Here is a 288,358-nt window from a genome sequence, read left to right as displayed (position 1 = left end):
CTGAGATCAGTGTTGCTTTTCTCAGTACAAGCTTTACTTTGAAGGATAATCGCGTTCTTTCAGAATTTTATTAATTTCTCGAAAGCATTACTAAGAAACGCACATGCGTTTCTTTGTAATGACAAGCAGTTGTTTGCTACGTGTGAAAGCACTGTTAGAACTGAGATCAGTGTTGCTTTTCTCAGTACAAGCTTTACTTTGAAAGATAATCGCCGTCTTTAGAAAGTTTATTTATTTCACGAAAGCTTTAGTAAGAAAACCACATGTGTTTCTATGTAAAGACAAGCACTTGTTTGCTACGTGTGAAAGCATGTTAGAACTGAGATCAGTGTGGCTTTTCTCAGTACAAGCTTTCCTTTGAGAGATAATCGCGTTTTCGGAAGTTTATTAATTTCTCGAAAGCTATAGTAATAAACGAACATGCTTTCCTTTGTAAAGACAAGCACTTGTTTGCTACGTGTGAAAGCACTGTTAGAACTGATATCAGTGTTGCTTTTCTCAGTACAAGCTTTTCTTTGAAAGATAATCGCGGTCTTTGAGAAGTTTATTAATTTCACGAAAGCTTTAGTAAGAAATGCACATGCGTTCCTTAGTAAAGACAAGTACTTGTTTGCTACGTGTGAAAGCACGGTTAGAACTGAGATCAGTGTTGCTTTTCTCAGTACAAGCTTTACTTTGAAGGATAATCGCGTTCTTTCGAAAGTTTATTAATTTGCCGAAAGCTTTAGTAAGAAACGCACATGCGTTTCTTTGTGAAGACAAGCAGTTGTTTGCTACGTTAGAAAGCAATGTTACAACTGAGATCAGTGTTGCTTTTCTCAGTACAAGCTTTCCTTTGAAAGATAATCGCGTTCTATCAGAAGTTTATTAATTTCTCGAAAGCATTAGTAAGAAACGCACATGCGTTTCTTTGTAAAGACAAGCACTTGTTTGCTATGTGTGAAAGCACTGTTAGAACTGAGATCAGTGTTGCCTTTCTCAGTACAAGCTTTACTTTGAAAGATAATCGCGTTCTTTCGAAAGTTTATTAATTTCTCGAAAGCATTAGTAAGAAACGCATATGTGTTTCTATGTAAAGACAAGCACTTTTTTGCTACGTGTGAAAGCACTGTTAGAACCGAGATCAGTGTTGCTTTTCTCAGTACAAGCTTTACTTTGAAAGATAATCACATTATTCGGATGTTTATTAATTTCACGGAAGCTTTAGTAAGAAACGAACATGCGTTTCTTTGTGAAGACAAGCAGTTGTTTGCTACGTGTGAAAGCACTGTTAGAACTGAGATCAGTGTTGCTTTTCTCAGTAAAAGCTTTCCTTTGAAAGATAATGGCGTTCTTTCGGAAGTTTATTAATATCAAGAAAGCTTTAGTAAGAAACGCACATGCGTTTCTTTGTAAAGACAAGCACTTGTTTGCTACGTGTGAAAGCACTGTTAGAACTGAGATCAGTGTTGCTTTTCTCAGTACATGCTTTCCTTTGAAAGATAATCGCGTTCTTTAGAAAGTTTATTTATTTCACGAAAGTTTTAGTAAGAAACGCACATGCGTTTCTTTGTGAAGACAAACAGTTGTTTGCTACGTGTGAAAGCACTGTTAGAACTGAGATCAGTGTTGCTTTTCTCAGTACAAGCTTTACTTTGAAAGATAATCACATTCTTTCGAAAGTTTATTAATTTCTCAAAAGCATTAGTAAAAAATGCACATGCGTTTCTTTGTCAAGACAAGCACTTGTTTGCTAGGCGTGAAAGCACTGTTAGAACTGAGATCAGTGTTGCTTTTCTAAGGACAAGCTTTTCTTTGAAAGATAATCGGGGTCTTTCGGAAGTTTATTAATTTCACGAAAGCTTTAGTAAGAAACGAACATGCGTTCCTTAGTAAAGACAAGTACTTGTTTGCTATGGGTGAAAGCACTGTTAGAACTGAGATCAGTGTTGCCTTTCTCAGTACAAGCTTTACTTTGAAAGATAATCGCGTTCTTTCGAAAGTTTATTAATTTCTCGAAAGCATTAGTAAAAAACGCACATGCGTTTCTTTGTAAAGACAAGCAGTTGTTTGCTACTTGTAAAAGCACTGTTAGAACTGAGATCAGTGTTGCTTTTCTCAGTACAAGCTTTACTTTGAAAGATAACCGCGTTCTTTCGGAAGTTTATTAATTTCTCGAAAGCTTTAGTAAGAAACGCACATGCGTTTCTTTGTAACGACAAGCAGTTGTTTGCTACATGTGAAAGCACTGTTAGAACTGAGATCAGTGTTGCATTTCTCAGTAGAAGTTTACTTTAAAGATAATCACGTTCTTTCGGAAGTTTATTAATTTCACGAAAGCTTTAGTAAGAAACGCACATGCGTTTCTTTGTAAAGACAAGCACTTTTTTGCTACGTGTGAAAGCACTGTTATAACTGAGATCAGTGTTGCTTTTCTCAGTACAAGCTTTACTTTGAAAGATAATCGCGTTCTTTCGAAAGTTTATTAATTTCACGAAAGCTTTGGTAAGAAACGCACATGCGTTTCTTTGTGAAGACAAGCAGTTGTTTGCTACTTGTGAAAGCACTGTTAGAACTGAGATCAGTGTTGCTTTTCTCAGTACAATCTTTACTTTGAAAGATAATCACGTTCTTTCGGAAGTTTATTAATTTGACGAAATCTTTAGTAAGAAACGCACATGCGTTTCTTTGTAAAGACAAGCACTTGTTTGCTACGTGTGAAAGCACTGTTAGAACTGAGATCAGTGTTGCTTTTCTCAGTACAAGCTTTACTTTGAAAGATAATCGCCGTCTTTAGAAAGTTTATTTATTTCACGAAAGTTTTAGTAAGAAACCCACATGTGTTTCTATGTAAAGACAAGCACTTGTTTGCTACGTGTGAAAGCATGTTAGAACTGAGATCAGTGTTGCTTTTCTCAGTACAAGCTTTCCTTTGAGAGATTATCGCGTTCTTTCGGAAGTTTATTAATTTCTCGAAAGCTATAGTAAGAAACGAACATGCGTTCCTTTGTAAAGACAAGCACTTGTTTGCTACGTGTGAAAGCACTGTTAGAACTGATATCAGTGTTGCTTTTCTCAGTACAAGCTTTTCTTTGAAAGATAATCGCGGTCTTTCAGAAGTTTATTAATTTCACGAAAGCTTTAATAAGAAATGCACATGCGTTCCTTAGTAAAGACAAGTACTTGTTTGCTACGTGTGAAAGCACGGGTTGAACTGAGATCAGTGTTGCTTTTCTCAGTACAAGCTTTACTTTGAAAGATAATCACGTTCTTTCGGAAGTTTATTAATTTGACGAAAGCTTTAGTAAGATACGCACATGCGTTTCATTGTAAAGACAAGCACTTGTTTGCTACGTGTGAAAGCAATGTTACAACTGAGATCAGTGTTGCTTTTCTCAGTACAAGCTTTCCTTTGAAAGATAATCGCGTTCTATCAGAAGTTTATTAATTTCTCAAAAGCATTAGTAAGAAACGCACATGCGTTAATTTGTAAAGACAAGCAGTTGTTTGCTAGGTGTGAAAGCACTGTTAGAACTGAGATCAGTGTTGCCTTTCTCAGTACAAGCTTTACTTTGAAAGATAATCGCGTTCTTTCGAAAGTTTATTAATTTCTCGAAAGCATTAGTAAGAAACGCACATGCGTTTCTTTGTAAAGACAAGCAGTTTTTTCCTGTGTGAAAGCACTGTTAGAACTGAGATCAGTGTTGCTTTTCTCAGTACAAGCTTTACTTTGAAGGATAATCGCGTTCTTTCAGAAGTTTATTAATTTCACGAAAGCTTTAGTAAGAAACGCACATGCGTTTCTTTGTGAAGACAAGCAGTTGTTTGCTACGTTAGAAAGCAATGTTACAACTGATATCAGTGTTGCTTTTCTCAGTACAAGCTTTCCTTTGAAAAATAATCGCGTTCTATCAGAAGTTTATTAATTTCTCGAAAGCATTAGTAAGAAACGCACATGCGTTTCTTAGTAAAGACAAGCAGTTGTTTGCTACGTGTGAAAGCACTGTTAGAACTGAGATCAGTGTTGCTTTTCTCAGTACAAGCTTTACTTTGAAGGATAATCGCGTTCTTTCCAAAGTTTATTAATTTCTCGAAAGCATTACTAAGAAACGCACATGAGTTTCTTGGTAACGACAAGCAGTTGTTTGCTACGTGTGAAACCACTGTTAGAACTGAGATCAGTATTGCTTTTCTCAGTACAAGCTTTCCTTTGAAAGATAATCGCGTTCTTTCGGAAGTTTATTAATTTCACGAAAGCTTTAGTAAGAAACGCACATGCGTTTCTTTGTAAAGACAAGCACTTTTTTGCTACGTGTGAAAGCACTGTTAGAACTGAGATCAGTGTTGCTTTTCTCAGTACAAGCTTTACTTTGAAAGATAATCGCGTTCTTTCGAAAGTGTATTAATTTCACGAAAGCTTTAGTAAGAAACGCACATGCGTTTCTTTGTGAAGACAAGCAGTTGTTTGCTACTTGTGAAAGCACTGTTAGAACTGAGATCAGTGTTGCTTTTCTCAGTACAATCTTTACTTTGAAAGATAATCGCGTTCTTTCGGAAGTTTATTAATTTGACGAAATCTTTAGTAAGAAACGCACATGCGTTTCTTTGTAAAGACAAGCACTTGTTTGCTACGTTTGAAAGCACTGTTAGAACTGAGATCAGTGTTGCTTTTCTCAGTACAAGCTTTACTTTGAAAGATAATCGCGTTCTTTCAGAAGTTTATTAATTTCACAAATGCTTTAGTAAGAAACACACATGCGTTTCTTTGTAAAGACAAGCACTTGTTTGCTACGTGTGAAAGCCCTGTTAGAACTGAGATCAGTGTTGCTTTTCTCAGTACAAGCTTTACTTTGAAAGATAATCGCCGTCTTTAGAAAGTTTATTTATTTCACGAAAGCTTTAGTAAGAAAACCACATGTGTTTCTATGTAAAGACAAGCACTTGTTTGCTACGTGTGAAAGCATGGTAGAACTGAGATCAGTGTGGCTTTTCTCAGTACAAGCTTTCCTTTGAGAGATAATCGCGTTCTTTCGGAAGTTTATTAATTTCTCGAAAGATATAGTAAGAAACGAACATGCTTTCCTTTGTAAAGACAAGCACTTGTTTGCTACATGTGAAAGCACTGTTAGAACTGATATCAGTGTTGCTTTTCTCAGTACAAGCTTTACTTTGAAAGATAATCGCGGCCTTTAGAAGTTTATTAATTTCACGAAAGCTTTAGTAAGAAATGCACATGCGTTCCCTAGTAAAGACAAGTACTTGTTTGCTACGTGTGAAAGCACGGTTAGAACTGAGATCAGTGTTGCTTTTCTCAGTACAAGCTTTACTTTGAAGGATAATCGCGTTCTTTCGAAAGTTTATTAATTTGACGAAAGCTTTAGTAAGAAACGCACATGCGTTTCTTTGTGAAGACAAGCAGTTGTTTGCTACGTTAGAAAGCAATGTTACAACTGAGATCAGTGTTGCTTTTCTCAGTACAAGCTTTACTTTGAAGGATAATCGCGTTCTTTCGAAAGTTTATTAATTTGACGAAAGCTTTAGTAAGAAACGCACATGCGTTTCTTTGTAAAGACAAGCACTTGTTTGCTATGTGTGAAAGCACTGTTAGAACTGAGATCAGTGTTGCCTTTCTCAGTACAAGCTTTACTTTGAAAGATAATCGCGTTCTTTCGAAAGTTTATTAATTTCTCGAAAGCATTAGTAAGAAACGCATATGTGTTTCTATGTAAAGACAAGCACTTTTTTGCTACGTGTGAAAGCACTGTTAGTACCGAGATCAGTGTTGCTTTTCTCAGTACAAGCTTTACTTTGAAAGATAATTACATTATTCGGATGCTTATTAATTTCACGGAAGCTTTAGTAAGAAACGAACATGCGTTTCTTTGTGAAGACAAGCAGTTGTTTGCTACGTGTGAAAGCACTGTTAGAACTGAGATCAGTGTTGCTTTTCTCAGTAAAAGTTTTCCTTTGAAAGATAATGGCGTTCTTTCGGAAGTTTATTAATATCAAGAAAGCTTTAGTAAGAAACGCACATGCGTTTCTTTGTAAAGACAAGCACTTGTTTGCTACGTGTGAAAGCACTGTTAGAACTGAGATCAGTGTTGCTTTTCTCAGTACATGCTTTCCTTTGAAAGATAATCGCGTTCTTTAGAAAGTTTATTTATTTCACGAAAGCTTTAGTAAGAAACGCACATGCGTTTCTTTGTGAAGACAAACAGTTGTTGGCTACGTGTGAAAGCACTGTTAGAACTGAGATCAGTGTTGCTTTTCTCAGTACAAGCTTTACTTTGAAAGATAATCGCATTTTTCGAAAGTTTATTAATTTCTCGAAAGCATTAGTAAAAAACGCACATGCGTTTCTTTGTCAAGACAAGCACTTGTTTGCTAGGCGTGAAAGCACTGTTAGAACTGAGATCAGTGTTGCTTTTCTCAGGACAAGCTTTTCTTTGAAAGATAATCGGGGTCTTTCGGAAGTTTATTAATTTCACGAAAGCTTTAGTAAGAAACGCACATGCGTTCCTTAGTAAAGACAAGTACTTGTTTGCTATGGGTGAAAGCACTGTTAGAACTGAGATCAGTGTTGCCTTTCTCAGTACAAGCTTTACTTTGAAAGATAATCGCGTTCTTTCGAAAGTTTATTAATTTCTCGAAAGCATTAGTAAAAAACGCACATGCGTATCTTTGTAAAGACAAGCAGTTGTTTGCTACTTGTAAAAGCACTGTTAGAACTGAGATCAGTGTTGCTTTTCTCAGTACAAGCTTTACTTTGAAAGATAACCGCGTTCTTTCGGATGTTTATTAATTTCTCAAAAGCTTTAGTAAGAAACGCACATGCGTTTCTTTGTAACGACAAGCAGTTGTTTGCTACATGTGAAAGCACTGTTAGAACTGAGATCAGTGTTGCATTTCTCAGTAGAAGTTTACTTTAAAGATAATCACGTTCTTTCGGAAGTTTATTAATTTCACGAAAGATTTAGTAAGAAACGCACATGCGTTTCTTTGTAAAGACAAGCACTTTTTTGCTACGTGTGAAAGCACTGTTAGAACTGAGATCAGTGTTGCTTTTCTCAGTACAAGCTTTCTTTTGAAAGATAATCACGTTCTTTCGGAAATTTATTAATTTCTCGAAAGCATTATTAAGAAACGCACATGCGTTTCTTTGTAAAGACAAGCACTTGTTTGCTACGTGTGAAAGCACTGTTAGAACTGAGATCAGTGTTGCCTTTCTCAGTACAAGCTTTACTTTGAAAGATAATTGCGTTCTTTCGAAAGTTTATTAATTTCTCGCAAGCATTAGTAAAAAACGCACATGCGTTTCTTTGTAAAGACAAGCAGTTGTTTGCTACTTGTAAAAGCACTGTAGGAACTGAGATCAGTGTTGCTTTTCTCAGTACAAGCTTTACTTTGAAAGATAACCGCGTTCTTTCGGAAGTTTATTAATTTCTCGAAAGCTTTAGTAAGAAACGCACATGCGTTTCTTTGTAACGACAAGCAGTTGTTTGCTACATGTGAAAGCACTGTTAGAACTGAGATCAGTGTTGCATTTCTCAGTAGAAGTTTACTTTAAAGATAATCACGTTCTTTCGGAAGTTTATTAATTTCACGAAAGCTTTAGTAAGAAACGCACATGCGTTTCTTTGTAAAGACAAGCACTTTTTTGCTACGTGTGAAAGCACTGTTAGAACTGAGATCAGTGTTGCTTTTCTCAGTACAAGCTTTACTTTGAAAGATAATCGCGTTCTTTCGAAAGTTTATTAATTTCACGAAAGCTTTAGTAAGAAACGCATATGCGTTTCTTTGTGAAGACAAGCAGTTGTTTGCTACTTGTGAAAGCACTGTTAGAACTGAGATCAGTGTTGCTTTTCTCAGTACAATCTTTACTTTGAAAGATAATCACGTTTTTTCGGAAGTTTATTAATTTGACGAAATCTTTAGTAAGAAACGCACATGCGTTTCTTTGTAAAGACAAGCACTTGTTTGCTACGTGTGAAAGCACTGTTAGAACTGAGATCAGTGTTGCTTTTCTCAGTACAAGCTTTACTTTGAAAGATAATCGCGTTCTTTCAGAAGTTTATTAATTTCACATATGCTTTAGTAAGAAACACACATGCGTTTCTTTGTAAAGACAAGCACTTGTTTGCTACGTGTGAAAGCCCTGTTAGAACTGAGATCAGTGTTGCTTTTCTCAGTACAAGCTTTACTTTGAAAGATAATCGCCGTCTTTAGAAAGTTTAATTATTTCACGAAAGCTTTAGTAAGAAACCCACATGTGTTTCTATGTAAAGACAAGCACTTGTTTGCTACGTGTGAAAGCATGTTAGAACTGAGATCAGTGTTGCTTTTCTCAGTACAAGCTTTCCTTTGAGAGATAATCGCGTTCTTTCGGAAGTTTATTAATTTCTCGAAAGCTATAGTAAGAAACGAACATGCGTTCCTTTGTAAAGACAAGCACTTGTTTGCTACGTGTGAAAGCACTGTTAGAACTGATATCAGTGTTGCTTTTCTCAGTACAAGCTTTTCTTTGAAAGATAATCGCGGTCTTTCAGAAGTTTATTAATTTCACGAAAGCTTTAATAAGAAATGCACATGCGTTCCTTAGTAAAGACAAGTACTTGTTTGCTACGTGTGAAAGCACGGGTAGAACTGAGATCAGTGTTGCTTTTCTCAGTACAAGCTTTACTTTGAAAGATAATCACGTTCTTTCGGAAGTTTATTAATTTGACGAAAGCTTTAGTAAGATACGCAAATGCGTTTCATTGTAAAGACAAGCACTTGTTTGCTACGTGTGAAAGCACTGTTAGAACTGAGATCAGTGTTGCTTTTCTCAGTACAAGCTTTTCTTTGAAAGATAACCACGGTCTTTCGGAAGTTTATTAATTTCATGAAAGCTTTAGTAGGAAACGCAATGCGTTCCTTAGTAAAGACAAGTACTTGTTTGATACGTGTGAAAGCACTGTTAGAACTGAGATCAGTGTTGCTTTTCTCAGTACAAGCTTTCCTTTGAAAGATAATCGTGTTCTTTCGGGAGTTTATTAATTTCTCGAAAGCATTAGTAAGAAACGCACATGCGTTTATTTGTAAAGACAAGCACTTGTTTGCTACTTGTGAAAGCACTGTTAGAACTGAGATCAGTGTTGCCTTTCTCAGTACAAACTTTACTTTGAAAGATAATCGCGTTCTTTCGAAACTTTATTAATTTCTCGAAAGCATTAGTAAGAAACGCACATGCGTTTCTTTGTAAAGACAAGCAGTTGTTTGCTACGTGTGAAAGCACTGTTAGAACTGAGATCAGTGTTGCTTTTCTCAGTACAAGCTTTACTTTGAAGGATAATCGCGTTCTTTCAGAATTTTATTAATTTCTCGAAAGCATTACTAAGAAACGCACATGCGTTTCTTTGTAACGACAAGCAGTTGTTTGCTACGTGTGAAAGCACTGTTAGAACTGATATCAGTGTTGCTTTTCTCAGTACAAGCTTTTCTTTGAAAGATAATCGCTGTCTTTCGGAAGTTTATTAATTTCACAAAAGCTTTAGGAAGAAACGCAATGCGTTCCTTAGTAAAGACAAGTACTTGTTTGCTACGTGTGAAAGCACTGTTAGAACTGAGATCAGTGTTGCTTTTCTCAGTACAAGCTTTCCTTTGAAAGATAATCGTGTTCTTTCGGGAGTTTATTAATTTCTCGAAAGCATTAGTAAGAAACGCACATGCGTTTATTTGTAAAGACAAGCACTTGTTTGCTACTTGTGAAAGCACTGTTAGAACTGAGATCAGTGTTGCCTTTCTCAGTACAAACTTTACTTTGAAAGATAATCGCGTTCTTTCGAAACTTTATTAATTTCTCGAAAGCATTAGTAAGAAACGCACATGCGTTTCTTTGTAAAGACAAGCAGTTGTTTGCTACGTGTGAAAGCACTGTTAGAACTGAGATCAGTGTTGCTTTTCTCAGTACAAGCTTTACTTTGAAAGATAACCGCGTTCTTTCGGAAGTTTATTAATTTCTCGAAAGCTTTAGTAAGAAACGCACATGCGTTTCTTTGTAACGACAAGCAGTTGTTTGCTACATGTGAAAGCACTGTTAGAACTGAGATCAGTGTTGCATTTCTCAGTAGAAGTTTACTTTAAAGATAATCACGTTCTTTCGGAAGTTTATTAATTTCACGAAAGCTTTAGTAAGAAACGCACATGCGTTTCTTTGTAAAGACAAGCACTTTTTTGCTACGTGTGAAAGCACTGTTAGAACTGAGATCAGTGTTGCTTTTCTCAGTACAAGCTTTACTTTGAAAGATAATCGCGTTCTTTCGAAAGTTTATTAATTTCACGAAAGCTTTAGTAAGAAACGCATATGCGTTTCTTTGTGAAGACAAGCAGTTGTTTGCTACTTGTGAAAGCACTGTTAGAACTGAGATCAGTGTTGCTTTTCTCAGTACAATCTTTACTTTGAAAGATAATCACGTTTTTTCGGAAGTTTATTAATTTGACGAAATCTTTAGTAAGAAACGCACATGCGTTTCTTTGTAAAGACAAGCACTTGTTTGCTACGTGTGAAAGCACTGTTAGAACTGAGATCAGTGTTGCTTTTCTCAGTACAAGCTTTACTTTGAAAGATAATCGCGTTCTTTCAGAAGTTTATTAATTTCACATATGCTTTAGTAAGAAACACACATGCGTTTCTTTGTAAAGACAAGCACTTGTTTGCTACGTGTGAAAGCCCTGTTAGAACTGAGATCAGTGTTGCTTTTCTCAGTACAAGCTTTACTTTGAAAGATAATCGCCGTCTTTAGAAAGTTTAATTATTTCACGAAAGCTTTAGTAAGAAACCCACATGTGTTTCTATGTAAAGACAAGCACTTGTTTGCTACGTGTGAAAGCATGTTAGAACTGAGATCAGTGTTGCTTTTCTCAGTACAAGCTTTCCTTTGAGAGATAATCGCGTTCTTTCGGAAGTTTATTAATTTCTCGAAAGCTATAGTAAGAAACGAACATGCGTTCCTTTGTAAAGACAAGCACTTGTTTGCTACGTGTGAAAGCACTGTTAGAACTGATATCAGTGTTGCTTTTCTCAGTACAAGCTTTTCTTTGAAAGATAATCGCGGTCTTTCAGAAGTTTATTAATTTCACGAAAGCTTTAATAAGAAATGCACATGCGTTCCTTAGTAAAGACAAGTACTTGTTTGCTACGTGTGAAAGCACGGGTAGAACTGAGATCAGTGTTGCTTTTCTCAGTACAAGATTTACTTTGAAAGATAATCACGTTCTTTCGGAAGTTTATTAATTTGACGAAAGCTTTAGTAAGATACGCAAATGCGTTTCATTGTAAAGACAAGCACTTGTTTGCTACGTGTGAAAGCACTGTTAGAACTGAGATCAGTGTTGCTTTTCTCAGTACAAGCTTTCCTTTGAAAGATAATCGCGTTCTATCAGAAGTTTATTAATTTCTCGAAAGCATTAGTAAGAAACGCACATGCGTTTCTTTGTAAAGGCAAGCAGTTTTTTCCTGTGTGAACGCACTGTTAGAACTGAGATCAGTGTTGCTTTTCTCAGTACAAGCTTTACTTTGAAGGATAATCGCGTTCTTTCAGAAGTTTATTAATTTCACGAAAGCTTTAGTAAGAAACGCACATGCGTTTCTTTGTGAAGACAAGCAGTTGTTTGCTACGTTAGAAAGCAATGTTACAACTGAGATCAGTGTTGCTTTTCTCAGTACAAGCTTTCCTTTGAAAAATAATCGCGTTCTATCAGAAGTTTATTAATTTCTCGAAAGCATTAGTAAGAAACGCACATGCGTTTCTTTGTAAAGACAAGCACTTGTTTGCTATGTGTGAAAGCACTGTTAGAACTGAGATCAGTGTTGCCTTTCTCAGTACAAGCTTTACTTTGAAAGATAATCGCGTTCTTTCGAAAGTTTATTAATTTCTCGAAAGCATTAGTAAGAAACGCACATGCGTTTCTTAGTAAAGACAAGCAGTTGTTTGCTACGTGTGAAAGCACTGTTAGAACTGAGATCAGTGTTGCTTTTCTCAGTACAAGCTTTACTTTGAAGGATAATCGCGTTCTTTCGAAAGTTTATTAATTTCACGAAAGCTTTAGTAAGAAACGCACATGCGTTTCTTTGTAAAGACAAGCACTTGTTTGCTCCGTGTGAAAGCACTATTAGAACTGATATCAGTGTTGCTTTTCTCAGTACAAGCTTTTCTTTGAAAGATAACCACGGTCTTTCGGAAGTTTATTAATTTCATGAAAGCTTTAGTAGGAAACGCAATGCGTTCCTTAGTAAAGACAAGTACTTGTTTGATACGTGTGAAAGCACTGTTAGAACTGAGATCAGTGTTGCTTTTCTCAGTACAAGCTTTCCTTTGAAAGATAATCGTGTTCTTTCGGGAGTTTATTAATTTCTCGAAAGCATTAGTAAGAAACGCACATGCGTTTATTTGTAAAGACAAGCACTTGTTTGCTACTTGTGAAAGCACTGTTAGAACTGAGATCAGTGTTGCCTTTCTCAGTACAAACTTTACTTTGAAAGATAATCGCGTTCTTTCGAAACTTTATTAATTTCTCGAAAGCATTAGTAAGAAACGCACATGCGTTTCTTTGTAAAGACAAGCAGTTGTTTGCTACGTGTGAAAGCACTGTTAGAACTGAGATCAGTGTTGCTTTTCTCAGTACAAGCTTTACTTTGAAGGATAATCGCGTTCTTTCAGAATTTTATTAATTTCTCGAAAGCATTACTAAGAAACGCACATGCGTTTCTTTGTAACGACAAGCAGTTGTTTGCTACGTGTGAAAGCACTGTTAGAACTGATATCAGTGTTGCTTTTCTCAGTACAAGCTTTTCTTTGAAAGATAATCGCTGTCTTTCGGAAGTTTATTAATTTCACAAAAGCTTTAGGAAGAAACGCAATGCGTTCCTTAGTAAAGACAAGTACTTGTTTGCTACGTGTGAAAGCACTGTTAGAACTGAGATCAGTGTTGCTTTTCTCAGTACAAGCTTTCCTTTGAAAGATAATCGTGTTCTTTCGGGAGTTTATTAATTTCTCGAAAGCATTAGTAAGAAACGCACATGCGTTTATTTGTAAAGACAAGCACTTGTTTGCTACTTGTGAAAGCACTGTTAGAACTGAGATCAGTGTTGCTTTTCTCAGTACAAGCTTTCCTTTGAAAGATAATCGCGTTCTATCAGAAGTTTATTAATTTCTCGAAAGCATTAGTAAGAAACGCACATGCGTTTCTTTGTAAAGGCAAGCAGTTTTTTCCTGTGTGAACGCACTGTTAGAACTGAGATCAGTGTTGCTTTTCTCAGTACAAGCTTTACTTTGAAGGATAATCGCGTTCTTTCAGAAGTTTATTAATTTCACGAAAGCTTTAGTAAGAAACGCACATGCGTTTCTTTGTGAAGACAAGCAGTTGTTTGCTACGTTAGAAAGCAATGTTACAACTGAGATCAGTGTTGCTTTTCTCAGTACAAGCTTTCCTTTGAAAAATAATCGCGTTCTATCAGAAGTTTATTAATTTCTCGAAAGCATTAGTAAGAAACGCACATGCGTTTCTTTGTAAAGACAAGCACTTGTTTGCTATGTGTGAAAGCACTGTTAGAACTGAGATCAGTGTTGCCTTTCTCAGTACAAGCTTTACTTTGAAAGATAATCGCGTTCTTTCGAAAGTTTATTAATTTCTCGAAAGCATTAGTAAGAAACGCACATGCGTTTCTTAGTAAAGACAAGCAGTTGTTTGCTACGTGTGAAAGCACTGTTAGAACTGAGATCAGTGTTGCTTTTCTCAGTACAAGCTTTACTTTGAAGGATAATCGCGTTCTTTCGAAAGTTTATTAATTTCACGAAAGCTTTAGTAAGAAACGCACATGCGTTTCTTTGTAAAGACAAGCACTTGTTTGCTCCGTGTGAAAGCACTATTAGAACTGATATCAGTGTTGCTTTTCTCAGTACAAGCTTTTCTTTGAAAGATAACCACGGTCTTTCGGAAGTTTATTAATTTCATGAAAGCTTTAGTAGGAAACGCAATGCGTTCCTTAGTAAAGACAAGTACTTGTTTGATACGTGTGAAAGCACTGTTAGAACTGAGATCAGTGTTGCTTTTCTCAGTACAAGCTTTCCTTTGAAAGATAATCGTGTTCTTTCGGGAGTTTATTAATTTCTCGAAAGCATTAGTAAGAAACGCACATGCGTTTATTTGTAAAGACAAGCACTTGTTTGCTACTTGTGAAAGCACTGTTAGAACTGAGATCAGTGTTGCCTTTCTCAGTACAAACTTTACTTTGAAAGATAATCGCGTTCTTTCGAAACTTTATTAATTTCTCGAAAGCATTAGTAAGAAACGCACATGCGTTTCTTTGTAAAGACAAGCAGTTGTTTGCTACGTGTGAAAGCACTGTTAGAACTGAGATCAGTGTTGCTTTTCTCAGTACAAGCTTTACTTTGAAGGATAATCGCGTTCTTTCAGAATTTTATTAATTTCTCGAAAGCATTACTAAGAAACGCACATGCGTTTCTTTGTAACGACAAGCAGTTGTTTGCTACGTGTGAAAGCACTGTTAGAACTGATATCAGTGTTGCTTTTCTCAGTACAAGCTTTTCTTTGAAAGATAATCGCTGTCTTTCGGAAGTTTATTAATTTCAAAAAAGCTTTAGGAAGAAACGCAATGCGTTCCTTAGTAAAGACAAGTACTTGTTTGCTACGTGTGAAAGCACTGTTAGAACTGAGATCAGTGTTGCTTTTCTCAGTACAAGCTTTCCTTTGAAAGATAATCGTGTTCTTTCGGGAGTTTATTAATTTCTCGAAAGCATTAGTAAGAAACGCACATGCGTTTATTTGTAAAGACAAGCACTTGTTTGCTACTTGTGAAAGCACTGTTAGAACTGAGATCAGTGTTGCCTTTCTCAGTACAAACTTTACTTTGAAAGATAATCGCGTTCTTTCGAAACTTTATTAATTTCTCGAAAGCATTAGTAAGAAACGCACATGCGTTTCTTTGTAAAGACAAGCAGTTGTTTGCTACGTGTGAAAGCACTGTTAGAACTGAGATCAGTGTTGCTTTTCTCAGTACAAGCTTTACTTTGAAAGATAACCGCGTTCTTTCGGAAGTTTATTAATTTCTCGAAAGCTTTAGTAAGAAACGCACATGCGTTTCTTTGTAACGACAAGCAGTTGTTTGCTACATGTGAAAGCACTGTTAGAACTGAGATCAGTGTTGCATTTCTCAGTAGAAGTTTACTTTAAAGATAATCACGTTCTTTCGGAAGTTTATTAATTTCACGAAAGCTTTAGTAAGAAACGCACATGCGTTTCTTTGTAAAGACAAGCACTTTTTTGCTACGTGTGAAAGCACTGTTAGAACTGAGATCAGTGTTGCTTTTCTCAGTACAAGCTTTACTTTGAAAGATAATCGCGTTCTTTCGAAAGTTTATTAATTTCACGAAAGCTTTAGTAAGAAACGCATATGCGTTTCTTTGTGAAGACAAGCAGTTGTTTGCTACTTGTGAAAGCACTGTTAGAACTGAGATCAGTGTTGCTTTTCTCAGTACAATCTTTACTTTGAAAGATAATCACGTTTTTTCGGAAGTTTATTAATTTGACGAAATCTTTAGTAAGAAACGCACATGCGTTTCTTTGTAAAGACAAGCACTTGTTTGCTACGTGTGAAAGCACTGTTAGAACTGAGATCAGTGTTGCTTTTCTCAGTACAAGCTTTACTTTGAAAGATAATCGCGTTCTTTCAGAAGTTTATTAATTTCACATATGCTTTAGTAAGAAACACACATGCGTTTCTTTGTAAAGACAAGCACTTGTTTGCTACGTGTGAAAGCCCTGTTAGAACTGAGATCAGTGTTGCTTTTCTCAGTACAAGCTTTACTTTGAAAGATAATCGCCGTCTTTAGAAAGTTTAATTATTTCACGAAAGCTTTAGTAAGAAACCCACATGTGTTTCTATGTAAAGACAAGCACTTGTTTGCTACGTGTGAAAGCATGTTAGAACTGAGATCAGTGTTGCTTTTCTCAGTACAAGCTTTCCTTTGAGAGATAATCGCGTTCTTTCGGAAGTTTATTAATTTCTCGAAAGCTATAGTAAGAAACGAACATGCGTTCCTTTGTAAAGACAAGCACTTGTTTGCTACGTGTGAAAGCACTGTTAGAACTGATATCAGTGTTGCTTTTCTCAGTACAAGCTTTTCTTTGAAAGATAATCGCGGTCTTTCAGAAGTTTATTAATTTCACGAAAGCTTTAATAAGAAATGCACATGCGTTCCTTAGTAAAGACAAGTACTTGTTTGCTACGTGTGAAAGCACGGGTAGAACTGAGATCAGTGTTGCTTTTCTCAGTACAAGCTTTACTTTGAAAGATAATCACGTTCTTTCGGAAGTTTATTAATTTGACGAAAGCTTTAGTAAGATACGCAAATGCGTTTCATTGTAAAGACAAGCACTTGTTTGCTACGTGTGAAAGCACTGTTAGAACTGAGATCAGTGTTGCTTTTCTCAGTACAAGCTTTCCTTTGAAAGATAATCGCGTTCTATCAGAAGTTTATTAATTTCTCGAAAGCATTAGTAAGAAACGCACATGCGTTTCTTTGTAAAGGCAAGCAGTTTTTTCCTGTGTGAACGCACTGTTAGAACTGAGATCAGTGTTGCTTTTCTCAGTACAAGCTTTACTTTGAAGGATAATCGCGTTCTTTCAGAAGTTTATTAATTTCACGAAAGCTTTAGTAAGAAACGCACATGCGTTTCTTTGTGAAGACAAGCAGTTGTTTGCTACGTTAGAAAGCAATGTTACAACTGAGATCAGTGTTGCTTTTCTCAGTACAAGCTTTCCTTTGAAAAATAATCGCGTTCTATCAGAAGTTTATTAATTTCTCGAAAGCATTAGTAAGAAACGCACATGCGTTTCTTTGTAAAGACAAGCACTTGTTTGCTATGTGTGAAAGCACTGTTAGAACTGAGATCAGTGTTGCCTTTCTCAGTACAAGCTTTACTTTGAAAGATAATCGCGTTCTTTCGAAAGTTTATTAATTTCTCGAAAGCATTAGTAAGAAACGCACATGCGTTTCTTAGTAAAGACAAGCAGTTGTTTGCTACGTGTGAAAGCACTGTTAGAACTGAGATCAGTGTTGCTTTTCTCAGTACAAGCTTTACTTTGAAGGATAATCGCGTTCTTTCGGAAGTTTATTAATTTCTCGAAAGCATTACTAAGAAACGCACATGAGTTTCTTGGTAACGACAAGCAGTTGTTTGCTACTTGTGAAAGCACTGTTAGAACTGAGATCAGTGTTGCTTTTCTCAGTACAAGCTTTCCTTTGAAAGATAATCGCGTTCTTTCGGAAGTTTATTAATTTCACGAAAGCTTTAGTAAGAAACGCACATGCGTTTCTTTGTAAAGACAAGCACTTGTTTGCTCCGTGTGAAAGCACTATTAGAACTGATATCAGTGTTGCTTTTCTCAGTACAAGCTTTTCTTTGAAAGATAACCACGGTCTTTCGGAAGTTTATTAATTTCATGAAAGCTTTAGTAGGAAACGCAATGCGTTCCTTAGTAAAGACAAGTACTTGTTTGATACGTGTGAAAGCACTGTTAGAACTGAGATCAGTGTTGCTTTTCTCAGTACAAGCTTTCCTTTGAAAGATAATCGTGTTCTTTCGGGAGTTTATTAATTTCTCGAAAGCATTAGTAAGAAACGCACATGCGTTTATTTGTAAAGACAAGCACTTGTTTGCTACTTGTGAAAGCACTGTTAGAACTGAGATCAGTGTTGCCTTTCTCAGTACAAACTTTACTTTGAAAGATAATCGCGTTCTTTCGAAACTTTATTAATTTCTCGAAAGCATTAGTAAGAAACGCACATGCGTTTCTTTGTAAAGACAAGCAGTTGTTTGCTACGTGTGAAAGCACTGTTAGAACTGAGATCAGTGTTGCTTTTCTCAGTACAAGCTTTACTTTGAAGGATAATCGCGTTCTTTCAGAATTTTATTAATTTCTCGAAAGCATTACTAAGAAACGCACATGCGTTTCTTTGTAACGACAAGCAGTTGTTTGCTACGTGTGAAAGCACTGTTAGAACTGATATCAGTGTTGCTTTTCTCAGTACAAGCTTTTCTTTGAAAGATAATCGCTGTCTTTCGGAAGTTTATTAATTTCACAAAAGCTTTAGGAAGAAACGCAATGCGTTCCTTAGTAAAGACAAGCAGTTGTTTGCTACGTGTGAAAGCACTGTTAGAACTGAGATCAGTGTTGCTTTTCTCAGTACAAGCTTTCCTTTGAAAGATAATCGTGTTCTTTCGGGAGTTTATTAATTTCTCGAAAGCATTAGTAAGAAACGCACATGCGTTTATTTGTAAAGACAAGCACTTGTTTGCTACTTGTGAAAGCACTGTTAGAACTGAGATCAGTGTTGCCTTTCTCAGTACAAACTTTACTTTGAAAGATAATCGCGTTCTTTCGAAACTTTATTAATTTCTCGAAAGCATTAGTAAGAAACGCACATGCGTTTCTTTGTAAAGACAAGCAGTTGTTTGCTACGTGTGAAAGCACTGTTAGAACTGAGATCAGTGTTGCTTTTCTCAGTACAAGCTTTACTTTGAAGGATAATCGCGTTCTTTCAGAATTTTATTAATTTCTCGAAAGCATTACTAAGAAACGCACATGCGTTTCTTTGTAACGACAAGCAGTTGTTTGCTACGTGTGAAAGCACTGTTAGAACTGATATCAGTGTTGCTTTTCTCAGTACAAGCTTTTCTTTGAAAGATAATCGCTGTCTTTCGGAAGTTTATTAATTTCACAAAAGCTTTAGGAAGAAACGCAATGCGTTCCTTAGTAAAGACAAGTACTTGTTTGCTACGTGTGAAAGCACTATTAGAACTGAGATCAGTGTTGCTTTTCTCAGTACAAGCTTTCCTTTGAAAGATAATCGTGTTCTTTCGGGAGTTTATTAATTTCTCGAAAGCATTAGTAAGAAACGCACATGCGTTTCTTTGTAAAGACAAGCACTTGTTTGCTACTTGTGAGAGCACTGTTAGAACTGAGATCAGTGTTGCCTTTCTCAGTACAAACTTTACTTTGAAAGATAATCGCGTTCTTTCGAAACTTTATTAATTTCTCGAAAGCATTAGTAAGAAACGCACATGCGTTTCTTTGTAAAGACAAGCAGTTGTTTGCTACGTGTGAAAGCACTGTTAGAACTGAGATCAGTGTTGCTTTTCTCAGTACAAGCTTTACTTTGAAAGATAATCGTGTTCTTTCAGATGTTTATTAATTTGACGAAAGCTTTAGTAAGAAACCCACACGCGTTACATTGTAAAGACAAGCACTTGTTTGCTACGTGTGAAAGCACTGTTAGAACTGAGATCAGTGTTGCTTTTCTCAGTACAAGCTTTCCTTTGAAAGATAATCGCGTTCTTTCGAAAGTTTATTAATTTCTCCAAAGCATTAGTAAGAAACGCACATGCGTTTCTTACTAAAGACAAGCACTTGTTTGCTACGTGAGAAAGCACTGTTAGAACTGAGATCAGTGTTGCTTTTCTCAGTACAAGCTTTACTTTGAAAGATAATCGCGTTCTTTCCGAAGTTTATTAATTTCACGGAAGCTTTAGTAAGAAACGCACATGCGTTTCTTTGTCAGGACAAGCACTTGTTTGCTACTTGTGAAAGCACTGTTAGAACTGAGATCAGTGTTGCTTTTCTCAGTACAAGCTTTACTTTGAAAGATAATCGCGTTCTTTCGGAAGTTTATTAATTTGACGAAAGCTTTAGTAAGAAACGCACATGCGTTTCTTTGTAAAGACAAGCACTTTTTTGCTACGTGTGAAAGCACTGTTAGAACTGAGATCACTGTTGCTTTTCTCAGTACAAGCTTTACTTTGAAAGATAATCGCATTCTTTCAGAAGTTTATTAATTTGAGGAAAGCTTTAGTAAGAAACGCACATGCGTTTGTTTGTAAAGACAAGCACTTGTTTGCTACATGTGAAAGCCCTGTTAGAACTGAGATCAGTGTTGCTTTTCTCAGTACAAGCTTTACTTTGAAAGATAATCGCCGTCTTTAGAAAGTTTATTAATTTCACGAAAGCTTTAGTAAGAAACGCACATGTGTTTCTATGTAAAGGCAAGCACTTGTTTGCTACGTGTGAAAGCATGTTAGAACTGAGATCAGTGTTGCTTTTCTCAGTACAAGCTTTTCTTTGAAAGATAATCGCGTTCTTTCGGAAGTTTATTAATTTCACGAAAGCTTTAGTAAGAAACGCACATGCGTTCCTTACTAAAGACAAGAACTTGTTTGCTACGTGTGAAAGCACTGTTAGAACTGAGATCAGTGTTGCTTTTCTCAGTACAAGCTTTACTTTGAAGGATAATCGCGTTCTTTCGGAAGTTTATTAATTTCTCGAAAGCATTACTAAGAAACGCACAAGCGTTTCTTTGTAACGACAAGCAGTTGTTTGCTACGTGTGAAAGCACTGTTAGAACTGAGATCAGTGTTGATTTTCTCAGTAGAAGTTTACTTTAAAGATAAACACGTTCTATCGGAAGTTTATTAATTTCACGAAAGCTTTAGTAAGAAACGCACATGCGTTTCTTTGTAAAGACAAGCACTTTTTTGCTACGTGTGAAAGCACTGTTAGAACTGAGATCAGTGTTGCTTTTCTCAGTACAAGCTTTACTTTGAAAGATAATCGCGTTCTTTCGAAAGTGTATTAATTTCACGAAAGCTTTAGTAAGAAACGCACATGCGTTTCTTTGTGAAGACAAGCAGTTGTTTGCTACATGTGAAAGCACTGATAGAAGTGAGATCAGTGTTGCTTTTCTCAGTACAAGCTTTACTTTGAAAGATAATCGCGTTCTTTCGGAAGTTTATTAATTTGACGAAAGCTTTAGTAGGAAACGCACATGCGTTTCATTGTAAAGACAAGCACTTGTTTGCTATGTGTGAAAGCAATGTTACAACTGAGATCAGTGTTGCTTTTCTCAGTACAAGCTTTCCTTTGAAAGATAATCGCGTTCTTTCGGAAGTTTATTAATTTCTCGAAAGGATTAGTAAGAAACGCACATGCGTTTCTTTGTAAAGACAAGCACTTGTTTGCTACGTGTGAAAGCACTGTTAGAACTGAGATCAGTGTTGCCTTTCTCAGTACAAGCTTTACTTTGAAAGATAATCGCGTTCTTTCGAAAGTTTATTAATTTCTCGAAAGCATTAGTAAGAAACGCACATGCGTTTCTTTGTAAAGACAAGCAGTTGTTTGCAACGTGTGAAAGCACTGTTAGAACTGAGATCAGTGTTGCTTTTCTCAGTACAAGCTTTACTTTGAAAGATAATCGCGTTCTTTCGAAAGTTTATTAATTTCACGAAAGCTTTAGTAAAAACGCACATGCGTTTCATTGTAAAGACAAGCACTTGTTTGCTACGTGTGAAAGCAATGTTACAACTGAGATCAGTGTTGCTTTTCTCAGTACAAGCTTTCCTTTGAAAGATAATCGCGTTCTTTCGGAAGTTTATTAATTTCACGAAAGCTTTAGTAAGAAACGCACATGCGTTCCTTACTAAAGACAAGAGCTTGTTTGCTACGTGTGAAAGCACTGTTAGAACTGAGATCAGTGTTGCTTTTCTCAGTACAAGCTTTACTTTGAAGGATAATCGCGTTCTTTCGGAAGTTTATTAATTTCTCGAAAGCATTACTAAGAAACGCACAAGCGTTTCTTTGTAACGACAAGCAGTTGTTTGCTACGTGTGAAAGCACTGTTAGAACTGAGATCAGTGTTGATTTTCTCAGTAGAAGTTTACTTAAGATAAACACGTCTTTCGGAAGTTTATTAATTTCACGAAAGCTTTAGTAGGAAACGCACATGCGTTTCATTGTAAAGACAAGCACTTGTTTGCTATGTGTGAAAGCAATGTTACAACTGAGATAAGTGTTGCTTTTCTCAGTACAAGCTTTACTTTGAAGGATAATCGCGTTCTTTCAGAATTTTATTAATTTCTCGAAAGCATTACTAAGAAACGCACATGCGTTTCTTTGTAACGACAAGCAGTTGTTTGCTACGTGTGAAAGCACTGTTAGAACTGATATCAGTGTTGCTTTTCTCAGTACAAGCTTTTCTTTGAAAGATAATCGCTGTCTTTCGGAAGTTTATTAATTTCACAAAAGCTTTAGGAAGAAACGCAATGCGTTCCTTAGTAAAGACAAGTACTTGTTTGCTACGTGTGAAAGCACTATTAGAACTGAGATCAGTGTTGCTTTTCTCAGTACAAGCTTTCCTTTGAAAGATAATCGTGTTCTTTCGGGAGTTTATTAATTTCTCGAAAGCATTAGTAAGAAACGCACATGCGTTTCTTTGTAAAGACAAGCACTTGTTTGCTACTTGTGAAAGCACTGTTAGAACTGAGATCAGTGTTGCCTTTCTCAGTACAAACTTTACTTTGAAAGATAATCGTGTTCTTTCAGATGTTTATTAATTTGACGAAAGCTTTAGTAAGAAACGCACACGCGTTACATTGTAAAGACAAGCACTTGTTTGCTACGTGTGAAAGCACTGTTAGAACTGAGATCAGTGTTGCTTTTCTCAGTACAAGCTTTCCTTTGAAAGATAATCGCGTTCTTTCAGAAGTTTATTAATTTGACGAAACTTTAGTAAGAAACGCACATGCGTTTCTTTGTAAAGACAAGCACTTTTTTGCTACGTGTGAAAGCACTGTTAGAACTGAGATCACTGTTGCTTTTCTCAGTACAAGCTTTACTTTGAAAGATAATCGCATTCTTTCAGAAGTTTATTAATTTGAGGAAAGCTTTAGTAAGAAACGCACATGCGTTTGTTTGTAAAGACAAGCACTTGTTTGCTACATGTGAAAGCCCTGTTAGAACTGAGATCAGTGTTGCTTTTCTCAGTACAAGCTTTACTTTGAAAGATAATCGCCGTCTTTAGAAAGTTTATTAATTTCACGAAAGCTTTAGTAAGAAACGCACATGTGTTTCTATGTAAAGGCAAGCACTTGTTTGCTACGTGTGAAAGCATGTTAGAACTGAGATCAGTGTTGCTTTTCTCAGTACAAGCTTTTCTTTGAAAGATAATCGTGTTCTTTCGGAAGTTTATTAATTTCACGAAAGCTTTAGTAAGAAACGCACATGCGTTCCTTACTAAAGACAAGAACTTGTTTGCTACGTGTGAAAGCACTGTTAGAACTGAGATCAGTGTTGCTTTTCTCAGTACAAGCTTTACTTTGAAGGATAATCGCGTTCTTTCGGAAGTTTATTAATTTCTCGAAAGCATTACTAAGAAACGCACAAGCGTTTCTTTGTAACGACAAGCAGTTGTTTGCTACGTGTGAAAGCACTGTTAGGACTGAGATCTGTGTTGATTTTCTCAGTAGAAGTTTACTTTAAAGATAAACACGTTCTATCGGAAGTTTATTAATTTCACGAAAGCTTTAGTAAGAAACGCACATGCGTTTCTTTGTAAAGACAAGCACTTTTTTGCTACGTGTGAAAGCACTGTTAGAACTGAGATCAGTGTTGCTTTTCTCAGTACAAGCTTTACTTTGAAAGATAATCGCGTTCTTTCGAAAGTGTATTAATTTCACGAAAGCTTTAGTAAGAAACGCACATGCGTTTCTTTGTGAAGACAAGCAGTTGTTTGCTACATGTGAAAGCACTGATAGAAGTGAGATCAGTGTTGCTTTTCTCAGTACAAGCTTTACTTTGAAAGATAATCGCGTTCTTTCGGAAGTTTATTAATTTGACGAAAGCTTTAGTAGGAAACGCACATGCGTTTCATTGTAAAGACAAGCACTTGTTTGCTATGTGTGAAAGCAATGTTACAACTGAGATCAGTGTTGCTTTTCTCAGTACAAGCTTTCCTTTGAAAGATAATCGCGTTCTTTCGGAAGTTTATTAATTTCTCGAAAGGATTAGTAAGAAACGCACATGCGTTTCTTTGTAAAGACAAGCACTTGTTTGCTACGTGTGAAAGCACTGTTAGAACTGAGATCAGTGTTGCCTTTCTCAGTACAAGCTTTACTTTGAAAGATAATCGCGTTCTTTCGAAAGTTTATTAATTTCTCGAAAGCATTAGTAAGAAACGCACATGCGTTTCTTTGTAAAGACAAGCAGTTGTTTGCAACGTGTGAAAGCACTGTTAGAACTGAGATCAGTGTTGCTTTTCTCAGTACAAGCTTTACTTTGAAAGATAATCGCGTTCTTTCGAAACTTTATTAATTTCTCGAAAGCATTAGTAAGAAACGCACATGCGTTTCTTTGTAAAGACAAGCAGTTGTTTGCTACGTGTGAAAGCACTGTTAGAACTGAGATCAGTGTTGCTTTTCTCAGTACAAGCTTTACTTTGAAAGATAATCGTGTTCTTTCAGATGTTTATTAATTTGACGAAAGCTTTAGTAAGAAACGCACACGCGTTACATTGTAAAGACAAGCACTTGTTTGCTACGTGTGAAAGCACTGTTAGAACTGAGATCAGTGTTGCTTTTCTCAGTACAAGCTTTCCTTTGAAAGATAATCGCGTTCTTTCAGAAGTTTATTAATTTGACGAAACTTTAGTAAGAAACGCACATGCGTTTCTTTGTAAAGACAAGCACTTTTTTGCTACGTGTGAAAGCACTGTTAGAACTGAGATCACTGTTGCTTTTCTCAGTACAAGCTTTACTTTGAAAGATAATCGCATTCTTTCAGAAGTTTATTAATTTGAGGAAAGCTTTAGTAAGAAACGCACATGCGTTTGTTTGTAAAGACAAGCACTTGTTTGCTACATGTGAAAGCCCTGTTAGAACTGAGATCAGTGTTGCTTTTCTCAGTACAAGCTTTACTTTGAAAGATAATCGCCGTCTTTAGAAAGTTTATTAATTTCACGAAAGCTTTAGTAAGAAACGCACATGTGTTTCTATGTAAAGGCAAGCACTTGTTTGCTACGTGTGAAAGCATGTTAGAACTGAGATCAGTGTTGCTTTTCTCAGTACAAGCTTTTCTTTGAAAGATAATCGCGTTCTTTCGGAAGTTTATTAATTTCACGAAAGCTTTAGTAAGAAACGCACATGCGTTCCTTACTAAAGACAAGAACTTGTTTGCTACGTGTGAAAGCACTGTTAGAACTGAGATCAGTGTTGCTTTTCTCAGTACAAGCTTTACTTTGAAGGATAATCGCGTTCTTTCGGAAGTTTATTAATTTCTCGAAAGCATTACTAAGAAACGCACAAGCGTTTCTTTGTAACGACAAGCAGTTGTTTGCTACGTGTGAAAGCACTGTTAGGACTGAGATCTGTGTTGATTTTCTCAGTAGAAGTTTACTTTAAAGATAAACACGTTCTTTCGAAAGTGTATTAATTTCACGAAAGCTTTAGTAAGAAACGCACATGCGTTTCTTTGTGAAGACAAGCAGTTGTTTGCTACATGTGAAAGCACTGATAGAAGTGAGATCAGTGTTGCTTTTCTCAGTACAAGCTTTACTTTGAAAGATAATCGCGTTCTTTCGGAAGTTTATTAATTTGACGAAAGCTTTAGTAGGAAACGCACATGCGTTTCATTGTAAAGACAAGCACTTGTTTGCTATGTGTGAAAGCAATGTTACAACTGAGATCAGTGTTGCTTTTCTCAGTACAAGCTTTCCTTTGAAAGATAATCGCGTTCTTTCGGAAGTTTATTAATTTCTCGAAAGGATTAGTAAGAAACGCACATGCGTTTCTTTGTAAAGACAAGCACTTGTTTGCTACGTGTGAAAGCACTGTTAGAACTGAGATCAGTGTTGCCTTTCTCAGTACAAGCTTTACTTTGAAAGATAATCGCGTTCTTTCGAAAGTTTATTAATTTCTCGAAAGCATTAGTAAGAAACGCACATGCGTTTCTTTGTAAAGACAAGCAGTTGTTTGCAACGTGTGAAAGCACTGTTAGAACTGAGATCAGTGTTGCTTTTCTCAGTACAAGCTTTACTTTGAAAGATAATCGCGTTCTTTCGAAAGTTTATTAATTTCACGAAAGCTTTAGTAAAAACGCACATGCGTTTCATTGTAAAGACAAGCACTTGTTTGCTACGTGTGAAAGCAATGTTACAACTGAGATCAGTGTTGCTTTTCTCAGTACAAGCTTTCCTTTGAAAGATAATCGCGTTCTTTCGGAAGTTTATTAATTTCACGAAAGCTTTAGTAAGAAACGCACATGCGTTCCTTACTAAAGACAAGAACTTGTTTGCTACGTGTGAAAGCACTGTTAGAACTGAGATCAGTGTTGCTTTTCTCAGTACAAGCTTTACTTTGAAGGATAATCGCGTTCTTTCGGAAGTTTATTAATTTCTCGAAAGCATTACTAAGAAACGCACAAGCGTTTCTTTGTAACGACAAGCAGTTGTTTGCTACGTGTGAAAGCACTGTTAGAACTGAGATCAGTGTTGATTTTCTCAGTAGAAGTTTACTTTAAAGATAAACACGTCTTTCGGAAGTTTATTAATTTCACGAAAGCTTTAGTAGGAAACGCACATGCGTTTCATTGTAAAGACAAGCACTTGTTTGCTATGTGTGAAAGCAATGTTACAACTGAGATCAGTGTTGCTTTTCTCAGTACAAGCTTTCCTTTGAAAGATAATCGCGTTCTTTCGGAAGTTTATTAATTTCTCGAAAGGATTAGTAAGAAACGCACATGCGTTTCTTTGTAAAGACAAGCAATTGTTTGCTACGTATGAAAGCACTGTTAGAACTGAGATCAGTGTTGCCTTTCTCAGTACAAGCTTTACTTTGAAAGATAATCGCGTTCTTTCGAAAGTTTATTAATTTCTCGAAAGCATTAGTAAGAAACGCACATGCGTTTCTTTGTAAAGACAAGCAGTTGTTTGCAACGTGTGAAAGCACTGTTAGAACTGAGATCAGTGTTGCTTTTCTCAGTACAAGCTTTACTTTGAAAGATAATCGCGTTCTTTCGAAAGTTTATTAATTTCACGAAAGCTTTAGTAAAAACGCACATGCGTTTCATTGTAAAGACAAGCAGTTGTTTGCTACGTGTGAAAGCAATGTTACAACTGAGATCAGTGTTGCTTTTCTCAGTACAAGCTTTCCTTTGAAAGATAATCGCGTTCTTTCGGAAGTTTATTAATTTCACGAAAGCTTTAGTAAGAAACGCACATGCGTTCCTTACTAAAGACAAGAACTTGTTTGCTACGTGTGAAAGCACTGTTAGAACTGAGATCAGTGTTGCTTTTCTCAGTACAAGCTTTACTTTGAAGGATAATCGCGTTCTTTCGGAAGTTTATTAATTTCTCGAAAGCATTACTAAGAAACGCACAAGCGTTTCTTTGTAAAGACAAGCAGTTGTTTGCAACGTGTGAAAGCACTGTTAGAACTGAGATCAGTGTTGCTTTTCTCAGTACAAGCTTTACTTTGAAAGATAATCGCGTTCTTTCGAAAGTTTATTAATTTCACGAAAGCTTTAGTAAAAACGCACATGCGTTTCATTGTAAAGACAAGCAGTTGTTTGCTACGTGTGAAAGCAATGTTACAACTGAGATCAGTGTTGCTTTTCTCAGTACAAGCTTTCCTTTGAAAGATAATCGCGTTCTTTCGGAAGTTTATTAATTTCACGAAAGCTTTAGTAAGAAACGCACATGCGTTCCTTACTAAAGACAAGAACTTGTTTGCTACGTGTGAAAGCACTGTTAGAACTGAGATCAGTGTTGCTTTTCTCAGTACAAGCTTTACTTTGAAGGATAATCGCGTTCTTTCGGAAGTTTATTAATTTCTCGAAAGCATTACTAAGAAACGCACAAGCGTTTCTTTGTAACGACAAGCAGTTGTTTGCTACGTGTGAAAGCACTGTTAGAACTGAGATCAGTGTTGATTTTCTCAGTAGAAGTTTACTTTAAAGATAAACACGTTCTTTCAAAAGTTTATTAATTTCACGAAAGCTTTAGTAAGAAACGCACATGGGTTTCTTTGTAAAGACAAGCACTTTTTTGCTACGTGTGAAAGCACTGTTAGAACTGAGATCAGTGTTGCTTTTCTCAGTACAAGCTTTACTTTGAAAGATAATCGCGTTCTTTCGAAAGTGTATTAATTTCACGAAAGCTTTAGTAAGAAACGCACATGCGTTTCTTTGTGAAGACAAGCAGTTGTTTGCTACATGTGAAAGCACTGATAGAAGTGAGATCAGTGTTGCTTTTCTCAGTACAAGCTTTACTTTGAAAGATAATCGCGTTCTTTCGGAAGTTTATTAATCTGACGAAAGCTTTAGTAGGAAACGCACATGCGTTTCATTGTAAAGACAAGCACTTGTTTGCTATGTGTGAAAGCAATGTTACAACTGAGATTAGTGTTGCTTTTCTCAGTACAAGCTTTCCTTTGAAAGATAATCGCGTTCTTTCGGAAGTTTATTAATTTCTCGAAAGGATTAGTAAGAAACGCACATGCGTTTCTTTGTAAAGACAAGCACTTGTTTGCTACGTGTGAAAGCACTGTTAGAACTGAGATCAGTGTTGCCTTTCTCAGTACAAGCTTTACTTTGAAAGATAATCGCGTTCTTTCGAAAGTTTATTAATTTCTCGAAAGCATTAATAAGAAACGCACATGCGTTTCTTTGTAAAGACAAGCAGTTGTTTGCAACGTGTGAAAGCACTGTTAGAACTGAGATCAGTGTTGCTTTTCTCAGTACAAGCTTTACTTTGAAAGATAATCGCGTTCTTTCGAAAGTTTATTAATTTCACGAAAGCTTTAGTAAGAAACGCACATGCGTTTCTTTGTGAAGACAAGCAGTTGTTTGCTACGTGTGAAAGCACTGTTAGAACTGAGATCAGTGTTGCTTTTCTCAGTACAAGTTTTCCTTTGAAAGATAATCGCGTTCTTTTGGAAGTTTATTAATTTCACGAAAGCTTTAGTAAGAAACGCACATGCGTTCCTTAGTAAAGACAAGAAATTGTTTGTTACGTGTGAAAGCACTGTTAGAACTGAGATCAGTGTTGCTTTTCTCAGTACAAGCTTTACTTTGAAGGATAATCGCGTTCTTTCGGAAGTTTATTAATTTCTCGAAAGCATTACTAAGAAACGCACAAGCGTTTCTTTGTAACGACAAGCAGTTGTTTGCAACGTGTGAAAGCACTGTTAGAACTTATCAGTGTTGATTTTCTCAGTAGAAGTTTACTTTAAAGATAATCACGTTCTTTCGGAAGTTTATTAATTTCACGAAAGCTTTAGTGAGAAACGCACATGCGTTTCTTTGTAACGACAAGCACTTTTTTGCTACGTGTGAAAGCACTGTTAGAACTGAGATCAGTGTTGCTTTTCTCAGTACAAGCTTTAATTTGAAAGATAATCGCGTTCTTTCGAAAGTGTATTAATTTCACGAAAGCTTTAGTAAGAAACGCACATGCGTTTCTTTGTGAAGACAAGCAGTTGTTTGCTACATGTGAAAGCACTGATAGAAGTGAGATCAGTGTTGCTTTTCTCAGTACAAGCTTTACTTTGAAAGATAATCACGTTCTTTCGGAAGTTTATTAATTTGACGAAAGATTTAGTAGGAAACGCACATGCGTTTCATTGTAAAGACAAGCACTTGTTTTCTACGTGTAAAAGCAATGTTACAACTGAGTTCAGTGTTGCTTTTCTCAGTACAAGCTTTCCATTGAAAGATAATCGCGTTCTTTCAGAAGTTTATTAATTTCTCGAAAGGATTAGTAAGAAACGCACATGCGTTTCTTTGTAAAGACAAGCACTTGTTTGCTACGTGTGAAAGCACTGTTAGAACTGAGATCAGTGTTGCCTTTCTCAGTACAAGCTTTACTTTGAAAGATAATCGCGTTCTTTCAGAAGTTTATTAATTTCTCGAAAAGATTAGTAAGAAACGCACATGCGTTTCTTTGTAAAGACAAGCACTTGTTTGCTACGTGTGAAAGCACTGTTAGAACTGAGATCAGTGTTGATTTTCTCAGTAGAAGTTTACTTTAAAGATAAACACGTTCTTTCGGAAGTTTATTAATTTCACGAAAGCTTTAGTAGGAAACGCACATGCGTTTCATTGTAAAGACAAGCACTTGTTTGCTATGTGTGAAAGCAATGTTACAACTGAGATCAGTGTTGCTTTTCTCAGTACAAGCTTTCCTTTGAAAGATAATCGCGTTCTTTCGGAAGTTTATTAATTTCTCGAAAGGATTAGTAAGAAACGCACATGCGTTTCTTTGTAAAGACAAGCACTTGTTTGCTACGTGTGAAAGCACTGTTAGAACTGAGATCAGTGTTGCCTTTCTCAGTACAAGCTTTACTTTGAAAGATAATCGCGTTCTTTCGAAAGTTTATTAATTTCTCGAAAGCATTAGTAAGAAACGCACATGCGTTTCTTTGTAAAGACAAGCATTTGTTTGCAACGTGTGAAAGCACTGTTAGAACTGAGATCAGTGTTGCTTTTCTCAGTACAAGCTTTACTTTGAAAGATAATCGCGTTCTTTCGAAAGTTTATTAATTTCACGAAAGCTTTAGTAAAAACGCACATGCGTTTCATTGTAAAGACAAGCAGTTGTTTGCTACGTGTGAAAGCACTGTTAGAACTGAGATCAGTGTTGATTTTCTCAGTAGAAGTTTACTTTAAAGATAAACACGTTCTTTCAAAAGTTTATTAATTTCACGAAAGCTTTAGTAAGAAACGCACATGGGTTTCTTTGTAAAGACAAGCACTTTTTTGCTACGTGTGAAAGCACTGTTAGAACTGAGATCAGTGTTGCTTTTCTCAGTACAAGCTTTACTTTGAAAGATAATCGCGTTCTTTCGAAAGTGTATTAATTTCACGAAAGCTTTAGTAAGAAACGCACATGCGTTTCTTTGTGAAGACAAGCACTTGTTTGCTATGTGTGAAAGCAATGTTACAACTGAGATTAGTGTTGCTTTTCTCAGTACAAGCTTTCCTTTGAAAGATAATCGCGTTCTTTCGGAAGTTTATTAATTTCTCGAAAGGATTAGTAAGAAACGCACATGCGTTTCTTTGTAAAGACAAGCACTTGTTTGCTACGTGTGAAAGCACTGTTAGAACTGAGATCAGTGTTGCCTTTCTCAGTACAAGCTTTACTTTGAAAGATAATCGCGTTCTTTCGAAAGTTTATTAATTTCTCGAAAGCATTAATAAGAAACGCACATGCGTTTCTTTGTAAAGACAAGCAGTTGTTTGCAACGTGTGAAAGCACTGTTAGAACTGAGATCAGTGTTGCTTTTCTCAGTACAAGCTTTACTTTGAAAGATAATCGCGTTCTTTCGAAAGTTTATTAATTTCACGAAAGCTTTAGTAAGAAACGCACATGCGTTTCTTTGTGAAGACAAGCAGTTGTTTGCTACGTGTGAAAGCACTGTTAGAACTGAGATCAGTGTTGCTTTTCTCAGTACAAGTTTTCCTTTGAAAGATAATCGCGTTCTTTTGGAAGTTTATTAATTTCACGAAAGCTTTAGTAAGAAACGCACATGCGTTCCTTAGTAAAGACAAGAAATTGTTTGCTACGTGTGAAAGCACTGTTAGAACTGAGATCAGTGTTGCTTTTCTCAGTACAAGCTTTACTTTGAAGGATAATCGCGTTCTTTCGGAAGTTTATTAATTTCTCGAAAGCATTACTAAGAAACGCACAAGCGTTTCTTTGTAACGACAAGCAGTTGTTTGCAACGTGTGAAAGCACTGTTAGAACTTATCAGTGTTGATTTTCTCAGTAGAAGTTTACTTTAAAGATAATCACGTTCTTTCGGAAGTTTATTAATTTCACGAAAGCTTTAGTGAGAAACGCACATGCGTTTCTTTGTAACGACAAGCACTTTTTTGCTACGTGTGAAAGCACTGTTAGAACTGAGATCAGTGTTGCTTTTCTCAGTACAAGCTTTAATTTGAAAGATAATCGCGTTCTTTCGAAAGTGTATTAATTTCACGAAAGCTTTAGTAAGAAACGCACATGCGTTTCTTTGTGAAGACAAGCAGTTGTTTGCTACATGTGAAAGCACTGATAGAAGTGAGATCAGTGTTGCTTTTCTCAGTACAAGCTTTACTTTGAAAGATAATCGCGTTCTTTCGGAAGTTTATTAATTTGACGAAAGATTTAGTAGGAAACGCACATGCGTTTCATTGTAAAGACAAGCACTTGTTTTCTACGTGTAAAAGCAATGTTACAACTGAGTTCAGTGTTGCTTTTCTCAGTACAAGCTTTCCATTGAAAGATAATCGCGTTCTTTCAGAAGTTTATTAATTTCTCGAAAGGATTAGTAAGAAACGCACATGCGTTTCTTTGTAAAGACAAGCACTTGTTTGCTACGTGTGAAAGCACTGTTAGAACTGAGATCAGTGTTGCCTTTCTCAGTACAAGCTTTACTTTGAAAGATAATCGCGTTCTTTCAGAAGTTTATTAATTTCTCGAAAAGATTAGTAAGAAACGCACATGCGTTTCTTTGTAAAGACAAGCACTTGTTTGCTACGTGTGAAAGCACTGTTAGAACTGAGATCAGTGTTGATTTTCTCAGTAGAAGTTTACTTTAAAGATAAACACGTTCTTTCGGAAGTTTATTAATTTCACGAAAGCTTTAGTAGGAAACGCACATGCGTTTCATTGTAAAGACAAGCACTTGTTTGCTATGTGTGAAAGCAATGTTACAACTGAGATCAGTGTTGCTTTTCTCAGTACAAGCTTTCCTTTGAAAGATAATCGCGTTCTTTCGGAAGTTTATTAATTTCTCGAAAGGATTAGTAAGAAACGCACATGCGTTTCTTTGTAAAGACAAGCACTTGTTTGCTACGTGTGAAAGCACTGTTAGAACTGAGATCAGTGTTGCCTTTCTCAGTACAAGCTTTACTTTGAAAGATAATCGCGTTCTTTCGAAAGTTTATTAATTTCTCGAAAGCATTAGTAAGAAACGCACATGCGTTTCTTTGTAAAGACAAGCAGTTGTTTGCAACGTGTGAAAGCACTGTTAGAACTGAGATCAGTGTTGCTTTTCTCAGTACAAGCTTTACTTTGAAAGATAATCGCGTTCTTTCGAAAGTTTATTAATTTCACGAAAGCTTTAGTAAAAACGCACATGCGTTTCATTGTAAAGACAAGCAGTTGTTTGCTACGTGTGAAAGCAATGTTACAACTGAGATCAGTGTTGCTTTTCTCAGTACAAGCTTTCCTTTGAAAGATAATCGCGTTCTTTCGGAAGTTTATTAATTTCACGAAAGCTTTAGTAAGAAACGCACATGCGTTCCTTACTAAAGACAAGAACTTGTTTGCTACGTGTGAAAGCACTGTTAGAACTGAGATCAGTGTTGCTTTTCTCAGTACAAGCTTTACTTTGAAGGATAATCGCGTTCTTTCGGAAGTTTATTAATTTCTCGAAAGCATTACTAAGAAACGCACAAGCGTTTCTTTGTAACGACAAGCAGTTGTTTGCTACGTGTGAAAGCACTGTTAGAACTGAGATCAGTGTTGATTTTCTCAGTAGAAGTTTACTTTAAAGATAAACACGTTCTTTCGGAAGTTTATTAATTTCACGAAAGCTTTAGTAAGAAACGCACATGGGTTTCTTTGTAAAGACAAGCACTTTTTTGCTACGTGTGAAAGCACTGTTAGAACTGAGATCAGTGTTGCTTTTCTCAGTACAAGCTTTACTTTGAAAGATAATCGCGTTCTTTCGAAAGTGTATTAATTTCACGAAAGCTTTAGTAAGAAACGCACATGCGTTTCTTTGTGAAGACAAGCAGTTGTTTGCTACATGTGAAAGCACTGATAGAAGTGAGATCAGTGTTGCTTTTCTCAGTACAAGCTTTACTTTGAAGGATAATCGCGTTCTTTCGGAAGTTTATTAATTTCTCGAAAGGATTAGTAAGAAACGCACATGCGTTTCTTTGTAAAGACAAGCACTTGTTTGCTACGTGTGAAAGCACTGTTAGAACTGAGATCAGTGTTGCCTTTCTCAGTACAAGCTTTACTTTGAAAGATAATCGCGTTCTTTCGAAAGTTTATTAATTTCTCGAAAGCATTAGTAAGAAACGCACATGCGTTTCTTTGTAAAGACAAGCAGTTGTTTGCAACGTGTGAAAGCACTGTTAGAACTGAGATCAGTGTTGCTTTTCTCAGTACAAGCTTTACTTTGAAAGATAATCGCGTTCTTTCGAAAGTTTATTAATTTCACGAAAGCTTTAGTAAAAACGCACATGCGTTTCATTGTAAAGACAAGCAGTTGTTTGCTACGTGTGAAAGCAATGTTACAACTGAGATCAGTGTTGCTTTTCTCAGTACAAGCTTTCCTTTGAAAGATAATCGCGTTCTTTCGGAAGTTTATTAATTTCACGAAAGCTTTAGTAAGAAACGCACATGCGTTCCTTACTAAAGACAAGAACTTGTTTGCTACGTGTGAAAGCACTGTTAGAACTGAGATCAGTGTTGCTTTTCTCAGTACAAGCTTTACTTTGAAGGATAATCGCGTTCTTTCGGAAGTTTATTAATTTCTCGAAAGCATTACTAAGAAACGCACAAGCGTTTCTTTGTAAAGACAAGCAGTTGTTTGCAACGTGTGAAAGCACTGTTAGAACTGAGATCAGTGTTGCTTTTCTCAGTACAAGCTTTACTTTGAAAGATAATCGCGTTCTTTCGAAAGTTTATTAATTTCACGAAAGCTTTAGTAAAAACGCACATGCGTTTCATTGTAAAGACAAGCAGTTGTTTGCTACGTGTGAAAGCAATGTTACAACTGAGATCAGTGTTGCTCTTCTCAGTACAAGCTTTCCTTTGAAAGATAATCGCGTTCTTTCGGAAGTTTATTAATTTCACGAAAGCTTTAGTAAGAAACGCACATGCGTTCCTTACTAAAGACAAGAACTTGTTTGCTACGTGTGAAAGCACTGTTAGAACTGAGATCAGTGTTGCTTTTCTCAGTACAAGCTTTACTTTGAAGGATAATCGCGTTCTTTCGGAAGTTTATTAATTTCTCGAAAGCATTACTAAGAAACGCACAAGCGTTTCTTTGTAACGACAAGCAGTTGTTTGCTACGTGTGAAAGCACTGTTAGAACTGAGATCAGTGTTGATTTTCTCAGTAGAAGTTTACTTTAAAGATAAACACGTTCTTTCGGAAGTTTATTAATTTCACGAAAGCTTTAGTAAGAAACGCACATGGGTTTCTTTGTAAAGACAAGCACTTTTTTGCTACGTGTGAAAGCACTGTTAGAACTGAGATCAGTGTTGCTTTTCTCAGTACAAGCTTTACTTTGAAAGATAATCGCGTTCTTTCGAAAGTGTATTAATTTCACGAAAGCTTTAGTAAGAAACGCACATGCGTTTCTTTGTGAAGACAAGCAGTTGTTTGCTACATGTGAAAGCACTGATAGAAGTGAGATCAGTGTTGCTTTTCTCAGTACAAGCTTTACTTTGAAAGATAATCGCGTTCTTTAGGAAGTTTATTAATTTGACGAAAGCTTTAGTAGGAAACGCACATGCGTTTCATTGTAAAGACAAGCACTTGTTTGCTATGTGTGAAAGCAATGTTACAACTGAGATCAGTGTTGCTTTTCTCAGTACAAGCTTTCCTTTGAAAGATAATCGCGTTCTTTCGGAAGTTTATTAATTTCTCGAAAGGATTAGTAAGAAACGCACATGCGTTTCTTTGTAAAGACAAGCACTTGTTTGCTACGTGTGAAAGCACTGTTAGAACTGAGATCAGTGTTGCCTTTCTCAGTACAAGCTTTACTTTGAAAGATAATCGCGTTCTTTTGAAAGTTTATTAATTTCTCGAAAGCATTAGTAAGAAACGCACATGCGTTTCTTTGTAAAGACAAGCAGTTGTTTGCAACGTGTGAAAGCACTGTTAGAACTGAGATCAGTGTTGCTTTTCTCAGTACAAGCTTTACTTTGAAAGATAATCGCGTTCTTTCGAAAGTTTATTAATTTCACGAAAGCTTTAGTAAGAAACGCACATGCGTTTCTTTGTGAAGACAAGCAGTTGTTTGCTACGTGTGAAAGCACTGTTAGAACTGAGATCAGTGTTGCTTTTCTCAGTACAAGTTTTCCTTTGAAAGATAATCGCGTTCTTTTGGAAGTTTATTAATTTCACGAAAGCTTTAGTAAGAAACGCACATGCGTTCCTTAGTAAAGACAAGAAATTGTTTGCTACGTGTGAAAGCACTGTTAGAACTGAGATCAGTGTTGCTTTTCTCAGTACAAGCTTTACTTTGAAGGATAATCGCGTTCTTTCGGAAGTTTATTAATTTCTCGAAAGCATTACTAAGAAACGCACAAGCGTTTCTTTGTAACGACAAGCAGTTGTTTGCAACGTGTGAAAGCACTGTTAGAACTTATCAGTGTTGATTTTCTCAGTAGAAGTTTACTTTAAAGATAATCACGTTCTTTCGGAAGTTTATTAATTTCACGAAAGCTTTAGTAAGAAACGCACATGCGTTTCTTTGTAAAGACAAGCACTTTTTTGCTACGTGTGAAAGCACTGTTAGAACTGAGATCAGTGTTGCTTTTCTCAGTACAAGCTTTAATTTGAAAGATAATCGCGTTCTTTCGAAAGTGTATTAATTTCACGAAAGCTTTAGTAAGAAACGCACATGCGTTTCTTTGTGAAGACAAGCAGTTGTTTGCTACATGTGAAAGCACTGATAGAAGTGAGACCAGTGTTGCTTTTCTCAGTACAACCTTTACTTTGAAAGATAATCGCGTTCTTTCGGAAGTTTATTAATTTGACGAAAGATTTAGTAGGAAACGCACATGCGTTTCATTGTAAAGACAAGCACTTGTTTTCTACGTGTAAAAGCAATGTTACAACTGAGTTCAGTGTTGCTTTTCTCAGTACAAGCTTTCCATTGAAAGATCATCGCGTTCTTTCAGAAGTTTATTAATTTCTCGAAAGGATTAGTAAGAAACGCACATGCGTTTCTTTGTAAAGACAAGCACTTGTTTGCTACGTGTGAAAGCACTGTTAGACCTGAGATCAGTGTTGCCTTTCTCAGTACAAGCTTTCCTTTGAAAGATAATCGCGTTCTTTCAGAAGTTTATTAATTTCTCGAAAAGATTAGTAAGAAACGCACATGCGTTTCTTTGTAAAGACAAGCACTTGTTTGCTACGTGTGAAAGCACTGTTAGAACTGAGATCAGTGTTGATTTTCTCAGTAGAAGTTTACTTTAAAGATAAACACGTTCTTTCGGAAGTTTATTAATTTCACAAAAGCTTTAGTAGGAAACGCACATGCGTTTCATTGTAAAGACAAGCACTTGTTTGCTATGTGTGAAAGCAATGTTACAACTGAGATCAGTGTTGCTTTTCTCAGTACAAGCTTTCCTTTGAAAGATAATCGCGTTCTTTCGGAAGTTTATTAATTTCTCGAAAGGATTAGTAAGAAACGCACATGCGTTTCTTTGTAAAGACAAGCACTTGTTTGCTACGTGTGAAAGCACTGTTAGAACTGAGATCAGTGTTGCCTTTCTCAGTACAAGCTTTACTTTGAAAGATAATCGCGTTCTTTCGAAAGTTTATTAATTTCTCGAAAGCATTAGTAAGAAACGCACATGCGTTTCTTTGTAAAGACAAGCAGTTGTTTGCAACGTGTGAAAGCACTGTTAGAACTGAGATCAGTGTTGCTTTTCTCAGTACAAGCTTTACTTTGAAAGATAATCGCGTTCTTTCGAAAGTTTATTAATTTCACGAAAGCTTTAGTAAAAACGCACATGCGTTTCATTGTAAAGACAAGCAGTTGTTTGCTACGTGTGAAAGCAATGTTACAACTGAGATCAGTGTTGCTTTTCTCAGTACAAGCTTTCCTTTGAAAGATAATCGCGTTCTTTCGGAAGTTTATTAATTTCACGAAAGCTTTAGTAAGAAACGCACATGCGTTCCTTACTAAAGACAAGAACTTGTTTGCTACGTGTGAAAGCACTGTTAGAACTGAGATCAGTGTTGCTTTTCTCAGTACAAGCTTTACTTTGAAGGATAATCGCGTTCTTTCGGAAGTTTATTAATTTCTCGAAAGCATTACTAAGAAACGCACAAGCGTTTCTTTGTAACGACAAGCAGTTGTTTGCTACGTGTGAAAGCACTGTTAGAACTGAGATCAGTGTTGATTTTCTCAGTAGAACTTTACTTTAAAGATAAACACGTTCTTTCGGAAGTTTATTAATTTCACGAAAGCTTTAGTAAGAAACGCACATGGGTTTCTTTGTAAAGACAAGCACTTTTTTGCTACGTGTGAAAGCACTGTTAGAACTGAGATCAGTGTTGCTTTTCTCAGTACAAGCTTTACTTTGAAAGATAATCGCGTTCTTTCGAAAGTGTATTAATTTCACGAAAGCTTTAGTAAGAAACGCACATGCGTTTCTTTGTGAAGACAAGCAGTTGTTTGCTACATGTGAAAGCACTGATAGAAGTGAGATCAGTGTAGCTTTTCTCAGTACAAGCTTTACTTTGAAAGATAATCACGTTCTTTCGGAAGTTTATTAATTTGACGAAAGCTTTAGTAGGAAACGCACATGCGTTTCATTGTAAAGACAAGCACTTGTTTGCTATGTGTGAAAGCAATGTTACAACTGAGATCAGTGTTGCTTTTCTCAGTACAAGCTTTCCTTTGAAAGATAATCGCGTTCTTTCGGAAGTTTATTAATTTCTCGAAAGGATTAGTAAGAAACGCACATGCGTTTCTTTGTAAAGACAAGCACTTGTTTGCTACGTGTGAAAGCACTGTTAGAACTGAGATCAGTGTTGCCTTTCTCAGTACAAGCTTTACTTTGAAAGATAATCGCGTTCTTTCGAAAGTTTATTAATTTCTCGAAAGCATTAGTAAGAAACGCACATGCGTTTCTTTGTAAAGACAAGCAGTTGTTTGCAACGTGTGAAAGCACTGTTAGAACTGAGATCAGTGTTGCTTTTCTCAGTACAAGCTTTACTTTGAAGGATAATCGCGTTCTTTCGGAAGTTTATTAATCTCTCGAAAGCATTACTAAGAAACGCACAAGCGTTTCTTTGTAACGACAAGCAGTTGTTTGCAACGTGTGAAAGCACTGTTAGAACTTATCAGTGTTGATTTTCTCAGTAGAAGTTTACTTTAAAGATAATCACGTTCTTTCGGAAGTTTATTAATTTCACGAAAGCTTTAGTGAGAAACGCACATGCGTTTCTTTGTAAAGACAAGCACTTTTTTGCTACGTGTGAAAGCACTGTTAGAACTGAGATCAGTGTTGCTTTTCTCAGTACAAGCTTTAATTTGAAAGATAATCGCGTTCTTTCGAAAGTGTATTAATTTCACGAAAGCTTTAGTAAGAAACGCACATGCGTTTCTTTGTGAAGACAAGCAGTTGTTTGCTACATGTGAAAGCACTGATAGAAGTGAGATCAGTGTTGCTTTTCTCAGTACAAGCTTTACTTTGAAAGATAATCGCATTCTTTCGGAAGTTTATTAATTTGACGAAAGATTTAGTAGGAAACGAACATGCGTTTCATTGTAAAGACAAGCACTTGTTTGCTACGTGTGAAAGCAATGTTACAACTCAGATCAGTGTTGCTTTTCTCAGTACAAGCGTTCCTTTGAAAGATAATTGCGTTCATTCGGAAGTTTGTTAATTTCTCGAAAGCATTAGTAAGAAACGCACATGCGTTTCTTTGTAAAGACAAGCACTTATTTGCAACGTGTGAAAGCACTGTTAGAACTGAGATCAGTGTTGCGTTTCTCAGTACAAGCTTTACTTTGAAGGATAATCGCGTTCTTTCAGAAGTTTATTAATTTCTCGAAAGCATTACTAAGAAACGCACATGCGTTTCTTTGTAACGACAAGCAGTTGTTTACTACGTGTGAAAGCACTGTTAGAACTGAGATCAGTGTTGATTTTCTCAGTAGAAGTTTACTTTAAAGATAATCACGTTCTTTCGGAAGTTTATTAATTTCACGAAAGCTTTAGTAAGAAACGCACATGCGTTTTTTGTCAAGACAAGCAGTTGTTTGCTACGTGTGAAAGCACTGTTGGAACTGAGATCAGTGTTGCTTTTCTCAGTACAAGCTTTACTTTGAAAGATAATCGCGTTCTTTCGAAAGTTTATGAATTTCACGAAAGCTTTAGTAAGAAATGCACATGCGTTTCTTTGTGAAGACAAGCAGTAGTTTGCCTCGTGTGAAAGCACTGTTAGAACTGAGATCAGTGTTGCTTTTCTCAGTACAAGCTTTACTTTGAAAGATAATCGCGTTCTATCGGAAGTTTATTAATTTCTCGAAAGCATTACTAAGAAACGCACATGCGTTTCTTTGTAACGACAAGCAATTGGTTGCTACTTGTGAAAGCACTGTTAGAACTGAGATCAGTGTTGCTTTTCTCAGTACAAGCTTTAATTTGAAAGATAATCACGTTCTTTCGGAAGCTTATTAATTTAAGGAAAGTTTTAGTAAGAAACGCACATGCGTTTCTTTGTAAAGAAAAGCACTTTTTTGCTACGTGTGAAAGCACTGTTAGAACTGAGATCAGTGTTGCTTTTCTCAGTACAAGCTTTCCTTTGAAAGAAAATCGCGTTCTTTAAGAAGTTTATTAATTTCTCGAAAGCATTAGTAAGAAACGCACATGTGTTTCTTTGTAAAGACAAGCAGTTGTTTGCTACGTGTGAAAGCACTGTTAGAACTGAGATCAGTGTTGCTTTTCTCAGTACAAGCTTTACTTTGAAAGATAATCGCGTTCTTTCGAAAGTTTATTAATTTCTCGAAAGCATTAGTAAGAAACACACATGCGTTTCTTTGTAAAGAGAAGCAGTTGTTTGCTACGTGTGAAAGCACTGTTAGAACTGAGATCAGTGTTGCTTTTCTCAGTACAAGCTTTACTTTGAAGGATAATCGCGTTCTTTCGGAAGTTTATTAATTTCTCGATAGCATTACTAAGAAACGCACATGCGTTTCTTTGTAACGACAAGCAGTTGTTTGCTACGTGTGAAAGCACTGTTAGAACTGAGATCAATGTTGCTTTTCTCAGTACAAGCTTTACTTTGAAAGATAATCGCGTTCTTTCGGAAGTTTATTAATTTGACGAAAGCTTTAGTAAGAAACGCATATGCGTTTCATTGTAAAGACAAGCACTTGTTTGCTACGTGTGAAAGCAATGTTACAACTGAGATCAGTGTTGCTTTTCTCAGTACAAGCTTTCCTTTGAAAGATAATTGCGTTCAATCGGAAGTTTATTAATTTCTCGAAAGCATTAGTAAGAATCGCACATGCGTTTCTTTGTAAAGACAAGCACTTGTTTGCAAAGTGTGAAAGCACTGTTAGAACTGAGATCAGTGTTGCCTTTCTCAGTACAAGCTTTACTTTGAAAGATAATCGCGTTCTTTCGAAAGTTTATTAATTTCTCGAAAGCATTAGTAAGAAACGCACATGCGTTTCTTTGTAAAGACAAGCAGTTGTTTGCTACGTGTGAAAGCACTGTTAGAACTGAGATCAGTGTTGCTTTTCTCAGTACAAGCTTTACTTTGAAGGATAATTGCGTTCTTTCGGAAGTTTATTAATTTCTCGAAAGCATTACTAAGAAACGCACATGCGTTTCTTTGTAACGACAAGCAGTTGTTTGCTACGTGTGAAAGCACTGTTAGAACTAAGATCAGTGTTGATTTTCTCAGTAGAAGTTTACTTTAGAGATAATCACGTTCTTTCGGAAGCTTATTAATTTCAGGAAAGCTTTAGTAAGAAACCCACATGCGTTTCTTTGTAAAGACAAGCACTTTTTTGCTACGTGTGAAAGCACTGTTAGAACTGAGATCACTGTTGCTTTTCTCAGTACAAGCTTTACTTTGAAAGATAATCGCGTTCTTTAGGAAGTTTATTAATTTCTCGAAAGCTATAGTAAGAAACGCACATGCGTTTCTTTGTAAAGACAAGCACTTGTTTGCTACGTGTGAAAGCACTGTTAGAACTGATATCAGTGTCGCTTTTCTCAGTACAAGCTTTCCTTTGAAAGATAATCGCGTTCTTTCAGAAGTTTATTAATTTCTCGAAAGCATTAGTAAGAAACGCACATGTGTTTCTTTGTAAAATAAGCAGTTGTTTGCTACGTGTGATAGCACTGTTAGAACTGAGATCAGTGTTGCTTTTATCAGTACAAGCTTTACTTTGAAAGATAATCGCGTTCTCTCGAAAGTTTATTAATTTCTCGAAAGCATTAGTAAGAAACACACATGCGTTTCTTTGTAAAGACAAGCAGTTGTTTGCTACGTGTGAAAGCACTGTTAGAACTGAGATCAGTGTTGCTTTTCTCAGTACAAGCTTTACTTAGAAATAAAATCGTGTTCTTTTGAAAGTTTATTAATTTCACAAAGGCTTTAGTAAGAAACACACATGCGTTTCTCTTTGAAGACAAGCAGTTTTTTGCTACGTGTGAAAGCACTGTTAGAACTGAGATCAGTGTTGCTTTTCTCAGTACAGGCTTTACTTTGAAATATAATCGCGTTCTTTCGAAAGTTTATTAATTTCACGAAAGCTTTAGTAAGAAACACACATGCGTTTCTTTCTGAAGACAAGCAGTTGTTTGCTACGTGTGAAAGCACTGTTAGAACTGAGATCAGTGTTGCTTTTCTCAGTACAAGCTTTACTTTGAAAGATAATCGCGTTCTTTCGAAAGTTTATTAATTTCACGAAAGCTTTAGTAAGAAACGCACATGCGTTTCTTTGTCAAGACAAGAAGTTCTTTGCTACGTGTGAAAGCACTGTTAGAACTGAGATCAGTGTTGCTTTTCTCAGGACAAGCTTTACTTTGAAAGATAATCGCGTTCTTTCAAAAGTTTTTTAATTTCACGAAAGCTTTAGTAAGAAACGCACATGCGTTTCTTTGTCAAGACAAGCACTTGTTTGCTACGTGTGAAAGCACTGTTAGAACTGAGATCAGTGTTGCTTTTCTCAGTACAAGCTTTACTTTGAAAGATAATCGTGTTCTTTTGAAAGTTTATTCATTTCACAAAAGCTTTAGTAAGAAACCACATGCGTTTCTTTGTAAAGACAATCACTTGTTTGCTACGTGTGAAAGCACTGTTAGAACTGATATCAGTGTTGCCTTTCTCAGTACAAGCTTTACTTTGAAGGATAATTGCGTTCTTTCAGAAGTTTATTAATTTCTCGAAAGCATTACTAAGAAACGCACATGCGTTTCTTTGTAACGACAAGCAGTTGTTTGCTACGTGTGAAAGCACTGTTAGAACTGATATCAGTGTTGCTTTTCTCAGTAGAAGTTTACTTTAAAGATAATCACGTTCTTTCGGAAGTTTATTAATTTCACGAAAGCTTTAGTAAGAAACGCTATTGCGTTTCTTTGAAAAGACAAGCACTTTTTTGCTACGTGTGAAAGTACTGTTAGAACTGAGATCAGTGTTGCTTTTCTCAGTACAAGCTTTCCTTTGAAAGATAATCGCGTTCTTTCGAAAGTTTATGAATTTCACGAAAGCTTTAGTAAGAAATGCACATGCGTTTCTTTGTGAAGACAAGCAGTTGTTTGCTACGTATGAAAGCACTGTTAGAACTGAGATCAGTGTTGCTTTTCTCAGTACAAGCTTTACTTTGAAAGATAATCGCGTTCAATCGGAAGTTTATTAATTTCTCGAAAGCATTACTAAGAAACGCACATGCGTTTCTTTGTAACGACAAGCAGTTGTTTGCTACGTGTGAAAGCACTGTTAGAACTGAGATCGATGTTGCTTTTCTCAGTACAAGCTTTACTTTGAAAGATAATCGCGTTCTTTCGGAAGTTTATTAATTTGACGAAAGCTTTAGTAAGAAACGCATATGCGTTTCATTGTAAAGACAAGCACTTGTTTGCTACGTGTGAAAGCAATGTTACAACTGAGATCAGTGTTGCTTTTCTCAGTACAAGCTTTCCTTTGAAAGATAATTGCGTTCATTCGGAAGTTTATTAATTTCTCGAAAGCATTAGTAAGAAACGCACATGCGTTTCTTTGTAAAGACAAGCACTTGTTTGCAACGTGTGAAAGCACTGTTAGAACTGAGATCAGTGTTGCCTTTCTCAGTACAAGCTTTACTTTGAAAGATAATGGCGTTCTTTGGAAAGTTTATTAATTTCTCGAAAGCATTAGTAAGAAACGCACATGCGTTTCTTTGTAAAGACAAGCAGTTGTTTGCTACGTGTGAAAGCACTGTTAGAACTGAGATCAGTGTTGCTTTTCTCAGTACAAGCTTTACTTTGAAGGATAATTGCGTTCTTTCGGAAGTTTATTAATTTCTCGAAAGCATTACTAAGAAACGCACATGCGTTTCTTTTTAACGACAAGCAGTTGTTTGCTACGTGTGAAAGCACTGTTAGAACTGAGATCAGTGTTGATTTTCTCAGTAGAAGTTTACTTTAGAGATAATCACGTTCTTTCGGAAGCTTATTAATTTCAGGAAAGCTTTTGTAAGAAACGCACATGCGTTTCTTTGTAAAGACAAGCACTTTTTTGCTACGTGTGAAAGCACTGTTAGAACTGAGATCACTGTTGCTTTTCTCAGTACAAGCTTTCCTTTGAAAGATAATCGCGTTCTTTAGGAAGTTTATTAATTTCTCGAAAGCTATAGTAAGAAACGCACATGCGTTTCTTTGTAAAGACAAGCACTTGTTTGCTACGTGTGAAAGCACTGTTAGAACTGATATCAGTGTTGCTTTTCTCAGTACAAGCTTTCCTTTGAAAGATAATCGCATTCTTTCAGAAGTTTATTAATTTCTCGAAAGCATTAGTAAGAAGCGCACATGTGTTTCTTTGTAAAACAAGCAGTTGTTTGCTACGTGTGAAAGCACTGTTAGAACTGAGATCAGTGTTGCTTTTATCAGTACAAGCTTTACTTTGAAAGATAATCGCGTTCTTTCGAAAGTTTATTAATTTCTCGAAAGCATTAGTAAGAAACACACATGCGTTTCTTTGTAAAGACAAGCAGTTGTTTGCTACGTGTGAAAGCACTGTTAGAACTGAGATCAGTGTTGCTTTTCTCAGTACAAGTTTACTTTGAAATAAAATCGTGTTCTTTTGAAAGTTTATTAATTTCACAAAAGCTTTAGTAAGAAACACACATGCGTTTCTCTTTGAAGACAAGCAGTTTTTTGCTACGTGTGAAAGCACTGTTAGAACTGAGATCAGTGTTGCTTTTCTCAGTACAGGCTTTACTTTGAAAGATAATCGCGTTGTTTCGAAAGTTTATTAATTTCACGAAAGCTTTAGTAAGAAACGCACATGCGTTTCTTTGTTAAGACAAGCACTTGTTTGCTACGTGTGAAAGCACTGTTAGAACTAAGATCAGTGTTGCTTTTCTCAGTACAAGCTTTACTTTGAAAGATAATCGTGTTCTTTTGAAAGTTTATTAATTTCACAAAAGCTTTAGTAAGAAACACACATGCGTTTCTTTTTGAAGACAAGCAGTTGTTTGCTACGTGTGAAAGCACTGTTAGAACTGAGATCAGTGTTGCTTTTCTCAGTACAAGCTTTACTTTGAAAGATAATTGCGTTCTTTGGAAAGTTTATTAATTTCACGAAAGCTTTAGTAAGAAACGCACATGCGTTTCTTTGTCAAGACAAGCACTTGTTTGCTACTTGTGAAAGCACTGTTAGAACTGAGATCAGTGTTGCTTTTCTCAGTAAAAGCTTTAATTTGAAAGATAATCGTGTTCATTTGAAAGTTTATTAATTTCACAAAAGCTTTAGTAAGAAACACACATGCGTTTCTTTGGAACGACAAGCAGTTGTTTGCTACGTGTGAAAGCACTGTTAGAACTGAGATCAGTGTTGCTTTTCTCAGTACAAGCTTTCCTTTGAAAGATAATCGCGTTCTTTCGGAAGTTTATTAATTTCACGAATGCTTTATTAAGAAACGCACATGCGTTTCTATGGAAAGAGAAGCAGTTGTTTGGTACGTGTGAAAGCACTGTTAGAACTGAGATCAGTGTTGCTTTTCTCAGTACAAGCTTTACTTTGAAAGATAATCGCGTTCTTTCGAAAGTTTATTAATTTCAAGAAATCTTTAGTAAGAAACGCACATGCGTTCCTTTGTCAAGACAAGCACTTGTTTGCTACATGTGAAAGCACTGTAAGAAGTGAGATCAGTTTTGCTTTTCTCAGTACAAGCTGTACTTTGAAAGATAATCGCGTTCTTTCGAAAGTTTATTAATTTCACGAAAGCTTTAGTAAGAAACGCACATGCGTTTCTTTGTCAAGACAAGCAGTGGTTTGCTACGTGTGAAAGCACTGTTAGAACTGAGATCAGTGTTGATTTTCTCAGTACAAGCTTTACTTTGAAAGATAATCGTGTTCTTTTGAAAGTTTATTAATTTCACAAAAGCTTTAGTAAGAAACACACATGCGTTTCTTTTTGAAGACAAGCAGTTGTTTGCTACGTGTGAAAGCACTGTTAGAACTGAGATCAGTGTTGTTTTTCTCAGTACAAGCTTTACTTTGAAAGATAATCGTGTTCTTTTGAAAGTTTATTAATTTCAGAAAAGCTTTAGTAAGAAACACACATGCGTTTCTTTTTGAAGACAATCAGTTTTTTGCTACGTGTGAAAGCACTGTTAGAACTGAGATCAGTGTTGCTTTTCTCAGTACAAGCTTTACTTTGAAAGATAATCGCGTACTTTCGAAAGTTTTTTAATTTCACGAAGGCTTTAGTAAGAAACGCACATGCGTTTCTTTGTCAAGACAAGCACTTGTTTGCTACGTGTGAAAGCACTGTTAGAACTTAGATCAGTGTTGCTTTTCTATGTACAAGCTTTACTTTGAAAGATAATCGTGTTCTTTTGAAAGTTTATTAATTTTACAAAAGCTTTAGTAAGAAACACACATGCGTTTCTTTTTGAAGACAAGCAGTTGTTTGCTACGTGTGAAAGCACTGTTAGAACTGAGATCAGTGTTGCTTTTCTCAGTACAAGCTTTACTTTGAAAGATAATTGCGTTCTTTGGAAAGTTTATTAATTTCACGAAAGCTTTAGTAAGAAACGCACATGCGTTTCTTTGTCAAGACAAGCACTTGTTTGCTACTTGTGAAAGCACTGTTAGAACTGAGATCAGTGTTGCTTTTCTCAGTAAAAGCTTTACTTTGAAAGATAATCGTGTTCATTTGAAAGTTTATTAATTTCACAAAAGCTTTAGTAAGAAACACACATGCGTTTCTTTGTGAAGACAAGCAGTTGTTTGCTACGTGTGAAAGCACTGTTAGAACTGAGATCAGTGTTGCTTTTCTCAGTACAAGCTTTCCTTTGAAAGATAATCGCGTTCTTTCGGAAGTTTATTAATTTCACGAATGCTTTATTAAGAAACGCACATGCGTTTCTATGGAAAGAGAAGCAGTTGTTTGGTACGTGTGAAAGCACTGTTAGAACTGAGATCAGTGTTGCTTTTCTCAGTACAAGCTTTACTTTGAAAGATAATCGCGTTCTTTCGAAAGTTTATTAATTTCAAGAAATCTTTAGTAAGAAACGCACATGCGTTCCTTTGTCAAGACAAGCACTTGTTTGCTACATGTGAAAGCACTGTAAGAAGTGAGATCAGTTTTGCTTTTCTCAGTACAAGCTGTACTTTGAAAGATAATCGCGTTCTTTCGAAAGTTTATTAATTTCACGAAAGCTTTAGTAAGAAACGCACATGCGTTTCTTTGTCAAGACAAGCAGTGGTTTGCTACGTGTGAAAGCACTGTTAGAACTGAGATCAGTGTTGCTTTTCTCAGTACAAGCTTTACTTTGAAAGATAATCGTGTTCTTTTGAAAGTTTATTAATTTCACAAAAGCTTTAGTAAGAAACACACATGCGTTTCTTTTTGAAGACAAGCAGTTGTTTGCTACGTGTGAAAGCACTGTTAGAACTGAGATCAGTGTTGTTTTTCTCAGTACAAGCTTTACTTTGAAAGATAATCGCGTTCTTTCGAAAGTTTTTTAATTTCACGAAAGCTTTAGTAAGAAACGCACATGCGTTTCTTAGTCAAGACAAGCACTTGTTTGCTACGTGTGAAAGCACTGTTAGAACTGAGATCAGTGTTGCTTTTCTCAGTACAAGCTTTACTTTGAAAGATAATCGTGTTCTTTTGTAAGTTTATTAATTTCACAAAAGCATTAGTAAGAAACACACATGCGTTTCTTTGTGAAGACAAGCAGTTGTTTGCTACGTGTGAAAGCACTGTTAGAACAGAGATCAGTGTTGCTTTTCTCAGTACAAGTTTTCCTTTGAAAGATAATCGCTTTCTTTCGGAAGTTTATTAATTTCACGAAATCTTTAGTAAGAAACGCACATGCGGTTATTTTCAAGACAAGCAGTTGTTTGCTATATGTGAAAGCACTGTTAGAACTGAGATCAGTGTTGCTTTTCTCAGTATAAGCTTTACTTTGAAAGATAATCGCGTTCTTTCAGAAGTTTATTAATTTCTCGATAGCATTAGTCCGAAACGCACATGCGTTTCTTTGTAAAGACAAGCAGTTGTTTGCTACGTGTGAAAGCACTGTTAGAATTGAGTTCAGTGTTTCTTTTCTCAGTACAAGCTTTACTTTGAAAGATATTCGCGTTCTTTTGAAAGTTTATTAATTTCTCGAAAACATTAGTAAGAAATGCACATGCGTTTCTTTGAAAAGACAAGCAGTTGTTTGGTAGGTGTGAAAGCACTGTTAAAACTGAGATCAGTGTTGCTTTTATCAGTACAAGCTTTACTTTGAAAGATAATCGCGTTCTTTTGGAAGTTTATTAATTTCACGAAAGCATTAGTAAAAAACGCACATGCGTTTCTTTGTCAAGACAAGCAGTTGTTTGCTACGTGTGAAAGCACTGTTAGAACTGAGATCAGTGTTGCTTTTCTCAGTACAAGCTTTACTTTGAAAGATAATCGCGTTCTTTCGAAAGTTTATTAATTTCACGAAAGCTTTAGTAAGAAACGCACATGCGTTTCTTTGTGAAGAAAAGCAGTTTTTGCTACGTGTGAAAGCACTGTTAGAACTGAGATCAGTGTTGCTTTTCTCAGTACAAGGTTTACTTTGAAAGATAATCGCGTTCTTTCGAAAGTTTTTTAATTTCACGAAAGCTTTAGTAAGAAACGCACATGCGTTTCTTTGTCAAGACAAGCACTTGTTTGCTACTTGTGAAAGCACTGTTAGAACTGAGATCAGTGTTGCTTTTTTCAGTAAAAGCTTTACTTTGAAAGATAATCGTGTTCATTTGAAAGTTTATTAATTTCACAAAAGCTTTAGTAAGAAACACACATGCGTTTCTTTGTGAAGACAAGCAGTTGTTTGCTACGTGTGAAAGCACTGTTAGAACTGAGATCAGTGTTGCTTTTCTCAGTACAAGCTTTCCTTTGAAAGATAATCGCGTTCTTTCGGAAGTTTATTAATTTCACGAATGCTTTATTAAGAAACGCACATGCGTTTCTATGGAAAGAGAAGCAGTTGTTTGGTACGTGTGAAAGCACTGTTAGAACTGAGATCAGTGTTGCTTTTCTCAGTACAAGCTTTACTTTGAAAGATAATCGCGTTCTTTCGAAAGTTTATTAATTTCACGAAATCTTTAGTAAGAAACGCACATGCGTTCCTTTGTCAAGACAAGCACTTGTTTGCTACATGTGAAAGCACTGTAAGAAGTGAGATCAGTTTTGCTTTTCTCAGTACAAGCTGTACTTTGAAAGATAATCGCGTTCTTTCGAAAGTTTATTAATTTCAGGAAAGCTTTAGTAAGAAACGCACATGCGTTTCTTTGTCAAGACAAGCAGTTGTTTGCTACGTGTGAAAGCACTGTTAGAACTGAGATCAGTGTTGATTTTCTCAGTACAAGCTTTACTTTGAAAGATAATCGCGTTCTTTCGAAAGTTTATTAATTTCAAGAAAGCTTTATTAAGAAACGCACATGCGTTTCTATGGAAAGACAAGCAGTTGTTTGCTACGTGTGAAAGCACTGTTAGAATTGAGTTCAGTGTTTCTTTTCTCAGTACAAGCTTTACTTTGAAAGATATTCGCATTCTTTGGAAGTTTATTAATTTCTCGAAAACATTAGTAAGAAATGCACATGCGTTTCTTTGAAAAGACAAGCAGTTGTTTGGTACGTGTGAAAGCACTGTTAGAACTGAGATCAGTGTTGCATTTCTCAGTAGAAGTTTACTTTAAAGATAATCACGTTCTTTCGGAAGTTTATTAATTTCACGAAATCTTTAGTAAGAAACGCACATGCGTTTCTTTGTAAAGACAAGCACTTGTTTGCTACGTGTTAAAGCACTGTTAGAACTGAGATCAGTGTTGCTTTTCTCAGTACAAGCTTTACTTTGAAAGATAATCGCGTTCTTTCAGAAGTTTATTAATTTCACAAATGCTTTAGTAAGAAACACACATGCGTTTCTTTGTAAAGACAAGCACTTGTTTGCTACGTGTGAAAGCCCTGTTAGAACTGAGATCAGTGTTGCTTTTCTCAGTACAAGCTTTACTTTGAAAGATAATCGCCGTCTTTAGAAAGTTTATTTATTTCACGAAAGCTTTAGTAAGAAACCCACATGTGTTTCTATGTAAAGACAAGCACTTGTTTGCTACGTGTGAAAGCATGTTAGAACTGAGATCAGTGTTGCTTTTCTCAGTACAAGCTTTCCTTTGAGAGATAATCACGTTCTTTCGGAAGTTTATTAATTTCTCGAAAGCTATAGTAAGAAACGAACATGCGTTCCTTTGTAAAGACAAGCACTTGTTTGCTACGTGTGAAAGCACTGTTAGAACTGATATCAGTGTTGCTTTTCTCAGTACAAGCTTTTCTTTGAAAGATAATCGCGGTCTTTCAGAAGTTTATTTATTTCACGAAACCTTACGAAGAAATGCACATGCGTTCCTTAGTAAAGACAAGTACTTGTTTGCTACGTGTGAAAGCACGGGTAGAACTGAGATCAGTGTTGCTTTTCTCAGTACAAGCTTTACTTTGAAAGATAATCACGTTCTTTCGGAAGTTTATTAATTTGACGAAAGCTTTAGTAAGATACGCACATGCGTTTCATTGTAAAGACAAGCACTTGTTTGCTACGTGTGAAAGCAATGTTACAACTGAGATCAGTGTTGCTTTTCTCAGTACAAGCTTTCCTTTGAAAGATAATCGCGTTCTATCAGAAGTTTATTAATTTCTCGAAAGCATTAGTAAGAAACGCACATGCGTTAATTTGTAAAGACAAGCAGTTGTTTGCTATGTGTGAAAGCACTGTTAGAACTGAGATCAGTGTTGCCTTTCTCAGTACAAGCTTTACTTTGAAAGATAATCGCGTTCTTTCGAAAGTTTATTAATTTCTCGAAAGCATTAGTAAGAAACGCACATGCGTTTCTTTGTAAAGACAAGCAGTTTTTTCCTGTGTGAAAGCACTGTTAGAACTGAGATCAGTGTTGCTTTTCTCAGTACAAGCTTTACTTTGAAGGATAATCGCGTTCTTTCAGAAGTTTATTAATTTCACGAAAGCTTTAGTAAGAAACGCACATGCGTTTCTTTGTGAAGACAAGCAGTTGTTTGCTACGTTAGAAAGCAATGTTACAACTGAGATCAGTGTTGCTTTTCTCAGTACAAGCTTTCCTTTGAAAGATAATCGCGTTCTATCAGAAGTTTATTAATTTCTCGAAAGCATTAGTAAGAAACGCACATGCGTTTCTTTGTAAAGACAAGCACTTGTTTGCTATGTGTGAAAGCACTGTTAGAACTGAGATCAGTGTTGCCTTTCTCAGTAAAAGCTTTACTTTGAAAGATAATCGCGTTCTTTCGAAAGTTTATTAATTTCTCGAAAGCATTAGTAAGAAACGCACATGCGTTTCTTTGTAAAGACAAGCAGTTGTTTGCTACGTGTGAAAGCACTGTTAGAACTGAGATCAGTTTTGCTTTTCTCAGTACAAGCTTTACTTTGAAGGATAATCGCGTTCTTTCGGAAGTTTATTAATTTCTCGAAAGCATTACTAAGAAACGCACATGAGTTTCTTGGTAACGACAAGCAGTTGTTTGCTACGTGTGAAAGCACTGTTAGAACTGAGATCAGTGTTGCTTTTCTCAGTACAAGCTTTCCTTTGAAAGATAATCGCGTTCTTTCGGAAGTTTATTAATTTCACGAAAGCTTTAGTAAGAAACGCACATGCGTTTCTTTGTGAAGACAAGCAGTTGTTTGCTACTTGTGAAAGCACTGTTAGAACTGAGATCAGTGTTGCTTTTCTCAGTACAAGCTTTTCTTTGAAAGATAATCGCGGTCTTTCGGAAGTTTAATAATTTCACGAAAGCTTTAGTAAGAAACGCACATGCGTTCCTTAGTAAAGACAAGTACTTGTTTGCTATGTGTGAAAGCACTTTTAGAACTGAGATCAGCGTTGATTTTCTCAGTAGAAGTTTACTTTAATGATAATCACGTTCTCTCGGAAGTTTATTAATTTCACGAAAGCTTTAGTAAGAAACGCACATGCGTTTCTTTGTAAAGACAAGCACTTTTTTGCTACGTGTGAAAGCACTGTTAGAACTGAGATCAGTGTTGCTTTTCTCAGTACAAGCTTTACTTTGAACGATAATCGCGTTCTTTCGAAAGTGTATTAATTTCATGAAAGCTTTAGTAAGAAACGCACATGCGTTTCTTTGTGAAGACAAGCATTTGTTTGCTACATGTGAAAGCACTGATAGAAGTGAGATCAGTGTTGCTTTTATCAGTACAAGCTTTACTTTGAAAGATAATCGCGTTCTTTCGGAAGTTTATTAATTTGACGAAAGCTTTAGTAGGAAACGCACATGCATTTCATTGTAAAGACAAGCACTTGTTTGCTACGTGTGAAAGCACTGTTACAACTGAGATCAGTGTTGCTTTTCTCAGTACAAGCTTTCCTTTGAAAGATAATCGCGTTCTTTCGGAAGTTTATTAATTTCTCGAAAGGATTAGTAAGAAACGCACATGTGTTTCTTTGTAAAGACAAGCACTTGTTTGCTACGTGTGAAAGCACTGTTAGAACTGAGATCAGTGTTGCCTTTCTCAGTACAAGCTTTACTTTGAAAGATAATCGCGTTCTTTCGAAAGTTTATTAATTTCAGAAAAGCTTTAGTAAGAAACGCACATGCGTTTCTTTGTCAAGACAAGCAGTGGTTTGCTACGTGTGAAAGCACTGTTAGAACTGAGATCAGTGTTGATTTTCTCAGTACAATCTTTACTTTGAAAGATAATCGTGTTCTTTTGAAAGTTTATTAATTTCACAAAAGCTTTAGTAAGAAACACACATGCGTTTCTTTTTGAAGACAAGCAGTTGTTTGCTACGTGTGAAAGCACTGTTAGAACTGAGATCAGTGTTGTTTTTCTCAGTACAAGCTTTACTTTGAAAGATAACAGCGTTCTTTCGAAAGTTTATTAATTTCAAGAAAGCTTTATTAAGAAACGCACATGCGTTTCTATGGAAAGACAAGCAGTTGTTTGCTACGTGTGAAAGCACTGTTAGAACTGAGATCAGTGTTGTTTTTCTCAGTACAAGCTTTACTTTGAAAGATAATCGCGTTCTTTCATAAGTTTTTTAATTTCACGAAAGCTTTAGTAAGAAACACACATGCGTTTCTTTGTGAAGACAAGCACTTGTTTGCTACTTGTGAAAGCACTGTTAGAACTGAGATCAGTGTTGCTTTTCTCAGTAAAAGCTTTACTTTGAAAGATAATCGTGTTCATTTGAAAGTTTATTAATTTCACAAAAGCTTTAGTAAGAAACACACATGCGTTTCTTTGTGAAGACAAGCAGTTGTTTGCTACGTGTGAAAGCACTGTTAGAACTGAGATCAGTGTTGCTTTTCTCAGTACAAGCTTTCCTTTGAAAGATAATCGCGTTCTTTCGGAAGTTTATTAATTTCACGAATGCTTGATTAAGAAACGCACATGCGTTTCTATGGAAAGAGAAGCAGTTGTTTGGTACGTGTGAAAGCACTGTTAGAACTGAGATCAGTGTTGCTTTTCTCAGTACAAGCTTTACTTTGAAAGATAATCGTGTTCTTTTGAAAGTTTATTAATTTCACAAAAGCTTTAGTAAGAAACACACATGCGTTTCTTTTTGAAGACAAGCAGTTGTTTGCTACGTGTGAAAGCACTGTTAGAACTGAGATCAGTGTTGTTTTTCTCAGTACAAGCTTTACTTTGAAAGATAACAGCGTTCTTTCGAAAGTTTATTAATTTCAAGAAAGCTTTATTAAGAAACGCACATGCGTTTCTATGGAAAGACAAGCAGTTGTTTGCTACGTGTGAAAGCACTGTTAGAACTGAGATCAGTGTTGTTTTTCTCAGTACAAGCTTTACTTTGAAAGATAATCGCGTTCTTTCGAAAGTTTTTTAATTTCACGAAAGCTTTAGTAAGAAACACACATGCGTTTCTTTGTGAAGACAAGCACTTGTTTGCTACTTGTGAAAGCACTGTTAGAACTGAGATCAGTGTTGCTTTTCTCAGTAAAAGCTTTACTTTGAAAGATAATCGTGTTCATTTGAAAGTTTATTAATTTCACAAAAGCTTTAGTAAGAAACACACATGCGTTTCTTTGTGAAGACAAGCAGTTGTTTGCTACGTGTGAAAGCACTGTTAGAACTGAGATCAGTGTTGCTTTTCTCAGTACAAGCTTTCCTTTGAAAGATAATCGCGTTCTTTCGGAAGTTTATTAATTTCACGAATGCTTTATTAAGAAACGCACATGCGTTTCTATGGAAAGAGAAGCAGTTGTTTGGTACGTGTGAAAGCACTGTTAGAACTGAGATCAGTGTTGCTTTTCTCAGTACAAGCTTTACTTTGAAAGATAATCGCGTTCTTTCGAAAGTTTATTAATTTCAAGAAATCTTTAGTAAGAAACGCACATGCGTTCCTTTGTCAAGACAAGCACTTGTTTGCTACATGTGAAAGCACTGTAAGAAGTGAGATCAGTTTTGCTTTTCTCAGTACAAGCTGTACTTTGAAAGATAATCGCGTTCTTTCGAAAGTTTATTAATTTCACGAAAGCTTTAGTAAGAAACGCACATGCGTTTCTTTGTCAAGACAAGCAGTGGTTTGCTACGTGTGAAAGCACTGTTAGAACTGAGATCAGTGTTGATTTTCTCAGTACAAGCTTTACTTTGAAAGATAATCGTGTTCTTTTGAAAGTTTATTAATTTCACAAAAGCTTTAGTAAGAAACACACATGCGTTTCTTTTTGAAGACAAGCAGTTGTTTGCTACGTGTGAAAGCACTGTTAGAACTGAGATCACTGTTGTTTTTCTCAGTACAAGCTTTACTTTGAAAGATAATCGCGTTCTTTCGAAAGTTTTTTAATTTCACGAAAGCTTTAGTAAGAAACGCACATGCGTTTCTTTGTCAAGACAAGCACTTGTTTGCTACGTGTGAAAGCACTGTTAGAACTGAGATCAGTGTTGCTTTTCTCAGTACAAGCTTTACTTTGAAAGATAATCGCGTTCTTTCAGAAGTTTATTAATTTCTCGATAGCATTAGTCCGAAACGCACATGCGTTTCTTTGTAAAGACAAGCAGTTGTTTGCTACGTGTGAAAGCACTGTTAGAATTGAGTTCAGTGTTTCTTTTCTCAGTACAAGCTTTACTTTGAAAGATATTCGCGTTCTTTTGAAAGTTTATTAATTTCTCGAAAACATTAGTAAGAAATGCACATGCGTTTCTTTGAAAAGACAAGCAGTTGTTTGGTAGGTGTGAAAGCACTGCTAAAACTGAGATCAGTGTTGCTTTTCTCAGTACAAGCTTTACTTTGAAAGATATTCGCGTTCTTTTGGAAGTTTATTAATTTCACGAAAGCATTAGTAAGAAACGCACATGCGTTTCTTTGTCAAGACAAGCAGTTGTTTGCTACGTGTGAAAGCACTGTTAGAACTGAGATCAGTGTTGCTTTTCTCAGTACAAGCTTTACTTTGAAAGATAATCGCGTTCTTTCGAAAGTTTATTAATTTCACGAAAGCTTTAGTAAGAAACGCACATGCGTTCCTTTGTCAAGACAAGCACTTGTTTGCTACATGTGAAAGCACTGTAAGAAGTGAGATCAGTTTTGCTTTTCTCAGTACAAGCTGTACTTTGAAAGATAATCGCGTTCTTTCGAAAGTTTATTAATTTCACGAAAGCTTTAGTAAGAAACGCACATGCGTTTCTTTGTCAAGACAAGCAGTGGTTTGCTACGTGTGAAAGCACTGTTAGAACTGAGATCAGTGTTGATTTTCTCAGTACAAGCTTTACTTTGAAAGATAATCGTGTTCTTTTGAAAGTTTATTAATTTCACAAAAGCTTTAGTAAGAAACACACATGCGTTTCTTTTTGAAGACAAGCAGTTGTTTGCTACGTGTGAAAGCACTGTTAGAACTGAGATCAGTGTTGTTTTTCTCAGTACAAGCTTTACTTTGAAAGATAACAGCGTTCTTTCGAAAGTTTATTAATTTCAAGAAAGCTTTATTAAGAAACGCACATGCGTTTCTATGGAAAGACAAGCAGTTGTTTGCTACGTGTGAAAGCACTGTTAGAACTGAGATCAGTGTTGTTTTTCTCAGTACAAGCTTTACTTTGAAAGATAATCGCGTTCTTTCAAAAGTTTTTTAATTTCACGAAAGCTTTAGTAAGAAACACACATGCGTTTCTTTGTGAAGACAAGCACTTGTTTGCTACTTGTGAAAGCACTGTTAGAACTGAGATCAGTGTTGCTTTTCTCAGTAAAAGCTTTACTTTGAAAGATAATCGTGTTCATTTGAAAGTTTATTAATTTCACAAAAGCTTTAGTAAGAAACACACATGCGTTTCTTTGTGAAGACAAGCAGTTGTTTGCTACGTGTGAAAGCACTGTTAGAACTGAGATCAGTGTTGCTTTTCTCAGTACAAGCTTTCCTTTGAAAGATAATCGCGTTCTTTCGGAAGTTTATTAATTTCACGAATGCTTGATTAAGAAACGCACATGCGTTTCTATGGAAAGAGAAGCAGTTGTTTGGTACGTGTGAAAGCACTGTTAGAACTGAGATCAGTGTTGCTTTTCTCAGTACAAGCTTTACTTTGAAAGATAATCGTGTTCTTTTGAAAGTTTATTAATTTCACAAAAGCTTTAGTAAGAAACACACATGCGTTTCTTTTTGAAGACAAGCAGTTGTTTGCTACGTGTGAAAGCACTGTTAGAACTGAGATCAGTGTTGTTTTTCTCAGTACAAGCTTTACTTTGAAAGATAACAGCGTTCTTTCGAAAGTTTATTAATTTCAAGAAAGCTTTATTAAGAAACGCACATGCGTTTCTATGGAAAGACAAGCAGTTGTTTGCTACGTGTGAAAGCACTGTTAGAACTGAGATCAGTGTTGTTTTTCTCAGTACAAGCTTTACTTTGAAAGATAATCGCGTTCTTTCGAAAGTTTTTTAATTTCACGAAAGCTTTAGTAAGAAACACACATGCGTTTCTTTGTGAAGACAAGCACTTGTTTGCTACTTGTGAAAGCACTGTTAGAACTGAGATCAGTGTTGCTTTTCTCAGTAAAAGCTTTACTTTGAAAGATAATCGTGTTCATTTGAAAGTTTATTAATTTCACAAAAGCTTTAGTAAGAAACACACATGCGTTTCTTTGTGAAGACAAGCAGTTGTTTGCTACGTGTGAAAGCACTGTTAGAACTGAGATCAGTGTTGCTTTTCTCAGTACAAGCTTTCCTTTGAAAGATAATCGCGTTCTTTCAGAAGTTTATTAATTTCACGAATGCTTTATTAAGAAACGCACATGCGTTTCTATGGAAAGAGAAGCAGTTGTTTGGTACGTGTGAAAGCACTGTTAGAACTGAGATCAGTGTTGCTTTTCTCAGTACAAGCTTTACTTTGAAAGATAATCGCGTTCTTTCGAAAGTTTATTAATTTCAAGAAATCTTTAGTAAGAAACGCACATGCGTTCCTTTGTCAAGACAAGCACTTGTTTGCTACATGTGAAAGCACTGTAAGAAGTGAGATCAGTTTTGCTTTTCTCAGTACAAGCTGTACTTTGAAAGATAATCGCGTTCTTTCGAAAGTTTATTAATTTCACGAAAGCTTTAGTAAGAAACGCACATGCGTTTCTTTGTCAAGACAAGCAGTGGTTTGCTACGTGTGAAAGCACTGTTAGAACTGAGATCAGTGTTGATTTTCTCAGTACAAGCTTTACTTTGAAAGATAATCGTGTTCTTTTGAAAGTTTATTAATTTCACAAAAGCTTTAGTAAGAAACACACATGCGTTTCTTTTTGAAGACAAGCAGTTGTTTGCTACGTGTGAAAGCACTGTTAGAACTGAGATCACTGTTGTTTTTCTCAGTACAAGCTTTACTTTGAAAGATAATCGCGTTCTTTCGAAAGTTTTTTAATTTCACGAAAGCTTTAGTAAGAAACGCACATGCGTTTCTTTGTCAAGACAAGCACTTGTTTGCTACGTGTGAAAGCACTGTTAGAACTGAGATCAGTGTTGCTTTTCTCAGTACAAGCTTTACTTTGAAAGATAATCGCGTTCTTTCAGAAGTTTATTAATTTCTCGATAGCATTAGTCCGAAACGCACATGCGTTTCTTTGTAAAGACAAGCAGTTGTTTGCTACGTGTGAAAGCACTGTTAGATTTGAGTTCAGTGTTTCTTTTCTCAGTACAAGCTTTACTTTGAAAGATATTCGCGTTCTTTTGAAAGTTTATTAATTTCTCGAAAACATTAGTAAGAAATGCACATGCGTTTCTTTGAAAAGACAAGCAGTTGTTTGGTAGGTGTGAAAGCACTGTTAAAACTGAGATCAGTGTTGCTTTTCTCAGTACAAGCTTTACTTTGAAAGATAATCGCGTTCTTTCGAAAGTTTATTAATTTCACGAAAGCTTTAGTAAGAAACGCACATGCGTTTCTTTGTGAAGAAAAGCAGTTTTTGCTACGTGTGAAAGCACTGTTAGAACTGAGATCAGTGTTGCTTTTCTCAGTACAAGCTTTACTTTGAAAGATAATCGCGTTCTTTCGAAAGTTTTTTAATTTCACGAAAGCTTTAGTAAGAAACGCACATGCGTTTCTTTGTCAAGACAAGCACTTGTTTGCTACTTGTGAAAGCACTGTTAGAACTGAGATCAGTGTTGCTTTTCTATGTACAAGCTTTACTTTGAAAGATAATCGTGTTCTTTTGAAAGTTTATTAATTTCACAAAAGCTTTAGTAAGAAACACACATGCGTTTTTTTTTGAAGACAAGCAGTTTTTTGCTACGTGTGAAAGCAATGTTACAACTGAGATCAGTGTTGCTTTTCTCAGTACAAGCTTTCCTTTGAAAGATAATCGCGTTCTTTCGGAAGTTTATTAATTTCTCGAAAGGATTAGTAAGAAACGCACATGCGTTTCTTTGTAAAGACAAGCACTTGTTTGCTACGTGTGAAAGCACTGTTAGAACTGAGATCAGTGTTGCCTTTCTCAGTACAAGCTTTACTTTGAAAGATAATCGCGTTCTTTCGAAAGTTTATTAATTTCTCGAAAGCATTAGTAAGAAACGCATATGCGTTTCTTTGTAAAGACAAGCAGTTGTTTGCAACGTGTGAAAGCACTGTTAGAACTGAGATCAGTGTTGCTTTTCTCAGTACAAGCTTTACTTTGAAAGATAATCGTGTTCTTTCGAAAGTTTATTAATTTCACGAAAGCTTTAGTAAGAAACGCACATGTGTTTCTTTGTGAAGACAAGCAGTTGTTTGCTACGTGTGAAAGCACTGTTAGAACTGAGATCAGTGTTGCTTTTCTCAGTACAAGCTTTCCTTTGAAAGATAATCGCGTTCTTTTGGAAGTTTATTAATTTCACGAAAGCTTTAGTAAGAAACGCACATGCGTTCCTTAGTAAAGACAAGCACTTGTTTGCTACGTGTGAAAGCACTGTTAGAACTGAGATCAGTGTTGCTTTTCTCAGTACAAGCTTTACTTTGAAGGATAATCGCGTTCTTTCGGAAGTTTATTAATTTCTCGAAAGCATTACTAAGAAACGCACAAGCGTTTCTTTGTAACGACAAGCAGTTGTTTGCAACGTGTGAAAGCACTGTTAGAACTTATCAGTGTTGATTTTCTCAGTAGAAGTTTACTTTAAAGATAATCACGTTCTTTCGGAAGTTTATTAATTTCACGAAAGCTTTAGTGAGAAACGCACATGCGTTTCTTTGTAAAGACAAGCACTTTTTTGCTACGTGTGAAAGCACTGTTAGAACTGAGATCAGTGTTGCTTTTCTCAGTACAAGCTTTAATTTGAAAGATAATCGCGTTCTTTCGAAAGTGTATTAATTTCACGAAAGCTTTAGTAAGAAACGCACATGCGTTTCTTTGTGAAGACAAGCAGTTGTTTGCTACATGTGAAAGTACTGATAGAAGTGAGATCAGTGTTGCTTTCCTCAGTACAAGCTTTACTTTGAAAGATAATCGCGTTCTTTCGGAAGTTTATTAATTTGACGAAAGCTTTAGTAGGAAACGCACATGCGTTTCATTGTAAAGACAAGCACTTGTTTTCTACGTGTAAAAGCAATGTTACAACTGAGTTCAGTGTTGCTTTTCTCAGTACAAGCTTTCCATTGAAAGATAATCGCGTTCTTTCAGAAGTTTATTAATTTCTCGAAAGGATTAGTAAGAAACGCACATGCGTTTCTTTGTAACGACAAGCAGTTGTTTGCTACGTGTGAAAGCACTGTTAGAACTGAGATCAGTGTTGCCTTTCTCAGTACAAGCTTTACTTTGAAAGATAATCGCATTCTTTCAGAAGTTTATTAATTTCTCGAAAGGATTAGTAAGAAACGCACATGCGTTTCTTTGTAAAGACAAGCACTTGTTTGCTACGTGTGAAAGCACTGTTAGAATTGAGATCAGTGTTGCCTTTCTCAGTACAAGCTTTACTTTGAAAGATAATCGCGTTCTTTCGGAAGTTTATTAATTTCTCGAAAGCATTAGTAAGAAACGCACATGCGTTTCTTTGTAAAGACAAGCACTTTTTTGCTACGTATGAAAGCACTGTTAGAACTGAAATCAGTGTTGCCTTTCTCAGTACAAGCTTTACTTTGAAGGATAATCGCGTTCTTTCAGAAGTTTATTAATTTCTCGAAAGCATTACTAAGAAACGCACATGCGTTTCTTTGTAACGACAAGCAGTTGTTTGCTACGTGTGAAAGCACTGTTAGAACTGAGATCAGTGTTGATTTTCTCAGTAGTTTACTTTAAAGATAATCACGTTCTTTCGGAAGTTTATTAATTTCACAAAATCTTTAGTAAGAAACGCAAATGCGTTTTTTGTCAAGACAAGCAGTTGTTTGCTACGTGTGAAAGCACTGTTGGAACTGAGATCAGTGTTGCTTTTCTCAGTACAAGCTTTACTTTGAAAAATAATCGTGTTCTTTCGAAAGTTTATGAATTTCACGAAAGCTTTAGTAAGAAATGCACATGCGTTTCTTTGTGAAGACAAGCATTTGTTTGCTACGTGTGAAAGCACTGTTAGAACTGAGATCAGTGTTGCTTTTCTCAGTACAAGCTTTACTATGAAAGATAATCACGTTCTATCGGAAGTTTATTAATTTCTCGAAAGCATTACTAAGAAACGCACATGCGTTTCTTTGTAACGACAAGCAATTGGTTGCTACGTGTGAAAGCACTGTTAGAACTGAGATCAGTGTTGATTTTCTCAGTAGAAGTTTACTTTAAAGATAATCACGTTCTTTCGGAAGCTTATTAATTTAAGGAAAGCTTTAGTAAGAAACGCACATGCGTTTCTTTGTAAAGACAAGCACTTTTTTGCTACGTGTGAAAGAACTGTTAGAACTGAGATCAGTGTTGCTTTTCTCAGTACAAGCTTTCCTTTGAAAGATAATCGCGTTCTTTCAGAAGTTTATTAATTTCTCGAAAGCATTAGTAAGAAACGCACATGTGTTTCTTTGTAAAGACAAGCAGTTGTTTGCTACGTGTGAAAGCACTGTTAGAACTGAGATCAGTGTTGCTTTTCTCAGTACAAGCTTTACTTTGAAAGATAATCGCGTTCTTTCGAAAGTTTATTAATTTCTCGAAAGCATTAGTAGGAAACACATATGCGTTTCTTTGTAAAGACAAGCAGTTGTTTGCTACGTGTGAAAGCACTGTTAGAACTGAGATCAGTGTTGTTTTTCTCAGTACAAGCTTTACTTTGAAGGATAATCGCGTTCTTTCGGAAGTTTATTAATTTCTCGATAGCATTACTAAGAAACGCACATGCGTTTCTTTGTAACGACAAGCAGTTGTTTGCTACGTGTGAAAGCACTGTTAGAACTGAGATCAATGTTGCTTTTCTCAGTACAAGCTTTACTTTGAAAGATAATCGCGTTTTTTCGGAAGGTTATTAATTTGACGAAAGCTTTAATAAGAAACGCATATGCGTTTCATTGTAAAGACAAGCACTTGTTTGCTACGTGTGAAAGCAATGTTACAACTGAGATCAGTGTTGCTTTTCTCAGTACAAGCTTTCCTTTGAAAGATAATTGCGTTCATTCGGAAGTTTATTAATTTCTCGAAAGCATTAGTAAGAAACGCACATGCGTTTCTTTGTAAAGACAAGCACTTGTTTGCAACGTGTGAAAGCACTGTTAGAACTGAGATCAGTGTTGCGTTTCTCAGTACAAGCTTTACTTTGAAGGATAATCGCGTTCTTTCAGAAGTTTATTAATTTCTCGAAAGCATTACTAAGAAACGCACATGCGTTTCTTTGTAACGACAAGCAGTAGTTTGCTACGTGTGAAAGCACTGTTAGAACTGAGATCAGTGTTGCTTTTCTCAGTACAAGCTTTACTTTGAAAGATAATCGCGTTCTATCGGAAGTTTATTAATTTCTCGAAAGCATTACCAAGAAACGCACATGCGTTTCTCTGTAACGACAAGCAATTGGTTGCTACGTGTGAAAGCACTGTTAGAACTGAGATCAGTGTTGATTTTCTCAGTAGAAGTTTACTTTAAAGATAATCACGTTCTTTCGGAAGCTTATTAATTTAAGGAAAGCTTTAGTAAGAAACGCACATGCGTTTCTTTGTAAAGACAAGCACTTTTTTGCTACGTGTGAAAGCACTGTTAGAACTGATATCAGTGTTGCTTTTCTCAGTACAAGCTTTCCTTTGAAAGAAAATCGCGTTCTTTCAGAAGTTTATTAATTTCTCGAAAGCATTAGTAAGAAACGCACATGTGTTTCTTTGTAAAGACAAGCACTTGTTTGCTACGTGTGAAAGCACTGTTAGAACTGAGATCAGTGTTGCTTTTCTCAGTACAAGCTTTACTTTGAAAGATAATCGCATTCTTTCGAACGTTTATTAATTTCTCGAAAGCATTAGTAAGAAACACACATGCGTTTCTTTGTAAAGAGAAGCAGTTGTTTGCTACGTGTGAAAGCACTGTTAGAACTGAGATCAGTGTTGCTTTTCTCAGTACAAGCTTTACTTTGAAGGATAATCGCGTTCTTTCGGAAGTTTATTAATTTCTCGATAGCATTACTAAGAAACGCACAAGCGTTTCTTTGTAACGACAAGCAGTTGTTTGCTACTTGTGAAAGCACTGTTAGAACTGAGATCAATGTTGCTTTTCTCAGTACAAGCTTTACTTTGAAAGATAGTCGCGTTCTTTCGGAAGTTTATTAATTTGACGAAAGCTTTAGTAAGAAACGCATATGCGTTTCATTGTAAAGACAAGCACTTGTTTGCTATGTGTGAAAGCAATGTTACAACTGAGATCAGTGTTGCTTTTCTCAGTACAAGTTTTCCTTTGAAAGATAATTGCGTTCATTCTTAAGTTTATTAATTTCTCGAAAGCATTAGTAAGAAACGCACATGCATTTCTTTGTAAAGACAAGCACTTGTTTGCAAAGTGTGAAAGCACTGTTAGAACTGAGATCAGTGTTGCCTTTCTCAGTACAAGCTTTACTTTGAAAGATAATCGCGTTCTTTCGAAAGTTTATTAATTTCTCGAAAGCATTAGTAAGAAACGCACATGCGTTTCTTTGTAAAGACAAGCAGTTGTTTGCTACGTGTGAAAGCACTGTTAGAACTTAGATCAGTGTTGCTTTTCTCAGTACAAGCTTTACTTTGAAGGATAATTGCGTTCTTTCGGAAGTTTATTAATTTCTCGAAAGTATTACTAAGAAACGCACATGCGTTTCTTTGTAACGACAAGCAGTTGTTTGCTACGTGTGAAAGCACTGTTAGAACTGAGATCAGTGTTGATTTTCTCAGTAGAAGTTTACTTTAGAGATAATCACGTTCTTTCGGAAGCTTATTAATTTCAGGAAAGCTTTAGTAAGAAACGCACATGCGTTTCTTTCTGAAGACAAGCAGTTGTTTGCTACGTGTGAAAGCACTGTTAGAACTGAGATCAGTGTTGCTTTTCTCAGTACAAGCTTTACTTTGAAAGATAATCGCGTTCTTTCAAAAGTTTTTTAATTTCACGAAAGCTTTAGTAAGAAACGCACATGCGTTTCTTTGTCAAGACAAGCACTTGTTTGCTACGTGTGAAAGCACTGTTAGAACTGAGATCAGTGTTGCTTTTCTCAGTACAAGCTTTACTTTGAAAGATAATCGTGTTCTTTTGAAAGTTTATTCATTTCACAAAAGCTTTAGTAAGAAACCACATGCGTTTCTTTGTAAAGACAATCACTTGTTTGCTACGTGTGAAAGCACTGTTAGAACTGATATCAGTGTTGCCTTTCTCAGTACAAGCTTTACTTTGAAGGATAATCGCGTTCTTTCAGAAGTTTATTAATTTCTCGAAAGCATTACTAAGAAACGCACATGCGTTTCTTTGTAACGACAAGCAGTTGTTTGCTACGTGTGAAAGCACTGTTAGAACTGAGATCAGTGTTGATTTTCTCAGTAGAAGTTTACTTTAAAGATAATCACGTTCTTTCGGAAGTTTATTAATTTCACGAAAGCTTTAGTAAGAAACGCACATGCGTTTCTTTGTAAAGACAAGCACTTGTTTGCTACGTGTGAAAGCACTGTTAGAACTGAGATCAGTGTTGCTTTTCTCAGTACAAGCTTTCCTTTGAAAGATAATCGCGTTCTTTCAGAAGTTTATTAATTTCTCGAAAGCATTAGTAAGAAACGCACATGTGTTTCTTTGTAAAACAAGCAGTTGTTTGCTACATGTGAAAGCACTGTTAGAACTGAGATCAGTGTTGCTTTTATCAGTACAAGCTTTACTTTGAAAGATAATCGCGTTCTTTCGAAAGTTTATTAATTTCTCGAAAGCATTAGTAAGAAACACACATGCGTTTCTTTGTAAAGACAAGCAGTTGTTTGCTACGTGTGAAAGCACTGTTAGAACTGAGATCAGTGTTGCTTTTCTCAGTACAAGCTTTACTTTGAAATAAAATCGTGTTCTTTTGAAAGTTTATTAATTTCACAAAGGCTTTAGTAAGAAACACACATGCGTTACTCTTTGAAGACAAGCAGTTTTTTGCTACGTGTGAAAGCACTGTTAGAACTGAGATCAGTGTTGCTTTTCTCAGTACAAGCTTTCCTTTGAAAGATAATTGCTTTCATTCGGAAGTTTATTAATTTCTCGAAAGCATTAGTAAGAAACGCACATGTGTTTCTTTGTAAAGACAAGCACTTGTTTGCAACGTGTGAAAGCACTGTTAGAACTGAGATCAGTGTTGCGTTTCTCAGTACAAGCTTTACTTTGAAGGATAATCGCGTTCTTTCAGAAGTTTATTAATTTCTCGAAAGCATTACTAAGAAACGCACATGCGTTTCTTTGTAACGACAAGCAGTAGTTTGCTACGTGTGAAAGCACTGTTAGAACTGAGATCAGTGTTGCTTTTCTCAGTACAAGCTTTACTTTGAAAGATAATCGCGTTCTATCGGAAGTTTATTAATTTCTCGAAAGCATTACCAAGAAACGCACATGCGTTTCTCTGTAACGACAAGCAATTGGTTGCTACGTGTGAAAGCACTGTTAGAACTGAGATCAGTGTTGATTTTCTCAGTAGAAGTTTACTTTAAAGATAATCACGTTCTTTCGGAAGCTTATTAATTTAAGGAAAGCTTTAGTAAGAAACGCACATGCGTTTCTTTGTAAAGACAAGCACTTTTTTGCTACGTGTGAAAGCACTGTTAGAACTGATATCAGTGTTGCTTTTCTCAGTACAAGCTTTCCTTTGAAAGAAAATCGCGTTCTTTCAGAAGTTTATTAATTTCTCGAAAGCATTAGTAAGAAACGCACATGTGTTTCTTTGTAAAGACAAGCACTTGTTTGCTACGTGTGAAAGCACTGTTAGAACTGAGATCAGTGTTGCTTTTCTCAGTACAAGCTTTACTTTGAAAGATAATCGCTTTCTTTCGAAAGTTTATTAATTTCTCGAAAGCATTAGTAAGAAACACACATGCGTTTCTTTGTAAAGAGAAGCAGTTGTTTGCTACGTGTGAAAGCACTGTTAGAACTGAGATCAGTGTTGCTTTTCTCAGTACAAGCTTTACTTTGAAGGATAATCGCGTTCTTTCGGAAGTTTATTAATTTCTCGATAGCATTACTAAGAAACGCACAAGCGTTTCTTTGTAACGACAAGCAGTTGTTTGCTACGTGTGAAAGCACTGTTAGAACTGAGATCAATGTTGCTTTTCTCAGTACAAGCTTTACTTTGAAAGATAGTCGCGTTCTTTCGGAAGTTTATTAATTTGACGAAAGCTTTAGTAAGAAACGCATATGCGTTTCATTGTAAAGACAAGCACTTGTTTGCTACGTGTGAAAGCAATGTTACAACTGAGATCAGTGTTGCTTTTCTCAGTACAAGTTTTCCTTTGAAAGATAATTGCGTTCATTCTTAAGTTTATTAATTTCTCGAAAGCATTAGTAAGAAACGCACATGCATTTCTTTGTAAAGACAAGCACTTGTTTGCAAAGTGTGAAAGCACTGTTAGAACTGAGATCAGTGTTGCCTTTCTCAGTACAAGCTTTACTTTGAAAGATAATCGCGTTCTTTCGAAAGTTTATTAATTTCTCGAAAGCATTAGTAAGAAACGCACATGCGTTTCTTTGTAAAGACAAGCAGTTGTTTGCTACGTGTGAAAGCACTGTTAGAACTTAGATCAGTGTTGCTTTTCTCAGTACAAGCTTTACTTTGAAGGATAATTGCGTTCTTTCGGAAGTTTATTAATTTCTCGAAAGTATTACTAAGAAACGCACATGCGTTTCTTTGTAACGACAAGCAGTTGTTTGCTACGTGTGAAAGCACTGTTAGAACTGAGATCAGTGTTGATTTTCTCAGTAGAAGTTTACTTTAGAGATAATCACGTTCTTTCGGAAGCTTATTAATTTCAGGAAAGCTTTAGTAAGAAACGCACATGCGTTTCTTTGTAAAGACAAGCACTTTTTTGCTACGTGTGAAAGCACTGTTAGAACTGAGATCAGTGTTGCTTTTCTCAGTACAAGCTTTACTTTGAAAGATAATCGCGTTCTTTCGAAAGTTTATTAATTTCTCGAAAGCATTAGTAAGAAACACACATGCGTTTCTTTGTAAAGACAAGCAGTTGTTTGCTACGTGTGAAAGCACTGTTAGAACTGAGATCAGTGTTGCTTTTCTCAGTACAAGCTTTACTTTGAAATAAAATCGTGTTCTTTTGAAAGTTTATTAATTTCACAAAGGCTTTAGTAAGAAACACACATGCGTTTCTCTTTGAAGACAAGCAGTTTTTTGCTACGTGTGAAAGCACTGTTAGAACTGAGATCAGTGTTGCTTTTCTCAGTACAGGCTTTACTTTGAAAGATAATCGCGTTCTTTCGAAAGTTTATTAATTTCACGAAATCTTTAGTAAGAAACACACATGCGTTTCTTTCTGAAGACAAGCAGTTGTTTGCTACGTGTGAAAGCACTGTTAGAACTGAGATCAGTGTTGCTTTTCTCAGTACAAGCTTTACTTTGAAAGATAATCGCGTTCTTTCGAAAGTTTATTAATTTCACGAAAGCTTTAGTAAGAAACGCACATGCGTTTCTTTGTCAAGACAAGAAGTTCTTTGCTACGTGTGAAAGCACTGTTAGAACTGAGATCAGTGTTGCTTTTCTCAGTACAAGCTTTACTTTGAAAGATAATCGCGTTCTTTCAAAAGTTTTTTAATTTCACGAAAGCTTTAGTAAGAAACGCACATGCGTTTCTTTGTCAAGACAAGCACTTGTTTGCTACGTGTGAAAGCACTGTTAGAACTGAGATCAGTGTTGCTTTTCTCAGTACAAGCTTTACTTTGAAAGATAATCGTGTTCTTTTGAAAGTTTATTCATTTCACAAAAGCTTTAGTAAGAAACCACATGCGTTTCTTTGTAAAGACAATCACTTGTTTGCTACGTGTGAAAGCACTGTTAGAACTGATATCAGTGTTGCCTTTCTCAGTACAAGCTTTACTTTGAAGGATAATTGCGTTCTTTCAGAAGTTTATTAATTTCTCGAAAGCATTACTAAGAAACGCACATGCGTTTCTTTGTAACGACAAGCAGTTGTTTGCTACGTGTGAAAGCACTGTTAGAACTGAGATCAGTGTTGATTTTCTCAGTAGAAGTTTACTTTAAAGATAATCACGTTCTTTCGGAAGTTTATTAATTTCACGAAAGCTTTAGTAAGAAACGCACATGCGTTTCTTTGTAAAGACAAGCACTTGTTTGCTACGTGTGAAAGCACTGTTAGAACTGAGATCAGTGTTGCTTTTCTCAGTACAAGCTTTCCTTTGAAAGATAATCGCGTTCTTTCAGAAGTTTATTAATTTCTCGAAAGCATTAGTAAGAAACGCACATGTGTTTCTTTGTAAAACAAGCAGTTGTTTGCTACATGTGAAAGCACTGTTAGAACTGAGATCAGTGTTGCTTTTATCAGTACAAGCTTTACTTTGAAAGATAATCGCGTTCTTTCGAAAGTTTATTAATTTCTCGAAAGCATTAGTAAGAAACACACATGCGTTTCTTTGTAAAGACAAGCAGTTTTTTGCTACGTGTGAAAGCACTGTTAGAACTGAGATCAGTGTTGCTTTTCTCAGTACAAGCTTTACTTTGAAATAAAATCGTGTTCTTTTGAAAGTTTATTAATTTCACAAAGGCTTTAGTAAGAAACACACATGCGTTTCTCTTTGAAGACAAGCAGTTTTTTGCTACGTGTGAAAGCACTGTTAGAACTGAGATCAGTGTTGCTTTTCTCAGTACAAGCTTTACTTTGAAAGATAATCGTGTTCTTTTGAAAGTTTATTCATTTCACAAAAGCTTTAGTAAGAAACCACATGCGTTTCTTTGTAAAGACAATCACTTGTTTGCTACGTGTGAAAGCACTGTTAGAACTGATATCAGTGTTGCCTTTCTCAGTACAAGCTTTACTTTGAAGGATAATTGCGTTCTTTCAGAAGTTTATTAATTTCTCGAAAGCATTACTAAGAAACGCACATGCGTTTCTTTGTAACGACAAGCAGTTGTTTGCTACGTGTGAAAGCACTGTTAGAACTGAGATCAGTGTTGCTTTTCTCAGTACAAGATTTACTTTGAAAGATAATCGCGTTCAATCGGAAGTTTTTTAATTTCTCGAAAGCATTACTAAGAAACGCACGTGCGTTTCTTTGTAACGACAAGCAGTTGTTTGCTACGTGTGAAAGCACTGTTAGAACTGAGATCAATGTTGCTTTTCTCAGTACAAGCTTTACTTTGAAAGATAATCGCGTTCTTTCGGAAATTTATTAATTTGACGAAAGCTTTAGTAAGAAACGCATATGCGTTTCATTGTAAAGACAAGCACTTGTTTGCTACGTGTGAAAGCACTGTTAGAACTGAGATCAGTGTTGCTTTTCTCAGTACAAGCTTTACTTTGAAGGATAATTGCGTTCTTTCGGAAGTTTATTAATTTCTCGAAAGCATTACTAAGAAACGCACATGCGTTTCTTTGTAACGACAAGCAGTTGTTTGCTATGTGTGAAAGCACTGTTAGAACTGAGATCATTGTTGATTTTCTCAGTAGAAGTTTACTTTAGAGATAATCACGTTCTTTCGGAAGCTTATTAATTTCAGGAAAGCTTTAGTAAGAAACGCACATGCGTTTCTTTGTAAAGACAAGCACTTTTTTGCTACGTGTGAAAGCACTGTTAGAACTGAGATCACTGTTGCTTTTCTCAGTACAAGCTTTCCTTTGAAAGATAATCGCGTTCTTTAGGAAGTTTATTAATTTCTCGAAAGGTGTAGTAAGAAACGCACATTCGTTTCTTTGTAAAGACAAGCACTTGTTTGCTACGTGTGAAAGCACTGTTAGAACTGAGATCAGTGTTGCTTTTCTCAGTACAAGCTTTCCTTTGAAAGATAATCGCGTTCTTTCAGAAGTTTATTAATTTCTCGAAAGCATTAGTAAGAAACGCACATGTGTTTCTTTGTAAAACAAGCAGTTGTTTGCTACGTGTGAAAGCACTGTTAGAACTGAGATCAGTGTTGCTTTTATCAGTACAAGCTTTACTTTGAAAGATAATCGCGTTCTTTCGAAAGTTTATTAATTTCTCGAAAGCATTAGTAAGAAACACACATGCGTTTCTTTGTAAAGACAAGCAGTTGTTTGCTACGTGTGAAAGCACTGTTAGAACTGAGATCATTGTTGCTTTTCTCAGTACAAGCTTTACTTTGAAATAAAATCGTGTTCTTTTGAAAGTTTATTAATTTCACAAAAGCTTTAGTAAGAAACACACATGCGTTTCTCTTTGAAGACAAGCAGTTTTTTGCTACGTGTGAAAGCACTGTTAGAACTGAGATAGTGTTGCTTTTCTCAGTACAGGCTTTACTTTGAAAGATAATCGCGTTCTTTCGAAAGTTTATTAATTTCACGAAAGCTTTAGTAAGAAACGCACATGCGTTTCTTTGTCAAGACAAGCACTTGTTTGCTACGTGTGAAAGCACTGTTAGAACTGAGATCAGTGTTGCTTTTCTCAGTACAAGCTTTACTTTGAAAGATAATCGTGTTCTTTTGAAAGTTTATTAATTTTACAAAAGCTTTAGTAAGAAACACACATGCGTTTCTTTCTGAAGACAAGCAGTTGTTTGCTACGTGTGAAAGCACTGTTAGAACTGAGATCAGTGTTGCTTTTCTCAGTACAAGCTTTACTTTGAAAGATAATCGCGTTCTTTCGAAAGTTTATTAATTTTACGAAAGCTTTAGTAAGAAACGCACATGCGTTTCTTTGTCAAGACAAGAAGTTCTTTGCTACGTGTGAAAGCACTGTTAGAACTGAGATCAGTGTTGCTTTTCTCAGTACAAGCTTTACTTTGAAAGATAATCGCGTTCTTTCAAAAGTTTTTTAATTTCACGAAAGCTTTAGTAAGAAACGCACATGCGATTCTTTTTCAAGACAAGCACTTGTTTGCTACGTGTGAAAGCACTGTTAGAACTGAGATCAGTGTTGCTTTTCTCAGTACAAGCTTTACTTTGAAAGATAATCGTGTTCTTTTGAAAGTTTATTAATTTCACAAAAGCTTTAGTAAGAAACACACATGCGTTTCTTTTTGAACACAAGCAGTTGTTTGCTACATGTGAAAGCACTGTTAGAACTGAGATCAGTGTTGCTTTTCTCAGTACAAGCTTTACTTTGAAAGATAATCGCGTTCTTTCGAAAGTTTATTAATTTCACGAAAGCTTTAGTAAGAAACGCACATGCGTTTCTTTGTCAAGACAAGCACTTGTTTGCTACGTGTGAAAGCACTGTTAGAACTGAGATCAGTGTTGCTTTTCTCAGTAAAAGCTTTACTTTGAAAGATAATCGTGTACATTTGAAAGTTTATTAATTTCACAAAAGCTTTAGTAAGAAACACATGCGTTTCTTTGTGAAGACAAGCAGTTGTTTGCTACGTGTGAAAGCACTGTTAGAACTGAGATCAGTGTTGCTTTTCTCAGTACAAGCTTTCCTTTGAAAGATAATCCCGTTCTTTTGGAAGTTTATTAATTTCACGAATGCTTTATTAAGAAACGCACATGCGTTTCTATGGAAAGACAAGCAGTTGTTTGGTACGTGTGAAAGCACTGTTAGAACTGAGATCAGTGTTGCTTTTCTCAGTACAAGCTTTACTTTGAAAGATAATCGCGTTCTTTCGAAAGTTTATTAATTTCACAAAATCTTTAGTAAGAAACGCACATGCGTTCCTTTGTCAAGACAAGCACTTGTTTGCTACATGTGAAAGCACTGTAAGAAGTGAGATCAGTTTTGCTTTTCTCAGTACAAGCTGTTCTTTGAAAGATAATCGCGTTCTTTCGAAAGTTTATTAATTTCACGAAAGCTTTAGTAAGAAACGCACATGCGTTTCTTTGTCAAGACAAGCAGTTGTTTGCTACGTGTGAAAGCACTGTTAGAACTGAGATCAGTGTTGATTTTCTCAGTACAAGCTTTACTTTGAAAGATAATCGTGTTCTTTTGAAAGTTTATTAATTTCACAAAAGCTTTAGTAAGAAACACACATGCGTTTCTTTTTGAAGACAAGCAGTTGTTTGCTACGTGTGAAAGCACTGTTAGAACTGATATCAGTGTTGCCTTTCTCAGTACAAGCTTTACTTTGAAGGATAATTGCGTTCTTTCAGAAGTTTATTAATTTCTCGAAAGCATTACTAAGAAACGCACATGCGTTTCTTTGTAACGACAAGCAGTTGTTTGCTACGTGTGAAAGCACTGTTAGAACTGAGATCAGTGTTGATTTTCTCAGTAGAAGTTTACTTTAAAGATAATCACGTTCTTTCGGAATTTTATTTATTTCACGAAAGCTTTAGTAAGAAACGCACATGCGTTTCTTTGTAAAGACAAGCACTTTTTTGCTACGTGTGAAAGTACTGTTAGAACTGAGACCAGTGTTGCTTTTCTCAGTACAAGCTTTCCTTTGAAAGATAATCGCGTTCTTTCGAAAGTTTATGAATTTCACGAAAGCTTTAGTAAGAAACACACATGCGTTTCTCTTTGAAGACAAGCAGTTTTTTGCTACGTGTGAAAGCACTGTTAGAACTGAGATAGTGTTGCTTTTCTCAGTACAGGCTTTACTTTGAAAGATAATCGCGTTCTTTCGAAAGTTTATTAATTTCACGAAAGCTTTAGTAAGAAACGCACATGCGTTTCTTTGTCAAGACAAGCACTTGTTTGCTACGTGTGAAAGCACTGTTAGAACTGAGATCAGTGTTGCTTTTCTCAGTACAAGCTTTACTTTGAAAGATAATCGTGTTCTTTTGAAAGTTTATTAATTTTACAAAAGCTTTAGTAAGAAACACACATGCGTTTCTTTCTGAAGACAAGCAGTTGTTTGCTACGTGTGAAAGCACTGTTAGAACTGAGATCAGTGTTGCTTTTCTCAGTACAAGCTTTACTTTGAAAGATAATCGCGTTCTTTCGAAAGTTTATTAATTTTACGAAAGCTTTAGTAAGAAACGCACATGCGTTTCTTTGTCAAGACAAGGAGTTCTTTGCTACGTGTGATAGCACTGTTAGAACTGAGATCAGTGTTGCTTTTCTCAGTACAAGCTTTCCTTTGAAAGATAATCCCGTTCTTTTGGAAGTTTATTAATTTCACGAATGCTTTATTAAGAAACGCACATGCGTTTCTATGGAAAGACAAGCAGTTGTTTGGTACGTGTGAAAGCACTGTTAGAACTGAGATCAGTGTTGCTTTTCTCAGTACAAGCTTTACTTTGAAAGATAATCGCGTTCTTTCGAAAGTTTATTAATTTCACGAAATCTTTAGTAAGAAACGCACATGCGTTCCTTTGTCAAGACAAGCACTTGTTTGCTACATGTGAAAGCACTGTAAGAAGTGAGATCAGTTTTGCTTTTCTCAGTACAAGCTGTTCTTTGAAAGATAATCGCGTTCTTTCGAAAGTTTATTAATTTCACGAAAGCTTTAGTAAGAAACGCACATGCGTTTCTTTGTCAAGACAAGCAGTTGTTTGCTACGTGTGAAAGCACTGTTAGAACTGAGATCAGTGTTGATTTTCTCAGTACAAGCTTTACTTTGAAAGATAATCATGTTCTTTTGAAAGTTTATTAATTTCACAAAAGCTTTAGTAAGAAACACACATGCGTTTCTTTTTGAAGACAAGCAGTTGTTTGCTACGTGTGAAAGCACTGTTAGAACTGAGAGCAGTGTTGTTTTTCTCAGTACAAGCTTTACTTTGAAAGATAATCGCGTTCTTTCGAAAGTTTATTAATTTCAAGATAGCTTTATTAAGAAACGCACATGCGTTTCTATGGAAAGACAAGCAGTTGTTTGCTACGTGTGAAAGCACTGTTAGAACTGAGATCAGTGTTGTTTTTCTCAGTACAAGCTTTACTTTGAAAGATAATCGCGTTCTTTCGAAAGTTTTTTAATTTCACGAAAGCTTTAGTAAGAAACGCACATGCGGTTATTTTCAAGACACGCAGTTGTTTGCTATATGTGAAAGCACTGTTAGAACTGAGATCAGTGTTGCTTTTCTCAGTACAAGCTTTACTTTGAAAGATAATCGCGTTCTTTCAGAAGTTTATTAATTTCTCGATAGCATTAGTTAGAAACGCACATGCGTTTCTTTGTAAAGACAAGCAGTTGTTTGGTAGGTGTGAAAGCACTGTTAAAACTGAGATCAGTGTTGCTTTTCTCAGTACAAGCTTTACTTTGAAAGATAATCGCGTTCTTTTGGAAGTTTATTAATTTCACGAAAGCATTAGTAAGAAACGCACATGCGTTTCTTTGTCAAGACAAGCAGTTGTTTGCTACGTGTGAAAGCACTGTTAGAACTGAGATCAGTGTTGCTTTTCTCAGTACAAGCTTTACTTTGAAAGATAATCGCGTTCTTTCGAAAGTTTATTAATTTCACGAAAGCTTTAGTAAGAAACGCACATGCGTTTCTTTGTGAAGAAAAGCAGTTTTTGCTACGTGTGAAAGCACTGTTAGAACTGAGATCAGTGTTGCTTTTCTCAGTACAAGCTTTACTTTGAAAGATAATCGCGTTCTTTCGAAAGTTTTTTAATTTCACGAAAGCTTTAGTAGGAAACGCACATGCGTTTCTTTGTCAAGACAAGCACTTGTTTGCTACGTGTGAAAGCACTGTTAGAACTGAGATCAGTGTTGCTTTTCTCAGTACAAGCTTTACTTTTAAAGATAATCGTGTTCTTTTGAAAGTTTATTAATTTCACAAAAGCTTTAGTAAGAAACACACATGCGTTTCTTTTTGAAGACAAGCAGTTGTTTGCTACGTGTGAAAGCACTGTTAGAACTGAGATCAGTGTTGCTTTCCTCAGTACAAGCTTTAATTTGAAAGATAATCGCGTTCTTTCAAAAGTTTATTAATTTCCCGAAAGCTTTAGTAAGAAACGCACATGCGTTTTTGTAAAGACAAGCAGTTGTTTGCTACGTGTGAAAGCACTGTTAGAACTGAGATCAGTGTTGCTTTTCTCAGTACAAGCTTTACTTTGAAAGATAATCGCGTTCTATCGAAAGTTTATTAATTTCACGAAAGCTTTAGTAAGAAACGCACATGCGTTTCTTTTTGAAGACAAGCAGTTTTTGCTACGTGTGAAAGCACTGTTAGAACTGAGATCAGTGTTGCTTTTTTCAATACAAGCTTTACTTTGAAAGATAATCGCGTTCTATGGAAAGTTTATTAATTTCACGAAAGCTTTAGTAAGAAACGCACATGCGTTTCTTTTTGAAGACAAGCAGTTTTTGCTACGTGTGAAAGCACTGTAAAAACTGAGATCAGTGTTGCTTTTTAGTACAAGCTTTACTTTGAAAGATAATAGCGTTCTTTTGGAAGTTTATTAATTTCTCGAAAGCATTAGTAAGAAACGCACATGCGTTTCTTTGTAAAGACAAGCACTTGTTTGCTATGTGTGAAAGCACTGTTAGAACTGATATCAGTGTTGCTTTTCTCAGTACAAGCTTTCCTTTGAAAGATAATCGCGTTCTTTCAGAAGTTTATTAATTTCTCGAAAGCATTAGAAAGAAACGCACATGTGTTTCTTTGTAAAACAAGCAGTTGTTTGCTACGTGTGAAAGCACTGTTAGAACTGAGATCAGTGTTGCTTTTATCAGTACAAGCTTTACTTTGAAAGATAATCGCGTTCTTTCGAAAGTTTATTAATTTCTCGAAAGCATTAGTAAGAAACACACATGCGTTTCTTTGTAAAGACAAGCAGTTGTTTGCTACGTGTGAAAGCACTGTTAGAACTGAGATCAGTGTTGCTTTTCTCAGTACAAGCTTTACTTTGAAATAAAATCGTGTTCTTTTGAAAGTTTATTAAATTCACAAAGATTTTAGTAAGAAACACACATGCGTTTCTCTTTGAAGACAAGCAGTTTTTTGCTACGTGTGAAAGCACTGTTAGAACTGAGATCAGTGTTGCTTTTCTCAGTACAAGCTTTACTTTGAAAGATAATCGCGTTCTTTCGAAAGTTTATTAATTTCACGAAATCTTTAGTAAGAAACACACATGCGTTTCTTTCTGAAGACAAGCAGTTGTTTGCTACGTGTGAAAGCACTGTTAGAACTGAGATCAGTGTTGCTTTTCTCAGTACAAGCTTTACTTTGAAAGATAATCGCGTTCTTTCGAAAGTTTATTAATTTCACGAAAGCTTTAGTAAGAAACGCACATGCGTTTCTTTGTCAAGACAAGAAGTTCTTTGCTACGTGTGAAAGCACTGTTAGAACTGAGATCAGTGTTGCTTTTCTCAGTACAAGCTTTACTTTGAAATATAATCGCGTTCTTTCAAAAGTTTTTAATTTCACGAAAGCTTTAGAAAGAAACGCACATGCGTTTCTTTGTCAAGACAAGCACTTGTTTGCTACGTGTGAAAGCACTGTTAGAACTGAGATCAGTGTTGCTTTTCTCAGTACAAGCTTTACTTTGAAAGATAATCGTGTTCTTTTGAAAGTTTATTCATTTCACAAAAGCTTTAGTAAGAAACCACATGCGTTTCTTTGTAAAGACAATCACTTGTTTGCTACGTGTGAAAGCACTGTTAGAACTGATATCAGTGTTGCCTTTCTCAGTACAAGCTTTACTTTGAAGGATAATTGCGTTCTTTCAGAAGTTTATTAATTTCTCGAAAGCATTACTAAGAAACGCACATGCGTTTCTTTGTAACGACAAGCAGTTGTTTGCTACGTGTGAAAGCACTGTTAGAACTGAGATCAGTGTTGATTTTCTCAGTACAAGTTTACTTTAAAGATAATCACGTTCTTTCGGAAGTTTATTAATTTCACGAAAGCTTTAGTAAGAAACGCACATGCGTTTCTTTGTAAAGACAAGCACTTTTTTGCTACGTGTGAAAGTACTGTTAGAACTGAGACCAGTGTTGCTTTTCTCAGTACAAGCTTTCCTTTGAAAGATAATCGCGTTCTTTCGAAAGTTTATGAATTTCACGAAAGCTTTAGTAAGAAATGCACATGCGTTTCTTTGTGAAGACAAGCAGTTGTTTGCTACGTGTGAAAGCACTGTTAGAACTGAGATCAGTGTTGCTTTTCTCAGTACAAGCTTTACTTTGAAAGATAATCGCGTTCAATCGGAAGTTTATTAATTTCTCGAAAGCATTACTAAGAAACGCACATGCGTTTCTTTGTAACGACAAGCAGTTGTTTGCTACGTGTGAAAGCACTGTTAGAACTGAGATCAATGTTGCTTTTCTCAGTACAAGCTTTACTTTGAAAGATAATCGCGTTCTTTCGGAAATTTATTAATTTGACGAAAGCTTTAGTAAGAAACGCATATGCGTTTCATTGTAAAGACAAGCACTTGTTTGCTACGTGTGAAAGCAATGTTACAACTGAGATCAGTGTTGCTTTTCTCAGTACAAGCTTTCCTTTGAAAGATAATTGCGTTCATTCGGAAGTTTATTAATTTCTCGAAAGCATTAGTAAGAAACGCAGATGCGTTTCTTTGTAAAGACAAGCACTTGTTTGCAACGTGTGAAAGCACTGTTAGAACTGAGATCAGTGTTGCCTTTCTCAGTACAAGCTTTACTTTGAAAGATAATGGTGTTCTTTCGAAAGTTTATTAATTTCTCGAAAGCATTAGTAAGAAATGCACATGCGTTTCTTTGTAAAGACAAGCAGTTGTTTGCTACGTGTGAAAGCACTGTTAGAACTGAGATCAGTGTTGCTTTTCTCAGTACAAGCTTTACTTTGAAGGATAATTGCGTTCTTTCGGAAGTTTATTAATTTCTCGAAAGCATTACTAAGAAACGCACATGCGTTTCTTTGTAACGACAAGCAGTTGTTTGCTACGTGTGAAAGCACTGTTAGAACTGAGATCTGTGTTGATTTTCTCAGTAGAAGTTTACTTTAGAGATAATCACGTTCTTTCAGAAGCTTATTAATTTCAGGAAAGCTTTAGTAAGAAACGCACATGCGTTTCTTTGTAAAGACAAGCACTTTTTTGCTACGTGTGAAAGCACTGTTAGAACTGAGATCACTGTTGCTTTTCTCAGTACAAGCTTTCCTTTGAAAGATAATCGCGTTCTTTAGGAAGTTTATTAATTTCTCGAAAGGTGTAGTAAGAAACGCACATGCGTTTCTTTGTAAAGACAAGCACTTGTTTGCTACGTGTGAAAGCACTGTTAGAACTGAGATCAGTGTTGCTTTTCTCAATACAAGCTTTCCTTTGAAAGATAATCGCGTTCTTTCAGAAGTTTATTAATTTCTCGAAAGCATTAGTAAGAAACGCACATGTGTTTCTTTGTAAAACAAGCAGTTGTTTGCTACGTGTGAAAGCACTGTTAGAACTGAGATCAGTGTTGCTTTTATCAGTACAAGCTTTACTTTGAAAGATAATCGGGTTCTTTCGAAAGTTTATTAATTTCTCGAAAGCATTAGTAAGAAACACACATGCGTTTCTTTGTAAAGACAAGCAGTTGTTTGCTACGTGTGAAAGCACTGTTAGAACTGAGATCAGTGTTGCTTTTCTCAGTACAAGCTTTACTTTGAAATAAAATCGTGTTCTTTTGAAAGTTTATTAATTTCACAAAAGCTTTAGTAAGAAACACACATGCGTTTCTCTTTGAAGACAAGCAGTTGTTTGCTACGTGTGAAAGCACTGTTAGAACTGAGATCAGTGTTGCTTTTCTCAGTACAAGCTTTACTTTGAAAGATAATCGCGTTCTTTAGAAAGTTTATTAATTTCACGAAAGCTTTAGTAAGAAACGCACATGCGTTTCTTTGTCAAGACAAGAAGTTCTTTGCTACGTGTGAAAGCACTGTTAGAACTGAGATCAGTGTTGCCTTTCTCAGTACAAGCTTTACTTTGAAAGATAATCGCGTTCTTTCAAAAGTTTTTTAATTTCACGAAAGCTTTAGTAAGAAACGCACATGCGATTCTTTTTCAAGACAAGCACTTGTTTGCTACGTGTGAAAGCACTGTTAGAACTGAGATCAGTGTTGCTTTTCTCAGTACAAGCTTTACTTTGAAAGATAACCGTGTTCTTTTGAAAGTTTATTAATTTCACAAAAGCTTTAGTAAGAAACACACATGCGTTTCTTTTTGAACACAAGCAGTTGTTTGCTACGTGTGAAAGCACTGTTAGAACTGAGATCAGTGTTGCTTTTCTCAGTACAAGCTTTACTTTGAAAGATAATCGCGTTCTTTCGAAAGTTTATTAATTTCACGAAAGCTTTAGTAAGAAACGCACATGCGTTTCTTTTTGAAGACAAGCAGTTTTTGCTACGTGTGAAAGCACTGTAAAAACTGAGATCAGTGTTGCTTTTTAGTACAAGCTTTACTTTGAAAGATAATAGCGTTCTTTTGGAAGTTTATTAATTTCTCGAAAGCATTAGTAAGAAATGCACATGCGTTTCTTTGTCAAGACAAGCAGTTGTTTGCTACGTGTGAAAGCACTGTTAGAACTGATATCAGTGTTGCTTTTCTCAGTACAAGCTTTACTTTGAAAGATAATCGCTTTCTTTCGAAAGTTTATTAATTTCACGAAAGCTTTAGTAAGAAAGGCACATGCGTTTCTTTGTCAAGACTAGCACATGTTTGCTACGTGTGAAAGCACTGTAAGAACTGAGATCAGTGTTGCTTTTCTCAGTACAAGCTGTACTTTGAAAGATAATCGCGTTCTTTCGAAAGTTTATTAATTTCACGAAAGCTTTAGTAAGAAACGCACATGCGTTTCTTTGTCAAGACAAGCAGTTGTTTGCTACGTGTGAAAGCACTGTTAGAACTGAGATCAGTGTTGCTTTTCTCAGTACAAGCTTTACTTTGAAAGATAATCGCGTTCTTTCGAAAGTTTATTAATTTCACAAAAGCTTTAGTAAGAAACACACATGCGTTTCTTTGTGAAGACAAGCAGTTGTTTGCTACGTGTGAAAGCACTGTTAGAACTGAGATCAGTGTTGCTTTTCTCAGTACAAGCTTTCCTTTGAAAGATAATCGCGTTCTTTCGGAAGTTTATTAATTTCACGAAAGATTTATTAAGAAACACACATGCGTTTCTATGGAAAGACAAGCAAATGTTTGATACCTGTGAAAGCACTGTTAGAACTGAGATCAGTGTTGCTTTTCTCAGTACAAGCTTTACTTTGAAAGATAATCGCGTTCTTTCGAAAGTTTATTAATTTCACGAAAGCTTTAGTAAGAAACGCACATGCGTTTCTTTGTCAAGACAAGCACTTGTTTGCTACGTGTGAAAGCACTGTAAAAACTGAGAACAGTGTTGCTTTTCTCAGTACAAGCTTTACTTTGAAAGATAATTGCGTTCTTTCGGAAGTTTATTAATTTCTCGAAAGTATTAGAAAGAAACGCACATGCGTTTCTTTGTGAAGACAAGCAGTTGTTTGGTACGTGTGAAAGCACTGTTAGAACTGAGATCAGTGTTGCTTTTCTCAGTACAAGCTTTACTTTGAAAGGTAATCGCGTTCTTTCGGAAGTTTATTAATTTCTCGAAAGCATTAGTAAGAAAGGCACATGCCTTTCATTGTGAAGACAAGCAGTTGTTTGCCACGTGTGAAAGCACTGTTAGAACTGAGATCAGTGTTACTTTTCTTAGTACAAGCTTTACTTTGAAAGATAATCGTGTTCTTTCGGAAGTTTATTAATTTCTGGAAAGCATTATGAAGAAACGCACATGCGTTTCTTTGTGAAGACAAGCAGTTGTTTGCCACGTGTGAAAGCACTGTTAGAACTGAGATCAGTGTTGCTTTTCTCAGTACAAGCTTTACTTTGAAAGATAATCGCGTTCTTTCAGAAGTTTATTAATTTCACGAAAGCCTTAGTAAGAAACTCACACGCGTATCTTTGTGAAGAAAAGCAGTTGTTTGCTACGTGTGAAAGCACTGTTAGAACTGAGATCAGTGTTGCTTTTCTCAGTACAAGCTTTACTTTGAAAAATAATCGCGTTCTTTCGAAAGTTTATTAATTTCACGAAAGCTTTAGTAAGAAACAGACATGCGTTTCTATGTAAAGTCAAGCACTTGTTTGCTACTTGTGAAAGCACTGTTAGAACTGAGATCAGTATTGCATTTCTCAGTACAAGCTGTACTTTGAAAGATAATCACGTTCTTTCGAAAGTTTATTAATTTTCCGAAAGCTTTAGTAAGAAACGCACATGCGTTTCTTTGTCAAGACAAGCAGTTGTTTGCTACGTGTGAAAGCACTGTTAGAACTGAGATCAGTGTTGCTTTTCTCAGTACAAGCTTTACTTTGAAAGATAATCGCGTTCTATCGAAAGTTTATTAATTTCACGAAAGCTTTAGTAAGAAACGCACATGCGTTTCTTTTTGAAGACAAGCAGTTTTTGCTACGTGTGAAAGCACAGTAAAAACTGAGATCAGTGTTGCTTTTTAGTACAAGCTTTACTTTGAAAGATAATCGCGTTCTTTTGGAAGTTTATTAATTTCTCGAAAGCATTAGTAAGAAACGCACATGCGTTTCTTTGTCAAGACAAGCAGTTGTTTGCTAGGTGTGAAAGCACTGTTAGAACTGATATCAGTGTTGCTTTTCTCAGTACAAGCTTTACTTTGAAAGATAATCGCGTTCTTTCGAAAGTTTATTAATTTCACGAAAGCTTTAGTAAGAAACGCACATGCGTTTCTTTGTCAAGACAAGAAGTTCTTTGCTACGTGTGAAAGCACTGTTAGAACTGAGATCAGTGTTGCCTTTCTCAGTACAAGCTTTACTTTGAAAGATAATCGCGTTCTTTCAAAAGTTTTTTAATTTCACGAAAGCTTTAGTAAGAAACGCACATGCGATTCTTTTTCAAGACAAGCACTTGTTTGCTACGTGTGAAAGCACTGTTAGAACTGAGATCAGTGTTGCTTTTCTCAGTACAAGCTTTACTTTGAAAGATAACCGTGTTCTTTTGAAAGTTTATTAATTTCACAAAAGCTTTAGTAAGAAACACACATGCGTTTCTTTTTGAACACAAGCAGTTGTTTGCTACGTGTGAAAGCACTGTTAGAACTGAGATCAGTGTTGCTTTTCTCAGTACAAGCTTTACTTTGAAAGATAATCGCGTTCTTTCGAAAGTTTATTAATTTCACGAAAGCTTTAGTAAGAAACGCACATGCGTTTCTTTTTGAAGACAAGCAGTTTTTGCTACGTGTGAAAGCACTGTAAAAACTGAGATCAGTGTTGCTTTTTAGTACAAGCTTTACTTTGAAAGATAATAGCGTTCTTTTGGAAGTTTATTAATTTCTCGAAAGCATTAGTAAGAAATGCACATGCGTTTCTTTGTCAAGACAAGCAGTTGTTTGCTACGTGTGAAAGCACTGTTAGAACTGATATCAGTGTTGCTTTTCTCAGTACAAGCTTTACTTTGAAAGATAATCGCTTTCTTTCGAAAGTTTATTAATTTCACGAAAGCTTTAGTAAGAAAGGCACATGCGTTTCTTTGTCAAGACTAGCACATGTTTGCTACGTGTGAAAGCACTGTAAGAACTGAGATCAGTGTTGCTTTTCTCAGTACAAGCTGTACTTTGAAAGATAATCGCGTTCTTTCGAAAGTTTATTAATTTCACGAAAGCTTTAGTAAGAAACGCACATGCGTTTCTTTGTCAAGACAAGCAGTTGTTTGCTACGTGTGAAAGCACTGTTAGAACTGAGATCAGTGTTGCTTTTCTCAGTACAAGCTTTACTTTGAAAGATAATCGCGTTCTTTCGAAAGTTTATTAATTTCACAAAAGCTTTAGTAAGAAACACACATGCGTTTCTTTGTGAAGACAAGCAGTTGTTTGCTACGTGTGAAAGCACTGTTAGAACTGAGATCAGTGTTGCTTTTCTCAGTACAAGCTTTCCTTTGAAAGATAATCGCGTTCTTTCGGAAGTTTATTAATTTCACGAAAGATTTATTAAGAAACACACATGCGTTTCTATGGAAAGACAAGCAAATGTTTGATACCTGTGAAAGCACTGTTAGAACTGAGATCAGTGTTGCTTTTCTCAGTACAAGCTTTACTTTGAAAGATAATCGCGTTCTTTCGAAAGTTTATTAATTTCACGAAAGCTTTAGTAAGAAACGCACATGCGTTTCTTTGTCAAGACAAGCACTTGTTTGCTACGTGTGAAAGCACTGTAAAAACTGAGAACAGTGTTGCTTTTCTCAGTACAAGCTTTACTTTGAAAGATAATTGCGTTCTTTCGGAAGTTTATTAATTTCTCGAAAGTATTAGAAAGAAACGCACATGCGTTTCTTTGTGAAGACAAGCAGTTGTTTGGTACGTGTGAAAGCACTGTTAGAACTGAGATCAGTGTTGCTTTTCTCAGTACAAGCTTTACTTTGAAAGGTAATCGCGTTCTTTCGGAAGTTTATTAATTTCTCGAAAGCATTAGTAAGAAAGGCACATGCCTTTCATTGTGAAGACAAGCAGTTGTTTGCCACGTGTGAAAGCACTGTTAGAACTGAGATCAGTGTTACTTTTCTTAGTACAAGCTTTACTTTGAAAGATAATCGTGTTCTTTCGGAAGTTTATTAATTTCTGGAAAGCATTATGAAGAAACGCACATGCGTTTCTTTGTGAAGACAAGCAGTTGTTTGCCACGTGTGAAAGCACTGTTAGAACTGAGATCAGTGTTGCTTTTCTCAGTACAAGCTTTACTTTGAAAGATAATCGCGTTCTTTCAGAAGTTTATTAATTTCACGAAAGCCTTAGTAAGAAACTCACACGCGTATCTTTGTGAAGAAAAGCAGTTGTTTGCTACGTGTGAAAGCACTGTTAGAACTGAGATCAGTGTTGCTTTTCTCAGTACAAGCTTTACTTTGAAAAATAATCGCGTTCTTTCGAAAGTTTATTAATTTCACGAAAGCTTTAGTAAGAAACAGACATGCGTTTCTATGTAAAGTCAAGCACTTGTTTGCTACTTGTGAAAGCACTGTTAGAACTGAGATCAGTATTGCATTTCTCAGTACAAGCTGTACTTTGAAAGATAATCACGTTCTTTCGAAAGTTTATTAATTTTCCGAAAGCTTTAGTAAGAAACGCACATGCGTTTCTTTGTCAAGACAAGCAGTTGTTTGCTACGTGTGAAAGCACTGTTAGAACTGAGATCAGTGTTGCTTTTCTCAGTACAAGCTTTACTTTGAAAGATAATCGCGTTCTATCGAAAGTTTATTAATTTCACGAAAGCTTTAGTAAGAAACGCACATGCGTTTCTTTTTGAAGACAAGCAGTTTTTGCTACGTGTGAAAGCACAGTAAAAACTGAGATCAGTGTTGCTTTTTAGTACAAGCTTTACTTTGAAAGATAATCGCGTTCTTTTGGAAGTTTATTAATTTCTCGAAAGCATTAGTAAGAAACGCACATGCGTTTCTTTGTCAAGACAAGCAGTTGTTTGCTAGGTGTGAAAGCACTGTTAGAACTGATATCAGTGTTGCTTTTCTCAGTACAAGCTTTACTTTGAAAGATAATCGCTTTCTTTCGAAAGTTTATTAATTTCACGAAAGCTTTAGTAAGAAAGGCACATGCGTTTCTTTGTCAATCAAGCACATGTTTGCTACGTGTGAAAGCACTGTAAGAACTGAGATCAGTGTTGCTTTTCTCAGTACAAGCTGTACTTTGAAAGATAATCGCGTTCTTTCGAAAGTTTATTAATTTCACGAAAGCTTTAGTAAGAAACGCACATGCGTTTCTTTGTCAAGACAAGCAGTTGTTTGCTACGTGTGAAAGCACTGTTAGAACTGAGATCAGTGTTGCTTTTCTCAGTACAAGCTTTACTTTGAAAGATAATCGCGTTCTTTCGAAAGTTTATTAATTTCACAAAAGCTTTAGTAAGAAACACACATGCGTTTCTTTGTGAAGACAAGCAGTTGTTTGCTACGTGTGAAAGCACTGTTAGAACTGAGATCAGTGTTGCTTTTCTCAGTACAAGCTTTACTTTGAAAGATAATCGCGTTCTTTCGAAAGTTTATTAATTTCACGAAAGCTTTAGTAAGAAACGCACATGCGTTTCTTTGTCAAGACAAGAAGTTCTTTGCTACGTGTGAAAGCACTGTTAGAACTGAGATCAGTGTTGCCTTTCTCAGTACAAGCTTTACTTTGAAAGATAATCGCGTTCTTTCAAAAGTTTTTTAATTTCACGAAAGCTTTAGTAAGAAACGCACATGCGATTCTTTTTCAAGACAAGCACTTGTTTGCTACGTGTGAAAGCACTGTTAGAACTGAGATCAGTGTTGCTTTTCTCAGTACAAGCTTTACTTTGAAAGATAATCGCGTTCTTTCGAAAGTTTATTAATTTCACGAAAGCTTTAGTAAGAAACGCACATGCGTTTCTTTTTGAAGACAAGCAGTTTTTGCTACGTGTGAAAGCACTGTAAAAACTGAGATCAGTGTTGCTTTTTAGTACAAGCTTTACTTTGAAAGATAATAGCGTTCTTTTGGAAGTTTATTAATTTCTCGAAAGCATTAGTAAGAAATGCACATGCGTTTCTTTGTCAAGACAAGCAGTTGTTTGCTACGTGTGAAAGCACTGTTAGAACTGATATCAGTGTTGCTTTTCTCAGTACAAGCTTTACTTTGAAAGATAATCGCTTTCTTTCGAAAGTTTATTAATTTCACGAAAGCTTTAGTAAGAAAGGCACATGCGTTTCTTTGTCAAGACTAGCACATGTTTGCTACGTGTGAAAGCACTGTAAGAACTGAGATCAGTGTTGCTTTTCTCAGTACAAGCTGTACTTTGAAAGATAATCGCGTTCTTTCGAAAGTTTATTAATTTCACGAAAGCTTTAGTAAGAAACGCACATGCGTTTCTTTGTCAAGACAAGCAGTTGTTTGCTACGTGTGAAAGCACTGTTAGAACTGAGATCAGTGTTGCTTTTCTCAGTACAAGCTTTACTTTGAAAGATAATCGCGTTCTTTCGAAAGTTTATTAATTTCACAAAAGCTTTAGTAAGAAACACACATGCGTTTCTTTGTGAAGACAAGCAGTTGTTTGCTACGTGTGAAAGCACTGTTAGAACTGAGATCAGTGTTGCTTTTCTCAGTACAAGCTTTCCTTTGAAAGATAATCGCGTTCTTTCGGAAGTTTATTAATTTCACGAAAGATTTATTAAGAAACACACATGCGTTTCTATGGAAAGACAAGCAAATGTTTGATACCTGTGAAAGCACTGTTAGAACTGAGATCAGTGTTGCTTTTCTCAGTACAAGCTTTACTTTGAAAGATAATCGCGTTCTTTCGAAAGTTTATTAATTTCACGAAAGCTTTAGTAAGAAACGCACATGCGTTTCTTTGTCAAGACAAGCACTTGTTTGCTACGTGTGAAAGCACTGTAAAAACTGAGAACAGTGTTGCTTTTCTCAGTACAAGCTTTACTTTGAAAGATAATTGCGTTCTTTCGGAAGTTTATTAATTTCTCGAAAGTATTAGAAAGAAACGCACATGCGTTTCTTTGTGAAGACAAGCAGTTGTTTGGTACGTGTGAAAGCACTGTTAGAACTGAGATCAGTGTTGCTTTTCTCAGTACAAGCTTTACTTTGAAAGATAATCGCGTTCTTTCAGAAGTTTATTAATTTCTCGATAGCATTAGTCAGAAACGCACATGCGTTTCTTTGTAAAGACAAGCAGTAGTTTGCTACATGTGAAAGCACTGTTAGAACTGAGATCAGTGTTGCTTTTCTCAGTACAAGTTTTCCTTTGAAAGATAATCGCGTTCTTTCGGAAGTTTATTAATTTCACGAAATCTTTAGTAAGAAACGCACATGCGGTTCTTTTCAAGACAAGAAGTTGTTTGCAAGGTGTGAAAGCACTGTTAGAATTGAGATCAGTGTTTCTTTTCTCAGTACAAGCTTTACTTTGAAAGGTAATCGCGTTCTTTCGGAAGTTTATTAATTTCTCGAAAGCATTAGTAAGAAAGGCACATGCCTTTCATTGTGAAGACAAGCAGTTGTTTGCCACGTGTGAAAGCACTGTTAGAACTGAGATCAGTGTTACTTTTCTTAGTACAAGCTTTACTTTGAAAGATAATCGTGTTCTTTCGGAAGTTTATTAATTTCTGGAAAGCATTATGAAGAAACGCACATGCGTTTCTTTGTGAAGACAAGCAGTTGTTTGCCACGTGTGAAAGCACTGTTAGAACTGAGATCAGTGTTGCTTTTCTCAGTACAAGCTTTACTTTGAAAGATAATCGCGTTCTTTCAGAAGTTTATTAATTTCACGAAAGCCTTAGTAAGAAACTCACACGCGTATCTTTGTGAAGAAAAGCAGTTGTTTGCTACGTGTGAAAGCACTGTTAGAACTGAGATCAGTGTTGCTTTTCTCAGTACAAGCTTTACTTTGAAAAATAATCGCGTTCTTTCGAAAGTTTATTAATTTCACGAAAGCTTTAGTAAGAAACAGACATGCGTTTCTATGTAAAGACAAGCACTTGTTTGCTACTTGTGAAAGCACTGTTAGAACTGAGATCAGTATTGCATTTCTCAGTACAAGCTGTACTTTGAAAGATAATCACGTTCTTTCGAAAGTTTATTAATTTTCCGAAAGCTTTAGTAAGAAACGCACATGCGTTTCTTTGTCAAGACAAGCAGTTGTTTGCTACGTGTGAAAGCACTGTTAGAACTGAGATCAGTGTTGCTTTTCTCAGTACAAGCTTTACTTTGAAAGATAATCGCGTTCTATCGAAAGTTTATTAATTTCACGAAAGCTTTAGTAAGAAACGCACATGCGTTTCTTTTTGAAGACAAGCAGTTTTTGCTACGTGTGAAAGCACTGTAAAAACTGAGATCAGTGTTGCTTTTTAGTACAAGCTTTACTTTGAAAGATAATCGCGTTCTTTCGAAAGTTTTTCAATTTCACGAAAGCATTAGTAAGAAACGCACATGCGTTTCTTTGTCAAGACAAGCAGTTGTTTGCTAGGTGTGAAAGCACTGTTAGAACTGATATCAGTGTTGCTTTTCTCAGTACAAGCTTTACTTTGAAAGATAATCGCTTTCTTTCGAAAGTTTATTAATTTCACGAAAGCTTTAGTAAGAAAGGCACATGCGTTTCTTTGTCAATCAAGCACATGTTTGCTACGTGTGAAAGCACTGTAAGAACTGAGATCAGTGTTGCTTTTCTCAGTACAAGCTGTACTTTGAAAGATAATCGCGTTCTTTCGAAATTTTATTAATTTCACGAAAGCTTTAGTAAGAAACGCACATGCGTTTCTTTGTCAAGACAAGCACTTGTTTGCTACGTGTGAAAGCTCTGTAAAAACTGAGAACAGTGTTGCTTTTCTCAGTACAAGCTTTACTTTGAAAGATAATCGCGTTCTTTCGGAAGTTTATTAATTTCTCGAAAGTATTAGAAAGAAACGCACATGCGTTTCTTTGTGAAGACAAGCAGTTGTTTGGTACGTGTGAAAGCACTGTTAGAACTGAGATCAGTGTTGCTTTTCTCAGTACAAGCTTTACTTTGAAAGATAATCGCGTTCTTTCAGAAGTTTATTAATTTCTCGATAGCATTAGTCAGAAACGCACATGCGTTTCTTTGTAAAGACAAGCAGTAGTTTGCTACGTGTGAAAGCACTGTTAAATTGAGATCAGTGTTTCTTTTCTCAGTACAAGTTTTCCTTTGAAAGATAATCGCGTTCTTTCGGAAGTTTATTAATTTCACGAAATCTTTAGTAAGAAACGCACATGCGGTTCTTTTCAAGACAAGCAGTTGTTTGCAAGGTGTGAAAGCACTGTTAGAATTGAGATCAGTGTTTCTTTTCTCAGTACAAGCTTTACTTTGAAAGGTAATCGCGTTCTTTCGGAAGTTTATTAATTTCACGAAAGATTTATTAAGAAAGGCACATGCCTTTCATTGTGAAGACAAGCAGTTGTTTGCCACGTGTGAAAGCACTGTTAGAACTGAGATCAGTGTTGCTTTTCTTAGTACAAGCTTTACTTTGAAAGATAATCGTGTTCTTTCGGAAGTTTATTAATTGCTGGAAAGCATTATGAAGAAACGCACATGCGTTTCTTTGTGAAGACAAGCAGTTGTTTGCCACGTGTGAAAGCACTGTTAGAACTGAGATCAGTGTTGCTTTTCTCAGTACAAGCTGTACTTTGAAAGATAATCACGTTCTTTCGAAAGTTTATTAATTTTACGAAAGCTTTAGTAAGAAACGCACATGCGTTTCTTTGTCAAGACAAGCAGTTGTTTGCTACGTGTGAAAGCACTGTTAGAACAGAGATCAGTGTTGCTTTTCTCAGTACAAGCTTTACTTTGAAAGATAATCGCGTTCTTTCGAAAGTTTATTAATTTCACGAAAGCTTTAGTAAGAAACGCACATGCGTTTCTTTGTGAAGAAAAGCAGTTGTTTGCTACGTGTGAAAGCACTGTTAGAACTGAGATCAGTGTTGCTTTTCTCAGTACAAGCTTTACTCACAAAGATAATCGTGTTCTTTCGAAAGTTTATTAATTTCACGAAAGCTTTAAAAAGAAACGCACATGCGTTTCTTTGTCAAGACAAGCACATGTTTGCTGCGTGTGAAAGCACTGTAAGAACTGAGATCAGTGTTGCTTTTCTCAGTACAAGCTGTACTTTGAAAGATAATCGCGTTTTTTCGAAAGTTTATTAATTTCACGAAAGCTTTAGGAAGAAACGCACATGCGTTTCTTTGTCAAGACAAGCACTTGTTTGCTACGTTTGAAAGCACTGTTAGAACGGAGATCAGTGTTGCTTTTCTCAGTACAAGCTTTACTTTGAAAGATAATCGTGTTCTTTTGAAAGTTTATTAATTTCACAAAAGCTTTAGTAAGAAACACACATGCGTTTCTTTGTGAAGACAAGCAGTTGTTTGCTACGTGTGAAAGCACTGTTAGAACTGAGATCAGTGTTGCTTTTCTCAGTACAAGATTTACTTTGAAAGATAATCGCGTTCTTTCGAATGTTTATTAATTTCACGAAAGCTTTAGTAAGAAACGCACATGCGTTTCTTTGTCAAGACAAGCACTTCTTTGCTACGTGTGAAAGCACTGTTAGAACTGAGATCAGTGTTGCTTTTCTCAGTACAAGCTTTACTTTGAAATATAATCGCGTTCTTTCGAAAGTTTATTAATTTCACGAAAGCTTTAGAAAGAAACAGACATGCGTTTCTATGTAAAGACAAGCACTTGTTTGCTACGTGTGAAAGCACTGTTAGAACTGAGATCAGTGTTGCTTTTGTCAGTACACGCTGTACTTTGAAAGATAATCGCGTTCTTTCAAAAGTTTATTAATTTCACGAAAGCTTTAGTAAGAAACGCACATGTGTTTCTTTGTGAAGACAAGCAGTTGTTTGCTACGTGTGAAAGCACTGTTAGAACTGAGATCAGTGTTGCTTTTCTCAGTACAAGCTTTCCTTTGAAAGATAATCGCGTTCTTTTGGAAGTTTATTAATTTCACGAAAGCTTTAGTAAGAAACGCACATGCGTTCCTTAGTAAAGACAAGCACTTGTTTGCTACGTGTGAAAGCACTGTTAGAACTGAGATCAGTGTTGCTTTTCTCAGTACAAGCTTTACTTTGAAGGATAATCGCGTTCTTTCGGAAGTTTATTAATTTCTCGAAAGCATTACTAAGAAACGCACAAGCGTTTCTTTGTAACGACAAGCAGTTGTTTGCAACGTGTGAAAGCACTGTTAGAACTTATCAGTGTTGATTTTCTCAGTAGAAGTTTACTTTAAAGATAATCACGTTCTTTCGGAAGTTTATTAATTTCACGAAAGCTTTAGTGAGAAACGCACATGCGTTTCTTTGTAAAGACAAGCACTTTTTTGCTACGTGTGAAAGCACTGTTAGAACTGAGATCAGTGTTGCTTTTCTCAGTACAAGCTTTAATTTGAAAGATAATCGCGTTCTTTCGAAAGTGTATTAATTTCACGAAAGCTTTAGTAAGAAACGCACATGCGTTTCTTTGTGAAGACAAGCAGTTGTTTGCTACATGTGAAAGCACTGATAGAAGTGAGATCAGTGTTGCTTTCCTCAGTACAAGCTTTACTTTGAAAGATAATCGCGTTCTTTCGGAAGTTTATTAATTTGACGAAAGCTTTAGTAGGAAACGCACATGCGTTTCATTGTAAAGACAAGCACTTGTTTTCTACGTGTAAAAGCAATGTTACAACTGAGTTCAGTGTTGCTTTTCTCAGTACAAGCTTTCCATTGAAAGATAATCGCGTTCTTTCAGAAGTTTATTAATTTCTCGAAAGGATTAGTAAGAAACGCACATGCGTTTCTTTGTAAAGACAAGCACTTGTTTGCTACGTGTGAAAGCACTGTTAGAACTGAGATCAGTGTTGCCTTTCTCAGTACACGCTTTACTTTGAAAGATAATCGCATTCTTTCAGAAGTTTATTAATTTCTCGAAAGGATTAGTAAGAAACGCACATGCGTTTCTTTGTAAAGACAAGCACTTGTTTGCTACGTGTGAAAGCACTGTTAGAATTGAGATCAGTGTTGCCTTTCTCAGTACAAGCTTTACTTTGAAAGATAATCGCGTTCTTTCGGAAGTTTATTAATTTCTCGAAAGCATTAGTAAGAAACGCACATGCGTTTCTTTGTAAAGACAAGCACTTTTTTGCTACGTATGAAAGCACTGTTAGAACTGAAATCAGTGTTGCCTTTCTCAGTACAAGCTTTACTTTGAAGGATAATCGCGTTCTTTCAGAAGTTTATTAATTTCTCGAAAGCATTACTAAGAAACGCACATGCGTTTCTTTGTAACGACAAGCAGTTGTTTGCTACGTGTGAAAGCACTGTTAGAACTGAGATCAGTGTTGATTTTCTCAGTAGTTTACTTTAAAGATAATCACGTTCTTTCGGAAGTTTATTAATTTCACGAAATCTTTAGTAAGAAACGCAAATGCGTTTTTTGTCAAGACAAGCAGTTGTTTGCTACGTGTGAAAGCACTGTTGGAACTGAGATCAGTGTTGCTTTTCTCAGTACAAGCTTTACTTTGAAAAATAATCGTGTTCTTTCGAAAGTTTATGAATTTCACGAAAGCTTTAGTAAGAAATGCACATGCGTTTCTTTGTGAAGACAAGCATTTGTTTGCTACGTGTGAAAGCACTGTTAGAACTGAGATCAGTGTTGCTTTTCTCAGTACAAGCTTTACTATGAAAGATAATCGCGTTCTATCGGAAGTTTATTAATTTCTCGAAAGCATTACTAAGAAACGCACATGCGTTTCTTTGTAACGACAAGCAATTGGTTGCTACGTGTGAAAGCACTGTTAGAACTGAGATCAGTGTTGATTTTCTCAGTAGAAGTTTACTTTAAAGATAATCACGTTCTTTCGGAAGCTTATTAATTTAAGGAAAGCTTTAGTAAGAAACGCACATGCGTTTCTTTGTAAAGACAAGCACTTTTTTGCTACGTGTGAAAGAACTGTTAGAACTGAGATCAGTGTTGCTTTTCTCAGTACAAGCTTTCCTTTGAAAGATAATCGCGTTCTTTCAGAAGTTTATTAATTTCTCGAAAGCATTAGTAAGAAACGCACATGTGTTTCTTTGTAAAGACAAGCAGTTGTTTGCTACGTGTGAAAGCACTGTTAGAACTGAGATCAGTGTTGCTTTTCTCAGTACAAGCTTTACTTTGAAAGATAATCGCGTTCTTTCGAAAGTTTATTAATTTCTCGAAAGCATTAGTAGGAAACACATATGCGTTTCTTTGTAAAGACAAGCAGTTGTTTGCTACGTGTGAAAGCACTGTTAGAACTGAGATCAGTGTTGCTTTTCTCAGTACAAACTTTACTTTGAAGGATAATCGCGTTCTTTCGGAAGTTTATTAATTTCTCGATAGCATTACTAAGAAACGCACATGCGTTTCTTTGTAACGACAAGCAGTTGTTTGCTACGTGTGAAAGCACTGTTAGAACTGAGATCAATGTTGCTTTTCTCAGTACAAGCTTTACTTTGAAAGATAATCGCGTTTTTTCGGAAGTTTATTAATTTGACGAAAGCTTTAATAAGAAACGCATATGCGTTTCATTGTAAAGACAAGCACTTGTTTGCTACGTGTGAAAGCAATGTTACAACTGAGATCAGTGTTGCTTTTCTCAGTACAAGCTTTCCTTTGAAAGATAATTGCGTTCATTCGGAAGTTTATTAATTTCTCGAAAGCATTAGTAAGAAACGCACATGCGTTTCTTTGTAAAGACAAGCACTTGTTTGCAACGTGTGAAAGCACTGTTAGAACTGAGATCAGTGTTGCGTTTCTCAGTACAAGCTTTACTTTGAAGGATAATCGCGTTCTTTCAGAAGTTTATTAATTTCTCGAAAGCATTACTAAGAAACGCACATGCGTTTCTTTGTAACGACAAGCAGTAGTTTGCTACGTGTGAAAGCACTGTTAGAACTGAGATCAGTGTTGCTTTTCTCAGTACAAGCTTTACTTTGAAAGATAATCGCGTTCTATCGGAAGTTTATTAATTTCTCGAAAGCATTACCAAGAAACGCACATGCGTTTCTCTGTAACGACAAGCAATTGGTTGCTACGTGTGAAAGCACTGTTAGAACTGAGATCAGTGTTGATTTTCTCAGTAGAAGTTTACTTTAAAGATAATCACGTTCTTTCGGAAGCTTATTAATTTAAGGAAAGCTTTAGTAAGAAACGCACATGCGTTTCTTTGTAAAGACAAGCACTTTTTTGCTACGTGTGAAAGCACTGTTAGAACTGATATCAGTGTTGCTTTTCTCAGTACAAACTTTCCTTTGAAAGAAAATCGCGTTCTTTCAGAAGTTTATTAATTTCTCGAAAGCATTAGTAAGAAACGCACATGTGTTTCTTTGTAAAGACAAGCACTTGTTTGCTACGTGTGAAAGCACTGTTAGAACTGAGATCAGTGTTGCTTTTCTCAGTACAAGCTTTACTTTGAAAGATAATCGCATTCTTTCGAAAGTTTATTAATTTCTCGAAAGCATTAGTAAGAAACACACATGCGTTTCTTTGTAAAGAGAAGCAGTTGTTTGCTACGTGTGAAAGCACTGTTAGAACTGAGATCAGTGTTGCTTTTCTCAGTACAAGCTTTACTTTGAAGGATAATCGCGTTCTTTCGGAAGTTTATTAATTTCTCGATAGCATTACTAAGAAACGCACAAGCGTTTCTTTGTAACGACAAGCAGTTGTTTGCTACGTGTGAAAGCACTGTTAGAACTGAGATCAATGTTGCTTTTCTCAGTACAAGCTTTACTTTGAAAGATAGTCGCGTTCTTTCGGAAGTTTATTAATTTGACGAAAGCTTTAGTAAGAAACGCATATGCGTTTCATTGTAAAGACAAGCACTTGTTTGCTATGTGTGAAAGCAATGTTACAACTGAGATCAGTGTTGCTTTTCTCAGTACAAGTTTTCCTTTGAAAGATAATTGCGTTCATTCTTAAGTTTATTAATTTCTCGAAAGCATTAGTAAGAAACGCACATGCATTTCTTTGTAAAGACAAGCACTTGTTTGCAAAGTGTGAAAGCACTGTTAGAACTGAGATCAGTGTTGCCTTTCTCAGTACAAGCTTTGCTTTGAAAGATAATCGCGTTCTTTCGAAAGTTTATTAATTTCTCGAAAGCATTAGTAAGAAACGCACATGCGTTTCTTTGTAACGACAAGCAGTTGTTTGCTACGTGTGAAAGCACTGTTAGAACTGAGATCAGTGTTGCTTTTCTCAGTAGAAGTTTACTTTAGAGATAATCACGTTCTTTCGGAAGCTTATTAATTTCAGGAAAGCTTTAGTAAGAAACGCACATGCGTTTCTTTGTCAAGACAAGAAGTTCTTTGCTACGTGTGAAAGCACTGTTAGAACTGAGATCAGTGTTGCTTTTCTCAGTACAAGCTTTACTTTGAAAGATAATCGCGTTCTTTCAAAAGTTTTTTAATTTCACGAAAGCTTTAGTAAGAAACGCACATGCGTTTCTTTGTCAAGACAAGCACTTGTTTGCTACGTGTGAAAGCACTGTTAGAACTGAGATCAGTGTTGCTTTTCTCAGTACAAGCTTTACTTTGAAAGATAATCGTGTTCTTTTGAAAGTTTATTCATTTCACAAAAGCATTAGTAAGAAACCACATGCGTTTCTTTGTAAAGACAATCACTTGTTTGCTACGTGTGAAAGCACTGTTAGAACTGATATCAGTGTTGCCTTTCTCAGTACAAGCTTTACTTTGAAGGATAATTGCGTTCTTTCAGAAGTTTATTAATTTCTCGAAAGCATTACTAAGAAACGCACATGCGTTTCTTTGTAACGACAAGCAGTTGTTTGCTACGTGTGAAAGCACTGTTAGAACTGAGATCAGTGTTGATTTTCTCAGTAGAAGTTTACTTTAAAGATAATCACGTTCTTTCGGAAGTTTATTAATTTCACGAAAGCTTTAGTAAGAAACGCACATGCGTTTCTTTGTAAAGACAAGCACTTGTTTGCTACGTGTGAAAGCACTGTTAGAACTGAGATCAGTGTTGCTTTTCTCAGTACAAGCTTTCCTTTGAAAGATAATCGCGTTCTTTCAGAAGTTTATTAATTTCTCGAAAGCATTAGTAAGAAACGCACATGTGTTTCTTTGTAAAACAAGCAGTTGTTTGCTACATGTGAAAGCACTGTTAGAACTGAGATCAGTGTTGCTTTTATCAGTACAAGCTTTACTTTGAAAGATAATCGCGTTCTTTCGAAAGTTTATTAATTTCTCGAAAGCATTAGTAAGAAACACACATGCGTTTCTTTGTAAAGACAAGCAGTTGTTTGCTACGTGTGAAAGCACTGTTAGAACTGAGATCAGTGTTGCTTTTCTCAGTACAAGCTTTACTTTGAAATAAAATCGTGTTCTTTTGAAAGTTTATTAATTTCACAAAGGCTTTAGTAAGAAACACACATGCGTTTCTCTTTGAAGACAAGCAGTTTTTTGCTACGTGTGAAAGCACTGTTAGAACTGAGATCAGTGTTGCTTTTCTCAGTACAAGGTTTCCTTTGAAAGATAATTGCTTTCATTCGGAAGTTTATTAATTTCTCGAAAGCATTAGTAAGAAACGCACATGCGTTTCTTTGTAAAGACAAGCACTTGTTTGCAACGTGTGAAAGCACTGTTAGAACTGAGATCAGTGTTGCGTTTCTCAGTACAAGCTTTACTTTGAAGGATAATCGCGTTCTTTCAGAAGTTTATTAATTTCTCGAAAGCATTACTAAGAAACGCACATGCGTTTCTTTGTAACGACAAGCAGTAGTTTGCTACGTGTGAAAGCACTGTTAGAACTGAGATCAGTGTTGCTTTTCTCAGTACAAGCTTTACTTTGAAAGATAATCGCGTTCTATCGGAAGTTTATTAATTTCTCGAAAGCATTACCAAGAAACGCACATGCGTTTCTCTGTAACGACAAGCAATTGGTTGCTACGTGTGAAAGCACTGTTAGAACTGAGATCAGTGTTAATTTTCTCAGTAGAAGTTTACTTTAAAGATAATCACGTTCTTTCGGAAGCTTATTAATTTAAGGAAAGCTTTAGTAAGAAACGCACATGCGTTTCTTTGTAAAGACAAGCACTTTTTTGCTACGTGTGAAAGCACTGTTAGAACTGATATCAGTGTTGCTTTTCTCAGTACAAGCTTTCCTTTGAAAGAAAATCGCGTTCTTTCAGAAGTTTATTAATTTCTCGAAAGCATTAGTAAGAAACGCACATGTGCTTCTTTGTAAAGACAAGCACTTGTTTGCTACGTGTGAAAGCACTGTTAGAACTGAGATCAGTGTTGCTTTTCTCAGTACAAGCTTTACTTTGAAAGATAATCGCTTTCTTTCGAAAGTTTATTAATTTCTCGAAAGCATTAGTAAGAAACACACATGCGTTTCTTTGTAAAGAGAAGCAGTTGTTTGCTACGTGTGAAAGCACTGTTAGAACTGAGATCAGTGTTGCTTTTCTCAGTACAAGCTTTACTTTGAAGGATAATCGCGTTCTTTCGGAAGTTTATTAATTTCTCGATAGCATTACTAAGAAACGCACAAGCGTTTCTTTGTAACGACAAGCAGTTGTTTGCTACGTGTGAAAGCACTGTTAGAACTGAGATCAATGTTGCTTTTCTCAGTACAAGCTTTACTTTGAAAGATAGTCGCGTTCTTTCGGAAGTTTATTAATTTGACGAAAGCTTTAGTAAGAAACGCATATGCGTTTCATTGTAAAGACAAGCACTTGTTTGCTACGTGTGAAAGCAATGTTACAACTGAGATCAGTGTTGCTTTTCTCAGTACAAGTTTTCCTTTGAAAGATAATTGCGTTCATTCTTAAGTTTATTAATTTCTCGAAAGCATTAGTAAGAAACGCACATGCATTTCTTTGTAAAGACAAGCACTTGTTTGCAAAGTGTGAAAGCACTGTTAGAACTGAGATCAGTGTTGCCTTTCTCAGTACAAGCTTTACTTTGAAAGATAATCGCGTTCTTTCGAAAGTTTATTAATTTCTCGAAAGCATTAGTAAGAAACGCACATGCGTTTCTTTGTAAAGACAAGCAGTTGTTTGCTACGTGTGAAAGCACTGTTAGAACTTAGATCAGTGTTGCTTTTCTCAGTACAAGTTTTACTTTGAAGGATAATTGCGTTCTTTCGGAAGTTTATTAATTTCTCGAAAGTATTACTAAGAAACGCACATGCGTTTCTTTGTAACGACAAGCAGTTGTTTGCTACGTGTGAAAGCACTGTTAGAACTGAGATCAGTGTTGATTTTCTCAGTAGAAGTTTACTTTAGAGATAATCACGTTCTTTCGGAAGCTTATTAATTTCAGGAAAGCTTTAGTAAGAAACGCACATGCGTTTCTTTGTAAAGACAAGCACTTTTTTGCTACGTGTGAAAGCACTGTTAGAACTGAGATCAGTGTTGCTTTTATCAGTACAAGCTTTACTTTGAAAGATAATCGCGTTCTTTCGAAAGTTTATTAATTTCTCGAAAGCATTAGTAAGAAACACACATGCGTTTCTTTGTAAAGACAAGCAGTTGTTTGCTACGTGTGAAAGCACTGTTAGAACTGAGATCAGTGTTGCTTTTCTCAGTACAAGCTTTACTTTGAAATAAAATCGTGTTCTTTTGAAAGTTTATTAATTTCACAAAGGCTTTAGTAAGAAACACACATGCGTTTCTCTTTGAAGACAAGCAGTTTTTTGCTACGTGTGAAAGCACTGTTAGAACTGAGATCAGTGTTGCTTTTCTCAGTACAGGCTTTACTTTGAAAGATAATCGCGTTCTTTCGAAAGTTTATTAATTTCACGAAATCTTTAGTAAGAAACACACATGCGTTTCTTTCTGAAGACAAGCAGTTGTTTGCTACGTGTGAAAGCACTGTTAGAACTGAGATCAGTGTTGCTTTTCTCAGTACAAGCTTTACTTTGAAAGATAATCGCGTTCTTTCGAAAGTTTATTAATTTCACGAAAGCTTTAGTAAGAAACGCACATGCGTTTCTTTGTCAAGACAAGAAGTTCTTTGCTACGTGTGAAAGCACTGTTAGAACTGAGATCAGTGTTGCTTTTCTCAGTACAAGCTTTACTTTGAAAGATAATCGCGTTCTTTCAAAAGTTTTTTAATTTCACGAAAGCTTTAGTAAGAAACGCACATGCGTTTCTTTGTCAAGACAAGCACTTGTTTGCTACGTGTGAAAGCACTGTTAGAACTGAGATCAGTGTTGCTTTTCTCAGTACAAGCTTTACTTTGAAAGATAATCGTGTTCTTTTGAAAGTTTATTCATTTCACAAAAGCTTTAGTAAGAAACCACATGCGTTTCTTTGTAAAGACAATCACTTGTTTGCTACGTGTGAAAGCACTGTTAGAACTGATATCAGTGTTGCCTTTCTCAGTACAAGCTTTACTTTGAAGGATAATTGCGTTCTTTCAGAAGTTTATTAATTTCTCGAAAGCATTACTAAGAAACGCACATGCGTTTCTTTGTAACGACAAGCAGTTGTTTGCTACGTGTGAAAGCACTGTTAGAACTGAGATCAGTGTTGCTTTTCTCAGTACAAGATTTACTTTGAAAGATAATCGCGTTCAATCGGAAGTTTTTTAATTTCTCGAAAACATTACTAATAAACGCACGTGCGTTTCTTTGTAACGACAAGCAGTTGTTTGCTACGTGTGAAAGCACTGTTAGAACTGAGATCAATGTTGCTTTTCTCAGTACAAGCTTTACTTTGAAAGATAATCGCGTTCTTTCGGAAATTTATTAATTTGACGAAAGCTTTAGTAAGAAACGCATATGCGTTTCATTGTAAAGACAAGCACTTGTTTGCTACGTGTGAAGGCAATGTTACAACTGAGATAAGTGTTGCTTTTCTCAGTACAAGCTTTCCTTTGAAAGATAATTGCGTTCATTCGGAAGTTTATTAATTTCTCGAAAGCATTAGTAAGAAACGCACATGCGTTTCTTTGTAAAGACAAGCACTTGTTTGCAACGTGTGAAAGCACTGTTAGAACTGAGATCAGTGTTGCCTTTCTCAGTACAAGCTTTACTTTGAAAGATAATGGCGTTCTTTCGAAAGTTTATTAATTTCTCGAAAGCATTAGTAAGAAACGCACATGCGTTTCTTTGTAAAGACAAGCAGTTGTTTGCTACGTGTGAAAGCACTGTTAGAACTGAGATCAGTGTTGCTTTTCTCAGTACAAGCTTTACTTTGAAGGATAATTGCGTTCTTTCGGAAGTTTAATAATTTCTCGAAAGCATTACTAAGAAACGCACATGCGTTTCTTTGTAACGACAAGCAGTTGTTTGCTATGTGTGAAAGCACTGTTAGAACTGAGATCATTGTTGATTTTCTCAGTAGAAGTTTACTTTAGAGATAATCACGTTCTTTCGGAAGCTTATTAATTTCAGGAAAGCTTTAGTAAGAAACGCACATGCGTTTCTTTGTAAAGACAAGCACTTTTTTGCTACGTGTGAAAGCACTGTTAGAACTGAGATCACTGTTGCTTTTCTCAGTACAAGCTTTCCTTTGAAAGATAATCGCGTTCTTTAGGAAGTTTATTAATTTCTCGAAAGGTGTAGTAAGAAACGCACATTCGTTTCTTTGTAAAGACAAGCACTTGTTTGCTACGTGTGAAAGCACTGTTAGAACTGAGATCAGTGTTGCTTTTCTCAGTACAAGCTTTCCTTTGAAAGATAATCGCGTTCTTTCAGAAGTTTATTAATTTCTCGAAAGCATTAGTAAGAAACGCACATGTGTTTCTTTGTAAAACAAGCAGTTGTTTGCTACGTGTGAAAGCACTGTTAGAACTGAGATCAGTGTTGCTTTTATCAGTACAAGCTTTACTTTGAAAGATAATCGCGTTCTTTCGAAAGTTTATTAATTTCTCGAAAGCATTAGTAAGAAACACACATGCGTTTCTTTGTAAAGACAAGCAGTTGTTTGCTACGTGTGAAAGCACTGTTAGAACTGAGATCATTGTTGCTTTTCTCAGTACAAGCTTTACTTTGAAATAAAATCGTGTTCTTTTGAAAGTTTATTAATTTTACAAAAGCTTTAGTAAGAAACACACATGCGTTTCTTTCTGAAGACAAGCAGTTGTTTGCTACGTGTGAAAGCACTGTTAGAACTGAGATCAGTGTTGCTTTTCTCAGTACAAGCTTTACTTTGAAAGATAATCGCGTTCTTTCGAAAGTTTATTAATTTTACGAAAGCTTTAGTAAGAAACGCACATGCGTTTCTTTGTCAAGACAAGAAGTTCTTTGCTACGTGTGAAAGCACTGTTAGAACTGAGATCAGTGTTGCTTTTCTCAGTACAAGCTTTACTTTGAAAGATAATCGCGTTCTTTCAAAAGTTTTTTAATTTCACGAAAGCTTTAGTAAGAAACGCACATGCGATTCTTTTTCAAGACAAGCACTTGTTTGCTACGTGTGAAAGCACTGTTAGAACTGAGATCAGTGTTGCTTTTCTCAGTACAAGCTTTACTTTGAAAGATAATCGTGTTCTTTTGAAAGTTTATTAATTTCACAAAAGCTTTAGTAAGAAACACACATGCGTTTCTTTTTGAACACAAGCAGTTGTTTGCTACATGTGAAAGCACTGTTAGAACTGAGATCAGTGTTGCTTTTCTCAGTACAAGCTTTACTTTGAAAGATAATCGCGTTCTTTCGAAAGTTTATTAATTTCACGAAAGCTTTAGTAAGAAACGCACATGCGTTTCTTTGTCAAGACAAGCACTTGTTTGCTACGTGTGAAAGCACTGTTAGAACTGAGATCAGTGTTGCTTTTCTCAGTAAAAGCTTTACTTTGAAAGATAATCGTGTACATTTGAAAGTTTATTAATTTCACAAAAGCTTTAGTAAGAAACACATGCGTTTCTTTGTGAAGACAAGCAGTTGTTTGCTACGTGTGAAAGCACTGTTAGAACTGAGATCAGTGTTGCTTTTCTCAGTACAAGCTTTCCTTTGAAAGATAATCCCGTTCTTTTGGAAGTTTATTAATTTCACGAATGCTTTATTAAGAAACGCACATGCGTTTCTATGGAAAGACAAGCAGTTGTTTGGTACGTGTGAAAGCACTGTTAGAACTGAGATCAGTGTTGCTTTTCTCAGTACAAGCTTTACTTTGAAAGATAATCGCGTTCTTTCGAAAGTTTATTAATTTCACGAAATCTTTAGTAAGAAACGCACATGCGTTCCTTTGTCAAGACAAGCACTTGTTTGCTACATGTGAAAGCACTGTAAGAAGTGAGATCAGTTTTGCTTTTCTCAGTACAAGCTGTTCTTTGAAAGATAATCGCGTTCTTTCGAAAGTTTATTAATTTCACGAAAGCTTTAGTAAGAAACGCACATGCGTTTCTTTGTCAAGACAAGCAGTTGTTTGCTACGTGTGAAAGCACTGTTAGAACTGAGATCAGTGTTGATTTTCTCAGTACAAGCTTTACTTTGAAAGATAATCGTGTTCTTTTGAAAGTTTATTAATTTCACAAAAGCTTTAGTAAGAAACACACATGCGTTTCTTTTTGAAGACAAGCAGTTGTTTGCTACGTGTGAAAGCACTGTTAGAACTGAGAGCAGTGTTGTTTTTCTCAGTACAAGCTTTACTTTGAAAGATAATCGCGTTCTTTCGAAAGTTTATTAATTTCAAGATAGCTTTATTAAGAAACGCACATGCGTTTCTATGGAAAGACAAGCAGTTGTTTGCTACGTGTGAAAGCACTGTTAGAACTGAGATCAGTGTTGTTTTTCTCAGTACAAGCTTTACTTTGAAAGATAATCGCGTTCTTTCGAAAGTTTTTTAATTTCACGAAAGCTTTAGTAAGAAACGCACATGCGGTTATTTTCAAGACACGCAGTTGTTTGCTATATGTGAAAGCACTGTTAGAACTGAGATCAGTGTTGCTTTTCTCAGTACAAGCTTTACTTTGAAAGATAATCGCATTCTTTCAGAAGTTTATTAATTTCTCGATAGCATTAGTTAGAAACGCACATGCGTTTCTTTGTAAAGACAAGCAGTTGTTTGGTAGGTGTGAAAGCACTGTTAAAACTGAGATCAGTGTTGCTTTTCTCAGTACAAGCTTTACTTTGAAAGATAATCGCTTTCTTTCGAAAGTTTATTAATTTCACGAAAGCTTTAGTAAGAAAGGCACATGCGTTTCTTTGTCAAGACAAGCACTTGTTTGCTACGTGTGAAAGCACTGTTAGAACTGAGATCAGTGTTGCTTTTCTCAGTACAAGCTTTACTTTGAAAGATAATCGCGTTCTTTCGAAAGTTTATTAATTTCACGAAAGCTTTAGTAAGAAACGCACATGCGTTTCTTTGTGAAGAAAAGCAGTTTTTGCTACGTGTGAAAGCACTGTTAGAACTGAGATCAGTGTTGCTTTTCTCAGTACAAGCTTTACTTTGAAAGATAATCGCGTTCTTTCGAAAGTTTTTTAATTTCACGAAAGCTTTAGTAGGAAACGCACATGCGTTTCTTTGTCAAGACAAGCACTTGTTTGCTACGTGTGAAAGCACTGTTAGAACTGAGATCAGTGTTGCTTTTCTCAGTACAAGCTTTACTTTTAAAGATAATCGTGTTCTTTTGAAAGTTTATTAATTTCACAAAAGCTTTAGTAAGAAACACACATGCGTTTCTTTTTGAAGACAAGCAGTTGTTTGCTACGTGTGAAAGCACTGTTAGAACTGAGATCAGTGTTGCTTTCCTCAGTACAAGCTTTAATTTGAAAGATAATCGCGTTCTTTCAAAAGTTTATTAATTTCCCGAAAGCTTTAGTAAGAAACGCACATGCGTTTTTTTGTAAAGACAAGCAGTTGTTTGCTACGTGTGAAAGCACTGTTAGAACTGAGATCAGTGTTGCTTTTCTCAGTACAAGCTTTACTTTGAAAGATAATCGCGTTCTATCGAAAGTTTATTAATTTCACGAAAGCTTTAGTAAGAAACGCACATGCGTTTCTTTTTGAAGACAAGCAGTTTTTGCTACGTGTGAAAGCACTGTTAGAACTGAGATCAGTGTTGCTTTTTTCAATACAAGCTTTACTTTGAAAGATAATCGCGTTCTATGGAAAGTTTATTAATTTCACGAAAGCTTTAGTAAGAAACGCACATGCGTTTCTTTTTGAAGACAAGCAGTTTTTGCTACGTGTGAAAGCACTGTAAAAACTGAGACCAGTGTTGCTTTTTAGTACAAGCTTTACTTTGAAAGATAATAGCGTTCTTTTGGAAGTTTATTAATTTCTCGAAAGCATTAGTAAGAAACGCACATGCGTTTCTTTGTAAAGACAAGCAGTTTTTTGCTACGTGTGAAAGCACTGTTAGAACTGATATCAGTGTTGCTTTTCTCAGTACAAGCTTTCCTTTGAAAGATAATCGCGTTCGTTCAGAAGTTTATTAATTTCTCGAAAGCATTAGTAAGAAACGCACATGTGTTTCTTTGTAAAACAAGCAGTTGTTTGCTACGTGTGAAAGCACTGTTAGAACTGAGATCAGTGTTGCTTTTATCAGTACAAGCTTTACTTTGAAAGATAATCGCGTTCTTTCGAAAGTTTATTAATTTCTCGAAAGCATTAGTAAGAAACACACATGCGTTTCTTTGTAAAGACAAGCAGTTGTTTGCTACGTGTGAAAGCACTGTTAGAACTGAGATCAGTGTTGCTTTTCTCAGTAAAAGCTTTACTTTGAAAGATAATCGTGTACATTTGAAAGTTTATTAATTTCACAAAAGCTTTAGTAAGAAACACATGCGTTTCTTTGTGAAGACAAGCAGTTGTTTGCTACGTGTGAAAGCACTGTTAGAACTGAGATCAGTGTTGCTTTTCTCAGTACAAGCTTTCCTTTGAAAGATAATCCCGTTCTTTTGGAAGTTTATTAATTTCACGAATGCTTTATTAAGAAACGCACATGCGTTTCTATGGAAAGACAAGCAGTTGTTTGGTACGTGTGAAAGCACTGTTAGAACTGAGATCAGTGTTGCTTTTCTCAGTACAAGCTTTACTTTGAAAGATAATCGCGTTCTTTCGAAAGTTTATTAATTTCACGAAAGCTTTAGTAAGAAACGCACATGCGTTTCTTTGTCAAGACAAGAAGTTCTTTGCTACGTGTGAAAGCACTGTTAGAACTGAGATCAGTGTTGCTTTTCTCAGTACAAGCTTTACTTTGAAAGATAATCGCGTTCTTTCAAAAGTTTTTAATTTCACGAAAGCTTTAGAAAGAAACGCACATGCGTTTCATTGTCAAGACAAGCACTTGTTTGCTACGTGTGAAAGCACTGTTAGAACTGAGATCAGTGTTGCTTTTCTCAGTACAAGCTTTACTTTGAAAGATAATCGTGTTCTTTTGAAAGTTTATTCATTTCACAAAAGCTTTAGTAAGAAACCACATGCGTTTCTTTGTAAAGACAATCACTTGTTTGCTACGTGTGAAAGCACTGTTAGAACTGATATCAGTGTTGCCTTTCTCAGTACAAGCTTTACTTTGAAGGATAATTGCGTTCTTTCAGAAGTTTATTAATTTCTCGAAAGCATTACTAAGAAACGCACATGCGTTTCTTTGTAACGACAAGCAGTTGTTTGCTACGTGTGAAAGCACTGTTAGAACTGAGATCAGTGTTGATTTTCTCAGTAGAAGTTTACTTTAAAGATAATCACGTTCTTTCGGAAGTTTATTTATTTCACGAAAGCTTTAGTAAGAAACGCACATGCGTTTCTTTGTAAAGACAAGCACTTTTTTGCTACGTGTGAAAGTACTGTTAGAACTGAGACCAGTGTTGCTTTTCTCAGTACAAGCTTTCCTTTGAAAGATAATCGCGTTCTTTCGAAAGTTTATGAATTTCACGAAAGCTTTAGTAAGAAACACACATGCGTTTCTCTTTGAAGACAAGCAGTTTTTTGCTACGTGTGAAAGCACTGTTAGAACTGAGATAGTGTTGCTTTTCTCAGTACAGGCTTTACTTTGAAAGATAATCGCGTTCTTTCGAAAGTTTATTAATTTCACGAAAGCTTTAGTAAGAAACGCACATGCGTTTCTTTGTCAAGACAAGCACTTGTTTGCTACGTGTGAAAGCACTGTTAGAACTGAGATCAGTGTTGCTTTTCTCAGTACAAGCTTTACTTTGAAAGATAATCGTGTTCTTTTGAAAGTTTATTAATTTTACAAAAGCTTTAGTAAGAAACACACATGCGTTTCTTTCTGAAGACAAGCAGTTGTTTGCTACGTGTGAAAGCACTGTTAGAACTGAGATCAGTGTTGCTTTTCTCAGTACAAGCTTTACTTTGAAAGATAATCGCGTTCTTTCGAAAGTTTATTAATTTTACGAAAGCTTTAGTAAGAAACGCACATGCCTTTCTTTGTCAAGACAAGGAGTTCTTTGCTACGTGTGATAGCACTGTTAGAACTGAGATCAGTGTTGCTTTTCTCAGTACAAGCTTTCCTTTGAAAGATAATCCCGTTCTTTTGGAAGTTTATTAATTTCACGAATGCTTTATTAAGAAACGCACATGCGTTTCTATGGAAAGACAAGCAGTTGTTTGGTACGTGTGAAAGCACTGTTAGAACTGAGATCAGTGTTGCTTTTCTCAGTACAAGCTTTACTTTGAAAGATAATCGCGTTCTTTCGAAAGTTTATTAATTTCACGAAATCTTTAGTAAGAAACGCACATGCGTTTCTTTGTCAAGACAAGCAGTTGTTTGCTACGTGTGAAAGCACTGTTAGAACTGAGATCAGTGTTGATTTTCTCAGTACAAGCTTTACTTTGAAAGAAAATCATGTTCTTTTGAAAGTTTATTAATTTCACAAAAGCTTTAGTAAGAAACACACATGCGTTTCTTTTTGAAGACAAGCAGTTGTTTGCTACGTGTGAAAGCACTGTTAGAACTGAGAGCAGTGTTGTTTTTCTCAGTACAAGCTTTACTTTGAAAGATAATCGCGTTCTTTCGAAAGTTTATTAATTTCAAGATAGCTTTATTAAGAAACGCACATGCGTTTCTATGGAAAGACAAGCAGTTGTTTGCTACGTGTGAAAGCACTGTTAGAACTGAGATCAGTGTTGTTTTTCTCAGTACAAGCTTTACTTTGAAAGATAATCGCGTTCTTTCGAAAGTTTTTTAATTTCACGAAAGCTTTAGTAAGAAACGCACATGCGGTTATTTTCAAGACACGCAGTTGTTTGCTATATGTGAAAGCACTGTTAGAACTGAGATCAGTGTTGCTTTTCTCAGTACAAGCTTTACTTTGAAAGTTAATCGCGTTCTTTCAGAAGTTTATTAATTTCTCGATAGCATTAGTTAGAAACGCACATGCGTTTCTTTGTAAAGACAAGCAGTTGTTTGGTAGGTGTGAAAGCACTGTTAGAACTGAGATCAGTGTTGCTTTTCTCAGTACAAGCTTTCCTTTGAAAGATAATCCCGTTCTTTTGGAAGTTTATTAATTTCACGAATGCTTTATTAAGAAACGCACATGCGTTTCTATGGAAAGACAAGCAGTTGTTTGGTACGTGTGAAAGCACTGTTAGAACTGAGATCAGTGTTGCTTTTCTCAGTACAAGCTTTACTTTGAAAGATAATCGCGTTCTTTCGAAAGTTTATTAATTTCACGAAATCTTTAGTAAGAAACGCACATGCGTTCCTTTGTCAAGACAAGCACTTGTTTGCTACATGTGAAAGCACTGTAAGAAGTGAGATCAGTTTTGCTTTTCTCAGTACAAGCTGTTCTTTGAAAGATAATCGCGTTCTTTCGAAAGTTTATTAATTTCACGAAAGCTTTAGTAAGAAACGCACATGCGTTTCTTTGTCAAGACAAGCAGTTGTTTGCTACGTGTGAAAGCACTGTTAGAACTGAGATCAGTGTTGATTTTCTCAGTACAAGCTTTACTTTGAAAGATAATCGTGTTCTTTTGAAAGTTTATTAATTTCACAAAAGCTTTAGTAAGAAACACACATGCGTTTCTTTTTGAAGACAAGCAGTTGTTTGCTACGTGTGAAAGCACTGTTAGAACTGAGAGCAGTGTTGTTTTTCTCAGTACAAGCTTTACTTTGAAAGATAATCGCGTTCTTTCGAAAGTTTATTAATTTCAAGATAGCTTTATTAAGAAACGCACATGCGTTTCTATGGAAAGACAAGCAGTTGTTTGCTACGTGTGAAAGCACTGTTAGAACTGAGATCAGTGTTGTTTTTCTCAGTACAAGCTTTACTTTGAAAGATAATCGCGTTCTTTCGAAAGTTTTTTAATTTCACGAAAGCTTTAGTAAGAAACGCACATGCGGTTATTTTCAAGACACGCAGTTGTTTGCTATATGTGAAAGCACTGTTAGAACTGAGATCAGTGTTGCTTTTCTCAGTACAAGCTTTACTTTGAAAGATAATCGCATTCTTTCAGAAGTTTATTAATTTCTCGATAGCATTAGTTAGAAACGCACATGCGTTTCTTTGTAAAGACAAGCAGTTGTTTGGTAGGTGTGAAAGCACTGTTAAAACTGAGATCAGTGTTGCTTTTCTCAGTACAAGCTTTACTTTGAAAGATAATCGCTTTCTTTCGAAAGTTTATTAATTTCACGAAAGCTTTAGTAAGAAAGGCACATGCGTTTCTTTGTCAAGACAAGCACTTGTTTGCTACGTGTGAAAGCACTGTTAGAACTGAGATCAGTGTTGCTTTTCTCAGTACAAGCTTTACTTTGAAAGATAATCGCGTTCTTTCGAAAGTTTATTAATTTCACGAAAGCTTTAGTAAGAAACGCACATGCGTTTCTTTGTGAAGAAAAGCAGTTTTTGCTACGTGTGAAAGCACTGTTAGAACTGAGATCAGTGTTGCTTTTCTCAGTACAAGCTTTACTTTGAAAGATAATCGCGTTCTTTCGAAAGTTTTTTAATTTCACGAAAGCTTTAGTAGGAAACGCACATGCGTTTCTTTGTCAAGACAAGCACTTGTTTGCTACGTGTGAAAGCACTGTTAGAACTGAGATCAGTGTTGCTTTTCTCAGTACAAGCTTTACTTTTAAAGATAATCGTGTTCTTTTGAAAGTTTATTAATTTCACAAAAGCTTTAGTAAGAAACACACATGCGTTTCTTTTTGAAGACAAGCAGTTGTTTGCTACGTGTGAAAGCACTGTTAGAACTGAGATCAGTGTTGCTTTCCTCAGTACAAGCTTTAATTTGAAAGATAATCGCGTTCTTTCAAAAGTTTATTAATTTCCCGAAAGCTTTAGTAAGAAACGCACATGCGTTTTTTTGTAAAGACAAGCAGTTGTTTGCTACGTGTGAAAGCACTGTTAGAACTGAGATCAGTGTTGCTTTTCTCAGTACAAGCTTTACTTTGAAAGATAATCGCGTTCTATCGAAAGTTTATTAATTTCACGAAAGCTTTAGTAAGAAACGCACATGCGTTTCTTTTTGAAGACAAGCAGTTTTTGCTACGTGTGAAAGCACTGTTAGAACTGAGATCAGTGTTGCTTTTTTCAATACAAGCTTTACTTTGAAAGATAATCGCGTTCTATGGAAAGTTTATTAATTTCACGAAAGCTTTAGTAAGAAACGCACATGCGTTTCTTTTTGAAGACAAGCAGTTTTTGCTACGTGTGAAAGCACTGTAAAAACTGAGACCAGTGTTGCTTTTTAGTACAAGCTTTACTTTGAAAGATAATAGCGTTCTTTTGGAAGTTTATTAATTTCTCGAAAGCATTAGTAAGAAACGCACATGCGTTTCTTTGTAAAGACAAGCAGTTTTTTGCTACGTGTGAAAGCACTGTTAGAACTGATATCAGTGTTGCTTTTCTCAGTACAAGCTTTCCTTTGAAAGATAATCGCGTTCGTTCAGAAGTTTATTAATTTCTCGAAAGCATTAGTAAGAAACGCACATGTGTTTCTTTGTAAAACAAGCAGTTGTTTGCTACGTGTGAAAGCACTGTTAGAACTGAGATCAGTGTTGCTTTTATCAGTACAAGCTTTACTTTGAAAGATAATCGCGTTCTTTCGAAAGTTTATTAATTTCTCGAAAGCATTAGTAAGAAACACACATGCGTTTCTTTGTAAAGACAAGCAGTTGTTTGCTACGTGTGAAAGCACTGTTAGAACTGAGATCAGTGTTGCTTTTCTCAGTAAAAGCTTTACTTTGAAAGATAATCGTGTACATTTGAAAGTTTATTAATTTCACAAAAGCTTTAGTAAGAAACACATGCGTTTCTTTGTGAAGACAAGCAGTTGTTTGCTACGTGTGAAAGCACTGTTAGAACTGAGATCAGTGTTGCTTTTCTCAGTACAAGCTTTCCTTTGAAAGATAATCCCGTTCTTTTGGAAGTTTATTAATTTCACGAATGCTTTATTAAGAAACGCACATGCGTTTCTATGGAAAGACAAGCAGTTGTTTGGTACGTGTGAAAGCACTGTTAGAACTGAGATCAGTGTTGCTTTTCTCAGTACAAGCTTTACTTTGAAAGATAATCGCGTTCTTTCGAAAGTTTATTAATTTCACGAAAGCTTTAGTAAGAAACGCACATGCGTTTCTTTGTCAAGACAAGAAGTTCTTTGCTACGTGTGAAAGCACTGTTAGAACTGAGATCAGTGTTGCTTTTCTCAGTACAAGCTTTACTTTGAAAGATAATCGCGTTCTTTCAAAAGTTTTTAATTTCACGAAAGCTTTAGAAAGAAACGCACATGCGTTTCATTGTCAAGACAAGCACTTGTTTGCTACGTGTGAAAGCACTGTTAGAACTGAGATCAGTGTTGCTTTTCTCAGTACAAGCTTTACTTTGAAAGATAATCGTGTTCTTTTGAAAGTTTATTCATTTCACAAAAGCTTTAGTAAGAAACCACATGCGTTTCTTTGTAAAGACAATCACTTGTTTGCTACGTGTGAAAGCACTGTTAGAACTGATATCAGTGTTGCCTTTCTCAGTACAAGCTTTACTTTGAAGGATAATTGCGTTCTTTCAGAAGTTTATTAATTTCTCGAAAGCATTACTAAGAAACGCACATGCGTTTCTTTGTAACGACAAGCAGTTGTTTGCTACGTGTGAAAGCACTGTTAGAACTGAGATCAGTGTTGATTTTCTCAGTAGAAGTTTACTTTAAAGATAATCACGTTCTTTCGGAAGTTTATTTATTTCACGAAAGCTTTAGTAAGAAACGCACATGCGTTTCTTTGTAAAGACAAGCACTTTTTTGCTACGTGTGAAAGTACTGTTAGAACTGAGACCAGTGTTGCTTTTCTCAGTACAAGCTTTCCTTTGAAAGATAATCGCGTTCTTTCGAAAGTTTATGAATTTCACGAAAGCTTTAGTAAGAAACACACATGCGTTTCTCTTTGAAGACAAGCAGTTTTTTGCTACGTGTGAAAGCACTGTTAGAACTGAGATAGTGTTGCTTTTCTCAGTACAGGCTTTACTTTGAAAGATAATCGCGTTCTTTCGAAAGTTTATTAATTTCACGAAAGCTTTAGTAAGAAACGCACATGCGTTTCTTTGTCAAGACAAGCACTTGTTTGCTACGTGTGAAAGCACTGTTAGAACTGAGATCAGTGTTGCTTTTCTCAGTACAAGCTTTACTTTGAAAGATAATCGTGTTCTTTTGAAAGTTTATTAATTTTACAAAAGCTTTAGTAAGAAACACACATGCGTTTCTTTCTGAAGACAAGCAGTTGTTTGCTACGTGTGAAAGCACTGTTAGAACTGAGATCAGTGTTGCTTTTCTCAGTACAAGCTTTACTTTGAAAGATAATCGCGTTCTTTCGAAAGTTTATTAATTTTACGAAAGCTTTAGTAAGAAACGCACATGCCTTTCTTTGTCAAGACAAGGAGTTCTTTGCTACGTGTGATAGCACTGTTAGAACTGAGATCAGTGTTGCTTTTCTCAGTACAAGCTTTCCTTTGAAAGATAATCCCGTTCTTTTGGAAGTTTATTAATTTCACGAATGCTTTATTAAGAAACGCACATGCGTTTCTATGGAAAGACAAGCAGTTGTTTGGTACGTGTGAAAGCACTGTTAGAACTGAGATCAGTGTTGCTTTTCTCAGTACAAGCTTTACTTTGAAAGATAATCGCGTTCTTTCGAAAGTTTATTAATTTCACGAAATCTTTAGTAAGAAACGCACATGCGTTTCTTTGTCAAGACAAGCAGTTGTTTGCTACGTGTGAAAGCACTGTTAGAACTGAGATCAGTGTTGATTTTCTCAGTACAAGCTTTACTTTGAAAGAAAATCATGTTCTTTTGAAAGTTTATTAATTTCACAAAAGCTTTAGTAAGAAACACACATGCGTTTCTTTTTGAAGACAAGCAGTTGTTTGCTACGTGTGAAAGCACTGTTAGAACTGAGAGCAGTGTTGTTTTTCTCAGTACAAGCTTTACTTTGAAAGATAATCGCGTTCTTTCGAAAGTTTATTAATTTCAAGATAGCTTTATTAAGAAACGCACATGCGTTTCTATGGAAAGACAAGCAGTTGTTTGCTACGTGTGAAAGCACTGTTAGAACTGAGATCAGTGTTGTTTTTCTCAGTACAAGCTTTACTTTGAAAGATAATCGCGTTCTTTCGAAAGTTTTTTAATTTCACGAAAGCTTTAGTAAGAAACGCACATGCGGTTATTTTCAAGACACGCAGTTGTTTGCTATATGTGAAAGCACTGTTAGAACTGAGATCAGTGTTGCTTTTCTCAGTACAAGCTTTACTTTGAAAGTTAATCGCGTTCTTTCAGAAGTTTATTAATTTCTCGATAGCATTAGTTAGAAACGCACATGCGTTTCTTTGTAAAGACAAGCAGTTGTTTGGTAGGTGTGAAAGCACTGTTAAAACTGAGATCAGTGTTGCTTTTCTCAGTACAAGCTTTACTTTGAAAGATAATCGCGTTCTTTTGGAAGTTTATTAATTTCACGAAAGCATTAGTAAGAAACGCACATGCGTTTCTTTGTCAAGACAAGCAGTTGTTTGCTATGTGTGAAAGCACTGTTAGAACTGAGATCAGTGTTGCTTTTCTCAGTACAAGCTTTACTTTGAAAGATAATCGCGTTCTTTCGAAAGTTTATTAATTTCACGAAAGCTTTAGTAAGAAACGCACATGCGTTTCTTTGTGAAGAAAAGCAGTTTTTGCTACGTGTGAAAGCACTGTTAGAACTGAGATCAGTGTTGCTTTTCTCAGTACAAGCTTTACTTTGAAAGATAATCGCGTTCTTTCGAAAGTTTTTTAATTTCACGAAAGCTTTAGTAGGAAACGCACATGCGTTTCTTTGTCAAGACAAGCACTTGTTTGCTACGTGTGAAAGCACTGTTAGAACTGAGATCAGTGTTGCTTTTCTCAGTACAAGCTTTACTTTTAAAGATAATCGTGTTCTTTTGAAAGTTTATTAATTTCACAAAAGCTTTAGTAAGAAACACACATGCGTTTCTTTTTGAAGACAAGCAGTTGTTTGCTACGTGTGAAAGCACTGTTAGAACTGAGATCAGTGTTGCTTTCCTCAGTACAAGCTTTAATTTGAAAGATAATCGCGTTCTTTCAAAAGTTTATTAATTTCCCGAAAGCTTTAGTAAGAAACGCACATGCGTTTTTTTGTAAAGACAAGCAGTTGTTTGCTACGTGTGAAAGCACTGTTAGAACTGAGATCAGTGTTGCTTTTCTCAGTACAAGCTTTACTTTGAAAGATAATCGCGTTCTATCGAAAGTTTATTAATTTCACGAAAGCTTTAGTAAGAAACGCACATGCGTTTCTTTTTGAAGACAAGCAGTTTTTGCTACGTGTGAAAGCACTGTTAGAACTGAGATCAGTGTTGCTTTTTTCAATACAAGCTTTACTTTGAAAGATAATCGCGTTCTATGGAAAGTTTATTAATTTCACGAAAGCTTTAGTAAGAAACGCACATGCGTTTCTTTTTGAAGACAAGCAGTTTTTGCTACGTGTGAAAGCACTGTAAAAACTGAGATCAGTGTTGCTTTTTAGTACAAGCTTTACTTTGAAAGATAATAGCGTTCTTTTGGAAGTTTATTAATTTCTCGAAAGCATTAGTAAGAAACGCACATGCGTTTCTTTGTAAAGACAAGCACTTGTTTGCTATGTGTGAAAGCACTGTTAGAACTGATATCAGTGTTGCTTTTCTCAGTACAAGCTTTCCTTTGAAAGATAATCGCGTTCTTTCAGAAGTTTATTAATTTCTCGAAAGCATTAGTAAGAAACGCACATGTGTTTCTTTGTAAAACAAGCAGTTGTTTGCTACGTGTGAAAGCACTGTTAGAACTGAGATCAGTGTTGCTTTTATCAGTACAAGCTTTACTTTGAAAGATAATCGCGTTCTTTCGAAAGTTTATTAATTTCTCGAAAGCATTAGTAAGAAACACACATGCGTTTCTTTGTAAAGACAAGCAGTTGTTTTCTACGTGTGAAAGCACTGTTAGAACTGAGATCAGTGTTGCTTTTCTCAGTACAAGCTTTACTTTGAAATAAAATCGTGTTCTTTTGAAAGTTTATTAAATTCACAAAGATTTTAGTAAGAAACACACATGCGTTTCTCTTTGAAGACAAGCAGTTTTTTGCTACGTGTGAAAGCACTGTTAGAACTGAGATCAGTGTTGCTTTTCTCAGTACAAGCTTTACTTTGAAAGATAATCGCGTTCATTTGAAAGTTTATTAATTTCACGAAATCTTTAGTAAGAAACACACATGCGTTTCTTTCTGAAGACAAGCAGTTGTTTGCTACGTGTGAAAGCACTGTTAGAACTGAGATCAGTGTTGCTTTTCTCAGTACAAGCTTTACTTTGAAAGATAATCGCGTTCTTTCGAAAGTTTATTAATTTCACGAAAGCTTTAGTAAGAAACGCACATGCGTTTCTTTGTCAAGACAAGAAGTTCTTTGCTACGTGTGAAGGCACTGTTAGAACTGAGATCAGTGTTGCTTTTCTCAGTACAAGCTTTACTTTGAAAGATAATCGCGTTCTTTCAAAAGTTTTTAATTTCACGAAAGCTTTAGAAAGAAACGCACATGCGTTTCTTTGTCAAGACAAGCACTTGTTTGCTACGTGTGAAAGCACTGTTAGAACTGAGATCAGTGTTGCTTTTCTCAGTACAAGCTTTACTTTGAAAGATAATCGTGTTCTTTTGAAAGTTTATTCATTTCACAAAAGCTTTAGTAAGAAACCACATGCGTTTCTTTGTAAAGACAATCACTTGTTTGCTACGTGTGAAAGCACTGTTAGAACTGATATCAGTGTTGCCTTTCTCAGTACAAGCTTTACTTTGAAGGATAATTGCGTTCTTTCAGAAGTTTATTAATTTCTCGAAAGCATTACTAAGAAACGCACATGCGTTTCTTTGTAACGACAAGCAGTTGTTTGCTACGTGTGAAAGCACTGTTAGAACTGAGATCAGTGTTGATTTTCTCAGTAGAAGTTTACTTTAAAGATAATCACGTTCTTTCGGAAGTTTATTAATTTCACGAAAGCTTTAGTAAGAAACGCACATGCGTTTCTTTGTAAAGACAAGCATTTTTTTGCTACGTGTGAAAGTACTGTTAGAACTGAGACCAGTGTTGCTTTTCTCAGTACAAGCTTTCCTTTGAAAGATAATCGCGTTCTTTCGAAAGTTTATGAATTTCACGAAAGCTTTAGTAAGAAATGCACATGCGTTTCTTTGTGAAGACAAGCAGTAGTTTGCTACGTGTGAAAGCACTGTTAAATTGAGATCAGTGTTTCTTTTCTCAGTACAAGCTTTACTTTGAAAGATAATCGCGTTCTTTCAGAAGTTTATTAATTTCAAGAAAGCTTTAGTAAGAAACGCACATGCGTTTCTTTGTAAAGACAAGTAGTTGTTTGCTACGTGTGAAAGCACTGTTAGAACTGAGATCAGTGTTGCTTTTCTCAGTACAAGCTTTACTTTGAAAGATAATCGCGTTCTTTCGAAAGTTTTTCAATTTCACGAAAGCTTTAGTAAGAAACGTACATGCGTTCCTTTGTCAAGACAAGCACTTGTTTGTTACGTGTGAAAGCACTGTTAGAACTGAGATCAGTGTTGCTTTTCTCAGTACAAGTTTTCCTTTGAAAGATAATCGCGTTCTTTCGGAAGTTTATTAATTTCACGAAATCTTTAGTAAGAAACGCACATGCGGTTCTTTTCAAGTCAAGCAGTTGTTTGCAAGGTGTGAAAGCACTGTTAGAATTGAGATCAGTGTTTCTTTTCTCAGTACAAGCTTTACTTTGAAAGGTAATCGCGTTCTTTCGGAAGTTTATTAATTTCTCGAAAGCATTAGTAAGAAAGGCACATGCCTTTCATTGTGAAGACAAGCAGTTGTTTGCCACGTGTGAAAGCACTGTTAGAACTGAGATCAGTGTTGCTTTTCTTAGTACAAGCTTTACTTTGAAAGATAATCGTGTTCTTTCGGAAGTTTATTAATTTCTGGAAGCATTATGAAGAAACGCACATGCGTTTCTTTGTGAAGACAAGCAGTTGTTTGCCACGTGTGAAAGCACTGTTAGAACTGAGATCAGTGTTGCTTTTCTCAGTACAAGCTGTACTTTGAAAGATAATCACGTTCTTTCGAAAGTTTATTAATTTTACGAAAGCTTTAGTAAGAAACGCACATGCGTTTCTTTGTCAAGACAAGCAGTTGTTTGCTACGTGTGAAAGCACTGTTAGAACAGAGATCAGTGTTGCTTTTCTCAGTACAAGCTTTACTTTGAAAGATAATCGCGTTCTTTCGAAAGTTTATTAATTTCACGAAAGCTTTAGTAAGAAACGCACATGCGTTTCTTTGTGAAGAAAAGCAGTTGTTTGCTACGTGTGAAAGCACTGTTAGAACTGAGATCAGTGTTGCTTTTCTCAGTACAAGCTTTACTCACAAAGATAATCGTGTTCTTTCGAAAGTTTATTAATTTCACGAAAGCTTTAAAAAGAAACGCACATGCGTTTCTTTGTCAAGACAAGCACATGTTTGCTGCGTGTGAAAGCACTGTAAGAACTGAGATCAGTGTTGCTTTTCTCAGTACAAGCTGTACTTTGAAAGATAATCGCGTTTTTTCGAAAGTTTATTAATTTCACGAAAGCTTTAGGAAGAAACGCACATGCGTTTCTTTGTCAAGACAAGCACTTGTTTGCTACGTTTGAAAGCACTGTTAGAACGGAGATCAGTGTTGCTTTTCTCAGTACAAGCTTTACTTTGAAAGATAATCGTGTTCTTTTGAAAGTTTATTAATTTCACAAAAGCTTTAGTAAGAAACACACATGCGTTTCTTTGTGAAGACAAGCAGTTGTTTGCTACGTGTGAAAGCACTGTTAGAACTGAGATCAGTGTTGCTTTTCTCAGTACAAGATTTACTTTGAAAGATAATCGCGTTCTTTCGAATGTTTATTAATTTCACGAAAGCTTTAGTAAGAAACGCACATGCGTTTCTTTGTCAAGACAAGCACTTCTTTGCTACGTGTGAAAGCACTGTTAGAACTGAGATCAGTGTTGCTTTTCTCAGTACAAGCTTTACTTTGAAATATAATCGCGTTCTTTCGAAAGTTTATTAATTTCACGAAAGCTTTAGAAAGAAACAGACATGCGTTTCTATGTAAAGACAAGCACTTGTTTGCTACGTGTGAAAGCACTGTTAGAACTGAGATCAGTGTTGCTTTTGTCAGTACAAGCTGTACTTTGAAAGATAATCGCGTTCTTTCAAAAGTTTATTAATTTCACGAAAGCTTTAGTAAGAAACGCACATGCGTTTCTTTGTCAAGACAAGCACTTGTTTGCTACGAGTGAAAGCACTGTTAGAACTGAGATCAGTGTTGCTTTTCTCAGTACAAGCTTTACTTTGAAAGATAATCGCGTTCTTTCGAAAGTTTACTAATTTCACGAAAGCTTTAGTAAGAAACACACATGCGTTTCTTTGTAAAGACAAGTACTTGTTTGCTACGTGTGAAAGCACTGTTAGAACTGAGATCAGTGTTGCTTTTCTCAGTACAAGCTTTACTTTGAAAGATAATCGCGTTCTTTCGGAAGTTTATTAATTTGAAGAAAGCTGTATTAAGAAACGCACATGCGTTTCTATGGAAAGACAAGCAAATATTTGCTACCTGTGAAAGCACTGTTAGAACTGAGATCAGTGTTGCTTTTTTCAGTACAAGCTTTACTTTGAAAGATAATCGCGTTCTTTCGAAAGTTTATTAATTTCACGAAAGCTTTAGTAAGAAACGCACATGCGTTTCTTTTTGAAGACAAGCAGTTGTTTGCTACGTGTGAAAGCACTGTAAAAACTGAGATCAGTGTTGCTTTTCTCAGTACAAGCTTTACTTTGAAAGATAATCGCGTTCTTTCGAAAGTTTTTTAATTTCACGAAATCTTTAGTAAGAAACGCACATGCGTTTCTTTGTCAAGACAAGCACTTGTTTGCTACGTGTGAAAGCACTGTTAGAACTGAGATCAGTGTTGCTTTTCTCAGTACAAGTTTTCCTTTGAAAGATAATCGCGTTCTTTCGGAAGTTTATTAATTTCACGAAATCTTTATTAACAAACGCACATGCGTTTCTTTTCAAGACAAGCAGTTGTTTGCTACATGTGAAAGCACTGTTAGAACTGAGATCAGTGTTGCTTTTCTCAGTACAAGCTTTACTTTGAAAGATATTCGCGTTCTTTTGGAAGTTTATTAATTTCTCGAAAACATTAGTAAGAAATGCACATGCGTTTCTTTGAAAAGACAAGCAGTTGTTTGGTACGTGTGAAAGCACTGTTAGAACTGAGATCAGTGTTGCTTTTCTCAGTACAAGATTTACTTTGAAAGATAATCGCGTTCTTTCGAAAGTTTATTAATTTCAAGAAAGCTTTAGTAAGAAACGCACATGCGTTTCTATGGAAAGACAAGCAGTTGTTTGCTAAGTGTGAAAGCACTGTTAGAACTGAGATCAGTGTTGCTTTTCTCAGTACAAGCTTTACTTTGAAAGATAATCGCGTTCTTTCGAAAGTTTATTAATTTCACGAAAGCTTTAGTAAGAAACGCACATGCGTTTCTTTATCAAGACAAGCACATGTTTGCTACGTGTGAAAGCACTGTAAGAACTGAGATCAGTGTTGCTTTTCTCAGTACAAGCTGTACTTTGAAAGATAATCGCGTTCTTTCGAAAGTTTATTAATTTCACGAAAGCTTTAGTAAGAAACGCTCATGCGTTTCTTTGTCAAGACAAGCAGTTGCTTGCTACGTGTGAAAGCAGTGTTAGAACTGAGATCAGTGTTGCTTTTCTCAGTACAAGCTTTACTTTGAACGATAATCATGTTCTTTCGAAAGTTTATTAATTTCACAAAAGCTTTAGTAAGAAACACACATGCGTTTCTTTTTGAAGACAAGCAGTTGTTTGCTATGTGTGAAAGCACTGTTAGAACTGAGAACAGTGTTGCTTTTCTCAGTACAAGCTTTACTTTGAAAGATAATCGCGTTCTATCGAAAGTTTTTTAATTTCACGAAAGCTTTAGTAAGAAACGCACATGCGTTTCTTTGTCAAGACAAGCAGTTGTTTGCTACGTGTGAAAGCACTGTTAGAACTGAGATCAGTGTTGCTTTTCTCAGTACAAGTTTTACTTTGAAAGATAATCGTGTTCTTTTGAAAGTTTATTAATTTCACAAAAGCTTTAGTAAGAAACACACATGCGTTTCTTTGTGAAGACAAGCAGTTGTTTGCTACGTGTGAAAGCACTGTTAGAACTGAGGTCAGTGTTGCTTTTCTCAGTACAAGCTTTCCTTTAAAAGATAATCGCGTTCTTTCGGAAGTTTATTAATTTCACGAAAGATTTATTAAGAAACGCACATGCGTTTCTATGGAAAGACAAGCAAATGTTTGATACCTGTGAAAGCACTGTTAGAACTGAGATCAGTGTTGCTTTTCTCAGTACAAGCTTTACTTTGAAAGATAATCGCGTTCTTTCGGAAGTTTATTAATTTCACGAAAGCTTTAGTAAGAAACGCACATGCGTTTCTTTGTCAAGACAAGCACTTGTTTGCTACGTGTGAAAGCACTGTAAAAACTGAGATCAGTGTTGCTTTTCTCAGTACTAGCTTTACTTTGAAAGATAATCGCTTTCTTTCGAAAGTTTTTTAATTTCACGAAAACATTAGTAAGAAATGCACATGCGTTTCTTTGAAAAGACAAGCAGTTGTTTGGTACATGTGAAAGCACTGTTAGAACTGAGATCAGTGTTGCTTTTCTCAGTACAAGATTTACTTTGAAAGATAATCGCGTTCTTTCGAAAGTTTATTAATTTCAAGAAAGCTTTAGTAAGAAACGCACATGCGTTTCTATGGAAAGACAAGCAGTTGTTTGCTAAGTGTGAAAGCACTGTTAGAACTGAGATCAGTGTTGCTTTTCTCAATACAAGCTTTACTTTGAAAGATAATCGCGTTCTTTCGAAAGTTTTTTAATTTCACGAAAGCTTTAGTAAGAAACGCACATGCGTTTCTTTGTGAAGACAAGAAGTTGTTTGGTACGTGTGAAAGCACTGTTAGAACTGAGATCAGTGTTGCTTTTCTCAGTACAAGCTTTACTTTGAAAGATAATCGTGTTCTTTCGAAAGTTTATTAATTTCACTAAAGATTTAGTAAGAAACGCACATGCGTTTCTTGGTGAAGACAAGAAGTTGTTTGCTACGTGTGAAAGCACTGTTAGAACTGAGATCAGTGTTGCTTTTCTCAGTACAAGCTTTACTTTGAAAGATAATCGCGTTCTTTCGAAAGTTTTTTAATTTCACGAAAGCTTTAGTAAGAAACGCACATGCGTTTCTTTGTCAAGACAAGCACTTGTTTGCTACGTGTGAAAGCACTGTTAGAACTGAGATCAGTGTTGCTTTTCTCAGTACAAGCTTTACTTTGAAAGATAATCGTGTTCTTTTGAAAGTTTATTAATTCCACAAAAGCATTAGTAAGAAACACACATGCATTTCTTTGTGAAGACAAGCAGTTGTTTGCTACGTGTGAAAGCACTGTTAGAACTGAGATAAGTGTTGCTTTTCTCAGTACAAGTTTTCCTTTGAAAGATAATCGCGTTCTTTCGGAAGTTTATTAATTTCACGAAATCTTTAGTAAGAAACGCACATGCGTTTCTTTTCAAGACAAGCAGTTGTTTGCTACATGTGAAAGCCCTGTTAGAACTGAGATCAGTGTTGCTTTTCTCAGTACAAGCTTTACTTTGAAAGATAATCGCGTTCTTTCGAAAGTTTTTTAATTTCACGAAAGCTTTAGTAAGAAACGCACATGCGTTTTTTGTCAAGACAAGCACTTGTTTGCTACGTGTGAAAGCACTGTTAGAATTGTGATCAGTGTTTCTTTTCTCAGTACAAGCTTTACTTTGAAAGATATTCGCGTTCTTTTGGAAGTTTATTAATTTCTCGAAAACATTAGTAAGAAATGCACATGCGTTTCTTTGAAAAGACAAGCAGTTGTTTGGTACGTGTGAAAGCACTGTTAGAACTGAGATCAGTGTTGCTTTTCTCAGTACAAGATTTACTTTGAAAGATAATCGCGTTCTTTCGAAAGTTTATTAATTTCAAGAAAGCTTTAGTAAGAAACGCACATGCGTTTCTATGGAAAGACAAGCAGTTGTTTGCTACGTGTGAAAGCACTGTTAGAACTGAGATCAGTGTTGCTTTTCTCAGTACAAGCTTTACTTTGAAAGATTATTGCTTTCTTTCGAAAGTTTATTAATTTAACTAAAGCTTTAGTAAGAAACGCACATGCGTTTCTATGGAAAGACAAGCACTTGTTTGCTACGTGTGAAAGCACTGTTAGAACTGAGATCAGTGTTGCTTTTCTCAGTACAAGCTTTACTTTGAAAGATAATCATGTTCTTTAGAAAGTTTATTAATTTCACAAAAGCATTAGTAAGAAAAACACATGCGTTTCTTTGTGAAGACAAGCAGTTGCTTGCTACGTGTCAAAGCACTGTTAGAACTGAGATCAGTGTTGCTTTTCTCAGCACAAGTTTTCCTTTGAAAGATAATCGCTTTCTTTCAGAAGTTTATTAATTTCACGAAATCTTTAGTAAGAAAAGCACATGGGTTTCTATGGAAAGAAAAGCAAATGTTTGCTACCTGTGAAAGCACTGTTAGAACTGAGATCAGTGTTTCTTTTCTCAGTACAAGCTTTCCTTTGAATGATAATCGCGTTCTTTCGGAAGTTTATTAATTTCACGAAAGCTGTATTAAGAAACGCACATGCGTTTCTATGGAAAGAAAAGCAAATGTTTGCTACCTGTGAAAGCACTGTTAGAACTGAGATCAGTGTTGCTTTTTTCAGTACAAGCTTTACTTTGAAAGATAATCGCGTTCTTTCGAAAGTTTATTAATTTCACGAAAGCTTTAGTAAGAAACGCAAATGCGTTTCTTTGTCAAGACAAGCAGTTGTTTGCTACGTGTGAAAGCACTGTAAAAACTGAGATCAGTGTTGCTTTTCTAAGTACAAGCTTTACTTTAAAGATAATCGAGTTCTTTCGAAAGTTTATTAATTTCTCGAAAGCATTAGTAAGAAACGCACATCCGTTTCTTTGTCAAGACCAGCAGTTGTTTGCTACGTGTGAAAGCACTGTTAGAACTGAGATCAGTGTTGCTTTTCTCAGTACAAGCTTTACTTTGAAAGATAATCGCGTTCTTTCGAAAGTTTATTAATTTCACGAAAGCTTTAGTAAGAAACGCACATGCGTTTCTTTATCAAGACAAGCACATGTTTGCTACGTGTGAAAGCACTGTAAGAACTGAGATCAGTGTTGCTTTTCTCAGTACAAGCTTTACTTTGAAAGATAATCGCGTTCTTTCGAAAGTTTTTTAATTTCACGAAAGCTTTAGTAAGAAACGCAAATGCGTTTCTTTGTGAAGACAAGCAGTTGTTTGCTACGTGTGAAAGCACTGTTAGAAATGAGATCAGTGTTGCTTTTCTCAGTACAAGTTTTACTTTGAAAGATAATCGTGTTCTTTTGAAAGTTTATTAATTTCACAAAAGCTTTAGTAAGAAACACACATGCGTTTCTTTGTGAAGACAAGCAGTTGTTTGCTACGTGTGAAAGCACTGTTAGAACTGAGGTCAGTGTTGCTTTTCTCAGTACAAGCTTTCCTTTAAAAGATAATCGCGTTCTTTCGGAAGTTTATTAATTTCACGAAAGATTTAGTAAGAAACGCACATGCGTTTCTTTGTCAAGACAAGCACTTGTTTGCTACGTGTGAAAGCACTGTAAAAACTGAGATCAGTGTTGCTTTTCTCAGTACTAGCTTTACTTTGAAAGATAATCGCGTTCTTTCGAAAGTTTTTTAATTTCAAGATAGCTTTAGTAAGAAACGCAAATGCGTTTTTTGTCAAGACAAGCACTTGTTTGCTACGTGTGAAAGCACTGTTAGAATTGAGATCAGTGTTTCTTTTCTCAGTACAAGCTTTACTTTGAAAGATATTCGCGTTCTTTTGGAAGTTTATTAATTTCTCGAAAACATTAGTAAGAAATGCACATGCGTTTCTTTGAAAAGACAAGCAGTTGTTTGGTACATGTGAAAGCACTGTTAGAACTGAGATCAGTGTTGCTTTTCTCAGTACAAGATTTACTTTGAAAGATAATCGCGTTCTTTCGAAAGTTTATTAATTTCAAGAAAGCTTTAGTAAGAAACGCACATGCGTTTCTATGGAAAGACAAGCAGTTGTTTGCTAAGTGTGAAAGCACTGTTAGAACTGAGATCAGTGTTGCTTTTCTCAGTACAAGCTTTACTTTGAAAGATAATCGCGTTCTTTCGAAAGTTTTTTAATTTCACGAAAGCTTTAGTAAGAAACGCACATGCGTTTCTTTGTGAAGACAAGAAGTTGTTTGGTACGTGTGAAAGCACTGTTAGAACTGAGATCAGTGTTGCTTTTCTCAGTACAAGCTTTACTTTGAAAGATAATCGTGTTCTTTCGAAAGTTTATTAATTTCACTAAAGACTTAGTAAGAAACGCACATGCGTTTCTTGGTGAAGACAAGAAGTTGTTTGCTACGTGTGAAAGCACTGTTAGAACTGAGATCAGTGTTGCTTTTCTCAGTACAAGCTTTACTTTGAAAGATAATCGCGTTCTTTCGAAAGTTTTTTAATTTCACGAAAGCTTTAGTAAGAAACGCACATGCGTTTCTTTGTCAAGACAAGCACTTGTTTGCTACGTGTGAAAGCACTGTTAGAACTGAGATCAGTGTTGCTTTTCTCAGTACAAGCTTTACTTTGAAAGATAATCGTGTTCTTTTGAAAGTTTATTAATTCCACAAAAGCATTAGTAAGAAACACACATGCATTTCTTTGTGAAGACAAGCAGTTGTTTGCTACGTGTGAAAGCACTGTTAGAACTGAGATCAGTGTTGCTTTTCTCAGTACAAGTTTTCCTTTGAAAGATAATCGCGTTCATTCGGAAGTTTATTAATTTCACGGAATCTTTAGTAAGAAACGCACATGCGTTTCTTTTCAAGACAAGCAGTTGTTTGCTACATGTGAAAGCACTGTTAGAACTGAGATCAGTGTTGCTTTTCTCAGTACAAGCTTTACTTTGAAAGATAATCGCGTTCTTTCGAAAGTTTTTTAATTTCACGAAAGCTTTAGTAAGAAACGCACATGCGTTTTTTGTCAAGACAAGCACTTGTTTGCTACGTGTGAAAGCACTGTTAGAATTGAGATCAGTGTTTCTTTTCTCAGTACAAGCTTTACTTTGAAAGATATTCGCGTTCTTTTGGAAGTTTATTAATTTCTCGAAAACATTAGTAAGAAATGCACATGCGTTTCTTTGAAAAGACAAGCAGTTGTTTGGTACATGTGAAAGCACTGTTAGAACTGAGATCAGTGTTGCTTTTCTCAGTACAAGATTTACTTTGAAAGATAATCGCGTTCTTTCGAAAGTTTATTAATTTCAAGAAAGCTTTAGTAAGAAACGCACATGCGTTTCTATGGAAAGACAAGCAGTTGTTTGCTAAGTGTGAAAGCACTGTTAGAACTGAGATCAGTGTTTCTTTTCTCAGTACAAGCTTTACTTTGAAAGATATTCGCGTTCTTTTGGAAGTTTATTAATTTCTCGAAAACATTAGTAAGAAATGCACATGCGTTTCTTTGAAAAGACAAGCAGTTGTTTGGTACATGTGAAAGCACTGTTAGAACTGAGATCAGTGTTGCTTTTCTCAGTACAAGATTTACTTTGAAAGATAATCGCGTTCTTTCGAAAGTTTATTAATTTCAAGAAAGCTTTAGTAAGAAACGCACATGCGTTTCTATGGAAAGACAAGCAGTTGTTTGCTAAGTGTGAAAGCACTGTTAGAACTGAGATCAGTGTTGCTTTTCTCAGTACAAGCTTTACTTTGAAAGATAATCGCGTTCTTTCGAAAGTTTTTTAATTTCACGAAAGCTTTAGTAAGAAACGCACATGCGTTTCTTTGTGAAGACAAGAAGTTGTTTGGTACGTGTGAAAGCACTGTTAGAACTGAGATCAGTGTTGCTTTTCTCAGTACAAGCTTTACTTTGAAAGATAATCGTGTTCTTTCGAAAGTTTATTAATTTCACTAAAGACTTAGTAAGAAACGCACATGCGTTTCTTGGTGAAGACAAGAAGTTGTTTGCTACGTGTGAAAGCACTGTTAGAACTGAGATCAGTGTTGCTTTTCTCAGTACAAGCTTTACTTTGAAAGATAATCGCGTTCTTTCGAAAGTTTTTTAATTTCACGAAAGCTTTAGTAAGAAACGCACATGCGTTTCTTTGTCAAGACAAGCACTTGTTTGCTACGTGTGAAAGCACTGTTAGAACTGAGATCAGTGTTGCTTTTCTCAGTACAAGCTTTACTTTGAAAGATAATCGTGTTCTTTTGAAAGTTTATTAATTCCACAAAAGCATTAGTAAGAAACACACATGCATTTCTTTGTGAAGACAAGCAGTTGTTTGCTACGTGTGAAAGCACTGTTAGAACTGAGATCAGTGTTGCTTTTCTCAGTACAAGTTTTCCTTTGAAAGATAATCGCGTTCATTCGGAAGTTTATTAATTTCACGAAATCTTTAGTAAGAAACGCACATGCGTTTCTTTTCAAGACAAGCAGTTGTTTGCTACATGTGAAAGCACTGTTAGAACTGAGATCAGTGTTGCTTTTCTCAGTACAAGCTTTACTTTGAAAGATAATCGCGTTCTTTCGAAAGTTTTTTAATTTCACGAAAGCTTTAGTAAGAAACGCACATGCGTTTTTTGTCAAGACAAGCACTTGTTTGCTACGTGTGAAAGCACTGTTAGAATTGAGATCAGTGTTTCTTTTCTCAGTACAAGCTTTACTTTGAAAGATATTCGCGTTCTTTTGGAAGTTTATTAATTTCTCGAAAACATTAGTAAGAAATGCACATGCGTTTCTTTGAAAAGACAAGCAGTTGTTTGGTACATGTGAAAGCACTGTTAGAACTGAGATCAGTGTTGCTTTTCTCAGTACAAGATTTACTTTGAAAGATAATCGCGTTCTTTCGAAAGTTTATTAATTTCAAGAAAGCTTTAGTAAGAAACGCACATGCGTTTCTATGGAAAGACAAGCAGTTGTTTGCTAAGTGTGAAAGCACTGTTAGAACTGAGATCAGTGTTGCTTTTCTCAGTACAAGCTTTACTTTAAAGATAATCGAGTTCTTTCGGAAGTTTATTAATTTCTCGAAAGCATTAGTAAGAAACGCACATGCGTTTCTTTGTCAAGACAAGCAGTTGTTTGCTACGTGTGAAAGCACTGTTAGAACTGAGATCAGTGTTGCTTTTCTCAGTACAAGCTTTACTTTGAAAGATTATTGCTTTCTTTCGAAAGTTTATTAATTTCACTAAAGCTTTAGTAAGAAACGCACATGCGTTTCTTGGTGAAGACAAGCAGTTGTTTGCTATGTGTGAAAGCACTGTTAGAACTGAGATCAGTGTTGCTTTTCTCAGTACAAGTTTTCCTTTGAAAGATAATCGCGTTCTTTCGGAAGTTTATTAATTTCACGAAATCTTTAGTAAGAAACGCACATGCGGTTCTTTTCAAGACAAGCAGTTTTTTGCTACGTGTGAAAGCACTGTTAGAACTGAGATCAGTGTTGCTTTTCTCAGTACAAGCTTTACTTTGAAAGATAATTGCGTTCTTTCGAAAGTTTATTAATTTCACGAAAGCTTTAGTAAGAAACGCACATGCGTTTCTTTGTCAAGACAAGCACATGTTTGCTACGTGTGAAAGCACTGTAAGAACTGAGATCAGTGTTGCTTTTCTCAGTACAAGCTGTACTTTGAAAGATAATCGCGTTCTTTCGAAAGTTTATTAATTTCACGAAAGTTTTAGTAAGAAACGCATATGCGTTTCTTTGTCAAGACAAGCAGTTGTTTGCTACGTGTGAAAGCAGTGTTAGAACTGAGATCAGTGTTGCTTTTCTCAGTACAAGCTTTACTTTGAAAGATAATCGCGTTCTTTCGGAAGTTTATTAATTTCACGAAATCTTTAGTAAGAAACGCACATGCGTTTCTTTTCAAGACAAGCAGTTGTTTGATACATGTGAAAGCACTGTGAGAACTGAGATCAGTGTTGCTTTTCTCAGTACAAGCTTTACTTTGAAAGATAATCGCGTTCTTTCGAAAGTTTTTTAATTTCACGAAAGCTTTAGTAAGAAACGCACATGCGTTTTTTGTCAAGACAAGCACTTGTTTGCTACGTGTGAAAGCACTGTTAGAATTGAGATCAGTGTTTCTTTTCTCAGTACAAGCTTTCCTTTGAATGATAATCGCGTTCTTTCGGAAGTTTATTAATTTCACGAAATGTATTAAGAAACGCACATGCGTTTCTATGGAAAGAAAAGCAAATGTTTGCTACCTGTGAAAGCACTGTTAGAACTGAGATCAGTGTTGCTTTTTTCAGTACAAGCTTTACTTTGAAAGATAATCGCGTTCTTTCGAAAGTTTATTAATTTCACGAAAGCTTTAGTAAGAAACGCACATGCGTTTCTTTTTGAAGACAAGAAGTTGTTTGCTACTTGTGAAAGCACTGTAAAAACTGAGATCAGTGTTGCTTTTCTCAGTACAAGCTTTACTTTAAAGATAATCGAGTTCTTTCGGAAGTTTATTAATTTCTAGAAAGCATTAGTAAGAAACGCACATGCGTTTTTTTGTCAAGACAAGCAGTTGTTTGCTACGTGTGAAAGCACTGTTAGAACTGAGATCAGTGTTGCTTTTCTCAGTACAAGCTTTACTTTGAAAGATTATTGCTTTCTTTCGAAAGTTTATTAATTTCACTAAAGCTTTAGTAAGAAACGCACATGCGTTTCTTTGTCAAGACAAGAAGTTGTTTGCTACGTGTGAAAGCACTGTTAGAACTGAGATCAGTGTTGCTTTTCTCAGTACAAGCTTTACTTTGAAAGATAATCGCGTTCTTTCGAAAGTTTTTTAATTTCACGAAAGCTTTAGTAAGAAACGCACATGCGTTTCTTTGTCAAGACTAGCACTTGTTTGCTACGTGTGAAAGCACTGTTAGAACTGAGATCAGTGTTGCTTTTCTCAGTACAAGCTTTACTTTGAAAGATAATCGTGTTCTTTTGAAAGTTTATTAATTTCACAAAAGCATTAGTAAGAAACACACGTGCATTTCTTTGTGAAGACAAGCAGTTGTTTGCTACGTGTGAAAGCACTGTTAGAACTGAGTTCAGTGTTGCTTTTCTCAGTACAAGTTTTCCTTTGAAAGATAATCGCGTTCTTTCGGAAGTTTATTAATTTCACGAAATCTTTAGTAAGAAACGCACATGCGTTTCTTTTCAAGACAAGCAGTTGTTTGCTACATGTGAAAGCACTGTTAGAACTGAGATCAGTGTTGCTTTTCTCAGTACAAGCTTTACTTTGAAAGATATTCGCGTTCTTTTGGAAGTTTATTAATTTCTCGAAAACATTAGTAAGAAATGTACATGCGTTTCTTTGAAAAGACAAGCAGTTGTTTGGTACATGTGAAAGCACTGTTAGAACTGAGATCAGTGTTGCTTTTCTCAGTACAAGATTTACTTTGAAAGATAATCGCGTTCTTTCGAAAGTTTATTAATTTCAAGAAAGCTTTAGTAAGAAACGCACATGCGTTTCTTTGGAAAGACAAGCAGTTGTTTGCTAAGTGTGAAAGCACTGTTAGAACTGAGATCAGTGTTGCTTTTCTCAGTACAAGCTTTACTTTAAAGATAATCGAGTTCTTTCGGAAGTTTATTAATTTCTCGAAAGCATTAGTAAGAAACGCACATGCGTTTCTTTGTCAAGACAAGCAGTTGTTTGCTACGTGTGAAAGCACTGTTAGAACTGAGATCAGTGTTGCTTTTCTCAGTACAAGCTTTACTTTGAAAGATTATTGCTTTCTTTCGAAAGTTTATTAATTTCACTAAAGCTTTAGTAAGAAACGCACATGCGTTTCTTTGTGAAGACAAGAAGTTGTTTGCTATGTGTGAAAGCACTGTTAGAACTGAGATCAGTGTTGCTTTTCTCAGTACAAGTTTTCCTTTGAAAGATAATCGCGTTCTTTCGGAAGTTTATTAATTTCACGAAATCTTAATAAGAAACGCACATGCGGTTCTTTTCAAGACAAGCAGTTGTTTGCTACGTGTGAAAGCACTGTTAGAACTGAGATCAGTGTTGCTTTTCTCAGTACAAGCTTTACTTTGAAAGATAATCGCGTTCTTTCGAAAGTTTATTAATTTCACGAAAGCTTTAGTAAGAAACGCACATGCGTTTCTTTGTCAAGACAAGCACATGTTTGCTACGTGTGAAAGCACTGTAAGAACTGAGATCAGTGTTGCTTTTCTCAGTACAAGCTGTACTTTGAAAGATAATCGCGTTCTTTCGAAAGTTTATTAATTTCACGAAAGTTTTAGTAAGAAACGCACATGCGTTTCTTTGTCAAGACAAGCAGTTGTTTGCTACGTGTGAAAGCAGTGTTAGAACTGAGATCAGTGTTGCTTTTCTCAGTACAAGCTTTACTTTGAAAGATAATCGTGTTCTTTCGAAAGTTTATTAATTTCACAAAAGCTTTAGTAAGAAACACACATGCGTTTCTTTTTGAAGACAAGCAGTGGTTTGCTACGTGTGAAAGCACTGTTAGAACTGAGATCAGTGTTGCTTTTCTCAATACAAGCTGTACTTTGAAAGATAATCGCGTTCTTTCGAAAGTTTATTAATTTCACGAAAGCTTTAGTAAGAAACGCACATGCGTTTCTTTGTCAAGACAAGCACTTGTTTGCTACGTGTGAAAGCACTGTTAGAACTGAGATCAGTGTTGCTTTTCTCAGTACAAGTTTTACTTTGAAAGATAATCGTGTTCTTTTGAAAGTTTATTAATTTCACAAAAGCTTTAGTAAGAAACACACATGCGTTTCTTTGTGAAGACAAGCAGTTGTTTGCTACGTGTGAAAGCACTGTTAGAACTGAGATCAGTGTTGCTTTTCTCAGTACAAGCTTTCCTTTGAAAGATAATCGCGTTCTTTCGGAAGTTTATTAATTTCACGAAAGATTTATTAAGAAACGCACATGCGTTTCTATGGAAAGACAAGCAAATGTTTGATACCTGTGAAAGCACTGTTAGAACTGAGATCAGTGTTGCTTTTCTCAGTACAAGCTTTACTTTGAAAGATAATCGCGTTCTTTCGAAAGTTTATTAATTTCACGAAAGCTTTAGTAAGAAACGCACATGCGTTTCTTTGTCAAGACAAGCACTTGTTTGCTACGTGTGAAAGGACTGTAAAAACTGATATCAGTGTTGCTTTTCTCAGTACAAGCTTTACTTTGAAAGATAATCGCGTTCTTTCGGAAGTTTATTAATTTCTCGAAAGTATTAGTAAGAAACGCACATGCGTTTCTTTGTGAAGACAAGCAGTTGTTTACTACGTGTGAAAGCACTGTTAGAACTGAGATCAGTGTTGCTTTTCTCAGTACTAGCTTTACTTTGAAAGATTATTGCTTTCTTTCGAAAGTTTATTAATTTCACTAAAGCTTTAGTGTGAAACGCAAATGCGTTTCTTTGTGAAGACAAGAAGTTGTTTGCTACGTGTGAAAGCACTGTTAGAACTGAGATCAGTGTTGCTTTTCTCAGTACAAGTTTTCCTTTGAAAGATAATCGCGTTCTTTCGGAAGTTTATTAATTTCACGAAATCTTTAGTAAGAAACGCACATGCGTTTCTTTGTCAAGACAAGAAGTTGTTTGCTACGTGTGAAAGCACTGTTAGAACTGAGATCAGTGTTGCTTTTCTCAGTACAAGCTTTACTTTGAAAGATAATCGCGTTCTTTCGAAAGTTCTTTAATTTCACGAAAGCTTTAGTAAGAAACGCACATGCGTTTCTTTGTCAAGACTAGCACTTGTTTGCTACGTGTGAAAGCACTGTTAGAACTGAGATCAGTGTTGCTTTTCTCAGTACAAGCTTTACTTTGAAAGATAATCGTGTTCTTTTGAAAGTTTATTAATTTCACAAAAGCATTAGTAAGAAACACACGTGCATTTCTTTGTGAAGACAAGCAGTTGTTTGCTACGTGTGAAAGCACTGTTAGAACTGAGTTCAGTGTTGCTTTTCTCAGTACAAGTTTTCCTTTGAAAGATAATCGCGTTCTTTCGGAAGTTTATTAATTTCACGAAATCTTTAGTAAGAAACGCACATGCGTTTCTTTTCAAGACAAGCAGTTGTTTGCTACATGTGAAAGCACTGTTAGAACTGAGATCAGTGTTGCTTTTCTCAGTACAAGCTTTACTTTGAAAGATATTCGCGTTCTTTTGGAAGTTTATTAATTTCTCGAAAACATTAGTAAGAAATGTACATGCGTTTCTTTGAAAAGACAAGCAGTTGTTTGCTACATGTGAAAGCACTGTTAGAACTGAGATCAGTGTTGCTTTTCTCAGTACAAGATTTACTTTGAAAGATAATCGCGTTCTTTCGAAAGTTTATTAATTTCAAGAAAGCTTTAGTAAGAAACGCACATGCGTTTCTTTGGAAAGACAAGCAGTTGTTTGCTAAGTGTGAAAGCACTGTTAGAACTGAGATCAGTGTTGCTTTTCTCAGTACAAGCTTTACTTTAAAGATAATCGAGTTCTTTCGGAAGTTTATTAATTTCTCGAAAGCATTAGTAAGAAACGCACATGCGTTTCTTTGTCAAGACAAGCAGTTGTTTGCTACGTGTGAAAGCACTGTTAGAACTGAGATCAGTGTTGCTTTTCTCAGTACAAGCTTTACTTTGAAAGATTATTGCTGTCTTTCGAAAGTTTATTAATTTCACTAAAGCTTTAGTAAGAAACGCACATGCGTTTCTTTGTGAAGACAAGAAGTTGTTTGCTATGTGTGAAAGCACTGTTAGAACTGAGATCAGTGTTGCTTTTCTCAGTACAAGTTTTCCTTTGAAAGATAATCGCGTTCTTTCGGAAGTTTATTAATTTCACGAAATCTTAATAAGAAACGCACATGCGGTTCTTTTCAAGACAAGCAGTTGTTTGCTACGTGTGAAAGCACTGTTAGAACTGAGATCAGTGTTGCTTTTCTCAGTACAAGCTTTACTTTGAAAGATAATCGCGTTCTTTCGAAAGTTTATTAATTTCACGAAAGCTTTAGTAAGAAACGCACATGCGTTTCTTTGTCAAGACAAGCACATGTTTGCTACGTGTGAAAGCACTGTAAGAACTGAGATCAGTGTTGCTTTTCTCAGTACAAGCTGTACTTTGAAAGATAATCGCGTTCTTTCGAAAGTTTATTAATTTCACGAAAGTTTTAGTAAGAAAGGCACATGCGTTTCTTTGTCAAGACAAGCAGTTGTTTGCTACGTGTGAAAGCAGTGTTAGAACTGAGATCAGTGTTGCTTTTCTCAGTACAAGCTTTACTTTGAAAGATAATCGTGTTCTTTCGAAAGTTTATTAATTTCACAAAAGCTTTAGTAAGAAACACACATGCGTTTCTTTTTGAAGACAAGCAGTGGTTTGCTACGTGTGAAAGCACTGTTAGAACTGAGATCAGTGTTGCTTTTCTCAATACAAGCTGTACTTTGAAAGATAATCGCGTTCTTTCGAAAGTTTATTAATTTCACGAAAGCTTTAGTAAGAAACGCACATGCGTTTCTTTGTCAAGACAAGCACTTGTTTGCTACGTGTGAAAGCACTGTTAGAACTGAGATCAGTGTTGCTTTTCTCAGTACAAGTTTTACTTTGAAAGATAATCGTGTTCTTTTGAAAGTTTATTAATTTCACAAAAGCTTTAGTAAGAAACACACATGCGTTTCTTTGTGAAGACAAGCAGTTGTTTGCTACGTGTAAAAGCACTGTTAGAACTGAGATCAGTGTTGCTTTTCTCAGTACAAGCTTTCCTTTGAAAGATAATCGCGTTCTTTCGGAAGTTTATTAATTTCACGAAAGATTTATTAAGAAACGCACATGCGTTTCTATGGAAAGACAAGCAAATGTTTGATACCTGTGAAAGCACTGTTAGAACTGAGATCAGTGTTGCTTTTCTCAGTACAAGCTTTACTTTGAAAGATAATCCCGTTCTTTCGAAAGTTTATTAATTTCACGAAAGCTTTAGTAAGAAACGCACATGCGTTTCTTTTTGAAGACAAGAAGTTGTTTGCTACTTGTGAAAGCACTGTAAAAACTGAGATCAGTGTTGCTTTTCTCAGTACAAGCTTTACTTTGAAAGATAATCGCGTTCTTTCGAAAGTTTTTTAATTTCACGAAAGCTTTAGTAAGAAACGCACATGCGTTTCTTTGTCAAGACAAGCACTTGTTTGCTAGGTGTGAAAGCACTGTTAGAACTGAGATCAGTGTTGCTTTTCTCAGTACAAGCTTTACTTTGAATGATAATCGTGTTCTTTTGAAAGTTTATTAATTTCACAAAAGCATTAGTAAGAAACACACGTGCGTTTCTTTGTGAAGACAAGCAGTTGTTTGCTACGTGTGAAAGCACTGTTAGAACTGAGATCAGTGTTGCTTTTCTCAGTACAAGTTTTCCTTTGAAAGATAATCGCGTTTTTTCGGAAGTTTATTAATTTCACGAAATCTTTAGTAAGAAACGCACATGCGTTTCAAGACAAGCAGTTGTTTGCTACATGTGAAAGCACTGTTAGAACTGAGATCAGTGTTGCTTTTCTCAGTACAAGCTTTACTTTGAAAGATAATCGTGTTCTTTCGAAAGTTTATTAATTTCACAAAAGCTTTAGTAAGAAACACACATGCGTTTCTTTTTGAAGACAAGCAGTTGTTTGCTACGTGTGAAAGCACTGTTAGACCTGAGATCAGTGTTGCTTTTCTAAGTACAGGCTGTACTTTGAAAGATAATCGCGTTCTTTCGAAAGTTTATTAATTTCACGAAAGCTTTAGTAAGAAACGCACATGTTTTTATTTGTTAAGACAAGCACTTGTTTGCTACGTGTGAAAGCACTGTTAGAACTGAGATCAGTGTTGCTTTTCTCAGTACAAGTTTTACTTTGAAAGATAATCGTGTTCTTTTGAAAGTTTATTGATTTCACAAAAGCTTTAGTAAGAAACACACATGCGTTTTTTGTGAAGACAAGCAGTTGTTTGCTACGTGTCAAAGCACTGTTAGAACTGAGATCAGTGTTGCTTTTCTCAGTACAAGCTTTCCATTGAAAGATAATCGTGTTCTTTCGGGAAGTTTATAAATTTCACGAAAGATTTATTAAGAAACGCACATGCGTTTCTATGGAAAGACCAGCAAATGTTTGATACCTGTGAAAGCACTGTTAGAACTGAGATCAGTGTTTCTTTTCTCAGTACAAGCTTTACTTTGAAAGATAATCGCGTTCTTTCGAAAGTTTATTAATTTCACGATAGCTTTAGTAAGAAACGCACATGCGTTTCTTTGTCAAGACAAGTACTTGTTTGCTACGTGTGAAAGCACTGTAAGAACTGAGATCAGTGTTGCTTTTCTCAGTACAAGCTTTACTTTGAAAGATAATCGCGTTCTTTCGGAAGTTTATTAATTTCTCGAAAGTATTAGTAAGAAACGCACATGCGTTTCTGTGTGAAGACAAGCAGTTGTTTGCTACTTGTAAAAGCACTGTTAGAACTGAGATCAGTGTTGCTTTTCTCAGTACAAGCTTTACTTTGAAAGATTATTGCTTTCTTTCGAAAGTTTATTAATTTAACTTAAGCTTTAGTAAGAAACGCACATGCGTTTCTTTGTGAAGACAAGAAGTTGTTTGCTACGTGTGAAAGCACTGTTAGAACTGAGATCAGTGTTGCTTTTCTCAGTACAAGCTTTACTTTGAAAGATAATCGCGTTTTTCGAAAGTTTTTTAATTTCACGAAAGCTTTAGTAAGAAACGCACATGCGTTTCTTTGTCAAGACAAGCACTTGTTTGCTACGTGTGAAAGCACTGTTAGAACTGAGATCAGTGTTGCTTTTCTTAGTACAAGCTTTACTTTGAAAGATAATCGTGTTCTTTTGAAAGTTTATTAATTTCAGAAAAGCATTAGTAAGAAAAACACATGCGTTTCTTTGTGAAGACAAGCAGTTGTTTGCTACGTGTCAAAGCACTGTTAGAACTGAGATCAGTGTTGCTTTTCTCAGCATAAGTTTTCCTTTGAAAGATAATCGCGTTCTTTCGGAAGTTTATTAATTTCACGAAATCTTTAGTAAGAAACGCACATGCGTTTCTTTTCAAGACAAGCAGTTGTTTGCTACGTGTGAAAGCACTGTTAGAACTGAGATCAGTGTTGCTTTTCTCAGTACAAGCTTTACTTTGAAAGATAATCGCGTTCTTTCAGAAGTTTATTAATTTCTCGATAGCATTAGTCAGAAACGCACATGCGTTTCTCTGTAAAGACAAGCAGTTGTTTGCTACGTGTGAAAGCACTGTTAGAATTGAGATCAGTGTTTCTTTTCTCAGTACAAGCTTTACTTTGAAAGATATTCGCGTTCTTTTGGAAGTTTATTAATTTCTCGAAAACATTAGTAAGAAATGCACATGCGTTTCTTTGAAAAGACAAGCAGTTGTTTGCTACGTGTGAAAGCACTGTTAGAACTGAGATCAGTGTTGCTTTTCTCAGTACAAATTTACTTTGAAAGATAATCGCGTTCTTTCGAAAGTTTTTTAATTTCAAGAAAGCTTTAGTGAGAAACGCTCCTGCGTTTCTATGGAAAACAAGCAGTTGTTTGCCACGTGTGAAAGCACTGTTAAAACTGAGATCAGTGTTGCTTTTCTCAGAACAAGCTTTACTTTGAAAGATATTCGCGTTCTTTTGGATGTTTATTAATTTCTCGAAAACATTAGTATGAAATGCACATGCGTGTCTTTGTAAAGACAAGCAGTTGTTTGCTACGGGTGAAAGCACTGTTAGAACTGAGATCAGTGTTGCTTTTCTCAGTACAACCTTTCCTTTGAAAGATAATCGCGTTCTTTCGGATGTTTATTAATTTCACGAATGCTTTATTAAGAAACCCACATGCGTTTCTATGGAAAGACAAGCAGTTGTTTGCTACGTGTGAAAGCACTGTTAGAACTGAGATCAGTGTTGCTTTTCTCAGTACAAGTTTTACTTTGAAAGATAATCGCGTTCTTTCGAAAGTTTATTAATTTCACGAAAGCTTTAGTAAGAAACGCACATGCGTTTCTTTGTCAAGACAAGCCCTTGTTTGCTACGTGTGAAAGCACTGTAAGAACTGAGATCAGTGTTGCTTTTCTCAGTACAAGCTTTACTTTGAAAGATAATCGTGTTCTTTTGAAAGTTTATTAATTTCACAAAAGCCTTAGTAAGAAACACACATGCATTTCTTTGTGAAGACAAGCAGTTGTTTGCTACGTGTGAAAGCACTGTTAGAACTAAGATCAGTGTTGCTTTTCTCAGTACAAGCTTTCCTTTGAAAGATAATCGCGTTCTTTCGAAAGTTTTTTAATTTCACGAAAGCTTTAGTAAGAAACGCACATGCGTTTCTTTGTCAAGACAAGCACTTGTTTGCTACGTGTGAAAGCACTGTTAGAACTGAGATCAGTGTTGCTTTTCTTAGTACAAGCTTTACTTTGAAAAATAATCGTGTTCTTTTGAAAGTTTAATAATTTCTCGAAAGCATTAGTAAGAAAGGCACATGCGTTTCTTTGTGAAGACAAGCAGTTGTTTGCCACGTGTGAAAGCACTGTTAGAACTGAGATCAGTGTTGCTTTTCTTAGTACAAGCTTTACTTTGAAAGATAATCGTGTTCTTTCGGAAGTTTATTAATTTCTCGAAAGCATTAGTAAGAAATGCACATCCGTTTCTTTGAAAAGACAAGCAGTTGTTTGGTACGTGTGACAGCACTGTTAGAACTGAGATCAGTGTTGCTTTTCTCAGTACAAGATTTACTTTGAAAGATAATCGCGTTCTTTCGAAAGTTTATTAATTTCAAGAAAGCTTTAGTAAGAAACGCACATGCGTTTCTTTGTAAAGACAAGTAGTTGTTTGCTACGTGTGAAAGCACTGTTAGAACTGAGATCAGTGTTGCTTTTCTCAGTACAAGCTTTACTTTGAAAGATAATCCCGTTCTTTCAAAAGTTTATTAATTTCACGAAAGCTTTAGTAAGAAACGCACATGCGTTTTTTTATAAAGACAAGCAGTTGTTTGCAACGTGTGAAAGCACTGTTAGAACTGAGATGAGTATTGCTTTTCTCAGTACAAATTTACTTTGAAAGATAATCGCGTTCTTTCGAAAGTTTATTAATTTCAAGAAAGTTTTAGTAAGAAACGCACATGCGTTTCTATGAAAAGACAAGCAGTTTTTTGCTACGTGTGAAAGCACTGTTAGAACTGAGATCAGTGTTGCTTTTCTCAGTACAAGCTTTACTTTGAAAGATAATCGCGTTCTTTCGAAAGTTTATTAATTTCACGAAAGCTTTAGTAAGAAACGCACATGCGTTTCTTTGTCAAGACAAGCACTTGTTTGCTACGTGTGAAAGCACTGTTAGAACTGAGATCAGTGTTGCTTTTCTCAGTACAAGCTTTACTTTTAAAGATAATCGCGTTCTTTCGAAAGTTTATTAATTTCACGAAAGCTTTAGTAAGAAACGCACATGCCTTTCTTTGTGAAGACAAGCACTTGTTTGCTACGTGTGAAAGCACTGTTAGAACTGAGATCAGTGTTGCTTTTCTCAGTACAAGCTTTACTTTGAAAGATAATCGTGTTCTTTTGAAAGTTTATTAATTTCACAAAAGCTTTAGTAAGAAACACACATGCGTTTCTTTGTGAAGACAGGCAGTTGTTTGCTACGTGTGAAAGCACTGTTAGAACTGAGATCAGTGTTGCTTTTCTCAGTACAAGCTGTACTTTGAAAGATAATCGCGTTCTTTCGGAAGTTTATTAATTTCACGAAAGCTTTATTAAGAAACGCACATGCGTTACTATGGAAAAACAAGCAAATGTTTGCTACGTGTGAAAGCACTGTTAGAACTGAAATCAGTGTTGCTTTTCTCAGTACAAGCTTTACTTTGAAAGATAATCGCGTTCTTTCGGAAGTTTAATAATTTCTCGAAATCATTAGTAAGAAAGGCACATGCGTTTCTTTGTCAAGACAAGCAGTTGTTTGCCACGTGTGAAAGCACTGTTAGAACTGAGATCAGTGTTGCTCTTAGTACAAGCTTTACTTTGAAAGATAATCGTGTTCTTTCGGAAGTTTATTAATTTCTCGAAAGCATTAGTAAGAAATGCACATGCGTTTCTTTGAAAAGACAAGCAGTTGTTTGCTACGTGTGAAAGCACTGTTAGAACTGAGATCAGTGTTGCTTTTCTCAGTACAAGATTTACTTTGAAAGATAATCGCGTTCTTTCGAAAGTTTATTAATTTCACGATAGCTTTAGTAAGAAACGCACATGCGTTTCTTTGTCAAGACAAGTACTTGTTTGCTACGTGTGAAAGCACTGTAAGAACTGAGATCAGTGTTGCTTTTCTCAGTACAAGCTTTACTTTGAAAGATAATCGCGTTCTTTCGGAAGTTTATTAATTTCTCGAAAGTATTAGTAAGAAACGCACATGCGTTTCTGTGTGAAGACAAGCAGTTGTTTGTTACTTGTAAAAGCACTGTTAGAACTGAGATCAGTGTTGCTTTTCTCAGTACAAGCTTTACTTTGAAAGATTATTGCTTTCTTTCGAAAGTTTATTAATTTAACTTAAGCTTTAGTAAGAAACGCACATGCGTTTCTTTGTGAAGACAAGAAGTTGTTTGCTACGTGTGAAAGCACTGTTAGAACTGAGATCAGTGTTGCTTTTCTCAGTACAAGCTGTACTTTGAAAGATAATCGCGTTTTTCGAAAGTTTTTTAATTTCACGAAAGCTTTAGTAAGAAACGCACATGCGTTTCTTTGTCAAGACAAGCACTTGTTTGCTACGTGTGAAAGCACTGTTAGAACTGAGATCAGTGTTGCTTTTCTTAGTACAAGCTTTACTTTGAAAGATAATCGTGTTCTTTTGAAAGTTTATTAATTTCAGAAAAGCATTAGTAAGAAAAACACATGCGTTTCTTTGTGAAGACAAGCAGTTGTTTGCTACGTGTCAAAGCACTGTTAGAACTGAGATCAGTGTTGCTTTTCTCAGCATAAGTTTTCCTTTGAAAGATAATCGCGTTCTTTCGGAAGTTTATTAATTTCACGAAATCTTTAGTAAGAAACGCACATGCGTTTCTTTTCAAGACAAGCAGTTGTTTGCTACGTGTGAAAGCACTGTTAGAACTGAGATCAGTGTTGCTTTTCTCAGTACAAGCTTTACTTTGAAAGATAATCGCGTTCTTTCAGAAGTTTATTAATTTCTCGATAGCATTAGTCAGAAACGCACATGCGTTTCTCTGTAAAGACAAGCAGTTGTTTGCTACGTGTGAAAGCACTGTTAGAATTGAGATCAGTGTTTCTTTTCTCAGTACAAGCTTTACTTTGAAAGATATTCGCGTTCTTTTGGAAGTTTATTAATTTCTCGAAAACATTAGTAAGAAATGCACATGCGTTTCTTTGAAAAGACAAGCAGTTGTTTGCTACGTGTGAAAGCACTGTTAGAACTGAGATCAGTGTTGCTTTTCTCAGTACAAATTTACTTTGAAAGATAATCGCGTTCTTTCGAAAGTTTTTTAATTTCAAGAAAGCTTTAGTGAGAAACGCTCCTGCGTTTCTATGGAAAACAAGCAGTTGTTTGCCACGTGTGAAAGCACTGTTAGAACTGAGATCAGTGTTGCTTTTCTCAGAACAAGCTTTACTTTGAAAGATATTCGCGTTCTTTTGGATGTTTATTAATTTCTCGAAAACATTAGTATGAAATGCACATGCGTGTCTTTGTAAAGACAAGCAGTTGTTTGCTACGGGTGAAAGCACTGTTAGAACTGAGATCAGTGTTGCTTTTCTCAGTACAACCTTTCCTTTGAAAGATAATCGCGTTCTTTCGGATGTTTATTAATTTCACGAATGCTTTATTAAGAAACCCACATGCGTTTCTATGGAAAGACAAGCAGTTGTTTGCTACGTGTGAAAGCACTGTTAGAACTGAGATCAGTGTTGCTTTTCTCAGTACAAGTTTTACTTTGAAAGATAATCGCGTTCTTTCGAAAGTTTATTAATTTCACGAAAGCTTTAGTAAGAAACGCACATGCGTTTCTTTGTCAAGACAAGCACTTGTTTGCTACGTGTGAAAGCACTGTTAGAACTGAGATCAGTGTTGCTTTTCTCAGTACAAGCTTTACTTTGAAAGATAATCGTGTTCTTTTGAAAGTTTATTAATTTCACAAAAGCCTTAGTAAGAAACACACATGCATTTCTTTGTGAAGACAAGCAGTTGTTTGCTACGTGTGAAAGCACTGTTAGAACTAAGATCAGTGTTGCTTTTCTCAGTACAAGCTTTCCTTTGAAAGATAATCGCGTTCTTTCGAAAGTTTTTTAATTTCACGAAAGCTTTAGTAAGAAACGCACATGCGTTTCTTTGTCAAGACAAGCACTTGTTTGCTACGTGTGAAAGCACTGTTAGAACTGAGATCAGTGTTGCTTTTCTTAGTACAAGCTTTACTTTGAAAAATAATCGTGTTCTTTTGAAAGTTTAATAATTTCTCGAAAGCATTAGTAAGAAAGGCACATGCGTTTCTTTGTGAAGACAAGCAGTTGTTTGCCACGTGTGAAAGCACTGTTAGAACTGAGATCAGTGTTGCTTTTCTTAGTACAAGCTTTACTTTGAAAGATAATCGTGTTCTTTCGGAAGTTTATTAATTTCTCGAAAGCATTAGTAAGAAATGCACATCCGTTTCTTTGAAAAGACAAGCAGTTGTTTGGTACGTGTGACAGCACTGTTAGAACTGAGATCAGTGTTGCTTTTCTCAGTACAAGATTTACTTTGAAAGATAATCGCGTTCTTTCGAAAGTTTATTAATTTCAAGAAAGCTTTAGTAAGAAACGCACATGCGTTTCTTTGTAAAGACAAGTAGTTGTTTGCTACGTGTGAAAGCACTGTTAGAACTGAGATCAGTGTTGCTTTTCTCAGTACAAGCTTTACTTTGAAAGATAATCCCGTTCTTTCAAAAGTTTATTAATTTCACGAAAGCTTTAGTAAGAAACGCACATGCGTTTTTTTATAAAGACAAGCAGTTGTTTGCAACGTGTGAAAGCACTGTTAGAACTGAGATGAGTATTGCTTTTCTCAGTACAAATTTACTTTGAAAGATAATCGCGTTCTTTCGAAAGTTTATTAATTTCAAGAAAGTTTTAGTAAGAAACGCACATGCGTTTCTATGAAAAGACAAGCAGTTTTTTGCTACGTGTGAAAGCACTGTTAGAACTGAGATCAGTGTTGCTTTTCTCAGTACAAGCTTTACTTTGAAAGATAATCGCGTTCTTTCGAAAGTTTTTAATTTCACGAAAGCTTTAGTAAGAAACGCACATGCGTTTCTTTGTCAAGACAAGCACTTGTTTGCTACGTGTGAAAGCACTGTTAGAACTGAAATCAGTGTTGCTTTTCTCAGTACAAGCTTTACTTTTAAAGATAATCGCGTTCTTTCGAAAGTTTATTAATTTCACGAAAGCTTTAGTAAGAAACGCACATGCCTTTCTTTGTGAAGACAAGCACTTGTTTGCTACGTGTGAAAGCACTGTTAGAACTGAGATCAGTGTTGCTTTTCTCAGTACAAGCTTTACTTTGAAAGATAATCGTGTTCTTTTGAAAGTTTATTAATTTCACAAAAGCTTTAGTAAGAAACACACATGCGTTTCTTTGTGAAGACAGGCAGTTGTTTGCTACGTGTGAAAGCACTGTTAGAACTGAGATCAGTGTTGCTTTTCTCAGTACAAGCTGTACTTTGAAAGATAATCGCGTTCTTTCGGAAGTTTATTAATTTCACGAAAGCTTTATTAAGAAACGCACATGCGTTACTATGGAAAAACAAGCAAATGTTTGCTACGTGTGAAAGCACTGTTAGAACTGAAATCAGTGTTGCTTTTCTCAGTACAAGCTTTACTTTGAAAGATAATCGCGTTCTTTCGGAAGTTTAATAATTTCTCGAAATCATTAGTAAGAAAGGCACATGCGTTTCTTTGTGAAGACAAGCAGTTGTTTGCCACGTGTGAAAGCACTGTTAGAACTGAGATCAGTGTTGCTCTTAGTACAAGCTTTACTTTGAAAGATAATCGTGTTCTTTCGGAAGTTTATTAATTTCTCGAAAGCATTAGTAAGAAATGCACATGCGTTTCTTTGAAAAGACAAGCAGTTGTTTGCTACGTGTGAAAGCACTGTTAGAACTGAGATCAGTGTTGCTTTTCTCAGTACAAGATTTACTTTGAAAGATAATCGCGTTCTTTCGAAAGTTTATTAATTTCAAGAAAGCTTTAGTAAGAAACGCACATGCGTTTCTTTTTAAAGACAAGTAGTTGTTTGCTACGTGTGAAAGCACTTTTAGAACTGAGATCAGTGTTGCTTTTCTCAGTACAAGCTTTACTTTGAAAGATAATCCCGTTCTTTCAAAAGTTTATTGATTTCACGAAAGCTTTAGTAAGAAAAGCACATGCGTTTTTTTGTAAAGACAAGCAGTTGTTTGGTACGTGTGAAAGCACTGTTAGAACTGAGATCAGTGTTGCTTTTCTCAGTACAAGCTTTACTTTAAAGATAATCGAGTTCTTTCGGAAGTTTATTAATTTCTCGAAAGCATTAGTAAGAAACGCACATGCGTTTCTTTGTCAAGACAAGCAGTTGTTTGCTACGTGTGAAAGCACTGTTACAACTGATATCAGTGTTGCTTTTCTCAGTACAAGCTTTACTTTGAAAGATTATTGCTTTCTTTCGAAAGTTTATTAATTTCACTAAAGCTTTAGTAAGAAACGCACATGCGTTTCTTTGTGAAGACAAGAAGTTGTTTGCTATGTGTGAAAGCACTGTTAGAACTGAGATCAGTGTTGCTTTTCTCAGTACAAGTTTTCCTTTGAAAGATAATCGCGTTCTTTCGGAAGTTTATTAATTTCACGAAATCTTAATAAGAAACGCCCATGCGGTTCTTTTCAAGACAAGCAGTTGTTTGCTACGTGTGAAGCACTGTTAGAACTGAGATCAGTGTTGCTTTTCTCAGTACAAGCTTTACTTTGAAAGATAATCGCGTTCTTTCAAAAGTTTATTAATTTCACGAGAGCTTTAGTAAGAAACGCACATGCGTTTCTTTGTCAAGACAAGCACATGTTTGCTACGTGTGAAAGCACTGTAAGAACTGAGATCAGTGTTGCTTTTCTCAGTACAAGCTGTACTTTGAAAGATAATCGCGTTCTTTCGAAAGTTTATTAATTTCACGAAAGTTTTAGTAAGAAACGCACATGCGTTTCTTTGTCAGACAAGCAGTTGTTTGCTACGTGTGAAAGCAGTGTTAGAACTGAGATCAGTGTTGCTTTTCTCAGTACAAGCTTTACTTTGAAAGATAATCGTGTTCTTTCGAAAGTTTATTAATTTCACAAAAGCTTTAGTAAGAAACACACATGCGTTTCTTTTTGAAGACAAGCAGTTGTTTGCTACGTGTGAAAGCACTGTTAGAACTGAGATCAGTGTTGCTTTTCTCAATACAAGCTGTACTTTGAAAGATAATCGCGTTCTTTCGAAAGTTTATTAATTTCACGAAAGCTTTAGTAAGAAACGCACATGCGTTTCTTTGTCAAGACAAGCACTTGTTTGCTACGTGTGAAAGCACTGTTAGAACTGAGATCAGTGTTGCTTTTCTCAGAACAAGTTTTACTTTGAAAGATAATCGTGTTCTTTTGAAAGTTTATTAATTTCACAAAAGCTTTAGTAAGAAACACACATGCGTTTCTTTGTGAAGACAAGCAGTTGTTTGCTACGTGTGAAAGCACTGTTAGAACTGAGATCAGTGTTGCTTTTCTCAGTACAAGCTTTCCTTTGAAAGATAATCGCGTTCTTTCGGAAATTTATTAATTTCACGAAAGATTTATTAAGAAACGCACATGCGTTTCTATGGAAAGACAAGCAAATGTTTGATACCTGTGAAAGCACTGTTAGAACTGAGATCAGTGTTGCTTTTCTCAGTACAAGCTTTACTTTGAAAGATAATCGCGTTCTTTCGAAAGTTTATTAATTTCACGAAAGCTTTAGTAAGAAACGCACATGCATTTCTTTGTCAAGACAAGCACTTGTTTGCTACGTGTGAAAGGACTGTAAAAACTGAGATCAGTGTTGCTTTTCTCAGTACAAGCTTTACTTTGAAAGATAATCGCGTTCTTTCGGAAGTTTATTAATTTCTCGAAAGTATTAGTAAGAAACGCACATGCGTTTCTTTGTGAAGACAAGCAGTTGTTTACTACGTGTGAAAGCACTGTTAGAACTGAGATCAGTGTTGCTTTTCTCAGTACAAGCTTTACTTTGAAAGATTATTGCTTTCTTTCGAAAGTTTATTAATTTCACTAAAGCTTTAGTAAGAAACGCAAATGCGTTTCTTTGTGAAGACAAGAAGTTGTTTGCTACGTGTGAAAGCACTGTTAGAACTGAGATCAGTGTTGCTTTTCTCAGTACAAGTTTTCCTTTGAAAGATAATCGCGTTCTTTCGGAAGTTTATTAATTTCACGAAATCTTTAGTAAGAAACGCATATGCATTTCTTTTCAAGACAAGCAGTTGTTTGCTACATGTGAAAGCACTGTTAGAACTGAGATCAGTGTTGCTTTTCTCAGTACAAGCTTTACTTTGAAAGATAATCGCGTTCTTTCGAAAGTTTTTTGATTTCACGAAAGCTTTAGTAAGAAACGCACATGCGTTTTTTGTCAAGACAAGCACTTGTTTGCTACGTGTGAAAGCACTGTTAGAAATGAGATCAGTGTTTCTTTTCTCAGTACAACCTTTACTTTGAAAGATATTCGCGTTCTTTTGGAAGTTTATTAATTTCTCGAAAACATTAGTAAGAAATGCTCATGCGTTTCTTTGAAAAGACAAGCAGTTGTTTGGTACGTGTGAAAGCACTATTAGAACTGAGATCAGTGTTGCTTTTCTCAGTACAAGATTTACTTTGAAAGATAATAGCGTTCTTTCGAAAGTTTATTAATTTCAAGAAAGCTTTAGTAAGAAACGCACATGTGTTTCTATGGAAAGACAAGCAGTTGTTTGCTAAGTGTGAAAGCACTGTTAGAACTGAGATCAGTGTTTCTTTTCTCAGTACAAGCTTGCCTTTGAATGATAATCACGTTCTTTCGGAAGTTTATTAATTTCACGAAAGCTGTATTAAGAAACGCACATGCGTTTCTATGGAAAGAAAAGCAAATGTTTGCTACCTGTGAAAGCACTGTTAGAACTGAGATCAGTGTTGCTTTTTTCAGTACAAGCTTTACTTTGAAAGATAATCCCGTTCTTTCGAAAGTTTATTAATTTCACGAAAGCTTTAGTAAGAAACGCACATGCGTTTCTTTTTGAAGACAAGAAGTTGTTTGCTACTTGTGAAAGCACTGTAAAAACTGAGATCAGTGTTGCTTTTCTCAGTACAAGCTTTACTTTAAAGATAATCGAGTTCTTTCGGAAGTTTATTAATTTCTCGAAAGCATTAGTAAGAAACGCACATGCGTTTCTTTGTCAAGACAAGCAGTTGTTTGCAACGTGTGAAAGCACTGTTAGAACTGAGATCAGTGTTGCTTTTCTCAGTACAAGCTTTACTTTGAAAGATTATTGCTTTCTTTCGAAAGTTTATTAATTTCACTAAAGCTTTAGTAAGAAACGCACATGCGTTTCTTTTTGAAGACAAGAAGTTGTTTGCTACGTGTGAAAGCACTGTTAGAACTGAGATCAGTGTTGCTTTTCTCAGTACAAGCTTTACTTTGAAAGATAATCGCGTTCTTTCGAAAGTTTTTTAATTTCACGAAAGCTTTAGTAAGAAACGCACATGCGTTTCTTTGTCAAGACAAGCACTTGTTTGCTAGGTGTGAAAGCACTGTTAGAACTGAGATCAGTGTTGCTTTTCTCAGTACAAGCTTTACTTTAAAGATAATCGAGTTCTTTCGGAAGTTTATTAATTTCTCGAAAGCATTAGTAAGAAACGCACATGCGTTTCTTTGTCAAGACAAGCAGTTGTTTGCAACGTGTGAAAGCACTGTTAGAACTGAGATCAGTGTTGCTTTTCTCAGTACAAGCTTTACTTTGAAAGATTATTGCTTTCTTTCGAAAGTTTATTAATTTCACTAAAGCTTTAGTAAGAAACGCACATGCGTTTCTTTTTGAAGACAAGAAGTTGTTTGCTACGTGTGAAAGCACTGTTAGAACTGAGATCAGTGTTGCTTTTCTCAGTACAAGCTTTACTTTGAAAGATAATCGCGTTCTTTCGAAAGTTTTTTAATTTCACGAAAGCTTTAGTAAGAAACGCACATGCGTTTCTTTGTCAAGACAAGCACTTGTTTGCTAGGTGTGAAAGCACTGTTAGAACTGAGATCAGTGTTGCTTTTCTCAGTACAAGCTTTACTTTGAAAGATAATCGTGTTCTTTTGAAAGTTTATTAATTTCACAAAAGCATTAGTAAGAAACACACGTGCGTTTCTTTGTGAAGACAAGCAGTTGTTTGCTACGTGTGAAAGCACTGTTAGAACTGAGATCAGTGTTGCTTTTCTCAGTACAAGTTTTCCTTTGAAAGATAATCGCTTTTTTTCGGAAGTTTATTAATTTCACGAAATCTTTAGTAAGAAACGCACATGCGTTTCTTTTCAAGACAAGCAGTTGTTTGCTACATGTGAAAGCACTGTTAGAACTGAGATCAGTGTTGCTTTTCTCAGTACAAGCTTTACTTTGAAAGATAATCGTGTTCTTTCGAAAGTTTATTAATTTCACAAAAGCTTTAGTAAGAAACACACATGCGTTTCTTTTGAAGACAAGCAGTTGTTTGCTACGTGTGAAAGCACTGTTAGACCTGAGATCAGTGTTGCTTTTCTAAGTACAGGCTGTACTTTGAAAGATAATCGCGTTCTTTCGAAAGTTTATTAATTTCACGAAAGCTTTAGTAAGAAACGCACATGTTTTTATTTGTTAAGACAAGCACTTGTTTGCTACGTGTGAAAGCACTGTTAGAACTGAGATCAGTGTTGCTTTTCTCAGTACAAGTTTTACTTTGAAAGATAATCGTGTTCTTTTGAAAGTTTATTGATTTCACAAAAGCTTTAGTAAGAAACACACATGCGTTTTTTGTGAAGACAAGCAGTTGTTTGCTACGTGTCAAAGCACTGTTAGAACTGAGATCAGTGTTGCTTTTCTCAGTACAAGCTTTCCATTGAAAGATAATCGCGTTCTTTCGGGAAGTTTATAAATTTCACGAAAGATTTATTAAGAAACGCACATTCGTTTCTATGGAAAGACCAGCAAATGTTTGATACCTGTGAAAGCACTGTTAGAACTGAGATCAGTGTTGCTTTTCTTAGTACAAGCTTTACTTTGAAAGATAATCGTGTTCTTTTGAAAGTTTATTAATTTCACAAAAGCATTAGTAAGAAAAACACATGCGTTTCTTTGTGAAGACAAGCAGTTGTTTGCTACGTGTCAAAGCACTGTTAGAACTGAGATCAGTGTTGCTTTTCTCAGCATAAGTTTTCCTTTGAAAGATAATCGCGTTCTTTCGGAAGTTTATTAATTTCACGAAATCTTCAGTAAGAAACGCACATGCGTTTCTTTTCAAGACAAGCAGTTGTTTGCTACGTGTGAAAGCACTGTTAGAACTGAGATCAGTGTTGCTTTTCTCAGTACAAGCTTTACTTTGAAAGATAATCGCGTTCTTTCAGAAGTTTATTAATTTCTCGATAGCATTAGTCAGAAACGCACATGCGTTTCTTTGTAAAGACAAGCAGTTGTTTGCTACGTGTGAAAGCACTGTTAGAATTGAGATCAGTGTTTCTTTTCTCAGTACAAGCTTTACTTTGAAAGATATTCGCGTTCTTTTGGAAGTTTATTAATTTCACGAAAACATTAGTAAGAAATGCACATGCGTTTCTTTGAAAAGACAAGCAGTTGTTTGCTACGTGTGAAAGCACTGTTAGAACTGAGATCAGTGTTGCTTTTCTCAGTACAAATTTACTTTGAAAGATAATCGCGTTCTTTCGAAAGTTTTTTAATTTCAAGAAAGCTTTAGTGAGAAACGCTCCTGCGTTTCTATGGAAAACAAGAAGTTGTTTGCTACGTGTGAAAGCACTGTTAGAACTGAGTTCAGTGTTGCTTTTCTCAGAACAAGCTTTACTTTGAAAGATATTCGCGTTCTTTTGGATGTTTATTAATTTCTCGAAAACATTAGTATGAAATGCACATGCGTGTCTTTGTAAAGACAAGCAGTTGTTTGCTACGGGTGAAAGCACTGTTAGAACTGAGATCAGTGTTGCTTTTCTCTGTACAAGCTTTACTTTGAAAGATAAACGTGTTCTTTTGAAAGTTTATTAATTTCACAAAAGCTTTAGTAAGAAACACACATGCGTTTCTTTTTGAAGACAAGCAGTTGTTTGCTACGTGTGAAAGCACTGTTAGAACTGAGATCAGTGTTGCTTTTCTCAGTACAAGCTTTACTTTGAAAGATAATCGCGTTCTTTCGAAAGTTTATTAATTTCACGAAAGCTTTAGTAAGAAACGCACATGCGTTTCTTTATCAAGACAAGCCCTTGTTTGCTACGTGTGAAAGCACTGTTAGAACTGAGATCAGTGTTGCTTTTCTCAGTACAAGCTTTACTTTGAAAGATAATCGCCTTCTTTCGGAAGTTTAATAATTTCTCGAAAGCATTAGTAAGAAAGGCACATGCGTTTCTTTGTGAAGACAAGCAGTTGTTTGCCACGTGTGAAAGCACTGTTAGAACTGAGATCAGTGTTGCTTTTCTTACTACAAGCTTTACTTTGAAAGATAATCGTGTTCTTTCGGAAGTTTATTAATTTCACAAAAGATTTTGTAAGAAACGCACATGCGTTTTTTTGTAAAGACAAGCAGTTGTTTGCTACGTGTGAAAGCATTGTTAGAACTGAGATGAGTGTTGCTTTTCTCAGTACAAATTTACTTTGAAAGATAATCGCGTTCTTTCGAAAGTTTATTAATTTCAAGAAAGTTTTAGTAAGAAACGCACATGCGTTTCTATGGAAAGACAAGCAGTTGTTTGCTACGTGTGAAAGCACTGTTAGAACTGAGATCAGTGTTGGTTTTCTCAGTACAAGCTTTACTTTGAAAGATAATCGCGTTCTTTCGAAAGTTTTTTAATTTCACGAAAGCTTTAGTAAGAAACGCACATGCGTTTCTTTGTCAAGACAAGCACTTGTTTGCTACGTGTGAAATCACTGTTAGAACTGAGATCAGTGTTGCTTTTCTCAGTACAAGCTTTACTTTGAAAGATAATCCCGTTCTTTCAAAAGTTTATTAATTTCACAAAAGCTTTAGTAAGAAACGCACATGCGTTTTTTTGTAAAGACAAGCAGTTGTTTGCTACGTGTGAAAGCATTGTTAGAACTGAGATGAGTGTTGCTTTTCTCAGTACAAATTTACTTTGAAAGATAATCGCGTTCTTTCGAAAGTTTAATAATTTCAAGAAAGTTTTAGTAAGAAACGCACATGCGTTTCTATGGAAAGACAAGCAGTTGTTTGCTACGTGTGAAAGCACTGTTAGAACTGAGATCAGTGTTGCTTTTCTCAGTACAAGCTTTACTTTGAAAGATAATCGCGTTCTTTCGAAAGTTTTTTAATTTCACGAAAGCTTTAGTAAGAAACGCACATGCGTTTTTTTGTAAAGACAAGCAGTTGTTTGCTACGTGTGAAAGCACTGTTAGAACTGAGATGAGTGTTGCTTTTCTCAGTACAAATTTACTTTGAAAGATAATCGCGTTCTTTCGAAAGTTTATTAATTTCAAGAAAGTTTTAGTAAGAAACGCACATGCGTTTCTATGGAAAGACAAGCAGTTGTTTGCTACGTGTGAAAGCACTGTTAGAACTGAGATGAGTGTTGCTTTTCTCAGTACAAATTTACTTTGAAAGATAATCGCGTTCTTTCGAAAGTTTATTAATTTCACGAAAGCTTTAGTAAGAAACGCACATGCATTTCTTTGTCAAGACAAGCACTTGTTTGCTACGTGTGAAAGGACTGTAAAAACTGAGATCAGTGTTGCTTTTCTCAGTACAAGCTTTACTTTGAAAGATAATCGCGTTCTTTCGGAAGTTTATTAATTTCTCGAAAGTATTAGTAAGAAACGCACATGCGTTTCTTTGTGAAGACAAGCAGTTGTTTACTACGTGTGAAAGCACTGTTAGAACTGAGATCAGTGTTGCTTTTCTCAGTACAAGCTTTACTTTGAAAGATTATTGCTTTCTTTCGAAAGTTTATTAATTTCACTAAAGCTTTAGTAAGAAACGCAAATGCGTTTCTTTGTGAAGACAAGAAGTTGTTTGCTACGTGTGAAAGCACTGTTAGAACTGAGATCAGTGTTGCTTTTCTCAGTACAAGTTTTCCTTTGAAAGATAATCGCGTTCTTTCGGAAGTTTATTAATTTCACGAAATCTTTAGTAAGAAACGCATATGCATTTCTTTTCAAGACAAGCAGTTGTTTGCTACATGTGAAAGCACTGTTAGAACTGAGATCAGTGTTGCTTTTCTCAGTACAAGCTTTACTTTGAAAGATAATCGCGTTCTTTCGAAAGTTTTTTGATTTCACGAAAGCTTTAGTAAGAAACGCACATGCGTTTTTTGTCAAGACAAGCACTTGTTTGCTACGTGTGAAAGCACTGTTAGAAATGAGATCAGTGTTTCTTTTCTCAGTACAACCTTTACTTTGAAAGATATTCGCGTTCTTTTGGAAGTTTATTAATTTCTCGAAAACATTAGTAAGAAATGCTCATGCGTTTCTTTGAAAAGACAAGCAGTTGTTTGGTACGTGTGAAAGCACTATTAGAACTGAGATCAGTGTTGCTTTTCTCAGTACAAGATTTACTTTGAAAGATAATAGCGTTCTTTCGAAAGTTTATTAATTTCAAGAAAGCTTTAGTAAGAAACGCACATGTGTTTCTATGGAAAGACAAGCAGTTGTTTGCTAAGTGTGAAAGCACTGTTAGAACTGAGATCAGTGTTTCTTTTCTCAGTACAAGCTTGCCTTTGAATGATAATCACGTTCTTTCGGAAGTTTATTAATTTCACTAAAGCTTTAGTAAGAAACGCACATGCGTTTCTTTTTGAAGACAAGAAGTTGTTTGCTACGTGTGAAAGCACTGTTAGAACTGAGATCAGTGTTGCTTTTCTCAGTACAAGCTTTACTTTGAAAGATAATCGCGTTCTTTCGAAAGTTTTTTAATTTCACGAAAGCTTTAGTAAGAAACGCACATGCGTTTCTTTGTCAAGACAAGCACTTGTTTGCTAGGTGTGAAAGCACTGTTAGAACTGAGATCAGTGTTGCTTTTCTCAGTACAAGCTTTACTTTAAAGATAATCGAGTTCTTTCGGAAGTTTATTAATTTCTCGAAAGCATTAGTAAGAAACGCACATGCGTTTCTTTGTCAAGACAAGCAGTTGTTTGCAACGTGTGAAAGCACTGTTAGAACTGAGATCAGTGTTGCTTTTCTCAGTACAAGCTTTACTTTGAAAGATTATTGCTTTCTTTCGAAAGTTTATTAATTTCACTAAAGCTTTAGTAAGAAACGCACATGCGTTTCTTTTTGAAGACAAGAAGTTGTTTGCTACGTGTGAAAGCACTGTTAGAACTGAGATCAGTGTTGCTTTTCTCAGTACAAGCTTTACTTTGAAAGATAATCGCGTTCTTTCGAAAGTTTTTTAATTTCACGAAAGCTTTAGTAAGAAACGCACATGCGTTTCTTTGTCAAGACAAGCACTTGTTTGCTAGGTGTGAAAGCACTGTTAGAACTGAGATCAGTGTTGCTTTTCTCAGTACAAGCTTTACTTTGAAAGATAATCGTGTTCTTTTGAAAGTTTATTAATTTCACAAAAGCATTAGTAAGAAACACACGTGCGTTTCTTTGTGAAGACAAGCAGTTGTTTGCTACGTGTGAAAGCACTGTTAGAACTGAGATCAGTGTTGCTTTTCTCAGTACAAGTTTTCCTTTGAAAGATAATCGCTTTTTTTCGGAAGTTTATTAATTTCACGAAATCTTTAGTAAGAAACGCACATGCGTTTCTTTTCAAGACAAGCAGTTGTTTGCTACATGTGAAAGCACTGTTAGAACTGAGATCAGTGTTGCTTTTCTCAGTACAAGCTTTACTTTGAAAGATAATCGTGTTCTTTCGAAAGTTTATTAATTTCACAAAAGCTTTAGTAAGAAACACACATGCGTTTCTTTTTGAAGACAAGCAGTTGTTTGCTACGTGTGAAAGCACTGTTAGACCTGAGATCAGTGTTGCTTTTCTAAGTACAGGCTGTACTTTGAAAGATAATCGCGTTCTTTCGAAAGTTTATTAATTTCACGAAAGCTTTAGTAAGAAACGCACATGTTTTTATTTGTTAAGACAAGCACTTGTTTGCTACGTGTGAAAGCACTGTTAGAACTGAGATCAGTGTTGCTTTTCTCAGTACAAGTTTTACTTTGAAAGATAATCGTGTTCTTTTGAAAGTTTATTGATTTCACAAAAGCTTTAGTAAGAAACACACATGCGTTTTTTGTGAAGACAAGCAGTTGTTTGCTACGTGTCAAAGCACTGTTAGAACTGAGATCAGTGTTGCTTTTCTCAGTACAAGCTTTCCATTGAAAGATAATCGCGTTCTTTCGGGAAGTTTATAAATTTCACGAAAGATTTATTAAGAAACGCACATTCGTTTCTATGGAAAGACCAGCAAATGTTTGATACCTGTGAAAGCACTGTTAGAACTGAGATCAGTGTTGCTTTTCTTAGTACAAGCTTTACTTTGAAAGATAATCGTGTTCTTTTGAAAGTTTATTAATTTCACAAAAGCATTAGTAAGAAAAACACATGCGTTTCTTTGTGAAGACAAGCAGTTGTTTGCTACGTGTCAAAGCACTGTTAGAACTGAGATCAGTGTTGCTTTTCTCAGCATAAGTTTTCCTTTGAAAGATAATCGCGTTCTTTCGGAAGTTTATTAATTTCACGAAATCTTCAGTAAGAAACGCACATGCGTTTCTTTTCAAGACAAGCAGTTGTTTGCTACGTGTGAAAGCACTGTTAGAACTGAGATCAGTGTTGCTTTTCTCAGTACAAGCTTTACTTTGAAAGATAATCGCGTTCTTTCAGAAGTTTATTAATTTCTCGATAGCATTAGTCAGAAACGCACATGCGTTTCTTTGTAAAGACAAGCAGTTGTTTGCTACGTGTGAAAGCACTGTTAGAATTGAGATCAGTGTTTCTTTTCTCAGTACAAGCTTTACTTTGAAAGATATTCGCGTTCTTTTGGAAGTTTATTAATTTCACGAAAACATTAGTAAGAAATGCACATGCGTTTCTTTGAAAAGACAAGCAGTTGTTTGCTACGTGTGAAAGCACTGTTAGAACTGAGATCAGTGTTGCTTTTCTCAGTACAAATTTACTTTGAAAGATAATCGCGTTCTTTCGAAAGTTTTTTAATTTCAAGAAAGCTTTAGTGAGAAACGCTCCTGCGTTTCTATGGAAAACAAGAAGTTGTTTGCTACGTGTGAAAGCACTGTTAGAACTGAGTTCAGTGTTGCTTTTCTCAGAACAAGCTTTACTTTGAAAGATATTCGCGTTCTTTTGGATGTTTATTAATTTCTCGAAAACATTAGTATGAAATGCACATGCGTGTCTTTGTAAAGACAAGCAGTTGTTTGCTACGGGTGAAAGCACTGTTAGAACTGAGATCAGTGTTGCTTTTCTCAGTACAACCTTTCCTTTGAAAGATAATCGCGTTCTTTCGAATGTTTATTAATTTCACGAATGCTTTATTAAGAAACCCACATGCGTTTCTTTTTCAAGACAAGCAGTTGTTTGCTACGTGTGAAAGCACTGTTAGAACTGAGATCAGTGTTGCTTTTCTCTGTACAAGCTTTACTTTGAAAGATAAACGTGTTCTTTTGAAAGTTTATTAATTTCACAAAAGCTTTAGTAAGAAACACACATGCGTTTCTTTTTGAAGACAAGCAGTTGTTTGCTACGTGTGAAAGCACTGTTAGAACTGAGATCAGTGTTGCTTTTCTCAGTACAAGCTTTACTTTGAAAGATAATCGCGTTCTTTCGAAAGTTTATTAATTTCACGAAAGCTTTAGTAAGAAACGCACATGCGTTTCTTTATCAAGACAAGCCCTTGTTTGCTACGTGTGAAAGCACTGTTAGAACTGAGATCAGTGTTGCTTTTCTCAGTACAAGCTTTACTTTGAAAGATAATCGCCTTCTTTCGGAAGTTTAATAATTTCTCGAAAGCATTAGTAAGAAAGGCACATGCGTTTCTTTGTGAAGACAAGCAGTTGTTTGCCACGTGTGAAAGCACTGTTAGAACTGAGATCAGTGTTGCTTTTCTTACTACAAGCTTTACTTTGAAAGATAATCGTGTTCTTTCGGAAGTTTATTAATTTCACAAAAGATTTTGTAAGAAACGCACATGCGTTTTTTTGTAAAGACAAGCAGTTGTTTGCTACGTGTGAAAGCATTGTTAGAACTGAGATGAGTGTTGCTTTTCTCAGTACAAATTTACTTTGAAAGATAATCGCGTTCTTTCGAAAGTTTATTAATTTCAAGAAAGTTTTAGTAAGAAACGCACATGCGTTTCTATGGAAAGACAAGCAGTTGTTTGCTACGTGTGAAAGCACTGTTAGAACTGAGATCAGTGTTGGTTTTCTCAGTACAAGCTTTACTTTGAAAGATAATCGCGTTCTTTCGAAAGTTTTTTAATTTCACGAAAGCTTTAGTAAGAAACGCACATGCGTTTCTTTGTCAAGACAAGCACTTGTTTGCTACGTGTGAAATCACTGTTAGAACTGAGATCAGTGTTGCTTTTCTCAGTACAAGCTTTACTTTGAAAGATAATCCCGTTCTTTCAAAAGTTTATTAATTTCACAAAAGCTTTAGTAAGAAACGCACATGCGTTTTTTTGTAAAGACAAGCAGTTGTTTGCTACGTGTGAAAGCATTGTTAGAACTGAGATGAGTGTTGCTTTTCTCAGTACAAATTTACTTTGAAAGATAATCGCGTTCTTTCGAAAGTTTAATAATTTCAAGAAAGTTTTAGTAAGAAACGCACATGCGTTTCTATGGAAAGACAAGCAGTTGTTTGCTACGTGTGAAAGCACTGTTAGAACTGAGATCAGTGTTGCTTTTCTCAGTACAAGCTTTACTTTGAAAGATAATCGCGTTCTTTCGAAAGTTTTTTAATTTCACGAAAGCTTTAGTAAGAAACGCACATGCGTTTTTTTGTAAAGACAAGCAGTTGTTTGCTACGTGTGAAAGCACTGTTAGAACTGAGATGAGTGTTGCTTTTCTCAGTACAAATTTACTTTGAAAGATAATCGCGTTCTTTCGAAAGTTTATTAATTTCAAGAAAGTTTTAGTAAGAAACGCACATGCGTTTCTATGGAAAGACAAGCAGTTGTTTGCTACGTGTGAAAGCACTGTTAGAACTGAGATGAGTGTTGCTTTTCTCAGTACAAATTTACTTTGAAAGATAATCGCGTTCTTTCGAAAGTTTATTAATTTCACGAAAGCTTTAGTAAGAAACGCACATGCATTTCTTTGTCAAGACAAGCACTTGTTTGCTACGTGTGAAAGGACTGTAAAAACTGAGATCAGTGTTGCTTTTCTCAGTACAAGCTTTACTTTGAAAGATAATCGCGTTCTTTCGGAAGTTTATTAATTTCTCGAAAGTATTAGTAAGAAACGCACATGCGTTTCTTTGTGAAGACAAGCAGTTGTTTACTACGTGTGAAAGCACTGTTAGAACTGAGATCAGTGTTGCTTTTCTCAGTACAAGCTTTACTTTGAAAGATTATTGCTTTCTTTCGAAAGTTTATTAATTTCACTAAAGCTTTAGTAAGAAACGCAAATGCGTTTCTTTGTGAAGACAAGAAGTTGTTTGCTACGTGTGAAAGCACTGTTAGAACTGAGATCAGTGTTGCTTTTCTCAGTACAAGTTTTCCTTTGAAAGATAATCGCGTTCTTTCGGAAGTTTATTAATTTCACGAAATCTTTAGTAAGAAACGCATATGCATTTCTTTTCAAGACAAGCAGTTGTTTGCTACATGTGAAAGCACTGTTAGAACTGAGATCAGTGTTGCTTTTCTCAGTACAAGCTTTACTTTGAAAGATAATCGCGTTCTTTCGAAAGTTTTTTGATTTCACGAAAGCTTTAGTAAGAAACGCACATGCGTTTTTTGTCAAGACAAGCACTTGTTTGCTACGTGTGAAAGCACTGTTAGAAATGAGATCAGTGTTTCTTTTCTCAGTACAACCTTTACTTTGAAAGATATTCGCGTTCTTTTGGAAGTTTATTAATTTCTCGAAAACATTAGTAAGAAATGCTCATGCGTTTCTTTGAAAAGACAAGCAGTTGTTTGGTACGTGTGAAAGCACTATTAGAACTGAGATCAGTGTTGCTTTTCTCAGTACAAGATTTACTTTGAAAGATAATAGCGTTCTTTCGAAAGTTTATTAATTTCAAGAAAGCTTTAGTAAGAAACGCACATGTGTTTCTATGGAAAGACAAGCAGTTGTTTGCTAAGTGTGAAAGCACTGTTAGAACTGAGATCAGTGTTTCTTTTCTCAGTACAAGCTTGCCTTTGAATGATAATCACGTTCTTTCGGAAGTTTATTAATTTCACGAAAGCTGTATTAAGAAACGCACATGCGTTTCTATGGAAAGAAAAGCAAATGTTTGCTACCTGTGAAAGCACTGTTAGAACTGAGATCAGTGTTGCTTTTTTCAGTACAAGCTTTACTTTGAAAGATAATCCCGTTCTTTCGAAAGTTTATTAATTTCACGAAAGCTTTAGTAAGAAACGCACATGCGTTTCTTTTTGAAGACAAGAAGTTGTTTGCTACTTGTGAAAGCACTGTAAAAACTGAGATCAGTGTTGCTTTTCTCAGTACAAGCTTTACTTTAAAGATAATCGAGTTCTTTCGGAAGTTTATTAATTTCTCGAAAGCATTAGTAAGAAACGCACATGCGTTTCTTTGTCAAGACAAGCAGTTGTTTGCAACGTGTGAAAGCACTGTTAGAACTGAGATCAGTGTTGCTTTTCTCAGTACAAGCTTTACTTTGAAAGATTATTGCTTTCTTTCGAAAGTTTATTAATTTCACTAAAGCTTTAGTAAGAAACGCACATGCGTTTCTTTTTGAAGACAAGAAGTTGTTTGCTACGTGTGAAAGCACTGTTAGAACTGAGATCAGTGTTGCTTTTCTCAGTACAAGCTTTACTTTGAAAGATAATCGCGTTCTTTCGAAAGTTTTTTAATTTCACGAAAGCTTTAGTAAGAAACGCACATGCGTTTCTTTGTCAAGACAAGCACTTGTTTGCTAGGTGTGAAAGCACTGTTAGAACTGAGATCAGTGTTGCTTTTCTCAGTACAAGCTTTACTTTAAAGATAATCGAGTTCTTTCGGAAGTTTATTAATTTCTCGAAAGCATTAGTAAGAAACGCACATGCGTTTCTTTGTCAAGACAAGCAGTTGTTTGCAACGTGTGAAAGCACTGTTAGAACTGAGATCAGTGTTGCTTTTCTCAGTACAAGCTTTACTTTGAAAGATTATTGCTTTCTTTCGAAAGTTTATTAATTTCACTAAAGCTTTAGTAAGAAACGCACATGCGTTTCTTTTTGAAGACTAGAAGTTGTTTGCTACGTGTGAAAGCACTGTTAGAACTGAGATCAGTGTTGCTTTTCTCAGTACAAGCTTTACTTTGAAAGATAATCGCGTTCTTTCGAAAGTTTTTTAATTTCACGAAAGCTTTAGTAAGAAACGCACATGCGTTTCTTTGTCAAGACAAGCACTTGTTTGCTAGGTGTGAAAGCACTGTTAGAACTGAGATCAGTGTTGCTTTTCTCAGTACAAGCTTTACTTTGAAAGATAATCGTGTTCTTTTGAAAGTTTATTAATTTCACAAAAGCATTAGTAAGAAACACACGTGCGTTTCTTTGTGAAGACAAGCAGTTGTTTGCTACGTGTGAAAGCACTGTTAGAACTGAGATCAGTGTTGCTTTTCTCAGTACAAGTTTTCCTTTGAAAGATAATCGCTTTTTTTCGGAAGTTTATTAATTTCACGAAATCTTTAGTAAGAAACGCACATGCGTTTCTTTTCAAGACAAGCAGTTGTTTGCTACATGTGAAAGCACTGTTAGAACTGAGATCAGTGTTGCTTTTCTCAGTACAAGCTTTACTTTGAAAGATAATCGTGTTCTTTCGAAAGTTTATTAATTTCACAAAAGCTTTAGTAAGAAACACACATGCGTTTCTTTTTGAAGACAAGCAGTTGTTTGCTACGTGTGAAAGCACTGTTAGACCTGAGATCAGTGTTGCTTTTCTAAGTACAGGCTGTACTTTGAAAGATAATCGCGTTCTTTCGAAAGTTTATTAATTTCACGAAAGCTTTAGTAAGAAACGCACATGTTTTTATTTGTTAAGACAAGCACTTGTTTGCTACGTGTGAAAGCACTGTTAGAACTGAGATCAGTGTTGCTTTTCTCAGTACAAGTTTTACTTTGAAAGATAATCGTGTTCTTTTGAAAGTTTATTGATTTCACAAAAGCTTTAGTAAGAAACACACATGCGTTTTTTGTGAAGACAAGCAGTTGTTTGCTACGTGTCAAAGCACTGTTAGAACTGAGATCAGTGTTGCTTTTCTCAGTACAAGCTTTCCATTGAAAGATAATCGCGTTCTTTCGGGAAGTTTATAAATTTCACGAAAGATTTATTAAGAAACGCACATTCGTTTCTATGGAAAGACCAGCAAATGTTTGATACCTGTGAAAGCACTGTTAGAACTGAGATCAGTGTTGCTTTTCTTAGTACAAGCTTTACTTTGAAAGATAATCGTGTTCTTTTGAAAGTTTATTAATTTCACAAAAGCATTAGTAAGAAAAACACATGCGTTTCTTTGTGAAGACAAGCAGTTGTTTGCTACGTGTCAAAGCACTGTTAGAACTGAGATCAGTGTTGCTTTTCTCAGCATAAGTTTTCCTTTGAAAGATAATCGCGTTCTTTCGGAAGTTTATTAATTTCACGAAATCTTCAGTAAGAAACGCACATGCGTTTCTTTTCAAGACAAGCAGTTGTTTGCTACGTGTGAAAGCACTGTTAGAACTGAGATCAGTGTTGCTTTTCTCAGTACAAGCTTTACTTTGAAAGATAATCGCGTTCTTTCAGAAGTTTATTAATTTCTCGATAGCATTAGTCAGAAACGCACATGCGTTTCTTTGTAAAGACAAGCAGTTGTTTGCTACGTGTGAAAGCACTGTTAGAATTGAGATCAGTGTTTCTTTTCTCAGTACAAGCTTTACTTTGAAAGATATTCGCGTTCTTTTGGAAGTTTATTAATTTCACGAAAACATTAGTAAGAAATGCACATGCGTTTCTTTGAAAAGACAAGCAGTTGTTTGCTATGTGTGAAAGCACTGTTAGAACTGAGATCAGTGTTGCTTTTCTCAGTACAAATTTACTTTGAAAGATAATCGCGTTCTTTCGAAAGTTTTTTAATTTCAAGAAAGCTTTAGTGAGAAACGCTCCTGCGTTTCTATGGAAAACAAGAAGTTGTTTGCTACGTGTGAAAGCACTGTTAGAACTGAGTTCAGTGTTGCTTTTCTCAGAACAAGCTTTACTTTGAAAGATATTCGCGTTCTTTTGGATGTTTATTAATTTCTCGAAAACATTAGTATGAAATGCACATGCGTGTCTTTGTAAAGACAAGCAGTTGTTTGCTACGGGTGAAAGCACTGTTAGAACTGAGATCAGTGTTGCTTTTCTCAGTACAACCTTTCCTTTGAAAGATAATCGCGTTCTTTCGAATGTTTATTAATTTCACGAATGCTTTATTAAGAAACCCACATGCGTTTCTTTTTCAAGACAAGCAGTTGTTTGCTACGTGTGAAAGCACTGTTAGAACTGAGATCAGTGTTGCTTTTCTCTGTACAAGCTTTACTTTGAAAGATAAACGTGTTCTTTTGAAAGTTTATTAATTTCACAAAAGCTTTAGTAAGAAACACACATGCGTTTCTTTTTGAAGACAAGCAGTTGTTTGCTACGTGTGAAAGCACTGTTAGAACTGAGATCAGTGTTGCTTTTCTCAGTACAAGCTTTACTTTGAAAGATAATCGCGTTCTTTAGAAAGTTTATTAATTTCACGAAAGCTTTAGTAAGAAACGCACATGCGTTTCTTTATCAAGACAAGCCCTTGTTTGCTACGTGTGAAAGCACTGTTAGAACTGAGATCAGTGTTGCTTTTCTCAGTACAAGCTTTACTTTGAAAGATAATCGCCTTCTTTCGGAAGTTTAATAATTTCTCGAAAGCATTAGTAAGAAAGGCACATGCGTTTCTTTGTGAAGACAAGCAGTTGTTTGCCACGTGTGAAAGCACTGTTAGAACTGAGATCAGTGTTGCTTTTCTTACTACAAGCTTTACTTTGAAAGATAATCGTGTTCTTTCGGAAGTTTATTAATTTCACAAAAGATTTTGTAAGAAACGCACATGCGTTTTTTTGTAAAGACAAGCAGTTGTTTGCTACGTGTGAAAGCATTGTTAGAACTGAGATGAGTGTTGCTTTTCTCAGTACAAATTTACTTTGAAAGATAATCGCGTTCTTTCGAAAGTTTATTAATTTCAAGAAAGTTTTAGTAAGAAACGCACATGCGTTTCTATGGAAAGACAAGCAGTTGTTTGCTACGTGTGAAAGCACTGTTAGAACTGAGATCAGTGTTGGTTTTCTCAGTACAAGCTTTACTTTGAAAGATAATCGCGTTCTTTCGAAAGTTTTTTAATTTCACGAAAGCTTTAGTAAGAAACGCACATGCGTTTCTTTGTCAAGACAAGCACTTGTTTGCTACGTGTGAAATCACTGTTAGAACTGAGATCAGTGTTGCTTTTCTCAGTACAAGCTTTACTTTGAAAGATAATCCCGTTCTTTCAAAAGTTTATTAATTTCACAAAAGCTTTAGTAAGAAACGCACATGCGTTTTTTTGTAAAGACAAGCAGTTGTTTGCTACGTGTGAAAGCATTGTTAGAACTGAGATGAGTGTTGCTTTTCTCAGTACAAATTTACTTTGAAAGATAATCGCGTTCTTTCGAAAGTTTATTAATTTCAAGAAAGTTTTAGTAAGAAACGCACATGCGTTTCTATGGAAAGACAAGCAGTTGTTTGCTACGTGTGAAAGCACTGTTAGAACTGAGATCAGTGTTGCTTTTCTCAGTACAAGCTTTACTTTGAAAGATAATCGCGTTCTTTCGAAAGTTTTTTAATTTCACGAAAGCTTTAGTAAGAAACGCACATGCGTTTTTTTGTAAAGACAAGCAGTTGTTTGCTACGTGTGAAAGCACTGTTAGAACTGAGATGAGTGTTGCTTTTCTCAGTACAAATTTACTTTGAAAGATAATCCCATTCTTTCGAAAGTTTATTAATTTCAAGAAAGTTTTAGTAAGAAACGCACATGCGTTTCTTTGAAAAGACAAGCAGTTGTTTGCTACGTGTGAAAGCACTGTTAGAACTGAGATCAGTGTTGCTCTTCTCAGTACAAGCTTTACTTTGAAAGATAATCGATTTCCTTCGAAAGTTTATTAATTTCACGAAAGCTTTAGTAAGAAACGCAATTGCATTTCTTTGTCAAGACAAGCACTTGTTTGCTACGTGTGAAAGCACTGTAAGAACTGAGATCAGTGTTGCTTTTCTCAGTACAATCTTTACTTTGAAAGATAATCGCGTTCTTTCGAAAGCTTATTAATTTCACGAAAGCTTTATTAAGAAACGCACATGCGTTTCTTTGTCAAGACAAGCGGTTGTTTGGTACGTGTGAAAGCACTGTTAGAACTGAGATCAGTGTTGCTTTTCTCAGTACAAGCTTTACTTTGAAAGATAATCATGTTCTTTTGAAAGTTTATTAATTACACAAAAGCTTTAGTAAGAAACACACATGCGTTTCTTTTTTAAGACAAGCAGTTGTTTGCTACGTGTGAAAGCACTGTTAGAACTGAGATCAGTGTTGCTTTTCTCAGTACAAGCTTTACTTTGAAAGATAATCGCGTTCTTACGAAAGTTTATTAATTTCACGAAAGCTTTAGTAAGAAACGCACATGCGTTTCTTTATCAAGACAAGCCCTTGTTTGCTACGTGTGAAAGCACTGTAAGAACTGAGATCAGTGTTGCTTTTCTCAGTACAAGCTTTACTTTGAAAGATAATCGCCTTCTTTCGGAAGTTTAATAATTTCTCGAAAGCATTAGTAAGAAAGGCACATGCGTTTCTTTGTGAAGACAAGCAGTTGTTTGCCACGTGTGAAAGCACTGTTAGAACTGAGATCAGTGTTGCTCTTAGTACAAGCTTTACTTTGAAAGATAATCGTGTTCTTTCGGAAGTTTATTAATTTCTCGAAAGCATTAGTAAGAAATGCACATGCGTTTCTTTGAAAAGACAAGCAGTTGTTTGGTACGTGTGAAAGCACTGTTAGAACTGAGATCAGTGTTGCTTTTCTCAGTACAAGATTTACTTTGAAAGATAATCGCGTTCTTTCGAAAGTTTATTAATTTCAAGAAAGCTTTAGTAAGAAACGCACATGCGTTTCTTTGTAAAGACAAGTAGTTGTTTGCTACGTGTGAAAGCACTTTTAGAACTGAGATCAGTGTTGCTTTTCTCAGTACAAGCTTTACTTTGAAAGATAATCCCGTTCTTTCAAAAGTTTATTGATTTCACGAAAGCTTTAGTAAGAAACGCACATGCGTTTTTTTGTAAAGACAAGCAGTTGTTTGGTACGTGTGAAAGCACTGTTAGAACTGAGATGAGTGTTGCTTTTCTCAGTACAAATTTACTTTGAAAGATAATCGCGTTCTTTCGAAAGTTTATTAATTTCACGAAAGCTTTAGTAAGAAACGCACATGCGTTTCTATGAAAAGACAAGCAGTTGTTTGCTACGTGTGAAAGCACTGTTATAACTGAGATCAGTGTTGCTTTTCTCAGTACAAGCTTTACTTTGAAAGATAATCCCGTTCTTTCGAAAGTTTTTTAATTTCACGAAAGCTTTAGTAAGAAACGCACATGCGTTTCTTTGTCAAGACAAGCACTTGTTTGCTACGTGTGAAATCACTGTTAGAACTGAGATCAGTGTTGCTTTTCTCAGTACAAGCTTTACTTTGAAAGATAATCCCGTTCTTTCAAAAGTTTATTAATTTCACAAAAGCTTTAGTAAGAAACGCACATGCGTTTTTGTGTAAAGACAAGCAGTTGTTTGCTACGTGTGAAAGCATTGTTAGAACTGAGATGAGTGTTGCTTTTCTCAGTACAAATTTACTTTGAAAGATAATCGCGTTCTTTCGAAAGTTTATTAATTTCAAGAAAGTTTTAGTAAGAAACGCACATGCGTTTCTATGGAAAGACAAGCAGTTGTTTGCTACGTGTGAAAGCACTGTTAGAACTGAGATCAGTGTTGCTTTTCTCAGTACAAGCTTTACTTTGAAAGATAATCGCGTTCTTTCGAAAGTTTATTAATTTCACGAAATCTTTAGTAAGAAACGCACATGCGTTTTTTTGTAAAGACAAGCAGTTGTTTGCTACGTGTGAAAGCACTGTTAGAACTGAGATGAGTGTTGCTTTTCTCAGTACAAATTTACTTTGAAAGATAATCCCATTCTTTCGAAAGTTTATTAATTTCAAGAAAGTTTTAGTAAGAAACGCACATGCGTTTCTATGAAAAGACAAGCAGTTGTTTGCTACGTGTGAAAGCACTGTTAGAACTGAGATCAGTGTTGCTTTTCTCAGTACAAGCTTTACTTTGAAAGATAATCGCGTTCTTTCGAAAGTTTATTAATTTCACGAAAGCTTTAGTAAGAAACGCAATTGCATTTCTTTGTCAAGACAAGCACTTGTTTGCTACGTGTGAAAGCAATGTAAGAACTGAGATCAGTGTTGCTTTTCTCAGTACAATCTTTACTTTGAAAGATAATCGCGTTCTTTCGAAAGCTTATTAATTTCACGAAAGCTTTATTAAGAAACGCACATGCGTTTCTTTGTCAAGACAAGCGGTTGTTTGCTACGTGTGAAAGCACTGTTAGAACTGAGATCAGTGTTGCTTTTCTCAGTACAAGCTTTACTTTGAAAGATAATCGTGTTCTTTTGAAAGTTTATTAATTACACAAAAGCTTTAGTAAGAAACACACATGCGTTTCTTTTTGAAGACAAGCACTTGTTTGCTACGTGTGAAAGCACTGTTAGAACTGAGATCAGTGTTGCTTTTCTCAGTACAAGCTTTACTTTGAAAGATAATCGCGTTCTTTCGAAAGTTTATTAATTTCACGAAAGCTTTAGTAAGAAACGCACATGCGTTTCTTTATCAAGACAAGCCCTTGTTTGCTACGTGTGAAAGCACTGTAAGAACTGAGATCAGTGTTGCTTTTCTCAGTACAAGCTTTACTTTGAAAGATAATCGCCTTCTTTCGGAAGTTTAATAATTTCTCGAAAGCATTAGTAAGAAAGGCACATGCGTTTCTTTGTGAAGACAAGCAGTTGTTTGCCACGTGTGAAAGCACTGTTAGAACTGAGATCAGTGTTGCTTTTCTTACTACAAGCTTTACTTTGAAAGATAATCGTGTTCTTTCGGAAGTTTATTAATTTCACAAAAGATTTTGTAAGAAACGCACATGCGTTTTTTTGTAAAGACAAGCAGTTGTTTGCTACGTGTGAAAGCATTGTTAGAACTGAGATGAGTGTTGCTTTTCTCAGTACAAATTTACTTTGAAAGATAATCGCGTTCTTTCGAAAGTTTATTAATTTCAAGAAAGTTTTAGTAAGAAACGCACATGCGTTTCTATGGAAAGACAAGCAGTTGTTTGCTACGTGTGAAAGCACTGTTAGAACTGAGATCAGTGTTGGTTTTCTCAGTACAAGCTTTACTTTGAAAGATAATCGCGTTCTTTCGAAAGTTTTTTAATTTCACGAAAGCTTTAGTAAGAAACGCACATGCGTTTCTTTGTCAAGACAAGCACTTGTTTGCTACGTGTGAAATCACTGTTAGAACTGAGATCAGTGTTGCTTTTCTCAGTACAAGCTTTACTTTGAAAGATAATCCCATTCTTTCGAAAGTTTATTAATTTCACAAAAGCTTTAGTAAGAAACGCACATGCGTTTTTTTGTAAAGACAAGCAGTTGTTTGCTACGTGTGAAAGCATTGTTAGAACTGAGATGAGTGTTGCTTTTCTCAGTACAAATTTACTTTGAAAGATAATCGCGTTCTTTCGAAAGTTTATTAATTTCAAGAAAGTTTTAGTAAGAAACGCACATGCGTTTCTATGGAAAGACAAGCAGTTGTTTGCTACGTGTGAAAGCACTGTTAGAACTGAGATCAGTGTTGCTTTTCTCAGTACAAGCTTTACTTTGAAAGATAATCGCGTTCTTTCGAAAGTTTTTTAATTTCACGAAAGCTTTAGTAAGAAACGCACATGCGTTTTTTTGTAAAGACAAGCAGTTGTTTGCTACGTGTGAAAGCACTGTTAGAACTGAGATGAGTGTTGCTTTTCTCAGTACAAATTTACTTTGAAAGATAATCCCATTCTTTCGAAAGTTTATTAATTTCAAGAAAGTTTTAGTAAGAAACGCACATGCGTTTCTTTGAAAAGACAAGCAGTTGTTTGCTACGTGTGAAAGCACTGTTAGAACTGAGATCAGTGTTGCTCTTCTCAGTACAAGCTTTACTTTGAAAGATAATCGATTTCCTTCGAAAGTTTATTAATTTCACGAAAGCTTTAGTAAGAAACGCAATTGCATTTCTTTGTCAAGACAAGCACTTGTTTGCTACGTGTGAAAGCACTGTAAGAACTGAGATCAGTGTTGCTTTTCTCAGTACAATCATTACTTTGAAAGATAATCGCGTTCTTTCGAAAGCTTATTAATTTCACGAAAGCTTTATTAAGAAACGCACATGCGTTTCTTTGTCAAGACAAGCGGTTGTTTGGTACGTGTGAAAGCACTGTTAGAACTGAGATCAGTGTTGCTTTTCTCAGTACAAGCTTTACTTTGAAAGATAATCATGTTCTTTTGAAAGTTTATTAATTACACAAAAGCTTTAGTAAGAAACACACATGCGTTTCTTTTTTAAGACAAGCAGTTGTTTGCTACGTGTGAAAGCACTGTTAGAACTGAGATCAGTGTTGCTTTTCTCAGTACAAGCTTTACTTTGAAAGATAATCGCGTTCTTACGAAAGTTTATTAATTTCACGAAAGCTTTAGTAAGAAACGCACATGCGTTTCTTTATCAAGACAAGCCCTTGTTTGCTACGTGTGAAAGCACTGTAAGAACTGAGATCAGTGTTGCTTTTCTCAGTACAAGCTTTACTTTGAAAGATAATCGCCTTCTTTCGGAAGTTTAATAATTTCTCGAAAGCATTAGTAAGAAAGGCACATGCGTTTCTTTGTGAAGACAAGCAGTTGTTTGCCACGTGTGAAAGCACTGTTAGAACTGAGATCAGTGTTGCTCTTAGTACAAGCTTTACTTTGAAAGATAATCGTGTTCTTTCGGAAGTTTATTAATTTCTCGAAAGCATTAGTAAGAAATGCACATGCGTTTCTTTGAAAAGACAAGCAGTTGTTTGGTACGTGTGAAAGCACTGTTAGAACTGAGATCAGTGTTGCTTTTCTCAGTACAAGATTTACTTTGAAAGATAATCGCGTTCTTTCGAAAGTTTATTAATTTCAAGAAAGCTTTAGTAAGAAACGCACATGCGTTTCTTTGTAAAGACAAGTAGTCTTTTGCTACGTGTGAAAGCACTTTTAGAACTGAGATCAGTGTTGCTTTTCTCAGTACAAGCTTTACTTTGAAAGATAATCCCGTTCTTTCAAAAGTTTATTGATTTCACGAAAGCTTTAGTAAGAAACGCACATGCGTTTTTTTGTAAAGACAAGCAGTTGTTTGGTACGTGTGAAAGCACTGTTAGAACTGAGATGAGTGTTGCTTTTCTCAGTACAAATTTACTTTGAAAGATAATCGCGTTCTTTCGAAAGTTTATTAATTTCACGAAAGCTTTAGTAAGAAACGCACATGCGTTTCTATGAAAAGACAAGCAGTTGTTTGCTACGTGTGAAAGCACTGTTATAACTGAGATCAGTGTTGCTTTTCTCAGTACAAGCTTTACTTTGAAAGATAATCGCGTTCTTTCGAAAGTTTTTTAATTTCACGAAAGCTTTAGTAAGAAACGCACATGCGTTTCTTTGTCAAGACAAGCACTTGTTTGCTACGTGTGAAATCACTGTTAGAACTGAGATCAGTGTTGCTTTTCTCAGTACAAGCTTTACTTTGAAAGATAATCCCGTTCTTTCAAAAGTTTATTAATTTCACAAAAGCTTTAGTAAGAAACGCACATGCGTTTTTTTGTAAAGACAAGCAGTTGTTTGCTACGTGTGAAAGCATTGTTAGAACTGAGATGAGTGTTGCTTTTCTCAGTACAAATTTACTTTGAAAGATAATCGCGTTCTTTCGAAAGTTTATTAATTTCAAGAAAGTTTTAGTAAGAAACGCACATGCGTTTCTATGGAAAGACAAGCAGTTGTTTGCTACGTGTGAAAGCACTGTTAGAACTGAGATCAGTGTTGCTTTTCTCAGTACAAGCTTTACTTTGAAAGATAATCGCGTTCTTTCGAAAGTTTTTTAATTTCACGAAAGCTTTAGTAAGAAACGCACATGCGTTTTTTTGTAAAGACAAGCAGTTGTTTGCTACGTGTGAAAGCACTGTTAGAACTGAGATGAGTGTTGCTTTTCTCAGTACAAATTTACTTTGAAAGATAATCCCATTCTTTCGAAAGTTTATTAATTTCAAGAAACTTTTAGTAAGAAACGCACATGCGTTTCTATGAAAAGACAAGCAGTTGTTTGCTACGTGTGAAAGCACTGTTAGAACTGAGATCAGTGTTGCTTTTCTCAGTACAAGCTTTACTTTGAAAGATAATCGCGTTCTTTCGAAAGTTTATTAATTTCACGAAAGCTTTAGTAAGAAACGCAATTGCATTTCTTTGTCAAGACAAGCACTTGTTTGCTACGTGTGAAAGCACTGTAAGAACTGAGATCAGTGTTGCTTTTCTCAGTACAATCTTTACTTTGAAAGATAATCGCGTTCTTTCGAAAGCTTATTAATTTCACGAAAGCTTTAGTAAGAAACGCACATGCGTTTCTTTGTCAAGACAAGCGGTTGTTTGGTACGTGTGAAAGCACTGTTAGAACTGAGATCAGTGTTGCTTTTCTCAGTACAAGCTTTACTTTGAAAGATAATCGTGTTCTTTTGAAAGTTTATTAATTACACAAAAGCTTTAGTAAGAAACACACATGCGTTTCTTTTTGAAGACAAGCAGTTGTTTGCTAGTGTGAAAGTACTGTTAGAACTGAGATCAGTGTTGCTTTTCTCAGTACAAGCTTTACTTTGAAAGATTATTGCTTTCTTTCGAAAGTTTATTAATTTCACGAAAGCTTTATTAAGAAACGCACATGCGTTACTATGGAAAAACAAGCAAATGTTTGCTACGTGTGAAAGCACTGTTAGAACTGAGATCAGTGTTGCTTTTCTCAGTACAAGCTTTACTTTGAAAGATAATCCCGTTCTTTCAAAAGTTTATTAATTTCACAAAAGCTTTTGTAAGAAACGCACATGCGTTTTTTTGTAAAGACAAGCAGTTGTTTGCTACGTGTGAAAGCATTGTTAGAACTGAGATGAGTGTTGCTTTTCTCAGTACAAATTTACTTTGAAAGATAATCGCGTTCTTTCGAAAGTTTATTAATTTCAAGAAAGTTTTAGTAAGAAACGCACATGCGTTTCTTTTTTTTTTCTTTTTTTTTTTTTTTTTTTTTTTCAAAATATAAGTATTCTTTTATTAAGTTTATTTATTTTAATTTATTTCTTTTATTTTTTTTTTTTTTTTTTTTTTTAGAGTCTCATTTAATGACTTTTATTAATTTTTTTTTTTTTTTTTTTTTTTTATTCTTTTTTAATTAAAATTTCCACCTGCTCCCCGTTTCCCATTTCCCTCCCCTCCTCCCAAATATTGCCCCCTCCCCCCACTCCCCTCCCCCTATCCCCACTCCTCTTCTCCTCCCCCCACACCATTCCCCCTCCCTCTCGATACTGAAGAGCAGTCCAAATTCTCTGCCCTGCGGGAAGACGAAGGTCTTCTATCTACGTCCAGGAAGGTGAGCTTCTAAACAGGCTAAGCTCCCACAAAGCCAGTTCATGTATTAGGATTGAAACCTAGTGCCATTGTCCTTGGCTTCTCATCAGTCTTCGTTGACCGCCATGCTCAGAGAGTCCGGAATCAACCCATGCTTATTCAGTCCCAGACCAGCTGGCCTTGGTGGGCTCCTAATAAATCAGTTCCACTGTCACAGTGGGTGGGTGCATCCCTCGTGGTCCTGATTTTTTGCTCTTGTTCTCCCTCCTTCTGCTCCTCATTTGGACCTTAAGAGCTCAGACCGTTGCTCCAAATTGAGACTCTGTCTCTACCTTGATCCATCACCAGATGAAGGTTCTAAGGTGATATGCAAGATATTCATCAGTATAGGATAGGGTCATTTCAGGTTCCCTCTCCTTAGTTGCCCAAGGTACCAGCTGGGGACATATTCCTGGACACCTGCGAACCCCTCTAGAGTCAAGTCTCTTGCCAACCCTAAGATGGCTCCCTTAGATAGGATATATACTTCGCTGCTCCCGTATCCATCCTTCCTATATCCCAACCATCCCAATCCCCCGAGCTCCTCCCATCCTCCCCTTCTCATATTTCTCATCCCATTTCCCCTTTGCCCCATGCCACCTCACCCGCAAGTTCCCATTTTTTGCCCTGCAATCTTGTCTACTTCCCCCTCTCCATGCGGATGACTATATGATTTTCTTTGGGTTCACTTTCTTATTTAACTTCTATAGGATCGCACATTATATGCTTAATGTCTTTTACTTATGGCTAGAAACCGATTATGAGTGAGTACATCCCATGTTCCTCTTTTTGGGTCTGGGATACCTCACTCAGGATAGTGTTTTCTATTTCCATCCATTTGCACGCAAAATTCGAGAAGTCATTGTTTTTTACTGCTGAGTAGTACTCTAATATGTATATATTCCACACTTTCTTCATCCATTCCTCCATTGAAGGGCATCTAGGTTGTTTCCAGGTTTTGGCTATTACAAACAATGCTGCTATGAACATAGTTGAACAGATACTTTTGTCATTTGATGTGGCATCTCTTGGGTATATTCCCAATAGTGGTATTACTGGATCTTGGGGTAGGTTGATCCCTAATTTCCTGAGAAATCGCCACACTGATTTCCAAAGTGGTTGCACAAGTTTGCATTCCCACCAGCAATGAATGAGTGTGCCTCTTTCTCCACAACCTCTCCAGCAAAGGCTATCATTGGTGTTTTTGATTTTAGCCATTCTGACAGGTGTAAGATGGTATCTCAAAGTTGTTTTAATTTGCATTTCCCTTATCGCTAAGGAGGTTGAGCATGACCTTAGGTGTCTTTTGGCCATTTGAATTTCTTCTGTTGAGAATTCTCTGTTCAGATCAGTGCCCCATTTTTTTATTGGGTTCATTAGCATTTTAAAGTTTAGTTTCTTGAGTTCTTTATATATTTTGGTGATCAGACCTTTGTCTGTTGCAGGGTTGGTGAAGATCTTCTCCCAGTCAGTGGGTTGCCTTTTTGTCTTAGTGACAGTGTCCTTTGCTTTACAGAAGCTACTCAGTTTCAGGAGGTCCCATTTATTCAATGTTGCCCTTAATGTCTGTGCTGCTGGGGATAAACGTAGGAAGTGATCTCCTGTACCCATATGTTGTAGAGTACTTCCAACTTTTTCTTCTATCAGGTTCAGTGTGTTCAGACTAATATTGAGGTCTTTAATCCATTTGGACTTGAGTTTTGTGCATGGTGATAGATATGGATCTATTTTCATTCTTCTACACGTTGACAACCAGTTCTGCCAGCACCATTTGTTGAAGATGCTCTCTTTTTTCCATTGAATACTTTTAGCTCCTTTATCAAAAATTAGGTGTTCATAAGTTTGTGGGTTAAAATCAGGGTCTTCTACTCGGTTCCATTGATCGACTTCTCTGTTTTTATGCCAATACCAAGCTGTTTTCAATATTGAGGCTCTGTAATAGAGTTTGAGGTCAGGGATGGTAATGCCTCCAGACGATCCTTTATTATATAAGATTGTTTTGGCTATCCTGGGTTTTTTGTTTCTCCATATAAAGTTGATTATTGTCCTCTCAAGATCTGTGAAGAATTTTGATGGGATTTTAATGGGGATTGCATTGAATCTATAAATTGCCCTTGGTAGAATTGCCATTTTTACTATGTTGATCCTCCCTATCCAAGAGCAAGGGAGATCCTTCCATTTTCTGGTATCCTCCTCAATTTCTTTCTTCATTGACTTAAAGTTCTTGTCAAATAGATCCTTTACTTCCTTGGTTAGGGTTACCCCAAGATATTTTATGCTATTTGTGGCTATCGTGAAGGGTGATGCTTCTCTGATTTCCATCTCTGCTTCCTTATCCTTTGTGTATAGGAGGGCAACTGATTTTTTGGAATTGATCTTGTATCCTGCAACGCTACTAAAGGTGTTTATCAGCTGAAGGAGTTCTTTGCTGGAGTTTTTGGGGTCGCTTATGTACACTATCATATCGTCTGCAAATAATGAAAGTTTAACTTCTTCCTTTCCGATTTGAATCCCTTTGATCCCCTTATGTTGTCTTATTGCTATTGCTAGAATTTCAAGCACTATATTAAAGAGGTATGGAGAGAGTGGACAACCTTGTCGTGTTCCTGATTTTAGTGGAATAGCTTTGAGTTTCTCTCCATTTAATTTGATGTTAGCTGACGGCTTGCTATAAATAGCTTTTATTATATTTAGGAACGACCCTTGTATTCCTAATCTCTCTAAGACCTTTATCATAAAGGGATGTTGAATTTTGTCAAATGCTTTTTCCGCATCTAATGAAATGATCATATGGTTTTTTTCTTTCAGATTATTTATATGATGGATTACATTGATAGATTTTCGTATGTTGAACCAGCCCTGCATCTCTGGGATGAAGCCTACTTGATCATAATGGATAATTTTTCTAATGTGTTCTTGGATTCGGTTTGCCAGTATTTTATTGAGTATTTTTGCGTCGATGTTCATGAGTGAGATTGGCCTGTAGTTCTCTTTCTTGGTTGTGTCTTTGTGTGGTTTTGGTATCAGAGTAACTTCAGCTTCATAAAAGGAATTTGGCAATGACTTCTCTGTTTCAATATTGTGAAATACATTAAGGAGTATAGGTATTAGGTCTTCTTGGAAGTTCTGGTAGAATTCTGCATTAAAGCCGTCTGGACCTGGGCTTTTTTTGGTGGGAAGGTTTTTTATAACAACTTCTAATTCTTCGCGACTAACGGGTCTATTTAGATTGTTCACCTGGTCCTGGTTTAACTTTGGTATATGGTACTTATCTAAAAAAGTGTCCATTTCTTTTACATTTTCCAATTTTGTGGCATACAGGTTTTTGTAGTAAGATCTAATGATTCTCTGAATTTCGTCTGTGTCTGTGGTTATGTCTCCCTTTTCGTTTCTGATTTTGTTAATTTGCGTATTCTCTCTCCGCCGTTTGATTAGTTTGGATAGGGGTTTATCAATCTTATTGATTTTCTCCAAGAACCAGCTTTTTGTTTCATTGATTCTTTGGATTGTTTTCTGTGTTTCTATTTTGTTGATTTCAGCCCTCAATTTGATTATTTCCAGTCTTCTACTTCTCCTAGGTGAGTCTGCTTCTTTTCTTTCTAAAGCTTTAAGGTGGGCTATTAGGTCTCCAATGTGTGCTTTCTCCGTTTTCTTTATGTGGGCACTTAATGCTATGAACTTTCCTCTTAGCACTGCTTTCATAGTGTCCCATAGGTTTGAGTATGATGAGTCTTCGTTTTCATTGAATTCAAGAAAGACTTTAATTTCTTTCTTTATTTCTTCCTTGATCCAGGTGTGGTTCAGTAGTTGACTGTCCAATTTCCATGAGTTCATAGGCTTTCTGGGGATAGCATTGTTGTTGAATTCTAACTTTAATCCATGGTGATCTGATAAGACACAGGTGGTTACCGATATTTTTTTGTAACTGTGTAAGTTTGCTTTGTTACCGAGTATGTGGTCTATTTTCGAGAAGGTTCCATGAGCTGCAGAGAAGAAGGTATATTCTTTCTTATTTGAGTGGAATGTTCTATAGATGTCTGTTAAGTCCATTTGATTCATTACCTCCCTTAATCCTCTTATTTCTCTGTTAGGTTTCTGTCTGATTGACCTGTCCATTGGTGAGAGAGGAGTGTTGAAATCTCCTACTATTAGTGTGTGTGGTTTGATGACTGCCTTGAGTTTTAGTAACGTTTCTTTTACATAAGTGGGTGCTTTTATATTAGGGGCATAGATATTCAGGATTGAGACTTCATCCTGGTGAATTGTTCCTGTTATGAGTAAAAAATGTCCATCTCCATCTCTTTTGATTGATTTTAGTTTGAAGTCAACTTTCTTAGAAATTAGTATGGCCACACCTGCTTGTTTCTTAGGTCCGTTTGCTTGATAAACCTTTTCCCAGCCCTTTACTCTGAGTAGATGTCTGTCTTTGTGGTTGAGGTGTGTTTCTTGTAAGCAGCAGAATGTTGGATCCTGTTTTCGTATCCAATCTCTTAGCCTGTGCCTCTTTATAGGTGAGTTGAGTCCATTGATATTAAGTGATATTAATGACCAGTGGTTGTTAACTCCAGTCATTTTTCCTTTCTTTCCTTCTTTCCTTTGGTAGTAGAGTTTGTGTGTTTCCCTTCTTCAAGTTGTGCTGGTGAAGGGTCATTAGATGTCTGAGTTATTGTGGGCATTGTTGGACTCCTTGGTTTGTGATTTTCCTTCAATTACTTTCTGAAGGGCTGGATTTGTGGCTACGTATTGTTTAAATTTGTTTTTATCCTGGAAAATTTTGTTTTCTCCATTTATAGTGAACGAAAGCTTGGCTGGGTATAGAAGTCTGGGCTTGCATCCATGGTCTCGTAGTTTCTGCAGTATATCTATCCAGGACCTTCTGGCTTTCATGGTTTCCATAGAGAAATCAGGTGTAAGTCTGATAGGTTTACCTTTATAGGTAACTTGACCTTTTTCCTTTGCAGCTCTTAATATTCTTTCTTTATTCTGTATGTTTTGTGTTTTGATTATTATATGACGAGGAGATGTTTTTTTTTGATCCAGTCGATTTGGTGTTCTGTATGCTTCTTGGACCTTCAAAGGAATATCTTTCTTAAGGTTGGGAAAGTTTTCTTCTATAATTTTATTAAATATATTTTCTGGACCATTGAGCTGTAGATCTTCTCCTTCTTCTATCCCTATTATTCTTAGGTTTGGTCTTTTTATTGTGTCCCAGATTTCCTGAATGTTTTGTGATGAGAATTTGTTGGTTATGCTGTTTTCTTTGATGAGAGTGTTTATTTTCTCTATGGTATCTTCAGTGTCTGAGATTCTTTCTTCTATCTCTTATAATCTGTTGGTGGTACTTGTCTCTGTAGTTCCTGTTCGTTTATTCAAATTTTCCATCTCCATCCTTCCCTCGGTTTGTGTTTTCTTTATTACTTCCACTTCATTCTTCAAGTCTTGAACCGTTTCCCTTACCTGTTTGATTACTTTTTCTTGTTTCTCTTGGTTTTCTTGGGTATCTTTGAGAGATTTATTCATTTCCTCTACCTTTTTGTTTGTAATCTCTAATTGGTTGTGGCAGTTTTTCACCTCCTGTTTAAGGTCCTCTATTATTTTCATAAAATTCACTTTTGAGTCGAATTCTTCTAATTCTTCTGGATTAGGGTGTACACTTCTCATTTCGGGATTCCTGGATCCTGGTGATGTCACGTTGCCTTTCAAGTTGTTGGGGGAATTCTTGCATTGGCGCCTGCCCATCTTTTCCTTCAAATGGAGCCAGGAGAGGCCTGATGTCTTGGACCAGTCTTTGCTGTGACTAACTCTCTAGGTGTATCTCCTCAGTGTAGGGGCAGGAACCGTTCTCTTCCAGGTGAACTCCTCAACACCAAAACATGGATGCGTGGTATTCCAATGACCCGCGTAAAGAAGGCCGAATGCAAGGGGTCGGGCGGGGTCAAGTAGAACACAGGCGACACTGCAGTACAAGCTGGAGGTGCCTGCGCTCCCTTTCGGGGGTTGCTGAGGCCTGCCCGCTAGGCAGGCACTCACTGCTCTGGTTGGGTATCCTTAGTGTAGGGGCGTTTGTGCTCTCTACCGGGACCGTCCGCCCCAGGATAGTACACACTCACCCGTCCCGATGAAACTTCTGGCACCTACACAGGAACTCCTGGATGCCCCAATGAGCCAGGGACTAAGGGAAGTAGGGCGCAGGCAGAGCAGGTCCAGGAGATCACAGCAGAGACTGCAGCCCCAGCAGCAGGGGCCCGCTTTCCCTGGCGGGGACCTTGAGGCCTGCCCTCTAGTCAGGCACTCACTGGTCTGGGCTGGTAGCCTTAGTGAAAGGGCAGGAAACTGTTCCACAGCTAAGGACCTTGCAGACAAGGCAGACTTGGGGGTGGGGGTGGGGGCGGGTGTGTAGGAGAGAAAGCCTTGCAGCAGGAGCTGGGGGAGGGGTGTTTGTGCTCTCTACCGGGACCGTCTGCCCCAGGATAGCACACACTCACCCGTCCCGATGAAACTTCTCGGCACCTACACAGGAACTCCTGGATGCCCCAATGAGCCAGGGACAAAGGGAAGTAGGGCGCAGGCAGAGCAGGTCCAGGAGATCACAGCAGAGACTGCAGCCCCAGCAGCGGGGCCCGCTTTCCCTGGCGGGGACCTTGAGGCCTGCCCTCTAGTCAGGCCCTCACTACTCTGGGTTGGTAGCCTCAGTGAAAGGGCAGGAAACTGTTCCACAGTAAAGGGCCTTGCAGACAAGGCAGGCTTGGGGGTGGGGGTGGGGGGCGGGTGTGTAGGAAAGAAAGCCTTGCAGCAGGAGCTGGGGGGGGGGGGGCGTTTGTGCTCCCTACCGGGACAGTGCGCCCCAGGATAGCACACACTCACCCATCCAGATGGGACTTCTCAGCACCTATGCAGGGATTCCTGGTGGCCCCAATGAGCCAGGGACCAAGGGAAATAGGGGGCAGGGAGAGCAGGTCCAGGAGATCACAAGCAGAGACTGCAACCCCAGCAGCAGGGGCCTGCTTCCCCTGGCGGGGACCTTGAGGCCTGCCCTCTAGTCAGGCACTCACTGGTCTGGGCTGGTAGCCTTAGTGAAAGGGCAGGAAACTGTTCCACAGCTAAGGACCTTGCAGACAAGGCAGGCTTGGGGGTGGGGGTGGGGGCGGGTGTGTAGGAGAGAAAGCTTTGCAGCAGGAGCTGGGGGAGGGGCGTTTGTGCTCTCTACCGGGACCGTCTGCCCCAGGATAGCACACACTCACCCGTCCCGATGAAACTTCTCGGCACCTACACAGGAACTCCTGGATGCCCCAATGAGCCAGGGACAAAGGGAAGTAGGGCGCAGGCAGAGCAGGTCCAGGAGATCACAGCAGAGACTGCAGCCCCAGCAGCAGGGGCCCGCTTTCCCTGGCGGGGACCTTGAGGCCTGCCCTCTAGTCAGGCCCTCACTACTCTGGGTTGGTAGCCTCAGTGAAAGGGCAGGAAACTGTTCCACAGTAAAGGACCTTGCAGACAAGGCAGGCTTGGGGGTGGGGGTGGGGGCGGGTGTGTAGGAGAGAAAGCTTTGCAGCAGGAGCTGGGGGAGGGGCGTTTGTGTTCTCTACCGGGACCGTCTGCCCCAGGATAGCACACACTCACCCGCCCGATGAAACTTCTCGGCACCTACACAGGAACTCCTGGATGCCCCAATGAGCCAGGGACAAAGGGAAGTAGGGCGCAGGCAGAGCAGGTCCAGGAGATCACAGCAGAGACTGCAGCCCCAGCAGCGGGGGCCCGCTTTCCCTGGCGGGGACCTTGAGGCCTGCCCTCTAGTCAGGCCCTCACTACTCTGGGTTGGTAGCCTCAGTGAAAGGGCAGGAAACTGTTCCACAGTAAAGGGCCTTGCAGACAAGGCAGGCTTGGGGGTGGGGGTGGGGGGCGGGTGTGTAGGAAAGAAAGCCTTGCAGCAGGAGCTGGGGGGGGGGGCGTTTGTGCTCCCTACCGGGACAGTGCGCCCCAGGATAGCACACACTCACCCATCCAGATGGGACTTCTCAGCACCTATGCAGGGATTCCTGGTGGCCCCAATGAGCCAGGGACCAAGGGAAATAGGGGGCAGGGAGAGCAGGTCCAGGAGATCACAAGCAGAGACTGCAACCCCAGCAGCAGGGGCCTGCTTCCCCTGGCGGGGACCTTGAGGCCTGCCCTCTAGTCAGGCACTCACTGGTCTGGGCTGGTAGCCTTAGTGAAAGGGCAGGAAACTGTTCCACAGCTAAGGACCTTGGAGACAAGGCAGGCTTGGGGGTGGGGGTGGGGGCGGGTGTGTAGGAGAGAAAGCTTTGCAGCAGGAGCTGGGGGAGGGGCGTTTGTGCTCTCTACCGGGACCGTCTGCCCCAGGATAGCACACACTCACCCGTCCCGATGAAACTTCTCGGCACCTACACAGGAACTCCTGGATGCCCCAATGAGCCAGGGACAAAGGGAAGTAGGGCGCAGGCAGAGCAGGTCCAGGAGATCACAGCAGAGACTGCAGCCCCAGCAGCAGGGGCCCGCTTTCCCTGGCGGGGACCTTGAGGCCTGCCCTCTAGTCAGGCCCTCACTACTCTGGGTTGGTAGCCTCAGTGAAAGGGCAGGAAACTGTTCCACAGTAAAGGACCTTGCAGACAAGGCAGGCTTGGGGGTGGGGGTGGGGGCGGGTGTGTAGGAGAGAAAGCTTTGCAGCAGGAGCTGGGGGAGGGGCGTTTGTGTTCTCTACCGGGACCTTCTGCCCCAGGATAGCACACACTCACCCGCCCGATGAAACTTCTCGGCACCTACACAGGAACTCCTGGATGCCCCAATGAGCCAGGGACAAAGGGAAGTAGGGCGCAGGCAGAGCAGGTCCAGGAGATCACAGCAGAGACTGCAGCCCCAGCAGCGGGGGCCCGCTTTCCCTGGCGGGGACCTTGAGGCCTGCCCTCTAGTCAGGCCCTCACTACTCTGGGTTGGTAGCCTCAGTCACGCACATGCGTTTCTATGGAAAGACAAGCAGTTGTTTGCTACGTGTGAAAGCACTGTTAGAACTGAGATCAGTGTTGCTTTTCTCAGTACAAGCTTTACTTTGAAAGATAATCGCGTTCTTTCGAAAGTTTTTTAATTTCACGAAAGCTTTAGTAAGAAACGCACATGCGTTTCTTTGTCAAGACAAGCACTTGTTTGCTACGTGTGAAATCACTGTTAGAACTGAGATCAGTGTTGCTTTTCTCAGTACAAGCTTTACTTTGAAAGATAATCCCGTTCTTTCAAAAGTTTATTAATTTCACAAAAGCTTTAGTAAGAAACGCACATGCGTTTTTTTGTAAAGACAAGCAGTTGTTTGCTACGTGTGAAAGCATTGTTAGAACTGAGATGAGTGTTGCTTTTCTCAGTACAAATTTACTTTGAAAGATAATCGCATTCTTTCGAAAGTTTATTAATTTCAAGAAAGTTTTAGTAAGAAACGCACATGCGTTTCTATGGAAAGACAAGCAGTTGTTTGCTACGTGTGAAAGCACTGTTAGAACTGAGATCAGTGTTGCTTTTCTCAGTACACGCTTTACTTTGAAAGATAATCGCGTTCTTTCGAATGTTTTTTAATTTCACGAAAGCTTTAGTAAGAAACGCACATGCGTTTCTTTGTCAAGACAAGCACTTGTTTGCTACGTGTGAAAGCACTGTTAGAACTGAGATCAGTGTTGCTTTTCTCAGTACAAGCTTTACTTTGAAAGATAATTGTGTTCTTTTGAAAGTTTATTAATTTCACAAAAGCATTAGTAAGAAACACACATGCGTTTCTTTGTGAAGACAAGCAGTTGTTTGCTACTTGTGAAAGCACTGTTAGAACTGATATCAGTGTTGCTTTTCTCAGTACAAGTTTTCCTTTGAAAGATAATCGCGTTCTTTCGGAAGTTTATTAATTTCACGAAATCTTTAGTAAGAAACGCACATGCGTTTCTTTGTGAAGACAAGCAGTTGTTTGCCACGTGTGAAAGCACTGTTAGAACTGAGATCAGTGTTGCTTTTCTTACTACAAGCTTTACTTTGAAAGATAATCGTGTTCTTTCGGAAGTTTATTAATTTCTCGAAAGCATTAGTAAGAAATGCACATGCGTTTCTATGAAAAGACAAGCAGTTGTTTGCTACGTGTGAAAGCACTGTTAGAACTGAGATCAGTGTTGCTTTTCTCAGTACAAGCTTTACTTTGAAAGATTATTGCTTTCTTTCGAAAGTTTATTAATTTCACGAAAGCTTTATTAAGAAACGCACATGCGTTACTATGGAAAAACAAGCAAATGTTTGCTACGTGTGAAAGCACTGTTAGAACTGAGATCAGTGTTGCTTTTCTCAGTACAAGCTTTACTTTGAAAGATAATCCCGTTCTTTCAAAAGTTTATTAATTTCACAAAAGCTTTTGTAAGAAACGCACATGCGTTTTTTTGTAAAGACAAGCAGTTGTTTGCTACGTGTGAAAGCATTGTTAGAACTGAGATGAGTGTTGCTTTTCTCAGTACAAATTTACTTTGAAAGATAATCGCGTTCTTTCGAAAGTTTATTAATTTCAAGAAAGTTTTAGTAAGAAACGCACATGCGTTTCTATGGAAAGACAAGCAGTTGTTTGCTACGTGTGAAAGCACTGTTAGAACTGAGATCAGTGTTGCTTTTCTCAGTACAAGCTTTACTTTGAAAGATAATCGCGTTCTTTCGAAAGTTTTTTAATTTCACGAAAGCTTTAGTAAGAAACGCACATGCGTTTCTTTGTCAAGACAAGCACTTGTTTGCTACGTGTGAAATCACTGTTAGAACTGAGATCAGTGTTGCTTTTCTCAGTACAAGCTTTACTTTGAAAGATAATCCCGTTCTTTCAAAAGTTTATTAATTTCACAAAAGCTTTAGTAAGAAACGCACATGCGTTTTTTTGTAAAGACAAGCAGTTGTTTGCTACGTGTGAAAGCATTGTTAGAACTGAGATGAGTGTTGCTTTTCTCAGTACAAATTTACTTTGAAAGATAATCGCGTTCTTTCGAAAGTTTATTAATTTCAAGAAAGTTTTAGTAAGAAACGCACATGCGTTTCTATGGAAAGACAAGCAGTTGTTTGCTACGTGTGAAAGCACTGTTAGAACTGAGATCAGTGTTGCTTTTCTCAGTACAAGCTTTACTTTGAAAGATAATCGCGTTCTTTCGAAAGTTTTTTAATTTCACGAAAGCTTTAGTAAGAAACGCACATGCGTTTCTTTGTCAAGACAAGCACTTGTTTGCTACGTGTGAAAGCACTGTTAGAACTGAGATCAGTGTTGCTTTTCTCAGTACAAGCTTTACTTTGAAAGATAATTGTGTTCTTTTGAAAGTTTATTAATTTCACAAAAGCATTAGTAAGAAACACACATGCGTTTCTTTGTGAAGACAAGCAGTTGTTTGCTACGTGTGAAAGCACTGTTAGAACTGATATCAGTGTTGCTTTTCTCAGTACAAGTTTTCCTTTGAAAGATAATCGCATTCTTTCGGAAGTTTATTAATTTCACGAAATCTTTAGTAAGAAACGCACATGCGTTTCTTTAAAGACAATCAGTTGTTTGCTACGTGTGAAAGCACTGTTAGAACTGAGATTAGTGTTGCTTTTCTCAGTACAAGCTTTACTTTGAAAGATAATCGCGTTCTTTCAGAAGTTTATTAATTTCTCGATAGCATTAGTCAGAAACGCACATGCGTTTCTTTGTAAAGACAAGCAGTTGTTTGCTACGTGTGAAAGCACTGTTAGAATTGAGATCAGTGTTTCTTTTCCCAGTACAAGCTTTACTTTGAAAGATATTCGCGTTCTTTGGAAGTTTATTAATTTCTCGAAAACATTAGTAAGAAATGCACATGCGTTTCTTTGAAAAGACAAGCACTTGTTTGCTACGTGTGAAAGCACTGTAAGAACTGAGATCAGTGTTGCTTTTCTCAGTACAAGCTTTACTTTGAAAGATTATTGCTTTCTTTCGAAAGTTTATTAATTTCACGAAAGCTTTAGTAAGAAACGCACATGCGTTTCTTTGTGAAGACAAGCAGTTGTTTGCTACGTGTGAAAGCAGTGTTAGAACTGAGATCAGTGTTGCTTTTCTCAGTACAAGCTTTACTTTGAAAGATAATCGCGTTCTTTCGGAAGTTTATTAATTTCACGAAAGCTTTATTAAGAAACGCACATGCGTTACTATGGAAAAACAAGCAAATGTTTGCTACGTGTGAAAGCACTGTTAGAACTGAGATCAGTGTTGCTTTTCTCAGTACAAGCTGTAGTTTGAAAGATAATCTCGTTCTTTCGAAAGTTTATTAATTTCACGAAAGCTTTAGTAAGAAACGCACATGCGTTTCTTTTTGAAGACAAGCACTTGTTTGCTACGTGTGAAAGCACTATTAGAACTGAGATCAGTGTTGCTTTTCTCAGTACAAGCTTTACTTTGAAAGATAATCGTGTTCTTTTGAAAGTTTATTAATTTCACAAAAGCTTTAGTAAGAAACACACATGCGTTTCTTTGTGAAGACAGGCAGTTGTTTGCTACGTGTGAAAGCACTGTTAGAACTGAGATCAGTGTTGCTTTTCTCAGTACAAGCTGTACTTTGAAAGATAATCTCGTTCTTTCGGAAGTTTATTAATTTCACGAAAGCTTTAGTAAGAAACGCACATGCGTTTCTTTTTCAAGACAAGCACTTGTTTGCTACGTGTGAAATCACTGTTAGAAATGAGATCAGTGTTGCTTTTCTCAGTACAAGCTTTACTTTGAAAGATAATCCCGTTCTTTCAAAAGTTTATTAATTTCACAAAAGCTTTAGTAAGAAACGCACATGCGTTTTTTTGTAAAGACAAGCAGTTGTTTGCTACGTGTGAAAGCATTGTTAGAACTGAGATGAGTGTTGCTTTTCTCAGTACAAATTTACTTTGAAAGATAATCGCATTCTTTCGAAAGTTTATTAATTTCAAGAAAGTTTTAGTAATAAACGCACATGCGTTTCTATGGAAAGACAAGCAGTTGTTTGCTACGTGTGAAAGCACTGTTAGAACTGAGATCAGTGTTGCTTTTCTCAGTACACGCTTTACTTTGAAAGATAATCGCGTTCTTTCGAATGTTTTTTAATTTCACGAAAGCTTTAGTAAGAAACGCACATGCGTTTCTTTGTCAAGACAAGCACTTGTTTGCTACGTGTGAAAGCACTGTTAGAACTGAGATCAGTGTTGCTTTTCTCAGTACAAGCTTTACTTTGAAAGATAATTGTGTTCTTTTGAAAGTTTATTAATTTCACAAAAGCATTAGTAAGAAACACACATGCGTTTCTTTGTGAAGACAAGCAGTTGTTTGCTACGTGTGAAAGCACTGTTAGAACTGATATCAGTGTTGCTTTTCTCAGTACAAGTTTTCCTTTGAAAGATAATCGCGTTCTTTCGGAAGTTTATTAATTTCACGAAATCTTTAGTAAGAAACGCACATGCGTTTCTTTGTGAAGACAAGCAGTTGTTTGCCACGTGTGAAAGCACTGTTAGAACTGAGATCAGTGTTGCTTTTCTTACTACAAGCTTTACTTTGAAAGATAATCGTGTTCTTTCAGAAGTTTATTAATTTCTCGAAAGCATTAGTAAGAAATGCACATGCGTTTCTATGAAAAGACAAGCAGTTGTTTGCTACGTGTGAAAGCACTGTTAGAACTGAGATCAGTGTTGCTTTTCTCAGTACAAGCTTTACTTTGAAAGATTATTGCTTTCTTTCGAAAGTTTATTAATTTCACGAAAGCTTTATTAAGAAACGCACATGCGTTACTATGGAAAAACAAGCAAATGTTTGCTACGTGTGAAAGCACTGTTAGAACTGAGATCAGTGTTGCTTTTCTCAGTACAAGCTTTACTTTGAAAGATAATCCCGTTCTTTCAAAAGTTTATTAATTTCACAAAAGCTTTTGTAAGAAACGCACATGCGTTTTTTTGTAAAGACAAGCAGTTGTTTGCTACGTGTGAAAGCATTGTTAGAACTGAGATGAGTGTTGCTTTTCTCAGTACAAATTTACTTTGAAAGATAATCGCGTTCTTTCGAAAGTTTATTAATTTCAAGAAAGTTTTAGTAAGAAACGCACATGCGTTTCTATGGAAAGACAAGCAGTTGTTTGCTACGTGTGAAAGCACTGTTAGAACTGAGATCAGTGTTGCTTTTCTCAGTACAAGCTTTACTTTGAAAGATAATCGCGTTCTTTCGAAAGTTTTTTAATTTCACGAAAGCTTTAGTAAGAAACGCACATGCGTTTCTTTGTCAAGACAAGCACTTGTTTGCTACGTGTGAAATCACTGTTAGAACTGAGATCAGTGTTGCTTTTCTCAGTACAAGCTTTACTTTGAAAGATAATCCCGTTCTTTCAAAAGTTTATTAATTTCACAAAAGCTTTAGTAAGAAACGCACATGCGTTTTTTTGTAAAGACAAGCAGTTGTTTGCTACGTGTGAAAGCATTGTTAGAACTGAGATGAGTGTTGCTTTTCTCAGTACAAATTTACTTTGAAAGATAATCGCGTTCTTTCGAAAGTTTATTAATTTCAAGAAAGTTTTAGTAAGAAACGCACATGCGTTTCTATGGAAAGACAAGCAGTTGTTTGCTACGTGTGAAAGCACTGTTAGAACTGAGATCAGTGTTGCTTTTCTCAGTACAAGCTTTACTTTGAAAGATAATCGCGTTCTTTCGAAAGTTTTTTAATTTCACGAAAGCTTTAGTAAGAAACGCACATGCGTTTCTTTGTCAAGACAAGCACTTGTTTGCTACGTGTGAAAGCACTGTTAGAACTGAGATCAGTGTTGCTTTTCTCAGTACAAGCTTTACTTTGAAAGATAATTGTGTTCTTTTGAAAGTTTATTAATTTCACAAAAGCATTAGTAAGAAACACACATGCGTTTCTTTGTGAAGACAAGCAGTTGTTTGCTACGTGTGAAAGCACTGTTAGAACTGATATCAGTGTTGCTTTTCTCAGTACAAGTTTTCCTTTGAAAGATAATCGCATTCTTTCGGAAGTTTATTAATTTCACGAAATCTTTAGTAAGAAACGCACATGCGTTTCTTTAAAGACAATCAGTTGTTTGCTACGTGTGAAAGCACTGTTAGAACTGAGATTAGTGTTGCTTTTCTCAGTACAAGCTTTACTTTGAAAGATAATCGCGTTCTTTCAGAAGTTTATTAATTTCTCGATAGCATTAGTCAGAAACGCACATGCGTTTCTTTGTAAAGACAAGCAGTTGTTTGCTACGTGTGAAAGCACTGTTAGAATTGAGATCAGTGTTTCTTTTCCCAGTACAAGCTTTACTTTGAAAGATATTCGCGTTCTTTGGAAGTTTATTAATTTCTCGAAAACATTAGTAAGAAATGCACATGCGTTTCTTTGTCAGGACAAGCAGTTGTTTGCTACGTGTGAAAGCACTGTAAGAACTGAGATCAGTGTTGCTTTTCTCAGTACAAGCTTTACTTTGAAAGATTATTGCTTTCTTTCGAAAGTTTATTAATTTCACGAAAGCTTTAGTAAGAAACGCACATGCGTTTCTTTGTGAAGACAAGCAGTTGTTTGCTACGTGTGAAAGCAGTGTTAGAACTGAGATCAGTGTTGCTTTTCTCAGTACAAGCTTTACTTTGAAAGATAATCGCGTACTTTCGAAAGTTTATTAATTTCACGAATGCTTTAGTAAGAAACGCACATGCGTTTCTTTGTCAAGACAAGCACTTTTTTGCTACGTGTGAAAGCACTGTTAGAACTGAGATCAGTGTTGCTTTTCTCAGTACAAGCTTTCCTTTGAAAGATAATCGCGTTCTTTCTGAAGTTTATTAATTTCACGAAAGCTTTATTAAGAAACGCACATGCGTTTCTATGGAAAGACAAGCAGTTGTTTGCTACGTGTGAAAGCACTGTTAGAACTGAGATCAGTGTTGCTTTTCTCAGTACAAGCTTTCCTTTGAAAGATAATCGCGTTCTTTCGGAAGTTTATTAATTTCACGAAAGCTTTATTAAGAAACGCACATGCGTTACTATGGAAAAACAAGCAAATGTTTGCTACGTGTGAAAGCACTGTTAGAACTGAGATCAGTGTTGCTTTTCTCAGTACAAGCTGTAGTTTGAAAGATAATCTCGTTCTTTCGAAAGTTTATTAATTTCACGAAAGCTTTAGTAAGAAACGCACATGCGTTTCTTTTTGAAGACAAGCACTTGTTTGCTACGTGTGAAAGCACTATTAGAACTGAGATCAGTGTTGCTTTTCTCAGTACAAGCTTTACTTTGAAAGATAATCGTGTTCTTTTGAAAGTTTATTAATTTCACAAAAGCTTTAGTAAGAAACACACATGCGTTTCTTTGTGAAGACAGGCAGTTGTTTGCTACGTGTGAAAGCACTGTTAGAACTGAGATCAGTGTTGCTTTTCTCAGTACAAGCTGTACTTTGAAAGATAATCTCGTTCTTTCGGAAGTTTATTAATTTCACGAAAGCTTTATTAAGAAACGCACATGCGTTACTATGGAAAAACAAGCAAATGTTTGCTACGTGTGAAAGCACTGTTAGAACTGAAATCAGTGTTGCTTTTCTCAGTACAAGCTTTACTTTGAAAGTTAATCGCGTTCTTTTGGAAGTTTAATAATTTCTCGAAATCATTAGTAAGAAAGGCACATGCGTTTCTTTGTGAAGACAAGCAGTTGTTTGCCACGTGTGAAAGCACTCTTAGAACTGAGATCAGTGTTGCTCTTAGTACAAGCTTTACTTTGAAAGATAATCGTGTTCTTTCGGAAGTTTATTAATTTCTCGAAAGCATTAGTAAGAAATGCACATGCGTTTCTTTGAAAAGACAAGCAGTTGCTTGGGACGTGTGAAAGCACTGTTAGAACTGAGATCAGTGTTGCTTTTCTCAGTACAAGATTTACTTTGAAAGATAATCGCGTTCTTTCGAAAGTTTATTAATTTCAAGAAAGCTTTAGTAAGAAACGCACATGCGTTTCTTTGTAAAGACAAGTAGTTGTTTGCTACGTGTGAAAGCACTTTTAGAACTGAGATCAGTGTTGCTTTTCTCAGTACAAGCTTTACTTTGAAAGATAATCCCGTTCTTTCAAAAGTTTATTGATTTCACGAAAGCTTTAGTAAGAAACGCACATGCGTTTTTTTGTAAAGACAAGCAGTTGTTTGGTTCCTGTGAAAGCACTGTTAGAACTGAGATGAGTGTTGCTTTTCTCAGTACAAATTTACTTTGAAAGATAATCGCGTTCTTTCGAAAGTTTATTAATTTCACGAAAGCTTTAGTAAGAAACGCACATGCGTTTCTATGAAAAGACAAGCAGTTGTTTGCTACGTGTGAAAGCACTGTTAGAACTGAGATCAGTGTTGCTTTTCTCAGTACAAGCTTTACTTTGAAAGATAATCATGTTCTTTCTGAAGTTTATTAATTTCTCGAAAGCATTAGTAAGAAACGCTCATGCGTTTCTTTGTGAAGAAAAGCAGTTGTTTGCTACGTGTGAAAGTACTGTTAGAACTGAGATCAGTGTTGCTTTTCTCAGTACAGGCTTTACTTTGAAAGATAATTGCTTTCTTTCGAAAGTTTATTAATTTCACGAAAGCTTTAGTAAGAAACGCACATGCGTTTCTTTGTCAAGACAAGCAGTTGTTTGCTACTTGTGAAAGCACTGTTAGAACTGAGATCAGTGTTGCTTTTCTCAGTACAAGCTTTCCTTTGAAAATAATCGCGTTATTTCGGAAGTTTATTAATTTCACTAAAGCTTTATTAAGAAACGCATATGCGTTTCTATGGAAAGACAAGCAGTTGTTTGCTACGTGTGAAAGCACTGTTAGAACTGAGATCAGTGTTGCTTTTCTCAGTACAAGCTTTACTTTGAAAGATAATCGCGTTCTTTCGAAAGTTTATTAATTTCACGAAAGCTTTAGTAAGAAACGCACATGCGTTTCTTTGTCAGGACAAGCAGTTGTTTGGTACGTGTGAAAGCACTGTTAGAACTGAGATCAGTGTTGCTTTTCTCAGTACAAGCTTTACTTTGAAAGATAATCGTGTTCTTTTGAAAGTTTATTAATTTCACAAAAGCTTTAGTAAGAAACACACATGCGTTTCTTTTTGAAGACAAGCAGTTGTTTGCTACGTGTGAAAGCACTCTTAGAACTGAGATCAGTGTTGCTCTTAGTACAAGCTTTACTTTGAAAGATAATCGTGTTCTTTCGGAAGTTTATTAATTTCTCGAAAGCATTAGTAAGAAATGCACATGCGTTTCTTTGAAAAGACAAGCAGTTGTTTGGGACGTGTGAAAGCACTGTTAGAACTGAGATCAGTGTTGCTTTTCTCAGTACAAGATTTACTTTGAAAGATAATCGCGTTCTTTCGAAAGTTTATTAATTTCAAGAAAGCTTTAGTAAGAAACGCACATGCGTTTCTTTGTAAAGACAAGTAGTTGTTTGCTACGTGTGAAAGCACTTTTAGAACTGAGATCAGTGTTGCTTTTCTCAGTACAAGCTTTACTTTGAAAGATAATCCCGTTCTTTCAAAAGTTTATTGATTTCACGAAAGCTTTAGTAAGAAACGCACATGCGTTTTTTTGTAAAGACAAGCAGTTGTTTGGTTCCTGTGAAAGCACTGTTAGAACTGAGATGAGTGTTGCTTTTCTCAGTACAAATTTACTTTGAAAGATAATCGCGTTCTTTCGAAAGTTTATTAATTTCACGAAAGCTTTAGTAAGAAACGCACATGCGTTTCTATGAAAAGACAAGCAGTTGTTTGCTACGTGTGAAAGCACTGTTAGAACTGAGATCAGTGTTGCTTTTCTCAGTACAAGCTTTACTTTGAAAGATAATCATGTTCTTTCTGAAGTTTATTAATTTCTCGAAAGCATTAGTAAGAAACGCTCATGCGTTTCTTTGTGAAGAAAAGCAGTTGTTTGCTACGTGTGAAAGTACTGTTAGAACTGAGATCAGTGTTGCTTTTCTCAGTACAGGCTTTACTTTGAAAGATAATTGCTTTCTTTCGAAAGTTTATTAATTTCACGAAAGCTTTAGTAAGAAACGCACATGCGTTTCTTTGTCAAGACAAGCAGTTGTTTGCTACTTGTGAAAGCACTGTTAGAACTGAGATCAGTGTTGCTTTTCTCAGTACAAGCTTTCCTTTGAAAATAATCGCGTTATTTCGGAAGTTTATTAATTTCACTAAAGCTTTATTAAGAAACGCATATGCGTTTCTATGGAAAGACAAGCAGTTGTTTGCTACGTGTGAAAGCACTGTTAGAACTGAGATCAGTGTTGCTTTTCTCAGTACAAGCTTTACTTTGAAAGATAATCGCGTTCTTTCGAAAGTTTATTAATTTCACGAAAGCTTTAGTAAGAAACGCACATGCGTTTCTTTGTCAGGACAAGCAGTTGTTTGGTACGTGTGAAAGCACTGTTAGAACTGAGATCAGTGTTGCTTTTCTCAGTACAAGCTTTACTTTGAAAGATAATCGTGTTCTTTTGAAAGTTTATTAATTTCACAAAAGCTTTAGTAAGAAACACACATGCGTTTCTTTTTGAAGACAAGCAGTTGTTTGCTACGTGTGAAAGCACTGTTAGAACTGAGATCAGTGTTGCTTTTCTCAGTACAAGCTTTACCTTGAAAGATAATCGCGTTCTTTCGAAAGTTTATTAATTTCTCGAAAGCTTTAGTAAGAAACGCACATGCGTTTCTTTGTCAAGACAAGCACTTGTTTGCTACGTGTGAAAGCACTGTAAGAACTGAGATCCGTGTTGCTTTTCTCAGTACAAGCTTTCCTTTGAAAGATAATCGCGTTCTTTCGGAAGTTTATTAATTTCACGAAAGCTTTATTAAGAAACGCACATGCGTTACTATGGAAAAACAAGCAAATGTTTGCTACGTGTGAAAGCACTGTTAGAACTGAGATCAGTGTTGCTTTTCTCAGTACAAGCTTTACTTTGAAAGATATTCGCGTTCTTTCGAAAGTTTATTAATTTCACGAAAGCTTTAGTAAGAAACGCACATGCGTTTCTGTGTCAAGACAAGCACTTGTTTGCTACGTGTGAAAGCACTGTAAGAACTGAGATCAGTGTTGCTTTTCTCAGTACAAGCTTTACTTTGAAAGATAATCCCGTTCTTTCAAAAGTTTATTAATTTCACGAAAGCTTTAGTAAGAAACGCACATGCGTTTTTTGGTAAAGACAAGCAGTTGTTTGCTACGTGTGAAAGCACTGTTAGAACTGAGATGAGTGTTGCTTTTCTCAGTACAAATTTACTTTGAAAGATAATCCCATTCTTTCGAAAGTTTATTAATTTCAAGAAAGTTTTAGTAAGAAACGCACATGCCTTTCTATGAAAAGACAAGCAGTTGTTTGCTACGTGTGAAAGCACTGTTAGAACTGAGATCAGTGTTGCTTTTCTCAGTACAAGCTTTACTTTGAAAGATAATCACGGTCTTTCGAAAGTTTATTAATTTCACGAAAGCTTTAGTAAGAAACGCAATTGCATTTCTTTGTCAAGACAAGCACTTGTTTGCTACGTGTGAAAGCACTGTAAGAACTGAGATCAGTGTTGCTTTTCTCAGTACAATCTTTACTTTGAAAGATAATCGCGTTCTTTCGATAGCTTATTAATTTCACGAAAGCTTTATTAAGAAACGCACATTCGTTTCTTTGTCAAGACAAGCGGTTGTTTGGTACGTGTGAAAGCACTGTTAGAACTGAGATCAGTGTTGCTTTTCTCAGTACAAGCTTTACTTTGAAAGATAATCGTGTTCTTTTGAAAGTTTATTAATTACACAAAAGCTTTAGTAAGAAACACACATGCGTTTCTTTTTGAAGACAAGCAGTTGTTTGCTACGTGTGAAAGCACTGTTAGAACTGAGATCAGTGTTGCTTTTCTCAGTACAAGCTTTACTTTGAAAGATAATCGCGTTCTTTCGAAAGTTTATTAATTTCACGAAAGCTTTAGTAAGAAACGCACATGCGTTTCTTTATCAAGACAAGCCCGTGTTTGCTACGTGTGAAAGCACTGTAAGAACTGAGATCAGTGTTGCTTTTCTCAGTACAAGCTTTACTTTGAAAGATAATCGCCTTCTTTCGGAAGTTTAATAATTTCTCGAAAGCATTAGTAAGAAAGGCACATGCGTTTCTTTGTGAAGACAAGCAGTTGTTTGCCACGTGTGAAAGCACTGTTAGAACTGAGATCAGTGTTGCTTTTCTTACTACAAGCTTTACTTTGAAAGATAATCGTGTTCTTTCGGAAGTTTATTAATTTCTCGAAAGAATTAGTAAGAAATGCACATGCGTTTCTATGAAAAGACAAGCAGTTGTTTGCTACGTGTGAAAGCACTGTTAGAACTGAGATCAGTGTTGCTTTTCTCAGTACAAGCTTTACTTTGAAAGATTATTGCTTTCTTTCGAAAGTTTATTAATTTCACGAAAGCTTTATTAAGAAACGCACATGCGTTACTATGGAAAAACAAGCAAATGTTTGCTACGTGTGAAAGCACTGTTAGAACTGAGATCAGTGTTGCTTTTCTCAGTACAAGCTGTAGTTTGAAAGATAATCGCGTTCTTTCGAAAGTTTATTAATTTCACGAAAGCTTTAGTAAGAAACGCACATGCGTTTCTTTTTGAAGACAAGCACTTGTTTGCTACGTGTGAAAGCACTATTAGAACTGAGATCAGTGTTGCTTTTCTCAGTACAAGCTTTACTTTGAAAGATAATCGTGTTCTTTTGAAAGTTTATTAATTTCACAAAAGCTTTAGTAAGAAACACACATGCGTTTCTTTGTGAAGACAGGCAGTTGTTTGCTACGTGTGAAAGCACTGTTAGAACTGAGATCAGTGTTGCTTTTCTCAGTACAAGCTGTACTTTGAAAGATAATCGCGTTCTTTCGGAAGTTTATTAATTTCACGAAAGCTTTACTAAGAAACGCACATGCGTTACTATGGAAAAACAAGCAAATGTTTGCTACGTGTGAAAGCACTGTTAGAACTGAAATCAGTGTTGCTTTTCTCAGTACAAGCTTTACTTTGAAAGATAATCGCGTTCTTTTGGAAGTTTAATAATTTCTCGAAATCATTAGTAAGAAAGGCACATGCGTTTCTTTGTGAAGACAAGCAGTTGTTTGCCACGTGTGAAAGCACTGTTAGAACTGAGATCAGTGTTGCTCTTAGTACAAGCTTTACTTTGAAAGATAATCGTGTTCTTTCGGAAGTTTATTAATTTCTCGAAAGCATTAGTAAGTAATGCACATGCGTTTCTTTGAAAAGACAAGCAGTTGTTTGGTACGTGTGAAAGCACTGTTAGAACTGAGATCAGTGTTGCTTTTCTCAGTACAAGATTTACTTTGAAAGATAATCGCGTTCTTTCGAAAGTTTATTAATTTCAAGAAAGCTTTAGTAAGAAACGCACATGCGTTTCTTTGTAAAGACAAGTAGTTGTTTGCTACGTGTGAAAGCACTTTTAGAACTGAGATCAGTGTTGCTTTTCTCAGTACAAGCTTTACTTTGAAAGATAATCCCGTTCTTTCAAAAGTTTATTGATTTCACGAAAGCTTTAGTAAGAAACGCACATGCGTTTTTTTGTAAAGACAAGCAGTTGTTTGGTACGTGTGAAAGCACTGTTAGAACTGAGATGAGTGTTGCTTTTCTCAGTACAAATTTACTTTGAAAGATAATCGCGTTCTTTCGAAAGTTTATTAATTTCACGAAAGCTTTAGTAAGAAACGCACATGCGTTTCTATGAAAAGACAAGCAGTTGTTTGCTACGTGTGAAAGCACTGTTAGAACTGAGATCAGTGTTGCTTTTCTCAGTACAAGCTTTACTTTGAAAGATAATCATGTTCTTTCGGAAGTTTATTAATTTCTCGAAAGCATTAGTAAGAAACGCTCATGCGTTTCTTTGTGAAGAAAAGCAGTTGTTTGCTACGTGTGAAAGTACTGTTAGAACTGAGATCAGTGTTGCTTTTCTCAGTACAGGCTTTACTTTGAAAGATAATTGCTTTCTTTCGAAAGTTTATTAATTTCACGAAAGCTTTAGTAAGAAACGCACATGCGTTTCTTTGTCAAGACAAGCAGTTGTTTGCTACTTGTGAAAGCACTGTTAGAACTGAGATCAGTGTTGCTTTTCTCAGTACAAGCTTTCCTTTGAAAATAATCGCGTTATTTCGGAAGTTTATTAATTTCACGAAAGCTTTATTAAGAAACGCACATGCGTTACTATGGAAAAACAAGCAAATGTTTGCTACGTGTGAAAGCACTGTTAGAACTGAGATCAGTGTTGCTTTTCTCAGTACAAGCTTTACTTTGAAAGATATTCGCGTTCTTTCGAAAGTTTATTAATTTCACGAAAGCTTTAGTAAGAAACGCACATGCGTTTCTGTGTCAAGACAAGCACTTGTTTGCTACGTGTGAAAGCACTGTAAGAACTGAGATCAGTGTTGCTTTTCTCAGTACAAGCTTTACTTTGAAAGATAATCCCGTTCTTTCAAAAGTTTATTAATTTCACGAAAGCTTTAGTAAGAAACGCACATGCGTTTTTTTGTAAAGACAAGCAGTTGTTTGCTACGTGTGAAAGCACTGTTAGAACTGAGATGAGTGTTGCTTTTCTCAGTACAAATTTACTTTGAAAGATAATCGCGTTCTTTCGAAAGCTTATTAATTTCACGAAAGCTTTATTAAGAAACGCACATGCGTTTCTTTGTCAAGACAAGCGGTTGTTTGGTACGTGTGATAGCACTGTTAGAACTGAGATCAGTGTTGCTTTTCTCAGTACAAGCTTTACTTTGAAAGATAATCGTGTTCTTTTGAAAGTTTATTAATTACACAAAAGCTTTAGTAAGAAACACACATGCGTTTCTTTTTGAAGACAAGCAGTTGTTTGCTACGTGTGAAAGCACTGTTAGAACTGAGATCAGTGTTGCTTTTCTCAGTACAAGCTTTACTTTGAAAGATAATCGCGTTCTTTCGAAAGTTTATTAATTTCACGAAAGCTTTAGTAAGAAACGCACATGCGTTTCTTTATCAAGACAAGCCCTTGTTTGCTACGTGTGAAAGCACTGTAAGAACTGAGATCAGTGTTGCTTTTCTCAGTACAAGCTTTACTTTGAAAGATAATCGCCTTCTTTCGGAAGTTTTATAATTTCTCGAAAGCATTAGTAAGAAAGGCACATGCGTTTCTTTGTGAAGACAAGCAGTTGTTTGCCACGTGTGAAAGCACTGTTAGAACTGAGATCAGTGTTGCTTTTCTTACTACAAGCTTTACTTTGAAAGATAATCGTGTTCTTTCGGAAGTTTATTAATTTCTCGAAAGAATTAGTAAGAAATGCACATGCGTTTCTATGAAAAGACAAGCAGTTGTTTGCTACGTGTGAAAGCACTGTTAGAACTGAGATCAGTGTTGCTTTTCTCAGTACAAGCTTTACTTTGAAAGATTATTGCTTTCTTTCGAAAGTTTATTAATTTCACGAAAGCTTTATTAAGAAACGCACATGCGTTACTATGGAAAAACAAGCAAATGTTTGCTACGTGTGAAAGCACTGTTAGAACTGAGATCAGTGTTGCTTTTCTCAGTACAAGCTTTACTTTGAAAGATAATCCCGTTCTTTCAAAAGTTTATTAATTTCACAAAAGCTTTTGTAAGAAACGCACATGCGTTTTTTTGTAAAGACAAGCAGTTGTTTGCTACGTGTGAAAGCATTGTTAGAACTGAGATGAGTGTTGCTTTTCTCAGTACAAATTTACTTTGAAAGATAATCGCGTTCTTTCGAAATTTATTAATTTCAAGAAAGTTTTAGTAAGAAACGCACATGCGTTTCTATGGAAAGACAAGCAGTTGTTTGCTACGTGTGAAAGCATTGTTAGAACTGAGATCAGTGTTGCTTTTCTCAGTACAAGCTTTACTTTGAAAGATAATCGCGTTCTTTCGAAAGTTTTTTAATTTCACGAAAGCTTTAGTAAGAAACGCACATGCGTTTCTTTGTCAAGACAAGCACTTGTTTGCTACGTGTGAAATCACTGTTAGAACTGAGATCAGTGTTGCTTTTCTCAGTACAAGCTTTACTTTGAAAGTTAATCCCGTTCTTTCAAAAGTTTATTAATTTCACAAAAGCTTTAGTAAGAAACGCACATGCGTTTTTTTGTAAAGACAAGCAGTTGTTTGCTACGTGTGAAAGCATTTTTAGAACTGAGATGAGTGTTGCTTTTCTCAGTACAAATTTACTTTGAAAGATAATCCCATTCTTTCGAAAGTTTATTAATTTCAAGAAAGTTTTAGTAAGAAACGCACATGCCTTTCTATGAAAAGACAAGCAGTTGTTTGCTACGTGTGAAAGCACTGTTAGAACTGAGATCAGTGTTGCTTTTCTCAGTACAAGCTTTACTTTGAAAGATAATCACGTTCTTTCGAAAGTTTATTAATTTCACAAAAGCTTTAGTAAGAAACGCACATGCGTTTTTTTGTAAAGACAAGCAGTTGTTTGCTACGTGTGAAAGCATTGTTAGAACTGAGATGAGTGTTGCTTTTCTCAGTACAAATTTACTTTGAAAGATAATCGCGTTCTTTCGAAAGTTTATTAATTTCAAGAAAGTTTTAGTAAGAAACGCACATGCGTTTCTATGGAAAGACAAGCAGTTGTTTGCTACGTGTGAAAGCATTGTTAGAACTGAGATCAGTGTTGCTTTTCTCAGTACAAGCTTTACTTTGAAAGATAATCGCGTTCTTTCGAAAGTTTTTTAATTTCACGAAAGCTTTAGTAAGAAACGCACATGCGTTTCTTTGTCAAGACAAGCACTTGTTTGCTACGTGTGAAATCACTGTTAGAACTGAGATCAGTGTTGCTTTTCTCAGTACAAGCTTTACTTTGAAAGTTAATCCCGTTCTTTCAAAAGTTTATTAATTTCACAAAAGCTTTAGTAAGAAACGCACATGCGTTTTTTTGTAAAGACAAGCAGTTGTTTGCTACGTGTGAAAGCATTTTTAGAACTGAGATGAGTGTTGCTTTTCTCAGTACAAATTTACTTTGAAAGATAATCCCATTCTTTCGAAAGTTTATTAATTTCAAGAAAGTTTTAGTAAGAAACGCACATGCCTTTCTATGAAAAACAAGCAGTTGTTTGCTACGTGTGAAAGCACTGTTAGAACTGAGATCAGTGTTGCTTTTCTCAGTACAAGCTTTACTTTGAAAGATAATCACGTTCTTTCGAAAGTTTATTAATTTCACAAAAGCTTTAGTAAGAAACGCACATGCGTTTTTTTGTAAAGACAAGCAGTTGTTTGCTACGTGTGAAAGCATTGTTAGAACTGAGATGAGTGTTGCTTTTCTCAGTACAAATTTACTTTGAAAGATAATCCCATTCTTTCGAAAGTTTATTAATTTCAAGAAAGTTTTAGTAAGAAACGCACATGCCTTTCTATGAAAAGACAAGCAGTTGTTTGCTACGTGTGAAAGCACTGTTAGAACTGAGATCAGTGTTGCTTTTCTCAGTACAAGCTTTACTTTGAAAGATAATCACGTTCTTTCGAAAGTTTATTAATTTCACGAAAGCTTTAGTAAGAAACGCAATTGCATTTCTTTGTCAAGACAAGCACTTGTTTGCTACGTGTGAAAGCACTGTAAGAACTGAGATCAGTGTTGCTTTTCTCAGTACAATCTTTACTTTGAAAGATAATCGCGTTCTTTCGATAGCTTATTAATTTCACGAAAGCTTTATTAAGAAACGCACATGCGTTTCTTTGTCAAGACAAGCGGTTGTTTGGTACGTGTGAAAGCACTGTTAGAACTGAGATCAGTGTTGCTTTTCTCAGTACAAGCTTTACTTTGAAAGATAATCGTGTTCTTTTGAAAGTTTATTAATTACACAAAAGCTTTAGTAAGAAACACACATGCGTTTCTTTTTGAAGACAAGCAGTTGTTTGCTACGTGTGAAAGCACTGTTAGAACTGAGATCAGTGTTGCTTTTCTCAGTACAAGCTTTACTTTGAAAGATAATCGCGTTCTTTCGAAAGTTTACTAATTTCACGAAAGCTTTAGTAAGAAACGCACATGCGTTTCTTTATCAAGACAAGCCCGTGTTTGCTACGTGTGAAAGCACTGTAAGAACTGAGATCAGTGTTGCTTTTCTCAGTACAAGCTTTACTTTGAAAGATAATCGCCTTCTTTCGGAAGTTTAATAATTTCTCGAAAGCATTAGTAAGAAAGGCACATGCGTTTCTTTGTGAAGAGAAGCAGTTGTTTGCCACGTGTGAAAGCACTGTTAGAACTGAGACCAGTGTTGCTTTTCTTACTACAAGCTTTACTTTGAAAGATAATCGTGTTCTTTCGGAAGTTTATTAATTTCTCGAAAGAATTAGTAAGAAATGCACATGCGTTTCTATGAAAAGACAAGCAGTTGTTTGCTACGTGTGGAAGCACTGTTAGAACTGAGATCAGTGTTGCTTTTCTCAGTACAAGCTTTACTTTGAAAGATTATTGCTTTCTTTCGAAAGTTTATTAATTTCACGAAAGCTTTATTAAGAAACGCACATGCGTTACTATGGAAAAACAAGCAAATGTTTGCTACGTGTGAAAGCACTGTTAGAACTGAGATCAGTGTTGCTTTTCTCAGTACAAGCTGTAGTTTGAAAGATAATCGCGTTCTTTCGAAAGTTTATTAATTTCACGAAAGCTTTAGTAAGAAACGCACATGCGTTTCTTTTTGAAGACAAGCACTTGTTTGCTACGTGTGAAAGCACTATTAGAACTGAGATCAGTGTTGCTTTTCTCAGTACAAGCTTTACTTTGAAAGATAATCGTGTTCTTTTGAAAGTTTATTAATTTCACAAAAGCTTTAGTAAGAAACACACATGCGTTTCTTTGTGAAGACAGGCAGTTGTTTGCTACATGTGAAAGCACTGTTAGAACTGAGATCAGTGTTGCTTTTCTCAGTACAAGCTGTACTTTGAAAGATAATCGCGTTCTTTCGGAAGTTTATTAATTTCACGAAAGCTTTATTAAGAAACGCACATGCGTTACTATGGAAAAACAAGCAAATGTTTGCTACGTGTGAAAGCACTGTTAGAACTGAAATCAGTGTTGCTTTTCTCAGTACAAGCTTTACTTTGAAAGATAATCGCGTTCTTTTGGAAGTTTAATAATTTCTCGAAATCATAAGTAAGAAAGGCACATGCGTTTCTTTGTGAAGACAAGCAGTTGTTTGCCACGTGTGAAAGCACTGTTAGAACTGAGATCAGTGTTGCTCTTAGTACAAGCTTTACTTTGAAAGATAATCGTGTTCTTTCGGAAGTTTATTAATTTCTCGAAAGCATTAGTAAGTAATGCACATGCGTTTCTTTGAAAAGACAAGCAGTTGTTTGGTACGTGTGAAAGCACTGTTAGAACTGAGATCAGTGTTGCTTTTCTCAGTACAAGATTTACTTTGAAAGATAATCGCGTTCTTTCGAAAGTTTATTAATTTCAAGAAAGCTTTAGTAAGAAACACACATGCGTTTCTTTGTAAAGACAAGTAGTTGTTTGCTACGTGTGAAAGCACTTTTAGAACTGAGATCAGTGTTGCTTTTCTCAGTACAAGCTTTACTTTGAAAGATAATCCCGTTCTTTCAAAAGTTTATTGATTTCACGAAAGCTTTAGTAAGAAACGCACATGCGTTTTTTTGTAAAGACAAGCAGTTGTTTGGTACGTGTGAAAGCACTGTTAGAACTGAGATGAGTGTTGCTTTTCTCAGTACAAATTTACTTTGAAAGATAATCGCGTTCTTTCGAAAGTTTATTAATTTCACGAAAGCTTTAGTAAGAAACGCACATGCGTTTCTATGAAAAGACAAGCAGTTGTTTGCTATGTGTGAAAGCACTGTTAGAACTGAGATCAGTGTTGCTTTTCTCAGTACAAGCTTTACTTTGAAAGATAATCATGTTCTTTCGGAAGTTTATTAATTTCTCGAAAGCATTAGTAAGAAACGCTCATGCGTTTCTTTGTGAAGAAAAGCAGTTGTTTGCTACGTGTGAAAGTACTGTTAGAACTGAGATCAGTGTTGCTTTTCTCAGTACAGGCTTTACTTTGAAAGATAATTGCTTTCTTTCGAAAGTTTATTAATTTCACGAAAGCTTTAGTAAGAAAGGCACATGCGTTTCTTTGTCAAGACAAGCAGTTGTTTGCTACTTGTGAAAGCACTGTTAGAACTGAGATCAGTGTTGCTTTTCTCAGTACAAGCTTTCCTTTGAAAATAATCGCGTTATTTCGGAAGTTTATTAATTTCACGAAAGCTTTATTAAGAAACGCACATGCGTTACTATGGAAAAACAAGCAAATGTTTGCTACGTGTGAAAGCACTGTTAGAACTGAGATCAGTGTTGCTTTTCTCAGTACAAGCTTTACTTTGAAAGATATTCGCGTTCTTTCGAAAGTTTATTAATTTCACGAAAGCTTTAGTAAGAAACGCACATGCGTTTCTGTGTCAAGACAAGCACTTGTTTGCTAGGTGTGAAAGCACTGTAAGAACTGAGATCAGTGTTGCTTTTCTCAGTACAAGCTTTACTTTGAAAGATAATCCCGTTCTTTCAAAAGTTTATTAATTTCACGAAAGCTTTAGTAAGAAACGCACATGCGTTTTTTTGTAAAGACAAGCAGTTGTTTGCTACGTGTGAAAGCACTGTTAGAACTGAGATGAGTGTTGCTTTTCTCAGTACAAATTTACTTTGAAAGATAATCGCGTTCTTTCGAAAGCTTATTAATTTCACGAAAGCTTTATTAAGAAACGCACATGCGTTTCTTTGTCAAGACAAGCGGTTGTTTGGTACGTGTGAAAGCACTGTTAGAACTGAGATCAGTGTTGCTTTTCTCAGTACAAGCTTTACTTTGAAAGATAATCGTGTTCTTTTGAAAGTTTATTAATTACACAAAAGCTTTAGTAAGAAACACACATGCGTTTCTTTTTGAAGACAAGCAGTTGTTTGCTACGTGTGAAAGCACTGTTAGAACTGAGATCAGTGTTGCTTTTCTCAGTACAAGCTTTACTTTGAAAGATAATCGCGTTCTTTCGAAAGTTTATTAATTTCACGAAAGCTTTAGTAAGAAACGCACATGCGTTTCTTTATCAAGACAAGCCCTTGTTTGCTACGTGTGAAAGCACTGTAAGAACTGAGAACAGTGTTGCTTTTCTCAGTACAAGCTTTACTTTGAAAGATAATCGCCTTCTTTCGGAAGTTTAATAATTTCTCGAAAGCATTAGTAAGAAAGGCACATGCGTTTCTTTGTGAAGACAAGCAGTTGTTTGCCACGTGTGAAAGCACTGTTAGAACTGAGATCAGTGTTGCTTTTCTTACTACAAGCTTTACTTTGAAAGATAATCGTGTTTTTTCGGAAGTTTATTAATTTCTCGAAAGAATTAGTAAGAAATGCACATGCGTTTCTATGAAAAGACAAGCAGTTGTTTGCTACGTGTGAAAGCACTGTTAGAACTGAGATCAGTGTTGCTTTTCTCAGTACAAGCTTTACTTTGAAAGATTATTGCTTTCTTTCGAAAGTTTATTAATTTCACGAAAGCTTTATTAAGAAACGCACATGCGTTACTATGGAAAAACAAGCAAATGTTTGCTACGTGTGAAAGCACTGTTAGAACTGAGATCAGTGTTGCTTTTCTCAGTACAAGCTTTACTTTGAAAGATAATCGCGTTCTTTCGAAAGTTTTTTAATTTCACGAAAGCTTTAGTAAGAAACGCACATGCGTTTCTTTGTGAAGACAAGCAGTTGTTTGCTACGTGTGAAAGCAGTGTTAGAACTGAGATCAGTGTTGCTTTTCTCAGTACAAGCTTTACTTTGAAAGATAATCGCGTTCTTTCGAAAGTTTATTAATTTCACGAATGCTTTAGTAAGAAACGCACATGCGTTTCTTTGTCAAGACAAGCACTTTTTTGCTACGTGTGAAAGCACTGTTAGAACTGAGATCAGTGTTGCTTTTCTCAGTACAAGCTTTCCTTTGAAAGATAATCGCGTTCTTTCTGAAGTTTATTAATTTCACGAAAGCTTTATTAAGAAACGCACATGCGTTTCTATGGAAAGACAAGCAGTTGTTTGCTACGTGTGAAAGCACTGTTAGGACTGAGATCAGTGTTGCTTTTCTCAGTACAAGCTTTACTTTGAAAGATAATCGCGTTCTTTCGAAAGTTTATTAATTTCACGAAAGCTTTAGTAAGAAACGCACATGCGTTTCTTTGTCAAGACAAGCAGTTGTTTGGTAAGTGTGAAAGCACTGTTAGAACTGAGATCAGTGTTGCTTTTCTCAGTACAAGCTTTACTTTGAAAGATAATCGTGTTCTTTTGAAAGTTTATCAATTTCACAAAAGCTTTAGTAAAAAACACACATGCGTTTCTTTTTGAAGACAAGCAGTTGTTTGCTACGTGTGAAAGCACTGTTAGAACTGAGATCAGTGTTGCTTTTCTCAGTACAATCTTTACTTTGAAAGATAATCGTGTTCTTTTGAAAGTTTATTAATTTCACAAAAGCTCTAGTAAGAAACACACATGCGTTTCTTTGTCAAGACAAGCAGTTGTTTGCTACGTGTGAAAGCACTGTTAGAACTGAGATCAGTGTTGCTTTTCTCAGTACAAGCTTTCCTTTGAAAGATAATCGCGTTCTTTCGGAAGTTTATTAATTTCACGAAAGCTTTATTAAGAAACGCACATGCGTTACTATTGAAAAACAAGCAGTTGTTTGCTTCGTGTGAAAGCACTGTTAGAACTGAGATCAGTGTTGCTTTTCTCAGTACAAGCTTTACTTTGAAAGATAATCGCGTTCTTTCGGAAGTTTATTAATTTCACGAAAGCTTTATTAAGAAACGCACATGCGTTACTATGGAAAAACAAGCAAATGTTTGCTACGTGTGAAAGCACTGTTAGAACTGAGATCAGTGTTGCTTTTCTCAGTACAAGCTTTACTTTGAAAGATAATCCCGTTCTTTCAAAAGTTTATTAATTTCACAAAAGCTTTAGTAAGAAACGCACATGCGTTTTTTTGTAAAGACAAGCAGGTGTTTGCTACGTGTGAAAGCATTGTTAGAACTGAGATGAGTGTTGCTTTTCTCAGTACAAATTTACTTTGAAAGATAATCGCGTTCTTTCGAAAGTTTATTAATTTTAAGAAAGTTTTAGTAAGAAACGCACATGCGTTTCTATGGAAAGACAAGCAGTTGTTTGCTACGTGTGAAAGCACTGTTAGAACTGAGATCAGTGTTGCTTTTCTCAGTACAAGCTTTACTTTGAAAGATAATCGCGTTCTTTCGAAAGTTTTTAATTTCACGAAAGCTTTAGTAAGAAACGAACATGCGTTTCTTTGTCAAGACAAGCACTTGTTTGCTACGTGTGAAAGACTGTTAGAACTGAGATCAGTGTTGCTTTTCTCAGTACAAGCTTTACTTTGAAAGATAATCGTGTTCTTTTGAAAGTTTATTAATTTCACAAAAGCATTAGTAAGAAACACACATGCGTTTCTTTGTGAAGACAAGCAGTTGTTTGCTACGTGTGAAAGCACTGTTAGAACTGATATCAGTGTTGCTTTTCTCAAAACAAGTTTTCCTTTGAAAGATAATCGCGTTCTTTGGGAAGTTTATTAATATCACGAAATCTTTAGTAAGAAACGCACATGCGTTTCTTTAAAGACAATCAGTTGTTTGCTACGTGTGAAAGCACTGTTAGAACTGAGATTAGTGTTGCTTTTCTCAGTACAAGCTTTACTTTGAAAGATAATCGCGTTCTTTGGAAGTTTATTAATTTCTCGAAAACATTAGTAAGAAATGCACATGCGTTTCGTTGAAAAGACAAGCAGTTATTTGGTACGTGTGAAAGCACTGTTAGAACTGAGATCAGTGTTGCTTTTCTCAGTACAAGATTTACTTTGAAAGATAATCGTGTTCTTTCGGAAGTTTATTAATTTCTCGAAAGAATTAGTAAGAAATGCACATGCGTTTCTATGAAAAGACAAGCAGTTGTTTGCTACGTGTGAAAGCACTGTTAGAACTGAGATCAGTGTTGCTTTTCTCAGTACAAGCTTTACTTTGAAAGATTATTGCTTTCTTTCGAAAGTTTATTAATTTCACGAAAGCTTTATTAAGAAACGCACATGCGTTACTATGGAAAAACAAGCAAATGTTTGCTACGTGTGAAAGCACTGTTAGAACTGAGATCAGTGTTGCTTTTCTCAGTACAAGCTTTACTTTGAAAGATAATCCCGTTCTTTCAAAAGTTTATTAATTTCACAAAAGCTTTTGTAAGAAACGCACATGCGTTTTTTTGTAAAGACAAGCAGTTGTTTGCTACGTGTGAAAGCATTGTTAGAACTGAGATGAGTGTTGCTTTTCTCAGTACAAATTTACTTTGAAAGATAATCGCGTTCTTTCGAAAGTTTATTAATTTCAAGAAAGTTTTAGTAAGAAACGCACATGCGTTTCTATGGAAAGACAAGCAGTTGTTTGCTACGTGTGAAAGCACTGTTAGAACTGAGATCAGTGTTGCTTTTCTCAGTACAAGCTTTACTTTGAAAGATAATCGCGTTCTTTCGAAAGTTTTTTAATTTCACGAAAGCTTTAGTAAGAAACGCACATGCGTTTCTTTGTCAAGACAAGCACTTGTTTGCTACGTGTGAAATCACTGTTAGAACTGAGATCAGTGTTGCTTTTCTCAGTACAAATTTACTTTGAAAGATAATCGCGTTCTTTCGAAAGTTTATTAATTTCACGAAAGCTTTAGTAAGAAACGCACATGCGTTTCTATGAAAAGACAAGCAGTTGTGTGCTACGTGTGAAAGCACTGTTATAACTGAGATCAGTGTTGCTTTTCTCAGTACAAGCTTTAATTTGAAAGATAATCGTGTTCTTTTGAAAGTTTATTAATTTCACAAAAGCTTTAGTAAGAAACACACATGCGTTTCTTTTTGAAGACAAGCAGTTGTTTGCTACGTGTGAAAGCACTGTTAGAACTGAGATCAGTGTTGCTTTTCTCAGTACAAGCTTTACCTTGAAAGATAATCGCGTTCTTTCGAAAGTTTATTAATTTCTCGAAAGCTTTAGTAAGAAACGCACATGCGTTTCTTTGTCAAGACAAGCACTTGTTTGCTACGTGTGAAAGCACTGTTAGAACTGAGATCAGTGTTGCTTTTCTCAGTACAAGCTTTCCTTTGAAAGATAATCGCGTTCTTTCGGAAGTTTATTAATTTCACGAAAGCTTTATTAAGAAACGCACATGCGTTACTATGGAAAAACAAGCAAATGTTTGCTACGTGTGAAAGCACTGTTAGAACTGAGATCAGTGTTGCTTTTCTCGGTACAAGCTTTACTTTGAAAGATATTCGCGTTCTTTCGAAAGTTTATTAATTTCACGAAAGCTTTAGTAACAAACGCACATGCGTTTCTGTGTCAAGACAAGCACTTGTTTGCTACGTGTGAAAGCACTGTAAGAACTGAGATCAGTGTTGCTTTTCTCAGTACAAGCTTTACTTTGAAAGATAATCCCGTTCTTTCAAAAGTTTATTAATTTCACGAAAGCTTTAGTAAGAAACGCACATGCGTTTTTATGTAAAGACAAGCAGTTGTTTGCTACGTGTGAAAGCACTGTTAGAACTGAGATCAGTGTTGCTTTTCTCAGTACAAGCTTTACTTTGAAAGATAATCGCGTTCTTTCGAAAGTTTATTAATTTCACGAAAGCTTTAGTAAGAAACGCAATTGCATTTCTTTGTCAAGACAAGCACTTGTTTGCTACGTGTGAAAGCACTGTAAGAACTGAGATCAGTGTTGCTTTTCTCAGTACAATCTTTACTTTGAAAGATAATCGCGTTCTTTCGAAAGCTTATTAATTTCACGAAAGCTTTATTAAGAAACGCACATGCGTTTCTTTGTCAAGACAAGCACTTGTTTGCTACGTGTGAAAGCACTGTTAGAACTGAGATTAGTGTTGCTTTTCTCAGTACAAGCTTTACTTTGAAAGATAATCGTGTTCTTTTGAAAGTTTATTAATTACACAAAAGCTTTAGTAAGAAACACACATGCGTTTCTTTTTGAAGACAAGCAGTTGTTTGCTACGTGTGAAAGCACTGTTAGAACTGAGATCAGTGTTGCTTTTCTCAGTACAAGCTTTACATTGAAAGATAATCGCGTGCTTTCGAAAGTTTATTAATTTCACGAAAGCTTTAGTAAGAAACGCACATGCGTTTCTTTATCAAGACAAGTCCTTGTTTGCTACGTGTGAAAGCACTGTAAGAACTGAGATCAGTGTTGCTTTTCTCAGTACAAGCTTTACTTTGAAAGATAATCGCCTTCTTTCGGAAGTTTAATAATTTCTCGAAAGCATTAGTAAGAAAGGCACATGCGTTTCTTTGTGAAGACAAGCAGTTGTTTGCCACGTGTGAAAGCACTGTTAGAACTGAGATCAGTGTTGCTTTTCTTACTACAAGCTTTACTTTGAAAGATAATCGTGTTCTTTCAGAAGTTTATTAATTTCACAAAAGCTTTTGTAAGAAACGCACATGCGTTTTTTTGTACAGACAAGCAGTTGTTTGCTACGTATGAAAGCATTGTTAGAACTGAGATGAGTGTTGCTTTTCTCAGTACAAATTTACTTTTAAAGATAATCGCGTTCTTTCGAAAGTTTATTAATTTCAAGAAAGTTTTAGTAAGAAACGCACATGCGTTTCTATGGAAAGACAAGCAGTTGTTTGCTACGTGTGAAAGCACTGTTAGAACTGAGATCAGTGTTGCTTTTCTCAGTACAAGCTTTACTTTGAAAGATAATCGCGTTCTTTCGAAAGTTTATTAATTTCACGAAAGCATTAGTAAGAAACGCACATGCGTTTCTTTGTCAGGACAAGCAGTTGTTTGGTACGTGTGAAAGCACTGTTAGAACTGAGATCAGTGTTGCTTTTCTCAGTACAAGCTTTACTTTGAAAGATAATCGTGTTCTTTTGAAAGTTTATTAATTTCACAAAAGCTTTAGTAAGAAACACACATGCGTTTTTTTTGAAGACAAGCAGTTGTTTGCTACGTGTGAAAGCACTGTTAGAACTGAGATCAGTGTTGCTTTTCTCAGTACAAGCTTTACCTTGAAAGATAATCGCGTTCTTTCGAAAGTTTATTAATTTCCCGAAAGCTTTAGTAAGAAACGCACATGCGTTTCTTTGTCAAGACATGCACTTGTTTGCTACGTGTGAAAGCACTGTTAGAACTGAGATCATTGTTGCTTTTCTCAGTACAAGCTTTCCTTTGAAAGATAATCGCGTTCTTTCGGAAGTTTATTAATTTCCCAAAAGCTTTATTAAGAAACGCACATGCGTTACTATGGAAAAACAAGCAAATGTTTGCTACGTGTGAAAGCACTGTTAGAACTGAGATCAGTGTTGCTTTTCTCGGTACAAGCTTTACTTTGAAAGATATTCGCGTTCTTTCGAAAGTTTATTAATTTCACGAAAGCTTTAGTAAGAAACGCACATGCGTTTCTGTGTCAAGACAAGCAGTTGTTTGCTACGTGTGAAAGCAGTGTTAGAACTGAGATCAGTGTTGCTTTTCTCAGTACAAGCTTTACTTTGAAAGATAATCGCGTTCTTTCGAAAGTTTATTAATTTCACGAATGCTTTAGTAAGAAACGCACATGCGTTTCTTTGTCAAGACAAGCACTTTTTTGCTACGTGTGAAAGCACTGTTAGAACTGAGATCAGTGTTGCTTTTCTCAGTACAAGCTTTCCTTTGAAAGATAATCGCGTTCTTTCTGAAGTTTACTAATTTCACGAAAGCTTTATTAAGAAACGCACATGCGTTTCTATGGAAAGACAAGCAGTTGTTTGCTACATGTGAAAGCACTGTTAGGACTGAGATCAGTGTTGCTTTTCTCAGTACAAGCTTTACTTTGAAAGATAATCGCGTTCTTTCGAAAGTTTATTAATTTCACGAAAGCTTTAGTAAGAAACGCACATGCGTTTCTTTGTCAAGACAAGCAGTTGTTTGGTAAGTGTGAAAGCACTGTTAGAACTGAGATCAGTGTTGCTTTTCTCAGTACAAGCTTTACTTTGAAAGATAATCGTGTTCTTTTGAAAGTTTATCAATTTCACAAAAGCTTTAGTAAAAAACACACATGCGTTTCTTTTTGAAGACAAGCAGTTGTTTGCTACGTGTGAAAGCACTGTTAGAACTGAGATCAGTGTTGCTTTTCTCAGTACAATCTTTACTTTGAAAGATAATCGTGTTCTTTTGAAAGTTTATTAATTTCACAAAAGCTCTAGTAAGAAACACACATGCGTTTCTTTGTCAAGACAAGCAGTTGTTTGCTACGTGTGAAAGCACTGTTAGAACTGAGATCAGTGTTGCTTTTCTCAGTACAAGCTTTCCTTTGAAAGATAATCGCGTTCTTTCGGAAGTTTATTAATTTCCCAAAAGCTTTATTAAGAAACGCACATGCGTTACTATGGAAAAACAAGCAGTTGTTTGCTACGTGTGAAAGCACTGTTAGAACTGAGATCAGTGTTGCTTTTCTCAGTACAAGCTTTACTTTGAAAGATAATCGCGTTCTTTCGGAAGTTTATTAATTTCACGAAAGCTTTATTAAGAAACGCACATGCGTTACTATGGAAAAACAAGCAAATGTTTGCTACGTGTGAAAGCACTGTTAGAACTGAGATCAGTGTTGCTTTTCTCAGTACAAGCTTTACTTTGAAAGATAATCCCGTTCTTTCAAAAGTTTATTAATTTCACAAAAGCTTTAGTAAGAAACGCACATGCGTTTTTTTGTAAAGACAAGCAGTTGTTTGCTACGTGTGAAAGCATTGTTAGAACTGAGATGAGTGTTGCTTTTCTCAGTACAAATTTACTTTGAAAGATAATCGCGTTCTTTCGAAAGTTTATTAATTTCAAGAAAGTTTTAGTAAGAAACGCACATGCGTTTCTATGGAAAGACAAGCAGTTGTTTGCTACGTGTGAAAGCACTGTTAGAACTGAGATCAGTGTTGCTTGTCTCAGTACAAGCTTTACTTTGAAAGATAATCGCGTTCTTTCGAAAGTTTTTAATTTCACGAAAGCTTTAGTAAGAAACGAACATGCGTTTCTTTGTCAAGACAAGCACTTGTTTGCTACGTGTGAAAGACTGTTAGAACTGAGATCAGTGTTGCTTTTCTCAGTACAAGCTTTACTTTGAAAGATAATCGTGTTCTTTTGAAAGTTTATTAATTTCACAAAAGCATTAGTAAGAAACACACATGCGTTTCTTTGTGAAGACAAGCAGTTGTTTGCTACGTGTGAAAGCACTGTTAGAACTGATATCAGTGTTGCTTTTCTCAAAACAAGTTTTCCTTTGAAAGATAATCGCGTTCTTTGGGAAGTTTATTAATATCACGAAATCTTTAGTAAGAAACGCACATGCGTTTCTTTAAAGACAATCAGTTGTTTGCTACGTGTGAAAGCACTGTTAGAACTGAGATTAGTGTTGCTTTTCTCAGTACAAGCTTTACTTTGAAAGATAATCGCGTTCTTTGGAAGTTTATTAATTTCTCGAAAACATTAGTAAGAAATGCACATGCGTTTCGTTGAAAAGACAAGCAGTTATTTGGTACGTGTGAAAGCACTGTTAGAACTGAGATCAGTGTTGCTTTTCTCAGTACAAGATTTACTTTGAAAGATAATCGTGTTCTTTCGGAAGTTTATTAATTTCTCGAAAGAATTAGTAAGAAATGCACATGCGTTTCTATGAAAAGACAAGCAGTTGTTTGCTACGTGTGAAAGCACTGTTAGAACTGAGATCAGTGTTGCTTTTCTCAGTACAAGCTTTACTTTGAAAGATTATTGCTTTCTTTCGAAAGTTTATTAATTTCACGAAAGCTTTATTAAGAAACGCACATGCGTTACTATGGAAAAACAAGCAAATGTTTGCTACGTGTGAAAGCACTGTTAGAACTGAGATCAGTGTTGCTTTTCTCAGTACAAGCTTTACTTTGAAAGATAATCCCGTTCTTTCAAAAGTTTATTAATTTCACAAAAGCTTTTGTAAGAAACGCACATGCGTTTTTTTGTAAAGACAAGCAGTTGTTTGCTACGTGTGAAAGCATTGTTAGAACTGAGATGAGTGTTGCTTTTCTCAGTACAAATTTACTTTGAAAGATAATCGCGTTCTTTCGAAAGTTTATTAATTTCAAGAAAGTTTTAGTAAGAAACGCACATGCGTTTCTATGGAAAGACAAGCAGTTGTTTGCTACGTGTGAAAGCACTGTTAGAACTGAGATCAGTGTTGCTTTTCTCAGTACAAGCTTTACTTTGAAAGATAATCGCGTTCTTTCGAAAGTTTTTTAATTTCACGAAAGCTTTAGTAAGAAACGCACATGCGTTTCTTTGTCAAGACAAGCACTTGTTTGCTACGTGTGAAATCACTGTTAGAACTGAGATCAGTGTTGCTTTTCTCAGTACAAATTTACTTTGAAAGATAATCGCGTTCTTTCGAAAGTTTATTAATTTCACGAAAGCTTTAGTAAGAAACGCACATGCGTTTCTATGAAAAGACAAGCAGTTGTGTGCTACGTGTGAAAGCACTGTTATAACTGAGATCAGTGTTGCTTTTCTCAGTACAAGCTTTACTTTGAAAGATAATCATGTTCTTTCGGAAGTTTATTAATTTCTCGAAAGCATTAGTAAGAAACGCTCATGCGTTTCTTTGTGAAGAAAAGCAGTTGTTTGCTACGTGTGAAAGTACTGTTAGAACTGAGATCAGTGTTGCTTTTCTCAGTACAGGCTTTACTTTGAAAGATAATTGCTTTCTTTCGAAAGTTTATTAATTTCACGAAAGCTTTAGTAAGAAAGGCACATGCGTTTCTTTGTCAAGACAAGCAGTTGTTTGCTACGTGTGAAAGCACTGTTAGAACTGAGATCAGTGTTGCTTTTCTCAGTACAAGCTTTCCTTTGAAAATAATCGCGTTATTTCGGAAGTTTATTAATTTCACTAAAGCTTTATTAAGAAACGCATATGCGTTTCTATGGAAAGACAAGCAGTTGTTTGCTACGTGTGAAAGCACTGTTAGAACTGAGATCAGTGTTGCTTTTCTCAGTACAAGCTTTACTTTGAAAGATAATCGCGTTCTTTCGAAAGTTTATTAATTTCACGAAAGCTTTAGTAAGAAACGCACATGCGTTTCTTTGTCAGGACAAGCAGTTGTTTGGTACGTGTGAAAGCACTGTTAGAACTGAGATCAGTGTTGCTTTTCTCAGTACAAGCTTTAATTTGAAAGATAATCGTGTTCTTTTGAAAGTTTATTAATTTCACAAAAGCTTTAGTAAGAAACACACATGCGTTTCTTTTTGAAGACAAGCAGTTGTTTGCTACGTGTGAAAGCACTGTTAGAACTGAGATCAGTGTTGCTTTTCTCAGTACAAGCTTTACCTTGAAAGATAATCGCGTTCTTTCGAAAGTTTATTAATTTCTCGAAAGCTTTAGTAAGAAACGCACATGCGTTTCTTTGTCAAGACAAGCACTTGTTTGCTACGTGTGAAAGCACTGTTAGAACTGAGATCAGTGTTGCTTTTCTCAGTACAAGCTTTCCTTTGAAAGATAATCGCGTTCTTTCGGAAGTTTATTAATTTCACGAAAGCTTTATTAAGAAACGCACATGCGTTACTATGGAAAAACAAGCAAATGTTTGCTACGTGTGAAAGCACTGTTAGAACTGAGATCAGTGTTGCTTTTCTCGGTACAAGCTTTACTTTGAAAGATATTCGCGTTCTTTCGAAAGTTTATTAATTTCACGAAAGCTTTAGTAACAAACGCACATGCGTTTCTGTGTCAAGACAAGCACTTGTTTGCTACGTGTGAAAGCACTGTAAGAACTGAGATCAGTGTTGCTTTTCTCAGTACAAGCTTTACTTTGAAAGATAATCGCGTTCTTTCGAAAGTTTATTAATTTCACGAAAGCTTTAGTAAGAAATGCAATTGCATTTCTTTGTCAAGACAAGCACTTGTTTGCTACGTGTGAAAGCACTGTAAGAACTGAGATCAGTGTTGCTTTTCTCAGTACAATCTTTACTTTGAAAGATAATCGCGTTCTTTCGAAAGCTTATTAATTTCACGAAAGCTTTATTAAGAAACGCACATGCGTTTCTTTGTCAAGACAAGCACTTGTTTGCTACGTGTGAAAGCACTGTTAGAACTGAGATTAGTGTTGCTTTTCTCAGTACAAGCTTTACTTTGAAAGATAATCGTGTTCTTTTGAAAGTTTATTAATTACACAAAAGCTTTAGTAAGAAACACACATGCGTTTCTTTTTGAAGACAAGCAGTTGTTTGCTACGTGTGAAAGCACTGTTAGAACTGAGATCAGTGTTGCTTTTCTCAGTACAAGCTTTACATTGAAAGATAATCGCGTGCTTTCGAAAGTTTATTAATTTCACGAAAGCTTTAGTAAGAAACGCACATGCGTTTCTTTATCAAGACAAGTCCTTGTTTGCTACGTGTGAAAGCACTGTAAGAACTGAGATCAGTGTTGCTTTTCTCAGTACAAGCTTTACTTTGAAAGATAATCGCCTTCTTTCGGAAGTTTAATAATTTCTCGAAAGCATTAGTAAGAAAGGCACATGCGTTTCTTTGTGAAGACAAGCAGTTGTTTGCCACGTGTGAAAGCACTGTTAGAACTGAGATCAGTGTTGCTTTTCTTACTACAAGCTTTACTTTGAAAGATAATCGTGTTCTTTCAGAAGTTTATTAATTTCACAAAAGCTTTTGTAAGAAACGCACATGCGTTTTTTTGTACAGACAAGCAGTTGTTTGCTACGTATGAAAGCATTGTTAGAACTGAGATGAGTGTTGCTTTTCTCAGTACAAATTTACTTTGAAAGATAATCGCGTTCTTTCGAAAGTTTATTAATTTCAAGAAAGTTTTAGTAAGAAACGCACATGCGTTTCTATGGAAAGACAAGCAGTTGTTTGCTACGTGTGAAAGCACTGTTAGAACTGAGATCAGTGTTGCTTTTCTCAGTACAAGCTTTACTTTGAAAGATAATCGCGTTCTTTCGAAAGTTTATTAATTTCACGAAAGCATTAGTAAGAAACGCACATGCGTTTCTTTGTCAGGACAAGCAGTTGTTTGGTACGTGTGAAAGCACTGTTAGAACTGAGATCAGTGTTGCTTTTCTCAGTACAAGCTTTACTTTGAAAGATAATCGTGTTCTTTTGAAAGTTTATTAATTTCACAAAAGCTTTAATAAGAAACACACATGCGTTTCTTTTTGAAGACAAGCAGTTGTTTGCTACGTGTGAAAGCACTGTTAGAACTGAGATCAGTGTTGCTTTTCTCAGTACAAGCTTTACCTTGAAAGATAATCGCGTTCTTTCGAAAGTTTATTAATTTCTCGAAAGCTTTAGTAAGAAACGCACATGCGTTTCTTTGTCAAGACAAGCACTTGTTTGCTACGTGTGAAAGCACTGTTAGAACTGAGATCAGTGTTGCTTTTCTCAGTACAAGCTTTCCTTTGAAAGATAATCGCGTTCTTTCGGAAGTTTATTAATTTCCCAAAAGCTTTATTAAGAAACGCACATGCGTTACTATGGAAAAACAAGCAAATGTTTGCTACGTGTGAAAGCACTGTTAGAACTGAGATCAGTGTTGCTTTTCTCGGTACAAGCTTTACTTTGAAAGATATTCGCGTTCTTTCGAAAGTTTATTAATTTCACGAAAGCTTTAGTAAGAAACGCACATGCGTTTCTGTGTCAAGACAAGCACTTGTTTGCTACGTTTGAAAGCACTGTAAGAACTGAGATCAGTGTTGCTTTTCTCAGTACAAGCTTTACTTTGAAAGATAATCCCGTTCTTTCAAAAGATTATTAATTTCACGAAAGCTTTAGTAAGAAACGCACATGCGTTTTTTTGTAAAGACAAGCAGTTGTTTGCTACGTGTGAAAGCACTGTTAGAACTGAGATGAGTGTTGCTTTTCTCAGTACAAATTTACTTTGAAAGATAATCCCATTCTTTCGAAAGTTTATTAATTTCAAGAAAGTTTTAGTAAGAAACGCACATGCGTTTCTATGAAAAGACAAGCAGTTGTTTGCTACGTGTGAAAGCACTGTTAGAACTGAGATCAGTGTTGCTTTTCTCAGTACAAGCTTTACTTTGAAAGATAATCCCGTTCTTTCGAAAGTTTATTAATTTCCCGAAAGCTTTAGTAAGAAACGCAATTGCATTTCTTTGTCAAGACAAGCACTTGTTTGCTACGTGTGAAAGCACTGTAAGAACTGAGATCAGTGTTGCTTTTCTCAGTACAATCTTTACTTTGAAAGATAATCGCGTTCTTTCGAAAGCTTATTAATTTCACGAAAGCTTTATTAAGAAACGCACATGCGTTTCTTTGTCAAGACAAGCAGTTGTTTGCTACGTGTGAAAGCACTGTTAGAACTGAGATCAGTGTTGCTTTTCTCAGTACAAGCTTTACTTTGAAAGATAATCGTGTTCTTTTGAAAGTTTATTAATTACACAAAAGCTTTAGTAAGAAACACACATGCGTTTCTTTTTGAAGACAAGCAGTTGTTTGCTACGTGTGAAAGCACTGTTAGAACTGAGATCAGTGTTGCTTTTCTCAGTACAAGCTTTACTTTGAAAGATAATCGCGTTCTTTCGAAAGTTTATTAATTTCACGAAAGCTTTAGTAAGAAACGCACATGCGTTTCTTTATCAAGACAAGCCCTTGTTTGCTACGTGTGAAAGCACTGTAAGAACTGAGATCAGTGTTGCTTTTCTCAGTACAAGCTTTACTTTGAAAGATAATCGCCTTCTTTCGGAAGTTTAATAATTTCTCGAAAGCATTAGTAAGAAAGGCACATGCGTTTCTTTGTGAAGACAAGCAGTTGTTTGCCACGTGTGAAAGCACTGTTAGAACTGAGATCAGTGTTGCTTTTCTTACTACAAGCTTTACTTTGAAAGATAATCGTGTTCTTTCGGAAGTTTATTAATTTCACAAAAGCTTTTGTAAGAAACGCACATGCGTTTTTTTGTAAAGACAAGCAGTTGTTTGCTACGTGTGAAAGCATTGTTAGAACTGAGATGAGTGTTGCTTTTCTCAGTACAAATTTACTTTGAAAGATAATCGCGTTCTTTCGAAAGTTTATTAATTTCAAGAAAGTTTTAGTAAGAAACGCACATGCGTTTCTATGGAAAGACAAGCAGTTGTTTGCTACATGTGAAAGCACTGTTAGAACTGAGATCAGTGTTGCTTTTCTCAGTACAAGCTTTACTTTGAAAGATAATCGCGTTCTTTCGAAAGTTTTTTAATTTCACGAAAGCTTTAGTAAGAAACGCACATGCGTTTTTTTGTAAAGACAAGCAGTTGTTTGCTACGTGTGAAAGCACTGTTAGAACTGAGATGAGTGTTGCTTTTCTCAGTACAAATTTACTTTGAAAGATAATCCCATTCTTTCGAAAGTTTATTAATTTCAAGAAAGTTTTAGTAAGAAACGCACATGCGTTTCTATGAAAAGACAAGCAGTTGTTTGCTACGTGTGAAAGCACTGTTAGAACTGAGATCAGTGTTGCTTTTCTCAGTACAAGCTTTACTTTGAAAGATAATCGCGTTCTTTCGAAAGTTTATTAATTTCACGAAAGCTTTAGTAAGAAACGCAATTGCATTTCTTTGTCAAGAGAAGCACTTGTTTGCTACGTGTGAAAGCACTGTAAGAACTGAGATCAGTGTTGCTTTTCTCAGTACAATCTTTACTTTGAAAGATAATCGCGTTCTTTCGAAAGCTTATTAATTTCACGAAAGCTTTATTAAGAAACGCACATGCGTTTCTTTGTCAAGACAAGCCGTTGTTTGGTACGTGTGAAAGCACTGTTAGAACTGAGATCAGTGTTGCTTTTCTCAGTACAAGCTTTACTTTGAAAGATAATCATGTTCTTTTGAAAGTTTATTAATTACACAAAAGCTTTAGTAAGAAACACACATGCGTTTCTTTTTGAAGACAAGCAGTTGTTTGCTACGTGTGAAAGCACTGTTAGAACTGAGATCAGTGTTGCTTTTCTCAGTACAAGCTTTACTTTGAAAGATAATCGCCTTCTTTCGGAAGTTTAATAATTTCTCGAAAGCATTAGTAAGAAAGGCACATGCGTTTCTTTGTGAAGACAAGCAGTTGTTTGCCACGTGTGAAAGCACTGTTAGAACTGAGATCAGTGTTGCTCTTAGTACAAGCTTTACTTTGAAAGATAATCGTGTTCTTTCGGAAGTTTATTAATTTCTCGAAAGCATTAGTAAGAAATGCACATGCGTTTCTTTGAAAAGACAAGCAGTTGTTTGGTACGTGTGAAAGCACTGTTAGAACTGAGATCAGTGTTGCTTTTCTCAGTACAAGATTTACTTTGAAAGATAATCGCGTTCTTTCGAAAGTTTATTAATTTCACGAAAGCTTTAGTAAGAAACACACATGCGTTTCTTTGTAAAGACAAGTAGTTGTTTGCTACGTGTGAAAGCACTTTTAGAACTGAGATCAGTGTTGCTTTTCTCAGTACAAGCTTTACTTTGAAAGATAATCCCGTTCTTTCAAAAGTTTATTGATTTCACGAAAGCTTTAGTAAGAAACGCACATGCGTTTCTATGAAAAGACAAGCAGTTGTTTGCTACGTGTGAAAGCACTGTTAGAACTGAGATCAGTGTTGCTTTTCTCAGTACAAGCTTTACTTTGAAAGATAATCCCGTTCTTTCGAAAGTTTATTAATTTCCCGAAAGCTTTAGTAAGAAACGCAATTGCATTTCTTTGTCAAGACAAGCACTTGTTTGCTACGTGTGAAAGCACTGTAAGAACTGAGATCAGTGTTGCTTTTCTCAGTACAATCTTTACTTTGAAAGATAATCGCGTTCTTTCGAAAGCTTATTAATTTCACGAAAGCTTTATTAAGAAACGCACATGCGTTTCTTTGTCAAGACAAGCAGTTGTTTGCTACGTGTGAAAGCACTGTTAGAACTGAGATCAGTGTTGCTTTTCTCAGTACAAGCTTTACTTTGAAAGATAATCGTGTTCTTTTGAAAGTTTATTAATTACACAAAAGCTTTAGTAAGAAACACACATGCGTTTCTTTTTGAAGACAAGCAGTTGTTTGCTACGTGTGAAAGCACTGTTAGAACTGAGATCAGTGTTGCTTTTCTCAGTACAAGCTTTACTTTGAAAGATAATCGCGTTCTTTCGAAAGTTTATTAATTTCACGAAAGCTTTAGTAAGAAACGCACATGCGTTTCTTTATCAAGACAAGCCCTTGTTTGCTACGTGTGAAAGCACTGTAAGAACTGAGATCAGTGTTGCTTTTCTCAGTACAAGCTTTACTTTGAAAGATAATCGCCTTCTTTCGGAAGTTTAATAATTTCTCGAAAGCATTAGTAAGAAAGGCACATGCGTTTCTTTGTGAAGACAAGCAGTTGTTTGCCACGTGTGAAAGCACTGTTAGAACTGAGATCAGTGTTGCTTTTCTTACTACAAGCTTTACTTTGAAAGATAATCGTGTTCTTTCGGAAGTTTATTAATTTCACAAAAGCTTTTGTAAGAAACGCACATGCGTTTTTTTGTAAAGACAAGCAGTTGTTTGCTACGTGTGAAAGCATTGTTAGAACTGAGATGAGTGTTGCTTTTCTCAGTACAAATTTACTTTGAAAGATAATCGCGTTCTTTCGAAAGTTTATTAATTTCAAGAAAGTTTTAGTAAGAAACGCACATGCGTTTCTATGGAAAGACAAGCAGTTGTTTGCTACATGTGAAAGCACTGTTAGAACTGAGATCAGTGTTGCTTTTCTCAGTACAAGCTTTACTTTGAAAGATAATCGCGTTCTTTCGAAAGTTTTTTAATTTCACGAAAGCTTTAGTAAGAAACGCACATGCGTTTCTTTGTCAAGACAAGCACTTGTTTGCTACGTGTGAAATCACTGTTAGAACTGAGATCAGTGTTGCTTTTCTCAGTACAAGCTTTACTTTGAAAGATAATCCCGTTCTTTCAAAAGTTTATTAATTTCACAAAAGCTTTAGTAAGAAACGCACATGCGTTTTTTTGTAAAGACAAGCAGTTGTTTGCTACGTGTGAAAGCATTGTTAGAACTGAGATGAGTGTTGCTTTTCTCAGTACAAATTTACTTTGAAAGATAATCGCGTTCTTTCGAAAGTTTATTAATTTCAAGAAAGTTTTAGTAAGAAACGCACATGCGTTTCTATGGAAAGACAAGCAGTTGTTTGCTACGTGTGAAAGCACTGTTAGAACTGAGATCAGTGTTGCTTTTCTCAGTACAAGCTTTACTTTGAAAGATAATCGCGTTCTTTCGAAAGTTTTTTAATTTCACGAAAGCTTTAGTAAGAAACGCACATGCGTTTTTTTGTAAAGACAAGCAGTTGTTTGCTACGTGTGAAAGCACTGTTAGAACTGAGATGAGTGTTGCTTTTCTCAGTACAAATTTACTTTGAAAGATAATCCCATTCTTTCGAAAGTTTATTAATTTCAAGAAAGTTTTAGTAAGAAACGCACATGCGTTTCTATGAAAAGACAAGCAGTTGTTTGCTACGTGTGAAAGCACTGTTAGAACTGAGATCAGTGTTGCTTTTCTCAGTACAAGCTTTACTTTGAAAGATAATCGCGTTCTTTCGAAAGTTTATTAATTTCACGAAAGCTTTAGTAAGAAACGCAATTGCATTTCTTTGTCAAGAGAAGCACTTGTTTGCTACGTGTGAAAGCACTGTAAGAACTGAGATCAGTGTTGCTTTTCTCAGTACAATCTTTACTTTGAAAGATAATCGCGTTCTTTCGAAAGCTTATTAATTTCACGAAAGCTTTATTAAGAAACGCACATGCGTTTCTTTGTCAAGACAAGCCGTTGTTTGGTACGTGTGAAAGCACTGTTAGAACTGAGATCAGTGTTGCTTTTCTCAGTACAAGCTTTACTTTGAAAGATAATCATGTTCTTTTGAAAGTTTATTAATTACACAAAAGCTTTAGTAAGAAACACACATGCGTTTCTTTTTGAAGACAAGCAGTTGTTTGCTACGTGTGAAAGCACTGTTAGAACTGAGATCAGTGTTGCTTTTCTCAGTACAAGCTTTACTTTGAAAGATAATCGCCTTCTTTCGGAAGTTTAATAATTTCTCGAAAGCATTAGTAAGAAAGGCACATGCGTTTCTTTGTGAAGACAAGCAGTTGTTTGCCACGTGTGAAAGCACTGTTAGAACTGAGATCAGTGTTGCTCTTAGTACAAGCTTTACTTTGAAAGATAATCGTGTTCTTTCGGAAGTTTATTAATTTCTCGAAAGCATTAGTAAGAAATGCACATGCGTTTCTTTGAAAAGACAAGCAGTTGTTTGGTACGTGTGAAAGCACTGTTAGAACTGAGATCAGTGTTGCTTTTCTCAGTACAAGATTTACTTTGAAAGATAATCGCGTTCTTTCGAAAGTTTATTAATTTCACGAAAGCTTTAGTAAGAAACACACATGCGTTTCTTTGTAAAGACAAGTAGTTGTTTGCTACGTGTGAAAGCACTTTTAGAACTGAGATCAGTGTTGCTTTTCTCAGTACAAGCTTTACTTTGAAAGATAATCCCGTTCTTTCAAAAGTTTATTGATTTCACGAAAGCTTTAGTAAGAAACGCACATGCGTTTTTTTGTAAAGACAAGCAGTTGTTTGGTACGTGTGAAAGCACTGTTAGAACTGAGATGAGTGTTGCTTTTCTCAGTACAAATTTACTTTGAAAGATAATCGCGTTCTTTCGAAAGTTTATTAATTTCACGAAAGCTTTAGTAAGAAACGCACATGCGTTTCTATGAAAAGACAAGCAGTTGTTTGCTACGTGTGAAAGCACTGTTATAACTGAGATCAGTGTTGCTTTTCTCAGTACAAGCTTTACTTTGAAAGATAATCGCGTTCTTTCGAAAGTTTTTTAATTTCACGAAAGCTTTAGTAAGAAACGCACATGCGTTTCTTTGTCAAGACAAGCACTTGTTTGCTACGTGTGAACTCACTGTTAGAACTGAGATCAGTGTTGCTTTTCTCAGTACAAGCTTTACTTTGAAAGATAATCCCGTTCTTTCAAAAGTTTATTAATTTCACAAAAGCTTTAGTAAGAAACGCACATGCGTTTTTTTGTAAAGACAAGCAGTTGTTTGCTACGTGTGAAAGCATTGTTAGAACTGAGATGAGTGTTGCTTTTCTCAGTACAAATTTACTTTGAAAGATAATCGCGTTCTTTCCAAAGTTTATTAATTTCAAGAAAGTTTTAGTAAGAAACGCACATGCGTTTCTATGGAAAGACAAGCAGTTGTTTGCTACGTGTGAAAGCACTGTTAGAACTGAGATCAGTGTTGCTTTTCTCAGTACAAGCTTTACTTTGAAAGATAATCGCGTTCTTTCGAAAGTTTTTTAATTTCACGAAAGCTTTAGTAAGAAACGCACATGCGTTTCTTTGTCAAGACAAGCACTTGTTTGCTACGTGTGAAAGCACTGTTAGAACTGAGATCAGTGTTGCTTTTCTCAGTACAAGCTTTACTTTGAAAGATAATTGTGTTCTTTTGAAAGTTTATTAATTTCACAAAAGCATTAGTAAGAAACACACATGCGTTTCTTTGTGAAGACAAGCAGTTGTTTGCTACGTGTGAAAGCACTGTTAGAACTGATATCAGTGTTGCTTTTCTCAGTACAAGTTTTCCTTTGAAAGATAATCGCGTTCTTTCGGAAGTTTATTAATTTCACGAAATCTTTAGTAAGAAACGCACATGCGTTTCTTTAAAGACAATCAGTTGTTTGCTACGTGTGAAAGCACTGTTAGAACTGAGATTAGTGTTGCTTTTCTCAGTACAAGCTTTACTTTGAAAGATAATCGCGTTCTTTCAGAAGTTTATTAATTTCTCGATAGCATTAGTCAGAAACGCACATGCATTTCTTTGTAAAGACAAGCAGTTGTTTGCTACGTGTGAAAGCACTGTTAGAATTGAGATCAGTGTTTCTTTTCCCAGTACAAGCTTTACTTTGAAAGATATTCGCGTTCTTTGGAAGTTTATTAATTTCTCGAAAACATTAGTAAGAAATGCACATGCGTTTCGTTGAAAAGACAAGCAGTTATTTGGTACGTGTGAAAGCACTGTTAGAACTGAGATCAGTGTTGCTTTTCTCAGTACAAGATTTACTTTGAAAGATAATCGTGTTCTTTCGGAAGTTTATTAATTTCTCGAAAGAATTAGTAAGAAATGCACATGCGTTTCTATGAAAAGACAAGCAGTTGTTTGCTACGTGTGAAAGCACTGTTAGAACTGAGATCAGTGTTGCTTTTCTCAGTACAAGCTTTACTTTGAAAGATTATTGCTTTCTTTCGAAAGTTTATTAATTTCACGAAAGCTTTATTAAGAAACGCACATGCGTTACTATGGAAAAACAAGCAAATGTTTGCTACGTGTGAAAGCACTGTTAGAACTGAGATCAGTGTTGCTTTTCTCAGTACAAGCTTTACTTTGAAAGATAATCCCGTTCTTTTAAAAGTTTATTAATTTCACAAAAGCTTTTGTAAGAAACGCACATGCGTTTTTTTGTAAAGACAAGCAGTTGTTTGCTACGTGTGAAAGCATTGTTAGAACTGAGATGAGTGTTGCTTTTCTCAGTACAAATTTACTTTGAAAGATAATCGCGTTCTTTCGAAAGTTTATTAATTTCAAGAAAGTTTTAGTAAGAAACGCACATGCGTTTCTATGGAAAGACAAGCAGTTGTTTGCTACGTGTGAAAGCACTGTTAGAACTGAGATCAGTGTTGCTTTTCTCAGTACAAGCTTTACTTTGAAAGATAATCGCGTTCTTTCGAAAGTTTTTTAATTTCACGAAAGCTTTAGTAAGAAACGCACATGCGTTTCTTTGTCAAGACAAGCACTTGTTTGCTACGTGTGAAATCACTGTTAGAACTGAGATCAGTGTTGCTTTTCTCAGTACAAATTTACTTTGAAAGATAATCGCGTTCTTTCGAAAGTTTATTAATTTCACGAAAGCTTTAGTAAGAAACGCACATGCGTTTCTATGAAAAGACAAGCAGTTGTGTGCTACGTGTGAAAGCACTGTTATAACTGAGATCAGTGTTGCTTTTCTCAGTACAAGCTTTACTTTGAAAGATAATCATGTTCTTTCGGAAGTTTATTAATTTCTCGAAAGCATTAGTAAGAAACGCTCATGCGTTTCTTTGTGAAGAAAAGCAGTTGTTTGCTACGTGTGAAAGTACTGTTAGAACTGAGATCAGTGTTGCTTTTCTCAGTACAGGCTTTACTTTGAAAGATAATTGCTTTCTTTCGAAAGTTTATTAATTTCACGAAAGCTTTAGTAAGAAAGGCACATGCGTTTCTTTGTCAAGACAAGCAGTTGTTTGCTACGTGTGAAAGCACTGTTAGAACTGAGATCAGTGTTGCTTTTCTCAGTACAAGCTTTCCTTTGAAAATAATCGCGTTATTTCGGAAGTTTATTAATTTCACTAAAGCTTTATTAAGAAACGCATATGCGTTTCTATGGAAAGACAAGCAGTTGTTTGCTACGTGTGAAAGCACTGTTAGAACTGAGATCAGTGTTGCTTTTCTCAGTACAAGCTTTACTTTGAAAGATAATCGCGTTCTTTCGAAAGTTTATTAATTTCACGAAAGCTTTAGTAAGAAACGCACATGCGTTTCTTTGTCAGGACAAGCAGTTGTTTGGTACGTGTGAAAGCACTGTTAGAACTGAGATCAGTGTTGCTTTTCTCAGTACAAGCTTTAATTTGAAAGATAATCGTGTTCTTTTGAAAGTTTATTAATTTCACAAAAGCTTTAGTAAGAAACACACATGCGTTTCTTTTTGAAGACAAGCAGTTGTTTGCTACGTGTGAAAGCACTGTTAGAACTGAGATCAGTGTTGCTTTTCTCAGTACAAGCTTTACCTTGAAAGATAATCGCGTTCTTTCGAAAGTTTATTAATTTCTCGAAAGCTTTAGTAAGAAACGCACATGCGTTTCTTTGTCAAGACAAGCACTTGTTTGCTACGTGTGAAAGCACTGTTAGAACTGAGATCAGTGTTGCTTTTCTCAGTACAAGCTTTCCTTTGAAAGATAATCGCGTTCTTTCGGAAGTTTATTAATTTCACGAAAGCTTTATTAAGAAACGCACATGCGTTACTATGGAAAAACAAGCAAATGTTTGCTACGTGTGAAAGCACTGTTAGAACTGAGATCAGTGTTGCTTTTCTCGGTACAAGCTTTACTTTGAAAGATATTCGCGTTCTTTCGAAAGTTTATTAATTTCACGAAAGCTTTAGTAACAAACGCACATGCGTTTCTGTGTCAAGACAAGCACTTGTTTGCTACGTGTGAAAGCACTGTAAGAACTGAGATCAGTGTTGCTTTTCTCAGTACAAGCTTTACTTTGAAAGATAATCCCGTTCTTTCAAAAGTTTATTAATTTCACGAAAGCTTTAGTAAGAAACGCACATGCGTTTTTATGTAAAGACAAGCAGTTGTTTGCTACGTGTGAAAGCACTGTTAGAACTGAGATCAGTGTTGCTTTTCTCAGTACAAGCTTTACTTTGAAAGATAATCGCGTTCTTTCGAAAGTTTATTAATTTCACGAAAGCTTTAGTAAGAAATGCAATTGCATTTCTTTGTCAAGACAAGCACTTGTTTGCTACGTGTGAAAGCACTGTAAGAACTGAGATCAGTGTTGCTTTTCTCAGTACAATCTTTACTTTGAAAGATAATCGCGTTCTTTCGAAAGCTTATTAATTTCACGAAAGCTTTATTAAGAAACGCACATGCGTTTCTTTGTCAAGACAAGCACTTGTTTGCTACGTGTGAAAGCACTGTTAGAACTGAGATTAGTGTTGCTTTTCTCAGTACAAGCTTTACTTTGAAAGATAATCGTGTTCTTTTGAAAGTTTATTAATTACACAAAAGCTTTAGTAAGAAACACACATGCGTTTCTTTTTGAAGACAAGCAGTTGTTTGCTACGTGTGAAAGCACTGTTAGAACTGAGATCAGTGTTGCTTTTCTCAGTACAAGCTTTACATTGAAAGATAATCGCGTGCTTTCGAAAGTTTATTAATTTCACGAAAGCTTTAGTAAGAAACGCACATGCGTTTCTTTATCAAGACAAGTCCTTGTTTGCTACGTGTGAAAGCACTGTAAGAACTGAGATCAGTGTTGCTTTTCTCAGTACAAGCTTTACTTTGAAAGATAATCGCCTTCTTTCGGAAGTTTAATAATTTCTCGAAAGCATTAGTAAGAAAGGCACATGCGTTTCTTTGTGAAGACAAGCAGTTGTTTGCCACGTGTGAAAGCACTGTTAGAACTGAGATCAGTGTTGCTTTTCTTACTACAAGCTTTACTTTGAAAGATAATCGTGTTCTTTCAGAAGTTTATTAATTTCACAAAAGCTTTTGTAAGAAACGCACATGCGTTTTTTTGTACAGACAAGCAGTTGTTTGCTACGTATGAAAGCATTGTTAGAACTGAGATGAGTGTTGCTTTTCTCAGTACAAATTTACTTTGAAAGATAATCGCGTTCTTTCGAAAGTTTATTAATTTCAAGAAAGTTTTAGTAAGAAACGCACATGCGTTTCTATGGAAAGACAAGCAGTTGTTTGCTACGTGTGAAAGCACTGTTAGAACTGAGATCAGTGTTGCTTTTCTCAGTACAAGCTTTACTTTGAAAGATAATCGCGTTCTTTCGAAAGTTTATTAATTTCACGAAAGCATTAGTAAGAAACGCACATGCGTTTCTTTGTCAGGACAAGCAGTTGTTTGGTACGTGTGAAAGCACTGTTAGAACTGAGATCAGTGTTGCTTTTCTCAGTACAAGCTTTACTTTGAAAGATAATCGTGTTCTTTTGAAAGTTTATTAATTTCACAAAAGCTTTAGTAAGAAACACACATGCGTTTCTTTTTGAAGACAAGCAGTTGTTTGCTACGTGTGAAAGCACTGTTAGAACTGAGATCAGTGTTGCTTTTCTCAGTACAAGCTTTACCTTGAAAGATAATCGCGTTCTTTCGAAAGTTTATTAATTTCTCGAAAGCTTTAGTAAGAAACGCACATGCGTTTCTTTGTCAAGACAAGCACTTGTTTGCTACGTGTGAAAGCACTGTTAGAACTGAGATCAGTGTTGCTTTTCTCAGTACAAGCTTTCCTTTGAAAGATAATCGCGTTCTTTCGGAAGTTTATTAATTTCCCAAAAGCTTTATTAAGAAACGCACATGCGTTACTATGGAAAAACAAGCAAATGTTTGCTACGTGTGAAAGCACTGTTAGAACTGAGATCAGTGTTGCTTTTCTCGGTACAAGCTTTACTTTGAAAGATATTCGCGTTCTTTCGAAAGTTTATTAATTTCACGAAAGCTTTAGTAAGAAACGCACATGCGTTTCTGTGTCAAGACAAGCACTTGTTTGCTACGTTTGAAAGCACTGTAAGAACTGAGATCAGTGTTGCTTTTCTCAGTACAAGCTTTACTTTGAAAGATAATCCCGTTCTTTCAAAAGATTATTAATTTCACGAAAGCTTTAGTAAGAAACGCACATGCGTTTTTTTGTAAAGACAAGCAGTTGTTTGCTACGTGTGAAAGCACTGTTAGAACTGAGATGAGTGTTGCTTTTCTCAGTACAAATTTACTTTGAAAGATAATCCCATTCTTTCGAAAGTTTATTAATTTCAAGAAAGTTTTAGTAAGAAACGCACATGCGTTTCTATGAAAAGACAAGCAGTTGTTTGCTACGTGTGAAAGCACTGTTAGAACTGAGATCAGTGTTGCTTTTCTCAGTACAAGCTTTACTTTGAAAGATAATCCCGTTCTTTCGAAAGTTTATTAATTTCCCGAAAGCTTTAGTAAGAAACGCAATTGCATTTCTTTGTCAAGACAAGCACTTGTTTGCTACGTGTGAAAGCACTGTAAGAACTGAGATCAGTGTTGCTTTTCTCAGTACAATCTTTACTTTGAAAGATAATCGCGTTCTTTCGAAAGCTTATTAATTTCACGAAAGCTTTATTAAGAAACGCACATGCGTTTCTTTGTCAAGACAAGCAGTTGTTTGCTACGTGTGAAAGCACTGTTAGAACTGAGATCAGTGTTGCTTTTCTCAGTACAAGCTTTACTTTGAAAGATAATCGTGTTCTTTTGAAAGTTTATTAATTACACAAAAGCTTTAGTAAGAAACACACATGCGTTTCTTTTTGAAGACAAGCAGTTGTTTGCTACGTGTGAAAGCACTGTTAGAACTGAGATCAGTGTTGCTTTTCTCAGTACAAGCTTTACTTTGAAAGATAATCGCGTTCTTTCGAAAGTTTATTAATTTCACGAAAGCTTTAGTAAGAAACGCACATGCGTTTCTTTATCAAGACAAGCCCTTGTTTGCTACGTGTGAAAGCACTGTAAGAACTGAGATCAGTGTTGCTTTTCTCAGTACAAGCTTTACTTTGAAAGATAATCGCCTTCTTTCGGAAGTTTAATAATTTCTCGAAAGCATTAGTAAGAAAGGCACATGCGTTTCTTTGTGAAGACAAGCAGTTGTTTGCCACGTGTGAAAGCACTGTTAGAACTGAGATCAGTGTTGCTTTTCTTACTACAAGCTTTACTTTGAAAGATAATCGTGTTCTTTCGGAAGTTTATTAATTTCACAAAAGCTTTTGTAAGAAACGCACATGCGTTTTTTTGTAAAGACAAGCAGTTGTTTGCTACGTGTGAAAGCATTGTTAGAACTGAGATGAGTGTTGCTTTTCTCAGTACAAATTTACTTTGAAAGATAATCGCGTTCTTTCGAAAGTTTATTAATTTCAAGAAAGTTTTAGTAAGAAACGCACATGCGTTTCTATGGAAAGACAAGCAGTTGTTTGCTACATGTGAAAGCACTGTTAGAACTGAGATCAGTGTTGCTTTTCTCAGTACAAGCTTTACTTTGAAAGATAATCGCGTTCTTTCGAAAGTTTTTTAATTTCACGAAAGCTTTAGTAAGAAACGCACATGCGTTTCTTTGTCAAGACAAGCACTTGTTTGCTACGTGTGAAATCACTGTTAGAACTGAGATCAGTGTTGCTTTTCTCAGTACAAGCTTTACTTTGAAAGATAATACCGTTCTTTCAAAAGTTTATTAATTTCACAAAAGCTTTAGTAAGAAACGCACATGCGTTTTTTTGTAAAGACAAGCAGTTGTTTGCTACGTGTGAAAGCATTGTTAGAACTGAGATGAGTGTTGCTTTTCTCAGTACAAATTTACTTTGAAAGATAATCGCGTTCTTTCGAAAGTTTATTAATTTCAAGAAAGTTTTAGTAAGAAACGCACATGCGTTTCTATGGAAAGACAAGCAGTTGTTTGCTACGTGTGAAAGCACTGTTAGAACTGAGATCAGTGTTGCTTTTCTCAGTACAAGCTTTACTTTGAAAGATAATCGCGTTCTTTCGAAAGTTTTTTAATTTCACGAAAGCTTTAGTAAGAAACGCACATGCGTTTTTTTGTAAAGACAAGCAGTTGTTTGCTACGTGTGAAAGCACTGTTAGAACTGAGATGAGTGTTGCTTTTTCAGTACAAATTTACTTTGAAAGATAATCCCATTCTTTCGAAAGTTTATTAATTTCAAGAAAGTTTTAGTAAGAAACGCACATGCGTTTCTATGAAAAGACAAGCAGTTGTTTGCTACGTGTGAAAGCACTGTTAGAACTGAGATCAGTGTTGCTTTTCTCAGTACAAGCTTTACTTTGAAAGATAATCGCGTTCTTTCGAAAGTTTATTAATTTCACGAAAGCTTTAGTAAGAAACGCAATTGCATTTCTTTGTCAAGACAAGCACTTGTTTGCTACGTGTGAAAGCACTGTAAGAACTGAGATCAGTGTTGCTTTTCTCAGTACAATCTTTACTTTGAAAGATAATCGCGTTCTTTCGAAAGCTTATTAATTTCACGAAAGCTTTATTAAGAAACGCACATGCGTTTCTTTGTCAAGAGAAGCCGTTGTTTGGTACGTGTGAAAGCACTGTTAGAACTGAGATCAGTGTTGCTTTTCTCAGTACAAGCTTTACTTTGAAAGATAATCATGTTATTTTGAAAGTTTATTAATTACACAAAAGCTTTAGTAAGAAACACACATGCGTTTCTTTTTGAAGACAAGCAGTTGTTTGCTACGTGTGAAAGCACTGTTAGAACTGAGATCAGTGTTGCTTTTCTCAGTACAAGCTTTACTTTGAAAGATAATCGCCTTCTTTCGGAAGTTTAATAATTTCTCGAAAGCATTAGTAAGAAAGGCACATGCGTTTCTTTGTGAAGACAAGCAGTTGTTTGCCACGTGTGAAAGCACTGTTAGAACTGAGATCAGTGTTGCTCTTAGTACAAGCTTTACTTTGAAAGATAATCGTGTTCTTTCGGAAGTTTATTAATTTCTCGAAAGCATTAGTAAGAAATGCACATGCGTTTCTTTGAAAAGACAAGCAGTTGTTTGGTACGTGTGAAAGCACTGTTAGAACTGAGATCAGTGTTGCTTTTCTCAGTACAAGATTTACTTTGAAAGATAATCGCGTTCTTTCGAAAGTTTATTAATTTCATGAAAGCTTTAGTAAGAAACACACATGCGTTTCTTTGTAAAGACAAGTAGTTGTTTGCTACGTGTGAAAGCACTTTTAGAACTGAGATCAGTGTTGCTTTTCTCAGTACAAGCTTTACTTTGAAAGATAATCCCGTTCTTTCAAAAGTTTATTGATTTCACGAAAGCTTTAGTAAGAAACGCACATGCGTTTTTTTGTAAAGACAAGCAGTTGTTTGGTACGTGTGAAAGCACTGTTAGAACTGAGATGAGTGTTGCTTTTCTCAGTACAAATTTACTTTGAAAGATAATCGCGTTCTTTCGAAAGTTTATTAATTTCACGAAAGCTTTAGTAAGAAACGCACATGCGTTTCTATGAAAAGACAAGCAGTTGTTTGCTACGTGTGAAAGCACTGTTATAACTGAGATCAGTGTTGCTTTTCTCAGTACAAGCTTTACTTTGAAAGATAATCGCGTTCTTTCGAAAGTTTTTTAATTTCACGAAAGCTTTAGTAAGAAACGCACATGCGTTTCTTTGTCAAGACAAGCACTTGTTTGCTACGTGTGAACTCACTGTTAGAACTGAGATCAGTGTTGCTTTTCTCAGTACAAGCTTTACTTTGAAAGATAATCCCGTTCTTTCAAAAGTTTATTAATTTCACAAAAGCTTTAGTAAGAAACGCACATGCGTTTTTTTGTAAAGACAAGCAGTTGTTTGCTACGTGTGAAAGCATTGTTAGAACTGAGATGAGTGTTGCTTTTCTCAGTACAAATTTACTTTGAAAGATAATCGCGTTCTTTCCAAAGTTTATTAATTTCAAGAAAGTTTTAGTAAGAAACGCACATGCGTTTCTATGGAAAGACAAGCAGTTGTTTGCTACGTGTGAAAGCACTGTTAGAACTGAGATCAGTGTTGCTTTTCTCAGTACAAGCTTTACTTTGAAAGATAATCGCGTTCTTTCGAAAGTTTTTTAATTTCACGAAAGCTTTAGTAAGAAACGCACATGCGTTTCTTTGTCAAGACAAGCACTTGTTTGCTACGTGTGAAAGCACTGTTAGAACTGAGATCAGTGTTGCTTTTCTCAGTACAAGCTTTACTTTGAAAGATAATTGTGTTCTTTTGAAAGTTTATTAATTTCACAAAAGCATTAGTAAGAAACACACATGCGTTTCTTTGTGAAGACAAGCAGTTGTTTGCTACGTGTGAAAGCACTGTTAGAACTGATATCAGTGTTGCTTTTCTCAGTACAAGTTTTCCTTTGAAAGATAATCGCGTTCTTTCGGAAGTTTATTAATTTCACGAAATCTTTAGTAAGAAACGCACATGCGTTTCTTTAAAGACAATCAGTTGTTTGCTACGTGTGAAAGCACTGTTAGAACTGAGATTAGTGTTGCTTTTCTCAGTACAAGCTTTACTTTGAAAGATAATCGCGTTCTTTCAGAAGTTTATTAATTTCTCGATAGCATTAGTCAGAAACGCACATGCATTTCTTTGTAAAGACAAGCAGTTGTTTGCTACGTGTGAAAGCACTGTTAGAATTGAGATCAGTGTTTCTTTTCCCAGTACAAGCTTTACTTTGAAAGATATTCGCGTTCTTTGGAAGTTTATTAATTTCTCGAAAACATTAGTAAGAAATGCACATGCGTTTCTTTGAAAAGACAAGCACTTGTTTGCTACGTGTGAAAGCACTGTAAGAACTGAGATCAGTGTTGCTTTTCTCAGTACAAGCTTTACTTTGAAAGATTATTGCTTTCTTTCGAAAGTTTATTAATTTCACGAAAGCTTTAGTAAGAAACGCACATGCGTTTCTTTGTGAAGACAAGCAGTTGTTTGCTACGTGTGAAAGCAGTGTTAGAACTGAGATCAGTGTTGCTTTTCTCAGTACAAGCTTTACTTTGAAAGATAATCGCGTTCTTTCGAAAGTTTATTAATTTCACGAATGCTTTAGTAAGAAACGCACATGCGTTTCTTTGTCAAGACAAGCACTTTTTTGCTACGTGTGAAAGCACTGTTAGAACTGAGATCAGTGTTGCTTTTCTCAGTACAAGCTTTCCTTTGAAAGATAATCGCGTTCTTTCTGAAGTTTATTAATTTCACGAAAGCTTTATTAAGAAACGCACATGCGTTTCTATGGAAAGACAAGCAGTTGTTTGCTACGTGTGAAAGCACTGTTAGAACTGAGATCAGTGTTGCTTTTCTCAGTACAAGCTTTACTTTGAAAGATAATCGCGTTCTTTCGAAAGTTTATTAATTTCACGAAAGCTTTAGTAAGAAACGCACATGCGTTTCTTTGTCAAGACAAGCAGTTGTTTGGTAAGTGTGAAAGCACTGTTAGAACTGAGATCAGTGTTGCTTTTCTCAGTACAAGCTTTACTTTGAAAGATAATCGTGTTCTTTTGAAAGTTTATCAATTTCACAAAAGCTTTAGTAAAAAACACACATGCGTTTCTTTTTGAAGACAAGCAGTTGTTTGCTACGTGTGAAAGCACTGTTAGAACTGAGATCAGTGTTGCTTTTCTCAGTACAATCTTTACTTTGAAAGATAATCGTGTTCTTTTGAAATTTTATTATTTCACAAAAGCTCTAGTAAGAAACACACATGCGTTTCTTTGTCAAGACAAGCACTTTTTTGCTACATGTGAAAGCACTGTTAGAACTGAGATCAGTGTTGCTTTTCTCAGTACAAGCTTTCCTTTGAAAGATAATCGCGTTCTTTCGGAAGTTTATTAATTTCACGAAAGCTTTATTAAGAAACGCACATGCGTTACTATGGAAAAACAAGCAGTTGTTTGCTACGTGTGAAAGCACTGTTAGAACTGAGATCAGTGTTGCTTTTCTCAGTACAAGCTTTCCTTTGAAAGATAATCGCGTTCTTTCGGAAGTTTATTAATTTCACGAAAGCTTTATTAAGAAACGCACATGCGTTACTATGGAAAAACAAGCAAATGTTTGCTACGTGTGAAAGCACTGTTAGAACTGAGATCAGTGTTGCTTTTCTCAGTACAAGCTGTAGTTTGAAAGATAATCGCGTTCTTTCGAAAGTTTATTAATTTCACGAAAGCTTTAGTAAGAAACGCACATGCGTTTCTTTTTGAAGACAAGCACTTGTTTGCTACGTGTGAAAGCACTATTAGAACTGAGATCAGTGTTGCTTTTCTCAGTACAAGCTTTACTTTGAAAGATAATCGTGTTCTTTTGAAAGTTTATTAATTTCACAAAAGCTTTAGTAAGAAACACACATGCGTTTCTTTGTGAAGACAGGCAGTTGTTTGCTACGTGTGAAAGCACTGTTAGAACTGAGATCAGTGTTGCTTTTCTCAGTACAAGCTGTACTTTGAAAGATAATCTCGTTCTTTCGGAAGTTTATTAATTTCACGAAAGCTTTATTAAGAAACGCACATGCGTTACTATGGAAAAACAAGCAAATGTTTGCTACGTGTGAAAGCACTGTTAGAACTGAAATCAGTGTTGCTTTTCTCAGTACAAGCTTTACTTTGAAAGTTAATCGCGTTCTTTTGGAAGTTTAATAATTTCTCGAAATCATTAGTAAGAAAGGCACATGCGTTTCTTTGTGAAGACAAGCAGTTGTTTGCCACGTGTGAAAGCACTGTTAGAACTGAGATCAGTGTTGCTCTTAGTACAAGCTTTACTTTGAAAGATAATCGTGTTCTTTCGGAAGTTTATTAATTTCTCGAAAGCATTAGTAAGAAATGCACATTCGTTTCTTTGAAAAGACAAGCAGTTGTTTGGGACGTGTGAAAGCACTGTTAGAACTGAGATCAGTGTTGCTTTTCTCAGTACAAGATTTACTTTGAAAGATAATCGCGTTCTTTCGAAAGTTTATTAATTTCAAGAAAGCTTTAGTAAGAAACGCACATGCGTTTCTTTGTAAAGACAAGTAGTTGTTTGCTACGTGTGAAAGCACTTTTAGAACTGAGATCAGTGTTGCTTTTCTCAGTACAAGCTTTACTTTGAAAGATAATCCCGTTCTTTCAAAAGTTTATTGATTTCACGAAAGCTTTAGTAAGAAACGCACATGCGTTTTTTTGTAAAGACAAGCAGTTGTTTGGTACGTGTGAAAGCACTGTTAGAACTGAGATGAGTGTTGCTTTTCTCAGTACAAATTTACTTTGAAAGATAATCGCGTTCTTTCGAAAGTTTATTAATTTCACGAAAGCTTTAGTAAGAAACGCACATGCGTTTCTATGAAAAGACAAGCAGTTGTTTGCTACGTGTGAAAGCACTGTTAGAACTGAGATCAGTGTTGCTTTTCTCAGTACAAGCTTTACTTTGAAAGATAATCATGTTCTTTCGGAAGTTTATTAATTTCTCGAAAGCATTAGTAAGAAACGCTCATGCGTTTCTTTGTGAAGAAAAGCAGTTGTTTGCTACGTGTGAAAGTACTGTTAGAACTGAGATCAGTGTTGCTTTTCTCAGTACAGGCTTTACTTTGAAAGATAATTGCTTTCTTTCGAAAGTTTATTAATTTCACGAAAGCTTTAGTAAGAAACGCACATGCGTTTCTTTGTCAAGACAAGCAGTTGTTTGCTACTTGTGAAAGCACTGTTAGAACTGAGATCAGTGTTGCTTTTCTCAGTACAAGCTTTCCTTTGAAAATAATCGCGTTATTTCGGAAGTTTATTAATTTCACGAAAGCTTTAGTAAGAAACGCACATGCGTTTCTTTGTCAGGACAAGCAGTTGTTTGGTACGTGTGAAAGCACTGTTAGAACTGAGATCAGTGTTGCTTTTCTCAGTACAAGCTTTCCTTTGAAAGATAATCGCGTTCTTTCGGAAGTTTATTAATTTCACGAAAGCTTTATTAAGAAACGCACATGCGTTACTATGGAAAAACAAGCAGTTGTTTGCGATGTGTGAAAGCACTGTTAGAACTGAGATCAGTGTTGCTTTTCTCAGTACAAGCTTTACTTTGAAAGATATTCGCTTTCTTTCGAAAATTTATTAATTTCACGAAAGCTTTAGTAAGAAACGCACATGCGTTTCTGTGTCAAGACAAGCACTTGTTTGCTACGTGTGAAAGCACTGTAAGAACTGAGATCAGTGTTGCTTTTCTCAGTACAAGCTTTACTTTGAAAGATAATCCCGTTCTTTCAAAAGTTTATTAATTTCACGAAAGCTTTAGTAAGAAACGCACATGCGTTTTTTTGTAAAGACAAACAGTTGTTTGCTACGTGTGAAAGCACTGTTAGAACTGAGATGAGTGTTGCTTTTCTCAGTACAAATTTACTTTGAAAGATAATCCCATTCTTTCGAAAGTTTATTAATTTCAAGAAAGTTTTAGTAAGAAACGCACATGCCTTTCTATGAAAAGACAAGCAGTTGTTTGCTACGTGTGAAAGCACTGTTAGAACTGAGATCAGTGTTGCTTTTCTCAGTACAAGCTTTACTTTGAAAGATAATCACGTTCTTTCGAAAGTTTATTAATTTCACGAAAGCTTTAGTAAGAAACGCAATTGCATTTCTTTGTCAAGACAAGCACTTGTTTGCTACGTGTGAAAGCACTGTAAGAACTGAGATCAGTGTTGCTTTTCTCAGTACAAGCTTTACTTTGAAAGATTATTGCTTTCTTTCGAAAGTTTATTAATTTCACGAAAGCTTTAGTAAGAAACGCACATGCGTTTCTTTGTGAAGACAAGCAGTTGTTTGCTACGTGTGAAAGCAGTGTTAGAACTGAGATCAGTGTTGCTTTTCTCAGTACAAGCTTTACTTTGAAAGATAATCGCGTTCTTTCGAAAGTTTATTAATTTCACGAATGCTTTAGTAAGAAACGCACATGCGTTTCTTTGTCAAGACAAGCACTTTTTTGCTACGTGTGAAAGCACTGTTAGAACTGAGATCAGTGTTGCTTTTCTCAGTACAAGCTTTCCTTTGAAAGATAATCGCGTTCTTTCTGAAGTTTATTAATTTCACGAAAGCTTTATTAAGAAACGCACATGCGTTTTTATGGAAAGACAAGCAGTTGTTTGCTACGTGTGAAAGCACTGTTAGAACTGAGATCAGTGTTGCTCTTCTCAGTACAAGCTTTACTTTGAAAGATAATCGCGTTCTTTCGAAAGTTTATTAATTTCACGAAAGCTTTAGTAAGAAACGCACATGCGTTTCTTTGTCAAGACAAGCAGTTGTTTGGTAAGTGTGAAAGCACTGTTAGAACTGAGATCAGTGTTGCTTTTCTCAGTACAAGCTTTACTTTGAAAGATAATCGTGTTCTTTTGAAAGTTTATCAATTTCACAAAAGCTTTAGTAAAAAACACACATGCGTTTCTTTTTGAAGACAAGCAGTTGTTTGCTACGTGTGAAAGCACTGTTAGAACTGAGATCAGTGTTGCTTTTCTCAGTACAATCTTTACTTTGAAAGATAATCGTGTTCTTTTGAAAGTTTATTAATTTCACAAAAGCTCTAGTAAGAAACACACATGCGTTTCTTAGTCAAGACAAGCAGTTGTTTGCTACGTGTGAAAGCACTGTTAGAACTGAGATCAGTGTTGCTTTTCTCAGTACAAGCTTTCCTTTGAAAGATAATCGCGTTCTTTCGGAAGTTTATTAATTTCACGAAAGCTTTATTAAGAAACGCACATGCGTTACTATGGAAAAACAAGCAGTTGTTTGCTACGTGTGAAAGCACTGTTAGAACTGAGATCAGTGTTGCTTTTCTCAGTACAAGCTTTCCTTTGAAAGATAATCGCGTTCTTTCGGAAGTTTATTAATTTCACGAAAGCTTTATTAAGAAACGCACATGCGTTACTATGGAAAAACAAGCAAATGTTTGCTACGTGTGAAAGCACTGTTAGAACTGAGATCAGTGTTGCTTTTCTCAGTACAAGCTGTAGTTTGAAAGATAATCGCGTTCTTTCGAAAGTTTATTAATTTCACGAAAGCTTTAGTAAGAAACGCACATGCGTTTCTTTTTGAAGACAAGCACTTGTTTGCTACGTGTGAAAGCACTATTAGAACTGAGATCAGTGTTGCTTTTCTCAGTACAAGCTTTACTTTAAAGATAATCGTGTTCTTTTGAAAGTTTATTAATTTCACAAAAGCTTTAGTAAGAAACACACATGCGTTTCTTTGTGAAGACAGGCAGTTGTTTGCTACGTGTGAAAGCACTGTTAGAACTGAGATCAGTGTTGCTTTTCTCAGTACAAGCTGTACTTTGAAAGATAATCTCGTTCTTTCGGAAGTTTATTAATTTCACGAAAGCTTTATTAAGAAACGCACATGCGTTACTATGGAAAAACAAGCAAATGTTTGCTACGTGTGAAAGTACTGTTAGAACTGAAATCAGTGTTGCTTTTCTCAGTACAAGCTTTACTTTGAAAGTTAATCGCGGTCTTTTGGAAGTTTAATAATTTCTCGAAATCATTAGTAAGAAAGGCACATGCGTTTCTTTGTGAAGACAAGCAGTTGTTTGCCACGTGTGAAAGCACTGTTAGAACTGAGATCAGTGTTGCTCTTAGTACAAGCTTTACTTTGAATGATAATCGTGTTCTTTCGGAAGTTTATTAATTTCTCGAAAGCATTAGTAAGAAATGCACATGCGTTTCTTTGAAAAGACAAGCAGTTGTTTGGTACGTGTGAAAGCACTGTTAGAACTGAGATCAGTGTTGCTTTTCTCAGTACAAGATTTACTTTGAAAGATAATCGCGTTCTTTCGAAAGTTTATTAATTTCAAGAAAGCTTTAGTAAGAAACGCACATGCGTTTCTTTGTAAAGACAAGTAGTTGTTTGCTACGTGTGAAAGCACTTTTAGAACTGAGATCAGTGTTGCTTTTCTCAGTACAAGCTTTACTTTGAAAGATAATCCCGTTCTTTCAAATGTTTATTGATTTCACGAAAGCTTTAGTAAGAAACGCACATGCGTTTTTTTGTAAAGACAAGCAGTTGTTTGGTACGTGTGAAAGCACTGTTAGAACTGAGATGAGTGTTGCTTTTCTCAGTACAAATTTACTTTGAAAGATAATCGCGTTCTTTCGAAAGTTTATTAATTTCACGAAAGCTTTAGTAAGAAACGCACATGCGTTTCTATGAAAAGACAAGCAGTTGTTTGCTACGTGTGAAAGCACTGTTAGAACTGAGATCAGTGTTGCTTTTCTCAGTACAAGCTTTACTTTGAAAGATAATCATGTTCTTTCGGAAGTTTATTAATTTCTCGAAAGCATTAGTAAGAAACGCTCATGCGTTTCTTTGTGAAGCAAAGCAGTTGTTTGCTACGTGTGAAAGTACTGTTAGAACTGAGATCAGTGTTGCTTTTCTCAGTACAGGCTTTACTTTGAAAGATAATTGCTTTCTTTCGAAAGTTTATTAATTTCACGAAAGCTTTAGTAAGAAACGCACATGCGTTTCTTTGTGAAGACAAGCAGTTGTTTGCTACTTGTGAAAGCACTGTTAGAACTGAGATCAGTGTTGCTTTTCTCAGTACAAGCTTTCCTTTGAAAATAATCGCGTTATTTCGGAAGTTTATTAATTTCACTAAAGCTTTATTAAGAAACGCATATGCGTTTCTATGGAAAGACAAGCAGTTGTTTGCTACGTGTGAAAGCACTGTTAGAACTGAGATCAGTGTTGCTTTTCTCAGTACAAGCTTTACTTTGAAAGATAATCGCGTTCTTTCGAAAGTTTATTAATTTCACGAAAGCTTTAGTAAGAAACGCACATGCGTTTCTTTATCAAGACAAGCCCGTGTTTGCTACGTGTGAAAGCACTGTAAGAACTGAGATCAGTGTTGCTTTTCTCAGTACAAGCTTTACTTTAAAAGATAAATGCCTTCTTTCGGAAGTTTAATAATTTCACGAAAGCTTTATTAAGAAACGCACATGCGTTACTATGGAAAAACAAGCAAATGTTTGCTACGTGTGAAAGCACTGTTAGAACTGAAATCAGTGTTGCTTTTCTCAGTACAAGCTTTACTTTGAAAGATAATCGCGTTCTTTTGGAAGTTTAATAATTTCTCGAAATCATTAGTAAGAAAGGCACATGCGTTTCTTTGTGAAGACAAGCAGTTGTTTGCCACGTGTGAAAGCACTGTTAGAACTGAGATCAGTGTTGCTCTTAGTACAAGCTTTACTTTGAAAGATAATCGTGTTCTTTCGGAAGTTTATTAATTTCTCGAAAGCATTAGTAAGTAATGCACATGCGTTTCTTTGAAAAGACAAGCAGTTGTTTGGTACGTGTGAAAGCACTGTTAGAACTGAGATCAGTGTTGCTTTTCTCAGTACAAGATTTACTTTGAAAGATAATCGCGTTCTTTCGAAAGTTTATTAATTTCAAGAAAGCTTTAGTAAGAAACGCACATGCGTTTCTTTGTAAAGACAAGTAGTTGTTTGCTACGTGTGAAAGCACTTTTAGAACTGAGATCAGTGTTGCTTTTCTCAGTACAAGCTTTACTTTGAAAGATAATCCCGTTCTTTCAAAAGTTTATTGATTTCACGAAAGCTTTAGTAAGAAACGCACATGCGTTTTTTTGTAAAGACAAGCAGTTGTTTGCTACGTGTGAAAGCACTGTTAGAACTGAGATCAGTGTTGCTTTTCTCAGTACAAGCTTTCCTTTGAAAATAATCGCGTTATTTCGGAAGTTTATTAATTTCACGAAAGCTTTATTAAGAAACGCACATGCGTTACTATGGAAAAACAAGCAAATGTTTGCTACGTGTGAAAGCACTGTTAGAACTGAGATCAGTGTTGCTTTTCTCAGTACAAGCTTTACTTTGAAAGATATTCGCGTTCTTTCGAAAGTTTATTAATTTCACGAAAGCTTTAGTAAGAAACGCACATGCGTTTCTGTGTCAAGACAAGCACTTGTTTGCTAGGTGTGAAAGCACTGTAAGAACTGAGATCAGTGTTGCTTTTCTCAGTACAAGCTTTACTTTGAAAGATAATCCCGTTCTTTCAAAAGTTTATTAATTTCACGAAAGCTTTAGTAAGAAACGCACATGCGTTTTTTTGTAAAGACAAGCAGTTGTTTGCTACGTGTGAAAGCACTGTTAGAACTGAGATGAGTGTTGCTTTTCTCAGTACAAATTTACTTTGAAAGATAATCGCGTTCTTTCGAAAGCTTATTAATTTCACGAAAGCTTTATTAAGAAACGCACATGCGTTTCTTTGTCAAGACAAGCGGTTGTTTGGTACGTGTGAAAGCACTGTTAGAACTGAGATCAGTGTTGCTTTTCTCAGTACAAGCTTTACTTTGAAAGATAATCGTGTTCTTTTGAAAGTTTATTAATTACACAAAAGCTTTAGTAAGAAACACACATGCGTTTCTTTTTGAAGACAAGCAGTTGTTTGCTACGTGTGAAAGCACTGTTAGAACTGAGATCAGTGTTGCTTTTCTCAGTACAAGCTTTACTTTGAAAGATAATCGCGTTCTTTCGAAAGTTTATTAATTTCACGAAAGCTTTAGTAAGAAACGCACATGCGTTTCTTTATCAAGACAAGCCCTTGTTTGCTACGTGTGAAAGCACTGTAAGAACTGAGATCAGTGTTGCTTTTCTCAGTACAAGCTTTACTTTGAAAGATAATCGCCTTCTTTCGGAAGTTTAATAATTTCTCGAAAGCATTAGTAAGAAAGGCACATGCGTTTCTTTGTGAAGACAAGCAGTTGTTTTCCACGTGTGAAAGCACTGTTAGAACTGAGATCAGTGTTGCTTTTCTTACTACAAGCTTTACTTTGAAAGATAATCGTGTTCTTTCGGAAGTTTATTAATTTCTCGAAAGAATTAGTAAGAAATGCACATGCGTTTCTATGAAAAGACAAGCAGTTGTTTGCTACGTGTGAAAGCACTGTTAGAACTGAGATCAGTGTTGCTTTTCTCAGTACAAGCTTTACTTTGAAAGATTATTGCTTTCTTTCGAAAGTTTATTAATTTCACGAAAGCTTTATTAAGAAACGCACATGCGTTACTATGGAAAAACAAGCAAATGTTTGCTACGTGTGAAAGCACTGTTAGAACTGAGATCAGTGTTGCTTTCTCAGTACAAGCTTTACTTTGAAAGATAATCCCGTTCTTTCAAAAGTTTATTAATTTCACAAATGCTTTTGTAAGAAACGCACATGCGTTTTTTTGTAAAGACAAGCAGTTGTTTGCTACGTGTGAAAGCATTGTTAGAACTGAGATGAGTGTTGCTTTTCTCAGTACAAATTTACTTTGAAAGATAATCGCGTTCTTTCGAAAGTTTATTAATTTCAAGAAAGTTTTAGTAAGAAACGCACATGCGTTTCTATGGAAAGACAAGCAGTTGTTTGCTACGTGTGAAAGCACTGTTAGAACTGAGATCAGTGTTGCTTTTCTCAGTACAAGCTTTACTTTGAAAGATAATCGCGTTCTTTCGAAAGTTTTTTAATTTCACGAAAGCTTTAGTAAGAAACGCACATGCGTTTCTTTGTCAAGACAAGCACTTGTTTGCTACGTGTGAAATCACTGTTAGAACTGAGATCAGTGTTGCTTTTCTCAGTACAAGCTTTACTTTGAAAGTTAATCCCGTTCTTTCAAAAGTTTATTAATTTCACAAAAGCTTTAGTAAGAAACGCACATGCGTTTTTTTTGTAAAGACAAGCAGTTGTTTGCTACGTGTGAAAGCATTGTTAGAACTGAGATGAGTGTTGCTTTTCTCAGTACAAATTTACTTTGAAAGATAATTGCGTTCTTTCGAAAGTTTATTAATTTCAAGAAAGTTTTAGTAAGAAACGCACATGCGTTTCTATGGAAATACAAGCAGTTGTTTGCTACGTGTGAAAGCACTGTTAGAACTGAGATCAGTGTTGCTTTTCTCAGTACAAGCTTTACTTTGAAAGATAATCGCGTTCTTTCGAAAGTTTTTTAATTTCACGAAAGCTTTAAAGAAACGCACATGCGTTTCTTTGTGAAGACAAGCAGTTGTTTGCTACGTGTGAAAGCAGTGTTAGAACTGAGATCAGTGTTGCTTTTCTCAGTACAAGCTTTACTTTGAAAGATAATCGCGTTCTTTCGAAAGTTTATTAATTTCACGAATGCTTTAGTAAGAAACGCACATGCGTTTCTTTGTCAATACAAGCACTTTTTTGCTACGTGTGAAAGCACTGTTAGAACTGAGATCAGTGTTGCTTTTCTCAGTACAAGCTTTCCTTTGAAAGATAATCGCGTTCTTTCTGAAGTTTATTAATTTCACGAAAGCTTTATTAAGAAACGCACATGCGTTTCTATGGAAAGACAAGCAGTTGTTTGCTACGTGTGAAAGCACTGTTAGAACTGAGATCAGTGTTGCTTTTCTCAGTACAAGCTTTACTTTGAAAGATAATCGTGTTCTTTTGAAAGTTTATCAGTTTCACAAAAGCTTTAGTAAAAAACACACATGCGTTTCTTTTTGAAGACAAGCAGTTGTTTGCTACGTGTGAAAACACTGTTAGAACTGAGATCAGTGTTGCTTTTCTCAGTACAATCTTTACTTTGAAAGATAATCGTGTTCTTTTGAAAGTTTATTAATTTCACAAAAGCTCTAGTAAGAAACACACATGCGTTTCTTTGTCAAGACAAGCAGTTGTTTGCTACGTGTGAAAGCACTGTTAGAACTGAGATCAGTGTTGCTTTTCTCAGTACAAGCTTTCCTTTGAAAGATAATCGCGTTCTTTCGGAAGTTTATTAATTTAACGAAAGCTTTATTAAGAAACGCACATGCGTTACTATGGAAAAACAAGCAGTTGTTTGCTACGTGTGAAAGCACTGTTAGAACTGAGATCAGTGTTGCTTTTCTCAGTACAAGCTTTACTTTGAAAGATAATCGCGTTCTTTCGGAAGTTCATTAATTTCACGAAAGCTTTATTAAGAAACGCACATGCGTTACTATGGAAAAACAAGCAAATGTTTGCTACGTGTGAAAGCACTGTTAGAACTGAGATCAGTGTTGCTTTTCTCAGTACAAGCTTTACTTTGAAAGATAATCCCGTTCTTTCAAAAGTTTATTAATTTCACAAAAGCTTTTGTAAGAAACGCACATGCGTTTTTTTGTAAAGACAAGCAGTTGTTTGCTACGTGTGAAAGCATTGTTAGAACTGAGATGAGTGTTGCTTTTCTCAGTACAAATTTACTTTGAAAGATAATCGCGTTCTTTCGAAAGTTTATTAATTTCAAGAAAGTTTTAGTAAGAAACGCACATGCGTTTCTATGGAAAGACAAGCAGTTGTTTGCTACGTGTGAAAGCACTGTTAGAACTGAGATCAGTGTTGCTTTTCTCAGTACAAGCTTTACTTTGAAAGATAATCGCGTTCTTTCGAAAGTTTTTTAATTTCACGAAAGCTTTAGTAAGAAACGCACATGCGTTTCTTTGTCAAGACAAGCACTTGTTTGCTACGTGTGAAATCACTGTTAGAACTGAGATCAGTGTTGCTTTTCTCAGTACAAGCTTTACTTTGAAAGATAATCCCTTTCTTTCAAAAGTTTATTAATTTCACAAAAGCTTTAGTAAGAAACGCACATGCGTTTTTTTGTAAAGACAAGCAGTTGTTTGCTACGTGTGAAAGCATTGTTAGAACTGAGATGAGTGTTGCTTTTCTCAGTACAAATTTACTTTGAAAGATAATTGCGTTCTTTCGAAAGTTTATTAATTTCAAGAAAGTTTTAGTAAGAAACGCACATGCGTTTCTTTGTCAAGACAAGCACTTGTTTGCTACGTGTGAAAGCACTGTTAGAACTGAGATCAGTGTTGCTTTTCTCAGTACAAGCTTTAATTTGATAGATAATTGTGTTCTTTTGAAAGTTTATTAATTTCACAAAAGCATTAGTAAGAAACACACATGCGTTTCTTTGTGAATACAAGCAGTTGTTTGCTACGTGTGAAAGCACTGTTAGAACTGATATCAGTGTTGCTTTTCTCAGTACAAGTTTTCTTTTGAAAGATAATCACGTTCTTTCGGAAGTTTATTAATTTCACGAAATCTTTAGTAAGAAACGCACATGCGTTTCTTTAAAGACAATCAGTTGTTTGCTACGTGTGAAAGCACTGTTAGAACTGAGATTAGTGTTGCTTTTCTCAGTACAAGCTTTACTTTGAAAGATAATCCCGTTCTTCCAGAAGTTTATTAATTTCTCGATAGCATTAGTCAGAAACGCACATGCGTTTCTTTGTAAAGACAAGCAGTTGTTTGCTACGTGTGAAAGCACTGTTAGAATTGAGATCAGTGTTTCTTTTCCCAGTACAAGCTTTACTTTGAAAGATATTCGCGTTCTTTGGAAGTTTATTAATTTCTCGAAAACATTAGTAAGAAATGCACATGCGTTTCTTTGAAAAGACAAGCACTTGTTTGCTACGTGTGAAAGCACTGTAAGAACTGAGATCAGTGTTGCTTTTCTCAGTACAAGCTTTACTTTGAAAGATTATTGCTTTCTTTCGAAAGTTTATTAATTTCACGAAAGCTTTAGTAAGAAACGCACATGCGTTTCTTTGTGAAGACAAGCAGTTGTTTGCTACGTGTGAAAGCAGTGTTAGAACTGAGATCAGTGTTGCTTTTCTCAGTACAAGCTTTACTTTGAAAGATAATCGCGTTCTTTCGAAAGTTTATTAATTTCACGAATGCTTTAGTAAGAAACGCACATGCGTTTCTTTGTCAAGACAAGCACTTTTTTGCTTCGTGTGAAAGCACTGTTAGAACTGAGATCAGTGTTGATTTTCGCAGTACAAGCTTTCCTTTGAAAGATAATCGCGTTCTTTCTGAAGTTTATTAATTTCACGAAAGCTTTATTAAGAAACGCACATGCGTTTCTATGGAAAGACAAGCAGTTGTTTGCTACGTGTGAAAGCACTGTTAGAACTGAGATCAGTGTTGCTTTTCTCAGTACAAGCTTTACTTTGAAAGATAATCGCGTTCTTTCGAAAGTTTATTAATTTCACGAAAGCTTTAGTAAGAAACGCACATGCGTTTCTTTGTCAAGACAAGCAGTTGTTTGGTAAGTGTGAAAGCACTGTTAGAACTGAGATCAGTGTTGCTTTTCTCAGTACAAGCTTTACTTTGAAAGATAATCGTGTTCTTTTGAAAGTTTATCAATTTCACAAAAGCTTTAGTAAAAAACACACATGCGTTTCTTTTTGAAGACAAGCAGTTGTTTGCTACGTGTGAAAGCACTGTTAGAACTGAGATCAGTGTTGCTTTTCTCAGTACAATCTTTACTTTGAAAGATAATCGTGTTCTTTTGAAAGTTTATTAATTTCACAAAAGCTCTAGTAAGAAACACACATGCGTTTCTTTGTCAAGACAAGCAGTTGTTTGCTACGTGTGAAAGCACTGTTAGAACTGAGATCAGTGTTGCTTTTCTCAGTACAAGCTTTCCTTTGAAAGATAAACGCGTTCTTTCGGAAGTTTATTAATTTCACGAAAGCTTTATTAAGAAACGCACATGCGTTAGTATGGAAAAACAAGCAGTTGTTTGCTACATGTGAAAGCACTGTTAGAACTGAGATCAGTGTTGCTTTTCTCAGTACAAGCTTTCCTTTGAAAGATAATCGCGGTCTTTCGGAAGTTTATTAATTTCACGAAAGCTTTATTAAGAAACGCACATGCGTTACTATGGAAAAACAAGCAAATGTTTGCTACGTGTGAAAGCACTGTTAGAACTGAGATCAGTGTTGCTTTTCTCAGTACAAGCTTTACTTTGAAAGATAATCCCGTTCTTTCAAAAGTTTATTAATTTCACAAAAGCTTTAGTAAGAAACGCACATGCGTTTTTTTGTAAAGACAAGCAGTTGTTTGCTACGTGTGAAAGCATTGTTAGAACTGAGATGAGTGTTGCTTTTCTCAGTACAAATTTACTTTGAAAGATAATCGCGTTCTTTCGAAAGTTTATTAATTTCAAGAAAGTTTAGTAAGAAACGCACATGCGTTTCTATGGAAAGACAAGCAGTTGTTTGATACGTGTGAAAGCACTGTTAGAACTGAGATCAGTGTTGCTTTTCTCAGAACAAGCTTTACTTTGAAAGATAATCGCGTTCTTTCGAAAGTTTTTAATTTCACGAAAGCTTTAGTAAGAAACGAACATGCGTTTCTTTGTCAAGACAAGCACTTGTTTGCTACGTGTGAAAGACTGTTAGAACTGAGATCAGTGTTGCTTTTCTCAGTACAAGCTTTACTTTGAAAGATAATCGTGTTCTTTTGAAAGTTTATTAATTTCACAAAAGCATTAGTAAGAAACACACATGCGTTTCTTTGTGAAGACAAGCAGTTGTTTGCTACATGTGAAAGCACTGTTAGAACTGATATCAGTGTTGCTTTTCTCAAAACAAGTTTTCCTTTGAAAGATAATCGCGTTCTTTCGGAAGTTTATTAATTTCACGAAATCTTTAGTAAGAAACGCACATGCGTTTCTTTAAAGACAATCAGTTGTTTGCTACGTGTGAAAGCACTGTTAGAACTGAGATTAGTGTTGCTTAACTCAGTACAAGCTTTACTTTGAAAGATAATCGCGTTCTTTGGAAGTTTATTAATTTCTCGAAAACATTAGTAAGAAATGCACATGCGTTTCTTTGAAAAGACAAGCAGTTATTTGGTACGTGTGAAAGCACTGTTAGAACTGAGATCAGTGTTGCTTTTCTCAGTACAAGATTTACTTTGAAAGATAATCGCGTTCTTTCGAAAGTTTATTAATTTCAAGAAAGCTTTAGTAAGAAACGAACATGCGTTTCTTTGTAAAGACAAGCAGTTGTTTGCTACGTGTGAAAGCACTGTTAGAACTGAGATCAGTGTTGCTTTTCTCAGTACAAGCTTTACTTTGAAAGATAATCCCGTTCTTTCAAAAGTTTATTAATTTCACGAAAGCTTTAGTAAGAAACGCACATGCGTTTTTTTGTAAAGACAAGCAGTTGTTTGCTACGTGTGAAAGCACTGTTAGAACTGAGATCAGTGTTGCTTTTCTCAGTACAAATTTACTTTGAAAGATAATCACGTTCTTTCGAAAGTTTATTAATTTCAAGAAAGCTTTATTAAGAAACGCACATGCGTTTCTATGGAAAAACAAGCAGTTGTTTGCTACGTGTGAAAGCACTGTTAGAACTGAGATCAGTGTTGCTTTTCTCAGTACAAGGTTTACTTTGAAAGATAATCGCATTCTTTCAAAAGTTTTTTATTTTGACGAAAGGTTTAGTAAGAAACGCAAATGCGTTACTTTGTCAAGACATGCACTTGGTTGCTACGTGTGAAAGCACTGTTAGAACTGAGATCAGTGTTGCTTTTCTTAGTACAAGTTTTCCTTTGAAAGATAATCGCGTTCTTTCGGAAGTTTATTAATTGCACGAAATCTTTAGTAAGAAACACACATGCGGTTCTTTTCAAGACAAGCAGTTGTTTGCTCCGGGTGAAAGCACTGTTAGAACTGAGATCAGTGTTGCTTTTCTCAGTACAAGCTTTACTTTGAATGATAATCGCGTTCTTCGGAAGTTTATTAATTTCACGAAAGCTTTAGTAAGAAATAGACATGCGTTTTTTGTCAAGACAAGCAGTTGTTTGCTATGTGTGAAAGCACTGTTAGAACTGAGGTCAATGTTGCTTTTCTCAGTACAAGCTTTCCTTTGAAAGATAATCACGTACTTTCAGAAGTTTATTAATTTCACGAAAGCTTTAGTAAGAAACGCACATGCGTTTCTTTTTCAAGACAAGCAATTGTTTGCTACCTGTGAAAGCACTGTTAGAACTGAGATCAGTGTTGCTTTTCTCAGTACAAGCTTTACTTTGAAAGATATTCGCGTTCTTTTGGAAGTTTATTAATTTCTCGAAAACATTAGTAAGAAATGCACATGCGTTTCTTTGAAAAGACAAGCAGGTGTTTGCTACGTGTGAAAGCACTGTTAGAACTGAGAACAGTGTTGCTTTTCTCAGTACAAGCTTTACTTTGAAAGATAATCCCGTTCTTTCAAAAGTTTATTAATTTCACGAAAGCTTTAGTAAGAAACGCACATGCGTTTTTTTGTAAAGACCAGCAGTTGTTTGCTACGTGTGAAAGCACTGTTAGAACTGAGATGAGTGTTGTTTTTCTCAGTACAAATTTACTTTGAAAGATAATCGCGTTCTTTCGAAAGTTTATTAATTTCAAGAAAGTTTTAGTAAGAAACGCACATGCGTTTCTTTGTCAAGACAAGCACTTGTTTGCTACGTGTGAAAGCACTGTTAGAACTGAGATCTGTGTTGCTTTTCTCAGTACAAGCTTTACTTTGAATGATAATCGCGTTCTTCGGAAGTTTATTAATTTCACGAAAGCTTTAGTAAGAAATCCACATGCGTTTTTTGGCAAGACAAGCAGTTGTTTGCTATGTGTGAAAGCACTGGTAGAACTGAGGTCAATGTTGCTTTTCTCAGTACAAGCTTTCCTTTGAAAGATAATCACGTACTTTCAGAAGTTTATTAATTTCACGAAAGCTTTAGTAAGAAACGCACATGCGTTTCTTTTTCAAGACAAGCAATTGTTTGCTACCTGTGAAAGTACTGTTAGAACTGAGATCAGTGTTGCTTTTCTCAGTACAAGTTTTCCTTTGAAAGATAATCGCGTCCTTTCGCAAGTTTATTAATTTCACCAAAGCTTTAGTAAGAAACGCACATGCGTTACTATGGAAAAACAAGCAAATGTTTGCTACGTGTGAAAGCACTGTTAGAACTGAGATCAGTGTTGCTTTTCTCAGTACAAGCTTTACTTTGAAAGATAATCCCGTTCTTTCAAAAGTTTATTAATTTCACGAAAGCTTTAGTAAGAAACGCACATGCGTTTTTTTGTAAAGACAAGCAGTTGTTTGCTACGTGTGAAAGCACTGTTAGAAGTGAGATGAGCGTTGTTTTTCTCAGTACAAATTTACTTTGAAAGATAATCGCGTTCTTTCGAAAGTTTATTAATTTCAAGAAAGTTTTAGTAAGAAACGCACATGCGTTTCTATGGAAAGACAAGCAGTTGTTTGCTACGTGTGAAAGCACTGTTAGAACTGAGATCAGTGTTGCTTTTCTCAGTACAAGCTTTACTTTGAAAGATAATCGCGTTCTTTCGAAAGTTTTTTAATTTCACGAAAGCTTTAGTAAGAAACGCACATGCGTTTCTTTTTCAAGACAAGCAATTGTTTGCTACCTGTGAAAGTACTGTTAGAACTGAGATCAGTGTTGCTTTTCTCAGTACAAGTTTTCCTTTGAAAGATAATCGCGTCCTTTCGCAAGTTTATTAATTTCACCAAAGCTTTAGTAAGAAACGCACATGCGTTACTATGGAAAAACAAGCAAATGTTTGCTACGTGTGAAAGCACTGTTAGAACTGAGATCAGTGTTGCTTTTCTCAGTACAAGCTTTACTTTGAAAGATAATCCCGTTCTTTCAAAAGTTTATTAATTTCACGAAAGCTTTAGTAAGAAACGCACATGCGTTTTTTTGTAAAGACAAGCAGTTGTTTGCTACGTGTGAAAGCACTGTTAGAAGTGAGATGAGCGTTGTTTTTCTCAGTACAAATTTACTTTGAAAGATAATCGCGTTCTTTCGAAAGTTTATTAATTTCAAGAAAGTTTTAGTAAGAAACGCACATGCGTTTCTATGGAAAGACAAGCAGTTGTTTGCTACGTGTGAAAGCACTGTTAGAACTGAGATCAGTGTTGCTTTTCTCAGTACAAGCTTTACTTTGAAAGATAATCGCGTTCTTTCGAAAGTTTTTTAATTTCACGAAAGCTTTAGTAAGAAACGCACATGCGTTTCTTTGTCAAGACAAGCAGTTGTTTGCTACGTGTGAAAGCAGTGTTAGAACTGAGATCAGAGTTGCTTTTCTCAGTACAAGCTTTACTTTGAAAGATTATTGCTTTCTTTCGAAAGTTTATTAATTTCACGAAAGCTTTAGTAAGAAACGCACATGCGTTTCTTTGTGAAGACAAGCAGTTGTTTGCTACGTGTGAAAGCACTGTTAGAACTGAGATCAGTGTTGCTTTTCTCAGTACAAGCTTTACTTTGAAAGATAATCGCGTTCTTTCAAAAGTTTATTATTTTCACTGAACCTTTAGTAAGAAACGCACATGCGTTTCTTTGTGAAGACAAGAAGTTGTTTGCTACGTGTGAGAGCACTGTTAGAACTGAGATCAGTATTGCTTTCTCAGTACAAGCTTTACTTTGAAAGATATTCGCGTTCTTTTGGAAGTTTATTAATTTCTCGAAAACATTAGTATGAAACGCACATGCGTTTCTTTGTAAAGACATGCAGTTGTTTGCTACGGGTGAAAGCACTGTTAGAACTGAGATCAGTGTTGCTTTTCTCAGTACAAGCTTTACTTTGAAAGATAATCGCGTTCTTTCGAAAGTTTATTAATTTCAAGAAAGCTTTAGTAAGAAACGCACATACGTTTCTTTGTCAAGACAAGCAGTTGTTTGCTACGTGTGAAAGCACTGTTAGAACTGAGATCAGTGTTGCTTTTCTCAGTACAAGCTTTCCTTTGAAAGATAATCGCGTTCTTTCGGAAGTTTATTAATTTCACGAAAGCTTTATTAAGAAACGCACATGGGTTACTATGGAAAAACAAGCAGTTGTTTGCTACATGTGAAAGCACTGTTAGAACTGAGATCAGTGTTGCTTTTCTCAGTACAAGCTTTCCTTTGAAAGATAATCGCGTTCTTTCGGAAGTTTATTAATTTCACGAAAGCTTTATTAAGAAACGCACATGCGTTACTATGGAAAAACAAGCAAATGTTTGCTACGTGTGAAAGCACTGTTAGAACTGAGATCAGTGTTGCTTTTCTCAGTACAAGCTTTACTTTGAAAGATAATCCCGTTCTTTCAAAAGTTTATTAATTTCACAAAAGCTTTAGTAAGAAACGCACATGCGTATCTTTGTCAAGAAAAGCAGTTGTTTGCTACGTGTGAAAGCATTGTTAGAACTGAGATGAGTGTTGCTTTTCTCAGTACAAATTTACTTTGAAAGATAATCGCGTTCTTTCGAAAGTTTATTAATTTCAAGAAAGTTTTAGTAAGAAACGCACATGCGTTTCTATGGAAAGACAAGCAGTTGTTTGCTACGTGTGAAAGCACTGTTAGAACTGATATCAATGTTGCTTTTTTCAGTACAAGTTTTCCTTTGAAAGATAATCGCGTTCTTTCGGAAGTTTATTAATTTCACGAAATCTTTAGTAAGAAACGCACATGCGTTTCTTTAAAGACAATCAGTTGTTTGCTACGTGTGAAAGCACTGTTAGAACTGAGATTAGTGTTGCTTTTCTCAGGACAAGCTTTACTTTGAAAGATAATCGCGTTCTTTCAGAAGTTTATTAATTTCTCGATAGCATTAGTCAGAAACGCACATGCGTTTCTTTGTAAAGACAAGCAGTTGTTTGCTACGTGTGAAAGCACTGTTAGAATTGAGATCAGTGTTTCTTTTCCCAGTACAAGCTTTACTTTGAAAGATATTCGCGTTCTTTGGAAGTTTATTAATTTCTCGAAAACATTAGTAAGAAACGCACATGCTTTTTTTTGTAAAGACAAGCAGTTGTTTGCTACGTGTGAAAGCACTGTTAGAACTGAGATCAGTGTTGCTTTTCTCAGTACAAATTTACTTTGAAAGATAATCACGTTCTTTCGAAAGTTTATTAATTTCAAGAAAGCTTTAGTAAGAAACGCACATGCGTTTCTATGGAAAAACAAGCAGTTGTTTGCTACGTGTGAAAGCACTGTTAGAACTGAGATCAGTGTTGCTTTTCTCAGTACAAGGTTTACTTTGAAAGATAATCGCGTTCTTTCAAAAGTTTTTTATTTTCACGAAAGGTTTAGTAAGAAACGCAAATGCGTTACTTTGTCAAGACATGCACTTGTTTGCTACGTGTGAAAGCACTGTTAGAACTGAGATCAGTGTGGCTTTTCTCAGTACAAATTTACTTTGAAAGATAATCGCGTTCTTTCGAAAGTTTATTAATTTCAAGAAAGTTTTAGTAAGAAACGCACATGCGTTTCTATGGAAAGACAAGCAGTTGTTTGCTACGTGTGAAAGCACTGTTAGAACTGAGATCAGTGTTGCTTTTCTCAGTACAAGCTTTACTTTGAAAGATAATCGCGTTCTTTCGAAAGTTTTTTAATTTCACGAAAGCTTTAGTAAGAAACGCACATGCGTTTCTTTGTCAAGACAAGAACTTGTTTGCTACGTGTGAAAGCACTGTTAGAACTGAGATCAGTGTTGCTTTTCTCAGTACAAGCTTTACTTTGAAAGATTATTGCTTTCTTTCGAAAGTTTATTAATTTCACGAAAGCTTTAGTAAGAAACGCACATGCGTTTCTTTGTGAAGACAAGCAGTTGTTTGCTACGTGTGAAAGCACTGTTAGAACTGAGATCAGTGTTGCTTTTCTCAGTACAAGCTTTACTTTGAAAGATAATCGCGTTCTTTCGAAAGTTTATTATTTTCACTGAACCTTTAGTAAGAAACGCACATGCGTTTCTTTGTGAAGACAAGAAGTTGTTTGCTACGTGTGAGAGCACTGTTAGAACTGAGATCAGTGTTGCTTTCTCAGTACAAGCTTTACTTTTAAAGATATTCGCGTTCTTTTGGAAGTTTATTAATTTCTCGAAAACATTAGTATGAAACGCACATGCGTTTCTTTGTAAAGACATGCAGTTGTTTGCTACGGGTGAAAGCACTGTTAGAACTGAGATCAGTGTTGCTTTTCTCAGTACAAGCTTTACTTTGAAAGATAATCGCGTTCTTTCGAAAGTTTATTAATTTCAAGAAAGTTTTAGTAAGAAACGCACATGCGTTTCTATGGAAAGACAAGCAGTTGTTTGCTACGTGTGAAAGCACTGTTAGAACTGATATCAATGTTGCTTTTTTCAGTACAAGTTTTCCTTTGAAAGATAATCGCGTTCTTTCGGAAGTTTATTAATTTCACGAAATCTTTAGTAAGAAACGCACATGCGTTTCTTTAAAGACAATCAGTTGTTTGCTACGTGTGAAAGCACTGTTAGAACTGAGATTAGTGTTGCTTTTCTCAGGACAAGCTTTACTTTGAAAGATAATCGCGTTCTTTCAGAAGTTTATTAATTTCTCGATAGCATTAGTCAGAAACGCAAATGCGTTTCTTTGTAAAGACAAGCAGTTGTTTGCTACGTGTGAAAGCACTGTTAGAATTGAGATCAGTGTTTCTTTTCCCAGTACAAGCTTTACTTTGAAAGATATTCGCGTTCTTTGGAAGTTTATTAATTTCTCGAAAACATTAGTAAGAAACGCACATGCTTTTTTTTGTAAAGACAAGCAGTTGTTTGCTACGTGTGAAAGCACTGTTAGAACTGAGATCAGTGTTTCTTTTCTCAGTACAAATTTACTTTGAAAGATAATCACGTTCTTTCGAAAGTTTATTAATTTCAAGAAAGCTTTAGTAAGAAACGCACATGCGTTTCTATGGAAAAACAAGCAGTTGTTTGCTACGTGTGAAAGCACTGTTAGAACTGAGATCAGTGTTGCTTTTCTCAGTACAAGGTTTACTTTGAAAGATAATCGCGTTCTTTCAAAAGTTTTTTATTTTCACGAAAGGTTTAGTAAGAAACGCAAATGCGTTACTTTGTCAAGACATGCACTTGTTTGCTACGTGTGAAAGCACTGTTAGAACTGAGATCAGTGTGGCTTTTCTCAGTACAAATTTACTTTGAAAGATAATCGCGTTCTTTCGAAAGTTTATTAATTTCAAGAAAGTTTTAGTAAGAAACGCACATGCGTTTCTATGGAAAGACAAGCAGTTGTTTGCTACGTGTGAAAGCACTGTTAGAACTGAGATCAGTGTTGCTTTTCTCAGTACAAGCTTTACTTTGAAAGATAATCGCGTTCTTTCGAAAGTTTTTTAATTTCACGAAAGCTTTAGTAAGAAACGCACATGCGTTTCTTTGTCAAGACAAGCACTTGTTTGCTACGTGTGAAAGCACTGTTAGAACTGAGATCAGTGTTGCTTTTCTCAGTACAAGCTTTACTTTGAAAGATTATTGCTTTCTTTCGAAAGTTTATTAATTTCACGAAAGCTTTAGTAAGAAACGCACATGCGTTTCTTTGTGAAGACAAGCAGTTGTTTGCTACGTGTGAAAGCACTGTTAGAACTGAGATCAGTGTTGCTTTTCTCAGTACAAGCTTTACTTTGAAAGATAATCGCGTTCTTTCGAAAGTTTATTATTTTCACTGAACCTTTAGTAAGAAACGCACATGCGTTTGTTTGTCAAGACAAGAAGTTGTTTGCTACGTGTGAGAGCACTGTTAGAACTGAGATCAGTGTTGCTTTCTCAGTACAAGCTTTACTTTTAAAGATATTCGCGTTCTTTTGGAAGTTTATTAATTTCTCGAAAACATTAGTATGAAACGCACATGCGTTTCTTTGTAAAGAAATGCAGTTGTTTGCTACGGGTGAAAGCACTGTTAGAACTGAGATCAGTGTTGCTTTTCTCAGTACAAGCTTTACTTTGAAAGATAATCACGTTCTTCGAAAGTTTATTAATTTCAAGAAAGCTTTAGTAAGAAACGCACATGCGTTTCTTTGTAAAGACAAGCAGTTGTTTGCTACGTGAGAAAGCACTGTTAGAACTGATCAGTGTTGCTTTTCTCAGTACAAGCTTTACTTTGAAAGATAATCGGTTCTTTCGAAAGTTTGTTAATTTCATGAAAGCTTTAGTAAGAAACGCACATGCGTTTCTTTGTCAAGAAAAGCAATTGTTTGTTACGTGTGAAAGCACTGTTAGAACTGAGATCAGTGTTGCTTTTCTCAGTACAAGCTTTACTTTGAAAGATAATCGCGTTCTTTCGGAAGTTTATTAATTTCACGAAAGCTTTAGTAAGAAACACACATGCGTTTCTTTGTGAAGACAAGCAGTTGTTTGCTACGTGTGAAAGCACTGTAAGAACTGAGATCAGTGTTGCTTTTCTCAGTACAAGCTTTACTTTGAAAGATAATCGCATTCTTTCGAAAGTTTATTAACTTCACGAAAGCTTTAGTAACAAACACACATGAGTTTCTTTGTCAAGACAAGCAGTTGTTTGCTATGTGTGAAAGCACTGTTAGAACTGAGATCAGTGTTGCTTTTCTCAGTACAAGCTTCCTTTGAAAGATAATCGCGTTCTTCGGAAGTTTATTAATTTCACGAAAGCTTTAGTAAGAAATCCACATGCGTTTCTTTGTCAAGACAAGCAGTTGTTTGCTATGTGTGAAAGCACTGTTAGAACTGAGGTCAGTGTTGCTTTTCTCAGTACAAGCTTTCCTTTGAAAGATAATCACGTACTTTCAGAAGTTTATTAATTTCACGAAAGCTTTAGTAAGAAACGCACATGCGTTTCTTTGTCAAGACAAGCACTTGTTTGCTACCTGGGAAAGCACTGTTAGAACTGAGATCAGTGTTGCTTTTCTCAGTACAAGTTTTCTTTTGAAAGATAATCACGTCCTTTCGCAAGTTTATTAATTTCACCAAAGCTTTAGTAAGAAACGCACATGCGTTACTATGTAAAAACAAGCAAATGTTTGCTACGTGTGAAAGCACTGTTAGAACTGACATCAGTGTTGCTTTTCTCAGTACAAGCTTTACTTTGAAAGATAATCACGTTCTTTCGAAAGTTTATTAATTTCACGAAAGCTTTAGTAAGAAACGCACATGCGTTTCTTTGTCAAGACAAGCACTTGTTTGCTACGTGTGAAAGCACTGTAAGAACTGAGATCAGTGTTGCTTTTCTCAGTACAAGCTTTACTTTGAAAGATAATCGCGTTCTTTCGGAAGTTTATTAATTTCACGAAAGCTTTATTAAGAAACGCACATGCGTTACTATGGAAAAACAAGCAAATGTTTGCTACGTGTGAAAGCACTGTTAGAACTGAGATCAGTGTTGCTTTTCTCAGTACAAGCTTTACTTTGAAAGATAATCCCGTTCTTTCAAAAGTTTATTAATTTCACAATAGCTTTAGTAAGAAACGCACATGCGTTTTTTTGTAAAGACAAGCAGTTGTTTGCTACGTGTGAAAGCATTGTTAGAACTGAGATGAGTGTTGCTTTTCTCAGTACAAATTTACTTTGAAAGATAATCGCGTTCTTTCGAAAGTTTATTAATTTCAAGAAAGTTTTAGTAAGAAACGCACATGCGTTTCTTTGTGAAGACAAGCAGTTGTTTGCTACGTGTGAAAGCACTGTAAGAACTGAGATCAGTGTTGCTTTTTTCAGTACAAGTTTTCCTTTGAAAGATAATCGCGTTCTTTCGGAAGTTTATTAATTTCACGAAATCTTTAGTAGAAACGCACATGCGTTTCTTTAAAGACAATCAGTTGTTTGCTACGTGTGAAAGCACTGTTAGAACTGAGATTAGTGTTGCTTTTCTCAGGACAAGCTTTACTTTGAAAGATAATCGCGTTCTTTCAGAAGTTTATTAATTTCTCGATAGCATTAGTCAGAAACGCACATGCGTTTCTTTGTAAAGACAAGCAGTTGTTTGCTACGTGTGAAAGCACTGTTAGAATTGAGATCAGTGTTTCTTTTCCCAGTACAAGCTTTACTTTGAAAGATATTCGCGTTCTTTGGAAGTTTATTAATTTCTCGAAAACATTAGTAAGAAATGCACATGCGTTTCTTTGAAAAGACAAGCAGTTATTTGGTACGTGTGAAAGCACTGTTAGAACTGAGATCAGTGTTGCTTTTCTCAGTACAAGATTTACTTTGAAAGATAATCGCATTCTTTCGAACGTTTATTAATTTCAAGAAAGCTTTAGTAAGAAACGAACATGCGTTTCTTTGTAAAGACAAGCAGTTGTTTGCTACGTGTGAAAGCACTGTTAGAACTGAGATCAGTGTTGCTTTTCTCAGTACAAGCTTTACTTTGAAAGATAATCCCGTTCTTTCAAAAGTTTATTAATTTCACGAAAGCTTTAGTAAGAAACGCACATGCGTTTTTTTGTAAAGACAAGCAGTTGTTTGCTACGTGTGAAAGCACTGTTAGAACTGAGATCAGTGTTGCTTTTCTCAGTACAAATTTACTTTGAAAGATAATCACGTTCTTTCGAAAGTTTATTAATTTCAAGAAAGTTTTAGTAAGAAACGCACATGCGTTTCTATGGAAAGACAAGCAGTTGTTTGCTACGTGTGAAAGCACTGTTAGAACTGAGATCAGTGTTGCTTTTCTCAGGACAAGCTTTACTTTGAAAGATAATCGCGTTCTTTCAGAAGTTTATTAATTTCTCGATAGCATTAGTCAGAAACGCACATGCGTTTCTTTGTAAAGACAAGCAGTTGTTTGCTACGTGTGAAAGCACTGTTAGAATTGAGATCAGTGTTTCTTTTCCCAGTACAAGCTTTACTTTGAAAGATATTCGCGTTCTTTGGAAGTTTATTAATTTCTCGAAAACATTAGTAAGAAATGCACATGCGTTTCTTTGAAAAGACAAGCAGTTATTTGGTACGTGTGAAAGCACTGTTAGAACTGAGATCAGTGTTGCTTTTCTCAGTACAAGATTTACTTTGAAAGATAATCGCATTCTTTCGAACGTTTATTAATTTCAAGAAAGCTTTAGTAAGAAACGAATATGCGTTTCTTTGTAAAGACAAGCAGTTGTTTGCTACGTGTGAAAGCACTGTTAGAACTGAGATCAGTGTTGCTTTTCTCAGTACAAGCTTTACTTTGAAAGATAATCCCGTTCTTTCAAAAGTTTATTAATTTCACGAAAGCTTTAGTAAGAAACGCACATGCGTTTTTTTGTAAAGACAAGCAGTTGTTTGCTACGTGTGAAAGCACTGTTAGAACTGAGATCAGTGTTGCTTTTCTCAGTACAAATTTACTTTGAAAGATAATCACGTTCTTTCGAAAGTTTATTAATTTCAAGAAAGTTTTAGTAAGAAACGCACATGCGTTTCTATGGAAAGACAAGCAGTTGTTTGCTACGTGTGAAAGCACTGTTAGAACTGAGATCAGTGTTGCTTTTCTCAGTACAAGCTTTACTTTGAAAGATAATCGCGTTCTTTCGAAAGTTTTTTAATTTCACGAAAGCTTTAGTAAGAAACGCACATGCGTTTCTTTGTCAAGACAAGCACTTGTTTGCTACGTGTGAAAGCACTGTTAGAACTGAGATCAGTGTTGCTTTTCTCAGTACAAGCTTTACTTTGAAAGATTATTGCTTTCTTTCGAAAGTTTATTAATTTCACGAAAGCTTTAGTAAGAAACGCACATGCGTTTCTTTGTGAAGACAAGCAGTTGTTTGCTACGTGTGAAAGCACTGTTAGAACTGAGATCAGTGTTGCTTTTCTCAGTACAAGCTTTACTTTGAAAGATAATCGCGTTCTTTCGAAAGTTTATTATTTTCACTGAACCTTTAGTAAGAAACGCACATGCGTTTGTTTGTCAAGACAAGAAGTTGTTTGCTACGTGTGAGAGCACTGTTAGAACTGAGATCAGTGTTGCTTTCTCAGTACAAGCTTTACTTTTAAAGATATTCGCGTTCTTTTGGAAGTTTATTAATTTCTCGAAAACATTAGTATGAAACGCACATGCGTTTCTTTGTAAAGAAATGCAGTTGTTTGCTACGGGTGAAAGCACTGTTAGAACTGAGATCAGTGTTGCTTTTCTCAGTACAAGCTTTACTTTGAAAGATAATCGCGTTCTTCGAAAGTTTATTAATTTCAAGAAAGCTTTAGTAAGAAACGCACATGCGTTTCTTTGTAAAGACAAGCAGTTGTTTGCTACGTGAGAAAGCACTGTTAGAACTGATCAGTGTTGCTTTTCTCAGTACAAGCTTTACTTTGAAAGATAATCGGTTCTTTCGAAAGTTTGTTAATTTCATGAAAGCTTTAGTAAGAAACGCACATGCGTTTCTTTGTCAAGAAAAGCAATTGTTTGTTACGTGTGAAAGCACTGTTAGAACTGAGATCAGTGTTGCTTTTCTCAGTACAAGCTTTACTTTGAAAGATAATCGCGTTCTTTCGGAAGTTTATTAATTTCACGAAAGCTTTAGTAAGAAACACACATGCGTTTCTTTGTGAAGACAAGCAGTTGTTTGCTACGTGTGAAAGCACTGTAAGAACTGAGATCAGTGTTGCTTTTCTCAGTACAAGCTTTACTTTGAAAGATAATCGCATTCTTTCGAAAGTTTATTAACTTCACGAAAGCTTTAGTAACAAACACACATGAGTTTCTTTGTCAAGACAAGCAGTTGTTTGCTATGTGTGAAAGCACTGTTAGAACTGAGATCAGTGTTGCTTTTCTCAGTACAAGCTTCCTTTGAAAGATAATCGCGTTCTTCGGAAGTTTATTAATTTCACGAAAGCTTTAGTAAGAAATCCACATGCGTTTCTTTGTCAAGACAAGCAGTTGTTTGCTATGTGTGAAAGCACTGTTAGAACTGAGGTCAGTGTTGCTTTTCTCAGTACAAGCTTTCCTTTGAAAGATAATCACGTACTTTCAGAAGTTTATTAATTTCACGAAAGCTTTAGTAAGAAACGCACATGCGTTTCTTTGTCAAGACAAGCACTTGTTTGCTACCTGGGAAAGCACTGTTAGAACTGAGATCAGTGTTGCTTTTCTCAGTACAAGTTTTCTTTTGAAAGATAATCACGTCCTTTCGCAAGTTTATTAATTTCACCAAAGCTTTAGTAAGAAACGCACATGCGTTACTATGTAAAAACAAGCAAATGTTTGCTACGTGTGAAAGCACTGTTAGAACTGACATCAGTGTTGCTTTTCTCAGTACAAGCTTTACTTTGAAAGATAATCACGTTCTTTCGAAAGTTTATTAATTTCACGAAAGCTTTAGTAAGAAACGCACATGCGTTTCTTTGTCAAGACAAGCACTTGTTTGCTACGTGTGAAAGCACTGTAAGAACTGAGATCAGTGTTGCTTTTCTCAGTACAAGCTTTACTTTGAAAGATAATCGCGTTCTTTCGGAAGTTTATTAATTTCACGAAAGCTTTATTAAGAAACGCACATGCGTTACTATGGAAAAACAAGCAAATGTTTGCTACGTGTGAAAGCACTGTTAGAACTGAGATCAGTGTTGCTTTTCTCAGTACAAGCTTTACTTTGAAAGATAATCCCGTTCTTTCAAAAGTTTATTAATTTCACAATAGCTTTAGTAAGAAACGCACATGCGTTTTTTTGTAAAGACAAGCAGTTGTTTGCTACGTGTGAAAGCATTGTTAGAACTGAGATGAGTGTTGCTTTTCTCAGTACAAATTTACTTTGAAAGATAATCGCGTTCTTTCGAAAGTTTATTAATTTCAAGAAAGTTTTAGTAAGAAACGCACATGCGTTTCTTTGTGAAGACAAGCAGTTGTTTGCTACGTGTGAAAGCACTGTAAGAACTGAGATCAGTGTTGCTTTTTTCAGTACAAGTTTTCCTTTGAAAGATAATCGCGTTCTTTCGGAAGTTTATTAATTTCACGAAATCTTTAGTAGAAACGCACATGCGTTTCTTTAAAGACAATCAGTTGTTTGCTACGTGTGAAAGCACTGTTAGAACTGAGATTAGTGTTGCTTTTCTCAGGACAAGCTTTACTTTGAAAGATAATCGCGTTCTTTCAGAAGTTTATTAATTTCTCGATAGCATTAGTCAGAAACGCACATGCGTTTCTTTGTAAAGACAAGCAGTTGTTTGCTACGTGTGAAAGCACTGTTAGAATTGAGATCAGTGTTTCTTTTCCCAGTACAAGCTTTACTTTGAAAGATATTCGCGTTCTTTGGAAGTTTATTAATTTCTCGAAAACATTAGTAAGAAATGCACATGCGTTTCTTTGAAAAGACAAGCAGTTATTTGGTACGTGTGAAAGCACTGTTAGAACTGAGATCAGTGTTGCTTTTCTCAGTACAAGATTTACTTTGAAAGATAATCGCATTCTTTCGAACGTTTATTAATTTCAAGAAAGCTTTAGTAAGAAACGAACATGCGTTTCTTTGTAAAGACAAGCAGTTGTTTGCTACGTGTGAAAGCACTGTTAGAACTGAGATCAGTGTTGCTTTTCTCAGTACAAGCTTTACTTTGAAAGATAATCCCGTTCTTTCAAAAGTTTATTAATTTCACGAAAGCTTTAGTAAGAAACGCACATGCGTTTTTTTGTAAAGACAAGCAGTTGTTTGCTACGTGTGAAAGCACTGTTAGAACTGAGATCAGTGTTGCTTTTCTCAGTACAAATTTACTTTGAAAGATAATCACGTTCTTTCGAAAGTTTATTAATTTCAAGAAAGCTTTAGTAAGAAACACACATGTGTTTCTATGGAAAAAGAAGCAGTTGTTTGCTACGTGTGAAAGCACTGTTAGAACTGAGATCAGTGTTGCTTTTCTCAGTACAAGGTTTACTTTGAAAGATAATCGCGTTGTTTCAAAAGTTTTTTATTTTCACGAAAGGTTTAGTAAGAAACGCAAATGCGTTACTTTGTCAAGACATGCACTTGTTTGCTACGTGTGAAAGCACTGTTAGAACTGAGATCAGTGTGGCTTTTCTCAGTACAAATTTACTTTGAAAGATAATCGCGTTCTTTCGAAAGTTTATTAATTTCAAGAAAGTTTTAGTAAGAAACGCACATGCGTTTCTATGGAAAGACAAGCAGTTGTTTGCTACGTGTGAAAGCACCGTTAGAACTGAGATCATTGTTGCTTTTCTCAGTACAAGCTTTACTTTGAAAGATTATTGCTTTCTTTCGAAAGTTTATTAATTTCACGAAAGCTTTAGTAAGAAACGCACATGCGTTTCTTTGTGAAGACAAGCAGTTGTTTGCTACGTGTGAAAGCACTGTTAGAACTGAGATCAGTGTTGCTTTTCTCAGTACAAGCTTTACTTTGAAAGATAATCGCGTTCTTTCGAAAGTTTATTATTTTCACTGAACCTCTAGTAAGAAACGCACATGCGTTTCATTGTGAAGACAAGAAGTTGTTTGCTACGTGTGAGAGCACTGTTAGAACTGAGATCAGTGTTGCTTTCTCAGTACAAGCTTTACTTTGAAAGATATTCGCGTTCTTTTGGAAGTTTATTAATTTCTCGAAAACATTAGTATGAAACGCACATGCGTTTCTTTGTAAAGACATGCAGTTGTTTGCTACGGGTGAAAGCACTGTTAGAACTGAGATCAGTGTTGCTTTTCTCAGTACAAGCTTTACTTTGAAAGATAATCGCGTTCTTTCGAAAGTTTATTAATTTCAAGAAAGCTTTAGTAAGAAACGCACATGCGTTTCTTTGTAAAGACAAGCAGTTGTTTGCTACGTGAGAAAGCACTGTTAGAACTGATCAGTGTTGCTTTTCTCAGTACAAGCTTTACTATGAAAGATAATCGGTTCTTTCGAAAGTTTGTTAATTTCATGAAAGCTTTAGTAAGAAACGCACATGCGTTTCTTTGTCAAGAAAAGCAATTGTTTGTTACGTGTGAAAGCACTGTTAGAACTGAGATCAGTGTTGCTTTTCTCAGTACAAGCTTTACTTTGAAAGGTAATCGCGTTCTTTCGGAAGTTTATTAATTTCACGAAAGCTTTAGTAAGAAACACACATGCGTTTCTTTGTGAAGACAAGCAGTTGTTTGCTACGTGTGAAAGCACTGTTAGAACTGAGATCAGTGTTGCTTTTCTCAGTACAAGCTTTACTTTGAAAGATAATCGCATTCTTTCGAAAGTTTATTAACTTCACGAAAGCTTTAGTAACAAACACACATGAGTTTCTTTGTCAAGACAAGCAGTTGTTTGCTATGTGTGAAAGCACTGTTAGAACTGAGATCAGTGTTGCTTTTCTCAGTACAAGCTTCCTTTGAAAGATAATCGCGTTCTTCGGAAGTTTATTAATTTCACGAAAGCTTTAGTAAGAAATCCACATGCGTTTCTTTGTCAAGACAAGCAGTTGTTTGCTATGTGTGAAAGCACTGTTAGAACTGAGGTCAGTGTTGCTTTTCTCAGTACAAGCTTTCCTTTGAAAGATAATCACGTACTTTCAGAAGTTTATTAATTTCACGAAAGCTTTAGTAAGAAACGCACATGCGTTTCTTTGTCAAGACAAGCACTTGTTTGCTACCTGTGAAAGCACTGTTAGAACTGAGATCAGTGTTGCTTTTCTCAGTACAAGTTTTCTTTTGAAAGATAATCACGTCCTTTCGCAAGTTTATTAATTTCACCAAAGCTTTAGTAAGAAACGCACATGCGTTACTATGTAAAAACAAGCAAATGTTTGCTACGTGTGAAAGCACTGTTAGAACTGACATCAGTGTTGCTTTTCTCAGTACAAGCTTTACTTTGAAAGATAATCGCGTTCTTTCGGAAGTTTAATAATTTCTCGTAAGCATTAGTAAGAAAGGCACATGCGTTTCTTTGTGAAGACAAGCAGTTGTTTGCCACATGTGAAAGCACTCTTAGAACTGAGATCAGTGTTGCTTTTCTTAGTACAAGCTTTACTTTGAAAGATAATCGTGTTCTTTCGGAAGTTTATTAATTTCTCGAAAGCATTAGTAAGAAATGCACATGCGTTTCTTTGTAACGTCAAGCAGTTGTTTGCTACGTGTGAAAGCAGTGTTAGAACTGAGATCAGTGTTGCTTTTCTCAGTACAAGATTTACTTTGAAAGATAATCGCGTTCTTTCGAAAGTTTATTAATTTCAAGAAAGCTTTAGTAAGAAACGCACATGCGTTTCTTCGTAAAGGCAAGCATTTGTTTGCTACGTGTGAAAGCACTGTTTGAACTGAGATCAGAGTTGCTTTTCTCAGTACAAGCTTTACTTTGAAAGATAATCGCGGGTTTTCGGAAGTTTATTAATTTCACGAAAGCTTTAGTAAGAAACGCACATGCATTCCTTAGTAAACACAAGCAGTTGTTTGCTACGTGTGAAAGCACTGTTAGAACTGAGATCAGTGTTGCTTTTCTCAGTACAAGCTTTACTTTGAAAGACAATCGCGTTTTTCGAAAGTTTATTAATTTCACAAAAGCTTTAGTAAGAAACGCACATGCGTTTCTTTGTGAAGACAAGCAGTTGTTTGCTACGTGTGAAAGCACTGTTAGAACTGACATCAGTGTTGCTTTTCTCAGTACAAGCTTTACTTTGAAAGATAATCGCGTTCTTTCGGAAGTTTATTACTTTGACGAAAGCTCTAGTAAGAAACACACATGCGTTTCTTTGTAAAGACAAGCACTTTTTTGCTACGTGTGAAAGCACTGTTAGAACTGAGATCAGTGTTGCTTTTCTCAGTACAAGCTTTACTTTGAAAGATAATCGCATTCTTTCGAAAGTTTATTAACTTCACGAAAGCTTTAGTAACAAACACACATGAGTTTCTTTGTCAAGACAAGCAGTTGTTTGCTATGTGTGAAAGCACTGTTAGAACTGAGATCAGTGTTGCTTTTCTCAGTACAAGCTTCCTTTGAAAGATAATCGCGTTCTTCGGAAGTTTATTAATTTCACGAAAGCTTTAGTAAGAAATCCACATGCGTTTCTTTGTCAAGACAAGCAGTTGTTTGCTATGTGTGAAAGCACTGTTAGAACTGAGGTCAGTGTTGCTTTTCTCAGTACAAGCTTTCCTTTGAAAGATAATCACGTACTTTCAGAAGTTTATTAATTTCACGAAAGCTTTAGTAAGAAACGCACATGCGTTTCTTTGTCAAGACAAGCACTTGTTTGCTACCTGTGAAAGCACTGTTAGAACTGAGATCAGTGTTGCTTTTCTCAGTACAAGTTTTCTTTTGAAAGATAATCACGTCCTTTCGCAAGTTTATTAATTTCACCAAAGCTTTAGTAAGAAACGCACATGCGTTACTATGTAAAAACAAGCAGTTGTTTGCTACGTGTGAAAGCACTGTTAGAACTGAGATCAGTGTTGCTTTTCTCAGTACAAGCTTTACTTTGAAAGATAATCGCGTTCTTTCGGAAGTTTAATAATTTCTCGTAAGCATTAGTAAGAAAGGCACATGCGTTTCTTTGTGAAGACAAGCAGTTGTTTGCCACATGTGAAAGCACTCTTAGAACTGAGATCAGTGTTGCTTTTCTTAGTACAAGCTTTACTTTGAAAGATAATCGTGTTCTTTCGGAAGTTTATTAATTTCTCGAACGCATTAGTAAGAAATGCACATGCGTTTCTTTGTAACGTCAAGCAGTTGTTTGCTACGTGTGAAAGCAGTGTTAGAACTGAGATCAGTGTTGCTTTTCTCAGTACAAGATTTACTTTGAAAGATAATCGCGTTCTTTCGAAAGTTTATTAATTTCAAGAAAGCTTTAGTAAGAAACGCACTTGCGTTTCTTCGTAAAGGCAAGCATTTGTTTGCTACGTGTGAAAGCACTGTTTGAACTGAGATCAGAGTTGCTTTTCTCAGTACAAGCTTTACTTTGAAAGATAATCGCGGGTTTTCGGAAGTTTATTAATTTCACGAAAGCTTTAGTAAGAAACGCACATGCATTCCTTAGTAAACACAAGCAGTTGTTTGCTACGTGTGAAAGCACTGTTAGAACTGAGATCAGTGTTGCTTTTCTCAGTACAAGCTTTACTTTGAAAGACAATCGCGTTTTTCGAAAGTTTATTAATTTCACAAAAGCTTTAGTAAGAAACGCACATGCGTTTCTTTGTAAAGACAAGCACTTTTTTGCTACGTGTGAAAGCACTGTTAGAACTGAGATCAGTGTTGCTTTTCTCAGTACAAGCTTTACTTTGAAACATAATCACATTCTTCGGATGTTTATTAATTTCACGAAAGCTTTGTAAGAAACGCACATGCGTTTCTTTGTGAAGACAAGCAGTTGTTTGCTACGTGTGAAAGCCCTGTTAGAACTGAGATCAGTGTTGCTTTTCTCAGTACAAGCTATCCTTTGAAAGATTATCGCTTTCTTTTGGAAGTTTATTAATTTCTCGAAAGCATTAGTAAGAAACGCACATGCGTTTCTTTGTAAAGACAAGCACTTGTTTGCTACGTGTGAAAGCACTGTTAGAACTGAGATCAGTGTTGCTTTTCTCAGTACAAGCTTTAATTTGAAACATAATCACATTCTTCGGATGTTTATTAATTTCACGAAAGCTTTAGTAAGAAACGCACATGCGTTTCTTTGTCAAGACAAGCACTTGTTTGCTACGTGTGAAAGCACTGTAAGAACTGAGATCAGTGTTGCTTTTCTCAGTACAAGCTTTACTTTGAAAGATAATTGCATTCTTTCGGAAGTTTAATAATTTCTCGTAAGCATTAGTAAGAAAGGCACATGCGTTTCTTTGTGAAGACAAGCATTTGTTTGCCACATGTGAAAGCACTCTTAGAACTGAGATCAGTGTTGCTTTTCTTAGTACAAGCTTTACTTTGAAAGATAATAGTGTTCTTTCGGAAGTTTATTAATTTCTCGAAAGCATTAGTAAGAAATGCACATGCGTTTCTTTGAAAAGACAAGCAGTTGTTTGGTACGTGTGAAAGCAGTGTTAGAACTGAGATCAGTGTTGCTTTTCTCAGTACAAGATTTACTTTGAAAGATAATCGCGTTCTTTCGAAAGTTTATTAATTTCAAGAAAGCTTTAGTAAGAAACGCACATGCGTTTCTTCGTAAAGGCAAGCATTTGTTTGCTACGTGTGAAAGCACTGTTAGAACTGAGATCAGTGTTGCTTTTCTCAGTACAAGCTTTACTTTGAAAGATAATCGCGTTCTTTCGGAAGTTTATTAATTTCACGAAAGCTTTAGTAAGATACACACATGCGTTTCTTTGTGAAGACAAGCAGTTGTTTGCTACGTGTGAAAGCACTGTTAGAACTGAGATCAGTGTTGCTTTTCTCAGTACAAGCTTTACTTTGAAAGATAATCCCGTTCTTTCAAAAGTTTATTAATTTCACAAAAGCTTTAGTAAGAAACGCACATGCGTTTTTTTGTAAAGACAAGCAGTTGTTTGCTACGTGTGAAAGCATTGTTAGAACTGAGATCAGTGTTGCTTTTCTCAGTACAAATTTACTTTGAAAGATAATCGCGTTCTTTCGAAAGTTTATTAATTTCAAGAAAGTTTTAGTAAGAAACGCACATGCGTTTCTATGGAAAGACAAGCAGTTGTTTGCTACGTGTGAAAGCACTGTTAGAACTGATATCAGTGTTGCTTTTTTCAGTACAAGTTTTCCTTTGAAAGATAATCGCGTTCTTTCGGAAGTTTATTAATTTCACGAAATCTTTAGTAGAAACGCACATGCGTTTCTTTAAAGACAATCAGTTGTTTGCTACGTGTGAAAGCACTGTTAGAACTGAGATTAGTGTTGCTTTTCTCAGGACAAGCTTTACTTTGAAAGATAATCGCGTTCTTTCAGAAGTTTATTAATTTCTCGATAGCATTAGTCAGAAACGCACATGCGTTTCTTTGTAAAGACAAGCAGTTGTTTGCTACGTGTGAAAGCACTGTTAGAATTGAGATCAGTGTTTCTTTTCCCAGTACAAGCTTTACTTTGAAAGATATTCGCGTTCTTTGGAAGTTTATTAATTTCTCGAAAACATTAGTAAGAAATGCACATGCGTTTCTTTGAAAAGACAAGCAGTTATTTGGTACGTGTGAAAGCACTGTTAGAACTGAGATCAGTGTTGCTTTTCTCAGTACAAGATTTACTTTGAAAGATAATCGCATTCTTTCGAACGTTTATTAATTTCAAGAAAGCTTTAGTAAGAAACGAACATGCGTTTCTTTGTAAAGACAAGCAGTTGTTTGCTACGTGTGAAAGCACTGTTAGAACTGAGATCAGTGTTGCTTTTCTCAGTACAAGCTTTACTTTGAAAGATAATCCCGTTCTTTCAAAAGTTTATTAATTTCACGAAAGCTTTAGTAAGAAACGCACATGCGTTTTTTTGTAAAGACAAGCAGTTGTTTGCTACGTGTGAAAGCACTGTTAGAACTGAGATCAGTGTTGCTTTTCTCAGTACAAATTTACTTTGAAAGATAATCACGTTCTTTCGAAAGTTTATTAATTTCAAGAAAGCTTTAGTAAGAAACACACATGTGTTTCTATGGAAAAAGAAGCAGTTGTTTGCTACGTGTGAAAGCACTGTTAGAACTGAGATCAGTGTTGCTTTTCTCAGTACAAGGTTTACTTTGAAAGATAATCGCGTTGTTTCAAAAGTTTTTTATTTTCACGAAAGGTTTAGTAAGAAACGCAAATGCGTTACTTTGTCAAGACATGCACTTGTTTGCTACGTGTGAAAGCACTGTTAGAACTGAGATCAGTGTGGCTTTTCTCAGTACAAATTTACTTTGAAAGATAATCGCGTTCTTTCGAAAGTTTATTAATTTCAAGAAAGTTTTAGTAAGAAACGCACATGCGTTTCTATGGAAAGACAAGCAGTTGTTTGCTACGTGTGAAAGCACCGTTAGAACTGAGATCATTGTTGCTTTTCTCAGTACAAGCTTTACTTTGAAAGATTATTGCTTTCTTTCGAAAGTTTATTAATTTCACGAAAGCTTTAGTAAGAAACGCACATGCGTTTCTTTGTGAAGACAAGCAGTTGTTTGCTACGTGTGAAAGCACTGTTAGAACTGAGATCAGTGTTGCTTTTCTCAGTACAAGCTTTACTTTGAAAGATAATCGCGTTCTTTCGAAAGTTTATTATTTTCACTGAACCTCTAGTAAGAAACGCACATGCGTTTCATTGTGAAGACAAGAAGTTGTTTGCTACGTGTGAGAGCACTGTTAGAACTGAGATCAGTGTTGCTTTCTCAGTACAAGCTTTACTTTGAAAGATATTCGCGTTCTTTTGGAAGTTTATTAATTTCTCGAAAACATTAGTATGAAACGCACATGCGTTTCTTTGTAAAGACATGCAGTTGTTTGCTACGGGTGAAAGCACTGTTAGAACTGAGATCAGTGTTGCTTTTCTCAGTACAAGCTTTACTTTGAAAGATAATCGCGTTCTTTCGAAAGTTTATTAATTTCAAGAAAGCTTTAGTAAGAAACGCACATGCGTTTCTTTGTAAAGACAAGCAGTTGTTTGCTACGTGAGAAAGCACTGTTAGAACTGATCAGTGTTGCTTTTCTCAGTACAAGCTTTACTATGAAAGATAATCGGTTCTTTCGAAAGTTTGTTAATTTCATGAAAGCTTTAGTAAGAAACGCACATGCGTTTCTTTGTCAAGAAAAGCAATTGTTTGTTACGTGTGAAAGCACTGTTAGAACTGAGATCAGTGTTGCTTTTCTCAGTACAAGCTTTACTTTGAAAGGTAATCGCGTTCTTTCGGAAGTTTATTAATTTCACGAAAGCTTTAGTAAGAAACACACATGCGTTTCTTTGTGAAGACAAGCAGTTGTTTGCTACGTGTGAAAGCACTGTTAGAACTGAGATCAGTGTTGCTTTTCTCAGTACAAGCTTTACTTTGAAAGATAATCGCATTCTTTCGAAAGTTTATTAACTTCACGAAAGCTTTAGTAACAAACACACATGAGTTTCTTTGTCAAGACAAGCAGTTGTTTGCTATGTGTGAAAGCACTGTTAGAACTGAGATCAGTGTTGCTTTTCTCAGTACAAGCTTCCTTTGAAAGATAATCGCGTTCTTCGGAAGTTTATTAATTTCACGAAAGCTTTAGTAAGAAATCCACATGCGTTTCTTTGTCAAGACAAGCAGTTGTTTGCTATGTGTGAAAGCACTGTTAGAACTGAGGTCAGTGTTGCTTTTCTCAGTACAAGCTTTCCTTTGAAAGATAATCACGTACTTTCAGAAGTTTATTAATTTCACGAAAGCTTTAGTAAGAAACGCACATGCGTTTCTTTGTCAAGACAAGCACTTGTTTGCTACCTGTGAAAGCACTGTTAGAACTGAGATCAGTGTTGCTTTTCTCAGTACAAGTTTTCTTTTGAAAGATAATCACGTCCTTTCGCAAGTTTATTAATTTCACCAAAGCTTTAGTAAGAAACGCACATGCGTTACTATGTAAAAACAAGCAAATGTTTGCTACGTGTGAAAGCACTGTTAGAACTGACATCAGTGTTGCTTTTCTCAGTACAAGCTTTACTTTGAAAGATAATCGCGTTCTTTCGGAAGTTTAATAATTTCTCGTAAGCATTAGTAAGAAAGGCACATGCGTTTCTTTGTGAAGACAAGCAGTTGTTTGCCACATGTGAAAGCACTCTTAGAACTGAGATCAGTGTTGCTTTTCTTAGTACAAGCTTTACTTTGAAAGATAATCGTGTTCTTTCGGAAGTTTATTAATTTCTCGAAAGCATTAGTAAGAAATGCACATGCGTTTCTTTGTAACGTCAAGCAGTTGTTTGCTACGTGTGAAAGCAGTGTTAGAACTGAGATCAGTGTTGCTTTTCTCAGTACAAGATTTACTTTGAAAGATAATCGCGTTCTTTCGAAAGTTTATTAATTTCAAGAAAGCTTTAGTAAGAAACGCACATGCGTTTCTTCGTAAAGGCAAGCATTTGTTTGCTACGTGTGAAAGCACTGTTTGAACTGAGATCAGAGTTGCTTTTCTCAGTACAAGCTTTACTTTGAAAGATAATCGCGGGTTTTCGGAAGTTTATTAATTTCACGAAAGCTTTAGTAAGAAACGCACATGCATTCCTTAGTAAACACAAGCAGTTGTTTGCTACGTGTGAAAGCACTGTTAGAACTGAGATCAGTGTTGCTTTTCTCAGTACAAGCTTTACTTTGAAAGACAATCGCGTTTTTCGAAAGTTTATTAATTTCACAAAAGCTTTAGTAAGAAACGCACATGCGTTTCTTTGTGAAGACAAGCAGTTGTTTGCTACGTGTGAAAGCACTGTTAGAACTGACATCAGTGTTGCTTTTCTCAGTACAAGCTTTACTTTGAAAGATAATCGCGTTCTTTCGGAAGTTTATTACTTTGACGAAAGCTCTAGTAAGAAACACACATGCGTTTCTTTGTAAAGACAAGCACTTTTTTGCTACGTGTGAAAGCACTGTTAGAACTGAGATCAGTGTTGCTTTTCTCAGTACAAGCTTTACTTTGAAAGATAATCGCATTCTTTCGAAAGTTTATTAACTTCACGAAAGCTTTAGTAACAAACACACATGAGTTTCTTTGTCAAGACAAGCAGTTGTTTGCTATGTGTGAAAGCACTGTTAGAACTGAGATCAGTGTTGCTTTTCTCAGTACAAGCTTCCTTTGAAAGATAATCGCGTTCTTCGGAAGTTTATTAATTTCACGAAAGCTTTAGTAAGAAATCCACATGCGTTTCTTTGTCAAGACAAGCAGTTGTTTGCTATGTGTGAAAGCACTGTTAGAACTGAGGTCAGTGTTGCTTTTCTCAGTACAAGCTTTCCTTTGAAAGATAATCACGTACTTTCAGAAGTTTATTAATTTCACGAAAGCTTTAGTAAGAAACGCACATGCGTTTCTTTGTCAAGACAAGCACTTGTTTGCTACCTGTGAAAGCACTGTTAGAACTGAGATCAGTGTTGCTTTTCTCAGTACAAGTTTTCTTTTGAAAGATAATCACGTCCTTTCGCAAGTTTATTAATTTCACCAAAGCTTTAGTAAGAAACGCACATGCGTTACTATGTAAAAACAAGCAGTTGTTTGCTACGTGTGAAAGCACTGTTAGAACTGAGATCAGTGTTGCTTTTCTCAGTACAAGCTTTACTTTGAAAGATAATCGCGTTCTTTCGGAAGTTTAATAATTTCTCGTAAGCATTAGTAAGAAAGGCACATGCGTTTCTTTGTGAAGACAAGCAGTTGTTTGCCACATGTGAAAGCACTCTTAGAACTGAGATCAGTGTTGCTTTTCTTAGTACAAGCTTTACTTTGAAAGATAATCGTGTTCTTTCGGAAGTTTATTAATTTCTCGAACGCATTAGTAAGAAATGCACATGCGTTTCTTTGTAACGTCAAGCAGTTGTTTGCTACGTGTGAAAGCAGTGTTAGAACTGAGATCAGTGTTGCTTTTCTCAGTACAAGATTTACTTTGAAAGATAATCGCGTTCTTTCGAAAGTTTATTAATTTCAAGAAAGCTTTAGTAAGAAACGCACTTGCGTTTCTTCGTAAAGGCAAGCATTTGTTTGCTACGTGTGAAAGCACTGTTTGAACTGAGATCAGAGTTGCTTTTCTCAGTACAAGCTTTACTTTGAAAGATAATCGCGGGTTTTCGGAAGTTTATTAATTTCACGAAAGCTTTAGTAAGAAACGCACATGCATTCCTTAGTAAACACAAGCAGTTGTTTGCTACGTGTGAAAGCACTGTTAGAACTGAGATCAGTGTTGCTTTTCTCAGTACAAGCTTTACTTTGAAAGACAATCGCGTTTTTCGAAAGTTTATTAATTTCACAAAAGCTTTAGTAAGAAACGCACATGCGTTTCTTTGTAAAGACAAGCACTTTTTTGCTACGTGTGAAAGCACTGTTAGAACTGAGATCAGTGTTGCTTTTCTCAGTACAAGCTTTACTTTGAAACATAATCACATTCTTCGGATGTTTATTAATTTCACGAAAGCTTTGTAAGAAACGCACATGCGTTTCTTTGTGAAGACAAGCAGTTGTTTGCTACGTGTGAAAGCCCTGTTAGAACTGAGATCAGTGTTGCTTTTCTCAGTACAAGCTATCCTTTGAAAGATTATCGCTTTCTTTTGGAAGTTTATTAATTTCTCGAAAGCATTAGTAAGAAACGCACATGCGTTTCTTTGTAAAGACAAGCACTTGTTTGCTACGTGTGAAAGCACTGTTAGAACTGAGATCAGTGTTGCTTTTCTCAGTACAAGCTTTAATTTGAAACATAATCACATTCTTCGGATGTTTATTAATTTCACGAAAGCTTTAGTAAGAAACGCACATGCGTTTCTTTGTCAAGACAAGCACTTGTTTGCTACGTGTGAAAGCACTGTAAGAACTGAGATCAGTGTTGCTTTTCTCAGTACAAGCTTTACTTTGAAAGATAATTGCATTCTTTCGGAAGTTTAATAATTTCTCGTAAGCATTAGTAAGAAAGGCACATGCGTTTCTTTGTGAAGACAAGCATTTGTTTGCCACATGTGAAAGCACTCTTAGAACTGAGATCAGTGTTGCTTTTCTTAGTACAAGCTTTACTTTGAAAGATAATAGTGTTCTTTCGGAAGTTTATTAATTTCTCGAAAGCATTAGTAAGAAATGCACATGCGTTTCTTTGAAAAGACAAGCAGTTGTTTGGTACGTGTGAAAGCAGTGTTAGAACTGAGATCAGTGTTGCTTTTCTCAGTACAAGATTTACTTTGAAAGATAATCGCGTTCTTTCGAAAGTTTATTAATTTCAAGAAAGCTTTAGTAAGAAACGCACATGCGTTTCTTCGTAAAGGCAAGCATTTGTTTGCTACGTGTGAAAGCACTGTTAGAACTGAGATCAGTGTTGCTTTTCTCAGTACAAGCTTTACTTTGAAAGATAATCGCGTTCTTTCGGAAGTTTATTAATTTCACGAAAGCTTTAGTAAGATACACACATGCGTTTCTTTGTGAAGACAAGCAGTTGTTTGCTACGTGTGAAAGCACTGTTAGAACTGAGATCAGTGTTGCTTTTCTCAGTACAAGCTTTACTTTGAAAGATAATCCCGTTCTTTCAAAAGTTTATTAATTTCACAAAAGCTTTAGTAAGAAACGCACATGCGTTTTTTTGTAAAGACAAGCAGTTGTTTGCTACGTGTGAAAGCATTGTTAGAACTGAGATCAGTGTTGCTTTTCTCAGTACAAATTTACTTTGAAAGATAATCGCGTTCTTTCGAAAGTTTATTAATTTCAAGAAAGTTTTAGTAAGAAACGCACATGCGTTTCTATGGAAAGACAAGCAGTTGTTTGCTACGTGTGAAAGCACTGTTAGAACTGATATCAGTGTTGCTTTTTTCAGTACAAGTTTTCCTTTGAAAGATAATCGCGTTCTTTCGGAAGTTTATTAATTTCACGAAATCTTTAGTAAGAAACGCACATGCGTTTCTTTAAAGACAATCAGTTGTTTGCTACGTGTGAAAGCACTGTTAGAACTGAGATTAGTGTTGCTTTTCTCAGGACAAGCTTTACTTTGAAAGATAATCGCGTTCTTTCAGAAGTTTATTAATTTCTCGATAGCATTAGTCAGAAACGCACATGCGTTTCTTTGTAAAGACAAGCAGTTGTTTGCTACGTGTGAAAGCACTGTTAGAATTGAGATCAGTGTTTCTTTTCCCAGTACAAGCTTTACTTTGAAAGATATTCGCGTTCTTTGGAAGTTTATTAATTTCTCGAAAACATTAGTAAGAAATGCACATGCGTTTCTTTGAAAAGACAAGCAGTTATTTGGTACGTGTGAAAGCACTGTTAGAACTGAGATCAGTGTTGCTTTTCTCAGTACAAGATTTACTTTGAAAGATAATCGCATTCTTTCGAACGTTTATTAATTTCAAGAAAGCTTTAGTAAGAAACGAACATGCGTTTCTTTGTAAAGACAAGCAGTTGTTTGCTACGTGTGAAAGCACTGTTAGAACTGAGATCAGTGTTGCTTTTCTCAGTACAAGCTTTACTTTGAAAGATAATCCCGTTCTTTCAAAAGTTTATTAATTTCACGAAAGCTTTAGTAAGAAACGCACATGCGTTTTTTTGTAAAGACAAGCAGTTGTTTGCTATGTGTGAAAGCACTGTTAGAACTGAGATCAGTGTTGCTTTTCTCAGTACAAATTTACTTTGAAAGATAATCACGTTCTTTCGAAAGTTTATTAATTTCAAGAAAGCTTTAGTAAGAAACGCACATGCGTTTCTATGGAAAAACAAGCCGTTGTTTGCTACGTGTGAAAGCACTGTTAGAACTGAGATCAGTGTTGCTTTTCTCAGTACAAGGTTTACTTTGAAAGATAATCGCGTTGTTTCAAAAGTTTTTTATTTTCACGAAAGGTTTAGTAAGAAACGCAAATGCGTTACTTTGTCAAGACATGCACTTGTTTGCTGCGTGTGAAAGCACTGTTAGAACTGAGATCAGTGTGGCTTTTCTCAGTACAAATTTACTTTGAAAGATAATCGCGTTCTTTCGAAAGTTTATTAATTTCAAGAAAGTTTTAGTAAGAAACGCACATGCGTTTCTATGGAAAGACAAGCAGTTGTTTGCTACGTGTGAAAGCACCGTTAGAACTGAGATCATTGTTGCTTTTCTCAGTACAAGCTTTACTTTGAAAGATTATTGCTTTCTTTCGAAAGTTTATTAATTTCACGAAAGCTTTAGTAAGAAACGCACATGCGTTTCTTTGTGAAGACAAGCAGTTGTTTGCTACGTGTGAAAGCACTGTTAGAACTGAGATCAGTGTTGCTTTTCTCAGTACAAGCTTTACTTTGAAAGATAATCGCGTTCTTTCGAAAGTTTATTATTTTCACTGAACCTCTAGTAAGAAACGCACATGCGTTTCTTTGTGAAGACAAGAAGTTGTTTGCTACGTGTGAGAGCACTGTTAGAACTGAGATCAGTGTTGCTTTCCCAGTACAAGCTTTACTTTGAAAGATATTCGCGTTCTTTTGGAAGTTTATTAATTTCTCGAAAACATTAGTATGAAACGCACATGTGTTTCTTTGTAAAGACATGCAGTTGTTTGCTACGGGTGAAAGCACTGTTAGAACTGAGATCAGTGTTGCTTTTCTCAGTACAAGCTTTACTTTGAAAGATAATCGCGTTCTTTCGAAAGTTTATTAATTTCAAGAAAGCTTTAGTAAGAAACGCACATGCGTTTCTTTGTAAAGACAAGCAGTTGTTTGCTACGTGAGAAAGCACTGTTAGAACTGATCAGTGTTGCTTTTCTCAGTACAAGCTTTACTTTGAAAGATAATCGGTTCTTTCGAAAGTTTGTTAATTTCATGAAAGCTTTAGTAAGAAACGCACATGCGTTTCTTTGTCAAGAAAAGCAATTGTTTGTTACGTGTGAAAGCACTGTTAGAACTGAGATCAGTGTTGCTTTTCTCAGTACAAGCTTTACTTTGAAAGATAATCGCGTTCTTTCGGAAGTTTATTAATTTCACGAAAGCTTTAGTAAGAAACACACATGCGTTTCTTTGTGAAGACAAGCAGTTGTTTGCTACGTGTGAAAGCACTGTTAGAACTGAGATCAGTGTTGCTTTTCTCAGTACAAGCTTTACTTTGAAAGATAATCCCGTTCTTTCAAAAGTTTATTAATTTCACAAAAGCTTTAGTAAGAAACGCACATGCGTTTTTTTGTAAAGACAAGCAGTTGTTTGCTACGTGTGAAAGCATTGTTAGAACTGAGATGAGTGTTGCTTTTCTCAGTACAAATTTACTTTGAAAGATAATCGCGTTCTTTCGAAAGTTTATTAATTTCAAGAAAGTTTTAGTAAGAAACGCACATGCGTTTCTATGGAAAGACAAGCAGTTGTTTGCTACGTGTGAAAGCACTGTTAGAACTGATATCAGTGTTGCTTTTTTCAGTACAAGTTTTCCTTTGAAAGATAATCGCGTTCTTTCGGAAGTTTATTAATTTCACGAAATCTTTAGTAAGAAACGCACATGCGTTTCTTTAAAGACAATCAGTTGTTTGCTACGTGTGAAAGCACTGTTAGAACTGAGATTAGTGTTGCTTTTCTCAGGACAAGCTTTACTTTGAAAGATAATCGCGTTCTTTCAGAAGTTTATTAATTTCTCGATAGCATTAGTCAGAAACGCACATGCGTTTCTTTGTAAAGACAAGCAGTTGTTTGCTACGTGTGAAAGCACTGTTAGAATTGAGATCAGTGTTTCTTTTCCCAGTACAAGCTTTACTTTGAAAGATATTCGCGTTCTTTGGAAGTTTATTAATTTCTCGAAAACATTAGTAAGAAATGCACATGCGTTTCTTTGAAAAGACAAGCAGTTATTTGGTACGTGTGAAAGCACTGTTAGAACTGAGATCAGTGTTGCTTTTCTCAGTACAAGATTTACTTTGAAAGATAATCGCATTCTTTCGAACGTTTATTAATTTCAAGAAAGCTTTAGTAAGAAACGAACATGCGTTTCTTTGTAAAGACAAGCAGTTGTTTGCTACGTGTGAAAGCACTGTTAGAACTGAGATCAGTGTTGCTTTTCTCAGTACAAGCTTTACTTTGAAAGATAATCCCGTTCTTTCAAAAGTTTATTAATTTCACGAAAGCTTTAGTAAGAAACGCACATGCGTTTTTTTGTAAAGACAAGCAGTTGTTTGCTACGTGTGAAAGCACTGTTAGAACTGAGATCAGTGTTGCTTTTCTCAGTACAAATTTACTTTGAAAGATAATCACGTTCTTTCGAAAGTTTATTAATTTCAAGAAAGCTTTAGTAAGAAACGCACATGCGTTTCTATGGAAAAACAAGCCGTTGTTTGCTACGTGTGAAAGCACTGTTAGAACTGAGATCAGTGTTGCTTTTCTCAGTACAAGGTTTACTTTGAAAGATAATCGCGTTGTTTCAAAAGTTTTTTATTTTCACGAAAGGTTTAGTAAGAAACGCAAATGCGATACTTTGTCAAGACATGCACTTGTTTGCTACGTGTGAAAGCACTGTTAGAACTGAGATCAGTGTGGCTTTTCTCAGTACAAATTTACTTTGAAAGATAATCGCGTTCTTTCGAAAGTTTATTAATTTCAAGAATGTTTTAGTAAGAAACGCACATGCGTTTCTATGGAAAGACAAGCAGTTGTTTGCTACGTGTGAAAGCACCGTTAGAACTGAGATCATTGTTGCTTTTCTCAGTACAAGCTTTACTTTGAAAGATTATTGCTTTCTTTCGAAAGTTTATTAATTTCACGAAAGCTTTAGTAAGAAACGCACATGCGTTTCTTTGTGAAGACAAGCAGTTGTTTGCTACGTGTGAAAGCACTGTTAGAACTGAGATCAGTGTTGCTTTTCTCAGTACAAGCTTTACTTTGAAAGATAATCGCGTTCTTTCGAAAGTTTATTATTTTCACTGAACCTCTAGTAAGAAACGCACATGCGTTTCTTTGTGAAGACAAGAAGTTGTTTGCTACGTGTGAGAGCACTGTTAGAACTGAGATCAGTGTTGCTTTCTCAGTACAAGCTTTACTTTGAAAGATATTCGCGTTCTTTTGGAAGTTTATTAATTTCTCGAAAACATTAGTATGAAACGCACATGTGTTTCTTTGTAAAGACATGCAGTTGTTTGCTACGGGTGAAAGCACTGTTAGAACTGAGATCAGTGTTGCTTTTCTCAGTACAAGCTTTACTTTGAAAGATAATCGCGTTCTTTCGAAAGTTTATTAATTTCAAGAAAGCTTTAGTAAGAAACGCACATGCGTTTCTTTGTAAAGACAAGCAGTTGTTTGCTACGTGAGAAAGCACTGTTAGAACTGATCAGTGTTGCTTTTCTCAGTACAAGCTTTACTTTGAAAGATAATCGGTTCTTTCGAAAGTTTGTTAATTTCATGAAAGCTTTAGTAAGAAACGCACATGCGTTTCTTTGTCAAGAAAAGCAATTGTTTGTTACGTGTGAAAGCACTGTTAGAACTGAGATCAGTGTTGCTTTTCTCAGTACAAGCTTTACTTTGAAAGATAATCGCGTTCTTTCGGAAGTTTATTAATTTCACGAAAGCTTTAGTAAGAAACACACATGCGTTTCTTTGTGAAGACAAGCAGTTGTTTGCTACGTGTGAAAGCACTGTTAGAACTGAGATCAGTGTTGCTTTTCTCAGTACAAGCTTTACTTTGAAAGATAATCGCATTCTTTCGAAAGTTTATTAACTTCACGAAAGCTTTAGTAACAAACACACATGAGTTTCTTTGTCAAGACAAGCAGTTGTTTGCTATGTGTGAAAGCACTGTTAGAACTGAGATCAGTGTTGCTTTTCTCAGTACAAGCTTCCTTTGAAAGATAATCGCGTTCTTCGGAAGTTTATTAATTTCACGAAAGCTTTAGTAAGAAATCCACATGCGTTTCTTTGTCAAGACAAGCAGTTGTTTGCTATGTGTGAAAGCACTGTTAGAACTGAGGTCAGTGTTGCTTTTCTCAGTACAAGCTTTCCTTTGAAAGATAATCACGTACTTTCAGAAGTTTATTAATTTCACGAAAGCTTTAGTAAGAAACGCACATGCGTTTCTTTGTCAAGACAAGCACTTGTTTGCTACCTGTGAAAGCACGGTTAGAACTGAGATCAGTGTTGCTTTTCTCAGTACAAGTTTTCTTTTGAAAGATAATCACGTCCTTTCGCAAGTTTATTAATTTCACCAAAGCTTTAGTAAGAAACGCACATGCGTTACTATGTAAAAACAAGCAAATGTTTGCTACGTGTGAAAGCACTGTTAGAACTGACATCAGTGTTGCTTTTCTCAGTACAAGCTTTACTTTGAAAGATAATCGCGTTCTTTGGGAAGTTTAATAATTTCTCGTAAGCATTAGTAAGAAAGGCACATGCGTTTCTTTGTGAAGACAAGCAGTTGTTTGCCACATGTGAAAGCACTCTTAGAACTGAGATCAGTGTTGCTTTTCTTAGTACAAGCTTTACTTTGAAAGATAATCGTGTTCTTTCGGAAGTTTATTAATTTCTCGAAAGCATTAGTAAGAAATGCACATGCGTTTCTTTGTAACGACAAGCAGTTGTTTGCTACGTGTGAAAGCAGTGTTAGAACTGAGATCAGTGTTGCTTTTCTCAGTACAAGATTTACTTTGAAAGATAATCGCGTTCTTTCGAAAGTTTATTAATTTCAAGAAAGCTTTAGTAAGAAACGCACATGCGTTTCTTCGTAAAGGCAAGCATTTGTTTGCTACGTGTGAAAGCACTGTTTGAACTGAGATCAGAGTTGCTTTTCTCAGTACAAGCTTTACTTTGAAAGATAATCGCGGGTTTTCGGAAGTTTATTAATTTCACGAAAGCTTTAGTAAGAAACGCACATGCATTCCTTAGTAAAGACAAGCAGTTGTTTGCTACGTGTGAAAGCACTGTTAGAACTGAGATCAGTGTTGCTTTTCTCAGTACAAGCTTTACTTTGAAAGACAATCGCGTTTTTCGAAAGTTTATTAATTTCACAAAAGCTTTAGTAAGAAACGCACATGCGTTTCTTTGTGAAGACAAGCAGTTGTTTGCTACGTGTGAAAGCACTGTTAGAACTGAGATCAGTGTTGCTTTTCTCAGTACAAGCTTTACTTTGAAAGATAATCGCGTTCTTTCGGAAGTTTATTAATTTGACGAAAGCTCTAGTAAGAAACACACATGCGTTTCTTTGTAAAGACAAGCACTTTTTTGCTACGTGTGAAAGCACTGTTAGAACTGAGATCAGTGTTGCTTTTCTCAGTACAAGCTTTACTTTGAAACATAATCACATTCTTTGGATGTTTATTAATTTCACGAAAGCTTTGTAAGAAACGCACATGCGTTTCTTTGTGAAGACAAGCAGTTGTTTGCTACGTGTGAAAGCCCTGTTAGAACTGAGATCAGTGTTGCTTTTCTCAGTACAAGCTTTCCTTTGAAAGATAATCGCTTTCTTTTGGAAGTTTATTAATTTCTCGAAAGCATTAGTAAGAAACGCACATGCGTTTCTTTGTAAAGACAAGCACTTGTTTGCTACGTGTGAAAGCACTGTTAGAACTGACATCAGTGTTGCTTTTCTCAGTACAAGCTTTACTTTGAAAGACAATCGCGTTCTTTCGAAAGTTTATTAATTTCACGAAAGCTTTAGTAAGAAACGCACATGCGTTTCTTTGTCAAGACAAGCACTTGTTTGCTACGTGTGAAAGCACTGTAAGAACTGAGATCAGTGTTGCTTTTCTCAGTACAAGCTTTACTTTGAAAGATAATCGCATTCTTTCAGAAGTTTAATAATTTCTCGTAAGCATTAGTAAGAAAGGCACATGCGTTTCTTTGTGAAGACAAGCAGTTGTTTGCCACATGTGAAAGCACTCTTAAAACTGAGATCAGTGTTGCTTTTCTTAGTACAAGCTTTACTTTGAAAGATAATCGTGTTCTTTCGGAAGTTTATTAATTTCTCGAAAGCATTAGTAAGAAATGCACATGCGTTTCTTTGAAAAGACAAGCAGTTGTTTGGTACGTGTGAAAGCAGTGTTAGAACTGAGATCAGTGTTGCTTTTCTCAGTACAAGATTTACTTTGAAAGATAATCGCGTTCTTTCGAAAGTTTATTAATTTCAAGAAAGCTTTAGTAAGAAACGCACATGCGTTTCTTCGTAAAGGCAAGCATTTGTTTGCTACGTGTGAAAGCACTGTTAGAACTGAGATCAGTGTTGCTTTTCTCAGTACAAGCTTTACTTTGAAAGATAATCGCGTTCTTTCGGAAGTTTATTAATTTCACGAAAGCTTATTAAGAAAGCACATGCGTTTTTTTGTCAAGACAAGCACTTGTTTGCTACGGGTGAAAGCACTGTTAGAACTGAGATCAGTGTTGCTTTTCTCAGTACAAGCTTTACTTTGAAAGATAATCGCGTTCTTTCAAAAGTTTATTAATTTCACGAAAGCTTTAGTAAGAAACGCACATGCATTTCTTTGTCAAGACAAGCAGTTGTTTGCTACGTGTGAAAGCACTGTTAGAACTGAGATCAGTGTTGCTTTTCTCAGTACAAGTTTACTTTGAAAGATAATCGCGTTCTTTCGGAAGTTTATTAATTTCACGAAAGCTTTAGTAAGAAACGCACATGCATTTCTTAGTAAAGACAAGCAGTTTTTTGCTACGTGTGAAAGCACTGTTAGAACTGAGATCAGTGTTGCTTTTCTCATTACAAGCATTACTTTGAAAGATAATCACGTTCTTTCGAAAATTTATTAATTTCACGAAAGCTTTAGTAAGAAACGCACATGCGTATCTTTGTCAAGAAAAGCAATTGTTTGTTACGTGTGAAAGCACTGTTAGAACTGAGATCAGTGTTGCTTTTCTCAGTACAAGCTTTACTTTGAAAGATAATCGCGTTCTTTCGGAAGTTTATTAATTTCACGAAAGCTTTAGTAAGATACACACATGCGTTTCTTTGTGAAGACAAGCAGTTGTTTGCTACGTGTGAAAGCACTGTTAGAACTGAGATCAGTGTTGCTTTTCTCAGTACAAGCTTTACTTTGAAAGATAATCGCGTTCTTTGGGAAGTTTAATAATTTCTCGTAAGCATTAGTAAGAAACGCACATGCGTTTTTTTTAAAGACAAGCAGTTGTTTGCTACGTGTGAAAGCATTGTTAGAACTGAGATGAGTGTTGCTTTTCTCAGTACAAATTTACTTTGAAAGATAATCGCGTTCTTTCGAAAGTTTATTAATTTCAAGAAAGTTTTAGTAAGAAACGCACATGCGTTTCTATGGAAAGACAAGCAGTTGTTTGCTACGTGTGAAAGCACTGTTAGAACTGATATCAGTGTTGCTTTTTTCAGTACAAGTTTTCCTTTGAAAGATAATCGCGTTCTTTCGGAAGTTTATTAATTTCACGAAATCTTTAGTAAGAAACGCACATGCGTTTCTTTAAAGACAATCAGTTGTTTGCTACGTGTGAAAGCACTGTTAGAACTGAGATTAGTGTTGCTTTTCTCAGGACAAGCTTTACTTTGAAAGATAATCGCGTTCTTTCAGAAGTTTATTAATTTCTCGATAGCATTAGTCAGAAACGCACATGCGTTTCTTTGTAAAGACAAGCAGTTGTTTGCTACGTGTGAAAGCACTGTTAGAATTGAGATCAGTGTTTCTTTTCCCAGTACAAGCTTTACTTTGAAAGATATTCGCGTTCTTTGGAAGTTTATTAATTTCTCGAAAACATTAGTAAGAAATGCACATGCGTTTCTTTGAAAAGACAAGCAGTTATTTGGTACGTGTGAAAGCATGTTAGAACTGAGATCAGTGTTGCTTTTCTCAGTACAAGATTTACTTTGAAAGATAATCGCATTCTTTCGAACGTTTATTAATTTCAAGAAAGCTTTAGTAAGAAACGAACATGCGTTTCTTTGTAAAGACAAGCAGTTGTTTGCTACGTGTGAAAGCACTGTTAGAACTGAGATCAGTGTTGCTTTTCTCAGTACAAGCTTTACTTTGAAAGATAATCCCGTTCTTTCAAAAGTTTATTAATTTCACGAAAGCTTTAGTAAGAAACGCACATGCGTTTCTTTGTGAAGACAAGCAGTTGTTTGCTACGTGTGAAAGCACTGTTAGAACTGAGATCAGTGTTGCTTTCCTCAGTACAAGCTTTACTTTGAAAGATAATCGCGTTCTTTCGAAAGTTTATTATTTTCACTGAACCTCTAGTAAGAAACGCACATGCGTTTCTTTGTGAAGACAAGAAGTTGTTTGCTACGTGTGAGAGCACTGTTAGAACTGAGATCAGTGTTGCTTTCTCAGTACAAGCTTTACTTTGAAAGATATTCGCGTTCTTTTGGAAGTTTATTAATTTCTCGAAAACATTAGTATGAAACGCACATGTGTTTCTTTGTAAAGACATGCAGTTGTTTGCTACGGGTGAAAGCACTGTTAGAACTGAGATCAGTGTTGCTTTTCTCAGTACAAGCTTTACTTTGAAAGATAATCGCGTTCTTTCGAAAGTTTATTAATTTCAAGAAAGCTTTAGTAAGAAACGCACATGCGTTTCTTTGTAAAGACAAGCAGTTGTTTGCTACGTGAGAAAGCACTGTTAGAACTGATCAGTGTTGCTTTTCTCAGTACAAGCTTTACTTTGAAAGATAATCGGTTCTTTCGAAAGTTTGTTAATTTCATGAAAGCTTTAGTAAGAAACGCACATGCGTTTCTTTGTCAAGAAAAGCAATTGTTTGTTACGTGTGAAAGCACTGTTAGAACTGAGATCAGTGTTGCTTTTCTCAGTACAAGCTTTACTTTGAAAGATAATTGCGTTCTTTCGGAAGTTTATTAATTTAACGAAAGCTTTAGTAAGAAACACACATGCGTTTCTTTGTGAAGACAAGCAGTTGTTTGCTACGTGTGAAAGCACTGTTAGAACTGACATCAGTGTTGCTTTTCTCAGTACAAGCTTTACTTTGAAAGATAATCGCATTCTTTCGAAAGTTTATTAACTTCACGAAAGCTTTAGTAACAAACACACATGAGTTTCTTTGTCAAGACAAGCAGTTGTTTGCTATGTGTGAAAGCACTGTTAGAACTGAGATCAGTGTTGCTTTTCTCAGTACAAGCTTCCTTTGAAAGATAATCGCGTTCTTCGGAAGTTTATTAATTTCACGAAAGCTTTAGTAAGAAATCCACATGCGTTTCTTTGTCAAGACAAGCAGTTGTTTGCTATGTGTGAAAGCACTGTTAGAACTGAGGTCAGTGTTGCTTTTCTCAGTACAAGCTTTCCTTTGAAAGATAATCACGTACTTTCAGAAGTTTATTAATTTCACGAAAGCTTTAGTAAGAAACGCACATGCGTTTCTTTGTCAAGACAAGCACTTGTTTGCTACCTGTGAAAGCACTGTTAGAACTGAGATCAGTGTTGCTTTTCTCAGTACAAGTTTTCTTTTGAAAGATAATCACGTCCTTTCGCAAGTTTATTAATTTCACCAAAGCTTTAGTAAGAAACGCACATGCGTTTCTTTGTAAAGACAAGCACTTTTTTGCTACGTGTGAAAGCACTGTTAGAACTGAGATCAGTGTTGCTTTTCTCAGTACAAGCTTTACTTTGAAACATAATCACATTCTTCGGATGTTTATTAATTTCACGAAAGCTTTGTAAGAAACGCACATGCGTTTCTTTGTGAAGACAAGCAGTTGTTTGCTACGTGTGAAAGCCCTGTTAGAACTGAGATCAGTGTTGCTTTTCTCAGTACAAGCTTTCCTTTGAAAGATAATCGCTTTCTTTTGGAAGTTTTTTAATTTCTCGAAAGCATTAGTAAGAAACGCACATGCGTTTCTTTGTAAAGACAAGCACTTGTTTGCTACGTGTGAAAGCACTGTTAGAACTGAGATCAGTGTTGCTTTTCTCAGTACAAGCTTTAATTTGAAACATAATCACATTCTTCGGATGTTTATTAATTTCACGAAAGCTTTAGTAAGAAACGCACATGCGTTTCTTTGTGAAGACAAGCAGTTGTTTGCTACGTGTGAAAGCAGTGTTAGAACTGAGATCAGTGTTGCTTTTCTCAGTACAAGCTTTCCTTTGAAAGATAATCACGTACTTTCAGAAGTTTATTAATTTCACGAAAGCTTTAGTAAGAAACGCACATGCGTTTCTTTGTCAAGACAAGCACTTGTTTGCTACCTGTGAAAGCACTGTTAGAACTGAGATCAGTGTTGCTTTTCTCAGTACAAGTTTTCTTTTAAAAGATAATCACGTCCTTTCGCAAGTTTATTAATTTCACCAAAGCTTTAGTAAGAAACGCACATGCGATACTATGTAAAAACAAGCAAATGTTTGCTACGTGTGAAAGCACTGTTAGAACTGACATCAGTGTTGCTTTTCTCAGTACAAGCTTTACTTTGAAAGACAATCGCGTTCTTTCGAAAGTTTATTAATTTCACGAAAGCTTTAGTAAGAAACGCACATGCGTTTCTTTGTCAAGACAAGCACTTGTTTGCTACGTGTGAAAGCACTGTAAGAACTGAGATCAGTGTTGCTTTTCTCAGTACAAGCTTTACTTTGAAAGATAATCGCATTCTTTCGGAAGTTTAATAATTTCTCGTAAGCATTAGTAAGAAAGGCACATGCGTTTCTTTGTGAAGACAAGCAGTTGTTTGCCACATGTGAAAGCACTCTTAAAACTGAGATCAGTGTTGCTTTTCTTAGTACAAGCTTTACTTTGAAAGATAATCGTGTTCTTTCGGAAGTTTATTAATTTCTCGAAAGCATTAGTAAGAAATGCACATGCGTTTCTTTGTAAAGACAAGCAGTTGTTTGGTACGTGTGAAAGCAGTGTTAGAACTGAGATCAGTGTTGCTTTTCTCAGTACAAGATTTACTTTGAAAGATAATCGCGTTCTTTCGAAAGTTTATTAATTTCAAGAAAGCTTTAGTAAGAAACGCACATGCGTTTCTTCGTAAAGGCAAGCATTTGTTTGCTACGTGTGAAAGCACTGTTAGAACTGAGATCAGTGTTGCTTTTCTCAGTACAAGCTTTACTTTGAAAGATAATCGCGTTCTTTCGGAAGTTTATTAATTTCACGAAAGCTTATTAAGAAAGCACATGCGTTTTTTTGTCAAGACAAGCACTTGTTTGCTACGGGTGAAAGCACTGTTAGAACTGAGATCAGTGTTGCTTTTCTCAGTACAAGCTTTACTTTGAAAGATAATCGCGTTCTTTCAAAAGTTTATTAATTTCACGAAAGCTTTAGTAAGAAACGCACATGCATTTCTTTGTCAAGACAAGCAGTTGTTTGCTACGTGTGAAAGCACTGTTAGAACTGAGATCAGTGTTGCTTTTCTCAGTACAAGTTTACTTTGAAAGATAATCGCGTTCTTTCGGAAGTTTATTAATTTCACGAAAGCTTTAGTAAGAAACGCACATGCATTTCTTAGTAAAGACAAGCAGTTTTTTGCTACGTGTGAAAGCACTGTTAGAACTGAGATCAGTGTTGCTTTTCTCATTACAAGCATTACTTTGAAAGATAATCACGTTCTTTCGAAAATTTATTAATTTCACGAAAGCTTTAGTAAGAAACGCACATGCGTATCTTTGTCAAGAAAAGCAATTGTTTGTTACGTGTGAAAGCACTGTTAGAACTGAGATCAGTGTTGCTTTTCTCAGTACAAGCTTTACTTTGAAAGATAATCGCGTTCTTTCGGAAGTTTATTAATTTCACGAAAGCTTTAGTAGATACACACATGCGTTTCTTTGTGAAGACAAGCAGTTGTTTGCTACGTGTGAAAGCACTGTTAGAACTGAGATCAGTGTTGCTTTTCTCAGTACAAGCTTTACTTTGAAAGATAATCCCGTTCTTTCAAAAGGTTATTAATTTCACAAAAGCTTTAGTAAGAAACGCACATGCGTTTTTTTGTAAAGACAAGCAGTTGTTTGCTACGTGTGAAAGAATTGTTAGAACTGAGATGAGTGTTGCTTTTCTCAGTATAAATTTACTTTGAAAGATAATCGCGTTCTTTCGAAAGTTTATTAATTTCAAGAAAGTTTTAGTAAGAAACGCACATGCGTTTCTATGGAAAGACAAGCAGTTGTTTGCTACGTGTGAAAGCACTGTTAGAACTGATATCAGTGTTGCTTTTTTCAGTACAAGTTTTCCTTTGAAAGATAATCGCGTTCTTTCGGAAGTTTATTAATTTCACGAAATCTTTAGTAAGAAACGCACATGCGTTTCTTTAAAGACAATCAGTTGTTTGCTACGTGTGAAAGCACTGTTAGAACTGAGATTAGTGTTGCTTTTCTCAGGACAAGCTTTACTTTGAAAGATAATCGCGTTCTTTCAGAAGTTTATTAATTTCTCGATAGCATTAGTCAGAAACGCACATGCGTTTCTTTGTAAAGACAAGCAGTTGTTTGCTACGTGTGAAAGCACTGTTAGAATTGAGATCAGTGTTTCTTTTCCCAGTACAAGCTTTACTTTGAAAGATATTCGCGTTCTTTGGAAGTTTATTAATTTCTCGAAAACATTAGTAAGAAATGCACATGCGTTTCTTTGAAAAGACAAGCAGTTATTTGGTACGTGTGAAAGCACTGTTAGAACTGAGATCAGTGTTGCTTTTCTCAGTACAAGATTTACTTTGAAAGATAATCGCATTCTTTCGAACGTTTATTAATTTCAAGAAAGCTTTAGTAAGAAACGAACATGCGTTTCTTTGTAAAGACAAGCAGTTGTTTGCTACGTGTGAAAGCACTGTTAGAACTGAGATCAGTGTTGCTTTTCTCAGTACAAGCTTTACTTTGAAAGATAATCCCGTTCTTTCAAAAGTTTATTAATTTCACGAAAGCTTTAGTAAGAAACGCACATGCGTTTCTTTGTGAAGACAAGCAGTTGTTTGCTACGTGTGAAAGCACTGTTAGAACTGAGATCAGTGTTGCTTTTCTCAGTACAAGCTTTACTTTGAAAGATAATCGCGTTCTTTCGAAAGTTTATTATTTTCACTGAACCTCTAGTAAGAAACGCACATGCGTTTCTTTGTGAAGACAAGAAGTTGTTTGCTACGTGTGAGAGCACTGTTAGAACTGAGATCAGTGTTGCTTTCTCAGTACAAGCTTTACTTTGAAAGATATTCGCGTTCTTTTGGAAGTTTATTAATTTCTCGAAAACATTAGTATGAAACGCACATGTGTTTCTTTGTAAAGACATGCAGTTGTTTGCTACGGGTGAAAGCACTGTTAGAACTGAGATCAGTGTTGCTTTTCTCAGTACAAGCTTTACTTTGAAAGATAATCGCGTTCTTTCGAAAGTTTATTAATTTCAAGAAAGCTTTAGTAAGAAACGCACATGCGTTTCTTTGTAAAGACAAGCAGTTGTTTGCTACGTGAGAAAGCACTGTTAGAACTGATCAGTGTTGCTTTTCTCAGTACAAGCTTTACTTTGAAAGATAATCGGTTCTTTCGAAAGTTTGTTAATTTCATGAAAGCTTTAGTAAGAAACGCACATGCGTTTCTTTGTCAAGAAAAGCAATTGTTTGTTACGTGTGAAAGCACTGTTAGAACTGAGATCAGTGTTGCTTTTCTCAGTACAAGCTTTACTTTGAAAGATAATTGCGTTCTTTCGGAAGTTTATTAATTTCACGAAAGCTTTAGTAAGAAACACACATGCGTTTCTTTGTGAAGACAAGCAGTTGTTTGCTACGTGTGAAAGCACTGTTAGAACTGACATCAGTGTTGCTTTTCTCAGTACAAGCTTTACTTTGAAAGATAATCGCATTCTTTCGAAAGTTTATTAACTTCACGAAAGCTTTAGTAACAAACACACATGAGTTTCTTTGTCAAGACAAGCAGTTGTTTGCTATGTGTGAAAGCACTGTTAGAAGTGAGATCAGTGTTGCTTTTCTCAGTACAAGCTTCCTTTGAAAGATAATCGCGTTCTTCGGAAGTTTATTAATTTCACGAAAGCTTTAGTAAGAAATCCACATGCGTTTCTTTGTCAAGACAAGCAGTTGTTTGCTATGTGTGAAAGCACTGTTAGAACTGAGGTCAGTGTTGCTTTTCTCAGTACAAGCTTTCCTTTGAAAGATAATCACGTACTTTCAGAAGTTTATTAATTTCACGAAAGCTTTAGTAAGAAACGCACATGCGTTTCTTTGTCAAGACAAGCACTTGTTTGCTACCTGTGAAAGCACTGTTAGAACTGAGATCAGTGTTGCTTTTCTCAGTACAAGTTTTCTTTTGAAAGATAATCACGTCCTTTCGCAAGTTTATTAATTTCACCAAAGCTTTAGTAAGAAACGCACATGCGTTACTATGTAAAAACAAGCAAATGTTTGCTACGTGTGAAAGCACTGTTAGAACTGACATCAGTGTTGCTTTTCTCAGTACAAGCTTTACTTTGAAAGATAATCGCGTTCTTTGGGAAGTTTAATAATTTCTCGTAAGCATTAGTAAGAAAGGCACATGCGTTTCTTTGTGAAGACAAGCAGTTGTTTGCCACATGTGAAAGCACTCTTAGAACTGAGATCAGTGTTGCTTTTCTTAGTACAAGCTTTACTTTGAAAGATAATCGTGTTCTTTCGGAAGTTTATTAATTTCTCGAAAGCATTAGTAAGAAATGCACATGCGTTTCTTTGTAACGACAAGCAGTTGTTTGCTACGTGTGAAAGCAGTGTTAGAACTGAGATCAGTGTTGCTTTTCTCAGTACAAGATTTACTTTGAAAGATAATCGCGTTCTTTCGAAAGTTTATTAATTTCAAGAAAGCTTTAGTAAGAAACGCACATGCGTTTCTTCGTAAAGGCAAGCATTTGTTTGCTACGTGTGAAAGCACTGTTTGAACTGAGATCAGAGTTGCTTTTCTCAGTACAAGCTTTACTTTGAAAGATAATCGCGGGTTTTCGGAAGTTTATTAATTTCACGAAAGCTTTAGTAAGAAACGCACATGCATTCCTTAGTAAAGACAAGCAGTTGTTTGCTACGTTTGAAAGCACTGTTAGAACTGAGATCAGTGTTGCTTTTCTCAGTACAAGCTTTACTTTGAAAGACAATCGCGTTTTTCGAAAGTTTATTAATTTCACAAAAGCTTTAGTAAGAAACGCACATGCGTTTCTTTGTGAAGACAAGCAGTTGTTTGCTACGTGTGAAAGCACTGTTAGAACTGAGATCAGTGTTGCTTTTCTCAGTACAAGCTTTACTTTGAAAGATAATCGCGTTCTTTCGGAAGTTTATTAATTTTACGAAAGCTCTAGTAAGAAACACACATGCGTTTCTTTGTAAAGACAAGCACTTTTTTGCTACGTGTGAAAGCACTGTTAGAACTGAGATCAGTGTTGCTTTTCTCAGTACAAGCTTTACTTTGAAACATAATCACATTCTTCGGATGTTTATTAATTTCACGAAAGCTTTGTAAGAAACGCACATGCGTTTCTTTGTGAAGACAAGCAGTTGTTTGCTACGTGTGAAAGCCCTGTTAGAACTGAGATCAGTGTTGCTTTTCTCAGTACAAGCTTTCCTTTGAAAGATAATCGCTTTCTTTTGGAAGTTTATTAATTTCTCGAAAGCATTAGTAAGAAACGCACATGCGTTTCTTTGTAAAGACAAGCACTTGTTTGCTACATGTGAAAGCACTGTTAGAACTGAGATCAGTGTTGCTTTTCTCAGTACAAGCTTTAATTTGAAACATAATCACATTCTTCGGATGTTTATTAATTTCACGAAAGCTTTAGTAAGAAACGCACATGCGTTTCTTTGTGAAGACAAGCAGTTGTTTGCTACGTGTGAAAGCAGTGTTAGAACTGAGATCAGTGTTGCTTTTCTCAGTACAAGCTTTCCTTTGAAAGATAATCACGTACTTTCAGAAGTTTATTAATTTCACGAAAGCTTTAGTAAGAAACGCACATGCGTTTCTTTGTCAAGACAAGCACTTGTTTGCTACCTGTGAAAGCACTGTTAGAACTGAGATCAGTGTTGCTTTTCTCAGTACAAGTTTTCTTTTAAAAGATAATCACGTCCTTTCGCAAGTTTATTAATTTCACCAAAGCTTTAGTAAGAAACGCACATGCGTTACTATGTAAAAACAAGCAAATGTTTGCTACGTGTGAAAGCACTGTTAGAACTGACATCAGTGTTGCTTTTCTCAGTACAAGCTTTACTTTGAAAGATAATCGCGTTCTTTCGAAAGTTTATTAATTTCACGAAAGCTTTAGTAAGAAACGCAAATGCGTTTCTTTGTCAAGACAAGCACTTGTTTGCTACGTGTGAAAGCACTGTAAGAACTGAGATCAGTGTTGCTTTTCTCAGTACAAGCTTTACTTTGAAAGATAATCGCATTCTTTCGGAAGTTTAATAATTTCTCGTAAGCATTAGTAAGAAAGGCACATGCGTTTCTTTGTGAAGACAAGCAGTTGTTTGCCACATGTGAAAGCACTCTTAAAACTGAGATCAGTGTTGCTTTTCTTAGTACAAGCTTTACTTTGAAAGATAATCGTGTTCTTTCGGAAGTTTATTAATTTCTCGAAAGCATTAGTAAGAAATGCACATGCGTTTCTTTGAAAAGACAAGCAGTTGTTTGGTACGTGTGAAAGCAGTGTTAGAACTGAGATCAGTGTTGCTTTTCTCAGTACAAGATTTACTTTGAAAGATAATCGCGTTCTTTCGAAAGTTTATTAATTTCAAGAAAGCTTTAGTAAGAAACGCACATGCGTTTCTTCGTAAAGGCAAGCATTTGTTTGCTACGTGTGAAAGCACTGTTAGAACTGAGATCAGTGTTGCTTTTCTCAGTACAAGCTTTACTTTGAAAGATAATCGCGTTCTTTCGGAAGTTTATTAATTTCACGGAAGCTTATTAAGAAAGCACATGCGTTTTTTTGTCAAGACAAGCACTTGTT

The sequence above is a fragment of the Chionomys nivalis genome, chromosome 21 (assembly GCF_950005125.1).
Source record: "Chionomys nivalis chromosome 21, mChiNiv1.1, whole genome shotgun sequence".
NCBI lineage: Eukaryota > Metazoa > Chordata > Mammalia > Rodentia > Cricetidae > Chionomys > Chionomys nivalis.
The sequence above is the reverse complement of the archived record's forward strand: the minus strand, read 5'-3'. Positions refer to the sequence as shown.